At 42.6% G+C, this 288358-nt stretch overlaps 1 protein-coding gene and 1 pseudogene across 5 annotated transcripts; both read right to left on the bottom strand.

Moving 5' to 3' along the window:
- Nucleotides 1-108703: 108703 nt before the first annotated feature.
- On the bottom strand, nucleotides 108704-109676 carry LOC127447556 (uncharacterized; annotated as a pseudogene).
- A 1486-nt stretch (nucleotides 109677-111162) lies between these two features.
- LOC127447102 (contactin-associated protein-like 5) lies at nucleotides 111163-237429 on the bottom strand. 5 transcript variants are annotated; one of them, XM_051708662.1, is made up of 24 exons: nucleotides 237230-237429; nucleotides 209677-209787; nucleotides 207870-208063; nucleotides 191944-192091; nucleotides 180858-181061; nucleotides 180292-180476; nucleotides 176345-176488; nucleotides 166270-166543; nucleotides 163891-164034; nucleotides 162942-163113; nucleotides 151518-151624; nucleotides 150845-150964; nucleotides 149909-150109; nucleotides 147020-147176; nucleotides 146103-146230; nucleotides 145720-145890; nucleotides 140904-141122; nucleotides 140548-140781; nucleotides 138907-139131; nucleotides 131825-131958; nucleotides 131467-131551; nucleotides 129842-130045; nucleotides 116057-116131; nucleotides 111163-113381 (listed from the first exon to the last, which is right to left on the bottom strand). In XM_051708662.1, the coding sequence occupies exons 1-24, from the start codon at nucleotides 237309-237311 to the stop codon at nucleotides 113185-113187; spliced, it is 3915 nt and encodes a 1304-aa protein (XP_051564622.1). In that variant the 5' UTR covers nucleotides 237312-237429; the 3' UTR covers nucleotides 111163-113184. The 5 variants fall into 5 exon arrangements, with proteins under 5 accessions (XP_051564622.1, XP_051564623.1, XP_051564624.1 ...); XM_051708663.1 differs by having other exon boundaries at nucleotides 237325-237402; XM_051708664.1 differs by lacking the exons at nucleotides 207870-208063; nucleotides 209677-209787; nucleotides 237230-237429 and adding exons at nucleotides 193606-193701; nucleotides 195142-195359.
- Nucleotides 237430-288358: the final 50929 nt, after the last annotated feature.

Genomic DNA, 288358 nt, shown 5'->3' with positions numbered 1-288358 from the left:
TGCATGTCGCCAAGGGCGTCCCCCTGTGGTGACTGCACTGGCTCCGCCGCAGCCCACCCCTGCGGCCCGGCCCCGGCGTTGAGCCCACTGCAGGATGCAGACACCACCCGTCTTGCAGCCGCCAAGAACACATGAAAGGCTTCGAAGCGCCCCTGAGACGGGCAACCCAGGGACGATGAAACCCACTGCTCTGGAGCTGGTAAGCAGACCACTCCATCCCCCGGTCGAGGGCCGGGAGGAGAATCTTTTGTAACCTTTGCATTTAATTGCGCTGCATGTCCAAGCGGCTGCAGTACCCAAGAGTTCAGCAAGAGCGGTTTCCTTGTTCCCAGGGTCCCATGTGACAGTCTCCACAGGTCACGAGGACAGGCCACTTCCTCCCCTGTCCCAGGCTGTTCTGGGGGTGGTCACAAGGAGCCAGGTAAGTACTTCGATGTCCCTGAACTCAGCAAAGCCACGACATGGTGTGGCACCTCAGGCTCCACCCCACCACGAGGCCCCACCCGCTAGTATGTCTGACAAGATTGTCCTTCCAGCCAAGATGAAGAAGGGGTTTTACAGCCCCTACTTCATTGTACCAAAAAAAGGCGGTGGGTTGCGGCCAATCTTGGACCTGTGAGTACTGAACCGGGCTTTACACAGACTCCCGTTCAAGATGCTGACGCAAAAATGCATTCTGGCAAGCGTCCGGCATCAAGATTGGTTCGCGGCGGTAGACCTGAAGCATGCGTACTTTCACGTCTCGATTCTACCTTGACACAGACCCTTCCTCCGGTGTGCATTCGAGGGTCAGGCGTATCAGTACAAGGTCCCCCCTGTCCTTGTCCCCTCGCATCTTCACGAAGGTTCACAGAGGCAGCTCTTGCCCCGTTAAGGGAGATGGGCATTCGCATTCTCAACTATCTCGATGATTTGAATCCTAGTTCACTCTTGGGACATGTTGTGTGCACACAGGGACTTGGTGCTCTCACACCTCAGCCGATTAGGGCTTTGGGTCAACTGGGAAAAGAGCAAGCTCCTCCCAATTCAGAGCATCTCTTTTCTCAGTATGGAGTTGGACTCAGTCTCAATGACAGCGTGCCTCACGAACGAGCATGCACAGTCGGTGCTGACCTGTTTGAAGGCGTTCAAACAGAAAACAGCGGTTCCACTGAAACTCTTTCAGAGGCTCCTGGGGCATATGGCATGCTCAGAGGTGGCCACCCTGCTCGGGTTGATGCATATGAGACCGCTTCAGCACTGGCTTCAGACTCGAGTCCCGAGATGGGCATGGTGCTGTGGGACACATAACGTGGTCATCACGCCAGTCTGTCACCATCTCTTCAGCCCTTGGACCGACCTCTCGTTTCTATGGGTAGGCGTTCCCCTAGAGCAGGTCCCCAGGCACGTCGTGGTCATGACAGATGCCTCCAAAACAGGCTGGGGCACTGTTTGCAATGGGCACGCAGCCGTCGGCTTATGGACGGGCCCGCAGCTGCGTTGGCACATCAACTGCCTCGAGTTGCTGGCAATTCTGCTCACCCTGTGGAGGTTCCGGCCATTGATCCAGGGCAAGCACATGTTAGTTCGGACAGACAACATGGCAACGGTAGCATATGTCAACCGCCAAGGTGGTCTGTGCTCTCATCGGGTTTCATCGTCCCTGGGTTGCCCATCTCAGGGGCGCTTCGAAGCATTTCGTGTGTTCTTGGCGGCTGCAAGACGGGTGGCGTCTGTATGTCACAACTCGCCCGCCGTCTCCTCCTCTGGAGTCAGCAGCACCTCAAATCGCTGCGAGCCACTCACATCCCGGGCAACCTCAAAACTGCAGCAGACGCGCTGTCACGGAAGGACCTTCTTTCTTAGGGAAGGGGCACCATCTGGCACCCGCGACCAGACCACTGGAATCTCCATGTTCGGCCCCTGGACGGGACGTGGAAGACCTAAGCGGTCTACCACCCGCGGTGGTAGACACGATCACTCAGGCTAGGGCCCCCTCTACGAGGCGCCTGTATGCCTTTAAGTGGCATCTGTTCGCTAAGTGGTGTTCTTCACCAATGGGAAGACCCCCAGAGAGGCGCAGTTGGATCGATGCTTTCCTTCCTGCAGGAGAGGTTGGAAGGGCGGCTGTTCCCTTCCACCTAGAAGGTGTACATTGCTGCTATAGCAGCACACCACGACACAGTGGACGGTACGTCCTTGGGGAAGCATGACCTGATCATCAGGTTCCTGAGAGGCACCAAGAGGATGAACCCCTACAGACCGTGCCTCGTTCCCTCATGGGACCTCTCTGTAGTTCTTCAGGGTCTACAGAGAGCCCCCTTTGAGCCTTTGCAGTCAGCTGAGCTTAAGGCACTCTCCTTGAAGACTGCCCTCCTGACTGCGCTCACTTCCATCAAGAGGGTAGGAGACCTGCAAGCGTTCTCTGTCAGCAAAACATGCCTGGATTTCGGTCCGGCCCTAATATGTCCGAATATGCCAACCAGGCTATGTGCCCAAGGTTCCCACGACCCCTTTTAGGGACCAGGTGGTGAACCTGCAAGTGCTACCCCAGGAGGAGGCAGACCCAGCCCTGTCGTTGCTGTGTCTGGTGTGCGCTTTACACATCTATTTGGATTGCACGCAGAGCTTTAGGATCTCTGTGCAGCTCTTTGTCTGCTTTGGTGCACAGCAGAAAGGAAGCACTGTCTCCAAGCAGAGGATCGCCCACTGGCTCATTGATGCCATAGCTATGGCATATCACGCCCAGGACGTGCCGCCCCCGGTAGGGCTACAAGCCCATTCTACCAGGGGTGTAGCGGCCTCCTGGGCCCTGGCCAGGGGTGCCTTTCTAACAGACATTTGCAGAGCAGCGGGCTGGGCAACACCCAACACCTTGCAAGGTTCTATAAACCAGTTTCGGGTGGAACCAGTTTCGTGTTCACAAACTATGTTCCCTGGTTGACTTCCTCCGAGCCCTGTGGCAGTCGAGTTTTCGGAGAGACTTGCTGCTGGCCCAGTACATATGCTAATTAAGAGCCCTGTTCTGGGGTAGGTGCTCCGCATGTGGCGGTTCCCTGTAAGGTAACCCCATGCGATGTATATCTTCCGCTAATGCGTTTCCCTGTTGGGAACGAGACATTGTGTCCCTCCTGCCACAACGCTGAACTACCCGCTGAAATGGCCGGACCTTGTCTCGGCTCCTCAGCATAAAACCTGAATGAGTGGTTGCATACCAGCTCCTTTTACCCGTATGTCCCCGGGAGTGGCATGCAAATACCACTCGCCAATTTTCATTGGCCTTTTATCATAGACCAGAGGTGTCTCGGACTCCCAAGAGTGACCCCTAGTGTCACTACATTGACACAACATCTCGTTCCCTCCATCAGGGAACGGAGGTTACACAAGTAACCATGACGTTATTGTTAGAAGTGCCATTGTCCTATACTTATTTACCCATTGCACTGATATCCAAAATCTTTCTAAAGTTAGGCCTATGTTGAAATATTCTAATGTCCAACTCTGAATCTCGTCCTAATGGGATAAATCAATGTTAATTGTTTAAATGGAGCTACTGCATTTTTGCCTGCCCAGCCAGTGTATACGGCACTAATAAAGAGATTAAAAAGCACCCTTCCCACCTACAGTCCCAGTAATTTCCCCTTTAACTCTAACGAGGAACATAACACCCAAGGACGCTTTTCCTCTTTTGCATTCACACTTATAAAAGTAACCCCCATAGTGACATAAACTAGTATTGACCATTTTTCTTTTTATGTTGTTGGCAAGCGAGATTCAATAGCAGCAACAACAATGAAAACAACAACACCGATGGACACCATGATCGGAGCTACACTTTTGTTAGGGCTGTTTTATACTAACTTTAGCTGCATCCAAAAACTAAGGCAGCTGCCTAATCAGTTAAACGACAGCATTTTTGGATAAATGGAACTCTCAAGAAACTGGTATAAAAAGCACCTTATTTCATCCTACCTCATTATACAGCCTCCGAAGGCAGCATTTTCCTCTTTGGATACTTTGTTGGTTTTATGTTAGTTCTGTAAAAGGAATTGTAAAATTAATGCAATCCTCTGAATAGCAGTCTAGCAGCTACAAGTTTGTTTACAAATGGTGGCTGCGGACTCCTTGCATTTCTTAATGCTTTGTGCATCATAGGTTTTTGACCAACTAAAGGCTACAGCACCTCCCACAGTCCCTCTATGCCCCCAAAATTACCTACCCCAGAGTAGGAGCTAAAATGTCCCTTAAATGGCTACAAGGAACTATAGATCCTCAGGTGCAAAAATGATGAAAAGTAGTATTCGGGGAAAAGTACCTAAAAAGGGCTTTAGTACTGCCAGTGGGAAAGGACCTGAAGAGAAAGCAATGGATGCAGCACTTGACAAACTTCATTCTTAACACATCTGCTTATCTTCACACTGGCAAACTGTAATCTTACACCTAGAAAAATAGACAATAGTTCATGAGACAGAAACTATAGTACTAGCCATTTGTGTCTGGATCTACATGCAGGACTGCCAATGTGTGTCAATAAAGGTGTATTATGCCGTATCTACACCATGACCCCGGAAGAGGAATATTGCAAGAGGTGTTAGGGAGGCCAGCAGAGGGTGCTCACTTTGCGGCCTGTGTGGGTCCTAACACCCCAGTATAGAGATGGGGAAACTATTCTGTAAAAAGGCACCGTCCTTTGGATGAGATGTTAAAACGAAGTCCTGCTGTCTGTGGTCAGTAAAAATCTCAGGGCACTTCTCGTAAAGGGTAGGTGTGCAACCCGATGTCCTGGCCAACTTCCACCATTGGCTCTTATCAATCATGGCCTATTGATAATCCCCATCAATGAATTGGCTTCATCTCTGTACTCTCCTCTCCAACAATAGCTGGTGTGTGGTGAGTGCACTATGGCCAGGTGGTTGAGGTGATTCCTCTGTTCTCTACAAAGCGCTTTGAGTTTAGTGTCAGAAAAGCGCTATATAAGTGTAAAATTCATTTGATTTAATTTCTTCTTGGCCAATTAAGTATCTATCTCCACTGACTGACTTTTCAAATCTGACAGAATACATTTGTTTTTGTAAGCATCATATAAAATCTCAAAGTTTTCATTATATTATACTAAGTCTTGTACCAGTGCCCGAATTTTTAGAGGGCTCTTAAAAGCATGGAATCTATTTTTTTCATAGATTTATTATTATATTTTTCCTTGTCTACTGCTTTTTGCGTCACAGCTCAGAATAGTAGCTAGTGAAGGGCTTGGGACTGTGTGCATTCTTGTGATGCTAAGAGCCAGTAAGTGTTGTCACAACGTCATTTTCCTAAAGCTCCAAAGTAATTAGTCAAATGGCATTTATGTGATTGCCTCAAAGACACCTGAATGTAGAACTGAGTATCCATGAGCAAATATTGCATATTTTAAAATGTGCACATTCAGGGGTCCTTTACCAGCTGAGCAACTGCCATTGAGATACATTGGAATGCTAACAGGTTTTATAGACCCCCTTGGCATTATCCTGCCCAGTCAGTTAAAATGTTTTATTATAACTCCTTGATATGACTTTGATTATGACTACGGTTTTCTGTAAAATAAATGAACATGCAATTGTTTTAAATGTGACCTTTACAGTGGCCTCTACATGTATTTCTAAGGATGACATATGTATCAGACTCAGTGAGGCAAATTCAGCTAGTTAAGCAGTGTGACAACACATAATATAATTCAATTAATCAAATGGCAACAACACTCAGTAACACTTTATTTTGATGGTCCCCCTATACTTGTAACATCTGAGTGGTCTCCTGCCCACCAGAGGGAGCCCTCACCTGAATTCTGAACTGTCACTTCCTGTTTCCTGCCACATCAGTTCTTGTAATGTCATTTCCTGTTTGCCTAGTATATAAGCCATGCATGCTCATTCCCATATTGTGAAGTATTGCCAGATCATCTGCCTTACCAAGCGTTTATATCATTGCCTTATTGCCTTATTGCCTTATTGCCTTATTGCCTTATTGCCTTATTGCCTTATTGCCTTATTGCCTAGTGTTTTGACCTGTTTGTTTGTTTCGACTTCTCTTTTGGATCTCCCCTTTTGCCTGGTTGGACTGCTTTACTGTGTTTTTGACCTCACTGCCTGTTTTTCTGACACTGTTTTTGGATTTTGATGGACTGTTTGAATAAACATCCGCATATGGATTCTTCCTCGGCTTCCGCCTCCTCATCATTACAGAATACTTCGCCTACTATGAATCCAGCGGAAGTTTCTCAGCTTCAAGCGGCGTTCGCTTATCAGAGCAAAATGCTGAAGAACTACCAAGAGCAGCTCAACAAACTGCAGTCAGCAAACGATCATTTGACTCACTATATTTGATCGCTTCCTTTGGCTACACCACCAACGGTAAGACTGGCATTGCCAGACAAGTTTGATGGCTCTGCAGGACAATGTCGTGGTTTTATCAGACAAGCACGCATTTATGTTGAAAGCCAGAGAGATCAGTTTCAAAGTGAAGCAAGTAAATGCACCTTTCTGATGTCATTGTTATCTGGTAAGGCGATTGATTGGGCTGCAGCGGTTTGGGAGACGGATTCACAGTTTCGTTCCTCCTTTGCATACTTCTTACAACTACTCAGAGATGTGTTTGAATATCCCGAGGGAGGAAAGGATATTTCCACACAATTGTTACACATGTCTCAAGGCAACCGTACCGCTGCAGATTTCGCTATTGAATTTAGAACCCTTGCTGCTCAAAGTGGATGGAATGATGTGTCTCTAAGAGCTGTTTTCAAACAGAGTTTAAACCTTGAGCTTCAGACGGAACTGGCCTGCAAGGGTGAGAATTTAATGTTCTCTGAGTTGTTACTATGGCCATCAAGATAGATAACCTGTTGAGAAACAATCCTAAGAGGAAATCTGCTCATCTGCCTCACACACACTTCGTCTCTACACCAACCGTCAACCAAGAACCCATGCAAATAGGCTATGCACATCTATCTGATGAAGAGAGAACTCGACGCCGCCAACATGATCTGTGTATTTACTGCAGTGAAGCAGGCCACCGTAATGTCGAGTGCCCACACAAAGTCGGGAGAGCCACCACTACTACCAGACGGGGGAATGTTAATCAATGCTCTCTTCAGATTTCAAAATCGTTGTTGATTCCTGTTCAGCTGACTACAAAAAATGGTCCCCTTACCTTGACTGCGTTGATTGACTCTGGTGCTGCTCTGACTTTGATCAACAAAGATATTGTCAAGAAATACAGTCTACCTACGTTACCTTGTGTTCCCACAATTTGCATCACTAATGTCAAAAATAAACCCATTGAGGGAGGTATCACCCGACAAACTGCACCTGCACAGCTACAGATTGGTCTGTTCCATAGTGAAAACATATCACTCTACATCATTGACTCACCCAGGTATGAAATCATCCTTGGACATCCATGGTTATCTGTTCACGATCCTGTACTATCATGGTATCATGGAGAACTGTCTCACTGGTCCAAATTCTGCCTCACCCATTGCATGAACATCAATATGCCAAGACCATGTCTCGCCACGAGTGTTGAGAGTCCGTTCACTGCCCCCAGTCCCAAAATTCCTGCCTGCTATCACGACTACTTAGAGGTATTCAGCAAATCCAAAGCTACACAGCTACCACCACACTGCCCCTGGGATTGCACCATCGACCTTCTGCCCAATGCCATGCCACCTAAGAGTAAAGTCTACCCACTATCGCGTCAAGAATCTCAAGCCATGGAAGATTACATCGAAGAGGCTATTAACTCTGGATTCATTCGACCTTCAACCTCACCAGCAGCAGCAGGTTTCTTCTTCGTTGAGAAGAAGGACGGAGGTCTACGACCATGCATTGATTATCGTGGACTTAACAACGTGATGGTAAAATTCCACTATCTGCTCCCTCTTGTTCCTGCTGCCCTGGAACAACTTCGTGAAGCAAAGATATACACCAAGTTAGACTTAAGAAGTGCTTATAATCTCATCCGGATTAAGGAAGATGATGAGTGGAGGACTGCATTTCTCACCACCAGAGGTCACTATGAGTACTTGGTGATGCCGTTTGGGCTAGCCAACCTGCCAGCTGTGTTTCAGTCATTCATTAACGATATCTTCAGAGACATCTTGAACCAGTATGTTATTGCCTACATTGACGATATCTTGATTTACTCAATGTCGGAAGCTGAACACATTGAACATGTCCAAAACATCCTCTCTCGTCTTCTTAAAATCAACTCTATGTAAAAGTTGAGAAATGTGAGTTCCATGTTCAGAAAACAATGTTCTTGGGATATCACATAAGTCATCAGGGAGTGGAGATGGACACTACCAAGATCCAGGCAGTCACAGAATGGCCCCAACCATCCACAATCAAGGAACTTCAAAGATTTCTGGGTTTTGCCAACTTCTACCGGCGTTTCATCAGGAATTACAGCAAGATCGCCTCTCCTTTGACGTCTCTTATGAGAGGGAAACCATCCAAGTTAAAGTGGACAAACGAAGCCACCATCGCCTTCACAAAACTCAAGTCAAGTTTTACTTCGGCACCTATCCTTAAACACCCTGACCCTAACCTCCCATTTGTAGTGGAGGTGGATGCATCTGACTGCAGAATTGGAGCAGTACTGTCACAGCGTCAGGGTCAACCAGCTAAGTTGTACCCGTGTGCATTTTTTTTCAAGAAAACTCACTTCTGCCGAAAGAAACTATGATGTTGGAAATAAGGAGTTACTGTCCATGAAAGCTGCGATAGAGGAGTGGAGACACTGGTTGGAGAGAGCCATTCACCCGTTCCAGGTTATCACCGATCACAAAAATCTTGAGTATGTAAAGAGTGCCAAGAGACTAAACTCACGTCAGGCCAGATGGTCACTGTTCTTTTCAAGATTCCAATTTACTGTGACATATCGCCCAGGAAGTAAGAATAGCAACGCAGACGCCCTCTCCAGATGCCATGACCCTCCTCTCCAAGTTCATTCTCCTGAACCCATTCTCCCTTCTTCTGTAATTATCGCTCCTGTGAACTGGGACATCATGGAGGAGATCCAAAGAGCCACGCAGCAAAATCCTCCGCCTGCTATGTGCCCCCCGAACAAACAATATGTTCCCCAGGAACTACGACAACGGGTCATGCAATCTCACGCACAATCAAATTAATCCACAATGCTTTCTGGTGGTCAACGATGAACAGAGATGTAACTGATTACGTGAAAGCCTGCCAAGTTTGTGCACAATCGAAGACCCCCAAGGAACTGCCATCTGGTCTTCTGCAACCACTACACATCCCGCAATGTCCATGGTCTCACCTGTCAATAGACTTTGTTACAGATCTCCCTCCATCTGAAAATTTCACAACAATTCTTGTCATCATTGATAGATTCTCCAAGTCTTGTCGTCTTATTCCCCTCAAGGGTCTGCCAATCGCCATGGAAACGGCTCAAGCCCTGTTTCACCAGGTGTTCCACATCTATGGTTTACCTGAAGACATCGTCTCTGATCGGGGGACTCAATTCACATCTCAGGTGTGGAAAGCCTTCTGCCGACAATTAGACATCAATGTGAGTCTGACGTCAGGATATCACCCCCAGTCAAACAGTCAAGTCGAGAGACTGAATCAAGAAATCGGTAGATATCTGAGAACATAGTGTAGCCGGGAACAGAATCGGTGGGCAGAGTTCTTTCCATGGGCAGAATATGCACAGAATTCATTAACCCATGCCTCTACAGGACTAACCCCATTCCAATGCATGCTAGGATATCAACCTCCTTTGTTTCTGTGGTCTGGTGAACCTTCCTCTGTTCCTGCAGTCAACAACTGGATACGTCGTAGCGAGAGGGTATGGGATAGCGCTCATGTCCATCTCCAAAGAGCCGTACGAAGGCAAGAACTCCAGGCTAACCGAAGATGGCACCCACATCCTCGCTACCAACCGGGACAGAGGGTCTGGCTCTCTACGAGGGACATCAAGTTACGTCTGCCGAGCAGGAAGCTCAGCCCAAGGTATGTTGGCCCATTCAAAATCGTAAAACAGATAAATGAGGTTACATATCAGCTTGAGCTTCCTGCTAACTACCGCATCTCTCCATCATTTCATGTCTCGCTCCTCAAACTGGTCCACCTGAATGCTGATCCCAACGCTGAGTCTCAAGAACCACCGCCTCCGCTGGACATTGACGGATCGCCAGCTTATAGGGTGAACATGCTGCTGGACTCGAGGCGTAGAGGGGGTCGGCTCCAATACCTGGTGGACTGGGAGGGATACGGGCCTGAGGAGAGATCATGGATACCTGCTTCTGATATTCTGGACCCCTCACTCATAGAGGAATTTCATCGAGCCAGGCCAGACCGCCCAGCACCACGACCACAGGGACGTCCACGCCGAGCACCAGGAGTCGCTCCTAGGGGGGGGGTTCTGTAACATCTGAGCGGTCTCCTGCCCACCAGAGGGAGCCCTCACCTGAATTCTGAACTGTCACTTCCTGTTTCCTGCCACATCAGTTCCTGTAATGTCATTTCCTATTTGCCTAGTATATAAGCCATGCATGCTCATTCTCATATTGCGAAGTATTGCCAGATCATCTGCCTTACCAAGCGTTTATATCATTGCCTTATTGCCTAGTGTTTTGACCTGTTTGTTTTGACTTCTCTTTTGGATCTCCCCTTTTGCCTGTTTGCCTAATTGGACTGCTTTACTGTGTTTTTGACCTCACTGCCTGTTTTTCTGACACTGTGTTTGGATTTTGATGGACTGTTTGAATAAACATCCGCATATGGATTCTTCCTCGGCTTCTGCCTCCATCATTACAATACTGTAGATATTCTGCTTACTATAAGAAACTTCATATCAACTTATTCTCAATAGTTTAAATAAGTTATAATGTTTACATTATATATAAAATGTTCTGTAACAATTCTAAATACTATCACTTTTCCATGAGCACAATGTCATTACTATTACAGGAAACATTCAACATGCAGGGACTTCTGATCAATTTAAAAACAACTACAACCCTTCAACACACTGTCATATGTCATAATTTACATGTCCTTACTCTAAGTAAACAAACTTGTCTGTAATATGTAAAAAGCTATGAATTATTCTTTCAGTACACTGTAACCAATCACAGTCTATTTAAATTGAAGATGTTCAACAGTCTAATAGTAGCCTGTATTCTTGATATCAACAAGTTCTCAGTATTGTTATATGACAGTGTTAGAGCTTCTCAACAAACGTTCTGTTGCTTTTTAGTGGTCTGCATGTAGCAATTAAACCATTTTTCAACAGACCTTCTGTAGACTCTCAGTTGTCTGTTAGTAGCAAAACAAGAGCATTTTAAATGACATCAAGCATATATTGGATTACTTCCACCTTTCCTTTCCCCAAGGATATTGTTAGAAGTGTTTTTCCTAGTGTTTGTTGTGTATAAACTTCTTATCAGTAGAGAAGGCCCATTGAAATAAAGTGAAAGTCTAATGACTACTGTTTAATGACTGTTACATCAAAGACAACATGGCAACAGTAAGTAGATTTTCAGCAGGCTATTATTACACAGTAAGTAGCAACTGTGGTAGATATGCAGTGTTTAAAAAAGAACCACAATACTAGTACATATATGCCAAAGGGGAAAAAATACCAAAGTCATTGGTTTGTCCAATCAACTGCTTTTAATGAATAGCTGTCAAAAATTAACACTGTATGGCTGAACAACATGAAATGAACAGGCCACAGATTTTATTACATTCTTCTAACTCTGTGTGTGTGTGTGTGTGTGTGTGTTAGAGTGAGTCAAAAGCATGAAAGTAATACATTTTGTATGAGTAACATGAATTTAAAAACAAAACACATATGTATAAAATCTAAAAACAACACTTTAAAATAAAGTATTTGTTAACATTAGTTCCCTATCTGTCACTCACTCGACGTTGTGTCGATGTAGTGACACTAGGGAGCCCGAGACACTTCTGGTCTTTGATAAAAGGCCAATGAAAATTGGCGAGTGGGATTTGCATGCCACACCCCCGGACATACGGGTATAAAAGGAGCTGGTATGCAACCACTCATTTAGATTTTCTCTTCAGAGCCGAACGGTCATGCTCATTGAGCTGAATTACTACTGTTCATTCACCTCTGCTGGATCTGACGCATTTCAGCGGCTTCTCCCTCCTCTGCACTGGTGCACTGCAGAGAACGCCCCTGGGCGCTTCGGCAGAAAAAGAGAGTATATTTTCTGAAAGAGTTTATTTCTCTAAAAGAGTATATTTCTCTAAAAGAGCGGCACACACGGAATGTCTTTTTAAAGATGCGTCTTTTTAAAGATGCCTTTCCGATTGTGTGTTATTCCTGGTTGCGGTCGTTATCTCTCAACTTCGGATGTTCATGATCGCTGTCTTTCGTGTCTGGGCGCGACCCACACGGAGGCAGCGATCGTGGATGGTTCATGTTCTCACTGCGAGAACATGACCATGTCAACATTGTGGTCGCGGCTTGCTTTCGTAAGAAAGCCCAGCGGCTCCCCGCCTCGGTCCTTCTACCTACAGGTTTGAGGCCAGCGCGGCTAGCACTGGGGGCGATTTGGGGACCCCAATGGGATCGCCTCCGCTGGGTATCCCCCCGTGGACCTCCCATTCCCCAGCACACTCATCTGCCCCAGTTGGGCTTCCAGATGAGTCCGCCGGCTCGTCTCACGGCGAGTCTGGCCTCTTGTTCGGAGCCCGCGAAGATGATGAGCTCTCGATTCCCCCGGTGGATAAGGCGCTCGCGGTGCACCTATGCCCGCAGAGCGCCGCCACCTGGCGCGGACGCCCAAAGCTCCCGTCCAAGCCCTGTAAGTTCACATCATCCCTGATGGCTAAAGCCTACAGCGCTGCTGGACAAGCTGCCTCTACCCTGCACGCCATGGCTCTCCTGCAGGTCCACCAAGCCAAGGCGCTAAAAGAACTGCACAAGGGTAGTTCTGCCCCAGATCTGATGCAGGAACTGCACTTGGTGAATGACCACGCTCTCCAAGCGACGAAGGTCACGGCGCGGTCTCTCTGGCAGGCGATGGCCACATTAGTGGTCCAGGAGAGCCACCTTTGGCTTAACATGGTCGAGATGGGTGAGGCCGACAAGACACAGTTCCTTGCTGCCCCCATTTCCCAGGCTGGACTATTCAGTGACACCGTCGAGGACTTTGCCCAGCAGTTCTCGGTGGTGAAGCAGCAGACGGAGGCTATTCGGCATATCCTGCCCCAGCACGGCTCAAGATCCTGCAACCCATCTGCTCGTCACCAAGGGCGTCCCCCTGCGCCACCCGTCTCACAGTCGGCCGCTAAGAACCCACGGAGATCGTCAAAGCGCCCCTGAGACGGGCGACCCGGGGTCGAAGAAACCCACTCACCTGGAGCTGGTAAGAAGACCACTCCATCCCCCGGTGGAGGGCCGGGTGGAGAATCTTTTGTTGCCTTTTTGTTTTATTTCGCCTCATGCCCAAGTGGCTACGGTACCCAACAGTTCAGCAAAAGAGCGGTTTCCTTCTCCCCTGGGTCACATACCCAGTGTGCACGGTCGTCATCACGACTACCGTCCACAGGTTTTTCCTTGCAGGATTGGCGCTCCAGCAGTGGTCTTCCCGCCCCTGAGTGCCCAGCTGTGGCACACAGCCACCCCCGATGTGACAGTCTCCATGGGTTACGAGGACAGGCCTCTTCCTCCCCCGTCCGAGGCTGTTCCGGGGGTGGTCACAAGGAGCCAGGTAAGTGCTTCGATGTCCCTAGACTCAGCACGCCCACAACGCTGTGTGGCACCTCGAGCTCTGCCCCGCCACGAGGCCCCACCTGCCGGTATGTCTGATGATGTTGTCCCCTTGGTCCCACTTGCGTGGAACTTGGATGCGTGGCTTGCGCTTTCCAATCCGTTGCGATGGCTGGTCCGGACTGTCCGACTCGGCTACGCGATTCAGTTTGCCAGGCGCCCACCCAGGTTCAGCGGTATCCACTTCACCTTGGTGAAGGGAGAAAACGCTGCTACCTTGTGCGCGGAGATCGCTACCCTCCTACGGAAGGGCGTGATAGAACCTGTCCCTCCGGCTGAGATGAAGAAGGGGTTTTACAGCCCCTACTTCATCGTACCGAAAAAAGGCGGTGGGTTGCAGCCAACCTTGGACCTGCGAGTACTGAACCGGGCTTTACACAGACTCCCATTCAAGATGCTGACGCAAAAACGCATTCGTCCGGCATCAGGATTGGTTCGCGGCGGTAGACCTGAAGGACGCATACTTCCAAGTCTCGATCCTACCTCAACACAGACCCTTCCTGCGGTTTACATTCGAGGGTCAGGCGTATCAGTACAAGGTCCTCCCTTTCAGCCTGTCCCTGTCTCCTCGCGTCTTCAGGAAGGTCTCAGAGGCAGCCCTTGCCCCGTTAAGGGAAGTGGGCATTCGCATTCTCAACTATCTCAACGACTGGCTAATCCTAGCTCACTCTCGGGACATGTTGTGCACACACAGGGACTTGGTGCTCTCACACCTCAGCCAACTAGGGCTTCGGGTCAACTGGGAAAAGAGCAAGCTCCTCCCGGTTCAGAGCATCTCTTTCCTCGGTTTGGAGTTGGACTTCAAAACGAGTGAGTGTTTGAAGGCATTCAAATAGAAAACAGCGGTTCCACTGAAACTTTTTCAGAGGCTCCTGAGGCATATGGCATCCTCAGTGGTAGCCACCCCGCTCAGGTTGATGCATATGAGACCGCTTCAGCACTGGCTTCAGACTCGAGTCCCGAGATGGGCATGGCGCCGCGGGACACATCGCGTGGTCATCACACTGGTCTGTCACCATCTTTTCAGCCCATGCACCGACCTCTCGTTTCGACGGGCAGGTGTTCCCCTAGAACTTGTCTCCAGGCGTGTCGTGGTCATGACAGATGCCTCCAAAACAGGCTGGGGCACTGTTTGCAACGGGCACGCAGCCGCCGGCTTGTGGACGGGCCTGCGACTGCATTGGCACATCAACTGCCTTGAGTTGTTGGCAACTCTGCTCACCCTGCAGAGGTTTCGGCCGTTGATCCAGGGCAAGCACGTGTTAGTTCAGACAGACAACACGGCAACGGTAGCATATGTCAACCACCAAGGCGGTCTGCGCTCTAATTGTATGTCACAACTCGGCCGCTGTCTCCTCCTCTGGAGTCAGCAGCACTTCAAGTCGCTGCTAGCCACTCACATCCCAGGCAACCTCAACACTACAGCGGACACGCTGTCATGGCAGGTTACCCTCAGGGGAGAGTGGAGACTCCACCCTCAGGTGGTGCAGCTGATTTGGAGTCAATTCGGACAGGCACAGGTGGACCTGTTCACCTCCCAAGAATCCTCCCACTGCCCGCTCTGGTACGCCCTGACCGAGGCCCCCCACGGCATAGACTCGCTGGCACACAGCTGGCCCCCTGGTCTGCACAAATATGCGTTTCCCCCAGTGAGCCTACTTGCACAGATCCTGTGCAAGGTCAGGGAGGATGAGGAGCAGGAGCAGGTCATCCTGGTAGCACACTACTGGCCCACCCAGACATGGTTCTCGGACCTCACGATCCTCGCGACAGCCCCCCCGGCGAATTCCCCTGAGGAAGGACCTTCTTTCTCAGGGATGGGGCACCATCTGGCACCCGCGACCAGACCTCTGGAATCTCCATGTCCAGCCCCTGGATGGGACGTGGAAGACCTAAGCGGTCTACCACCCGCGGTGGTAGACACGATCACTCAGGCTAGGGCCCCCTCTACGAGGCGCCTGTATGCCTTTAAGTGGTGTCTGTTCACTAAGTGGTGTTCTTCCTGACGGGAAGACCCCCAGAAATGCGCAGTCGGATAAGTGCTTTCCTTCCTGCAGGAGAGGTTGTAAGGGCGGCTGTCCCCTTCCACCTTGAAGGTGTACGTTGCTGCCATAGCAGCACACCACGACGCAGTCGATGGTAAGTCGATAGGGAAGCATGATTTGATCATCAGGTTCCTGAGAGGCGCCAGGAGGCTGAATCCCTCCAGACCGCGCCTCGTTCCCTCATGAGACCTCTTTGTAGTTCTTCAGGGTCTACAGAGAGCCCCCTTTGAGCCTTTGTAGTCAGCTGAGCTTAAGGCACTCTCCTTGAAGACTGCCCTCCTGACTGCACTCACTTCCATCAAGAGGGTAGGAGACCTGCAAGCGTTCTCTGTCAGCGAAACATGCCTGGAGTTCGGTCCAGGCTACTCTCACGTGATCCTGAGACCCCGACCGTGCTATGTGCCCAAGGTTCCCACGACCCCTTTTAGGGATCAGGTGGTGAACCTACGAGCGCCGCCCCAGGAGTAGGCAGACCCAGCCCTATCGTTTCTGTGTCCGGTGCGTGCTTTACGCATCTATTTGGATCACACGCAAGGCTTTAGAATCTCTGAGCGGCTCTTTGTCTGCTTTGGTGCACAACGGAAAGGAAGCGCTGTCTCCAAGCAGAGGATTGCCCACTGGCTCATTGACGCCATAGCTATGGCATATCACACCCAGGACATGCCGCCCCGGTAGAGCACGAGCCTATTCTACCAGGGGTGAAGCGGCCTCCTGGGCCCTGGCCAGGGGTGCCTCTCTAACAGACATTTGCAGAGCAGCGTGTTGGGCAACACCCAACACCTTTACAAGGTTCTACAACCTCCGGGTGGAACCGGTTTCGTCCCAGGTAGTGGCATGCAGTACAAGTGGATAAGCCTGGGATAGCCGGCCGGGTGTATCACTTGCACATAGCGCCTTCCACCTCCTCTGAGCTGAAGACGTGCGCCATTAATTCCCAGAAGTGTTCACAAACTATGTTCCCTGGTTGGCTTCCTCCAAGCCCTGTGGCAGTCGAGTTTTCGGAGAGACTCGCCGCTGGCCCAGTACACATGCTAACTAAGAGCCCTGGTCTGGGGTAGGTGCTCCGCATGTGGCGGTAACCTTTAAGGCAGACCCCATGCGATGTATATCTTCCGCTAATTCGTTTCCCTGTTGGCAAACTGCATCTTGCCCCAGTCTCCATGTTTGTAGTAACTCCTCCCCCGTTGGGTAGGATCTACCTTGAGACTCTCCACTTGGTCATCAAGACCATGTGACGTATTTTTCCACTTAAATATCCCCCCCTCCCTTTGGGCGAGGTGTGGTCTCCGCGGTGTCCTTGGGAGGGACACTCCCCGACTAGACCTAGCGGCCCAGTCAAATAATCCCCCTTCTTTTTTAGGGAGTGAAAAAAAGAAGGGGAAAAGAGGCCACGACTGAGTTAGCCTGTCTCTATCTTTTGGGTAGTCGACTTGTCCCCAAAGGGCCGTTCGACACTCATAACTATGTTGGGGGAGGTTACGTGTCGAGCTGGTGTGCTGGCTACGAGGCACACAGTGGTCTGCCCGTCACACACTGCCAGTTCACGTAACACAGTTCAGCCAGTTGTGGCGTTTCGTATAGGGACCCCTAGTGTCACTACATCAACACAACGTTGAGTGAGTGACAGATAGGGAACGTCTTGGTTACTGTTGTAACCTCCGTTCCCTGATGGAGGGAACGAGACATTGTGTCCCTCCTGCCACAATGCTGAACTACCCGCTGAAATGGCCGGACCTTGTCTCGGCTCCTCAGCATAAAACCTGAATGAGTGGTTGCATACCAGCTCCTTTTATACCCGTATGTCCGGGAGAGTGGCATGCAAATACCACACGCCAATTTTCATTGGCCTCTTATCAAAGACCAGAGGTGTCTCGGGCTCCCAAGGGTGACCCCTAGTGTCACTACATCGACACGTCTCGTTCCCTCCATCAGGGAACGGAGGTTACGCAAGTAACCATGACGTTAACATGAACTAACAATGAACACCTGTGGAGCATTTATTCATCTCGGTTAATGTTTATTTCAACATACACTAGTTCATTTTTAACATTACAAGTTAACATTAGTTAAGGCACTATGAAGTAACATGAATGAACAATAGTATATTTAGAAATTAACATTATCCAAGATTTCATTGTTGGTTCATGGTACCTAAAGCATTTACTAATGTTAACAAGTAGAACTTTGTTGTAAACTGTTTCCAAAAAACAAATTAATTAATTCAGAGATGGAACTGACTAATTTCATGCAAAAGTCTACCAAGAATCCCTTGTCAGTGCGTCCTGCCTAACCAGTTCAATATATATTAGATGGGATTTGAGAGCCTTCTCTGATCAGTTTGCTTGTAACCTCCACACTTCCTTTTTGAAGTTAGGCCATGCCATTTCAATGTTTTGTGTGTGTGTACGCCTGTTGATGGATTAACAAACTGATGCTGTGGTTTACTGTCTGGTGTTGGTATCCCCTCTCTGAAAGGGCACAGTATGCACGCTATTCATCACTATGAATTATGCTGCCCCTTTTTACATACTTCTCTATTATTGGTAAAAGCGTCCTCTGATTCCTTCTGTCCACCAACTGCAACACTTGTTCATGGGAGGGCAAAATCTCAAGCATTCCGAAGACCCAGCATTTTCTTTTCCAAGTACCTACAAAATGCCCTCTGGCATACTGAAAAATAAAATTAATTAATTTTACAATCTCATACTTGAAAAAAGTCAAGTACTAGACTGCCCTTTCAAGTGTTTTTGCCATGAATGGGATGAGAGAGACTGGTCTGTAGTTTTCTATTTGTGTGGGATTAAGTGCGGGTTTCTTCAGCAGCGGGCTTACTCGAGCCTGCTTAATTGTAGTGCCTGTATGTAGAGATGTGTTAATTATGTGTGTGAGTGCAGGTAGGATGGATGGAGAAATGGCCTGGAGAAGGTGAGAAGGAATGGAGTCAAGGGAACAGGTGGTGGAGTGGTTGGAGAGGAGGAGTTTAGAGACCTCAGTGTCAGTCAGAGGAGAGAACATAGAGACAGAAGAGTTGCATACAGGAGACAGATGTTTGACAGGGTGTGGTGCTGAGAATGTATTGCTGATGATTGTAACCTTATTAGTAAAAATTGTGGCGAAGACATCTGCTGTCAGTGATGTGTCTGGTGGTGGAGGGGGAGGGCAGAGAAGTGTGTTGAGTGTTCTAAACATGCTGCAAGTGTCTGTGGTGCTGTTGATCTTGTTCTGGTAATAGGAGGTTTTTGCAGATTTAACATTATCTGAAAAAGTTGCAAGCAGGGACTGATATTTACCTAGATCTGCTGGATCTTTAGATTTCCACCATCTCCTCTCAGCTGCCCTGAGGTCAGTCCGATGTTCACGAAGGACGTCAGACAGCCAGGGGCTGGGTGGTGTAGCACGTGCTGGCCTAGAGGAGATAGGACAGATGTAGTCTAGACAGGTTATTAAAGTAGAGCTTAGTGTGTCTGTGGCAGTGTTTACATTAGGCATGGTAAATACATTTTGTGTAGGAAGAGAGTGTAGGGCCTTGGCCCACTTAAAATGGCAGCAGAGACCGCATGGCCCTTTGTTCTATGATCAAAGGAGAGACATTGAACTCAGTTTCCCAGGATCCTTCACAAATTCACAACTGGATGTGAAGTCCCGCCCATGGACCCAGTCTCAAACGCCACTGGTCGAAAGCGGCCTACGACCGATGATGTCATCTTGTCAATAAAACCAGCAGATGGATGAAGTTCGGCCTCTCTGTGCTAAGCTCTGCCTGGCTGTTAAGGGACATCTGTACTGTGCACGTACTGAAGGAGTTTCCCCTCCATTTGGACTGAGAACAAAGAGACCACGTTTTTCTAACCTCACCATTTGGCCACGGTAGAGTAAGATTAACTTAGCTTTGTTCAAGTCTTATAGTATACTTATATCAACCGGTTCAGTTTCACTGTAAAGCAACGGTGAATTTATTTTGAAAAACGGAAAGGCGACCAGTTTCCCTTCTCCCTCTTCTTCATTCAGCGTTGACTACTTTTTGCATTCTTCTCCATTGCTGGATCCGAAGAATAAAGCAGAGATGCGTCTTTTCGCTGAAGAGCGGAAGACAAGGGACCATCCAGACCGTTTCTCCTGACCGCTCAATGCAACAGGAATTCCAACGGACAACCCTACTGAAATCACACAGGATTTCCCAAGTAAGGCTTGATATCTGGGCAGATTTAGTTTAGAAACTGTGATTTTTCTTGTGAAACTAAATCGTATTTTTGATTCTAAATGCTGATGTTTTAAGTATATTTGTATGTTAAACTCTGCTCGCTGCTTCGAGTTGGGAGATTTGTTTTAGTTTCTTTTGGGGTTACGTTTGTTTTGTTGAGTGATTTGAACTAGTAATTCAGTCCCGCTGTTACGAGCAGTTAGCCTTAACTAAACTGCATCCTCTCTCTCTCACTCTCATTCTCTCTCTCTCTCACTGACATTCATCGAGTGAGTGGCGCCATGGTTTGTGTTCGACTCAGGCTGGTGAACCAAATTCTCCCGCCTGTTTCGTCAGTTCCTTTGTGTGTCTGCTCATTTCCACCCTCACGTGGTATCAGCTCCAATTTGGATCTAACCCTCCATTTTGAACCTGATCCTCCATTTTGATTCCTTTGTTACCGCATCTGGACACACACACACACACACACACACACACACACACACACACACACACACACATGCGCGCTAGCATATAGCTCCCCTGTTAGTCTAGGATTTCCTTGATTTATTTTTGGATTATATTCAGATAGTATTGGCTGTGTTCACTGGCTGGTGAACCAAATTCTCCCGCCTCTTTCATCAGTTCCTTTGTGTGTCCGATCATTTCCATGCTCATGTGGTATCAGCTCCATTTTGGATTTAACCCTCCATTTTGAACCTGATCCTCCATTTTGATTCCTTTGTTACCACATATGGACACACACACACACACACACACACACACGCGCGCACGCTAGCATATAGCTCCCCTGTTAGTCTAGGATTTCCTTGATTTATTTTTGGATTATATTCGGATAGTATTGGCTGTGTTCACTGGCTGGTGAACCAAATTCTCCCGCCTGTTTCATCAGTTCCTTTGTGTGTCCGCTCATTTCCACCCTCACGTGGTATCAGCTCCATTTTGGATTTAACCCTCCATTTTGAACCTGATCCTCCATTTTGATTCCTTTGTTACCACATCTGGACACACACACACACACACACACACACTAGCATATAGCTCCACTGTTAGTTTAGGATTTCCTTGATTTTATTTTTGGATTATATTCAGATAGTATTGGCTGTGTTCACTACTGCTTGATTATAATAAATCTTGTTATATTATAATAAGTACTCCTGTTTGTTTTTGTTTGAATATTGTGTTGAAGCCAACCTCTGCCACGTGAAGAACTCCCAAGTTACCTCAGAGTACTATTATTTTATTGGTGTTAGAAACTAACTGTAACTAGATTACTATTAGATTTGTATACCAATAATTTAACTAGTTTTTCCCCTTTTTGATTATTTTGATTAACAATTAAGATACTCAACCTACAGGGTAGATTTTGTTTTATGAGACTCAATCAGTAACTTGCTATCACTTTTCTCTTTTCAAAGAGTGGTGCCCCGAGAATAGAGTTTAATGAGTTAAATTCTATTTAATTACTATTTAATTGTTATTTGATTTTTCCATAATTAATAACAATTAATTATTGATTATTTCTGATAGTAAAACTGATTTAAACAACCAGTAGCACCTACAAGAGGTAGAGACAGCAGTGGAAAGGTGAGAAGGTGAAAGGGAATAGAGGTTACAGTGAAAGGAAACCAAAGGTGGAGTCTGTTTTAATGTAGATGGGATGGTCATGTTGAATTGAACAAAGTAGTGATCAGAGACATGTAAAGGAGTAACAAGAATATTTGAGTTGGTACAGTTACGTGTAAAGATAAGGTCCAGCTGGTTGCCCGATCTGTGAGTTGCTGTGGTGTGTAGTTTTTCCAAGTCAAATGAGGCCAGGAGAGTATTCAGTTCAGTGGCCTGGGGCTTGTCTTGGTGTATGTTGAAATCACCAAGAACAACAAGTGACCTACCATCCTCCGGCAAGGAGGACAGCAGGACATCCAACTCCTCAAGAATGTTTGTCAGCTGACCTGGAGGGCGATAGATGACAACAACATGTATTTTTGTGGGTTGCATTGTAGTAAAAGCATGGAATTCAAAACTAGTATTGTTACATAGTGAAGAGTGTGGTGAAAAAGTCCAGTTGTTATGAATGAGCAAACCTGTTCCCCCACCCCTACTGGTGTGTTGAGGGGTGTGAGAGAAGGAGAAGTTGTTGGAGAGAGCAGCAGGTGTTGCTGTATCCTCTGGATGTATCCATGTTTCTGTCAGTGCCAGGATGCTTAGGGTTGACTGTGTGGCAAAGGTTGGAATGAAGTCAGCTTTGTTCACAGCTGACTGGCAGTTCCAGAGTCCCACTGAGAAAGAGAGCGGAGCAGGTGCTGAGGTGCAAAGTGGCCATAGGTTGTGTGTGTTGCGTTTGGTCTTGCATCGATATCGTGTAAACGGTCTGTAACAGATAACAGGGATGTGCTTGAAGGCATGTGTTATTCGTGAAATAGACATGTTAGTATATAGAAGGACAATAAGAAAAGAGACACAATAACAAGAAACTTAAGTGCTATGTTGAGTGGTGCCTTGTTGATGTCCTTGCTCGGTGGACTCGCACAGGTAGACTCGTTGGTCTTTACACAAGTAGATCTTCACACGAGGAGGGCTTTACACGAGGGCTACCACTTCCACGTCAGCATTCAAGTCAAAAATATACGCGATGATAATGAGCCATTCAATGAAAAAAGCAGGACACGCCTTAATGCTACTTAGCACAACAAAGCTACGTCACGTGGTCAACAGAAACTAAGGATCACGCGAAGTGACAAGCACGACTTCCGTGCACAATAGTTTTACACACACTGGACAACCAACGCTAAATCTAGCAGTGAATATCCTGGGACAAGTCAAAACAATATAGCACACACACACCAACCTAAGTTTAAGCGACGCGAGTTCAAGACAGTAAACAAACAGCACAAGTTCAAGACAGTAAACAAACTGCACAAGTCTAGCAATGAATACCACTCTTCAACAAAGTAAAACAATGAAATAAACACACTTACACGCAACTGCAGACTCCTGTAGACAGATTGCTTCTCCTGGATGACTATGGATCCAACGGTTTAAATATCTTACCTGGCGCTGGACACGCCTTAATGCTACTTAGTACAACAAAGCTAGTCACGTGGTCAACAGAAACTAAGGGTTGCATGAGGTGACAAGCGTGACTTCCGTGCACCGCAAATAAATTATGCTGCACTTATCAATAAATAATACCCTAAAACAAGTGAAGCACTGTTTATAGACACTAAAAACCACAATAGTTTTACACACACTGGACAACCAACGCTAAATCTAGCAGTGAATTGGAATCAAATTCCCATTAAGAGGAATTGGAATCAAACCAGAATCTACTTTTGACTAGGGATGAGCATTGTAAGAATTTTGGTAGTATAAATGCACACGGTATGGATTAAAGTGCCCGTGTACCTCCACCATAATATGTAGGATAAATGACAAATGATCAGATTAGAATTCTGAATTAATTCTCCACCATTAAAATGTAATACAACAGCACAATTTCTATGTAAGGAATTAGCTTTAATAAGGGACTTATGATTACTTAACTCAGCCGCGGCCCGTGCAATTTATGTCTAGGCTTTCAGTGCGAATCATGCCATTAAGAAAACACAGTTTCATAATGAATAAGACACCATATGCCTATCATACATTACGTGGCATTCAACTAATAATATCAGTTGAAATTTTAAAACACGTCCACGCACGAAAGCCAGAACCAAGGAGGTCTAATACCAAGAAAAAGTCTAATAATATTTGTGATTTAAATTTTGCTTGCAATAAGTTTTGTTTCGTCAGGGTACACGGGTACTTTTCAAAACTTGATTCGACATTGAATGTTCAAGCAGCCTAATTTACACTTAGAAAACTGCTGATGTTGCTATAAAAATGCAAAAAGCACTTACCAATTTGCTTGAAGTGAAAATCAGTTCTTTCCTGTTTAATTAATCAGTCGCATGATCAGGCATGATCTCAGGTTTGGAAATCCATAAGGATCTCTTTCTCAATGGTGATGAGGCAGTGATGACAGCCGTCTTGTCAGCAAGATCTCGTGCTCTTCGCTTTCAAATTACATACATCACTTAAAGCGTGATGGCGTCATTCAAGGCCAGCTAGAAGGACTGGGACATACCACACCCACAAGAACAAATAAATCAATCTGATTGGCTGATGAATCTGACAATCTGACTTTAGATGCCTATTCACTTACACTATTGGGGGATTCTGGGGAAATTCTGAAGGCCTGACAGGGCGGAGCTCAGACTCACGTGCTGCTTCAGCTAAGGAGCATGGCTTCGGGCATGCGATTTGTGAAACAGTTGTCACACTTTGCTTGTAAGCATCGAGGAATAAATTCTGATTGGATAAATGTTTTTGTTTTTTGCTATTCATTTGTAGATTAATTAGGAGTGAAAAGCGATTGAAAATACATATGCAAAAAGGTCAATGAGAATGAAAGGATGAAAAAATATTTATTTATTAGGCATGTTACGTCAGCAGAGAAGGCTTTGCTGGCCCTGCGAAATCGCCACTGACTTCAGTTATTGGAGTAATTCTATTCTCATGGTTTATTGAAAATAATATCACAAATATGTTTAGATATTGTTTGAGCTTCAGAGTGCAGATCTTTGAAAAATCAAGTGACGAGATTATTTATCAAAATATACCACAGTTAAAATTAGCTTTGAATACAGACAAGACTTTATTGCTAATCTTAAATAAAACTAACACACATAGACAAACATATACAGGTTGGTAAGTGAGTTGTAACAGAAGGTAAATGGAGATGATCGGTACAGAGAAAACTGAACTTCATAGACAGTGCCTTGAGAACAATTCAATACTTTTTTAGCCTAACTTGATCTACAATCGGATTACTCAAATTATATTAAAGAGACACCAGCACTTACAGCAAAAGTCTGGAGATGTACTTGCGTTTCCTTGCATTGCTTTGGTTCTTTGGTTCTTTAGCCATTTTCGGTGAATTGCATCTGCAAAATCCTAAAACTTTATTTCCAGGTTTAATTTATATTTTGAATAGACTCAGATTTTTGAACCACACGATGTGGGTTTATGTTTTCTCTTTTAATCGTTTAATGTTATCTTGACTATGACCATGGTTTAAGTACAGTGTACCTGTATGCCGGTTGGAAATCTCAAGGATTAATAGTGGTGTTTTCCTTATTACATGACTTGTTGTTCTGAAAGCAAAAAGAAACAAATGAAATGGAATGTAGGCTGTCATCTGTGCAGCCTGACTGAAGCAAAGCAGGTGTGTTTACTCGCACGAAGCGCTGCCGGCTTGTGATGTGCGAATGGCTTACACACATAGCGCGTGTCTCGTCACACTTTAATAGTGCTTAGCCTCCAATTCAGCTGTTGAAAACGCACTGCTTAATCATGAGGAAGGATTACATCAAGATGTAGATTGGAATGCAGGTGCGGAATTTATATACATAAAATAGTCTACTTCTCTCTCGCCATTGCTGGAATGCCAGCGATTACCCCTCTGCATGCCAATGCTAGCACATGTGCCATAAGTTGCCGACCCCTGGTCTATATTGTACATGGTAGGTCTTGTGTGGTAGATCTTGCTGCAATAACATGATAAAAAAGTAGAGCTTATTCCATAGAACTTTGAGCATCCCTTCTGTTAATGGTGGCGATGGAGGCTTTTCTTTGTTTGACTACCATACATGACATAAAATAATTACCATATGACAATACCCTCCTCCCCTACCCAGTGCAATTTACATTTCTGTCACAGAGAATTGGGTTGATTGCATAAGTACACTATTAGGTTGGGAATCGGTCATAATTTTAGGAAACATACAACATAAACTTTGACATGTTATTTGAGCATGTAACTTAAATGTCCTTTTTTCTCTCTGGACAAGTAACTTTTTTTAATCAGACAAGTGAATGACCAATTTACTTGTCCGGAGGACAAGCACATGACAGTGCTTAATGTCGAGCCCTGCAATGTACAACAGCATACAGATAACATTACTGCAGAAGTTATCATTGATAATTAACGTTCACCTTAATGTTAGCTAAGTTATGTAAAGTTAACTTTAGCTAACGACGTTAGCTGTCAGTCTCCTCGCTTATGTCGACTGACATATCCGGTGGCTGCTTGTCATGAAAAACAATGTGTAACATATGTAATGCTATATCTAGCTAGCTAACGTTAGCTAATTGTCTAACGTTAACGTTATTATCAACGGCTCTAACAACATAACTATTTTCAGCATCTGAGGAACAAGTTCGCTCATCATGTAATGTTAGGCTATTTGTAATGTTAACTAATCAAGTTGAAGTAACCCTACTGTTTTAAGTTAATGTTTGTACCCTTGATTTTAAGATCATAAGCATTTTTTAATATTTCAAGAAGAGAGAGCGAAATCCACCACCAGATGAGGTAGAAACAGCTACAGAGGTATTTGCCATGTCATCACCATTCATATCTATACAACCAATTTGTTTATGATTAAATTACTACTAGAGCACAACAGTGTTTACAAGAGCACAACATTTTGCTCTCAAAGTGCAACAGATTGATGCATTTAACTTTAAAATGTACAAAATCTTTTTACAGGCGCCATGCCCCCAGAACCCCCTAGAGGGTCCGAGGTCCACCCACCACAGTCTCACAAAATCCTGTGGGAAACACAGCAGTTAGTACTACTAACAACATCAAATTGCATGTTTAGATTATTAACCTTACCAGTGACACTGTGCCCATTTACATGCACACCAATACGCTAATAACTACTAAAAATTAGTTTATTCAAAAAATCTGACAACACAAGACAATCACATTTACATGATACTTGAAATCATCTGGTTATTCTCTGCTTTTGATGTCAAACCGTGAAGAGGTGTGCACACAACACTTGCACACACTGGATATGCTGGTGAAAACACCGGGTAAGACGTTATTGGCTTACTAAACATAATCGGTGTAAGAATGTGCATGTAAATGCCCTCAATGAGATGCTCTCCTGCTTAACAGTCTCCAAGCATCTGTGTGTGCCTATCTTTTGAGGACAGGGTTTTAGAAAGAAAGGGGCATGTCTAATTCAGTTGCTAAATCTGGTGGAAGTTCCAGAAAGAAGAATGCAGATGGTCAAGATTTATAGTGAATAAGGACACAAATGTTGGTCTGTTTCTCACCCAAAACCAATTGAGTCATATGGATTACCTTTAGGTCTTTATATCCTTTTTGGAGGTTAAAAGTTTTGAACCTCCTAACTTTTGTCATTATATGGACAAACACTTCATACATCTATGAAAATCTTTGTGTTCTGCAGAGAAAAGAAAGTCATACACATCTGGGATGGCATAAGAGTAAGTAAATGATGAGATAATTATTTTTGGGTGAACTATTTCTTTAAAGGGATTGTTCACCCAAAAATGAAAATTCTCTCATCATTTACTCACCCTCATGCCATCCCAGATGTGTATGACTTTATGTCTTCTGCAGAACACCAATGAAGATTTTTAGAATAAAATTTCAGTCAGCTCTGTAGGTCCATGCAATGCAAGTGAACGGCGACCAGGCCACCGTAGCTCAAAAAAGTAGATCAATACAGCATAAACATAATCCAACAGACTCCAGTGTTTTAACCAATGTCTTCTGAAGCGATCCAGTTGGTTTTTGGGTAAGAACAGACCAAAATGTAACTCCTTTTTGACTGTACATTGCAATCATGATTTCAAGCTTGATTATTGTAATCAAGCTTGAAATCATGATCGCCAAGGAGACTGCTGTCAAGATGTACAGTGAAAAAGGAGTTACATTTTGGTCTTTTCTCAGCCAAAACCAACTGGATTGCTTCAGAAGACATTGATTAAGTCACTAGAGTCTTGTGGATTATATTTATGCTGATGTGGCATGGGGGGCGTGGTCATGTGTCGATCTGCGGGAGAGGGAGAGCGGTAAGGCTCGTCACCTGGGCCGTAATTATCTCTAACACCTGTCTCTCATTATAGTGATGGTGGAGGGAGACCTGAAAAGCCACACCAGAGCATCAGAGGAGAGGGAGAGTGACCAGAAAGCATGATGACCATTATTAGAGAGAGTTTTTTCATTTACGTACAAACTGTTTTATGTTATCGACGGTTACCATTGATTGTGGTGCTTAAGCAGACAATTAAAAGAGACTGACCTTGAACCTGTTTTTTGTCTCCTGACTCCTCCATTGCCCGTGAACTGAGATCCTTTACAGTGGTGCTAAAAACCCGGCTTTGAAAGAGAACACCATTATGGAGTCCTCACCACTGGGCGAAGTCTTCAAGACCCTCGCCAACATCCAGCAGAACCAGCATCAAGCCCTCATGGAGGAACTCCCTGGAGCAGGAACAACACTTACAAGTCCTGCTCCAGGCACAAGCGGAGGACCGGCAGGTGCTCCGGAGCCTGATCGCCATGGAGGGGGCTGGTGCTGCGACCTCCCCAGAGCCTACCCCACCTTTGGCCCTAATGAAGATGGGGCCAAATGATGATCTGGAGGCCTTCCTCGGCCTTTTCGAGAAGACAGCCGAGGTATGGAGGTGGCCTCCTGATCAGTGGGCAGCCCACCTGTTGCCCTTACTCTCCGGGGAGACACAACTAGTGGCACAGCAACTTCCTGCTGCCAGCCTCCTTGATTATAGCCACCTGAGAAAGGCCATCCAGCAATGGGTAGGTCAAACCTTGGAGCAGAGTTGGCAGCCATTCCGGTCCCTGAGCTTCAGAAAGCACGGCCGCCCGTTCGCTTTTGCGCAGCAGCTCCGTGATGCCTGCCGGAAATGATTGCTGATGGGGGGAACTCACGGCACCATTGAAGTAGTTGATCTGGTGGGACTGGAGCAGTTCATCTCCCAACTTCCTTGAGGCATGTCCGAGTGGGTCCAGTGCCACTGCCCGGCGTCGCTGGAGGAGGCCCTCCAGCTGGCAGAGGACTACATGGCGGCGTTTCCGGGAGGCAGCGAAGCAGTGTCTTCTCTCTCTCCACCCCCTGTGTCTCACGTTTCCCCCTCCATCTCCCTCAGTCCTGCCCAGTTCCGGCTAATCGGAGGTGGCCCAAAACCCACCCCGGGTCCAGGCTGGCTGGCTGGCTACTACTGAAGGTTTGTGCCTAGCTACTCTGATGTCACTAGCCTGACTGACCTTACTAAAAAGGGGGCTCCCGATCCAGTCCAGTGGACAGAGTCGTGCCAACAGGCTTTCCTTAAGGTAAAGTCCACATTGTGTGGGGGGCCGCATTTACATGCACCTGATTTCTCTCTCCCCTTTATTTTGCAGACTGATACATCTGACAGGGGGCTCGGCGCGGTGCTCTTGCAGGAAGTGGGAGGGGAGGAACGGCCAGTGCTATTTATTAGTCGCAAGCTCTCCTTCAGGGAGACAAAATACAGCACCATCGAGAAGGAGTGTCTTGAATGGGCTTTTCTTACCCTCCACTAAAACCTGATGGGGTGGGCCTTCACCCTCTGCTCTGATCACGCTCCTCTGCAGTGGCTCCACCGCATGAAGGATACTAACACGCAGATCACCCGTTGGTATCTGGCTCTTCAGCCCTTTAAGTTCGTGGTGATCCACAGACCGGGGGCGCAGATGGTTGTGGCTGACTTTCTTTTTTGTGCGGGGGAATTCCCGGAGTGAATTTCGTGGAGGAACATATTCTCTGGCGTTCAAACAGGCTGCATTTGTTAGGGGAATAAAGAGTATATCTATCTTTTCTCCACTAAATAGCCTACAAAGGATTTGTGGGTTCCGCACATAAATGCGTGAGATCTTCTGCATCTGTGGTTGTGCAATGTTTACCATCCTGAGTGGCCAGAAGACATTCACGCAACAGATCAACAGATGCACACGGGAATCCACGGGTAACCGATCCACACATGCACACAACATATCAACACACGATCAATTTACAAATCCACGCACCAGAAGAAAGCACAAATATATGCGGTTCTTTCCTCAGAATACCATCCAAAAGTACATAAGTACATGCAATGTAATGTACAAATAAATGCTGAGCCGTTTGTATTGGTATTCTTGTTCGAGAATGTCTGTTCTGCAGTCTTGACATACACACACACACACGCAATGCTGGGTAGAGGTTGACTGTAACGTATTCCGTTAGATTACTCAAGGTCAGTAACGTATTCTAAATACTTTGGAATACTTCTTCAGCACTGGTAGATTTTTTTACTTGTTTTGACTATAAAAACTCTGCCAGTACAGTAAGACAAAATATACGTTAAAAAAACACTCTCTGAAAAACTTAAATATCATATGCAGTGTTGTTTCTAAAACATTTTAGCTTGGCGTAAAGATGACAATTTACACAAGGTTTATTTCTATTTCTTCTGCTCCAAACTTACTTCAAACTTACTTCTCTGTCTGCTTGTATGAATGTAACACATTATAAGAAAGTGTTTCACCACTGTTCAAATGTACTTTGGATCGCATCATTTATATGTAACCCTAACCCATCTAAAAATACTAAATATTGAATGAAACAAATGACAGTAAAATGCAAAGTAATCTCTTCAGTAATCAAAATACTTTTTGAATGTAACTGTATTCTAATTACAAATGATTACTATTGTAACTGTAGTGGAATACAGTTACTTATATTTTGTATTTTAAATATGTAATCCCGTTACATGTATTCCGTTACTCCCCAACCCTGCCTACAACTAATAATCTGAATGTTTAAAAAGATAAGATTGCATCAGCGCTTTCAAGACTTATAGTATGTCTCCAATGAAAACAAAAAATAGCACTGCATCTTGTCAACACATCAGCATTAGACAAAAAGCAAATGAAAGTGTTTTCTGAGGTTAAGACACACCTTGCGTCTGTGGCAAAACTTTATCTCATTGATGTGTACACACCAATTTTTTGTCCTCTTTTTTTCCTGAGTCGTCGCATGCTTCTCACACATACACATTGTAATGTCATGGACATCTTGGACAGGGTGGCACTACTATTTCAGATGCCATCTAGAACCATATCCACTTGTCTCATCTGGAGACCCTGTGAAAATCTAATCATAATGCAAAACACAATATCACACTAACAGGACAAAATCAGAATTGAAATGAGCAGACTGTTATGTATGAAAAGGCATTAGAGACAATTCACAGATATGAACTTACCTATGTATATATACTTCATCCATCTAGATAGGCTTGCATGGGAATGGGAAAAAACTGACTTGGTCCTGATGCTCTTTCTGGTTCAGCCACATGATTTCTTGCACTGCCTGCATATAAACAGTTGCCATCATGTAAAACATAGGCTATCCATAATGGTATAGCTTGAGAACAATCAAACAACCTTGCTACTCAATTCTAGACTGTGATCTGGCCTACTAATGAGAGTGCTCATCACAATTACAATGCTGACCTATATTAATAATCACTGGACATTTGAAAAGGTAAGACATAGAACATTAAAAATAGTAAAGTCTTTGGAAATTACTTGGTCATTTCAATTTGACCATAAAACCACTTCCTGGTATTAAGTAATTACTTAAATTGTCTTTCTTCTTCACTGCATCTAAATTTTAGCTTTTAAAATACATATTTCAAACCTAATATTTCATCAAATGCACACTAGTATGTTGGGCTTTAGATAGTCAACTCATGTTCCCTATCTGTCACTCACTCGACATTGTGTCGATGTAGTGACATTAGGGGTCACTCTTGGGAGCCCCAAACACCTCTGATGTTTGAGAAAAGGCCAATGAAAATTGGCCAGTGGAATTTGCATGCCACTCCCCCGGACATACGGGTATAAAAGGAGCTGGTGTGCAACCACTCATTCAGATTTTTTCTTCGGAGCCGAGCGGTGTTGATGTATTCTACTACAAATCCATTCGCCCCTGTAGAAAGCAAGCGATCTTCGCGGCTTTTGGATTTCACGGTGCATCACAATGGTTTCTCCCCCTCTCGCACAGATAAGTGTGGAGAACGCCCCTGGGCGCATCGACAGCACGCGTTGAGCGCTAAAGGAGTATATTTCTCCCTAAAAGAGTATATATTCCTTAAAAGAGTGGGCACTGACTGAAAGCGTCTTTTTAAAGACGCCTTTCCAGTTATGTGCATTTCCTGGTTGCAGTTGTTATCTCTCCACTTCTGACGGCCATGATCGCTGCCTTATACGTCTGGGCTCCAGACACGCTGAGACAGAGTTCGTGGATGGTTCATGTCCGCACTGTGAGAGCATAACCATGGCTACGTTGCGATCGCGGCTTTCCATCCTCAGAGGGAAAGCCTCTCCAGCCGCTCCCCGCCCAGGTTCTTCTGCTCGCGGGCACATGACCACAATGGTTTGCACCGGGGGTGATTTGGGGACTTCAATGTGAGTAACTCCGCCGGGTGAATCCCCACGGACCTCCCATTCTCCAGCACACTCTTGCGCCCCAGTTGGGTTCTGGGATGAGTCAGGCGGCCCGCCTCAGAGCGGGTTCGACCTTTCATTCATCAGGAGGATGAGATCTCGATAGCAGCATCGGAGAGCAGGTTGCTTCAGTCCAATGCAGAGGACTCGGCTGGGCTTCCACCTTCGGGTGTGGTCGCCCAGTCTGAGGCTGACACCAAGCTGACGGCCATGATTGCCCATGCTGCCACAAGCGTCGGGCTAGAGTGGAACCCTCCACCCTGCCCTGAACCGTCGTGGCTTGATGATTGGTTCCTGTGGTTGGAATGCCACTCTCGTTCTGCTGCTCTCACCACCCTCGATGGCAGGGCGGCCAGGGGCTACACGGATGTTCCCCAGGTAGAGGAGAGCAGTGTACTTGTGCCCACAGAGCACCACCACCTTGTGGAACCGTCCTAGGCTTCCATCTAAGACCTGTAAGACTATGTCGTCTCTGAAGGCAAAGGCTTACAGTGCCGTGGGGCAGGCCGCCTCCACTCTGCATGCCATGGCCCTCCTGCAGGTCCACCAGGCCAAGGCATTGAAAGAGCTGAACGAGGGTGGTCCTGACCCAGGAGTAATGCAGGAGCTGCACCAGGCGACCGACCTCGCACTATGGGCGACAGAGGTCACAGCACGGGCTCTCGGGCAGGCAATATCCACATTGGTGGTCAGGAGCACCGCCTTTGGCACAACCTGGTTGAGATGAGGGATGCCGACAAGGTTCGCTTCCTTAACGCCCCCATTTCCAGGCTGGCCTTTTCGGCGACACCGTCGAAGACTTCGTGCAGCATTTTTTGACGGTAAAGCAGCAGACTGAGGCCATTCAGCACATCTTGCCCTGGTGTAGTTCAAGATCATGCACCCCGTTTGTCCGTTGCCATGGCGATCCTCCTGTGGCGGCAACATAGGCTCCACCGCAGACTGAGCCAACGGCTCAGCCCTGGTGAAGAGCTAACCCGCAGGAAGTTTACGCCCCCCTAGTAAGGCTTCTAAGCACCTCAGAGGCAGATGACCCAGAGGTGAGGAGACTCACGCCACATTTGGAGGTGGTAGACAGACCACTCCATTCCCCCGGTGGAGGGCCAGAGGGAGAATCCTTGGTTCCCTTTTTTGAGATTGCCGCATGCCCGAAGGGCTGCAGTACCCACATTTTCAAAAAAGAGCACTTTCCTCACTCTCTAGGTCATACACTCGATGCCTTCGGCCGTCGTTGTTACGACAGCCGTGCGCTGAGCATTCGTGGCCAGGGCGTTGCAGGTGTGGGTTTCCCGCCTCCACGCACCTGGCCGCTACACACACACCCACGTACAGGCGGTTGTGGCTGGCTACGAGGACGATCAGCCTCCTCCCCCATCACTGACCAGTCCTATGTTGGGTACGCGGAGCAAGGTGAGTGCCTTAATGTCTCTCCCTATACAGCAAGATCGGGACACGAGGCCCCCCAACGTAGCACTTCCTGCCCCGCTTCGCTGCGAGACCCATTCCGTGGGTACGTCAACAGCGGTCGTCCCCTTGGTGCACCTCGCCCGGAGTTTGGAGGCGTGGTTAACGCTCTCCAACCCATTGCAATGGATGGCCAGGATGATCCGACTCGGCTATGTGATTCAGTTTGCCAGGCCCCCGCCCAGGTTCAGCGGTGTCTGTTTCACCTCGGTAGGTGGTGAGGACGCCTCTGCCCTACGTGTGGAAGTCGCGGCCCTTCTGGTGAAGGAATATTTAAAAACTGTCAAAATTTGTGAAGAGACATTGAATGTCTCATAATTTCTTTTAATTAAATATTACCTTATCGTTTACTAATATCAGAGACCCCAGTTATTGAACTAATTTAAATTCACCAAGAAAATGCTTAGACCTAAACATAAACGAGTCCTTTTATTACTTTCTGCTATCAAAGCAACTGCAAGCTTTTTTTCTCTCTTCCTAATACATGTTTTCAGTGTTTATTGTGCACATCTCCTGCTTTTTTACGTGGCAAACTTGTAAAATTGCCTCTCCGTGATGATTTCAGCAATGCTTGTCATGTGGAGGACAATGCGGCACTTGATGACTCGACTCAACTCATGTGAAATGCGCTTTACAATGAGGAAAGAACATTATTGAAACTCAAAATTATTATTATTTGTCTATTATTGTGGTCTTTTCTGATAAAAGCCATTCTCAGCAGTTTAAATAGGCTACTGTTGAAAAATGATACCGTAGATCTGCTTTGTGTTTATAATTCTTATACTGAAGTCAGTAGATTTGTAGCCATGCAAGTTTTAATAAAGGAGAAGGTAAGGACGTTATTGAGACTCACTATTATTAGACTATTATTGTTTTCTTTTTGGATGAAAAATAATGCTCAGACTGAAGGAAGACTATAGATCTGCTTTATTCTTTTAATGCTTAAACAATATAAAGTCTCTTGGTAGATTTCGGTCACGAACGACTCAAAATGATTCACTGACTCGCTCATAGCACATAAGACGCTCATTTGTCGCCACCTAGTGACATTTCCAGAAGGGGTCACTGAACTAATCAGTTAATAAAATTGAACAAATTTGTGAAACAGAAACAAGCCTCACCAAAATACTCTTTATTTTGCAGCTAATTCTGCACAATTGTAAACTTAAATAAACTTGAATCACTAAAATAGCTGGAATTGGTGCTTTTAGCTTATTCTTTAAAAAAAGATACCCCCAGAAAATGTTTTCGTGGATCGGTGATTGTCTTACCTTTTTCACCCCTCATGAGTTTGCATCCCTGTAATTTGTTGTGGCATTGCAAGAGCAAATCTACAAATTAGAAAAGAAGCAAATTTGTTGTTTTTTCATTACCCATTTAGCGCTCTTGCCACCTGTGACCTCACACAGCATAGCCTACCTATGTGACTTGTTTTTTGTTGTTGTTTTTTTTGCATAGCTGAATTTCAAACATTACAAGTAAACACGCTACTAAGATGGACAGGATACATGGACAAGTTCTTGAAAAGGAAAAATATTGACAATGGTTAGCCTATGTGGGATAGTGGTGTGCCGTAGAATTGTTTAGTCGTAAAAAGTGTGCTGTGGCAGAAAAGAGGTTGGGAAACACTGGTATAGGAACCCCTAGTGCCACTACATCGACACAATGTCGAGTGAGTGACAGATAGGGAAGGTCTAGGTTACTGTTGTAACCCTCGTTCCCTGACGGAGGGAACGAGACATTGGGTCCCTCCTGCCACAACACTGAACTACCCGCTGTGATCGTCGGGACTCTGTCTCGGCTCCTCAGCATAAACCTGAATGAGTGGTTGCACACCAGCTCCTTTTATATCCATATGTCTGGGGGAGTGGCATGCAAATTCCACTTGCCAATTTTCATTGGCCTTTTTTCAAACATCAGAGGTGTTTGGGGCTCCCAAGAGTGACCTCTAGTGTGACTACATCTCTGATTTTGGATTCACTCTTCATCATTATGGGTACTGTAGTTTACCAGGAAAAAAAAAAAATAATAAAAAAAAACTTTAAATCACACTGACATGCTTTAAAACATTTAAACTTTAAAACATCACAAGTCATGATAGTTCTATATTGGAAGGTTTATATGTTATTTATTTAAATTTTTTCTCCCCTTTTCTCCCCAATTTGGAATGCCCAATTCCCAGTGTGCTCTAAGTCCTCGTGGTGGCGTAGTGACTTGCCTCAATCTAGGTGGCGGAAGACGAATCTCAGCTGCCTCCGCATCTGAGACCATCATTCCGTGCATCTTATCACGTGGCTTGTTGAGCACATTACCGCGGAGACATAGAGCGTGTGGAGGCCCACTCTATTCTCCCCCAGGTTTATATGTTATTACGAAAACTATGGAGAAAATTAATGGGGTTTTTAATTCTGGAATCCCAGAATTAAGTGGTGTTTCTGAAAATGGGTGGTGCTTAACAAGGCCAGTTGTTTTGAGATTGAAAACATATACATATAAATATTTTAAAAAACAACTGTAAGATGTGTATTTTTATATAATTTAACTGCTATTAAAGTTGTTGTGTGTTATTATTAAGGCCACACAAACGGTGATGTCAAGTGGTACCTGATACTTTTCTCAGCGCTGTGTGGATAGATCAAAATCTTTCTAGCAAGTCTGTCCACTGTCGGCCATCTTTGGAACGTTCTTGGGAGGCTATTTCCAGTCATGCCAGTGCAGCTCCTATCTACTTGAATGGAGAAAGACCAGAATCTCAAAAATTGTTGGTCAAGATGACGATCTAAAAACAGTTTTCAAATCAACAGTAAAATCTGACTATACTGGTATCATAAATTGTGATTCTTTAACTCATATTATGCTAAAAAGTGCAATTTTCCCAACTTGTATACCTAATGCGCATGCGCGTTCTAGAGTTGGTTGACAGGTGATATCTGTATCTAAAAGTTGATTGGCTCTTTTACCTGTAAGGTGGGACTTCCTATCTACATTCGTTGACCGTTGGGCGCTCAGAGCTCCTTGTCTGAGCGTTCCAATTTCTCCCATTTATTTTAATAGAAGTGGCCCATCTCTGCTAATAAGCTCTGGATAGATCAATCACAGTGGTTTGCGATTATACAAATAACAATCAGTTGAGTAATTATAGTTAAAATATTATACTTTTAATGTATAAATGTCTCCAGCGAGACAAAATAAATAAATAAAATAAAACAATAAATAAAAAATATAAACAATAATAATTCTGAGCCGCAAAGCGCCCCTGGAGGAAGACTTTTTATCTTTTTCTGTAGAAAGGAAAAAGTTGCTAGCAGCATTTGCTGCCCAATGGATCTTCATTAATGGCGGAAAGGCCGCCCATGTCCGCCAGTTTAAAAAGTGACCTCCCATTTGACATCATTGAAAGCCCCAGGTCTTGACAATTGTGGGGAAAAAAGGTATTTTATTTAGATTTTGAGTTATAGCTTTACAATCGGTTCACTGAATGTTCACAAAGTCCTATTCCAAGTAGCTTATTGGCCACATATAAAGTCATGTTATCTTAAACTGAATATTAACAGTGGACAAGACCATTAGGAAATAAAAGAATAATCTCGTCTATGTACTGCAAATTGAATGAAAATCTCTTACACAAGCAAACAATCATTTACCTCTTTTCTTTTTAAAAAGGGCATGCATGTTATTTGTTCCATTCAAATACATTTTAAACCATGCAATATAGGCTACAAATTATATAGTTAAAAAAATTAAATAAGTTAAATTACAGATTTTGGAATGTGTGTCAATGCCCTGTAAATTCAATCGTTTCTTGTTATTAGGTTGGCTTGAAAGAGCCAACCTACTAATCTACTATTTCAATTTAATATTCTTCTTCTTCTTCTGAGACTAAAATTTCTAACACTGTCTCCTAAATATTTCAAGCTACATGCACCAAACTCTGCACAGACCTTTAGACTGATCTCGAATAGTGTGCTTTATCTTTTCTAACTGGACTTACGGTTTTCCCACAGCAGATGATCAAAAATCTGAAAAATCCCATTTACTTACATTGATGGAATGTTCAGATGAACCAAGGCTATTCAAACTCCAACTGTCAAAGATTCAGAAGTAAACAGACCAACAGAAGACCTCTAATATGCCTTTAGCTGCTCTACCTAATTTATCACTCATACTTTCCATCTATCAAAACACATACCTTTGCACCAGAACATTGTAGACAATTCCGGATTGGCTCATTTGACTCAGGCTAGCAAGGAGCCTTGTTAGTATCACCCTAGCAACTGCCTAGCAACCAGATGGGATCACCTTAGTATCCGGTAGCAAAACACATATCTCTGCTCCAGAACATTGTAGAGACTTCCGGCATGGCTCATTTGACTCAGGCTAGCAAGGAGCTTTTTGAATATCACCCTGGTAACTTCCTAGCAACCAAATGAGCTCACCCTAGCAACCAAGTAGCAAAACACATATCCAGAACATCATAGAGACTTATGGGTTGGAACATTTGACTCAAGCAAGCAAAGAGCCTTTTGAGTATCACCCTGGTAACTGCCTAGCAACCAAATGAGCTCACCCTAGCAACTGAGTAGCAAAACACATATCTCAGCACCAGAACATCGTACAGACTTCCGTGTTGGCTCATTTGACTTAGACTAGCAAGGAGCCTTTTGAGTATCACCCTGGTAACAAACAAATGAGCTCAACCCAGCAACCAAGTAGCAAAAATCTATCTATCTATCTATCTATCTATCTATCTATCTATCTATCTATCTGTCTATCTGTCTGTCTGTCTGTCTGTCTGTCTGTCTGTCTGTCTGTCTATCTGTCTATCTATCTTAAACTTTCAGACCAGGCTTTTTCAAGCCAACCTAAAGTTTGTCCACAAACTTTTTTATATAGTATTGTTTGGTGACCTTTGCTGAGCAGCTAATTTCCCCCTTCAGTGGAATTTGAAGGTATCAATAAATAAAAATATTGTGCTAGGGCTGGTTCAAGTTATTTATTATATGATAACCATTGATTAGTAGTAGACTATATTGTCTGTTTATTGTAGATGTAATTGATAATAATCATTTTTACACATGCACAACTGTGGGGCCTCTAGTCACTGACAGACCTGTTTGACTGGTTGCACATTACGTACCATGATTTATTAATGTAATATTTGTATTATTGGTTAGATGTCACATTACAACACCCGCAGAAGACGATACTTAGAAAGTGTAGACACTGTAGAGGATCAACGTGAAGGTAAGCCCGTTGACTAATACTAATTATTTAACAAATGCAGTAGTATAGAATTTTCTTACACTCAGTACCCATTTTGTCAGTCTATCTATTTTGAATCTATTTAAATATTGCAGGTGATCACCACAGATTTTAAAATTGTAAACATTTTCTAATCTCGCATTGGTGGCTTTGGTTTATGTGTGCCCTGCAATTTCTAGGAAATCTGTTATAACTTTTTTTATAGCACTGCTACAACTGTTTGATTTTCTTTTAGCTTCAGTGGATACAATGAAGCCAATAAAGCAAGAAATACTGATGTGGAAGTACAAGGCGGAAGAATGACAAAATAAAGTGGATGAGTTGGAAGCCCTGAACAGCAAGCTTCGTCAAGAAATTGTGGCTCCTTCAGCACAACAAAGTAACATTCTAATATAATTTACATTGTTTCCTCTACAATGCTTTGAGCCCGGATGAGACCGCCAGCTCGTCTCAGGGCAAGTTCGACCTCTTATTCGGGGCCTGGGAAGACGATGAGTTATCGAGCGCAGCATCGGAGAGCGGGCTCGTCCACTCTGGCGCGGAGGCTTCGGCTGGGCTTCCCCCTTCAGGCGTGGTCGCCCAGTCTCAGGCCGACGCCGAGATGACAGACATGCTTTCCCAAGGGCGTCCTCCTGCAGCAACAGCACCGGCTCCGCCACAGCCCAACCCCGTGGCCCGGCCCCCGGCATGGAGCCTGCCGCAGGAAGCAGACGCCACCTGTCTCACGGCCGACCGCCAAGCTTCGAAGCGCCCCTGAGATGGGCAACCAGGGGCGAGGAGACCTGCTTCTATGGAGCTTGTAGACAGACCACTCCATCCCCCAATGGAGGGCCGGGAGGAAAATCTTTTGTTTCATTTTTCGCCGCATGCCCAAGAGGCTGCGGAACCCGAAACTTCAGCAAAAGAGTGGTTTCCTTGTTCTCTGGGTCACATGTCAGGTGTTCATGGCCATCATCATGACCGCCGCCCACCGTCCCGTTTTGGCAGGTTTGGCGCTCCAGCGGCGGACCCCCCGCCCCTGCGCGCCCAGCTGTGGCACAAACATGCCCACACCGGGTTGGCTCCGATGGACTGCGGGGACGATGTTCCTCCTCCCACATCCTCGACCAATCTTATGGCGGGCATCAGGAGCCAGTTAAGTGCTTTGATGTCTCTGGACTCAGCACAGCCATGGAGTTCGAGCCCCCTCGACGTGGCGTCTCTGGCTCCACCCCGCTGTGAGGCCCAACCCACCGGTACGTCCGACATGATTATCCCCTTGGTCCCCCTCGCCCGGAGCTTGGATGCATGGCTCGCACTTTCCAATCTGTCGCGATGGCTGACCCGGACCATCCGACTTGACTACGCAATTCAGTTCACCAGGCGCCCACCCAGGTTCAGCAACATCCGCTTCACCTCGGTGAAGGGCGAGAATGCCGCTACCTTGCGTGCGGAGATAGCTACCCTTCTACGGAAGGGTGCAATAGAGCATGTCCCTCCAGCCGAGATGAAGAAAGGGTTTTACAGCCCCTACTTCATTGTACCAAAGAAAGGCGGTGGGTTGCGGCCAATTTTGGACCTGCGAGTACTGAACCAGGCCTTGCACAGACTCCCATTCAAGATGCTGACGCAAAAACGCATTTTAGCGAGCGTCCAGCATCAAGATTGGTTTGCGGCGGTAGACCTGAAGAATACATACTTCCATGTCTCAATTCTACCTCGACACAGACCCTTCCTGCGGTTTGCTTTCGAGGGCCGGGCGTACCAGTACAAGGTCCTCCCCTTCGGCCTGTCCTTGTCCCCTCGCGTCTTCACAAAGGTCACAGAGGCAGCCCTTGCCCCGTTAAGGGAAGTGGGCGTCCGCATCCTCAATTATCTCGATGACTGGCTTATCCTAGCTCACTCTCAGGATATGTTGTGTGCGCACAGGGACCTCGTGCTCACACACCTCAGCCGACTGGGGCTTCGGGTCAACTGAGAAAAGAGCAAGCTCTCCCCGGTTCAGAGCATCTCTTTTCTCGGCTTGGAGTTGGATTCAGTCTCGATGAACGTGTGCGCACAGTCGGTGCTGAACTGCCTGAAGGCATTCAGACAGAAGACAGTGGTTACACTGAAACTTTTTCAGAGGCTCCTGGGGCATATGGCATCCTCAGCGGTTGCCACACTGCTCGGATTGATGCATATGAGACCCCTTCAGCACTGGCTTCAGACTCGAGTCCCAAGATGGGCATGGCGCCACGGGACACATCGCGTGGTCATCACGCCGATCTGTCGCCGCCTCTTCAGCCCTTGGATCAACCTTGCATTTCTATGGGCAGAGGTTCCCCTAGAGCAGGTTTCCAGGTGTGTCGTGGTAACGACGGACACCTCCAAGATGGGCTGGGGCGCCGTATGCAATGGGCACACAGCCGCCGGCTCCTGGACTGGCCCGCGGCTGTGTTGGCACATCAACTGCCTCGAGTTGTTGGCAGTACTGCTTGCCCAGCAGAGGTTTCAGCCATTGATCCAGGGCAAGCACGTGTTGGTCCGGACAGACAACACAGCGATGGTAGCGTACATAAACCATCAAGGCGGTCTACGCTCCTGTTGCATGTCACAACTCACCCGCCTTCTCCTCCTCTGGAGTCAGCAGCGCCTCAAGTCGCTACGAGCCACTCATATCCCAGGCGACCTCAGCACCACACGACAGGTTACACTCAGGGGAGAGTGGAGACTCCACCCCCAGGTGGTCCAGCTGATTTGGAGTCGATTTGGTCGAGCACAGGTAGACTTGTTTGCTTCCCGGGAATCCTCCCACTGCCCGCTTTGGTATGCCCTAACTGAGGCACCCTCGGTATAGGCAAGCTGGCACACAGCTGGCCCCCTGGACTACGCAAATACGCATTTCCCCCAGTGAGGCTACTTGCACAGACCCTGTGCAAGGTCAGGGAGGACGAGTAGCAGATTGTCCTAGTAGCACCCTACTGGCCCACCCAGACATGGCTCTCAGACCTCACGCTCCTCACGACAGCCCCCCCAGCAAATTCCCCTGAGGAAGGACATTCTTTCTCAGGGACAGGGCACCATCTGGCACCCACGACCAGACCTCTGGAATCTCCACATCTGGCACTTGGACGGGACGCGGAAGACCTAAGTGGCCTACCACGTGCGGTGGTAGACATGATCACTCAGGCTAGGGCTCCCTCTACGAGACGCCTGTATGCCTTGAAGTGGCGTCTGTTTGCTAAGTGGTGTTCTTCCTGATGCGAAGACCCCCAGAGATGCACAGTCAGATCGGTGCTTTCCTTTCTGCAGGAGAGGCTGGAGGGGCGGCTGTCCCCCTCCACCTTGAAGGTGTATGTAGCCGCCATTTCGGCACATCACGAGGCAGTGGATTGTAAGTATTTGGGGAAGCACGACTTGATCATCAGGTTCCTGAGAGGTGCTAGGAGGTTGAATCCCTCCTGACCGTGCCTCATACCCTCGTGGGACCTCTCTGTAGTCCTTCGGGGTCTACAGGGTGCTCCCTTTGAGCCTCTGGGTCAGTTAAGCTTAAGGCACTCTCTTTGAAGACTGCCCTCTTGACTGCGCTCACTTCCATCAAGAGGGTAGGGGACTTGAAGGCGTTCTCTGTCAGCGAATTGTGCCTGGAGTTCAGTCCGGGTTACTCTCACGTGATCCTGACACCCTGACCGGGCTATGTGCCCAAGGTTCCCACGACCCCATTTAGGGATCAGGTGGTGAACCTGCAAGCACTGCCCCAGGAGGAGGCAAACCAAGCTTTGGCTTTGCTGTGACCATTGCATGGTTTACGTATCTATTTGGATTGCACGCAGAGCTTTAGAAGCTCCGAGCAGCTCTTTGTCTGGTTTGGTGGACAGCGGAAAGGAAGTGCTGTCACCAAACAGAGGATCACCCACTGGGTCATTGACACCATTGTGATGGCATATCACGCACAGGACATGCCGCCCCCTGTGGAGCTACGAGCCCACTCTACTAGGAGTGTAGCGGCCTCCTGGGCCCTGATCAGTGGCGCCTCTTTGGCAGACATCTGCAGAGCAGCGGGCTGGGCAACACCCAACACCTTTGCGAGGTTCTATAATCTCCGGGTTGAGTCGGTTTCATCCCGTGTGTTGTCAGGTCCGAACAGGTAAGTTCCAGGACAGCTGGCCGGGTGTACCGCTTGCACATAGCGACCTTCCCCTCCCATGAGGTGAAACATGCTGCCGGCCCAGTACGTGTACTAACTAGCCCCTGTACTGAGGTAGGTGCTACACATGTGGTGGTTCCCCGTAGGTGACCCCATGTGATATCTTTCGCTAAATCGTTTCCCTGTCGGTAAACTGCGTCTTCCTTGCCCCCGGTTACCATGTTTGTAGAAACTCCACCCCTTTTGGGTAGGACCTACCATGGGACTTTTTAACATGACATACTTCCGACAAGACTCGGTAAGACCATGTGATGTATTTCCACTAAAAATACCGCCCCCCCCTTTTTTTTCTCTGGGCGTGGTGTGGTGTCCACGGTGTCTTCCCCTTGGGAGTGACAACCCCCCTGAAGTAGACATTTATGGCCCCCATTCGGTTAACAAATTCCACTCTTTTTGGGGAGAAAAAAGAGGCCATGGCTGGGCTAGCCTGTCCCTATTTTTTGGGCAGTCGACTCGTTCCCGAAGGACCATTCGACGCTCATAAGAGTGTTGGGGGAGATTACATGACGGCCTGGTGCGCTGGCTACGAGGCACACAACGCCAGTCCACATAACACAGTTCAGCTTGTTGTGCCGTTTGTATAGGGACCCCTAGTGTCTCTACATTGACACAATGTCGAGTGAGTGACAGATAGGGAACGTCCTGGTTACTTTCATAACCTCCGTCCCCTGATGGAGGGAACAAGACATTGTGTCCCTCTGCCACAACGCTGAACTACCTGCTGAAATGGCCGGGACCTTGTCTCGGCTCCTCAGCACAAAACCTGAATGAGTGGTTGCATACCAGCTCCTTTTATACCCGTATGTCCGGGGGAGTGTCATGCAAATTCCACTTGCCAATTCCCATTGGCCTTTTTTCAAAAAGCAGAGGTGTTTGGGGTTCCCAAGAGTGACCCCGAGTGCCACTACATCGACACAACGTCTCGTTCCCTCCATCAGGGAATGGAGTTTACAAAAGTAACCAGGACGTTTCTCTTGTAAACAATGACGTGCTTCCTGACTCCTCATGAGTGCACGTCACAGAGATGTACCGAAGCGAACATTTGTAGTTAAAAAGTATATAAGTATTGTTTTGTTTCTTAAAATAATAAATAGTTTGCGTTCAGAAGAACTTTATTTGTCATGTGGATTATTTTGATGCACCATAAATATGCATTTTGGACCGTCATTGGACTTGCATTTTTTAGAGGAGGAGGCCTGAAATGAAATCCTAAAAGTCTTAAATTCCATTTTGATGAAGAAAGAAACTCAGATACATCTTGGATGGCCTGAGGGTGAGTAAATTAAAATAAAAGACATGAATCAACAGAATACACATGACATATCCCCCCCACTAAGGGGTGGCTCCCGACACCCCAACACAAAACACGTAAAACATGACATAAATTCAAAGTTCTGTAGGGAGCGCGGGGGGGGGGTGTCTTGAGGCATGGGGCGTGGCATGGCGAGAAAGGGCGAGGGGCATGGGACCAGGGCAAAATCCGTGGGGGGTGATGCCATGAGAGGCTTGAGGGGCGGAGCCATGGAACATGGTGCCCGGAGAGTAGCCAAAGACTCAAAGGGCCAGGGTGGAGCCGATGGCAGGGAGGACCAAGGCGGTGCTGGAGGCTCGGAGGAGCAAGGCGGAGCTGAGGGATCGGAAGACTGAGGTGGAGCCGGTGGGACTGAGGACCAAGGTGGAGCTGTAGGGAAGGAGGTCCCCGCTGAAGCTGACAGATCGGAGGGACGAGGCGCAGCCAGAGGATCGGAGAGCCAAAGCGGAGCCAGGTGACCGACAGACCAAGGAGGAGCCGGAGGGATGAGGGACCCCGGCACAGCCGACAGGCTGAAGGACCGTAGTGGACCCGAGGGAATGCCGAGCTGAGGCAATGTCGAGGGACTGACAGGCCAAGGCGAAGTCCAGGGCTCAGAGGGTCCAGGCGGGATCGGAGGGCCGAAAGTTCCCCTTGCCTGCTCAGGAGAACTAAGGGTGGGTATAAGGGTGGGAACCATCTCCAGGTCCCACTGCTCAGGTGTGGCTTTGACATGGCATGGAGCAGGCTGAGGTGTTGCTGTGATGTGGCATGGAGCAGGCTGAGGCATTGCTGTGACGTGGCATGGAGCAGGCTGAGGTGTTGCTGTGACGTGGAACTCTGGCTCGGCGGCGGCCATGTCGTGGAACTCTGGCTCGGCGGCGGCCATGTCGTGGAACTCTGGCTCGCCGGCGGCCATGACGTGGAACTCTGGCTCGGCATCCGCCTCCCCCACAGTGAACGGGGGACCAATGAACCGTAGGGTGAGGTCAATATATTGAGCCAGGCTGAGGGAACTGCGACCACCAGGCATCAAAAAAGAAATGGACTCATTCAGTCCAAATCTAAAACAGTCTTTTAGGGCAACCTCATTAAAGTCCACCTGGCTGGCTAGACCGCAGAAGTCCTCAACACAGTCCTCCAGGGGACGATTCCCCTGACGTAGGCGCAGAAGTAAAACTGCTGGGTTCATGGTTGGTCTAGTATTCTGTAATGTTGTTGGCTGCTGACAATGATGACAATGACGAAGATGACGTGAAGATGAAGAACCCAAGTGCAGTTTATTTACAAACGTGAACCAAAAACCCTGACAACAAAACATGAACATGGACTGGACTAGACTTGACTTGACTTGACTTGACTTGACTACAGCGTACCAAACACATACCATCACATTCAATACTTGACAACTAGACAATGAAAACATGAGGGCTTAAATACAAGACATGGGAGAACATAAACCAATGAACAAACAGAACTCATAACAAGCTAATTAAACAATAAACCAATGAAAACATGACACATGAACATGGAGGGAAAACAGAAATCAAATGACAAGGGAAACAGGAACACATGACATGAAACAGGAACTAGAATTTCAAAATAAAAGACATGAATCAACAGAATACACATGACATCAGATTAATACATTAATTTAAACTACGCAGCTCATCCACGCTAAAACTGTTTTCAAATGTGTTTTCAAATGTTTCAAACATGTGTTGTATTTATTTATTTCTCTTTATACTTCTTTTAGATGATCTGTTTGCTGGTTCATCAAAGGCACATGAGAAAACTGGTGTTGTTGACCTATCCAGTGATGGCAGCTGTAGATGTAGATTCCTCAAGCAGAGAAGAATCATTTGATGACTCCTCTTCAAGTTCAGAAGAGGCTCACAATAGAAAGAAAACAAAGAAAAGAAAGAACAAGAAAAACAAAAGAAAGAAACACAAGAAGAACAAGAAAAAGGACAAGAACAATAAATATGACCAGATACAATGAGGTAAAGAAAATTGAGAAAGAGATTGTCTTTCCATTGTTATATTTTTGTTTCTATCTTTTAGGTTGAAATTATACCTGCTCTCCCATATTGCTCCACACCTCTGACCTCCATTAAAAATAGATTTGTGACCAAAACGGTATCAGGTGAAGTTTAAAACATAAAATGAATGCATCTTTCAAAGGCACATTTGTATAGGACAGTAAGAGGCATTTAGGCAGAGGTGTGGTCATTGGATTATAAAATGTCAATATCGGTGGATGTCTAACAGTTCACAACACAAAGTTTTATAATATAGTTGTTTCAATTCAAGGAACCAGTCCACCCAAAAATGAAAATTCTGTTGATGAAAATTGAAACTTATTCCAAACCGGTATAACTTTGTTCCTTGTGAAACAAAAAAAAGGATAAATTTTGAACACTGTGCTGGTCGTTAACTTCCATGTAATTATAATGACTGAAATTTTTAAGTTTCAAAAAGTATACAAAAACAACATAAAATTGTCCATATGACTTGTGCAATATATTCCAGGTCTTCTAAAGTCATATAGATTAATCATGATATATTTGTGTGAGAAACAGAATGAAATTTAAATTATTCACTGATAATCATCCACTCTTGCTCTCCTTGGAACATTCATGAGAGTTCATGAGAGAAGTAGCGATATCCAATTTTTTGTTAGATTTTTATGATTCATTTATTCCTGTTCTTTCACTGTCTCAATGATCTGCTCGCAACAATTAACAGCTCACTGGAGGGGAAGATTATCAGTGAATAATTAAAATTTTTGTCATTCCTTAAACAAAGATTTTGTATGGCTTTAGATGTAGCAAAGATGTCATAACATTTTTGAGGTTTTTATGGTACTTCTGCATTCTTTTTGAAGCTTGACAACTCCAGTCCACATTCATTGGTAATTGCATGTAAAAAATGGCCAGCACGATCTTCAAATTTTTATTTAATGATTGATTTATTGATTAATTTATTTGAACAAGGCTTTTTGACAAGCTTTACATTTCTGGTCAACAAGCATTACCAGAAAAAAAACACTAATTGAACACTGTTTTTTTAAAATTTTTTTTTTTTTTTTTTTTTGGACATGTACATTGGATGATATTATTGGATGTACAGTACTGTGCAAAAGTTTTAGGCACATGCATAGTGAGGATGTCTTCAAAAATAATGACATAAATAGTTTTCATTTATCACTTAACAAAGTCCATTAAACATAAAAAAGCTAAATCAATATTCAGTGTGACCACCTTTGCCTTTAAAACAGCACCAATTCTCCTTGGTACACCTGGACACAGTTTTTCTTGGTTGTTGGCAGATAGGATGTTCCAAGCTTCTTGGAGAATTCGCCACAATTCTTCTATCTATTTAGGCTGTCTCAACTGCTACTGTCTTTTTATGTAATCTCAGACTGACACGATGTTCAGTGGGGGGCTTTTTGGGGGCCATGACATCTGTTGTAGGGCTCCTTGTTCTTCTATTCTAATCTTTTCAATTTGCTAAAGTAATGTTTGGGAGTCTAACATTTATATTTCCTATTGACACACTAAAGCTGAAGATATAAATAATCATCTTAAGACAAATGCTTTTGTGAAACATGTTATGTGCCTAAGAATTTTGCACAGTACTGTACCTTGGCATACTATATAAATAATAGTGCACAAATTTTAGTACCATGGTACTACCATCTGATGCCATTGCTGTACCATGGTGCTGCCACAGCCAGTCAGTCACTTCCATTTAAAAAAAAAAAAAAAAAAAAAATATATATATATATTTATATATATATATATATATATATATATATATATATATATATATATATATATATATATATTGTCTGTGATAAATGTACTGTATTTATCTTGTTTTTGCAGTTTTTCAGCTAACAATGTTCATGATGTCATACAACACAATAAAAGTCTTCTGAAGCTGACAAGACGGGGAGCAACCTTGACTAAAGCATTCCAAAAGGAAAGTGTCTCGCAGAATGCAGTGGCCCAGCTTGCACCAACTGCAGAGATATACAGTACTTGGCTAACAAGGCCCAATTTAAGGCCATCAGCTTCACCCCAGGGAAGTTAGCGGAGATTGCGCAAAAGTGTAGAGAACACATTGTAGGGGATGTTCAAAGTAAAGTCTTAGCAATGAAAAAGAAAGTTTCACTTTTGCCTTTTGGCCTAAATAAGTGATTTAGAAAATGTGATCAGTGGTAGTTTATTGTTTTGTGTTACAGTTGTTCAGAAGACACACACTCTCTCTCTCTCTCTCTCTCTCTCTCTCTCTCTCTCTCTCTCTCTCTCTCTCTCACACACACACACAATGTGTTTCCACCATAATTTATGTGCATGTTTTCTTAACAAATAAAAACATTATTTTAGGTGCATTTTGGAAACTTTATTTGCATCTTATTTGCATCTTGATGTGAAGGACAAGCATTATACCTGAGAGCTGAGCTGAGAACACAAGTGAAGTTGTGGCCTACAACAAGGGGCTTTCTCAAGCTCACAAGATGGCTGGTCATAAGGAGAAAGAAAAAGAGAATATACAATATATCTCACAGGAGCATGTGCTTGAATTAATTGAGCAACAGAAAGCTTTTTATAAAGAAATGCTACAACAAGAAAGCAATTTTAAAGTTTGTATGCACACCTTCATGGAGACAACAAACACAAGAATGGATGCCATTTTGAAAGAGCTGCAGGAATTAAAAGTTAGCCTCCAATTTACACAAAAGGAGGTGGATGACTTGAAAGCTCCCAGTATCAGTTTGTCATCAAATTGTAAATCAAATGAAGATGACATACACAAACTGGCAGAATCGATGATAGTAATAGATGTCAAAGTGGACTTTCTTGATGCTCAGACCAGGCATCATAATGTGATTATTGATGGTATTCCTGAGACTGAGAACGAAAGGTGGTCAGAATCAGAGGAGAAGGTGCTGGCTTTCTTTAGGGACAAATTGGACCTGGATCCCCACACTATTGGGATAGAACGAGTTCAACAGTTTGGAAAAGCATCCCAAGTAGCAGATGGCATCCCTCATAGACCTTGATCTCGACAGAGTTTTGGGTAATGCAAAAAAGCTGAAACGATAAAAAAATGTTTTATAAATGAGGACTATCCTGATTCAGTTTGACAGAGAAGAAAGGAGCTGAGTCCTAAAATGAAAGATGCAAGAGAGAGAGAGGGGACATTGCTTTTCTAAGGTATGACAAGCTTATTGTCCACAAACAGCATTAAGGAGAAAGAAAGGGAAGTTTAACCGATTACATGAATAATAGATACAAATATACACACAACATTTTAAGGTAAAACTATGGTAGGAAATATATTTCATGTCTCATGTCAATTTCTGCTCTACTTCCAAAAGAAAGATTGAAGATAGCTCACTTGAATATTTGTAGTTTAAGGAACAAAGTGCATGAAATTACTGATTTATTGTTTTCAAAAACAATTCGATTCTTAGCGATATCTGAAATCCATTTGGATGAGACATTTGATGATGAAGCTGTGTGCATACAAGAATATAATCTATTCAGAAAGGTATCATGTGTATTTTGTTGATTAATATTTCAGAGTTTCACGTCATGGCCGCCGAGCCAGAGTTTCATGTCATGGCCGCCGAGCCAGAGATTCACGTCATGGCCGCCGAGCCAGAGTTTTACGTCATGGTTGCCGAGCCAGAGTTTCACGTCATGGTCGCTGAGCTAGCGCCATCTTTTGTCTCAGCAACGCCTCAGCCTGCTCCATGCCACGTCACAGCAACACCTCAGCCTGCTCCATGCCACGTCACAGCCACGCCTGAGCCTGCTCCATGCCACGTCACAGCCACGCCTGAGCCTGCTCCATGCCACGTCACAGCCACGCCTGAGTCTGTTCCACGCCATGTCATGGCCACATCTGAGCAGTCGGACCTGGAGATGGTTCCCACCCTTGTACCCACCCTTAGTTCTCCTGAGCAGGCAAGGGGAACTTTCAACCCTCCGACCCTGCCTGGACCTTCCGAGCCCTGGACTCCACCTTGGCCTGTCGGTCCCTCAACATTGCTTCGGCTCTGCAATACCTCGGCTCCACTGTGGTCCTTCAGCCTGTTGGCTTTGCCGGGGTGCCTCGTCCCTCCGGCTCCTCCTTGGTCTGTCGGTCACCTGGCTCCACCTTGGCTCTCCGATCCTCTGGCTGCGCCTTGTCCCTCCGATCCATCAGCTCCACCGGGGACCTCCTTCCCTACGGCTCCACCTTGGTCCTCAGTCCCACCTGCTCTGCCTCAGTCTTCCGGTCCCCCAGCTCTGCCTTTCTCCTCCGAGCCTCCGGTGCCGCCTTGGTCCACCCTGCCTCTGGCTCCACCCTGGCCCTTCGAATCTTCGGCTACTCTCCGGGTTTCCAGTTGCCCATGGCTCCGCCCCTCAAGCTTCTCACGGCTCCACCTTCCATGGCTCCACCCCTCGAGCCTCTCATGGCTCCACCCCCCACGGGCTCCACCCTGATCCCATGATCCACGCCCTGCCAAGCCATGCCTCAAGACCACCCCCCAGCTCCCTAATGAACTTTGAAATTTATGTCATGTTTTATGTGTTTTGTTCATGTGTTGGGGCGTCGGGGGCCACCCCTTAGTAGGGGGGATATGTCATGTGTATTTTGTTGATTCATGTTTTTCATGTCTTTTATTTTGAAAGTTATTTCCTGTTTCATGTCATGTGTCCCTAGTCATGTGATTTCATGTTTTCCCTCCATGTTCATGTGTCTTGTTTTCATTTGTTTATTATCTTGTTATCAGTTCTGTCTGTTTATTGGTTATCTTTGTCATGTGTTCTCCAATGTCCATGTATTTAAACCCTAATGTTTTCCATTGTCTTTTGTCAAGTATTGTTGATGTAGGTTGGTTCATAGTCATGCCATGTAAAAGTCAAATCAAGTTCATGTTTTGTTTTTGTTTCATGTTTATGTTAGGGTTTATTGGATTTCACATTTATTAATAAATTTGCACTTGGGTTCTCCAATTCATCGTCTTCGTCTTCGGCATTGCCAGTGCCAGCAGCCAATCGTTACAAAAGGACATAACTAAGGATGGGGAGGGGTAGCTTTTTATGTTCAAAATCATATTCCAGTAAAAGTTAGGGAGGATATTATGTATAATGAAATTGAGGTATTATGGCTTAAAGTTAACTTACCTCACACTAAATCTATTTTAGTGGGCTGCTGCTATAGGCCACCAATCTCAAATTGTAAATATTTAGAAGCTATGGGTGAGATGCTGGATAAGGTATGTGAACTAAATATGGAAGCTGTTTTTCCAAGAGATTTAAATATTGATTGGCTACTACATAACTGTCCTTTAAAACATAAATTGCATGTTGTTTGAAACAAATGGTGGGACAACCAACTAGAATAAGCACCAACAACGGAAACAACACATCTTCTTGTATCGATCATATTTACTTGAGTGAAGATGATCTTTATACCAAGGCTCTATCAGTCCCAATAGGTTGTAGTGTTCACAACGTAGTAGCGATTGCAAGAAAAAGTTAAATACCCAAAGCCAAGCAAAGAGTTGTGTATAAAAGGTCCAATAGGAGGTTTTCTCAGGATGCTTTTCTGAAGGATGATAGTAATATAGGTTGGTCAAATATTTACAATGAGAAAGAACCAGATGGCGCACTGGAATTATTTCTTAAAAAGTTTCAACCAGTTATTGACAAACATGCACCTGTTAGGAAACTAACGGTGAGGAATTGTTGAGTGCCATGGGTTGACAAGGAATTAAAGGGCTACATAGAAATGAGGCTAAGGGAATAGCACAAAAAACTGGAAGTATAACTGACAGACAAAAATACTGTAAACTGCGGAATTATGTCATGAAATTTAATCATAAAAATAAAAAAGAAACAATATTATGCTCTACAGCTAAGCAGAAAAATAAATGATGGGAAAAAGCTTTGGCGCACACTAAATAATATAATGGAAAAAAACAACCTACTTTTATGGAGTGTGGAGGTACCTTTATTACAAAACCCGAAGGAATTGCAAATAACCTGAATAATTATTTCAGAAGCAAGGTATATAAATTAAGGAAAGAATTTTCATGTGACAGACTATACCTTATCCATCTCTAATATAAAAAAATATATGGATATAGATAAACCTTGCCATTTTGAGTATAGTGAATTATAAGTAGAAACAGTTAATAAATTAATAAAGTTAACATGTAATGATAAACAACCAGGGATAGATAATATAGACGATAAACTGATTCAAATCGCTATAGATTATACTGCACGTCATATACTAAATACCAGTTTGAAACAATCAATATTTCCACTGGCTTGAAAAGAAGCAAAAATGATTCCACTGCCCATAGACAGGAAAACATAATTTAACGGCCCTAATAGTCATTCCACAAGTTTGTTACCAGCGCAAAGTAAGATCTTTAAGAAGGCGGTATTTGATCAAATACAAGAATACCTCTCAAAAAACAATCTGATAACAAACTTCCAGCATGCTTACAGAAAGGGACACTCTACATGCACAGCTCTAGTGCAAATGACAGATGACTGGTATAGGGATCTGGATAATAAAATGATATTTGAAGCAGTTCTATTAGATTTTATGGCAGCATTTGATCTTATTGATCACAAGTTTCTTCTTGAAAAGCTTGAGTGTTATGGATTTAGACCATCAGCATTTGCCTGGATGGAAAGCTATCTGGTAAATAGATCCCACAGAGTATTCTTTAATGGAAGCTACTCAGATAGAATGTCTGTGGAATGTGGAGTTCCTCAAGGGAGCTGCCTAGGACCAATTATGTATTCCATTTTTACAAATTATTTACCTTTCTAAAAAATGCTAAATTAACTATGTATGCAGATGACATTATAGTATATGCATCTGCAACAACACCTGCTGACCTGACTGCTATCTTGAACAGGGAGCTAGATATTATTGTAAAATGGATCTTTGAAAACAAACTGATACTTATCATATCTAAAACAAAGAGAATAGTATTTAGTTCAAATCATTCTTTAAGACTTAAGCCAGTGCTTGAACTTAATATAAATAAAACACCCATCCAGCAAGTAAAGGAAGCTAAGCTATTGGACATCACCATTGATTACAAATTGTCCTGGTCAAAACACGTTGACAACATTGTTAATAGGATGGGCAAGGCATTAGCTGCAGTAAGGCGATGTAGAAAATATTTTACATCTGATATAATGAGACTTGTACTAAGTACACTTTTTCTCTCACAGCTTGACTATTGCCAGATAATTTGGGCTAATGCCACAAAAAAAAAAAAAGATTTAAGCAAACTTCAGCTAGTACAGAACAAGGTGGCACGCCATTCTCTCCAGTGTACATTGACACAAATATTAATAGCATGCATTTCCGTTTTAACTGGTTGAAAGTTGAAGACAGGATGATCGCTGCAATTCTACTAGCAACATAGAAAGTTTTACAGTCCAAAACACCGACGTATCTGTACAGTCAATTAAAACTCAATTTAGAGTCATATACATATGCCACCAGACAGGCAACAGAAGGCAGGTTTTCACTCCCCAAAGCAAAACATTTTTTTCTTAAACGTACAGTACTATATAGGGCAATGAATACATGGAACTCACTACCACTATTATTGACTAAAATAACATGGAAATCAGTGTTTAAAAGGCAAATAAGAGCACATCTTGGATCATCATATTCATAGGATGTTATCCATATAGAAATTTGTAGCTTTACTTTGCTGAGAACTTAGCTGAGAGAATCATTAGAGTTAGTTTTTATTCATACATATACATACACATATACTCAGATATACATACAGTTGAAGTCAGAAGTTTACATACACCTTAGCCAAATACATTTAAACTCAGTCTTTCACAATTCCTGACATTTAATCATAGAAAACATTCCCTGTCTTAGGTCAGTTAGGATCGCTCCTTTATTTTAAGAATGTGAAATGTCAGAATAATAGTAGAGAGATTGATTTATTTCAGCTTTTATTTCTTTCATCACATTCCCAGTGGCTCAGAGGTTTACATACATTTTGTTAGTATATGGTAGCATTGCCTTTAAATTGTTTAACTTCGGTCAAACGTTTTGGTTAGCATTCCACAAGCTTCTCATAACAAGTTGCTGGAATTTTGGCCCATTCCTCCAGACAGAAGTGGTGTAACTGAGTCAGGTTTGTAGGCCTCCTTGCTCGCACACACTTTTTCAGTTCTGCCCACAAAGTTGAGGTCAGGGCTTTGCGATGGCCACTCCAATACCTTGACTTTGTTGCCTTAAGCCATTTTGCCACAACTTTGAAAGAATGCTTGGGGTCATTGTCCATTTGGAAGATCCATTTGCAACCGAGCTTTAACTTCCTGGTTGATGTCTTGAGATGTTGCTTCAATATATCCACATAATTTTCCTTCCTCATGATGCTATCTGTTTTGTGAACTGCACCAGTCCTTCCTGCAGCAAAGCACCCCCACAACATGATGCTGAGCCCCATGCTTCACGGTTGGGATGGTGATCTTCAGCTTGCAAGCCTCGCCCTTTTTCCTCCAAACATAACAATGGTCATTATGGCCAAACAGTTAAACAATTTAACAATCTGTCTGTGAACAATTGTTGGAAAAATTATTTGTATTGTGCAAAAAGTAGATGTCCTAAATGACTTGCCAAAACTTTAGTTTGCTAATATTAAATCTGTGGAGTGGTTAAAAAATGAGTTTTAATGACTTCAACCTAAGTGTATGTAAACTTCTGACTTCAGCTGTACATAGTATTGCAAGGCTCACTCATAAATTCATAATGATATTTTTATAATATATGTCTTATTTTGGATATTTGTGCTGATTGTAATGTCAAATATATGTGCTAAAATGTGTTTTATGTTGGATATTTGTGTTAATAGTATGTTAAATATATGTTCTTAAATGTGTTGATTTGGTATGGTTTGTAATGTTTACTGAATGTTCTTAAATTTATGTTTTTTATATGTGGACCACAGGAAGATTAGCAGTGCTCTAGGGCACAGCTAATGGGGATCCTAACACACACACACTGAAAAATGGTTTAATAGCTACATGCAGACCACTAAAAATCAACAGAACGTTTGTTGAGAAGCTCTAACACTTGTTGAGAATTTGTTGATATCAGGAATACAGGCAACTAATAGACTGTTGAACATCTTCAATTTAAATAGATTGTGATTGCTTACAGTATACTGAAAGAATAATTCATAATTTTTTTTTACATATTACAGACAAGTTTGTTGACTTGGAGTAAGGACATGTAAATTATGACATATGAAGGTGTGTTGAAGGGTTGTAAGTTGTTTTTAAATTGTTCAAAAGTCCCTGCCTGTTGAATGTTTCCTGTAATAGTAATGACATTTTGTTGATGGTAAAGTGATAGTATATAGAATTGTTACAGAGCATTTTATAGACAACGAAAACATGCCACCCTAATGAGAATAAGTTGATATTTAGTTGAAAAGTTCCTTGTAGTCAACAGAATTTCCAGGGGCGGACTGGGACTAAAAAGTGGCCCTAGACATTCTGGCCCTGAGTGGCCCACCAAACCTGGCCCACAACACACCGGCTCATTGATTTAATTTTCCAGCTCAATTTCTAATTTTTGTGTTGAAAAAAAAAGAAATTTCTATTGACTGATAGTCATGACAACTGGCCCCACCAGTGCAAAAATTGTCATTACTTTAAAACATATAAAACCACTGTAAATGTGATGAGTGGATTTTTTTTTTTTTTAGAGAAAGCACTAAAAATAAGTGCTTTATAGCTCAGACAAATAACATGTCTGAAAACGTTGTGGTTACTGGTGTAACCTCCGTTCCCTGATGGAGGGAATGAGACGTTGGTGTCGATGTAGTAACACTAGGGGTCACTCTTGGGAGCCCGAGACACCTCTGGTCTTTGATAAAAGGCCAATGAAAATTGGCGAGTGGTATTTGCATGCCACTCCCCCGGACATACGGGTATAAAAGGAGCTGGTATGCAACCACTCATTCAGGTTTTATGCTGAGGAGCCAATATAAGGTCCGGCCATTTCAGCGGGTAGTTCAGCGTTGTGGCAGGAGGAACACAATGTCTCATTCCCTCCATCAGGGAACGGAGGTTACACCAGTAACCAATACATTCCCTATCTGTCACTCACTCGACATTGGTGTCGATGTAGTGACACTAGGGGTCCCTATTCAAAACGCCAAAAGGCTGAATGGTGTTGCGTGAACTGGCGGTGTGTGGTGGGCTGACTTGCTGTGTGCCTCATAGCCAGCACACCAGGTTGACACATAACCTCCCCCGACACAGTTATGAGTGTTGAATGGCCCTTTTTGGGAACAAGTCGACTACCCAAAGATGAGACAGGCTTAACCCAGTCGTGGCCTCTTTTCCCCTTCTCTTTTTCTACTCCCTAAAAAAGAAGGGGGATTATCCGACTGGGCCACCAGGTCTAGTCGGGGGGTGTCCCTCCCAAGGGGAAGACACCACAGAGACCACACCTCACCCAAAGAGGGGGGGGGATATTTAAGTGGAAGAATACATCACATGGTCTTTCCAACCATGTGGAGAGCCTTCAAGGTAGATCCTGCCCAATGGGGGAGGAGTTACTACAAACATGGAGACTGGGGCAGAGGGGCTCTGCCCAAGGAAGATGCAGTTTGCCAGCAGGGAAACGAACTAGCGGAAGATATATATCGCATGGGGTTAGCCTTACAGGGAACCGCCACATGCGGAACACCGACCCCAGAACAGGGCTCTTAGTTAGCGTGTGTACTGGACCGGCAGCGAGTCTCTCCGAAAACTCGACTGCCACAGGGCTCGGAGGAAGTCAACCAGGGAACAAAGTTTGTGAACACTACTGGGAATTAATGGCACACATCTTCAGCTCCAAGGGAGGTGGAAGGTGCTATGTGCAAGTGATACACCCGGCCAGCTATCCCGGGCTTATCCGCTTGTGTTGCGTGCCACTACCTGGGACGAAACCGGTTCCACCCGGAGGTTGTAGAACCTTGCACAGGTGTTGGGTGTTGCCCAGCCCGCTGCTCTGCAAATGTCTGTTAGAGAGGCACCCCTGGCCAGGGCCCAGGGAGCCATTACACCCCTGGTAGAATGGGCCGGTAGCCCTACCGGGGGCGGCATGTCCTAGGTGACATATGCCATAGTTATGGTGTCAATGAGCCAGTGGGCGATCCTCTGCTTGGAGACAGCGCTTCCTTTCCGCTGTGCACCAAAGCAGACAAAGAGCTGCTCAGAGATTCTAAAGCTCTGCGTGTGATCCAAATAGATGCGTAAGGCATGCACCGGACACAGCGACGACAGGGCTGGGTCTGCCTCCTCCTGGGGCAGCGCTTGTAGGTTCACCACCTGGTCCCAAAAGGGGTGGTGGGAACCTTGGGCACATAGCTCGGTCAGGGTCTCAGGATCACGTGAGAGTAACCTGGACCGAACTCCGGGCATGTTTCGCTGACAGAGAACGCTAGCAGGTCACCTACCCTCTTGATGGAAGTGAGTGCAGTCAGGAGGGCAGTCTTCAAGGAGAATGCTTTAAGCTTGGCTGACTGCAAAGGCTCAAAGGGGGCTCTCTGTAGACCCTGAAGAACTACAGAGGTCCGATGAGGGAACGAGGCACGGTCTGGAGGGATTCAGCCTCCTGGCGCCTCTTAGGAACCTGATGATCAGGTCATGCTTCCCTAAGGACTTACCGTCGACTGCGTCATGGTGTGCTGCTATGGCAGCAATGTACACCTTCAAGGTGGAAGGGGACAGCCTCCCTTCCAACATCTCTTGCAGGAAGGAAAGCACTGATCCGACTGCGAATCTCTGGGGGTTTTCCCGACGGGAAAAACACCACTTAGTGAACAGACGCCACTTAAAGGCATACAGGCGCCTCATAGAGGGGGCCCTAAGAACTACAGCCTGAGTGATCATGTCTACCACCGCAGGTGGGAGAAAGCTTAGGTCTTCCACGTCCTGTCCAGGGGCCAGACATGGAGATTCCAGAGGTCTGGGCACGGGTGCCAGATGGTGCCCCTTCCCTGAGAAAGATGGTCCTTCCTCAGGGGAATTCACCAGGGGGGAGCTGTCACGAGGAGCGTGAGGTCGAGCACCACGTCTGGGCGGGCCAGTAGGGTGCTACCAGGACAACCTGCTCCTCATCCTCCCTGACCTTGCACAGGGTCTGTGCAAGCAGGCTCACTGGGGGAAACACATATTTGTGCATGCCAGGGGGCCAAATGTGTGCCAGCGCGTCTATGCCGAGGGGGGCCTCGGTCAGGGCGTACCAGAGCGGGCAGTGGGGAGGATTCTTGGGAGGCGAACAGGTGCACCTGTGCCTGTTGAATCGACTCCAAATCAGCTGAACCACCTGAAGATGGAGTCTCCACTCTCCCCTGAGGGTAACCTGTTGTGACAGCGCGTCCGCTGTAGTGTTGAGGTTGCCCGGGATGTGAGTGGCTTGCAGCGACTTGAAGTGCTGCTGACTCCAGAGGAGGAGACGGCGGGCGAGTTGTGACATACAACGAGAACGCAAACCACCTTGGCGGTTGACATATGCTACCATTGTCGTGTTGTCTGTCTGAACTAACACGTGCTTGCCCTGGATCAATGGCCGAAACCTCCGCAGGGCAAGCAGAATTGCCAACAACTTGAGGCAGTTGATGTGCCAATGCAGTCGCGGACCCGTCCAGAGGCCGGCGGCTGCATGCCCATTGCAAACAGCGCCCCAGCCCATTTTGGAGGCGTCTGTCGTGACCACGACGCACCTGGGGACCAGTTCTAGAGGAACACCTGCCCGTAGGAACGAGAGGTCGGTCCAAGGGCTGAAAAGACGGTGACAGACCGATGTAATGGCCATGCAGTTTGTCCAGAGCGGGAGACCGCCACTGGAGTGCCAAACCTGCCAAATAGAGTGGTGGATGGTGGTCGTGATGACGGCCGTACACACCGGATACGTGACCCAGGGAACAAGGAAACCGCTCTTGCTGAGCTCTTGAGTACTGCAGCCACTTGGGCATGCAGCGCAATTAAATGCAAGAAGGTAACAAAAGATGGAGATCTGCTTACCAGCTCCAGAGCAGCGGGTTTCGTTGTCCCTGGGTCGCCCGTCTCAAGGGCGCTTTGAAGCCTTTCACGGGTTCTGGGCGGCCGCGAGATGGGTGGCGTCTGCTTCCTGTGGTGGGCTCCACGCCGGGGCCGGGCTGCGGCGGAGCCGGTTCAGTCACTGCAGGGGGACGCCCTTGGCGATGAGTAGACGGGGTTCGGGATCTTGAGCCGCACCGGGGTAGGATATGCCGGCTAGCATCCATCTACCGCTCTACCATCGAAAACTGCTGGCAAAGTCCTCGACGGTGTCGCCGAATAGGCCCGCCTGGGAAATGGGGGCAGCAAGGAATCGTGTCTTGTCGGCCTCACCCATCTCGACCAGGTTGAGCCAAAGGTGGCACTCCTGGACCACTAGCGTGGCCATCGTCCGCCCGAGAGACTGCGCCATGACCTCCGTCACTCGGAGAGCGAGGTCGGTCGCCGAGCACAGTTCCTGCATCAATCCTGGGGCGGAACTACCCTCGTGCAGTTCCTTTAGCGCCTTGGCGGACTTGCAGGAGAGCCATGGCGTGCAGGGCGGAGGCGGCTTGTCCAGCGGCACCGTAGGCCTTAGCCGTCAGAGACGACGTAAACCTACAGGCCTTGGACGGGGGCTTTGGGCACCTGCACCAGGTGGCGGTGCTCTACGGGCATAGGTGAACCACGAGCACCTTTATCCACCAGGGGATTGCCGAATAGCCCTTGGCTGCCCCACCATCGAGGGTAGTGAGGGCGGGAAAGCTGAAAAGATCGGGACCGGGCAGTAAACGGTGCCTCCCGCGACCTTGTCAGCTCTTCATGCACTTCCGGGTAGAAAGGAACGTGGGCGGAGCGTGGCTTTGAGCAGCGCCGCGAGCCCAGGAACCAATCACCGAGCGGCGAGGGTTCAGGGAAGAGCAGTGAGATCCACTATAACCGATGCTCGCGGCTGCCCGGGAAAGCATGTCATCATCTCCGTGTCAGCCTGTGACTGGGCAATCGACCCCGAAGGGAGGAGCCCAGCTGAGGCTTCCGACTGGACGAGCCCGCTCTCTGATGCTGCGCTCGAGAGCTCATCACTTTTGCGGGCTCCGAATAAGAGGTCGAACTCGCCGTGAGACAAGCCGGCGGACTCACCCGGAAGCCCGATTGGGGCAGACGAGTGTGCTGGGGAATGGGAGGTCCGCGGGGGAATACCCGGTGGAGGCGGTCCCATCGGGGTCCCCAAATCACCCCCAGTGCTAGCCGCGTGCTCATACCCGTGGGTAAAAGGACCGATGCGGGAGCCTCTGGGGTGGCTCACTTTCTTACGAAGGCGAGCCGCGACCGTAGCGTTGCCATGGACATATTCTCGCAATGAGAACATGACCTTCCAAGAAAGCTTTCTCCGCGTGAGCAGTGCCCAGACACGAAAGACAGTGATCGTGACCGTTAGAAGGCGAGAGATAACGAGCGCAACCAGGAATAACACACAATTGGAAAAGCATCTTTAAAAAGATGTTCCGCGTGTGCGCTCTTTTAGAGAAATATATACTCTTTTAGAGGGGAAAAATGCTCTTTCAGAAAATATACTCTCTAGTTTTTCTGCCGAAGTGCCCAGGGGCATTCTCTGCAGTGCACCAGTGCAGAGGAGGGAGAAGCCGCTGAAATGCGCCATCAGATCCAGCAGAGGTGAATGAACAGTAGTATTCAGCTCAATGAGCATGACCATTCGGCTCCGAAGAGAAAATCTGAATGAGTGGTTGCATACCAGCTCATTTTATACCCGTATGTCCGGGAGAGTGGCATGCAAATACCACTCGCCAATTTTCATTGGCCAATATCAAAGACCAGAGGTGTCTCGGGCTCCCAAGAGTGACCCCTAGTGTCACTACATCGACACAACGTCTCGTTCCCTCCATCAGGGAACGGAGGTTACGCAAGTAACCAGGACGTTAGATTACTCTACGTCAGTAACGTATTCTAAATACTTTGAAATACTTCTTCAGCACTGGTATATTTTTTCACTTGTTTTGACTATAAAAACTGCAACTCAACTCTGTAAGACAAAATACAAATGTTAAAAATACATTCTCTTAAAAACCAAAATATCTTATGCAGTGTTGTTTCTAAAACAAGATACATTTTTAGATATTTTTACAGGAAAACAATACAAAACGTATTATCAAGAATACGATTTTTGCCCTAATATCAAATGTCTTACTAGAAAAAAAAAAAATATGATCGTGCCTGGTAACGTGCATCTATAATGGCTAGAAATAGCATGTTAGCTTAGCGTAAAGCTGACAATTTACACAAGGTTTATTTCTATTTCTTCTGCTCCAAACTTACTTCAAACTTACTTCTCTATCTGCTCCTATGAATGTAACACATCATAAGAAAGTGTTTTGAATGTACTTTGGATCGCATCATTTATATGGATAAATGTTTTCCATCTGAAAGGACTAAATATTAAATGAAACAAATGACAATAAAATGCAAAGTCATCTCTTCAGTAATCAAAATACTTTTCGAATGTAACTGTATTCTAATTACCAATTATTTATATTGTAACTGTAGTGGAATACAGTTACTTATATTTTGTATTTTAAATATGTAATCCTGTTACATGTATTCCGTTACTCCCCAACCCTGGTAATGACCTGAGTTTACAGTGTTTATTAGGAATAAATGTTGTCTGAGTGGAACATGGTAGGGAAAATACAGTTAAATAAAAATGATAAATAATGGTATTTCAGCAATGTAGTGTTTTGAATTAGCATTAAATTACTTGAATTTGCATTACTTTTTAGTGAAATTTCACTGCCAACCTTGTCCATAAATGCCATAACCCCAGTCTTATGTCTTCAGTAGAAACTGACATTGACAGTAATGTTAAGTTAATGATAAATGATAAATAATGGTTTTCAAGCAATGTAAAGTTTTAATTTGCATTAAATTACCTGAATTTCCATTACTTATTAGTGGAATTTTACAGCCCACCTTATCCATAACCACTGTAACCCCAAACAACAAACACACTTTATAGAAAATCAATTCTAATTGATTGTGTAGACAAATTTTATTTAATGGCATTGGTTTGGTGGTTTTAGTCAAGGACAGTGAATTTCCTTCTTTTTAAACCAAACTGTATCACTTCTCAGTGGAAGGAGGAGGCGAGAAGCAAATTTCCTGGCTCAGGTAGGCGCTTTTATTTTCCTCACTGCAGCACATACACACTCTCAGGGCTTTTCGTTGTTGGATAACACAGTCAAACAAAAACATCCACAAACTAGTTTACAAAATACACTCTCAAGTTTGTAATACTAATAACTTTCGGCTTCACAGTCTGTGCCCAGGCTCTCTCTCTCTTCTAACTGCTGTGTGGCTCTATTTATGCCGCTCTCCCCGTGCTCACTGAAATTAGAGACAGGTGTTAGACATAATTTAACTCAGGTGTAAGCGCCCTTACCACTTTCTCTCTCCCCGGAGAGATGCTTGACCATGCCCCCGCTGCCACACAAACCACACCAGAGGGAGTGCACTGTGAGTACCAAATGCCGATGTTAAAAATAGCAGTAAAGACAAACTTCATTTACTTGCAGTGCTGACAACATACAGTCTTTGCAGGCAGTACAAAGAGATGCAGTTAAATTCTGTGCCTGACACACATTAATGGAGAGAGTCAGGAGATGTGCACAGTCAACCAAAGACAGAATGTTCATTAATGTTAACAACACAGCACTATGATGATGTTCTGAAGACTCCAGTGCAGAATTACATCTGCACTCATCAGTTTCTCTGTTTCCCAGCACTAATAGAATGTTTAAGACCAAAGCATGTCACAAAATACACTGGCAGCCACTTAAAAAACATGTTACCAACAGCAACAATGCAACATCAGCTGGGGGTGCCCCTGGCAAGATGCCAACCCAGGCGGCTGCCCATGTCGCCCATGCCTAAATCCGCCACTGTATCTGAGTGAATTTATTGTAGAAATCTCACATAAAGGAACTGTTACTACTAACTTAACTAGCATCTACTATTACTATTAAAAGTATTAATTATCTGTAAAATAATCTCGCTCAAAATAGAGACAACTGTAAATGGACATCGTTAATGTCATTCAGAACATTTATGACTTTATTCTCTCTTCCTTGAAACAAAATAATAGTAATAAAAAAGACTTTTCTGGACCCTATTTTCCATGCATTTACAATAAATGGAGACTGAAGCTTACAAGCTTCAGAAAGGGTGCAATAGCAACAGTATTATAAACAGTGAAGGCATGCAATAGTTTTTTTGTGTGAAACAGAAAACAAGTTTAAGTCATTATTCCCTGAAAATTGTAACATTTGTCCTACCTCTTCTTGGCAAGTCATGAGAAAAGTAGTGATGACCAATTCATGAACAAATTGTTTGCTTGAGTTTAATCTTTTAGATTAATCTGTTGATCTGGTACACAAAAACTGGTCTTAATGATTCATTCAGGAATCAGACTGATCCGGTCCTTACTTACTTAATGATCCGGTCACAGTGGTTAACAGCTCATTGGAGGGGATGGTTAACTGTGAAAAATGACTTAAATTTTGGTCTGTGTCTCACAGAAAGCTATTACACGGCTAGAGAATACTTGGAACATACTGTAGCAGGAGAGTCATATGGACTGCTTTTAGAATAATTGTATGGTGTTTTTGCATCCTTTTTTTAAAGCTTGAAGGCTTCAGTTCACATTCATTGTACTGTATTTACATGGAAAGGAACAATCAGCAAAGTCCATCCATCCATCCATCTTCTAAAGCCGTTTGTCCTATGTAGGGTCGCAGGTAGTGCTGGAGCCTATCCCAGCTGTCTCGGGCCGAAGGCAGGAACAATTAGCAAAGTCTTAAGGATTTTTACTTTTGTGTTCCACTGAAGAAAGAAAGGGTTTGAGATGACATGAGGATGAGCAAATGAGGACAGAATTTTTGGTGGACAATCCTCAATTCTTATAAGTGAACTTGACTTTATTTTACTGGGCTGATTTGTTTGTTGCTTCACATCTTTTTTGTGACCTGTGGCAGAATCTCTGCACCATCAATCACCACCCATCCAATCAAGTCCCCCCTCTTTCTACAACAATCTATTCATCCCTCTGTCACTTTTCTGTTATCTTCCTTCTCTTTTTTATTTTGTTCATTCGCTTAAAACACTCCCTTCTTAAACCCCCCTCTCCATTCCATTCTCTCTCTCTCTCTCTCTCTCTCTCTCTCTCTCTCTCTCACACACACACACACATACACATTTAATGGGGACTTCCATTTTGTGGGGACACAGTAATTGGGCATTATTTTTGTGGGTGTGCAAAAGCGTAGCACTCCATGCAAAGATCTAATTTTCATTGGAGCGCTAATTCTAAGCACAATTTTTGTGCCAGTGAAAAGTGCAAGTGGGTGTGGGTGGGAGTGTTTGCGCTATCTGTGGGTGTATGCATGTAAACTGTGGGTTTATTGTATGATAATGAAGTGGTGCAAAGCGCAATTTGCTATTTTCTTGAGAAATAGGTCATTGCACTTCAAAACAACCTCTCTTTTCAGCGCAAATTTGAATTTATAAATATTTTTGGTTTAATTTTGTCATGTTTCAAAAAATGTATTTCATTTTTCAGAATCAGAATCAACTGTTAGAAGTGAAGTGTGTTCCAGTACAAACACTGTTAATACTATCCATGATTTGTGGGTCAGTAGATAAAAATGATTAATAATACTTACATTCTCTATAATTTAATGGAGCCCACATCCATATCCTGAACCACATTTTCCATGCATATAAAAGGAGCATGTCACTGTCATAGAAATATGCCTAACATTCAACAAGGACACAATTAATCCACAAAAGAATGTAAATTCGTATTTCTATTCTTATAAATTATTGCATACAGAATGAATTTACACTACAAACTTATTATGAATGCTGGTGCTTAACAGGAAATGGACTATATCAGGGGTTCTTAAACTTTCTCAGCTCAGGACCCAAATTAGAAATGTTGTGTTTACCTGGGACCCAAACCATGCAATTAGCTGTATTTGCTACAGTTGAAGTCAGAAGTTTACATATATTTAGGTTGAAGTCAATAAAACTCATTTTTTTTAACCACTCCACAGATTTAATATTAGCAAACTATAGTTTTGGCAAGTCGTTAAGGACATCTACTTTGTGCATGACACGAGTAATTTTTCCAACAATTGTTTACAGACAAATTGTTTCACTTTTAATTGACTATATCACAATTCCAGTGGGTCAGAAGTTTACATACACTAAGTTAACTGTGCCTTTAAGAAGCTTAGAAAATTCCAGAAAATGATGTCAAGCCTTCAGACAATTAGCCAATTAGCTTTCTAATAGGAGGTGTACTGAAATTGAGGTGTACCTGTGGATATATTTTAAGGCCTACCTTCAAACTCCGTGCCTCTTTGCTTGACATCATGGGAAAATAAAAAAAAATCAGCCAAGACCTCAGAAAAAAAAAAAAATTGTGGACCTTCACAAGTCTGGTTCATCCTTGGGAACAATTTCCAAACGTCTGAAGGCATCACATTCATCTGTACAGACAATAGTATGCAAAAATAAACACCATGGGACCATGTAGCCATCATACTGCTCAGGAAGGAGATGCATTCTGTCTCCTAGAGATGAACATAGTTTGGTGCGAAAAGTGCAAATCAATCCCAGAACAGCAGCAAAGGACCTTGTGAAGATGCTGGAGGAAACAGGTAGACAAGTATCTATAGCCACAGTAAAACAAGTCACATATTGACATAACCTGAAAGGCTGCTCAGCAAAGAAGAAGCCAGAGCTCCAAAACCACCATAAAAAAGCCAGACTACAGTTTGCAAGTGCATATGGGGACAAAGATCTTCCTTTTTGGAGAAATGTCCTCTAGTCTGATGAAACAAAAATTTAACTGTTTAGCCATAATGACTATCTTTATGTTTGGAGGAAAAAGGGTGAGGCTTGCAAGCCGAAGAACACCATCCCAACCGTGAAGCATGGCAGTGGCAGCATCATATTGTGGGGGTGCTTTGCTGCAGGAGAGACTGGTGCACTTCACAAAAGAGATGGCATCACGAGGAAGGAAAATGATGTGGATATATTGAAGCAACATCTCAAGACATCAGCCATGAAGTTAAAGCTTGGTCGCAAGTGGGTCTTCCAAATGGACAATGACCCCCAAGCATACCTCCACTGTTGTGGAAAAATGGCTTAAGGACATCAGTGTCAAGGTATTGGAGTGGCCATCACCAGGGTTGGGGAGTAACGGAATACATGAAACAGGATTACGTATTTAAAATACAAAATATAAGTAACTGTATTCCACTACAGTTACAATATAAATCATTGGTAATTAGAATACAGTTACATTCAAAAAGTATTTTGACTACTGAAGAGATTACTTTGCATTTTATTGTCATTTGTTTCATTTAATATTTAGTCCTATCAGATGGAAAACATTTATACATATAAATGATGTGATACAAAGAGCGTTTGAACAGCAGTGAAACACTTTCTTATGATGTGTTACATTCATACGAGCAGACAGAGAAGTAAGTTTGAAGTAATTTTGGAGCAGAAGAAATAGAAATAAACCTAAATTGTCAGCTTTACACTAAGCTAAAATGATATTTCTAGCCATTTTACATGCACATGTTACCAGGCACGATCATATGTTTTTATCAAGAAAATTCACGTTGGATCATAATTTCTTTTTTTCTAGTAAGACCTTTGATCTTAGGGCAAAAATCATATTCTTGATAATAATTTTTGTATTGTTTTCCTGTAAAAATATCTAAAAATCCTTAAAACAAGATCAGTTTGATTTTTCTTGTTTTAGAAACAACACTGCATAAGATATTTAGGTTTTTCAGAGAATGTATTTTTAACGTGTATTTTGTCTTACTGTACTGGCAAAGTTTTTATTGTCAAAACAAGTGAAAAAATCTACCAGTGCTGAAGAAGTAATCCAAAGTATTTAGAATACGTTACTGACCTTGAGTAATCTAACGGAATAGGTTACAAATGACATTTTACAGCATGTATTCTGTAATCTGTAGTGGAATACATTTCAAAAGTAACCCTCCCAACCCTGGCCATCACAAAGCCCTGACCTCAATCCGAAAAAGAGTGTGCGAGCAAGGAGGCCTACAAACCTGACTCAATTACACCAGTTCTGTCTGGAGGAATGGTCCAAAATTCCAGCAATTTATTGTGAGAAGCTTGTGGAAGGCAACCCAAAATGTTTGACCCAAGTTAAACAATTTAAAGCCAGTGCTACCAAATACTAACAAAGTGTATGTAAACTTCTGACTGACTGGGAATGTGATGAAAGAAATAAAAATGTGATTTAACAGAAATAAAAACTTAAATCATTCTCTCTACTATTATTCTGATATTTCACATTCTTAAAATAAAGTAGTGATCCTAACTGACCTAAGACAGGGAATGTTTTCTATGATTAAATGTCAGGAATTGTGAAAAATGGAGTTTAAATGTATTTGGCTAAGGTGTATTTAAACTTCTGACTTCAAAAGTATATCCTTTAATTTTTATTTATTTATTGTTATTAACAGTTTTATTGATTCCATATAACATTTATAAAAATAATAATACAAAATAACAAAACATATAGAATCACATTATATTATTTACAACCCTTCCTCCTGAACATTAACCCCCCCCACCTGACACGAACAGATCCCCCAGTGGTCAAATGTAATTGACAAAGACATACAAAAAGGCAATAAAACAGTAGAAAATATTTAGAAATACATAATGGAAAGTATACATTCAAAAACAAAAAGGCTACAACACACACATTGAAAACAACACGTCTCCCTCCACTGCCCCTCGCCGAGAGCCCTCCAAAAAGGCCAAATAGCCATCCCACCTCCTGATGAACATATCCATGTTGACTAGCCTTCTATATGACAACTCCTCCAAAGCCACTACCCTGCCCATCTCCTCGTACCACTCACGAAATGAGGGGGCTCCAGCTGACTTCCATCCTCTAAGGATAACCTGTCTGCCTATCATAACACCAGCCAGGATCCAATTCTTCATGTACTTATCCCCTACATCAATGACTAAATCACCTAAAATACAGAGTCTGGGGCTAAATTAAATTTGAGTACCTAATACATCAGCCATAAAACTCTGGACCCTCAACCAAAATTCTTGAATTTTAACACAAAAGACATGGGTTGTGTCTCCATCTTCTGATTGACATCACCAGCAGGTGGGTGTGTCTTTAAGACCAAGCTTACGCAATCTTGAGAGGGTCCAATAGACTCTATGTAAAATCTTAAATTGCATAAGGTGAACCCTTGCATCTCTAGATGCAGATTTGACATTTTTTAGAATCCTAGCCCACAATCCCTCCTCCAATGCCAAGTTTAGATATTTCTCCCATAATCTCTTAAGAGAAGTTGAAATTCCGTCCCTCACACTTTGAATTAGCAGGGAGTAATACACTGATGCCTCATGACCTTCTCCAAAAGCAGTAATCACCACTCCCAGAGTATCTGCCGCTTTAGGGGGGTGTAAACCACTCCCAAAAACAGTACAGAGCAGGTGGCGCAGCTGTAAATACTTATAGAAATGAGATCTAGGAATCCCAAAAAGCTGAACCAAATTTTGAAAGGATCTCAACACTTTATTCTCATATAGGTCACCGAGTGTAGTAACCCCCCTCCCAATCCACTCTGACCAGCAAAAAGGGGACTTGTTGATGCATAATTTGGGGTTCAGCCATATGCTCGAGGCAACATTTTAAAAAAAGTGTCCGAATTAAACAGTCTGGACACTTTTATCCATACCGAGTTCAAGTGCGAGATAACGGGATGTAACTTAACTTCTTCAAATTAATTTGATAGAGAGGATCTGCAATGGCGAAATAGGGGCAAGAACTTCCTGTTCTATACAGAACCAGGGAGGGGCTCTCTCAGGTGGAAGCGACCAATGAGCCAAATGTCTGAGACCGAAAGCATAATAATAAAATAAAATCGTGGGTAGGCCTAGCCCACCTTTGTCAATCGGCCTATGTAACTTATTGAAATGTAATTTGGGACGCTTACCATTCCAAATGAAGGACTTCGCTATGCTATCAAATTGCTTAAAATAAGAGAGGGGGACATCTACAGCGAGAGACTGCAACAAGTAATTGAATTTTGGAATACAATTCATTTTAATAACATTAACTTTCTCCAATCATAGATAAATGTAATGAAGCCCACCTGTCCACATCGCTCGAAAATCGTTTTATTAAGGGGTCAATATTAACTCTAACTAAATCAGACAATTTTGCTGGGAATAAGATGCCCAAATACTTATTGCCTTGTTTAGGACCAGAGTCTGATCATTCACTACTGACCACATAATATTGATGAAACGCCTAATGTTGTCAGAAGAGCTACGGCCCCGAATAAACCCCACCTGATCTATATGTATAAGAGGTGTCATAACTTTACTTAATCGGTTAGCCAAAATTTTTGACAAAATTTTTACATCTAGCTGGATCAGGGAAATTGGATGGTAACTCTTACACTCGCTTGGATCTTTGTCCTTTTTAAGAATCAGACTGATCTGGGCTTGTGTCATGGTTGGCGGAAGCTTTCCATTCTTTAATGGAAATTCCATTCAAACCCCAAACTTCCCCCCGAACAAAACAAACAGAGAAAAGAAAAACGTGTATTAACCCCGCGCACGACAGCGCCAACCGGCATCAATCCCTCTAAACTCAAAAGGTCCATGTACGCCTATGAGAGACCCCGTGACAACTTTGCCATCGGATTGCTCAAGTCCGGTGCTTCTGCACAAATTTTGTGAGGCAAAATTACATAACAGAAATACTTTGTAAAACAAACCCCAGCCAACAGGCAGAATAAACACAAAGAACGTGTAGATTCATTCACAGAACTGTCTCGAAGGTGTGTTCCTCCACAAAATAAACTCCAGCTGATATAGAACCATTCAGTTTCCTTGAACAGACAGACAATTGTTCAGTGACCCGGCTGTTATGAGTGCAGCAGATGACGTAATCATTCAAATGTCATTTAAAAATACTCCACAAAAATAAACTCCAGCCAACAGGAGGCATAAGCACAAAGAACGAACAGATTCATCCATAACTGTACCGAAGGAGTGTTATTCCATAAAACAAGCTCCAGCCACTAGGCAGAACCAGTACAAAAAGAACAAAACAGGCATCCCGGTTTCTCGAATGGTCAAGTGTGTATTGATCACTCGGCAGCCGCATAAACAAAATACACCATGACTTACTCAGTCCGTCAACTTTATAAAAGACATCCTTTGTGTAGGCATGTAGATATTTTGCAGGCCTTCTTAACATCTATTCTCAATCCGGCTGGGAATCTCAGTGCAAAGTGAACTTCCGTCCATGCAAAAGTTTCTTGGAGTGATATTCCATTAAAAAAAACTCCAGCCGCTAGGCAGAACCAACACAAACAGAAAAAAATGGTGCCCAGCTTCCTCGGACAGCCAGAGTAAGTATAGAGAGTTAATCCACTCTGGAGCTACATGGAAAAACCCCAAATGGTTTACTCACCCATTGTTTTTATAAAAAACATTGCTTGCTTTGGACACATAAATACTCTGCGACCATCCTTCGTTTCTATTCTCAGTTTGGCTGGAAACAGTTTGGCAGTTTGGCTCCCTCAGCAGATCTGCGAGCCGGGACTCTGTGAGCTCGCTCAATTTCCAGTTTATGGCCTATTATGTCGAGCAGACTCGGGAAGAGCTCGTCCAGGAATTTCACCATATCTCTGCCCTCTTCATGCTCAGGAATTCCAACAATTTGAATATTGTTCCTTCGATTCCTATTTTCGAGATCTTCCAGTTTTTCCAAAACATATTCCAAGTCTGTTTTGGATGTGGGCGGATTAGCGGATAATTCCCTTTCCAACAACTCCAAATAATCAATTCTTTTCTCAATGTCTGCAACTCTTGTGACCAACTCAGAGAATTTTGTTTCCATCGCCGTAATCGATCGATGTATTACAGCGAGATCCTCCAAGTCTGCAACAACTTTCGTCAGCATCACCGAGATGTTGGACAGTTGACGCTGGATTTCATCTCCCGACGAGCCGTCCAAATGAGTCCCCGGACCGCAGGGCCACCAGAGGCCTCAGCTTGAACACGTAAGTGTCTTTTAATGTCTCCAGAGTCTGAGGATTTTGACTTCTTTACCATGTTTACCTCAAAGAGCAAATATGTAACTGGGTGTATCGAATCTCACCGGATTAAACATGAAAATAATTAAAAACTAGCAAAGTGCGCAGAGCCAGTAGCTCACACGTCTGCTTCTTGCATGGCGTCACGTCAGCCTATCCTTTAATTTATTAACTTTTTTATAACTAAAACAATTGTGATATAGACTCTTATAGACTCTAAAAAAAAAAAAAAAAAATTTAACATTTAAACATGCACACTAACATGCACTCTCAAACTGTAGAAATAATGAAGAAAAAAAACAGTTGATACTGATCAAATTAATTGTATCCATTTTGAACTGGAAAACATCATATTTTGTAATCCTTACAAACATTTAGCATGACAACCATAGTTCTTCCAGAAAATACCATAGTTACAACAGCTATTGATAAACAAACCTGGTGGGAACTTTTAGTCAGGAAAAGATAGAAAGATTCCGCAAGCATTTTACACAGTTTGAAAGTGACCCAAATTCATTATACAATATATCACATTCATATATGAATTTCAAATTTTATAGTAACAATAACTGCAGTAGCCTAACAATGGTATTTTGGCAGAAAATATTGGTTGCCATGGTAAAAGGTTCATACATTTGTGAATAATTTCCGCAGAACAGATGAGATCAATAAATTAGGGACACACTGACCATTATTCGTCATACTGAACTGATGTCTTTGTATTTATTAAGGATTGGACTATGAAAACTGCATGACACAACAGTACAGAGCGACTGTTTATAGGCAACTTACTCACTTTTCCACTTTGATGACAGTACTTGCATATTTCTGTTTTTTCTTCACTGCTACATCAATTCTTAACTATTTTTCTGACTTAAACTTTTCGTCTTATTCTGACAGAATTTTCGTGGCTTTCTCTCGACCTGTAGGTGCCACGTGAGCTGCCGTCTTATTAAGAGTGTCTAAAACATTGAACTTGCCCCCATTGTGCTTTGTTGGCCCTCCTCACTCTTTCTGATGCTTTGTCATCTTTCTGTTTGGCGAGTGTGCACAGTAATAGCGGTGTGTTGTGATGTTAAGTGGAGTGATCTGTTGGCCGCATCACCTCCACCTCGCTTAATATCATGGTGAGAGACTATGAATATGTCAAATTATATTGTGGAAAACAGCCAGCGCAACAGTGTGAAAGAGTGCACTGAACAGAGCGCATTTGCTCATAACAATTTCAGTTCCCTATCTGTCACTCACTCGACATTGTGTCGATGTAGTGACACTAGGGGTCGCCCTTGGGAGCCCCAAACATCTCTGATCTTTGAGAAAAGGCCAATGGGAATTGGCGATGCCACTCTCCTGGCTTGCAACCACTCATTCAGACTTTCTCTTCGGAGCCGAGCGGTTGTGTTCAGCGAGCTGAATTACTCTGCCGATCCATTCACCTCGAAAAGCTGTTGGATTTACGGTGCATTACAGCGGCTTCTCCCCCTCTTGCACCGGTGGAGTGCAGAGAACGCCCCTGGGCGCTTCAGCAGCCTAAAAGAGTATATTCTTCCTCTAAAAGAGTATATTTCCCTTCTAAAAGAGTGGCACTCACGGAGAGCGTCTTTTTAAAGATGCCTTTCCATTTGTGTTTAATTCCTGGTTGCAGTCGTTATCTCTCCGCTTCCGACGGCCACGGTCACTGTCTCACATGCTTGGGCGCTGCCCACGCGGAGATGGCATTTGTGGACTGGTCATGTCCTCACGGCCGTGCCCCACCCCGGTTCCTTTCTTCCCGCAGGTGCATGATGAGCTCATGAGATCGTGGCGGGCACCTTTCACTGCTTGGACCCGATTTATGGGCTCCTCCGCTCTCACTACCCTCGACAGTGGGGTTGCCAGGGGGTACTCGGCGATTCCCCAGGTGGATAAGGTGGTTGCGGTGCACTTGTGCCAACTTCTGTCATCACCGGCGACTAAGGCCTACGGTGCAGCTGGACAGGCCACCTCTGCCCTGCATGCCATGGCTCTCCTGCAAGAGACATCTCATGGTCAACATGCTGATCTGCCGCTGCCTGTTCAGCCCTTTGACAGACCTTGCATTTCTGCGGGCAGTGGTCCCCTTAGTGCAGGTGTCCAGGCACGTCGTGGTTACGACAGACACCTCCAAGCGCGGCGGACGCGCTGTCGCGGCATGTCACGCTCAGGGGAGAGTGGAGACTCCAACCCCAGGTGGTCTAGCTGATTTGGAGTCGATTCGGTCAAGCGCAGGTAGACCTGTTCGCTTCCCAGGAATCCTCCCACTGCCCGCTCTGGTATGCCCTGACCGAGGCTCCCCATGGCACAGATGCGCTGGCACACAGCTGGCCCTGGGGGATACACAAGTATGCATTCCCCTCAGTGAGCCTACTTGCACAGACACTGTGCAAGGTCAGGGAGGACGAGGAGCAGGTCATCCTAGTAGCACCTTACTGGCCCACCCAGACTTGGTTCTCAGACCTCACGCTCCTCGCAACAGCCCCCCCCCCCCCCAGTGAATTCCCCTGAGGAAGGACCTTCTTTCTTAGGGATGAGGCACGATCTGGCACCCACGACCAGACCTCTCGAATCTCCATGTCTGGCAATTGGTCGGGACACGGAAGACCTAAGTGGCCTATCGTCCGCAGTGGTAGACACGATCACTCAGGCTAGGGCTCCCTCTACAAGGTGCCTGTATGCCTTGAAGTGGCGTCTGTTTGCTAAGTGGTGTTCTTCCCGAGGCGAAGACCCCCAGAGATGCGCAGTTGGGTCAGTGCTTTCCTTTCTGCAGGAGAGGCTGGAGGGATGGCTGTCCCCCTCCACCTTGAAAGTGTACGTGGCCGCTATAGTGGCGCACCACGATGCAGTTGACGGTAAGTATTTAGGGAAGCTCCATCAAGAGTAACAAGTAATTTTGTATTGTAGTGTGATAATGATCAATAATGATAACACATTTTTAGCATCTAAGCACATCTAGGCACTTTACTACATCTGTAAACTATATGACACACATAGGTATATAACACATCTAGGCACATTTCTGAAAATCCCCCTTCCTTGTAGGTTGCCTTCTTCCAGTTTTTAAAACCACTCTCAAAAACTGACACTGGGCTGTTGGGAGGGCTAAAATGTCGACAGGCATAACAATATGCAGTGTCTAATATTCTGGAGTACTCAAGCCAGGGATGAATCTTATACCATTCTGCTTTGAAGCTCCTCTTCCTGTCCCCCATCGGTGTCTTTGGATATGTTGTTAAGAGTGGCTGCACAGGTGGATGATCTCTACTCTTGGACATATCTGTGTAAGATGAAAGAGTCACAGTGAATAATTATTTAGTATTACATAAGTATTAGTCAAGCTCAAATGATTAAACAAAATGTTTATAGAAAAACAAAAAGAGCTAAAGCTGAGTATTCTCATCTCAATCAGCCTAAACATGTCTATAGACAACTGGCCTATAGTGACTGACAATTATAAGCTCCATGACAAACCTGACGGTTCAGATGAAGAGCTTGTAGATGCACAGGATTCCTCTCGCTCACACTCTGCCTCAAAGTCACACTCAGCCTCACTCTCAGCAGCCTCATCTCTTTTCTCTTCTTGCTCTAGATGTTCAGTGCTCTCACTCTCCAGGTTGCTGTCTGCCTGCTCTCTGTCTCCAGACCTGCTGACTCTCTCCGCAACTAAATCACCTTTCTGATGGGCTCTCTGTTCTTCTGGACTTTCTTCTTTCTCTAAGCTTTCATGTATTTCTGACTCTTTTTCACAAGCATTTTGACTGACCATTATCTTTATTTTTCTTACTAAAGAAGGACATTATGTCCTTTGGGTTTTTTCTCTTCATTTTAACTACAAAGGGGAAAAGGATGAAAATGTAAATGAAAGTCTAAATGAAAAGAGAAGCTTGCTCAAAAATCCAGTCATTATTTACAAGCTGTTTCAAACCCATTTGACTTCTGTATGTATAATGAAAGGAAACATATATAAAATAAAAGGAAATAATGATTCTGACTGTGATGGACTGTCAGTCTCAAAAAGGGGGCAACAAAAAACCCCCACAAATAATCAATATACAGTATAGAATAAGTCATATTGATTTCTTTGACTGTGATTTTAAGATATTTTGTCCTTTTTTGTACATGACAGAAGACAGAAAATCATGAGCTAATCATTAGAGTTAGAAAATAATGAGTGAATTTAAAATTTTGGTCAGGTTATTCCTTTAAATCTAAATTCTGGACTTCTAACATCTCATTCATTGAGTGGTTGATGAATCCTTCATAATTAATAAAAGACCTACCAGATTTTGCCTTTACACACTTTCGTCAAGCTTGTTGACACAGGGGCACTTCCGACAAGTTCCGACAGCCTGAATTGACATGTACGGTCAATATACATATGCTATGCCCTCACCAGAATGCTTGCAGAGAGAGGTCCTCAGCTGTCTGGCCCCCTTAAGAATTTGCTGACCAAAAGTTGTTTTGCCTTGTGACAAACCACCCAAAGGCTCATGTCCTGACATAAACTTTGAGCGTGGATGGAGAAAGCCCTGCATCCAAATGCTCTTTGTGAAAAGCGTAGCACCACATGCATAGGGCAATGCACTGGGTCCTCAAAGCGTAGAGCCGCGTCATCAAAGGAGCTCTGGCATGTAATACGGTGTAAGTGTACAAGCCACTTTGCTGGTCCCATGGCAGTATTCCAACAAGATGGCAAAGGTATCTGTGCGTTCGTCTTTCTGACACGACATTGGTATTACGTCTTAAACTACTTGATTTAGTTAAGACCGAATCTGACTCCATATAATCATATAATCAGTTTAATAGACCTCGAATTTAGACAAAGGTTCCAATCAGTTTCTGATCATATTTTTTTAGATATAATCATAATTTGATGTTTTGGATTATTCTGTCTCAGAATAAGAGGTGTTGATGTCTATTCCGTACATTTACATAGATCTCATGGTCAGCGGTTGCAGTGTTTACTAATATCATTAAATAAGGCTGGCACACACTATCACATTAATGATAGTTAATTTAGTCACATACATATTGCTTAAGTGAGTGATAAGTCAGTGACTGATGGTACCTGAGGATTGGCTCGCATTCATGGCCCACAGTAATAATCATATCCTGGCCTGTGTGCTCGTGGTAACATCATATGCACTTCATTTACTGGAAATAATGAGTTTAAGAAAATCCAGAATAATAATTTTTTTTTAGTTGGGTAAATATGCAACATGCGATGGCTGTTTTCCACAATATCATTTGATAGACTCATAGTCTCTCACTGCGATATCAAGCGAGGCGGAGGTGATGTGGCCAACAGATCACTCCACTTAACATCACGACACACCGCTGTTACCATGCAGATTGCTAAACAGAAAGATGACAAACTATCAGAAGGAGCGAGTGCCAACAAAGCATAATGGGGCAAGTTCAATGTTTTGAGACACTCTTAATAAGACATAATAAGGCATCTCATGCGGCACTTGCAGGTCAAAAGAAATTACATAATTTAATCAATTCAGAATTAATTAATACAAAACATACAATGCTCAAAGATTAATCTTAAGAGTAAGAGAATGCATACCTGACTTCTATAATAAAAACATGGTTGTCACACTTCTCAGTGGAAGGAGGAGGCAAGAAGCAAGGTTTCCAGGTTCAGGTAGGCGTTTAATTGAGCACCCTGTCGTCTACAGTTCCACACACTCCACAGTTTCACAAACAGTTATTTAGATAGTCCCACTTCATTATATTATCTACATAACAACATATGACACCGTGGCCTTCCTTGTGCCAATCTCTCTCTCTCGTCTACTGGTGGTGTGGCTCTTTTATGCCGCTCTCCCCGTGCTCACTGAAATTAGAGACAGGTGTTAGACATAATTTTGCTCAGGTGTAAGCGCCCTTACCGCTTTCTCTCTCTCCGGAGAGATGCTTGACCACGCCCCAGCTGCCACAATGGTGTTGTGGGTTTATCACACACAACACCATGGGGTTCAATCTGACTACAGAATCCCACTGACCTATGTGTTAAATTGCCTTAAATACCAGTACCCGGACTACAGTACATCAAACCAAAAGGTAGACAAAAGGAATTTGGGAATTAATTGATTAAGTGACACAGAAGGTAACACCCTGAAAGTTATTTACATTGAGGACCCCTCAGAGACACAGGAGAAACATATCTTTGTTATGAAAAAGTTTACTGCTGTGGGATTGGGACTATAGTACCTGTCGCACTGAGACCTTTTAAAAGATATCAAACATGAAGATTAAATTCCCTTGCATTCACAAAGAACATTATTTTTTTATGCAGTCATTCTGAGTGATTTGGGTCTAAAGGGAATGGAGTGGTGGAGAGGGGGTAACAAATAATCTTTTCACACTCAGTTGGGGGTTTTGCGAGAAAGTTTGTTTGTTGATTTATTCAAGAGGTTTTGTGGATTGTTCAGAGAGCTTCTTTTGTTTCTCAGGGTGTAGTGCCCCTTGGTTCCAGATTTTCAGGCACCTTTGCCTTACATAAGCACTGACTGTGACAATCCCTGAGTATCTGATGAGCCCTGTTCAAGGGCCAGGCATGGAGTTTCCGCAGCGTCGAGAGACCAACTTTAAAGGGAACTAAGTATTACCAGTTATTAAGGTAAAACCATAAAGGACCAGATAAAAATGTGTGGTATTATATCAAACAAATATGATACCAGTGTGTACAGAAACAAGTGTTTGATTCTTGTATGTGTCTTCAGTCGTAGTGAAAATGTATCTGGTGAGTGTTCTGTTCTGCAAGGAGAATTACAGTTAGAAAATATTCCCCTTGCAAACACATACATCTAGATCTAATTTACTAATTTGGTTAAATCCGGAAAGTGATATTATAATGTGATTTATTCTGTAGGCTATTTATCCACAACGTGCCAAAAATACAAATACTGTATTTCATTTAGAGCCAGCCATATATTGAATGTATGGTGGATATGTGATCTTATCTCTGCAGTTAGTATTTAAACACCAAAGGAAGATAGGTAACATTTTACAATGTGGTTCCATTAGTTAACATGTACATAAAATGAACAATACTTTTACAGCATTTATTAATCTTAGTTAATGTTAATTTCAACATATACTAATACATTTTTAAATCAAAAGTTGTGTTTGATAACTTTAGTTAATGCACCTTGAACTAACATGAAGTAACACTGAAGATTTTTATTTTTATTAACTAACATTAACAAAGATTAATAAATGCTGTTAACAATATATTGTTAATTGTTTGTTCATGATACCTAATGCATTAACTAATGTTAACGAAAGGAACTATAAAGTGTTACCGGAAGTTCTTGTGTCTCTGTGAATGTTCAGTTGACTCATCACATGTGTCCTTCTGTCCAGCATGCCCAAATCTGTCTATTAATTTACTATCAAACACAATTAGCTGGTGACAAACTCAATAGGTTATAAATCTTCAGACCTGTGAGCTTCAGTTTAGCCACATGGGAAGCAGTCAAATCAATTACAGCATGTGTTTGTTCTCTCTGACATGCCACGGTTGAATAGCTGTGACCTTGCAGAGATACCCTCTGTTCTTTGCTTCTATCTGTAGGGATCAGTAATCATTTAAATGGAAATTTCCTCCAAACAGTGTGCAAAACTGGGCCAAACTACTCTCGTGGCTTGAAACCAAAGACCACCCAGTGGCTGGCACTGAATCTTCTGAATGCAAACTGGCTGGGTTATCAGTGCAGAAAAAATGGATAGTTATTCCTTTGATTTATTTTTCATGGTGCTTTCCCAGACTTGGGCTCTAATTGTTTTATACACTAGACTGCCCACAATAGTGGTTAATATCCCCTCTGTACTCATACAGAGGGACAAATATTATTGAGCATGTTTCTCAGAATGAAGGAAGGGTGAAACCTTTCATTAGTGCTGCACAAGGTCTCTGGAGCTGTTGGTGATACCATGACCTCAGCTTCCTTTCATTGACAAAGTAATTTCCCTCTTGAGGTTCGGAGTAAAAACACTGCACCAGAACACATTGAATCCATGTGATGTTCATAAGGAAACATTTCTGTATGAAATATTGACTTATCAGCTGAACTTGGGTTTGTGAAATAATTGAATTGTAAAAGCACTATTGTGTCTCCATTGAGGTGTCAATAAAGAAATGACATTTTATATGGTATTGATGGTATGCGGTCTTAAGCATTGCCAGTTTCTTTTATTTCTTTCATATCCATTCACCAATTAATCAAACTCACCTAAAAGACACCTTCTCTGCTCCCAGACTGGCCTTATATGTCCAACATCTAAAAGAGGGGTATTCATTTAAAGTTCCAAGAGTTCCCAGCAAAGGTCCTGATAATAATACATAGCATACACAGTGTCATATGGCTATGAAATTATACAATATATATTTCTGTATATCTTCAAAACTGGGGAGGGATGACTACGTTGGGGGCCCAGAGACAGCCAAAGTATTGGGGTCTGAGGGATCTTCTACCAAAAGATTAAAATATTTCATCAAGAATTCATCAGATGAGGGCACTTGGATATGAATATTAAAAGATAAGTTCAACAGTTCGTTTTGAAGCTGAATGACAGCAGTCAATTTTTTGTGTTTAAATATTTTTATATTCTAAATATATGGGACATAGGAGGCCTTTTGACAGACACAAAACACTGTATGGGGGTTCAGGGGTGTCCCATGAATTACAGTCTGAATGGACCATTTTTATATTTTCTTTAAAGTGAGAATCTACTAACAATCAAACAAACAAATTACATAACAACAGTGAAGCATTAAAAGTTTGCTTAATTTAAGTGTAAATAAGCTTTACTTGCCACCCATGCCATGATGACATCTGATTAATTTTCACAAAATTAGGACAAAAATCTTTGTTTATTGTGAAAGGCTCATAACATGCTAATTAATAAAGCTAAATTTAGACAGAAAAAAAAAAAACATTATTGTATAAAGGCGCCACGTTAAGTTGTCCTGACACAGACCTGGATTAGCTGAACTGTCTGAATGACATATCAGACAGATGCAGATAGTTCCCTTATGACTCAATACACTTGACAATGCGTCACTAAGCTGACGCTATGGGGAGTGTTCTTCTATACGACCTAGTTGAACCTTTTTACAATAACGGCAATCCTAAAATTGGCTATGGTGTTTAAGCCCTGCCCTTTTAGGCACGAAACTGTCTGGTATAAAAGCAGGCGCACAAACACCATTGCTCCGAATTTTCTTCCTTCAAGACAGCGATTCATCTCTTGTCTAGAAGCCTTCTACTACTTCACCGTCAACATGCACAACATTAACGGCAACGAGAAGACTTTCCACTCCCCTGCAGTGATCGGTGGTCGAAAAGCTTGGTCTCAAGTGGTCTCCTCCAGAGGAACCTGAAAACTCTCGCCTTGATGAATGGTTCTTGCAGTCTGGACGCTGTCAAGTGACCGCAGATCTGCCCTGTTCTTCCCAGAAGTTCATAACGAACTGACAAAATCCTGGCACGCACCCTATTCAGCTCACTCGCACAGCGATTCCACTCTCCTCACTACAGTGGACCACGGGGAAGACAAAGGTTATGCCCAACTACCCCCTGTGGAAGAGGCAGTAGCGCCACTTCTCTGCCCGGCGAGAAGCAGGGAAATCACGCCCCGTTCATCCTTCCAAGCCGTGTCGACTGATGTCCGCACTGGCTGGAAAAGCATACTCAGCGGCAGGCCAAGCAGGTTCAGCACTCCACATGATGGTGGTGCTCCAAGTTTTCCAAGGTAAGCTCCTCAAGCAAATGTACGAGCAAGGCTATGATCCAGAGATGTTCACAAAGCTCTGCACTGCTATGGAATTAGCACTGCGAGCCACGAAATTCACTGCACAGGGCATTGGCAAGTCAATGAGCCATCTGGTGGTTTTGGATCGTAACATCTGGCTGACCCTCACGGAAATGCGTGACACAGAAAAAGACGCTCTATTTGATGCTCTGGTGTCTCCAGCCAGCATTTTCGGCGGCTCTGTGGATAGATTTGCTGAGCACTGTCACGACTCAGCAACACTTTATGCCAAAACAGAGCAGTACTTCATCACAAACGGCTCGCTCCCACTGTGTCTCGGGCCAGCGGCCGGCTTAAAACCCCATGCCTGCTGCCTCAATGCTGCCAAATGTCTCCGCCGAGTCGCCGGTAAAGCCACACAAGCCATGGCCCAAACAAAGGCAGTCGCCTCAGCGCAAGCGTGCTCCTGACACACAATTCTGTTCCCCTCTTCCCCACTGCTGTTTGTCAGGAAAGGAATATTGCTGTTCAAAATGCTGTTCAATATGTTGATTCTGTGTCTCACATTCAATCACATGCAATAAAGAATGCAAGAGTATAGCGCTAGTTGCACATGCACGAGACGCTCACACTTTTTCAATAAAGAGCTTTCCCACTTCAAAGCTCACTCATTATGCGCAACTGCTTCTCAACGGTGAGTGTCACATTATATCATACAATGAACAAACCAAATTGTCCTCTGTTCCGTTATTCGGACGCGTGGCGTGCACTTACAGGAATTTCCGACTGGGTGCTAAAAATGATTGAACATGGTTATATGCAGGAGTAACGGAATACATGTAACAGGATTATGCATTTAAAATACAAAATATTAGTAACTGTATTCCATTACAGTTACAATTTAAATCGTTGTTAATCAGAATACAGTTACAGTCAAAAATGATTTTGATTACTGAAGAGATTACTTTGCATTTTATTGTCTTTTGTTTCATTTAATATTTAGATTACTCAGTTGGAATATATTTATCCATATAAATGATGCAATCCGAGAAGTGTGAAACACTTTCTTATGATGTGTTACATTCATACTTTTTGTGAGTGAAAAGGTGGAAATTTTCATCATTGAGGAACTTTCCTTTGGGTAGAGTAGCTACACCGTGTTTCTACAGCATAACAAAAAACAGTTAGAAACGCTTTGACAGATGAAACATAAATCCAATAAATACACGATTACATGCCTTGTCAATGTTTTTTATGCAGTCAGGCTATTTTTACAAGAAATGCTATTTTGATCGGGGGGTCATATGAACCGATACCTTTCAGACTATCTTGATGATGAAGTTGTTGACTTAATGTTGAATGACATTGACCAGTGGATTCATACATGCAATACTTCAACGTGTCACTTCATCTTGATGTAATGTTTATATTGGAGTATGAGGAAAATAAACTATGTTTAGTATGGATGGAAATTAGGACTGATTGGGACATTTTTACAGCCATTTTTTTATAGTAATGAAAGGGAGGTTTAATCAAAACTGGTGCTGATTTACAATCATCTCAAACTGCACTAATCATATGCATCAGTAATGAATAATAAATCCACTACAGGATTCCTGCTCTAAGATCTTTTCTCAAGCCTTCAGCAACTAGCAGCAGATTGTTTGCTTTAGAACTTACAACAGATGCAATCTCTGTTGGACTGCTTTCATTTTCCCGTATCATTATCAAAGGCTGCTGCTGTGAGGTTTACAATTTTAACTTGTCTTCACTCTGATGTTGAAAAAACAAGCTGGGCTTGTTCCTTCATCTGAATCATTGATTTTCATCTAGGGCCAGTAAGCCAGGAACATTGTCCAGGGCCTAGTGATTAAGGGGGAGCCTACTAACCATGCCTTAGTCCCAAGCCTTATGGATTCTAGTGACTACCGTGTCCATTGGTGAGCATGCAAACCTTCACGAGTAGCACTGCACACGAACATGATCTTAGTTCTTTAAATGGATGTGACGAGAAAACCACAGGGTGGCACTTGTTCAGAATTCGACACATTGGGTTTGACTTTAGGTGGAAAAATATTTGGAACTAACATGCTGATTTCTTGTGTGATCATGCTGCCTCATCAATGGAAGTTCTCTTTAAAAAAAGATTAAACGTAAGCAAACTATTCTCTGTAGCTCTACACAAAATTTCTGAATTCCAGACTGCTGCATTCTCCCAGTCCCTCTGGCTGCATTGGCGTAAAAATTAGGAACACATCAATGAGGCTTGTGATATCCCTGTGTGAATGTGCTCCTTACAAAACCTGTACCAAGACAAAATCGAGTAAAGCTTTTGTTCCCTATCTGTCATTCACTCGATGTTGTGTCATTGTAGTGACACTAGGGGTCACTCTTGGGAGCCTGAGACACTTCTGGTCTTTGATAAAAGGCCAATGAAAATTGGCGAGTGGTATTTGCATACCACTCCCACGGACATACGGGTATAAAAAGGAGCTGGTATTCAACCACTCATTCAGGTTTTGTGCTGAGGAGCCGAGACAAGATCCCGGCCATTTCAGCGGGTAGTTCAGCATTGTGGCAAGAGAGACACAACGTCTCGTTCCCTCCATCAGGGAATGGAGGTTACTCAAGTAACCAGGACGTTCCCTATCTGTCACTCACTCAACATTGTGTCAATGTAGTGACACTAGGGGTCCCGATATGAAATACCACAACTGGCTGAACTGTGTTACGTGAACTGGCGGTGTGTGAAGGGCAGACCACTGTGTGCCTCATAGCAAGCGCACCAGGCCGACACGTAACCTCCCCCAATGCTGTTATGAGTGTCAAACAGCCCTTTGAGGACAAGTCGACTGCCCAAAAGATAGAGAAAGGCTAGCTCAGTTGTGGCCTCTTATCCTCTTTTTTTTCCTCTCCCCCAAAAAAAGGAATTAACTGGCTGGGGCCACCAGGTCTAGTCAGGGGGGTGTTATTCCCAAGGGGAAGACCACACCCCGCTCAGGGGGGGGGGGGGATTTTGAGTGGAAATACGTCACATGGTCTTGCCAAGCTTTGTCGAAGTATGTCATGTGGAGAAGACCCATAGGGTAGGAGTTTCTACGAGCATGGTGACTGGGGCAGAGGAACATGCAGTTTACCAACAAGGAAACAAATTAGTGGAAGATATACGTCACATGGGGTTACCTACGGGGAACCAACACATGCGGAGCACCTACCCCAGTACAGGGCTTAGTTAGCACGTGTACTGAGCTGGCAGTGAGTTTCTCCGCAAACTCGTCTGCCACAGGGCTCGGAGGCAATCATCCAGGGAACAGTTTGTGAACACCACTGGGATTCAACAGCGCACATCTTCAGCTCAGGGGAGGTGAAAGGAGCTATGCGCAAGCGATACACCTGGCCAGCTGTCCCGGACTTACCTGCTTGTGCGTGCCACTACACGGGACGAAACCGGTTCCACCCGGAGATTGTAGAACCTCGCAAATGTGTTGGGTGTTGCCCAGCCCGCTGCTCTGCAAATGTCTATTAGAGAGGTGCCACTGGTCAAGGCCCAGGAGGCCGCTACACCCCTTGTAGAATGGGCTCATAGCCCTGCCGGGGGCAGCACGTCCTGGGCATGATATGCCATTGCTATGGCATCAGTGAGCCAGTGGGCGATCCTCTGCTTGGAGACAGCGCTTCCTTTCCTCTGTCCACCAAAGCAGACATAGAGCTGCTCAGTGACTCTAAAGCTCTGCGTGCGATCCAAATAGATGCGTACAGCGCGCACCGGACACAGCAATGAAAGGGCTGGGTCTGCCTCCTCCTGGGGCAGCACTTGCAGGTTCACCACCTGGTCCCTAAAAGGGGTCGTGGAAACCTTGGGCACATAGCCGGTCGGGGTCTCAGGATCACGTGAGAGTAGCCCGGACCGAACTCCAGGCACGTTTCGCTGACAGAGAACGCTTGCAGTTCTCCTACCCTCTTGATGGAAGTGAGCGCAGTCAGGAGGGCAGTCTTCAAAGAGAGTGCCTTAAGCTCAGCTGACTGCAAGGGCTCAAAGGGGGCTCTCCGTAGACCCTGAAGAACTACAGAGAGGTCCCATGAGGGAACGAGGTGAGGTCTGCAGGGATTCAACCTCCTGGCACCTCTCAGGAACCTGATGATCAGGTCATGCTTCCCTAAGGACTTACCGTCCACTGTGTCGTGGTGTGCCGCCATAGCGGCTACATACATCTTCAAGGTGGAGGGGGACAGCCGCCCTTCCAACCTCTCCTGCAGGAAGGAAAGCACCAATCTGACTGCGCATCTCTGGGGGGGTCTTTGCGTCGGGAAGAACACCACTTAGTGAACAGTCGCCACTTAAAGGCATACAGGCGCCTCGTAGAGGGGGCCCTAGCCTGAGTGATCATGTCAACCACCGCGGGTGGTAGGCCGCTTAAGTATTCCGGGTCCCGTCCAGGGGCCAGACTTGGAGATTCCAGAAGTCTGGTCGCGGGTGCCAGATGGTGCCCCGTCCCTGAGAAAGAATGTCCTTCCTCAGGGGAATTCACCGGGGGGGCTGTCGCGAGGAGCGTGAGGTCTGAGAACCATGTCTGGGTGGGCCAGTAGAGTGCTACCAGGACAACCTACTCCTCGTCCTCCCTGACCTTGCACAGAGGCTGTGCAAGTAGGCTTACTGGGGGAAACACATATTTGCGCAGGCCAGGGGGCCAGCTGTGTGCCAGCGTGTCTATGCCGAGATGCACCTTGGTCAGGGCGTACCAGAGCGGGCAGTGGGAGGCGAACAGGTCTACCTGTGCCTGTCCGAATCGACTCCAAATCAGCTGGACCACCTGAGGGTGGAGTCTCCACTCTCTCCTGAAGGTAACCTGCCATGACAGCGCGTCTGCTGCAGTGTTGAGGTCGCCCGGGATGTGAGTGGCTCGCAGCGATTTGAGGTGCTGCTGACTCCAGAGGAGGAGACGGCGGGCGAGATGTGACATACAACTGGAGCGCAGACCGCCTTGATGGTTGACATATACTACCGATGCCGTGTTGTCTGTCCGAACTAACACATGCTTGCCCTGGATCAATGGCCGAAACCTCCGCAGGGCGAGCAGAATTGCCAGCAACTCGAGGCAGTTTATGTGCCAACGTAGCTGCAGGCCCGTCCGTGAACCAGCGGCTGCATGCCCGTTGCATACAGCGCCCTAGCCCATTTTGGAGGCATCTGTCGTAACCACGATGTGCCTGGAGACCTGCTTTTGGGGAACGCCTGCCCATAGAAATGTGAGGTCGGTCCAAGGGCTGAAGAGGCGGTGACAGATCGGCGTGATGGCCACGCATGTGTCCCGCAGCACCATGCCCACATGGATTTGTGTCACTGCTGGGCACGCAGGGGTGGGGAGACTGCCGCTAGAGCGCCAAACCTGCCAAAATGGAATGGTGGACGGTGGTCGTGATGACGGCCGTGCACACTGGGTATGTGACCCAGGGAACAAGGAAACTGCTCTTTTGCTGAACTGTTGGGTACTGCAGCCACTTGGGCATACGGCGAAATTAAATAAAAAGACAACAAAAGATTCTCCTCCCGGCCCTCCACCGGGGGATGGAGTGGTCTGTTTACCAGCTCCAAGGCAGTGGGTTTTCTTCGTCCCTGGGTCGCCCATCTCAGGGGCGCTTCAAAGCCTTTCACGGGTTTTTAGTGGCCGAGCTGTGAGATGGGTGGCATCTGGTTTCTGCGGTGGCTCCACGCCGGGGCCATGCCAAAGGGGCAGGCTATGGCGGAGCCGGTGCAGTCACCGCAGGGGGACTTTGGCTGTCAAGGATGACGTAAACCAACAGGCCTTGGACAGGAGCTTTGGGCGCCCGCGCCATATGGCAGTGCTCTGCGGGCATAGGTGCACCGCGAGCGCCTTATCCACCGGGGGAATCACCGAATAGCCCCTGGCTGCCCCACCATCGAGGGTAGTGAGGGTGGTGGAGCTGAAAGATCGGGACCGGGCAGTAAAAAGTGCCTCCCACGACCTTGTAAGCTCCTCATGCACTTCAGGGAAGAAAGGAACTGGAGCAGGGCGTGGCTGTGAGCAGCGCCGCAAGCCCAGGAACCAATCATCGAGCCACGAGGGTTCAGGGGAGAGCGGAGGGTTCCACTCTAGCCCAATGCTCGCGGCTGCAAGAAATATACTCTCATATTTCTGCCAAAGTGCCCAGGGGCATTCTCTGCAGTGCACCAGTGCAGAGGAGGGAGAAGCCGCTGAAATGTGCCGTCAGATCCAGCAGAGGTGAATGAACAGTCAGCTCGGTAAACATTGACCGTTCGGCTCCGAAGAGAAAATCTGAATGAGTGGTTGCATTCCAGCTCCTTTTATACCTGTATGTCCGGGGGAGTGGTATGCAAATACCACTCGCCAATTTTCATTGGCCTTTTATCAAAGACCAGAGGTGTCTCGGGCTCCCAAGAGTGACCCCTAGTGTCACTACATCGACACAACGTCGAGTGAGTGACAGATAGGGAACAGTGTTGACAGCGCTCTTGCTGTTTAGACATGTAATGAACTCACTGCATGTATTTTCCTTCGGTCTATTGATCATTGTGATTTTAGCTTTTTATTTGTGATTGTGAATCAGATACATTTTAGGGTACAGTAATAAAGAACATGAGATAGATTCAAATATGTCTAATACCTTGTAAATAATTCATTATTAATATTTACTCTGCAGTGTATATGAGGGCTCACATCAGCATTATTCCAGAGAGAATGTAATCCACTTTCCACTTAAAACAAACAGGCTTCATGCTGACTCTCAGCAGACATAAAAGAGAAAACATTTTGAATCACAGAACAATTTTTCTTTTTAATGAAGTAATAAAGGAATTTCAAAATAATCTTCACATCATTGCTGTTTGCTTTTAACCTGAATTTATTCATGTTATTCTGCAAATCAAAACAATGGAAATATGTGAATATACTGGCTACAAATCTGAAAGGAAATTTGGAGATCTACAATTGGTAAGGTTGATTCAGCAGTAGGGCTTTATTGAAATATTGCTTTTAGCAAATCTACAATTGTGAAATCTCCTCATTATCTCTAATCACAACACGAGGCTCATGGCCACAACGAAAGGCACAATATTCTTCTTTTTCTTAATAATTGTTATTAAGGTGCTTCTAATAAAAATGCTTTTGCACACAAGGGGGCTTTTCACATATACTGTGGCCTCTGAGGTGGAAGGTGATGCTGAAAAATAAATGTCCTTTATCTTTTTTGCTGACAGCTGGCTCTTTAAGTCCATGCTGACCATTAGGATGTACTTTGCATTAAATGTGCTTCCCTTTCGTAGGATCTCGAGCTGAGTAATCGCATTGTGACACCAATGCCCTTATACAATCACGGCAATTTTGACTGATGCCGCTTAAGCGATGCCCCTAGGGAGCTACGTCATGGGCTCCATGAAGGCGCTCGCTTCGTGCAATCAAGTTATATTTTCTATTCTTCAGTGCACGATCTCGTCTGGCCCGTGTTGTACCATCGACTCACGTCGAAGCGAGAATCATTATTATTCTCCCTTTTGAGTGGCAACACAGAATGGAATTTTAGAAGCGACTCATGTTGTTTTAAACAGCATAATTTCAGAGCGATTTTAATATGTTTTTTCCAGACATTACAAGGGTCAGAAGGGTCGCAATTTCTCACCACGAGGCATTATCCCCACTTGTTCCAGTTCCACGGCCTCTAGATTGGAGCTCCATGTACGGGGGCAGTTTGGGGATTCTTCCTCGTGTTTGTCACCCTCCCCTTGAGCGAAAGCGCGAGCCTCGTCAGACATGTTTTGAGGCCTAGCTCAGCGGCCATTTTCTGATGAACAGGCATGCTAAAGAGTTACTATGTGCATTTTGAGCTGTCGCTATTATTAACACTGTATGAGAGGGGACCTGGGTAGCTCAGCGAGTAAAGACGCTGACTACCACCCCTGGAGTCACGTGTTCGAATCCAGGGTGTGCTGAGTGACTCCAGCTAGGCCTCCTAAGCAACCAAATTGACCCGGTTGCTAGGAAGGGTAGAGTCACATGGGGTAACCTCCTCATGGTCACAATAATGTGGTTCTCGCTCTCGGTGGGGCGCGTGGTGAGTTGTGCGTGGATGCCACGGAGAATAGCGTGAAGCCTCCACATGCGCTATGTCTCTGTGGTAATGCACTCAACAAGCCACGTGATAAAATGCGCGGATTGACTGTCTCAGACGTGGAGGTAACCGAGGTTCACCCTCCGCCACCTGGATTGAAGTGAGTCACTATGTCACCACGAGGAGCTAGAGCGCATTGGGAATTGGGCATTCCAAATTGGGGAGAAAAGGGGAGAAAAAAAAATAAAAAAATAATGCTATATGAGAAAAGCAAATTGGCCCCTTTGTACCTATCGTCTTTTTCTGTGTTGTTCTGGAAGAATGCACATGAATAAGGCAATGAAGCTGAATGAGGGGGCTGGAATTAGAGAATATACCCCAACGGAGTGATGGCGAACCAACGCGTGAGTGCTTTGTCAGTGCCATTATTCTTTCGGGATGCTATCAAGACATGCAAGGTATTTTAACTAGTTTTTTCTTCGTTCGCCCATTCGTGGACCACGCGGGTGCTCTGGCAAGACAAGAGACGTGCACTGCTATCTGTGCTCGATTTTTCGGTGGTGACATGGATGTCGCACTTTTCAATCAGCTGTTGGATCTACACATGATAGTTTTGCAGTCCAACCAAGCGCATCGTGTTAAGGAATGACTTTGAACTAATATCGGATCAGTTTGGAATTTCCATGCTGGGGAACGAGTTGGTCAAGGCGATGCTTTTGTGTTTCGCCCTCTGGGTACTGCAAGTTGTTCCCCCATTATATGTTGGGACCGGTTTAGTTTTAACCCATTTTTTCAGTTCGGCAATTTAGCACAGTCTCCCCTGTAATTTACGCTGGCAAACGAGCATTGAATATTTTCAGCATGAGTTTTGCCTCCATGACCAAAGGTCTCGGAGCACACGTAATATAACTCAATGCACGATAAAAATAGGTCTACGCACGAGCCTGACGGGCTTGCTGTGTAACGAAGGATAAGCCCCTATTCAGTGAAAGAAATTGGACCGTATAAATGTATCCGTTTCTCTCCTGTTTGTCCTTCGGTCAGTATCGCTATGAGTTCGCCATTGTATGTGCCTCGAACGTCCTACAATCACAGTATGGTTCAGTTTCCCCTGCAGATTACTGGGGAGCAAACATTATAAAAAACATTTTTTAAATTGCTTCATGAATTCAGCCTCTCCATGACCAAGGGTCTTGAGACATGCATAACAGAATTTGATGTTCATCGAGCACAAGTGTACACAAAACATACAGTGAACATAAGCATCACAAGTTGTCCCCCCATAAAGAATGCCAGGTCCATTGTGGTGAAACAGTTTTCTGAAATAAACATTCCCCCCAATGTTCACACACTTTTCCCTATTTAAATACCAGGGAAAAGTTTTATTCTGTCAGTGTCCCTGTTGTAGATACATTCAGGGCGCTCATCATTTATGCCTAAATACAATAAAGGCAAAAACATGATCAAATTCCCTTTGACCAGCCACAGTATTAGAGGAGCGAAGGCTTCCCTCCGCTGTGCCACTGATTTGGGGGCAGTTGCCAAAAGTGAGCCAAGTGCCTCATCTAGTGGTTATAGGTCACACTGCAGGTAAGAGCCATGAATTAATCCCTCTGTCTGCCCGTCTGTCGGCTTGGCAGCAGCTAATGGCCCTGTGAGAACATTTCACAGGCTTTTGGGGCTCATGATCATGGCTTCCGCTGTCATTTCCCTGGGTATATTGCATGTGAGTCCTTTTTAGTGCTGGATGAAATCCACAAAGGAACTTCAATCACTGACGCATACATTCCGTCTCTTCAAAGGAAAGAAACAGAAACCACAGAAACAGACCGCCTTCTGATATCAGGCATTCCATTGGGACAGGTGTGTCGCCGCAAAGTTAGAACGACAGACGCCTCCTCCACGGGTTGGGGCGCAATATACGAGTGTTCTCCAGCCTGCAGGGTTTGGACAAGCCAGCGGCAATATTGGCACATAAACTGTCTGGAGATGTTCACAGTGCTGCTGGAGTTAAAGTTTTTCCTCTCAGACAACAGGATGGTGGTGTCCTACATCAATCGCCAGGGAGGAGTGCATTCTCTTGCCATGCTGAGGCTGGCATGTCACATTCTTCTGTGGGCACGGGACAATGTGATGTGTCTATCAGCCTTGCATGTTCCGGGCCGGTTGAATTTGGGGGCGGATAACCTGTCCAGACAGAGCTTGATGCCTGGAGAGTGGACATTACATCCTCAGGTTATGGAACAAATCTGGAGAAGGTTCTGCAGAGCGGAAGTGGATCTGTTCGCTTCAAGCGAGATGTCACACTGTCCCTTCTGGTTTTCCCTCTCGCCCCCCGGCACCACTGGGGATCGATACGTTGGCGCATCAGTGGCCAACAACGCGCCTTTATGCATTTCCACTGATCAGTCTGCTGCTCGCAGCTCTGCAGAGAGTTCGGGAGGATCAGGTTCGGCTTCTGTTCAGCTTTTGAACTCTTGATCTCTCACGATACATATATCAGCACCGCACTTTATTAGCCTCAGACTGGACCCACATTTTATACTTCACTTAATAACACACTGCCAACTGACTATCAACCGACAGCTGAATTTTAACACAACACTTCATATTTATTTCCACTGATTACATGGGGGGGTGTACAGTGTATTATTATTGTATACAGTCTTCTTATTTTGTGTATACTGTAAATTGTATATAATTTTTTTGTATACAGTCTTCTTATTTTGTATATACTGTATATTGCATATTATTAGGTGTATATTGTATATTGTGTTGTGTAACAGATGTGTAAACTGTGTTATGTGTAAATCAGATGTTTATTGTAATTGTCATACTGCTATGTTGCTTGGAACGGCACCCAAGACTTTCACCCACTGTTGCACTTGTGAATATGGTTGAGTGACAATAAAGGGATTTGATTTGATTTGTAATGGCACTGTTTTGGCCATCTCAAATATGGTTTTCGACTCTGGTCTCTCTCCTGGAGAAAGTGCCTTGGGAGACTCTAGTTAGAACAGACATGTTGTCTCAGGCTTGGGGCAGCATTTAACACCCCCTGCCAGACTTGTGGATGTTATGAGTATGGCCCCTCAACAGGGCAAACTTTTGAATGGTGGGTTATCCCCAGCTGTGGTTGATACCATTCTGAATGCTAGAGCTCCATCAACTAGGAATCTTTACACATTCAAGTGGCATATTTTTGCTTCTTGGTGTACAGCGCGAAGTGAAGATCCAGTTCACTGCCCTGTCGGTACAGTACTGGATTTCTTGCAAGAGCGTTTTGGGGCCAGGGTTTCCCTGGCAATGCTTAAAGTCTATCTTTCCGCTATAGTGGCTGAGCATGCATTTATCAATGGAGTTTCTGTCAGTAGACATTCTCTTGTCTCTCGTTTTATGCATGGAGTACAGAGGCTTAGACCTTTTTGTCCCATCCGCGTTCCTTTATGGGATTTAACTGTTGTTTTAGAGGTGCTCTTGGGTGCTCTGTTTGAGCCCTTGGCAACAGTCGCTGATAAGTTTCTGACTCTTAAAACGGCCCTGCTGGTGGCATTAGCGTAGTTTAACAGGGTTGGTGATTTGCATGCTCTGTCAATTAATCCCTTATGTATGGATTTTGCACCAGGGTGTTCAGGGGTGGTGTTAAGACCTCATTTGGGCTATTTGCCCAAGGTCGTTCTACATCATTTCACTCACAGACTATTAATTTTCAGGCTTTCTATCCTGCCCCATTTGAGTCGGAGGAGCATGAAAGATTGCATATGCTTTGCCCAATTTGGGCACTGTGAGTTTATGTTAACCATAATAGCCAGTGGTGTAAGTCAGAGCAGTTGTTTGTGTGCTTTGGTGGCCACAACAGGGATGTTTCGGTGTCTAAGCAAAGACTGTCTCATTGGCTAATTGATGCAATTTCAAGTGCTTACGAAGCATGCGGTTTACGTTCGCCTTTGGGTATTTGAGCTCATTCTACCTGGAGCATGGCATCCTCATGGGCTTTGGCTAGAGGTGCATCCTTGGAGGACATTTGTATGGTGGCAGGATGGTCCTCTACACATACATTTGTTAAATTTTAAAATCTGGATGAGGGTTTGACTCCTGCTTCCCAGGTTCTCTCTGTTGGAACAGGAATAAACTCATAATTCCCAATGTTTTATTCAGAGGCTTTAGCTCGCTTGTGCTCCACTATTCTGGTTGCTGCCGGCACACTGCACGAGTCTGTGTTTGTAGCTTGCTAGCCTGCTTAATATTGCTTATTCTTCTTATACGTTCATCGTTTTATCTTTTGCCATTTTACCACGTGCTTTGTTTTTTTTCCACTTTTATACTGTTTCAACTGTGTGTATTTTACCGCCTGTTTTCTCTCTTTTTTCTTTATTTTTTCTCCGCTTGTCTACATCTTACATCTCGGCTGTGTGGATTCATTTTCTCCAATGTGTTTTACACGGATTATTGCATCAATCTCAAACCTCTGCTGATCAGGAATCCCATCGAACCACATTGATCTCAAGCCCTCGCCACTCAAGAACAACCATAACAACAACAACAACAAACAATTATGGTAAGACATGGCATCCACTCATGTTATTTCTTCCTGCATTGCATGCTACATGTTTACTATAGCTTATTCCGTCAGCAGTGAGGGATTTACTTGTGATAAATGTAAGGAATTAGTCAGGCTGACAGAGAAGGTTAATGAGTTAGTGACATGCATCCTAACGCTAGTGGAGGTCAGTGAAAAAGAGAAGCCGGTAGATACTGTTTTAGATACGGGTAGTACAGCGAGCAACACACACACTGTAGCAGGTTCGCAATCTAGGCAGGGAAGGATTCAGGAGGCAATGAAATGTCAACATGAGTATTTTTTATGACTCTTCAGCATTGTTCACAAAACTTAAACAAAAAGGGCACTCAGTGGCCAAGTAATCACATACAAACGAGTCAACAATTCCTGTCGCGCACACCCACAGGAACAGTCTCTCTTTGGTCTCTCTCTGCCACTCTGATGCCTCGTGTGCCTTTTTATGTCTCCCTCCACCATCACTACAACAAGAAACAGGTGTTAGAGATAATGATAGCCCAGGTGATGAGACTTACTGCTCTCTCTCCTGCAGACAGATACACGACCACACCCCCATCACCACACACAGCAGAGCACCTGCAGCAGGGCATTTGTGTGACGTCTCGGCAGCATTCTCGCTCAGCAAAGCGACACCACTCTCCTGTTCCTGTTAGGGTTTCCAATCAATTCTCCCCACTCAGTGATGCACCCACTGAGAATCTTTTTGAAAGAGCCTTAGTCATAGATGATTCTGTTGTATGGAACGTAGAAATAGAGACTCCAGCCACCATTGTTAAATGCATTTCCGGGGCTCGAGCGTCTGATATCAGATCAAATTTACAAGTGCTGGCTGATGCTAAACGTAGATTTTCTAAAGTTGTTATTCATGTTGGTACCAACAATGTCTGGCTTCGCCAGTCGGAGATCACTAAATATAATGTTAAAGAGGTGTGTGAACTTGCAAAAACGATGTCAGACACTGTAATATGCTCTGGACCCCTCCCTGCTTGTTGTGGTGATGAGGTTAAAATTAGATTAGTGTTACTGAACGGCTGGATGTCTGAGTGGTGTCCGGAGAATAGCATAGGATTTATAGACAATTGGAAGAGTTTTTGGGGTAGACCTGACCTGCTAAAGAGAGATGGACTCCATCTCTCCAGGGAAAGTGCCACTCTCCTCTCTAGTAATTTGGCTCATATTCCTAATAGTGATAGTATTTGACTAACTGTGGCCCAGGTCAGGAAGCATACAAACTGGTTAATCTGAACGTCTGCTAGCTGACTTGAGACATCACACAGGTCACATAAACTACAACACATAGAGACTGTATCACCTAGATATCATATGAGCCCCAACAGACTGTGTCTGTTCCCTGAACTACCAAACACAAACCCCTTACTAAATCATTTAGAAAAAAATTGATTAAGGTCAAACTTAAAAAAAAAAAAATAAGATAAACATCATATAAATGTAGGGCTAATAAACATTAGATATCTTTCAACCAAAGCACTAATTGTAAATGAAATTATCACAGAACATAGTTTGGATGTGCTCTGCTTGACAGAAACCTGGCTTAAACCAGATGAATATATTAGTTTAAATGAATCTACTCCCTCAGGTTATTGTTATAAACATGAGCCTCGTCAGAAGGGTCGAGGAGGAGGTGTTGCTATAATTTACAGTGACATTTTTGGTGTTACTCAGAGGACAGGATATAAGCTTAAGTCTTTTGAACTAATAATGCTTTATATGACACCATCAGATATAAATAAAAAATCTCTTTCGTCTTTTGCCCTTTCTATAGTATATAGATCACCCGGGCCGTACTCAGATTTCCTTGATGAATTTGCAAATTTTCTATCAGATCTTGTAGTTACTGTAGATAGAGCTTTAATTGTTGGTGACTTCGACATTCATATAGATAATGAAAATGACACATTGGGATTAGCATTTATTGATATTCTCAACTCTCTTGGAGTCAGACAAAATGTGACAGGACCAACTCATTGCCATAATCATACGCTAAATTTAATTCTGCCATATGGAGTTGATGTTGATACTATAGAAATTCTTCCATGGAGCGATGACATCTCAGATTATTATCTCGTCTCTTGTTTGCTGTGATCAGCTAATGTCACTCAATCTACACTATTATTTCGACCACTAAAGATAGCTTCACAAATAATCTTCCAAAATTGTCTACTCAGTAAGCCTAGTCAAGAAGTCTGGAAGACCTTGATGTAATAACAGAAAATATTAATACAGTCTTCTTTAGCACTCTTGATAGTGTCGCCCCCTTCGATTAAAGAAAATTAAAGAAAAAAGCCCCACACCATGGTACAATGTTCACACTCATGCTCTCACAGCAGCTCAGAAAATGGAGCGCAAATGGAAAAATACTAAATTAGAGGTATTTCACGGTGCATGGAAGGATAGTGTCTGTATCTACAGACAGGCACTAAAAGCTGCCAGGTCAGCATATTATAGCAAACTCATAGAAAATAACCACAACAATCCTAGGTGTTTATTCAGTACTGTGGCTAAATTGGTTAGGGATTATGTAATCAACTGTCACTGCACCTCAGAAAACAGTGTCTCATAAATTTCCTCACAAGCAACTTCGCTGTCATATGTCATGAAGCGCTAAAAAAAAACTTATCAAAAAATTAAAAGCCACAACATGTATTTTAGATCCAATACCAACTAAGCTCTTAAAAGAGGTATTCCCAGAACCTCTTCTTAATATTGTTAACTCCTCGCTATCCTTGGACATGTCCCAAGAAACTTTAAAATGGCAGTTATCAAACTGCTTATTAAGAAGCCACAGCTTGATCCTGGAGAATTGGCTAATTATAGACCGATTTCAAATCTCCAATTTATGTCGAAAATACTAGAAAATGTAGTTTCATCCCAACTATGTTCATTTCTACAGAGAAATGGCATATATGAACAATTTCAGTCAGGACTTAGGCCCCATCACAGTACAGAGACTGCACTTATCAGAGTTACAAATGACTTGCTCTTATCACCTGATCGTGGCTGCATTTCTCTTCTACTGCTTTTAGATCTTAGATCTTAGTGCTGCCTTCGACATGATAGATCATGGCATTCTCTTGAATAGGCTGGAGAATTATGTTGGCATTAGTGGACTTGCATTAGCATGGTTTAGGTCCTATTTATCAGACTGCTGCCACTTTGTACGTGTAAATGAGGAATTGTCAAATCAAATAAAAGTTAAGTATGGAGTGCCACAGGGATCACTTTTAGGGCCTCTGCTTTTCTCCTTATATGTGCTTCCCTTGGGAGATATTATCAGGAATCGTGGAATAAGTTTCCATTGTTAGCAATACCCAACTTTATATTTCTTCTAAACCTAACGAAATTTCACAATTCTCCGAATTAGCAGAGTGTATCAATGAAATCAAAGATTAGATGGCCAGAAATTTCCTTCTACTCAATTCCGACAAAACGGGGGTACTAATTATTGGACCAAAAACCTCTAAAAATAAGATGCTAAAATATAATTTGACTCTCGATGGATGTAGTTATGTCATCTTCTACAGCGAAGAATTTAGGTGTAATATTTAATTCCAATCTGTTCTTTGAAAATCTAATTTCCAATGTTTGTAGAACAACATTCTTCCACCAAAGAATTATTGCTAAGTTACAACACATGCTCTCTGTTGCTGATGACGAAAATGAATTAATGCGTTCATGACCTCAAGACAAGATTATTGTAATGCATTACTGGGAGGATATACTGCAAGTTCAATAAATAAACTTCAACTGGTTCAAAATGCAGCCCATTCTATCATTGCTACATTGACTACCTGTTAAATTTCTTATTAATTTTAAAATTCTGTTAACTACATACAAATCTTTGAATGGCCTAGCTCCACAGTACTTAAGTGACCTTCTGTCATGCTATATTCCATCACGTTCATTATGATCACAAAATTCTGGCCTGTTACTTGTTCTTAGAATATCAAAATCCACAAAAGGAGGTAGATCCTTTTCCTATTTGGCTGCTAAACTATGGAATAGTCTCCCTAACACTGTTTGGGATGCAGACACAGTCACTCAGTTTTAGTCTAGAGTAAACACTCATCTATTTAGCCAGGCATACTCCTTATTTATCCATCAACTCACAATTAGGCTGGTTTAGTTAGGTCTGCCGGAACCAGAAACGTTTCTCAGAAGTATTTCTCATAATCTATAACTCTGCAATAAATTGAATGGCATCTACGCTAATATTATTCTCCCTGTCTCAACCCTGGGATTCATACCCCAAAGTTACCAGAGCCAGCCAGATCCAGCTCCGTTCCTGCTTGGTTTCAGACTCCACTGCTACGTGTCACTGAGTGATGATGACAAAATACAGCTGGTGCTAGCCAGACATCACTTCAGTCTTTTATGATGGACTTCAGAGGATGAACTGATGCCAACTCCAACCGAAAGACATCAGATACTTCATATGCCACTGCCTGAAACTTGGATTTAGGATGGATCCCACTAAACCTCACTGAAATTACCTGCCGGTTGAACTGCACCTCATTGATCTCTGCCTGCATCACCTTTTTCTCTTGAAATGAAATTGTAATGAGGTTCTTAAGAGGAGGCGGGAACCAGCTGAACAGTCAACATAAAACTAATAAACTAATAAAACTAATTCTTAATAACAAACTGAACTCAAAAATAACATAAAATGCAAATAAAACAAAGACACACACACACACAGCTTCATGTGTCTCTCTCTCTCTCGAACTGGCATCTCCGGCCCCCCTTATCTCTCTCCCAATGATTATTCAACTTAGCGCCAGGCGTGCGTCATCACGGCCCGGTCACGCCCCCCTCCTTGTCACACTCCTCCACTACCAGATTCAGGCTGACTTATCCCCCTCCCCCCCCTTCCGGCAACAGCTCCTCCACTTCCTGGTGGATGTCAGCAGTTCCTCCGGCTCCTGGCGGACGGCAGCGTCTCCTCCGTCCCCTGGTGGATGGCAGTGGCTCCTCCACTTCCCAGGGGATGGCAGCGGCGAGGACTCCACAGCAGCGCATCCCTCCTCCTTCCCGGGTTTCAGCACCAATGTAACAAGGTTCTTTAGATGGGCAAGGTGGAGGCAGGAACCAGCTGAACAGTCGACATAAAACTTTAATAACAAGCTGAACTCAAACATAACATAAAATTCAAGTCAAACAAAGATGCACAAACACTGCTGTGTGCATCTCTCTCTCTCTCTCTCTCTCTCTCTCTCTCTCTCTCTCTCTCTCTTCTCTCTCTGGCATCCCTGGCTCCTCTTTTTATCTCTCTCCTTCCGATTGGGCAACTCAGCACCAGGTGTGAATCCTCTCGGCCCGAACACACCCTCCTCCCTGTCACAGGAATACATAGACTATCAATTAATTGCCATCAAAAGCCTTCATCAGCCAACTAACAAAGGACAATATATCTATGTGAACTTCTGCAGTTAGACCAGGATGGTCTTCAAAGACATTAGTCATTAATCTTACAGTTCATACAAAATCTTTGTTTAAACACTGGACCTTAACACTTACTTAGTTTACAAATTTTAAACCATGACTTACACTGCACACAAATAACTAATATTGGCATTATATTCATGCTGTTTAGCCAAAGGGGAACTGGCCCCCACAGTGAACCTGGTTTCTCTCAAGGTTATTTTTCTCCATTAACCAACATCTTATGGAGTTTTGTGTTCCTTGCCACAGTCACCTTCGGCTTGCTCACTGGGGTTCTAAATACAATTATTATTTATGTCATGATTCACTGTTGTTTGCCTTGTGTTTCTCTCCTGTCATCTGTTCCTCCCGGACTACATTTCCCATAATTCCCTGCCCTCATCACTGTCAGCTGTCCTTGATTGTCCTCACCTGTGTTTCATTAACTCATTAGTCTTTGTGTATATAATGCCCTGTTGTTTGCTTGTTCTTTGTCAGTTGTTATGTGTTTTGACCTCCTGTGTATGACCAGTGTCCATCGTGAATGTTTCCTTTGTTCCTGTGTTTTCCTATCGTGGATGTTTCTTTTGTTCCTGTGTTTACCCCGTTATTTTGTACTTTGTTTACTTTATTTCATTAAACTCTTTTTAGCCGCACTTAGATCCAGCCCTCATGACTTCCTTCCTAACATTATGTCAAACATTACAGAACAACTGACCACAAAATGGATCTAGCGGCTTACTTCACTGAATTAAGCCAGGCAGACTTGTCTATAAAGGAGTTTTCCCACTTTTTTTCCACCGTTGCTGTCCACACTGGATTTGATGATGCCACTCTCAAATCCATTTACAAGACTGGACTCACTACATGCCAGTGGAGGGAATTGACAGACTCCGGAGATTACACGTGGGAGGAATATGTGAGGCTAATACTTGACTTACTCGCTACAGAGGATCCTGCTCTCTCAATCCTGGTTCTAGCTTCCGAGTCAACCACTTCTGAGTCTGCTCCATGCCATGTCAAAGCCACGTCTGAGTCTGTTTCACACCATGTCACAGTCAGATCTGAGTCCACTCCATGCCATGTCACATCCACGTCTGAGTCTGCTCCATGCCATGTCACAGCAACACCTCAGCCTGTTCCGTGCCGTGTCACAGCCAAACCTCAACTTGCTCCATGCCATGTCACATCCATGTCTGAGTCTGTTCCATGCCATGTCACAGCCACGCCTGATTCTACTCCTTGCCATATCACAGCCACGCCTCAGCCTGCTCCATGCCATGACACAGCCAAACCTCAGCCTGCTCCATGCCATGTCACAGCAACACCTCAGCCTGCTCCATGCCATGTCACAGCAACACCTCAGTCTGCACCATGCCATGTCACAGCCATGTCTGAGTCTGCACCACGCCATGTCACAGCCACGTCTGAGTCTGCTCCACGCCATGTCACAGCCACATCTGAGTCTGCTCCATGCCATGTCATAGCCACATTTGAGTCTGTTCCATGCCATGTCACAGACAGATCTGAGTCGGCTCCACGCCATGTAACAGTCCAGCCTTCCACGACTCATTGCTCCAAGCATTCCGTGGCCCAGGTCTTGATGTCCTTCATGGTCCTTATCTCCAAGCTGAATTATCCACCACTGATATCGGTGTGTAGGGCCACAAAAACCCTTTCCCACAAATTGTCAGTGCCCTTGCCTGCACGGCCACCGAGCCGACGCCCACGCCTGCCATGGCCAACGAGCCAACGAGCCAACGCCCACGCCTGCCACGGCCAATGAGTCAATGCCCATGCCTGCCACAGCCAATGAGCTGTAAGCTTCGTCCATCCCACAGCCAGCGTTGCCAGCCTCGTCCGTCCCAGAGCCTGCGTTGCCAGCTTTGTCCGTCCCAGACAATCTATGTTCTCGACCACAGAGGTCATTTCCAAGTCTCTGCCCAAGTTCATGACCACAGAAGTCACCTCTGAGTCTCAGCCAATGCTTATGACCACAGAGGTCATCTCAGAGTCTCAGCCTATGTTTACGACCACAGAGGTCATCTCCGAGTCTCTGCCCAGGTTCACGACCACAGAGATCATCTCTGAGTCTCAGCTTATGTTCATGACCACAGAGGTCCTCTCCGAGTCTCAACCTATGTTCACGACCACAGAGGTCATTTCCAAGTCTCTGCCCAAGTTCACGACCACAGAAGTCACCTCCGAGTCTCAACCTATGTTTACGACCACAGAGGTCATCTCCGAGTTTCTGCCCAGGTTCATGACCACAGAGATAGTCTCTGAGTCTCAGCCTATGTTCACGACCACAGAGGTCATCTCCGAGTCTCTGTCAATGCCCATGACAACGGAGGTCGTTCCCGAGTCTCTGTCCATATCCATGACCATGGAGTTCATACCTGAGTCTCTGTCCATACCCATGACCACAGAGGTCGTTCCCGAGTCTCTGTCCATATCCACGACCATGGATGTCTTTTCTGAGTCTCTGTCCATGCCCACGACCACAGAGATCATTCCCGAGTCTCTGTCCATGCCCATGACCACAGAGGTCATCTCCGAGTCTCAGCCTATGTTTACAACCACAGAGGTCGTCTCCGAGTCTCTGCCCGAGTTCACGACCACAGAGATTGTCTCTGAATCTCAGCCTATGTTCACGACCACAGAGGTTGTTTCCAAGTCTCTGCCCAAGTTCATGACCACAGAGGTCATCTCTGAGTCTCAGCCTATGTTCATGACCACAGAGGTCATTTCCAAGTCTCTGCCCAAGTTCACGACCACAGAGGTCACCTCCGAGTCTCAGCCTATGTTCACGACCACAGAGGTCATTTCCAAGTCTCTGCCCAAGTTCACGACCACAGAGGTCGTTTCCAAGTCTCTACCCATGTTCTCGACCACAGAGGTCGTTCATGAGTCTCTGTCCATATCCACGACCATGGAGGTCATACCTGAGTCTCTGTCCATGCCCACGACCATGGAGGTCTTTCTGGAGTCTCTGTCCATATCCACGACCACAGACGTCATTCCCGAGTCTCTGTCCATATCCTCGACCATGGAGGTCGTTCCAGAGTCTCTGTCCATGCCCACGACCATAGAGGTCACTCCCGAGACTCTGCTCATGTTCGTGACCATTGAGGTCATTTTCCAGTCATTCTGGACTCTTAGCCTCGTGCCTACCTCGGCTCTGCCTTCTACGGCTTCACCCCTCGAGCCTCCCATGGCTCCACCTTCCATGGATCCTCCTTCCACGGCTTCAACCTTCGAGCCTGCCGTGGCTTCTACTACTTTGCCCCTTGAGCCTACCACGGCTCTGCCTTTCATGGCTTCGCCCCTTGAGCCTCCTATGGCTCTGCCTTCCATGGTTCAGCCTTCCATGGCTTCGCCCCTCGAGCCTCCTACAGCTCCGCCTACCACAGCTCCACCCTCAGAGTCTTCCATGGCTCCAGTCTCTAGTCTGGGGTCACCACTCAGGACTCCTGACCCTTTTTCATTCCTGTGGCCGCCTCCCAGGCCTCCTGACCTTGTCTCGGCCCTGTGGCCACCTATCAGGCTTCCTGACCCTGTCTCAGCCCTACGGCCGCCTCCCAGGCCTCCTGACCCTGTCTCGGCCCTGCGGACGCCTCCCAGGGCTCCTGACCCTGTCTAGGCCCTGCGGCCGCCTCCCAGGCCTCCTGACCCTGTCTCGACCCTGCAGCCGCCTCCCAGGCCTCCTGACCCTGCCTTGGCCCTGTGGCCGCCTCCCAGACCTCCTGACCCTGTCTCGGCCCTGCGGCCACCTACCAGGACTCCTGACCCAGTCCCCACCTTGTGGTCATCTCCTTGGTCTCCTGGCCATCTGCCTGATCTTCTCTGGTCTCCTTGATCTCCTGACCATCTGCCTGATCTGCTCTGGTCTCCTTGGTCTCCTGGCTGTCCGCCTGATCTGCTCTGGTCTCTTGGTCTCCTGACTGTCCACCTGATCTGCTCTGGTCTCACTGGTCTCCTGGCCGTCCGCCTGATCTGCTCTGGTCTTCTGAGTCTCCTTGCCATCCGCCTGAACTGCTCTGGTTTTCTGGGTCTCATGACCATTTGCCTGATCTGCTCTGGTCTCCTTGGTCTCCTGGCTGTCCGCCTGATCTGCTCTGGTCTCCTGACATATTTCCATATAAGAATACCTCTAGGTCTAAGTAATAGGAAAATTGCCATTAGATATTCCCAGGTGGCCAGTCAGACATGATTTGCTGTGGAAAGGAAATGCTTATTTAAATAACAGTGCATGTAAGAATGAAACAAATGTTGATAGTGGTGAAGGAGTAATTGCTGGAAAAGAAATTTAGAGATCTGAGAAAATCATAGTTCACAATTTTTCTTCACTAGAAACATTTCCACAAAGCTTGATTTTTACTCTCTTTAGCTTTCATTTGGACACAGATCTAAAGTTGTCTGATTGACACTTCTCTAGTCAATGGTTAAATGCCATATGTCAGACTTTAACAGTACAGTATGCTCCGTGTATTTAAAAGACTCTTTATCCTCATTTGGATTCTGTGTGTGGAGCCGCTGCCACTCACTGTGCTTTAGTGACAAATGAGGACACCTCTCTACATAAGAGCTGTGCGGCATTAGGGCTATGGAAAGAGAGTCACGCTTAATAAACCCAGGTAAGAGGTGGTCATTTTAAAGCCCTGACACTCTGTGGACCATCACAGATTAAAGAGTGATTGACTGTCACTCACAGTCTCATCACATGTTTGCACAGAGTCCTATTGTGAATTCCAGAGAGGAGAGCTGTTAAAATGCCTCAAAGGCTCTGACTTGGTGATAAGGTTTTATTTAATGCAATGATGTTCATGCTCATCAAAAGCAGCATAATTATTCAAGATTCTTTTGCCAGCATTCACTGAGTAATTATGTTCCTCATTCTGAGAAATCTATGTGTAACAGAAAGATTCAGAGGAAACACTTGAAAAGCAAAAATGATGAATGTCTTTATGAAACTGATAATCTCCCTTCTGATGTGCATACTGACATATGCAGACTTGATCTAGACATTGATGTCAAATGGAATTACTTTATGGAAATCTGTTTGCTAATAAAAATGAAAATCTATTGCTCACAATCCACCATGCCATAGACAAATGCTTTTATGAGAATATTTGCCATTATAGTTGTCTAGAAAATGAAAAATGTGGTGGTTGCTTGCATATCGGTTGTCAACCACATCCACACTCATTACAGGGAAGTCCTCTTTCATTTTATGGTCTTGTAATTTGTCTGCTTACCTACTGCAAAATCTTTGGAATAAGCCAACTAGAAATTACACCACATGAGGCAAATGAAAGCTAAATGGAACAAGTGTTATACACTGTAAAATTTTTATTTCTGCCTGATCTAACCCATTCAATTAGTTTTGTTGGTGTAAACTAATGTTAACCTAATGTTGATGTTAATCAATAATTTTGACTTGAATCAAACCATTTTAGATGTTACAACATGAAGCACATTTATTTTATTGTATATTACAAAGTATTATTATTATCAGCAATCAACAACAGTTTCAGTTCTGGTCTTGAGTCTTGCAGATCCTAAATTACAAATGGAGAATGTGCAAAATAATTGGGTTTCTACCTCATATTGAAGTGCTGTTTTGCTTCTGCTAACAGATGAATAATGTGTGCCACTTCACTTCTTCCCTTTCCAACATCTTGGCAATAATAATTTTCTAATGTGGGGAGAAATCAATTTATCCCTACCATTTTTCTTCCCAGGTAAGCGGAACAAGTGATAGCATATACATCATACCACTGAGCCATTTTCTGCCAGTCTCTCTCCTGACTAATTCATTTATTGAGCCCTGTGGATGTTCTCATCATTGCACACCTAAAATTTATGGTTGGATTCAGTGTGAAGCACAATCACTTTTCTGTGGGGCTTATTTTGAGTCTACAGTATATTTATTTTCTGTTATTTGTAATAAATATGAAAGCTCATATTTGAGCTTTCACCATCTGACACACTGATATTTATGTATATCTAAAGGACACCATGGTGAAGGTTTGAAAATTAATATTTTCTTTATTTCCAGATTTAAACAACATATACAGATGCTGAACAGTGTTCAGCAACTTTTTATTTCTGTATCACTGTCAAGCAGAACTTTAAAAGTGGGTTTGATTGAATGCATCTCTGCGTGGTTATTCTATTATGATATGTACACTCTATGGTGTATCATGTTTACATCATATCACATTAGTATTGTACATATATGTAAGGCATGGTGTACAGTTAGTTGATCATCATTGCAAATTTAACCCTATGACAGGATGAGGATATCTTTTGGATGTCTTGTATCACCATGCTTTCTGATCAGCCCATGTTTTTGCCCTTTTCTTACCCAAAAAATCCCAATCCTGTTGATCTGGCAAGGGCTGTATCCAATTCATCAAAAGCAGATAACTGGCAAACTACATGAACCTCCCCTTGATCTACATTCAAAGTTAATTACTTGCTGTTGTGTTCTCTCCTTAGTGGCCACTGACTCATGTGAAATTAGATAAAGTTGTTCTTCAGGAGAGAGAAGACTAATCATTGTGATCACTGACAGTTTTATTGTGGAGTGATCGGCTACACAGCATCATTGGTCCCAAAGGACAGATAATAAAGCCAAATGTGCTCCTCAGCTGTTTCATATCAGGGATGCAAATCCTTATATATATATATTTTATAGAAATAAATAAATATTAACAAAATGTAGCCATTTTAAGAAAATTTAAGATTTTGTATAAATACACTGTATATACAGTAAGGGAGACCAGGCTAGTTGTCCCACTTTTTTGTTTATTTTTGAAAAATCTATTTCTATATAGGCAGATACCTTATTTGATCACATTTGCCTCTAGTGGTATGGTTATAGTTTTAGAAATGACTGAAATCTAACATGTTTAATTGGTGCACACAAAGTTTTCCATGTGATGTGGTTGTAGAGAGATAGAATCTATTGCATTGTAATTACATTTAAATTACTTGCATTTAATTACATTTTTAGTTATACTGTTAACTTTACCCCTAACCAAACCCTTACCCCAAAACCTAACTCTAACCCCTAACCTTAACCCTAACTTACTCCTAAACCTACCCGTACCTCAACCTCAGTAGCAATAAATGTGGGAATTTTGCAGAACAACATGTAGTTACACAATAAATACCTAGTCTTGTATGTATTAAATGTTAGTACATAAAAGTTAAGGTCACCTAATACAAAGTGTGATCTTTTTATTTATACTTAATCAGGTCAGTCAGGTAACCCCAAAATTTGCCTTACATGAAATATCTAAACGAACGATTTTATTCAAATCAAAAATATGCTTTAATATGACTGAATCAACCTGATAACAAAACCATTTTTAAGGGTTATATTAAACAGATTATGTAGAAATATAACAATTGCAGATTACCAGATTACTTTTTACAGTGCATGTTCTTAATTTTAAACATAAAATGTATCTATTTAGATGTGATAAAAAAATAATAATTATATATATATATATATATTCACATCATACAGCCAATGTGATCAGAGATGCTTAAATGCAACTTGACATTAGAAGGATGGCCATTGCATAAATTCATTCATTTTAAAATTCCATTCCGTTTCATCTGATTCCTTTCCTTCCAGCACTCCGAAGCCCATAAACTGACTGCGATATTCCCTTACATGTTCTCAATGATCAATAAATCATTGGAGTTTAAAATGATTTAGTGAGTGTCAGCACCCAGAGGGAATAATTACATAGTTTATTGGATTGCCATAATGAAGGGGTATTTATTAAATAACAGAAGAAGACATCGTTATCATCCTTCCCTGTATAATTAGGTTAAATATATAAAGAAATGCTGGTCACCCCCTTAAAGTGCTTTAAGATCTCCATAGATAGGCCTATATTGTCTTTATTTATGCAAATAAATGGGACAAGTTAAACTTGTTAAAAAAAAGAAAAGCTTTGAGATTTATAAAAAGACATGTTAACAAATGGGAAATGATTCATGAATACGAAGCAGTCAACCATAAAAACAGAAAATAATATGCCCATCTTAGTGCAATGACTCAATTTAAAATGTATTTCCAAGAGTTTCACATCAAAAGTTTCATTGTATTGAAGTGATTATTCTTCCTCCAGTGGCAGGTTCAGATCTGTTCTAGCAGCCTAGTCAACTATTACGTATTTGCATAATGGCAGTCACAAGTAACTATTGCACACTTCAAACCAGATTATCAAGAATTATTTTAAATTATTTAATTTTAATTTACACCTCTGTATGACACATCATGTGGAGTACTGATGTTCATGCTGAAACTCTTCACCTCAGATTTAGCATTAAAATCTTACAACGCACACACACACACACACACACACACACACACACACACATACACAAACAAATAAACAATATGGTGTTGAGATGTTATCTCAACTGACAAATGATTAGATAGAGCATGAAAAATGATGATGTTAATAAAATGGCATAAAGCCTTTGACATCCTCATTCTTTTGAGAAAGAAGTGTAGGAGTATTTATTTAAGCTGCTATGTTGATCAATCAAATAAGTCTTTAATGGGATAGTTGTCATCATTTAAAATTCTGTCATCATTTACTCACCCTCATGCTGTTCAAACTAGTACGACTTTCCTTCTTCAGAGGAACACAAACGGTGATATTAGGCAGAATGACAACCTTAGTCAGCATTCAATTTCATTTTATTTATTTTTTCTCTCTTCATACAATGAAATTGAATGGTGACTAAGGGTGCCATTCTGCTTAATATTTCCCTTTGTGTTCCATATAGGAGAAATAAAGTAATACATGTTTGAAACAACATGAGGGCGAATAAATGATGGCAGTTTTAATTTATGGGTAAACTATCACTTCAGATTGAGAATGATTCATACTCTGCTAATAAATAATGCAAATGCTACAGTTTTCTTCCTCTATAGCTAATACCAAAAAGCCCCTATTCATTATAATGACACAATTAACATATAATCTATACAACTGATTGGCAATTCCTTGCTAAAACACAGACTTAGAGAATCCAAAACACAATACATTTCCCAAGCCAGACACAGAGGAAAAGGCCATTGTGATACATCTGCTGGAATCAACCATTTCAAAAAGTTCTAAAATGTATAGCAGAGCAACTGCTAAAGTCCATATGGTACTGGGCAGGAACAGGGCAGCCTGTACCATGCCTGTTACTGTGACCCTCATTTGGCTCTTCTGTTGGGGTTGGGAAAAGGATTCACTGCTCTGTCCCATTGCTTTCATATGTCCACTCTGATAAAAAAAAGTTTAATAAAAATACATATTTTGTATAACAAATACAAAACATTGGACACCTGAAATAAAAAACGTCCTTTTTCCTTGACTGTTGCGGCTGCTGTTCCATTTAGTTTATATATAGTTGAATTGATCATGGGAGACTCAGTCAACAAAAATGTGATTGTTCCCATAGACACTGAAAATAGAAGTATTACCTGATTCAGAGTGAAGCCGGCATACAGAACAACTCTGATATTTCTCTTAATCCAGACTAAGATGGGGTGATGCTGTGGAACAACTGACATGAGGTAGAAAATGCTGATCCAAGCATTGCATGAGAAGTTGCCACAAAAAGTTTCGTAAATCAAAGCTCTAGTTATGGTTTGAAGCCAAAAAGGTGGCAGAACAAAAGCAATAACAATGGTCACCATGAGGACAATTTGTTGAAATGTGGAATTGCATAACAAACAATAAACAGGAGTCGCAGTGGATTACAAAGTGTTACTCCAGTGACTGGTCGCAGTAGGCAAAAAAAGAAGAGGATATTGCAAATATTGGCTGTGATGCAAACCAGTGTGCAGATTACAGCATATAGCCATGGCTCCATCTCGATTATTGCCTTTAATCAGTTGTATTTACTGGGTATAGACGCAGTCTTGCATATGTCTTGCCCTTCCGGATACATTCTGGCTTATATTATGGCAACAAAAATAAATGATATAAGGTCAAAGTAAAGTATGATGGCAAATTAAATGCGCCTTGACGGTCAACCAAATTATAAGCAATCAGACTGCCTGGCGGCAGGGCCGTAGCAAGGAATTCTGGGCCCCCTGACTATATATTTCTCTGGGCCCCTTACCTATTAAAGAAATACAGTTTCGAATTTGTTTTGGGCCTCCCTGTACCTTTTGGCCCCTAGAATCGTTACCACCTTTCACCCCAATAGCTATGGCCCTGCCTGGCGGATGATAAATTGAATGAAAAAATCCCAATAGACTTCTGTGAAGGAGGGACCCAAGCCAAATCTAGGGACCAGAATATCATAGACTTGGAGGTGGTCTCTTTTGACTTGGGCCATAAACAACCACCTAGCAACCCAGAATATCCTAATGGGACATTAGCAACACCCTGGAAACCACCCATAGCACTGCAGCGTCTGTAGTAGTGAGTATTGCACGGGGAAGCACCACTCACATGTTTTTCAGAAAACGTAAAAAATGCGTTTCATCTAGAATAATACAGGAGACAACTCGTCAACAGCAAGTTGTTGTTACATTATCCATCATCAACATAACTGTAACTAAGGACTTATTGCACACTTTTGCATATGCAAGATGCAGCTGACCTGTATCTCAGTTAAAAAAGTTTAGTTTAGTTTTGCCTTGGTTATTATGGTGAGCATGTTTTGAGTATCATCTTCACACAATATTCGAGAATCAATATATTGAGTTCAATAGCAAAAGGCCTATATTTAGTTTTTACCATATATTCTCCTCCCTGCCCAGTAGGTGGCGTTATGCACAAATAATGCAAATTGCCAAAAACAAAAGAAGATTGATAGTAAAAAAAAAAAAGGACTAAACATTGATCTATTTCTCACCCACACTTATCATATCGCTTCTGAAGTTATGGTTTTAACCAGTTGAGTCTTATGGATTACTTTTATGTTGCCTTTATGTGTTTTTGGAGCTTCAAAATTTTGGTCACCATTCACTTGCATTGAAAGGACCTATAGAGCTGAAATATTCTTCTAAGACTCTTTGTTTGTGTTCAGCAGAAGAAAGAAAATCATAAATATCTGGGATGGCATTGGGGTCAGTAAATGATGAGCAAATTTTCATTTTTTAGTGAAATATTCATTTAACATATCCTGTTCTTAAAGGTCTTTAAACACAAGCCTTTTCATTAATTCATGAAAAAACTGCTATAACAATAATTGTAAAGTCAGAAATCTGATGAATAAAACCAATGAATTAAAAATATCAATAATAGTAAATAAAACAAAAAACTAAATAACAATTGGGGTTTGAAGCAAACTAGAGCTTACTGAGTTTCAGTAATGAATACTTTAACAAAAATGTGGCACAATGATAAAAAAAGTGTCTTTTTTATTAAACATGTATTTACAATATACATGTACATTTACATTAATACAAATCAGTCCCTAAAATAATTGATATCAATAGAGGTACAAAATAGTTTAATAGATAATTATATGAAAGGACACTTCAGTTTCCAAAGAGAAAGAAAAAAGATCTGTCAGACCAGTACTACATGATACAGCTATCAGTGTTAGTAAATAATACAGTCCCAATAAAATAACAGCTGTTTGCCACTTACATGGAGTATCTTATGTATTTGACAAAAGCATGTTTGACAACAACTATTGTGTTAAGTTTGATAAACTTGTTGCTTTCATGGAGGTGGCTATGACAAAATCATGACAAAATCTTAAGTGTAAATACTGATTTTGAATTACAGGCTCATATTAAAGAATTAATGGCTACAGCTATTATCTATTTAGTCCAGAATTCCCTGATTTTCTAAGTTATCCAAGTCATTGTAGAATTGTAGAGTTGATCTGGTCAGATAGACATGTTATTGTTAACTGATGGTGGCGATTCCCTGACATTTAAGGTTTGGGACAAGGGAAACAAGATTGTCATAGGATGATCCTGTGACAATGCTTATCAGCTACAGTACCTATAAAGCTGCCCTTTCCTCCTTTCCCAGACAGTTTGGCCCCAATTCACATTTGTGCTTGTGATTCACACCATTAGCGACTCCCATGGCAATTCACAAGTCCTGTAATGTCACTTTGTGTGTTGAGGTTAAATGTTGGGGAATCTCCGCCATCAGTTCACAACTGATGAAGACATTAAGATGAGTCTTAAAGGAATAATTCACTAAAAAATGTATTCATTTATTCATCCTCATTTTTTAAAACCATATGAATTTACTTCTTTGGAAGACAAAATGAGATGTTAGGCAGAATGTTAGCCTCAGTCACCATTCTCTTTCAATGTATAGCAAAAAGATGCAAAGAAAGTCAATGTTGACTGAGGCTAACATTCTGCTTAACATCTCCTTTTGTGTTCCATGGCTGAAAGAAAGTCATAAGAGTTGGAACAACATAAGGGTGAGTAAATGATGACAGCATTTTTTGGGGGGTGAACTATCCCTCTAAGCAACAAAGATTTTTATTTTATTTTATTGCAGGCATGTTTACCTGCATGCTGACTTAAATTGTTACATCAGAAAAACACAAGATTTCAAAAACATGTCAGGATATGTTAGTTATCAATATGGCAGATATTTCACATCATAACACAGATGGGTATTATCTGGAAGTATCATGTTGAACTCTACAATATTTCTGGACATTTTTTTAAATGTTTGTATTATGTCATTTAACTGAATGTGTTTAGTCTTTGTTAGCAGCTTTTTTCATAAAAAGAAAGAGCTGTATTGTGTAATTTTCGAAACTATTTTAATTTCTATGGGCAAATGTAAATTGTACTACAGTATTTAATTCTTAACAATGCTATGAGGAATATACAATTACAAGCCAGGTTTTAACAGTCTGGTCCTTGTACTGTCCTCAACCTAAAGCATTGTAGTATTTGTCTAGTGTATTATGACTGATGTTGTGTACCTGCCGCTTACAATGTTGCCAGTTTGTAGATGTTTCTGGCAAACTTCAGTAAAAATTTTCCCAGGCTTCAAATACATGTTTTATTATTAACAGATGTCTATCCTGGAGTTAACAGTCTGAATCTGCATTCATGCAGTAAAGCCTGTTATGATGACAGTGTCACTTTCCATTCCAGTTCCTATCCAGAGGGCATATAATTAAATTATAAAAAACACCTCCTAACATATCACTCACATTCCAAAATTTACCTAATGCTGATTAATCCAACAATTGGGGCAAGCACGGTGAAAACTACAAGCTACTACTTACATAGATCAGAAGATTCCAACATTCCCAAAGTGAGGAAATCTCCAACTAACGATCTTTTCTGGACAGAAAGGGCCTCACCAAAGGTTTGCTAAAGCAGACGCAGGAGGAACTCAAAGATGAACTGAAAGCTACAAATACTAGCAAGAGTTTGTTAGATGTAGTACTCTTGCATGCTGTCTCTCATAGAGTTGTGAAGGTGAAACTCTGCCCTGTAAGCAGCTTCAAGTCTACATTGGTGCTCCTTTTCTTGGAGTCTTGCAGTTGTTTGAGCTTGTCGATGCTGGTATAGGAAACGGGCCATCACTCCCAGCACACAGAGGGTACTGAAGACTACAGCTGTTGCCACGCCTGTGAATCAGAAAGGATATTCAGGTGGGTATTTAGAATTGGAAATGCAGCCTTCATCCTTAATACACTAAATGGCCTAAAGTATGTAGACACCCCTTTAGAAAAACATTGGTTTAGCTAGGCCTAATTTCAGTAGACACATTTTGGCAAATGCTAAAATTTGCCAAAATAATTTGCAGTAGCACTAAAAATTGTGTTTTCAACTTTCCAGTGACAATTTCAGAACAGCCTTTGTGCAATGGTCCTGTGCACAAAGAGAGGTCCATAAAAAAATGGTTTACCGAGTCTGATCTGAAATAACTTGACTGCACTGCACAAAGCCTCCTGACTTCTTGATACCATCTCTTTCCCCTCTCCAAGAAATATCCTTTGATCATCTGCTTTGCCTCTTCTCTACTGTCAATGCATCTCTATACTAATTATTTTGTACTGCTGCAAACTTTCCGTATTGTTAATCCTACTCTTTTGATCTCAAAGCTGGCAGAGATGGAAAATAGAATCTGTGTTTTTCTGGTTTATATTCTATAGTTGAGTGGTGTTTACAGTTCAGGGATTTGTACTTTGGATGTGCATGCTTCACATGATTTGTGTCATTGCATTTTGATGTCAGGCAAACCGAAGAAGTTCCATGGTGTCTTGCGTATGACATGTCTGGGCTTTTCCCATTTTTTTGGATGGTTATTTTCTTTCAAAGCCACACATTACTGGTAGTTTAAAACACTTGTTTTAGAGCAGTGGCTTATTTACAGGTGAATAGGTGGTGCTTCACTGTTGCCTGGGACCCAACATGATGGATTAGTGTTTACAATACAAATGTGATGTGGTCAAATCTGAATGTGGTTTCAATGATCAAATCACAAAATGTTTTGGACCATCCATGACTACCTGCATTCAGTGCTGTCTACTTGTGATCAGACTGGCCAAGACAGATGTTAATACACCCAGGTGTGAATGGGGTCTCTGTCCTTCTCGGTCACACAGTCACTGTCTCCAGGTGTATGTTGATTATTCTTTTTTTGTGTGTGTGGATCACATCACGACAACTACCAGGTCCTGTAGCTTCATTCTTCATAATATAAGAAACCTTCCTCGACCAACTGCTCCACTCAGCTCCTTGCACAGGCTCTGGCTTATTTCTGCTAGAATTCAGATTAGTGATCATGTCGGCCAGCCGCTACAATCAGCCACTTTTGGGTGCCTATTTAAAGGAATAGTTTACCCAAAAATGAAAATGCTCTTATCATTTAAACACCCTCGTGCCATCCCAGATGTGTATGATGTTCTTTCTTCTGATGAACACAGACAAAGATTTTTAGAAAAATATCTCAGCTCTGTAGGTACTCACAATGCACGTGAATGGTGGCCAAACAATTGAAGGTCCAAAAGGCACATAAAGGCAGCATAAAAGTAATCCATAAGACTCCAGTTGTTAAATACATATCTTCAGAAGCAATATGATAGGTGTGGGTGAGAAACAGATCAACATTTAAGTCATCTTTTACTATAAATTGTCATATTCCCTGTTTTTGTGTTGACTTTTATGTTGAAATTCTTGTTTAGTTCCTGTTTCCTGTTAGTTTGTAGACCTTTTGTAGTTTCATTTTATGATTGGTTTTCCCCTGATTGTTTCCACAGATGTTCCTCCTTCCCTTGTTTGCCCCCATGTTTTTAAGCCCTAGTTTTCCCCTGGTTTCTTTGTCAGTCTTCACATGTGTTGTCTTATTCTGTGCTTGGTTTCCCATGTTTTTATTTCACTCTATTCTGAGTTTATTTTTGGTTTCCATTAAAAGCTGCATTTAGATCCTCAATCCATGTCTGCCTCGTTACATAAATCTCCACTTTCATGTTCTTCTTCTTTTGTTTTTGCTGATTCATATTCTTTGTGCATATCGCCACCTACTGGGCAGGAAGGATAATTTATAGTAAAAAAGGACTTAAATATTAATCTGTTTCTCAACCACACCTATCATATCACTTCTAAAGATCTAGATTTAACCACTGGAGTTGTGTGGATTACTTTTATGCTGCCTTTATGTGCTTTTTGGATCTTTACAATTCTGGCCACCATTCACTTGCATTGTATGGAGCTACAGAATTAGATATTGCTCTAAAAATCTTCATTTGTGTTCAGCAGAAGAATGAATGTCATACACATCTGGGATGGTATGAGGGTGAGAAAATGATGAGAGCCTTCTCATTTTTGGGTAAACTATCCCTTTAACTGTAGCATAGTGTTATTAACTATTTAAAGGCCAGTTCTCCCAACAAACAGCTTTTCATCTGACATATGTGATGTACAATACAGCTGAGTAGCTACAATGGTTTGGTTAAATACTGAAAAGGAGTTCTGAAGAAATCGGAAAATTCTATACTTGAATAGTCTCACACAAAATCCTACAAATTTACTTCCTCCTTTAATGGAAAATGTATGCCGTCAACACAACTAATCATAAACAATCCCTTGTGATGGTTTCAATGGAGATTTTATTACCATAAGTTACTGCACACAACAAATTATCAAAAAAAAAAAAAAAAGTCATTACACCTTTCTGAAATAAAGAGAATAAAATGGAAAGGTGAACAAAAACAATATGTGTGATAGTGAGAGCTCATTTCATACTTCACTGACTGTTACAAATGAAACAGAAAAAGCAGACAGAGGTGGTAAAACAAACCTCCGATCACAGCTGAATCAGGATGGCTGTCGTCTTCACGATGCTCGTTATCTTTTCCCACCTCCTCTCCATGATCTACAGGACAGTGGCACATGAATCACAGAAATACACAGCAACAAAGAGATACATTATCAATGGTGGATGATGCAGTTGTTTAATAAAGGCAAAATGTCTTGTCATTGCCCAATTACTGAATTTTGACTGAATTGTGTGATATAATCGCTTTGTCAGAGCGAGAGAGAGACAGAGACCCAATTGCAGAAGAACAATTCAAAGGATTTATTAACAACAAATGTCAACATAAACTGTGCTGGCAAAGTATTAGAATCCCAGCATTGGCTGCAGTAGCAGGAGGTGAGGAACAAGTCTGTGTGCACGTAGTGGGTGCACAGAGGGCAAAGGAGGAGTGTGTTCATAGACAGGTGTATGCGTTGTGGAAGTCAGGAGCAGATCCTTAGGAAGAGTCCATTGTAGCGTGGTGTGGTGCAGAGAACAAAGTTTCCTGACACGCGGGCAGAGACGAGGAATCCTCCACTGGTGATTCGTGGGCGGTGAGGACAGTCGTACAGCAAACTAGAAGGTAACCACACTTCCCGACACACGGGTAGAGACAGGCAACCAACAGATACACGAGACAGCACCAACTAGACAAAGAGTAAGGTTAGCTGCTTGACAGCACAAGCAATAATCTAGCGAAGACAGTGAAGGCACACAAGGATTAAGTAGGGAGTGCAATCAGAGTGGAACAGGTGTAGCTAGCACGTTAATCAGTGGCATGATCAGCGCTTCCCCGGGAACGCAATGTTCCCATGGAGACACTGATCATGCGTGCCGGCTCCGCCTGTGAGACATGAGAGAGAGAGAAAAAACAAAACAACAGAATAAACTGGCAAACTCACATACGTTTGAGGTAGGGTGGTATTTTGAGGTGGACCGCCACTGGACTATTGACCTTGGTGATGGGAAATGGCCTTATAAATTGGGACCCAGCTAATGTGAGGGCAGTCAGAGCGGAATGTACATGGAGGACAACCAAACCTTCTGCCCGCACACGTAAGCTGGGGCTTAGACTGATGTCGGTCCGCTGACCTCTTGACGCGAGCGCCAGTCTGTATGAGGGCTTCACTGGTGGCTTTCCAGGTGTGTTGGCACCTCTGCAAAAAGGTGCTGTGGCAGGGAGGAGGGCAGGGCCAGGTCGTGATGCTGCACACCCAGCCCCTAATCGAGAGGGATAAAGGTGTCCGGAGGTGGCAGTTCGGGAGAGAGAGAGAGTTACGGGCAGCTGCCCTGCATGTGTTTATGCTTGTGTGTTTAAAACTAGGGCTTTTTGTCCAATTTAACATTACTTTGATTCTTTGTCTGGTTCTCGCCTCCTCCTTTCCATTTTACCTTGTTACAGGTGTGTATAGATGGGACCTGAACATCGGGCTCTTGAGCAGGGAACAAGGGGGGCTGGTAGCCGAGGCTACACTGGAAGGGCGATAACCCCGTAGATGATGACAACAAGGAGTTGTAAGTGTACTCAACCCAGACTAAATTATATATATCGATGTGGTTTATGACAGCTACCGCTGTCTCCCTCACTGAGGGTAAATTGGGGAGGGGAATGAAATGAGCTGCCTTCGAGAACTGGTCCACTACAGTCAAAACGACTGTGTTGCCATGGGAAGATGGGAGGCCAGTTACTCGAGAGGCGGGTAGTAGAGTTGGGGTACTCGAGTTTTTTCAGAGTCCATGGCATTTGATTTGTGATGCAATGAATAAAATAAATAAATTAAAATAACAAAACAGAAATAAATGGACACTGTCTGTAAGTAGTTGTAGCACCCCCTGATGTCGTAGACGTAGCCAGAGTTTGTTTCACCGTGTTGAGCAAACACACCTACAGAGCGGCACACTCAGTCAACTAATACGCTTGAATGTTACTACGGAGACTGCTATATAACATCAATTACTGTGGTGGCTGGCATGACGAACACATAAAGACGGGTATGTAGCCAACGTACTAGAAACTACAAGGGACCTGCACAGCACGGGACCTGACAACTGGTAAAATCGCACGTGGTGTTTGTGCAGCCAAGACGGTGCTCGCATCGCAGATTCATTAAGTCAAGTCATCCACATCATGCCTCTCACAGTTTACTAAAAACAACACATCAAAACAAAAATTCAGAAATTAAATTAGTTAATATTGGGCTATTAAATCTTTTTAGGCGTAATGTATCCACACACTGGGTTGGGGAGTAACGGAATACATGTAATGTGATTACGTATTTAAAATACAAAATATAAGTAACTGTATTCCACTACAGTTACAATTTAAATCATTGGTAATTAGAATACAGTTACATTCAAAAAATATTTTGATTACTGAAGAGATTACTTTGCATTTTATTGTCATTTGTTTCATTTAATATTTAGTCCTTTCAGATGGAAAACATTTATCCATATAAATGATGTGATCCAAATTGCATTTGAACAGCGGTGAAACACTTTCTTAAGATGTGTTACATTCATACGAGCAGACAGAGAAGTAAGTTTGGAGCAGAAGAAATAGAAATAAACCTTGTGTAAATTGTCAACTTTACGCTAAGCTAAAATGCTATTTCTAGCCATTTTACATGCACGTTACCAGGCACGATCATATTTTTTTATAAAGAAAATTCACGTTGGATCATAATTTCTTTTTTTCTAGTAAGACCTTTGATATTAGGGCAAAATTCGTATTCTTGATAATAATTTTTGTATTGTTTTCCTGTAAAAATATCTACAAATCCTTAAAACAAGATAAATTTGATTTATCTTGTTTTGAAATAACACTGCATAAAATATTTAGGTTTTTCAGAGAATGTATTTGTTATGTGTTTTTTGTCTTACTGTACTGGCAGAGTTTTTATAGTCAAAACAAGTGAAAAAATCTACCAGTGCTGAAGAAGTAATCCAAAGTATTTAGAATACGTTACTGACCTTGAGTAATCAAATGAAATATGTTACAAATGACATTTTACAGCATAAATTCTGTAATCTGTAGTGGAATACATTTAAAAAGTAACCCTCCCAACCCTGTCCACACATGTAGGCATCTGCAGTCTCTTGTGGTCCATACAGTGTTGTCAATTTAAACTTGATTAATTGCTGTAACTTTTTAAATAGTCTGGGGAATTTTTTTTTTATTGCTAAAGCAGACTGCAACTCTGAAAAACAGATAAACGGCACCTATTTATTGTTTTTCTATTTTAAAAGCATTGATGAGCTGCTTAAAATATGTTCTTTTACAGTTTTTTCCACAATAAAATGCACAATGAAATATGAAGTTATTTTGGGCAGTGAAATGTTTTTTTTATAATTTAATTATAGACTGGGTGACCAGACGTCCTGGTTTATTACACAGGACAGTATTGGTTTTTGGTAGGGTCACTGATTTAAAAAAAAAAAATCTCATCATTGTCCTTCTTGCTATTGTCTCTGGTATTGTTTGCAGAGAAGATAAACAATTTTGTTGCGTCGCATATTGATTTGGCTATACATTCATTCTAGTCTTCAGCAAATCAGCTGAAATGTATCTGGTTACCATGGCAATGACGTCATGCACTTAGCACTCACGCTCTATGTAATCCTGGCAGTCAGCGCAAATGCCCAAAATAATGCAAAAATGCGTTTTCAACAACAAGCTGAAAGAAGCCAATCCATGCAACTCGTGAAAATGTAAGCAGGGTGTTTTCTGAATGTTCATTTTCCCCACGAGCACAGAGGTAAATCAGACAAGCGTCACATTCAGACAGCTACACAGCACTTTTTGCATAGTACAAGCACTTAAAGGAATATTCCTGGGTCAATACACGTTAAGCTCAATCAACAACATTTGTGGCATAAAAGTTGATTACCACAAAAATACATTTTGATTCATCCCTCCTTTTCTTTCAAAAAGGCAAAAATCTGGGTTACAGTGAGGCACTTAAAAAGTGAATGTGGCCAATTTTTAACATTAAAATACTCAATATTTCAAAAGTATAGCCACTAGACATAAACAATGACTGTTAACATGATTTTAGTGTGATAAAATCGCTTACTAACCTTTTCTGTGTAAAGTTATATCCAATTTTACAACTTCATTGCCATCATGATGTAATATCAACAAACCCTAAAATGACTGTAAAAATGACTATTTAAACAACTTTACAGCTCAAATAATACATGAGTTTTAACAGAAGAATTAATGCAAGTGCTTTTATAAAATTATAAGCTTCACATTTCTTTGTTTAAACCCTCCAAAAATTGGCCACATTCACTTTCATTTTCCCCATTCACTTCCATTTTAAGTGCCTCACTGTAACCTTGATTTGAGCTTTTTTTTTTTTTTAAAGAAAAGGAAATTAATTTTTTTGATAATCAATATTACGCCACAAATGCTGTTGACTGAGCTTAACTTGTATTGAGCATTCCTTTAAATGTTGAGATGTGGGGATTGTATTTTGAATTTTAGGTTCCAATGTTGTGAATTTTGTATTAAAGTGTACCTGACAAGTCTACTCATAATTACACATGCAATATGAAATTATATGGATAGAATAGGTTATGTGGAATTTGTAAAAAAATAAATAAAATAAAAAACTAAAATGTGGTTAAATAGTGAAAAACAAAATATAAAATAAAATATACATTTTCACAAACAATATATTGCAGAAGTTTGCATACCCCTTTTGTTTTAGGCCTATACGTTGTAACACCCCTTTCAGAATGTATGCAAATATAAGAAATAAAAGATTATATATTTTATGTAGTACTGCCCTTCAAAATCTACTGTACATTACACAAAATGTACTGTAATTTGATTCGGACCAGGTGATATGCATAGCGTAGGTCCAACTTTGTAAAGACGGATGCCCCCTGCAAGAGTTCGAAGGCTGAAGATATCAATGGCAAAGGATAACGATTCTTCACTGTGATGTCATTCAGCCCCTGATAATCTATACAGGGTCTAAGCGAGCCATCCTTCTTCTCCACGAAGAACAGCCCTGCCCCTGTGGGCGATGAGGAAGGGTGGATGGGAGAATCATTGATTTACCTGTTCATGGCCTCCCTCTCGGGAGCCGAGAGCGAATACAGCCGTCCCCGAGGAGAAGAGGTGCCAGAAAGCAGTTCAATGGCACAGTCGTACAGGTGATGAGGAGGAAGGGCTGCAGCGTGGGACCGTGCGGGGGAGGCCAAGTCAATGTCAATGAAGTTTCCTTCGGCTCTGGAATCCACCAGAGCTGAGAGTGTGTGACTGGAAGAGCCATACTGCAGCCGGGTCGGGAGAAGAGTATGAAGACCGGGGGCTTTGTTCACAGGTGTTGCGCTCGCCAGTAACCCCCTTCCTACTGACGAGCGGTGTCTTTTAAAGTTCAGGCAGAAGAGAAATGGCCCAGCCGGGCACAAGAAAAGCATAGTCCCTTAACTAGGCATGCTGCTTCTCCTTATGTGACATCAGGGTTCTTCCGACTTGCATAGGCTCAATGTTGGGGTGAGATTCAGGTGACCTGGTCGAAGTAGTGAGTCGGAGGGAATGGTCAGCCTCTCGAGAGGGTGAAGAGCGGCATCGACGGTGATTACAGCGTAGGGTCAGGCGTTGATTGACTCTGATAGCCAGGTCCACCAAGTCATCAAAACGAGAGGGGAGATCCAAAGGATAAATCTCATCCTGGACATCGTCGGAAAGTCCACGCAAGAACAGGTCCCACATGGCATTGTCGTTCCACTCGCAGGAAGCCCCAGGGTGCGAAACTCAATTGCATAGTCAGCAGCTCACCGATCTCCTTGGGACAGTCCGGATAAGACCCTCTCCGCCACCCGACCTTGAGTTGCACGATCAAACACTTGGCGAAGTTCAGTGGAGAAAGCTTCATAAGTGGCGAAGCATGGATATCTGTTGTCCCACATGGCAGTTCCCCATCACCAGCCCTTCCGGAGAGGAGCGTGATAACACATGCAACTTTCATCGTGTCGGAGGCAAACATAGAGGGCTGTAGGGTGAAGAACAGTGAACATTGAGACAGAAAGGTGCTAACGGAACCCACCTCAGCTGAGAATGGAGCTGGTGGGAGGATGTGAGCCTCTGGACGCCAAGGGCGTGGTGAACCGTGGAGGCCGATGGGGGTGTTTCAGGAGAGGGACCGGTATCGGGAGAAGGGCAGCGTTATTGGACCACCACGGTGAGTTCAGCGAGCTGCGATGCCAACATCTCCAATGCCCAATTAGAAGGGGAGATTTAGTCTTGTTGACACCCTAGCAGAGCTCCTTGCTGTGAGAGTGCGGAGCGAAGAGTAGATTCCTCCGATGGGTCCATGTTTGGCTAGATTATTCTGTCAGAGCGCAAGTGAGACAAAGACTCAATTGCAGAAGAACAGTTCAAAGGATTTATTAACAACAAATGTCAACATAAACTATGCTGGCAAAGTATTAGAATCCCAGCAGCAGCTGCAGTACCAGGAGGAAAGGAACAAGTCTGTGTGTGTGCAGTGGGCACGCAGAGGGCAAAGGAGGATGTTCGTAGACAGGTGTATGCATTGTGGAAGTCAGGAGCAGATCTGTAGGAAGAGTCCGTTGTAGTGTGGTGTGGTGCAGAGGACAAAGCCCGGACGAAGGTGGGCAGTCGTATTCCCGGCACGTGGGCAAAGATGAGGAATCCTCCACTGGCAATTTGTGGGTGGCGAGGACAGGTGTACAGCAAACTGGAAGGTAACCACACTTCCCGACACGCAGGCAGAAACAGGAAACCAACAGATACACGAGACAGCACAAACTAGACAAAGAGAGCGAGGTTAGTCGCTTGACAGTGCAAGCAATAATCTAGTGAAGACAGTGAGGGCAAACAAGGATTAAGTAGGGAGTGCAATCACAGTGGAACAGGTCTAACTAGCAAGTTAATCAGCGGTTCCCTGGGAACGATCAATGTTCCCATGGAAACACTGAACATGCGTGCCGGCTCTGCCTGCAAGACATGAAGGAGAGAGAAAAACAAAACAACAGAATAAACTGGCAAACTCACCGGAGCCGTGACACTCTTACATTTAGGAAACATAATTTTTGTGTTTGCCTTTTATTGGTCCAACCCTTTGGCTTTTAGTAGTGGTCATTATATTTCCTATTCTTTATTGTCTCTTCTTTTTTTTTTAATATATATATATATATATATATAATTTTGTGACCATATGGAGAAAAGTTTAAAACATTTTTGCATGCAAGTTATTTCTGTTGCTAAATTAAATGTCCTGGTTACTTGTGTAACCTCCGTTCTCTGATGAGGGAACGAGACGTTGTGTTGATGTAGTGACACTAGGGGTCACTCTTGGGAGCTCGAGACACCTCTGGTCTTTGATAAAAGGCCAATGAAAATTGCCGAGTGGTATTTGCATACCACTCCCCCAGACATACGGGTATAAAAGGAGCTGGTATGCAACCACTCATTCAGGTTTTATGCTGAGGAGCCGAGACAAGGTCCCAGCAATTTCAGCAGGTAGTTCAGCGTTGTGGCAGGAGGGACACAACGTCTCGTTCCCTCCATCAGGGAATGGAGCTTATGCAAGTAACCAGGACATTCCCTATCTGTCACTCACTCAACGTTGTGTCGATGTAGTGACACTAGGGGTCCCCATACAAAAACGCCACAACTGGCTGAACTGTGTTATGTGAACTGGCGGTGTGTGACGGGCAGACCACTGTGTGTCTTGTAGCCAGCGCACCAGCTGTAACCTCCCCCAACACTGTTATGAGTGTTGAACGACCCTTTGGGACAAGTCGACTACCCAAAAGATAGCGACAGGCTAGCCCAGTCGTGGCCTCTTATCCCCTTTTTTTCCCACTCCCTGAAAAAGGGGGACTATCCGACTGGGCCGACCAGGTCTAGTTGGGGGAGTGTCCCTCCTAACACCACGGAGACCACACCTTGCCCAGAGGGGGGATATTTAAGTAGAAATACGTCACATGGTTTTGCCGAGCTATGTTGGGAGTATGCCTTGTGGAGAAGTCCCATGGTAGGTCCTACCCTATGGGGGAGGAGTTACTACAAGCATGGATACTGGGGCAGAGGGGCCTCTGCCCGAGGAAGACGCTGTTTGCCAGCAGGGAAACGAATTAGCAGAAGATATACGTTGCATGGGGTTACCTATGGGGAACCGCAAATGCGGAGCACCTACCCCAGTATGGGGCTTTAGTTAGCACGTGTACTGGGCTGGCAGCGAGTCTCTCCAAAAACTCGTCTGCCACTGGGCTCGGAGGAAATCAACCAGGGAACACAGTTTGTGAACACTACTGGGAGTTAACAGCGCACATCTTCGGCTCAGGGGAGGTGAAAGGCGCTGTGTGCAAGCGATACACCAGGCCGGCTGACCCGGACTTACCTGCTTGTGCGTGCCACTACACGGGACGAAACCGGTTCCACCCGGAGGTTGTAGAACCTCGCAAAGGTGTTGGGTGTTGCCCAGCCCACTGCTCTGCAGATGTCTGTTAGAGAGGCGCCCCTGGTCAAGGCCCAGGAGGCCGCTACACCTCTGGTAGAATGGGCTCGTAGCCCTACCGGGGGCGGCACGTCCTGGGTGTGATATGCCATTGTTATGGCGTCAATGAGCCAGTGGGCGATCCTCTGCTTGGAGACAGCGCTTCCTTTCCGCAGACTCTAAAGCTCTGCGTGCGATCCAAATAGATGCGTAAAGTGCACACCGGACACACCGACGTCAGGGCTGGGTCTGCCTCCTCCTGGGACAGCACTTGCAGGTTCACCACCTGATCCCTAAAAGGGGTTGTGGGAACCTTGGGCACATAGCCCTGTTGGGGTCTCAGGATCACGTGAGAGTAGCCCGGTCCGAACTCCAGGCATGTTTTGCTGACAGAGAACGCTTGCAGGTCTCCTACCCTCTTGATGGAAGTGAGTGCAGTCAGGAGGGCAGTCTTCAAGGAGAGTGCCTTAAGCTCAGCTGACTGCAAAGGCTCAAAGTGGGCTCTCTGTAGACCCTGAAGAACTACAGAGAGGTCCCATGTGGGAACGAGGTGCAGTCTGAAGGACTAGAGGGGGCCCTAGCCTGAGTGATCGGCATGGAGATTCCAGAGGTCTGGTCGCAGGTGCCAGATGGTGCCCCGTCCCTGAGAAAGAAGGTCCTTCCTTAGGGGAATTTGCCAGGGGGGGCTGTCGCGAGGTGCGTGAGGTCTGAGAACCACGTCTGAGTGGGCCAGTAGGGTGCTACCAGGACGACCTGCTCCTCGTCTTCCCTGAACTTGCACAGGTCTACCTGTGCCTGTCCGAATCGTCTCCAAATCAGCTGGACCACCTGAGGGTGGAGTCTCCACTCTCCCTTGAGGGTAACCTGCCATGACAGCGCATCTGCTGCAATGTTGAGGTCACCCGGAATATGAGTGGCTCACAGCCATTTGAGGTGCTGCTGACTCCAGAGGAGGAGACGGTGGGCGAGTTGTGACATACAATGGGAGCACAGACCACCTTGATGGTTTACATATGCTACCGTTGCCGTGTTGTCTGTCCGATATAACACGTGCTTGCCTTGGATCAATGGCCGGAACCTCCGCAGGGCGAGCAGAATTGCCAGCAACTCGAGGCAGTTGATGTGCCAACGCAGCCACTGGCCCGTCCATAAGCCGGCGGCTGCGTGCCCGTTGCATACAGCGCCCCAGCCCGTTTTGGAAGCGTCTGTCATAACCACGATGCAGCTGGAGACCTGCTCTAGGGGAACGCCTGCCCGTAGAAACGTGAGGTCAGTCCAAGGGCTGAAGAGGCGGTGACAGATCGGCGTGATGGCAACGCGATGTGTCCCACGGTGCCATGCCCATCTCGGGACTCGAGTCTGAAGCCAGTGCTGAAGCGGTCTCATATGAATCAACCCGAGTGGAGTGGCCACTGCTGAGGATGCCATATGCCACAGGAGCCTCTGAAAGAGTTTCAGGGGAACCGCTGTTTTCTTACATGCCTTCAAACAGGTCAGCACCGACGGTGCGCGCTCGTTCGTGAGGCGCGCCATCAATGAGACGGAGTCCAACTCCAAACCGAGAAAAGAGATGCTCTGAACCGGAAGGAGCGTGCTCTTTTCCCAGTTGACCCAAAGACCTAGTCAGCTGAGTTGTGAGAGCACTAGGTCCCTGTGTGCACACAGCATATCCTGAGAGTGGGCAAGGATTAGCCGATCGTCGATAGTTGAGAATGCGAATGCCCACTTACCTTAACGGTGAAAGAGCTGCCTCTGCGACCTTCGTGAAGACATGAGGGGACAAGGACAGACCGAAAGGGAGGACCATGTACTGATATGCCCGACCCTCGAATGCAAACTGCAGGAAGGTCTGTGTCGAGGTAGAATCGAGACGTGGAAGTATGCCGCGAACCAAGCTTGATGCCGGACGCTCACCAGAATGAGTTTTTGCATCAGCATCTTGAACGGGAGTCTGTGTAAAGCCCGATTCAGTACTTGCAGGTCCAAGATTGGCCGCATCCCACCGCCTTTTTTCAGTACAATGAAGTAAAACCCCTTCTTCATCTCGGCCGGAGGGACAGGATCTATCACATCATTCCGCAGCGTTCTCGCCCTTCACCGAGGTGAAGAGGATGCCGCAGACCCCTGGTGAACTGAATCACGTAGCTGAGTCGGACGGTCCGAATCAGCCATCGAGACAGATTGGAAAGTGCAAGCCATACATCCAAGCACCGAGCGAGGGGGACCAAGGGGACAATCTCGTCGGACGTACCGGCAGGTGGGGCCTCGCGGCGGGGCAGAGCTCGAGGTGCCACGCCATGTTGTGGCCGTGCTGAGTTCAGGGAAATCGAAGCAGTTACCTGGCTCCTTGTGACCACCCCCGGAACAGCCTGGGACGTGGGAGGAAGAGGCCTGTCCTCGTGACCCGTTGAGACTGTCACATCAGATTTGTTCTACAGCTGATTGCGCAGGGGCAGGGAGACCGCCGCTGGAGTGCCAAATCTGTATGGATGGAAAGGTGGACGGTGGTCGTGATGATGGCCGTGCACACCGGGTACGTGACCCAGGGAATGAGGAAACAGCTCTTTTGCTGAACTGTTGGGTACCGCAGCAACTTGGGCATGTTGCGAAATTAAATGATAAAGCAACAAAAGATTCTCCTCCCGGCCCTCCACCGGGGGATGGAGTGGTCTGCTTACCAGCTCCAAGGTGGGTTTTGTCATCCCTGGGTCGCCTGTCTCAGGGGCGCTTCAAAGCCTTGCGAGGGTTCTTGGCGGCCGGCCGTGAGACGGGTGGCATCTGCTTCCTGCGGTGGGCTCCATGCTGGGGCTAGGCTGATGGGGCAGGCTGCGGCGGAGCCGGTGCAGTCACCACAGGGGGATGCCCTTGGCGACGAGCAGGTGGAGTGCGGGATCTTGAGCCATGCCGGGGCAGGATGTGCCGGATAGCCTCCGTCTGCTGCTTCACCGTCGAGAACTGCTGGGCAAAGTCCTCGAAGGTGTCACTGATTAGGCCAACCTGGGAAATGGGGGCAGCAAGGAACCGTGCCTTGTCGGCCTCACCCATCTCGACCAGGTTGAGCCAATAGTGATGCCCCTGGACCACTAAGGTGGACATCGCCCATCCGAGAGACCGCGCCGTGACCTTCGTCGCTGGGAGAGCGAGGTCGGTCGCCGAGCGCAGCTCCTGCATCAAATCTGGTCCGGAACTACCCTTGTGCAGGAGAGCCATGGCATGCAGGGTGGAGGCGGCTTGTCCAGTAGCACTGTAGGCTTTGGCCGTCAGGGACGACATGAACCAACAAGCCTTGGACGGGAGCTTCAGGCGTCCGCACCAGGTGGTGGTGCTCTGCGGGCATAGGTGCACCACGAGCACCTTATCCACCGGGGGAATGCCTGAATAGCCCCTGGCCTCCCCGCCATCGAGGGTAGTGAGGGCGGGGGAGCTGAAAGATCGGGACCGGGCAGTGAAAGGTGCCTCCCACGATCTTGTCAGCTCCTCATACACTTCCGGGAAGAAAGGAACTGGAGCGGGGCGTGGCTGCTTTGAGCGGTGCTGTGAGCCCAGGAACTAATCATCGAGCTGCAAGAGTTCAGGGGAGAGCGGAGGGTTCCACTTAGCCCGACGCTCGTGGCTTCCCGGGAAAGCATGTCTGTCATTTCCGCATCAGCCTGTGACTGGGCAACCGCACCCGAGGGGGGGAGCCCAGCTGAGGCTTCTGCGTCCGACTGAGGTCGAACTCGCCATGAGACGAGCCGGTGGACTCATCCGGAAGCCCGATCGGGGCAGACGAGCGTGCTGGGGAATGGGAGGTCCGTGGGGGGATTCCCGGCAGAGGTGGTCCCATTGGGGTCCCCAAATCGCCCCCAGTGCTAGCCGCGCTGGCCTCATACCCGTAGGTAGAAGGACCGAGGCGGGGAGCCACTGGGGTGGCTTACTTTCTTACGAATGCAAGCCGCGACCGCAACGATGCCATGGTCATGTTCTCGCAGTGAGAACATGATCCATCGACGAACGCTGTCTTCGCGTGGGTCACGCCCAGACACGAAAGACCGTGATCGTATCCGTCAGAAGTTGAGAGGTAACGACCGCAACCAGGAATAACACACAATCGGAAAGGCATCTTTAAAAAGATGCGTCTTTAAAAAGACGTTCCGTGGGTATATTTTTTTTTAGAGAAATATACTCTTTTAGAAAAATATACTCTTTTTTTCTGGCGAAGCGCCCAGGGGCGTTCTCTGCAGTGCACCAGTGCAGAGGAGGGAGAAGCCACTGAAAAGTGCCGTCAGATCCAGCAGAGGTGAATGAACAGTCAGCTCAGTAAACATCGACCATTCGGCTCCGAAGAGAAAATCTGAATGAGTGGTTGCATACCAGCTCCTTTTATACCCGCATGTACAGGGGAGTGGTATGCAAATACCACTTGCCAATTTTCATTGGCCTTTTATCAAAGACCAGAGGTGTCTCGGGCTCACAAGTGTGACCCCTAGTTTCGACACAACGTCGAGTGAGTGACATCGACTCAATGTCGAGTGAGTGACAGATAGGGAATCTCAGTTATGGAATGGATTAGCAACGGGTATATAAAATGGTAACATTTCACTAAATTTTCCCCCTTTTAATGATAAACCTTCTCCTCCTTGGTCCTTTTTTTGGGAAAACATTTAGAGATCTTCTCATGAACTGCCAAACTGATTTGAATAATTTGGCATGCATGCTCTTTTGATATATAGTTTACTACATTTTAAATAATTTGGAAGACAAACAAAAATGGCTGATTTATTAGAAAGTTTTATGCTTCTCTCTTCAGGTTTTCATCTAAACATTAGTTTCCATATGAAATGAGGCTTGGACCGCATTCATTGCTGCTTGCAACTATATTTAGGTGTTTACTTTTTAAGTTGAAACTCTTTTTTCCTAACTGCCCCGGCCATAGAAGTCTTTATTATGCCTACAATAATTATAAAGCCACACAAACACTTAGAAGAACAAAAAGTCACACCATGTGAATGAAATATAAGTTTATGCTGTATCTCTAAAGAGCCACTCTATGACCCACTGTCTTCACAATAACCAAGCAGAATTCTGAGGAAATTGAATTGGGAGATGTTGCCACCCACACACATTTTTGACTTTTATTATAGTGATGCTCAACCAACTGTGTTTCACTGTTATGTGGGAGCAATAGGATATGATGTGCCTGATATCATCACTACCAAAAATGTCCCATAGATCCACACTGTTGAATGCAGGAAAATCCTACGAATTAGGTTAGTGCATTATCAAATAATGTGTTAGATAATTTTTTTTAAATTAATTTCTAAGAGCTTACCTAAGCGAGATACAGAAGTTGAAAGGTCAGCTAATGCCCCACAATTCGACTCCACTAAACGTCCTCGTATGCTGACCAGTGAGCTACCTCGGTTCAATAACGCTGCCTTTAGTGGAGCAACGTGGTTGTACTGTACAGATGAGAAGCAGCCAATGAAACCTTTGGATCCAGCATGAGTTACCTCATCATCCATTACATTACTTCCTGTTTAGAATAATGCAAAAAGAAAATAATGAATGTATATATTTCAGATACCGTATTTTATCATTATTTCTGTCAATATTTAATTATTCATCAAAAACACTGCTCATAAGGTAATTTTACCATTTATATCCGAAATTACATGACAAAAAAATAAAATAAAATAAGCTTCAGTGTTTTAGAATCCATTACTGTTATACACATTCTGCTTATTCGCTGTTAATACATGTGTTGAATGCTTGCTACTCAAAAAAAAGTAAATAAAAAATAAAAGGCTTCAAACTGCAGGCAGCCTTCAGAGTTGAATCATCCTTGGCTAATGTCAGAACAGAGGAATTTTCAAACCCATAAGGCACCATGAGAGGCCATGGTGGGAACTTGAGGAATTTGCACTTACACATACTGTAATAACACACAGGGTTGGGGAGTAACATAATACATGTAATGGGTTACATATTTAAAATACAAAATATTAGTAACTGTATTCCACTACAGCTACAGTACAATTTAAATTGCTGGTAATCAGAATACAGTTACTATCAAAACGTATTTTTATTACTGAAGAGATTACTTTGCATTGTATTGTCATTTGCTTAATTTAATATTTAGTCTATTCATTTGGAAGACATTTGTCCACATAAATGATGCGATCCGAGGAGCATTTGAACAGCGGTGAAACCCCATCATCTTAAGATGTGTTACATTCATACGAGCAGACAGAGAAGTTTGAAGTAAGTTTGAAGCAGTAGAAATAGACATAAACCTTGTGTAAACTGTCATGTGAACATTTAGCTTTAAACTGAGCTAAAGTGCTATTTCAAGCCATTTTACATGCACCTGTTACCAGGCACAATCATATTTTTTCCATGAGAAAATCCATGTCAGATTATAATTTTTAGAGTAAAAATCTTATTCTTGATGAGAATTTTTATATTGTTTTTCTGTAAAAATATCTAAAAATCCTTCAAACAAGATCAGTTTGTTTTAGAAGCAACACTGCATAAGATATTTAGGCTTTTTTTTTTTTTTTTTTTTTTTTTTCAGAGAACGTATTTTTAACGTGTATTTTGTCTAACTGTATTGCCAGATTTTTTTTTAGTCAAAACAAGTGAAAAAATTTACCAGTACTGTAGAAGTAATCCAAAGTATTTAGACCTTGAGTAATCTAATGGAATACGTTACAAACGACATTTTACAGCATGTATTCTGTAATCTTTAGTGGAATACATTTTAAAAGTAACCCTCCCAACCCTGATAACACATTACATGAACATTTAATTGTGGTGATTTCTGTGTATAACATTAAGTTTGTGGATTTTTTTAGATATTATAGATAATTGGAAACAAATGATTTCTATGCCACTTGTTCTATTGCAAAGGACTGAGTAAGGCTCTTTTTAAAAAGGATCAGTTAGAAGAATTACCTGTCACTTTTCCCAAGGTCAGTGACTTCATAGAATTAAATGCTGTATCGTATGAAAGGGCGTACTTCTTATTTTCATTGTCAACCTGAGAAAAATGAATTCACAAATAAAGAAGTACTGAAAAATATCATTAACAATTAATCACCCTAAATTAACGTGTTAAATCGACAGCCCTATATATACAGGATACAGTATATAATTATGGTAATAAAATGCACTAAATAATGCAATAAAAAAGCATTTCAATGTTCCACACTTGAAGTGCCCTGTTATATAATGTCTTTTGTATTCTTATGTACAGTACATGTAATAATTACACAGTTGTAGTGTGTTTCATGTGTGCAATGCAATATAACACCTGAACAAACACATCCTTTCCCTCCCGCTGGATATGAACTCTATGCTGCCGCCCATCTGACAGACTGCTCAAGATGGGGCTGAACACATCTGGTCTCTTCTCCTTATGCAGTCGGTACCAGATCTGTAAACTCCCTGAGTGAACAGATCAATATATTTAGCATATTTGGCATAGGTTACATATAGCTCCAGTCAGGGATGAATAATGTTGTTGTGAGCATGTTGTAAATCATTGTAAAATCAATTTTATTATCCATTTGCAATATAATTGGTAGTTATATTGGTCAGGCAAAAATTAAAACTATGTAACCCAAGTCAGTTTTGTAGGTTCCAATACAATTGTGGCAAGTCCTGTAGTGTTCTTACAGAGCTCAGCAGATGGACTCTAGAAGCTCCCGAGGAGAGTATTGCATACAGCTATGAGACAAAGCATTTATATATAAACTATGCAAGACCTCAGTAGCTGCTCTAACAGATTTATAAATATTAATTCCCTGGCAGCCTCTAGCCCTGTTGCTTTGTATTGAATATGTCAATAGACATTTATTTATTCCTCCTACACACATATAGTGCAGGATCTGGGGGAGTAAAAAACTCTGCATTATGAGGGTGCAGGTCAGTGCTAATTTTCCTCACAGTGTAAAGCAAAGTTCGTAGTGTTATATTTAAAACACCTCCTGGCTTTCTTTGGGCACCAAGGATTAATAAAGCTAACACTTCCCCTCAATATTTGCAAAAAGCACCATGTGATTGGACTTAGCACAAAAAGAATGTGGGTGGTGTTATTATGCCCACCATGTACAGTGGCCCCAAATAGCATTTGTACACCCTTCAAAATGCATGAATGTCTTTGCATTTTATAATGAAATATCAAGACAAATGGCATTTAAAGAAATATAGCACTAGCACACTTTTCAAGCAAAACATTAAAAAAAGCCTTTTTTATGTTTCAAACAATAAAACAGTAGAACTTTCTGGCTGTCGAACTAGGTGGAATATGCTTCATCCATAGTTAATTTGATAAAATACACCAGTTGTTACTTTGCTAGGACACCTGTGTGCCACTTGAGGGGAACTGACTTTATTCATCCACTAAAAACAACCTTAAAAAAAAAAAATTTTTTTTATATGTCACACAGCCATATACACAAGTGCAATGGTGTGTGAAATTCTTGGGTGCAGTTCCGATCAACATAGCAGTTATGACAGTGATGAGACATATACCAATTTACAATAACATCAAATTAACACAGTACAATTAAACATCTGTTATACACATAATTACACTCATCAATATACAAATAATAACATACACTGTACAGTATACAATACGCACTATATAGATACACATTATTCAATTAAAATAAAAAATAAAAATATATATAAAAAAGTATATATATATATATATGTAGAATGTACAATATTGTACTGTAGTGACATTCAGGCTGTCGGTTGATAGTCAGTTGTTAAGAGAGAATATAATATAATGATAATATAATTTATGACAGTCCGGTGTGAGATATAAGAGTAAGAGTAATAAAGTGCAGTGCTGATGTATTTGATCGTGGGAGATCAAGAGTTCAGAAGTCTGATTGCTTGGGGGAAGAAGCTATCATGGAGTCGGCTGGTGCGGGTCCTGATGCTGCGATACCGCCTACCTGATGGTAGCAGTGAGAACAGCCCATGTTGGTGGCTGGAGTCTCTGATGATCCTCTGAGCTTTTTTCACACACCGCCTTGTATATATTTCCTGGAGGGAGGGAAGCTCACCTCCGATGATGTGTCTGGCAGTTCGCACCACCCTTTGCAGTGCTTTGGGGTTGTGGGCTGTGCTATTGCCGTACCAGGCGGAGATGCAGCCAGTCAGGATGCTCTCCACAGTGCAGGTGTAGAACCGTGTGAGGATGTGGCGGTTCATTCCAAACTTCCTCAGCCATCTCAGGAAGAAGAGGCGCTGATGAGCCTTCTTCACAACGACTTCAGTGTGGATGGACCATGTGAGTTCCTCAGAGATGTGGACACCCAGGAACTTGAAGCTGCTGACTCTCTCCACTGCTGCTCCATTGATGGTGATGGGATTGTGTTCTCTGTCTTTTCTTCTGAAGTCTACCACAAGCTCCTTTGTCTTACTGACGTTGAGGGAGAGGTTGTGCTCCTGACACCAGTGTGTCAGAGTGTGCACCTCCTCTCTGTAGGCTGTTTCATCATTGTCAGTGATCAGACCTACCACCGTCATGTCATCAGCAAACTTAATGATGGCATTGGAGCTATGTGTTGCCACACAGTCATGTGTGTACAGGGAATACAGTAGTGGGCTGAGAACACAGCCCTGTGGGGCTCCAGTGTTGAGGGTCAGTGAGGAGGAGATGTTGCTGCCTATTCTAACCACCTGTCGTCTGCTTGACAGGAAGTCCAGGATCCAGCTGCACAGTGAGCTGTTTAAGCCCAGAGCCTGGAGTTTCTCATCTAGCTTGGAGGGCACTATGGTGTTGAATGCTGAGCTGTAGTCTACAAACAGCATTCTCACATAAGTGTTCTTTTTTTCCAGGCGGGAGAGAGCAGTGTGTATTGCAGATGCAATGGCATCATCAGTGGAGCGGTTGTTTCAGTAAGCAAACTGCAGCGGGTCAAGAGAGAGAGGCAATACAGAGCAGATGTAATCTCTTATTAGTCTCTCAAAGCATTTGCTGATGATGGGGGTCAGAGCAACAGGACGCCAGTCATTTAAGCAAGTTATTTTTGATCGTTTTGGAACAGGCACAATGGTGGATGTTTTAAAGCATGTGGGGACTACAGACAAAGAGAGGGAAAGGTTGAAAATGTCTGTAAAAACACCAGCCAGCTGGTTCGCGCATGCTCTGATGATGCAGCCCGGAATGCCGTCTGGGCCCGCGGCTTTGCGGATATTCACCCGTCGGAAGGATCGGGTTACATCCGCTACAGAGACGGAGAGTGAACTAACCTCTGTAGCTTCAGCTGCGAGAGCTCTCTCCGTGAGGGCGGTGTTATTTCCCTCAAAACGAGCATAAAAAGTATTTAGCTCATCCGGGAGAGAGGCAGCGGTGTTCATGGCGGAGTTTTTATTCCCTTTAAAGTCCGTGGTGATGTTAATTCCCTGCCACATGCTTCTAGAGTTGGTGGTGTTAAACTGTCCTTCAATCTTGCTCCTGTACTGGCGTTTTGCGGTTCTGATTCTGTTTTTCGGAGGGCATAACTGGCTTGTTTATGCTCCTCCACGTTCCCGGAATTAAAAGCGGAGGTCCGCACATTAAGTGCCACGCGAACATCGCTATTAATCCATGGTTTCTGATTCGGATAGATCCGTATTGTTCTGGTCGGAACGACGTCCTCTTCTGATGAAACACGTTACGCTATCAGCGTAAAGCTCGATGTCGTCATCAGAGGCAGACCGGAACATCTCCCAGTCCGTGTGATCAAAACAGTCTTGTAGCGTAGAGTCTGATTGGTCCGATCAGCACTGCATCGTTCTGAGGGTGGGTGCTTCCTGTTTCAATTTCTGCCTGTAAGCAGGCAGAAGCAGAATGGAAGAGTGGTCCGATTTGCCAAATGGTGGGTGGGGGAGGGATTTGTAGCCATCCCGGAATGGAGAGTAGCAATGGTCCAAAACCCGGTCCCCTCGTGTGTTGAAACTAATGTGCTGGTGATATTTTGGTGCGACTGATTTTAAACTGGCTTTATTAAAGTCCCAGGTCACAATGAACGCGGCCTCTGGGTGCGCGGTTTCCTGCTCACTTATAATCCCGTACAGTTCCTTGAGTGCCCGGTCTGTGTCGGCTTGTGGGGGAATGTACACAGCTGTGATAATGACCGCTGTGAATTCCCTCGGTAGCCAGAATGGTCGACACAGAAGCATGAGAAATTCCAGATCAGGAGAGCAGAAAGACTTGATAGAATGTACGTTCCTCTGATCACACCAGGATTTGTTGATCATAAAACATACTCCACCACCTCTACTTTTACCTGAGAGGTCTTTCACTCTGTCCGCTCGGTGCACGGAGAACCCCGCGGGTTCAATGGCTGAGTCTGGAATCTCCGCAGACATCCAAGTTTCCGTAAGGCAGATAATGCAGCAGTACTTGTATCTCGTTGGAAAGAGATCCACGCTTTCAGCTCGCAGAGCTTGTTATCCAGAGACTGAACATTTGCCAGTAGAATAGTGGGTAGCGGGGGTCGATTTGCACGGCGTCTTACTCTGATGAGAACACAGGCTCTGTTTCCCCTTTTCCTCCTGCGTTTCCGCGGCCATGCTACCCAGACAAAGGGCTCCGCTTGCGTGTTTGTAAACAGCGGGTCGGCATTGAGGAATGTGAAGTCCGGTTTACGGTGTGAGATTGCTGAACCAATGTCCAAAAGTGTTTGTCTGTCATAGACAATAAGGAAGACAACATCCAAGACAAAAAACATAAGAATTGTGAACAAAACAAACAAAACATTACTATGTTGTGTCGGAGCTCGCAACGCAGCAGCCATACTCAGCGCCATCTTGAGTCCAATTTCCCCAAGTCTTAAGACCAGTTGGTTAAAAGTAATTGCAATAATGGCTCAGAAAAGTGGGGTTAATTTTGAGAAAAACTCTATTTTCATTTGTATGCTGAGGCAACTTGGTTTGATATCTAATGCAATGAAATTCATACATTAAGGTGTGGCTCAAGTGTCCAAAAGTTTATATAATTTTCTGAAGCCACTCACTGGGCCTCATTCATGAAACACGAGCAGATTTTTTTTGGTGTGTAAATCGTTCGTAAAGGCGTTCTGACATAAATTTTCAGATTCATTAAAGTTTTCATATTTTTAAAACGTTAGTTGGTACGAAAAACTTTACACCTGCCTTACCAGGCATTTTTCCATTGCCATTACTGATTGTTTATTTGTTATGACCTTTGCCTGATTCCTGGATTTTCTGCTTTTTGGATACCCCTTTGTTTTGTTTGCCTTGCTGGACTGTCTTTTTGGTTTATTGGATTATACTGCCTGCATAACGACTATCTCTATTTGCCTGTCGATTTGGATTGTTTGCTTGTGTTCTAATAAACTTCCAGCACATGGATCCTAACACCGTCTCCTTGGCCAGTTCATTACAGAATACTTCGTCTAACATGGATCCAGCGGAAGTTTCACAGCTCCAGGCCGCATTCACGCACCAGTGCGAGGTATTAAGGGGTTACCAAGACCAGATGAACAAACTACGAGCTGCCAACGAATGTCTGACACATGAATGTTCGGATTGTTTGCTTGTGTTCTAATAAACTTCCAGCACATGGATCCTAACACCGTCTCCATGGCCAGTTCATTACAGAAGACTTGGAAACAATTGAGAAATTCACTTTTTACTGCAGCAGTTTCCTTCAGGATCAAAATACCTTTCATTTTTTCGGGCAACATGAAGTTGTGTAGCTCCAAAAAAGTTACTGTGATAAATCCTTTGGCCTTTGTTTTCATGAAAAAATTATAGTAACAAAATTAATCAGTTATAACCAGTTAACAGCATTTAAAAATAATGTTTTCAATCCAGAACAATTTAAATTTGTTCCGGTTTTCGGTTATGTTCTGCTAAATATTTAGTTCGTTTTCCGTTTGCGTTCCTTGAACCGTTTTTAGTCCCTGAATTAAAATTAGTGAAATTAACCTTAAAAAAATAACAAATTAGTAAAAAAAAAAAAAAAGGCTTTTTCTTTTTACACCATAGTCTATACTTATTTACAATTTATTCTTGGCTGCTTGCAGTTATTTTCTTTTAAATATTGTTTTTCCCAACTCTGCTTATCGTTTTTCCAGCAGAAATGCTTGACATGAGGTGAAAAGTTAATGGAAAAATGCAGTTTGTGTTTTATTTAATCGAAAAAATTAGTGCCCTCTAATGTGACCGGTTGGACATATTTTTTTTATTTGATATGAGCTCTATAATTTATGGTTTCATAATTTAGTACAGGCATCGGTAGATCACGTTCAGTTGATAACGAATGGTCAATGCCAGTGCCATTAAACCTATATATAAACACATCGCGGGCAGGTATGTACTCAAAACATTTATAGCTTGAAAAAATTTTATAACTTCAGGCATTCTATAAATTTTTTTCTGAAGATTCTTCCAGTTGCAAGTATATCACTGTTACCATCATGATTTATCCGATGCACTGCAAAACTGAACCAGAGAAGGTTAATGGTGGTGGACATCCTTCTCCTGGCGTGAACTGAACATTTTTACACCCATTTTTATTGACTTCTTGAACTATTTGAATCACAAAAGGGCCTCCGATGTCAGCAAAAACATGCAAACATTACTATTGAGTTTGCTAAATAAAAAATGTTAACAGTATTTACTAGCGAGTCTGGTGCCTTCCTTATATATCGTTTTAATGGCCGTGGATTATGATAATTGTGAATAAACATGCGCAAGCCTCCTCTTTACAAATGTTTGGAATTCACTAACATAAACACATTTTACTAACAAATCTGGGAAGTACAAAGATTTTGTGAATCCAGCGAAAAGTTTTTGGGAAGGTCCATTTTACACACAAACTACTTTGGATTTACTCATATATTTATGAAAGTTCTATGAATGAGGCCCTATGTGTGTTGTATGATATAAATCCATGTTGTGGTAAGGTTACTTGGTGAAGAAATGGCTGATCTGAAAGTTTTTTTTTAGGTGAACCTGAAGAAAAGTGTGGAATTAAAGACATTGGTTATTTAATGCAAAAGGTTTGTGAGAATGCCTGATCTAGTTTTGCTGATAATGTATTGTTAGCTAATTGTGATTTACTAAGATTCTTTACATCTCCTGCTAATCTATCTACTGTAGCTGTAAAACTGACAGTTTAAAAATGAAAGGAGCAGCCCAAGAGGATTAATCACTCGCTTTGTGGCCTTCATCTAATTAGAGGGCGAGAACACAATCAAAGAGCTATAACATTTTTTTATGTTTTATTAAATTTAATCTTGCAGTATAATATTCCAGATAATTGGGGGTAACTAATTTAGTTCAGCAATATAGGCATATAAACTTCGTAAACCAATGCCAGCCCATCAATTTTGACAATGATGCACGTTTGCACAGCCTCACCGTTCTGTGCTAAGATGACTGCCACATACTGCTGGCTGAGCATGTTGACTGTGAGCAGCATGGCAGGACTCTGGGTGGTTTGAAAACTGAGTGCCATGTTGTCTCTGGACTTGCTATACTGAGAGGGGACAGACATCACTGTGGCTGTTCTGTTCTGCATGACGAAGAATGGCTCCTGAAATGTGTAGGTAACAGATGCACCTCTTTCAAAGGACATGGATACCTCTGTGGACACAAAGAGAACAGATAGATTTTGTAGCCGGCTATAAATATAATTTGATTACACTTGAGAGACATTTGGTTTGCAGCAAATTTTTCAGGTGTAAGACTGCATGCATCCAAAATAGTAATGAATTTTACAAGAAATTGAGATAAACAATTTAATAAACATTAAATAGAAAGTTTGTTAAGAAAAATTAAAAAGCCTTGTCTGGAAGTTTAAAAATCCTTGAAGTTTAAAGACTATATATAGTTGATTATATATAACATTATAGTCAACATGAAGCACTGCTAACAAAATACTATAGATAGATAGATAGATAGATAGATGGATGGATGGATGGATGAATTTCATTAACAAGGTGCTAGAAAATTCTACCCACATGAGGAGAAAAGTCATTCCAAATATAGACGCATACTAAGATTAAAATAAGTCAATATTGCTTTGTAGTTTTGTCATAAGGGGAGGACTGCAAGATATGCATGTCAAAAAGTAGCTTTGTTTTAGATTCTGTACATCAAAACATTCACAAATCCCACTCAATACACACGCCTCCAAGACGTCTGCGCCTTCTGTACTCATACAGGCAACATCAAAGCTCTCCAATCCAGCTTCAGAGAGCCTTTGATAGAGCTGAGTTTTTCAAAGACTGGCAGCATTTGCCCACTTACATATGGGCAAATTATATTTACATTACATGCAAATATGTGTACGTCACTAAGTCAACAATGAATTCATGTTACACATTACGTGGTGGTTTCATCATGTCTGACACTGGGATGTAGCCTGTCCTTTATTGCATAACAACTCTCCATTAATTATTTTGGATTCTGGATTTTTAATAAAACAGAAATATATTTAATATTTGATTTCATTATGGTGTTTATGTTGTGTTTTTGAATTTTGTTAAATATGTTTTATTATATTATATATAAGTTATTATGAAAATGTAACATTTTGGTAAACATCAGTTAATGCTTTCAAGACTCCATGAAATCAAAAATCAAAAGATTTTTGTGGCTTTTAGTCCATGTTTGTTTGCTTTGAGGTCATCTACAGTATATGCTAGTGTACTCCTAAAATTTGACAAACAATTAAACAAATGCACCAAAAATATTGATCACTCATGTTGCACTACACAGATTTTTGTCCAATAAAATGCTCTCCAGAATGTATCTCTCTCTGCAACCGACCAGCAAGTAGCAAATCATGGTTCATGGCTGTAATTTAATAAAAGCCTATTGGATTATTTAAAAAAAGAGAGGTAAGTCTGACATGTCCCACCCAAGTCCCACCCAAACCTCTTGTTTCAATATGAAAAATGTCAACACAGGACATAAAACTTGTTCAAGTGATTTTATGGGGTCTTTAATTGTAAAGTATAATTTATAATAATTTAATTTAATATTATGATTTAGTACCTTCTGTGCAAGAGGGTCCCCCATAGGCAGAGTTGGTGCAGTCACATACGTAACTGCTGCTTTTCTCAATGCATTTCCCGCGATTGTGGCAGAGACCAGCTGAGCTGCTACAGTGACCTGCACAGCCCGAACTTACTCCTGGTGTCCCTTTGGCCCGTTCCTCCAGGTCAAAATTCACTCCATTCATGTTAAATGCTCGAACACACCCAAGAAAGCCTCTCTGCTTTGTGCCGCCTGAAAGAAAGAAAGACAGAAAGAAGACTAAGAACTAATAAATGACTAACTCTTTTGGGTTCCCTAACAAACAAAACAATACCTTTCTCAATGCAGTGCACTTTAAAAAATATCCCTCTTACCAACAAACAGCTGGCTGCCAAGCTGAAGCCGAAGGTGTCCATCAGGTTGAGTTTCAATGATCCGCAGGGGCAGCTGGTCGACCTGCAATGACGCCTCTTTCACATTGCGTTCAGCTCGAACCCAGTGCCACTGCCTGTCATTCAGTGGCACAGGAGATTTCACTGTCAGGATTACTGGCCCGTCACCCACATCAAAGGAGAAAGTCACGGCTGAGGGAGCTGGGTGGACAGAAACATGAGGATTTGAATGCATGATCTGAAGAGTCTTCAACCTCTACACCTATATAACTGCTTGAATTAAAGGAATAGCTCTCCCTCAAAATGAAAATTAATAATATATATACATATATATGTGCTCACCCTCATATCTTTCGAAACTCACATAACTTTTTTCTTCCATGGAACTGTCACATCTGCTTCCTCCAACCACCAGATGGAGCCCTCACCCGAATACTGATCATACTCCATTTTCTTCTACAGTCATTTCCTGTTTGCTATCTATAAAGAGCCATGCTTTCCAACAACACATTGCGAAGTATTGCCAGTCTTACTGAGTGTTTTCTCCATTGCGACTGCTTCATGTTATGACCTTTTGCCTGTTTATTGGACTTCATGTTTATTGGATTACTGTTTTTGTCTTGTTTGCACATTTGGACTGTCTATTTTGATCCTTGACCTTTGCCTGTTGATTTGGATTTATTAAACTTCTACAAATGGATTCAAACCCACCACCAAGCCTGAGTTCATTACAGAATACTTCGCCTGAAATGAATCCAGCAGAAGTATCACAGCTCCAGGCGGCCTATGCATACCAGAGTGTGATACTACAAGGGTTTCAAGGCCAACTCGCCAACCTTCCGGCAGCCAACGAACATCTAACCCAGTACATTCAATCACTCCCGTCAACCAGAGCTGTGTCAGTAAGATTTGCGCTCCCCGATAAATTTGATGGTTCTGCTGATAAATGCATAGGCTTTCTATGTCAATGTAGAATTTACCAGAAGCGTTTCGTCAAGACACTACTTAATGATCATTTATGATGACTCTGCTCACTGATAAAGTGCTGGATTGGGCATCGGCTGTGTGGGACAATGATAATCAGTTACAAACCTCTTTTGGCTATTTTGCTCAGCAAATTCAAGATGTCTTTCAATATCCTGCAGGAGGACAGGATATTTCAGTACAGCTGTTGCACATACGCCATATCGCACATCAATCAGCAACTGAGTACGCCATCCAATTCAGAATGCTAGCAGCTCAGAGTGGGTGGAATGATGTGGCACTAAAAACAGTGTTTCGAGAGGGACTTAACCATGAACTACAAGCGGAATTAGCATGCAAGAATGAGACCAGACTTATCACAGTTTATCACCATGGCTATTAAATCAGATAATCTAATTCGTAATAACCCCCACTCCAAACAACCCAAAATGGCTTCCGTTTCCACTGGAGATGCTGCTCTCTCTATGCCTCAGTCCACAGAACCCATGCAAATCGGCTATACTAGAGTTTCACTAGAAGAACGATGTGTCATTGAACTTCTCCTGAATTCTGCACCTCCCAAAATCAAAGTTTACCCCTTGTCACTTCCTGAGACTCAAGCTATGGAAAACTACATTGAAGAAGCCCTAGCATCAGGCTTTATCCATCCCTCTACATCTCCAGCAGCGGCAGGGTTTTTCTTTGTGGAGAAAAAAGATGGCGGGCTAAGACCATGCATTGATTACAGAGGTCTCAATACAATCACAATAAAGAACAGACATCCACTTCCTCTCATCCCTTCAGCACTAGAACAACTCTATGAGGCACGTATCTTCACCAAACTAGATCTTCGAAATGCCTATAACCTCATTCGTATCAGAGAAGGGGATGAATGGAAGACTGCCTTCCTCACCACTAGGGGGCACTATGAATATCAAGTCATGCCATATGGCCTTGCTAATGCGCCTTCTGTCTTCCAGTCTTTCATCAATGAAACCTTCAGAGACCTCTTGAAACAGTTCGTCATTGTATACATTGATGATATCTTAATCTATTCCCAAACAAAACAAGAACACATCCAACATGTCAAGACAGTCCTAACCCAGCTCCAACAGAACCAACTCTACATCAAAGCTGAAAAATGTGAGTTCCATACAACCAGTACCACGTTCTTAGGATACATCATCGGCCATCAAGCTGTGGAGATGGGCCTTTCAAAGTCAAATCAGTCACCGAATGGCCACAGCCTACCACCAAATAAGCAAACCGAAGATTTATCAGGAATTACTGCATTGTTGCAGCTCAACTAACATCACTACTCGAGGACAAACCCAAGAAACTTCAATGGAACAAATCTGCTAACACCGCCTTCAACACCCTTAAAACCAGCTTCACTACTGCACCCATTCTTAAGCATCCTGACCCAAGCTTACCTTTCATCATTGAAGTAGATGCTTCCGACTGTGGTACTGGAGCTGTTCTCTCTCAAAGACACGGTACACCAGGCTGAATTTACCCATGTGCCTTCTATTCTAGAAAACTCACGGCTGCTGAAAGAAACTATGATGTGGGCAATAAAGAACTACTTTCCATGAAAGCTGCAATGGAGGAATGGAGACACTGGCTAGAGGGAGCAGAACATCCATTTCAAGTTATCACCGACCATAAGAACTTGGAATACATCAAGAGTGCCAAGAGACTCAATCCACAACAAGCCCGTTGGTCTCTGTTTTTTACCAGATTCCAGTTCACAGTTACCTACTGTCCTGGAAGCAAGAACAGCAAGGCAGATGCTCTCTCTAGAAGGTATGACCCTACATTCATTCAAAATAACCAAGTTTCCATCCTTCCCCCATCAGTGGTTGTAGCCCCCAATCGCTGGGACATCATGGAAGAGATCCAACGGGCACAACAAACAGATCCTCCTCCACCTAAGTGCCCACCAACCAAACAGTACGTCCCAAGTGTTCTCCGACAACGTGTGATCCAATGGGTTCATACATCTCTCAGTGCTGGACATCCAGGTATTCAGTGAATAATTACCTTAATATGTAACTCATTCTGGTGGTCAGACATAATTAAAGATGTTACCTCATATGTCAAGTCCAGTATGTGCTCAGTCGAAAACACCCAGAGAACTACCTGCAGGACTCCTGGAACCCCTACCCATTCCTCAGAGACCCTGGTCCTATCTATCAGTAGACTTTGTCACAGATCTACCCAACTCCAACAATTTCACAACAATTCTTGTAATCATTGACCGTTTCTCTAAGGCTTGTTGTCTTGTTCCACTGAAAGGTCTTCCCACAGCCATGGAAACAGCCACTGCACTGTTCCATCATTTGTTCCAGGTGTATGGATTACCAGAGGACATTGTCACGGATCGGGCCCTCAGTTCACGTCAAGGGTATGGCAGGCATTTGGCAAACAGTTGGACATTAATGTCAGTTTAACCTCAGGCTACCACCCGCAGGCTAATGGGCAAGTGGAGAGATTAAACCAGGAGATCAGACGTTACCTCAGGTCATACTGTAGTCGTGAACAACAGAGGTGGAATGAATTCCTTCCATGGGCAGTATATGCCCAAAATTCATTAACTCATTCATCCACAGGACTTAATCCCTTTCAATGTGTTCTGGGTTATCAACCTCTCATGTTCCCACACCCTGACCACCCAGCACCCAGACCAAGGGGATGCCCCAATCAAAGAACACCAGGAGGTGTTGGGGGGGGGTATGTAAAATCTGCTTCCTCCAACCACCAGAGGGAGCCCTCACCCGAATACTGATCACACTCCATTTTCTTCTACAGTCATTTCCTGTTTGCTATCTATAAAGAGCCATGCTTTCCAACAACACATTGTAAAATATTATCTTACCTGCCTTACTGAGTGTTTTGGACTTCATGTTTACTGGATTACTGTTTTTGTCTTGTTTGCCTATTTGGACTGTCTATTTTGATCCTCGACCTTTGCCTGTATTTTTGACCATCCCTTTGCCTGTTGATTTGGATTTATTAAACTTCTGAAAATGGATTCAAACCCACCACCAAACCCAAGTTCATTACAGGAACGCACAAGGAGTTATTTACATATAGCAGAATGTTCAAGCTGTTTCCCATACAATAAATGTGAATGCTTATAGCAATCGTCAAGCAAGATTTTCTGGGCAAGATTTTCAGTGAATAATGATGTAAATTTTATCCTTGGAATATAGCATCATCATAGTGACTACTTTTCTGATGTTTTTATGGTGCTTTTTGGTCCTTTTGGAGTTTAAAGGAATGGAATTGTATGGAAAAGAGGAACTAGGATATTCTGCTAAACTTGTCCTTTTGTGTTCCACAGAAGAAAAAACATCATATAGGTTTGGAAAGACATGTGGGTGAGAATTTTATTTTGGTTGATCTATCCACTTGAAGCAATATCACAGATCAGGATGCTGATATTCAGGGTTTCCCAAATACAGCTGAGGGTAACTAACTATATTTGGAGAAACTTGTGCTTTTGAGCAAAATGGGCAACTGCAAGGAAATATTGACTGTAACTGTAGTTCATTTTCTGAAGAAAATTAACAATTTGAAGTTAATTAAGCTAAAATAGACTACTCTGTTGTGATATTCAGCAATTTTAATTAAATTAATCACTTTAATAAATTAACTAATCTGCATGTATGGATCTGTACACTAGTGTATTGATAAGTACTGAATATTTTTTTCATTTTAGACTTTATTACTATTTTTTTGTTTTTTATTATCTCATATTGAAGTCATATTGAATCATCTGTGCCCTAAAACTGACATTTGTACAGTGCTATGAGAGTATGCTGGGACTCACAGCTCAGTTCAACTCTGATGAAATCTTGCATGCCCATGTTCTCCAGAAAGACCCCAGAGGGCAAGGCAGTCTTGAAGTAGAAGGAGACATCAAGGGAGAGCGCTGCCTGGAGGGCAGGGAAGTGCAGACATGAAGCCTCTTGATAAAAAGAAGCAGCATTCCACAAGGACTCTAGAAGAGAACAAGAAAAATTTAAACGACACATTTGATTAGAAAGTCTGGACAGATTACATATTTATTTATACATAGAATTTATCTGTCTCTTTGCTTTTTTTTTATCCTGCTCTTTCTCTCTTATACTCTTCCAACTCTTTCTCTCTTGTATTTTTCACACCATCCACCTCGTCATGTATGACAACAGCAGCACAGATGAGTTCACATACTGTCACCAGAACACTGCAGAGGTCCCACGACGTACACGGCTTCAGAGCCCAGTCTGTATGTATCACCAATTGCTATCTCCTGTACTGGTAAGTGTTCCTTATATGAGAGGACACCAGTGTCATTCTCCCTGTAAATGAAAACAGATGTAAAACTGTCCTAACAATAGATATATTAGGCAACAAGGCTGTCTCTGGACCAAAAAGACAGCAGAAAATTAGACAAGTGGATCTCATGTGTTTTTTTTTTTTTTTTTTTGTTTTTTTTTGCTGCTTGACCCAGATTTTTCACTGTACATCAAGTGGCAACCCAAAGCACAGTACCAAAATTCTTTATCATACAAAAGTAAACAAAAATGTCCTTTAAATCAAACATTGAAATAACTACAAATTTCACAGGTCCAACAATATAAAAAATTAGTAGCATGACATAGTATTATAGAAAAATCAACAAAAATGGACAAAAATACAATCATCAATAGGAATATAGTATTTATTTATTTATTTATTTATTTTGTTTTTTTATGCATAACCAACAGCACAGGTCTCTTTTACCAGCCTAGCATATAAAACAAACACTGGACTATCAATATTACCAAGTGACAGACGAATTTACACCAAAATACTATGGATGCATTAGCTTTGATGTCAACATCAAAAGATATGGAAAATATTTTCTCCACTCTTCTAAAAGCTGATAAGCTTATTTATTTTGCAATCCTAACTATGCATGATTATATGGTTAGTTGCATTTTATTATTTGCATTTAGAATTGTTTATTCCCAGTTGTCCGCAGCCCTATTAGAACCGATAAGTGACCCATTTTGAATCGTGAACCACCAATTGAAATAGACAATGTGAGTAAATAAAGTGCATCTCTGTAATCCAGCATATATAATGAGTTAAATTTGCTTTGTTACCATGACAGTCTGTCTGCATCACAGTTGCAAAAGTAGTTAATGTCAGCACATTTCTCTTCCAGACCACAAGAGCACTGTTGCACCCCTGGCTGGAATCCCCCCCAGTATGTCCTCTTATCTCCTCTGCGGTCCACCCACCAGGATAAAGGGGTGCCATCTGCAACAACACCAGACATATTCAATTCTCAACTGCAGTTCTTATTGAAAACACACACACACACACACAAAAGGAGCAAGAAATTTAAAGGGATAGTTCACCCAGTCACATGGGTTCAGAACAACATTAGTGTGAGCAAATTATGACAATTTTATTTTTGGATGAACTATCTCTTTAAACCTTTGACAAAGGTTTAAAACCTTTTAAACTTTAACTGATACAAGCATTACTATACATTTCTATTTTCCATTATGGTAATTACCTGGGAAATGTGCTACCTTTAATTTGTGAGAGCAAATTTTTGTGCTTTTAGGCTTAGACTTGGAAGACTTGACAGATTTTTAATCGACAGCTTAAATTAGAGCACTCAATCAAAAGACTTGTGATAAAGTGTGGTAATGATGGCTTTCAATAAATCTTTGGTCTGCATTGCATATTAATGCCAAGTGGAATTTAATCTGGGAAGTAATTATAACTTTAGCCTAGGATAACAGCCAGACTGGAAATAAAAATAGCTTGACTAAAATATGGATGTTCTTTCATTATCGCCTAGCTGATGAACCAGAAGAAGAAATAAAGACTTCATGTTACATTTTCAAAATAAATAAAATGTTGTTTATTGGGAGCTGTCTTTTAACTGTGAGTTAGAGAGATAACACATTAAATGATAAACCATGATAATTATTTACTGTCACCTCCAAATTGAGAGAAAAGAACACTTTGTCAGACTTGAAAAGGACCCTCCAGAGGAAGAATTTAACATGCACTGCTTTCCTCCTTTGTTTCCAAAAAAACATGCAGAAAATTATATTTTTTACCCCTTAACATCTGATTTCTTTTCTGAGCAAAGGCCCACAATTTGTTTATGACTACTGCTATAATAGTTCAACCGCAAAACATTTTTCACATATAAAATCTTGAGCATTTAAAAGTAATAATAATATATTAATAATAATAGGCTAATAAAAACTTGACCTTGTACAAGACCTTACCAAACTCTAGATCAATAAAATGCTTTGGATCTGGTAGGAAACACATGTACTCTATATGCAGTGCTGGGTAGATTGCTTCTGAATTGTAATTTGGCACTGACAAAATTACATGACAACATTTTTAGTTAGTAATGTAATATATTGGATTACATTTAAAGTAATCTAATCTGAATGCTTTTGGATTACTTTTGGATAACTTCTGATCTAATTCTTATTTATTTGATGTCATATGCATTTAAGTAGAATAAACTTGTACCATTTTGACAATATTGTTAAATTCATTGAAGAAAACTTATTTAATGGATCAAAATATGAGAATTGATATGATTTGTGTGTGTGCATTTTTAAAAACAAAACAAAAATAAAAATGTTGTCGCAAAAGTGCATTCATGCAAACTATTAAAGCCGAGTACAAAAGTAATTCCCAAAACTAAAACGAATCCATCTTCAGTGTAATTATGGCTGGTGGCTAGTATAAGGTCTGTGTGTGCAATTTAGAATGAAACATTTAAATTATTTAAAAAGAAAACAAAGAGGGATCAAAAAATTATGAACAATGTACTACATTTGCCTGATTAATATGTAATCATGCAATCCATAAAAAGTACCTGTAATATGATTACAAGTACATTTTTAAATGTTAAATATTAAAATATAATTTAATCTAATTACAAGTACTTGATTTTTGTAATCTGATTACATCATTCAGATTATATGTAATCCATTACTACCCAGGACTGTTGAATATGACATGTCTAACTCAAATAATTTGGTGTACTTGTGGAGAACAAAGTGATTGTTGTACTGTATGTCACATATTTAACAAAGTGAACAAGGCTTTGTTTTACTTTTAAGACGTGTAACTAAGACATAACACATTTAATAGTAAGAAGGTGAGAGAAAATACTAGCATTAAAACTAATTATGCTTTTCTTTCAAGTCTACTGGACCAGAGAGAAATAGAAGAAAGCATCTTTTTAGTGATACAATGGGTGGGTAATAATAGTCTTTTTTCTAGTCTGCAGTGGCACGATATCTGCCTCAGGGCAAATGAACTACATAATTTTTTTTATAAACTGAGGAACATGTACATGACTATCTCCAAGAGCTGCAAAAACTGAAAAAACAAAGACCTTTTAAATAGCCACAACACATTCTTCCATCCTGCAGACACAGGGAAGCCAAAATTACCCTTTTTCTTATGCATTTGGTAAGATGTCTTTTTGCACGACAGTAGTATCTACAGTTAAATGCTCCGTATTACACATTATAAAAATTGTCTGCATTAATTTATTATAATAATACTTTGAAAGACCAAAATATCTCCTCGTATAAAAGTGACAGTTGTAGTTTTCGCAAATTCATATGTTATAATTCAGCATATTTCAAAATTAAAAAAAGAGAAAGAGTCATTTGTCATTACTTTGAACTGAATTACCTGAAAAAAACAAATCAAGTGTATGTTGGATTGTTCTTTCTGCATAACAGATACACGCCCATAAGTATGTGGACACCCCTTTCTAATTAGTTGGTTTGGCCGTGTCGCTTAATTCTAAATCTTATTGCTACAGAATACAATGACATTCTAGAGAATTGCGTGCATCCAACCCCAAATGAACACCTGTGCTCAACAAGCACATATAGTGTCCATATACTTTTGGTGTATCAAAAATGATAAAAGATCCTATAAAGTCCTTAAGACACTAAAAGTAAAGCTGGGAGATGAAGAGAAGGACTTACCCCAGGGGTTAAACAGCCGCGACCTTCTACAGTGATAGGCGATTCTCTGTTCACAGTGATCTGACAGGGACACCAAGGCCTTCAGCTGTTCAGATGAGGCACTATAATTGAGCCATCTGACATGTGGCTTCTGCAGAGTAGAGCCTCGCACTCTCACAGCATCTGAGCTGTTGTGACGGACCACAGTCCACACTTTGTTCTCTAAAAATTTTGATTGAGTGATTATTTCAACATTCCAGAACATTCACAGGGTACAAGGTTAAAAAATATTCAGTGTCTTTGTATAATTTAACTAAATGTTCACAAACACAGTTTTATATCACAGTTCACATAATCCTTTATCATTTAAAACATTTTTAAAGAAAAGGAAAGATGAGTTGAAATTATTTTTTGAGGTAATCAACATTATGCCACAAATGCTGTCGATTGAACTTAACTTGTACTGAAACTGGAATGTTCCTTTAAATGTGCTGTTACAGACATTAGGTGATCAAAAATAGGGCGTATTTAAAAATGCATTTACATGCTCAGTTTCTTACTGTATCAATATCTCATATACAAAAACAAAAGTGATACAGTAAAGTGCTGCATGATTTCCATTGGTCAGAGGATAAATAGGCATGTTTAATGTATACTATATCAGTGTCTTTCCAACTGATACAATGACATAACTTTTCCATTTTCCAAGTATCACAAATTACAGATTAGGATTATAAATAATAACAATATTTGATGGATTATATCACAGTTCACATAATCCTTTTTCATAGCTCACATCAGCATATATTCCTGTATCTCAAATGGTACAGCATGACACCAGAAAAATCATGGGTTTGATTCCCAGGGAACAGAAATATGGATAAATGTAAACCTTGAATCAAAGGTGTTTTGGAAAAAAACATCTGCCAAGTGCATAAATATAAATGAAAAACGTACCCGTAATATTGCAGTAGACTTGAATGGGATCCAGAGGGCCACTTCCATCAGGATCTATAAAGAAATATCCAGATGTGCTGCCTGCAAGCCTGTAGTGTTCACAAGAAGCTTCATAGACAGCTAAGGGTGCAGACAGAGAATAAACGATTTGAAAATTCATCAAAGAACATTTCATAAATAAGAATAATTCCATCTTTTGAATATTCTGTTTACAAAATTGTCTATCTGTAGTTTTCAAAGACTAAAGATGATTCCCATAGCAAACACAGATATAGAGAGAAACAGAGTTCTGCTAAAGAGCAGATCTCCAAATAAAGGAGAAACTACAAACAGCTTGTAGATTGTTGTCTTTGGTATAGTAAAGATTACACCATGTTAGTCACTGTACCAGTTTTTTAACTGTGAGAGTCAAAAACAATATCCATATTACCCAATGGGAACTTGAATGAGATTTAAATTCACCAACTAGTTGTTCTCTGTGATTTTAAAACCACTTGATCACTTTTAGGTCCTTAAAGTCTATTAAATATTAATTGTCAATGTTATTTCGAGGTTAGTGGGTGCTGTGAATAAAACCTCACTAGAAATGTGATATGTTTCAGACATATGGATATCTGACATGTGATATATAATAAATGTGTTTGAGATGTAGGAATCCATTGCGCAGACCTACAGTTATGGCATGTAGCTCCACTGTATCCTGTACCAGTGCAATCACAGTAGAAAGAAGACCATGTTTGGGAGCAACGGCCACCATGCTCACAAAAATTATAGAGACACCTGACAGAGAGATGCAAGAAAACACGTGTAAATTTCAACACAGACATAAAAAGAATGAAAGCAAACACAGTGTGACCAAGGGTTACAATGCAGTTTGAGACAGAATAAATCCAGACAGCATTTATTTTTGGTGGTCTCATTTTGAATTAATGTTCTCAGTTGACAGAGAACTGACTGTATGTCCAAGTCAAAACCAATTTTTCTGAGACTGAAGGAGTATATTATTAGGTTGTCTGTTGTTTGCATTGAAATAGACCTTAATGTGACTAACAGATCAGAAAGTCAGTGTGCTATAGTATATTCAATTGGAGATAAAAGAAATAACTTTTGGCTTTTTGACAGAATATTTCATACCAACTGTGTCTGAATCTGATTAAAAAAAGGGTAAAAAATACGATGTATCAGAGACCAGACCAATTTAGTTTCTGTGACAGTCGCTTGACTTGAGAAAATTTCCATATCAATAATTTATTTGCTTTTCTGTGGTAAGTACAAAGTCATGACGGTTTATAGAATAATCTGTGTCAAAGAGAATTTTTATCTTCTATGCACAAACAAATACTCAAAATCTTTATATTTAAAATATGATTTTCAGTATAGTAATGGATAACAAGCAATGTCATCTTAAGTCACAGTGCAGAAAATTTAAGAAAAACATCATAATCACTTTGAGAAAAGAGTTTTTTTTTTTTAATCCAGAATTTCACATGTCATTAATGTTTCCAAAAAAGGCTGCTTGTCACTGAGCTTACGCTATTACACGCTTATGTAAATATACAACATGAAAATAGTCATTAATTTAGAATTTGATTTAGGGCTAATTTCAGCACATTTTATCTCTTTTGTTTTACTCAATATCTGGGCTACATGAGCCCTTGATTTCTTTTGATTAGGAAAGTATTATCATGCAACTCCAGTCGATAAACTAATAAACAAAAAAATCAACTCACTTGCTGGAGGTTTCCAGAGACGTGTTGATTAATAGCACATTAATTTTGTCTGCTTAAATTTCACAATTACTGGCCTTTTAGTCCTGCATTTATTACTTCCCAGATCTCAGTTTGCATGCCTGGTCCCTAAAGAGCCCACTTTATGAGGCTTCCGTGTACAACACAGCAATTCCAACAGCCATTAACCGCTGCAGGCAGAGTCAACTGCAGGCTGGATACTGTTTCAGGTGATGATTTCATTACCTCTATGCTATTTCTAGTCATGCTTAGAAAAAGGCTTTGCTGGACCATAAAGTTATGCCAACCAATATACAGAACTGCTCCGTGGCAATAAACTGCCCTGTGAAGTTTTAATGATAAAGATTGCAGGTCAGGGCATGCGTTTAAAGTAAAACTCAATGACCTGAACATTTGTTGTAAGGTTTGTGATATGGAAAGAAAGAGGACAGACAGGGTCTATTCCAAAAGCTAGAGAGCTGCCTCCGAAGGCAGCATTTCAAGGCATCATAGACATGCTCCCAACTCGAAAGCTGTTGAAAAGGTAGGTACATTGATTATGCTGCCTCCGAAGATGCCTTGTTTTGGCCAAATTCTAAGGTAGCATTGTATGTAAACTGGCCGACAAAACTGTATCATTTATGTATAATTATACTTATATTTCATACTATTTTGAAAAGTATCAATATATATTTTTTTAAATAACAGAAAATTGACTACTTCACCTAAAATGTGTGCGTGCAATGAATATTTATGCTCACTGGAGTATTGGGTCATTCCTCTCGTGTCACCTATATTGAAATCAGTTCAATGAGTAAGGTGTCCCATGCGCTGCGCGTGAGAAGATTTGAATGGCGGGTGGAGCTGCTACCTATGTAGAGCATTTTCAAATTGCTGAATTATGGGGCTCCACTTCAGTTAGCCAGCTACCTATGTAGGCAGCAAGCAGAGAGGAACCTCACTGTTTTTACTGAGTAATGGACAGTAGATCTGCATAGGTGACTTTAACTGGTAATTTACTGTAAATGTAAGTCAGATAACAGTCACCTTAATACCTCTGTAACACTAAAAGTTCAGAGCAATATTTATATTATTAGCAATATAAAGAAATATCTGTAATACAGATACATACATTTAAGGAGAAATAAAACATCTATCAAAATTTAAGGGAATTAATTATAAGAGAGTTAATGACCTATGACAAGCTCTCTGAAACCACAGATCTATGCAAAACTCATGTAAATTAACATCAGGGGGACTCACACAGGAGTTACTGACCCTGTTAACTGATGGGTGAACTATTTCTGATTAGCATGTAGCTCATTTTCAGAAACCTCATTGTCTAGAATTTGCCCGAGGTATCACCACCTTCAGACAACATAAGGACTACTTCGTTAAAAAAATAATAATGATAATGGATGTCTTCCTGAGCCTTCATTAAATCTAAAAATGTAGGTGCCATTGAGAATAACGAATGTGTCTCCATGGAGAAGCACTCTTTGACAATAGAGGCCTAAAAGAGGGCAAATCGTAGCAGGGGTCAGCTATTTTGGCACTTAATTATCAGAGACCCAGTCTGAGTCCACGTACAGAGGTTCGGTCTAGCAGCCGGCAGCATTCTGGCCTCTGGCAGGCTCTCAAGAACTGTCACACAGCACGCAGCAGAGGCTCTCAGACTATGACAGCTGCTCATGAATGATTTAGACATGCCACTGATGGAGGGGTCTTGTCATGTTCACACAAGTTCATTATTAATAAAATCCTCCTGTACAGACATGCCAGTGGGACATGTCCCTGCCTCCAAACAAAAACATATTGCAAGAGTGAATGAAAAGCAGTATGGTGGTCCGGTTAAAATGGAGAGATGTCGGTAGCTTTGAATAGATTTATATTAGTAAAAAATATAATAAAGTAAGAAAAGTGTCACAGGAATTACGGAATAGTCTTCCGTACCCAGACCTATGACTACGGCATTGAACCAATCAAATTTGCGTTGATCGAGAAAGCGTTTTCCAGTTTTGTGTGCTATGAGCATCAGACAAGTAGTCCACGGACTGTGGGCGGTCTGTGGGCATGCTGCCTATGGAAGCCAAGGAGTGCCATTTACAAAAGAATGAAGTAATAAATTATCAATCTATTAATTCGAAAATAAAAATGTGAATAAATAAACCAATGGACAAATAAATAGACACATTTAAATTTGAATAAATAAACCAATTTAAAAATTGACAAATAAATAGACACATTTAAATGTGTTTATTTAATTCATGTTTTAAAATGTACTTATACTGTATTTAGCAATAAAATAGCACATTAATAAGTCAATTTTAAATGCACCTTTTAAATGGCGTTTTAAAAAGCATTCGGCAATTGCTTTTCTTCATCCATTTGCCAGTTGCTTTTCACCATCCATTTGCAAATTGCTTTTCTTTATTGTTTGACTTTTCCTTTTCTTTTATCATTTGTCAGTCCATACCAGCTGAAGCCCAGGAATGCCAATTAAAAAAGAATGAAGGAATAAATTATCAATCTATTAATTTGAAAATAAAAACTTGAAGAATTAAGTCCATTTATAAATGGACAAATAAAAAGACACATTTAATTATGTTTAAAAACTTCATAATATTTAACAATAAAATTGTGCATTAATAAATCATATTTATTTCATGTTTAAAATGTCATTAAATGTAGCAATAAATGAGTACATTAATGAGTCTTTTATATGCACTTTTTAATGCTCTTTAAAAGCAAAAGAAAAGCTTTTCCTTTTCTTTTTCCTTTTTCTTTTCTTTAACCAATTGAAAATCGAGTTTAAAAAATGCCCTTGGACTGTTGACTCCTGGGAGCAACCAATGAACTTGACTCAGTTATAAGACACACCCCCTCTCCCACGTGCCACTCGAAGAGGATGTAAGACGGCCTGTCATTTGGCAATAGTACAAGCAGTTTACGCGATAGTATTGCATATGCGCACCAGATACGGATATGAAACATCAGAAAGGCTTGTTCACTGCTGCTGTGAAATGCTGAACGCGACACTACCTGAGCGTGCACAGTGATGCGTGTCCAGGATGGGAGCTGGTAATCGTGATGCTGTGAACAGAACCAGCCTCCCGACCTACACCCGAACTGAAACACATGCAGCAACCGCCATTTGTCGTTCATTTGTGCCATTAAAAAAAACATCATAAAGTTTTCCTTTCTTTGTATTAAACAAGATAGCTTTTGGGAGCCGTGAAATATTTGGAAGGCTAAACCCCACTTCAATCACTCTCGCCTGTCTCCATCATTTGTTCTCACTTCTGGTTTGTGCCGTGTTTGGTATCGTTGAAGCATTCATTTTTTGGCAAAGATTTAATCTTTCACCCCATCAAACTCCAAATGCAACAGCAATCATTTTCCGTAACTTTGCTGCAAATTATAATTTGTTTATAGGCTATATGTGAGACTGCTGAACAAAGCTGTACATCATGTTTATATAGGTTAATTATTCCGAATTTTTTTCGCAAGTAAACAGCCACAGCATTCAGTTCTGAATTTGCTTTTATTCGTTTTAATTTAGCTAGATCTGGCATGACTTGCGTTGACTGTGTTTGTGTAATTTCATAGGCCAATATGTTAGATAATATTCAAAATATTTGTTTGAAATTTCAGCGCAATGTTTGAAAACATGTTAGGTGCCGTTCACATGCTGGAATGCATTGTTGTTGCACTAAAATAAGCCTACACTCAGCGCCACAAAAGAGCAAAACTTAGGTGTCTCGACTCAAGACGTTTAACATTTTAGATTCTTTTTAACTTGACGTGGCATCTAAAAACACGAACAAGCCATCAAAGACAGCACACGTTTACACTGAAATCAATCATAAAACAGTGCGGAAGGACACAAAAATGCACTCAATGTGAACGGCCACTCAGTGTAAGACTAGAACTCTTTAGAAAAGTTTGATCACACTTGCCTATTCTTTATTATTTGTTACTGCACATTTTAGATCTTAGAGTATAATGTCATCAAAACTAAGAAGTAACACAAAAGTATGGAAATTATGTAGTGACCAAAACAAATTAAATCAGAAACATCTTCTATTTGAACTTCTTCGGTGTAGCCTTTTGTCTATTCCAGATCTGCACACAGTTCATTTTCTCAATCAACTTCAGGTGCATCCTGTGATGCTTTTTAAACAGTATTGAAACAGAGTTCATATGCTGGACACTTGTTGGCTACTTTTCTTTAAAAAAAAATAAAAAAAATAAAAGGTTTGTATAGACATCTATAATTATGCACAATTTATTTTTGAGAACAGAAATAATCCCAAGCGTTTGATCATAAGCCTTTAGATCAAAAGGTTTTAAATTGCATTTTAAAAAGGTATTTGGCAATTGCTTTTCTTGATTAATTTAGCTATGGCTTTTCTTTTTTGTTTTGTTTTTCCTTTTATTTAACCAATTGAGAATTTAGTTAAAAAATGCCATTGGACTGTTGACTCAATGGAGCAACCAATGAACTTAACTCAGTTATAAGACACACCCCCTCTCCCACGTGCCACTCGAAGAGGATGCAAGACGGCCTGTCATTGGATGATGGTACGAGCAGTTTACGTCATATTATTGGATCTGTGCACATGAAACGGATGCAAAACATATCAGAAGTTAATAGTGGCTCTTCACTGTTGCTGTGAAATGCCGGGCATGGCCCTACCTGAGCGTGCACATTGACGTGCAGTTTATGCACGTGCAGTTTATGCAATATTATTGCATCTTCGCACCAGAAATGGATATGAAACATCAGAAAGGCTTGCTCACTGCTGCTGTGAAATGCTGAACGCGACACTACCTGAGCGTGCACAGTGATGCGTGTCCAGGATGGGAGCTAGTTATCATGATGCTGTGAACAGAACCAGCATCCCGACCAGCACCCCAAACTGAAACACACGATGGAGGTGAGCAAGGGCAACGGCTCAAGACGCTGGAGAAAGCCGATGGACTTTCCAGAACTTATACTGAAGAAAACGCACATCCCCTTTCAGTTATATCACATTCATTTTAAAAACACTGTATGATCATCTTTAAATATTTACTTTTTATTAAAATAATTGCCTGTGTATGATTGAGAAAAGGCGGATTCTCGAAATGACAGTCAGCTGATAATACAGAGAAGCCAAATTGTGCTCTGCTATACCTGCGGCATGCAAGCATGTCAACCGGGCGCTCCTTAAAATGTAAGCTCTCGTGACAAATGCAGAGTGGCTCACAAGCGCGATTAATTCGGGCTTCCATCGATATCGTTGCGCATGCGACCCATTTGAATTTGACATGAGAATTTGCTATTTTAAAGCACCATGGAAAAGTTCAACCATGTGAAACGTCTTGACAACGCCGATATTCTGAATAGCACAAATGAGGGAAAGATAAATCACCTGCTGCCCAGCACTAGCATCATTTATAAGACTTTACATATCTACACATCAACACGCTTACTAACATTTATCCCAGTTCCCCTTCTGTCACTCACTCGACGTTGTTTCAATGTAGTGACACTAGGGGTCGCCCTTGGGAGCCCCAAACACCTCTAATCTTTGAGAAAAGGCCAATGGGAATTGGCGAGTGGAATTGGCATGCCACTCCCTCGGACATACAGGTATAAAAGGATCTGGCTCACAACCACTAATTCAGATTTTTTCTTCGGAGCTAAGCAGTTGTGTGTCAGCGAGCTGAATTCCACTGCCGGTCCATTCACCTCAGATAGAAGCATATGCTGTTGAATATACGGCGCATTCCAGCGGATTTCTCTGGCTTCGACAGCACCACTAACAGAGTATATATCTCTGCAAAGAGTATAATTTACTCTATTAGAGCAGCACATTGACATTAACGTCTTTTTAAAGACGCATCTTTTTAAAGATGCCGTTCCTTTCTTTGTGTAATTAGTGGATGCTGTCGTTATCTCTCCGCCTCCGATGGGCACAGGCGCTGCCTCACGTGTCTGGGCTGCGCTCACACTGAGGCTGTGTTTGTGGATGGTTCGTGTTCTCATTACGAGAAAATGACCATGGCAACGTTGCGGTCGCGGCTTTCCTTCCTCCAAGGAAAGCCATTCCAGCCACCCCCCGTGCTGCGCCTTCTACCTACGGGTATGAGGCCGGCCCGGCTGGCACTGGAGGTGATTTGGGGATTTCAATGGGTGTGGTCTCGCCGGGTAATTCCCCGCGGACCTCCCTGTTCCCCAGCACGCTCGTCTGCCTCCGTTGAGTTCCGAGACGAGACCAGCTCACCTCACGGCCAGCCTAACATCTCTCTTGTGAGCAGGATGAGTCCTTGATCGCTGCGTCGGAGGGCGCACTGGTGATGTCGGATGCCGAGGACTCGACTAGGCTGCCACCTTCGTGTCTGGCCGCCAAGTCTGAGGCTGACCGCCATGCTTGCACGGGCCGCTGTGAGTGTCGGGTTGAACTGGAACTCTCCACCCTCCCCTGAGCCCTTGCGGCTAGATGACTGGTTCCTGGGCTCAGGGCGCCACTCATAGCCGCGCACCCCCCGGTCCCCTTCTTCCCGGAAGTGCACAATGAGTTGACTAGGTCCTGGAGAGCACCTTTTTCTGCCCGAAGTCGTCTTCCCAGCTCGTCCGCTCTCACTACCCTCAACGGCGGGGCGGCCCATGGGTATGCGGAGATCTCTCAGGTGGATAAGGCAGTTACGTTGCATCTCTGCCTACAAAATGGCACCACCTGGTGGGATCGTCCAGCCCTCCCCTCCAGGGCCTGTAGGACTACGTCATCTCTGGTGACTAAAGCCTACAGTGCCACTGGAAAGGCCGCCTCCACCCTGCATGCCACGGCCCTCCTGCAAGTACACCAGGCCAAGGCACTGAAAGAGCTGCACGTGGGTAGTCCTGATCCCGATGTGATGCAGGAGCTGCGCTCGCCGACCGACCTCACCCTCCGGGTGACGAAGGTCACAGCACAAGCACTCAGGCAGGTGATGTCCACCTTGGTGTTCCAGGAGCACCACCTGTGGCTGAATCTGGTTGAGATGAGGGATGCCATCAAGGCTCGCTTTCTCAACACTCCCATCTCCTAGATTGGCCTCTTCGGTGACACCGTCGAGGACTCTGCCCAGCAGTGAAGAAGCAGACTGAGGCGATACAGCACATCTTGCCCCGGCACGGCTCAAGATCCTGTACCCCATCTGCTCACCGAGGGTGTCCCCCTGCAGCCGCCGATCCAGAGTCCCACGTCATGGCCGCCGTGCCAGAGTGCCACGTCATGGCCGCTGAGCCAGAGTGCCACATCATGGCCGCTGAGCCAGAGTGCCACGTCATGGCCGCTGAGCCAGAGTGCCACGTCATGGCCGCTGAGCCAGAGTACCACATCATGGCTGCCAAGCCAGAGTCCCACGTCATGATCGCAGAGCTTGCGCCACCTTCTTCCCCGGATCCTGAGTCTGCTCCATGCCATGTCACAGCCACGCCTCAGCCTTCTCCATGCCATGTCACAGCCACGCCAGATTCAGCTCCATGCCATGTCACAGCCACGCCTGAGTCTGCTCCATGCCATGTTACAGCCACGCCTGAGTCTGCTCCATGCCATGTCACAGCCACGCCTGAGTCTGCTCCATGCCATGTCAGAGCCACGCCTGAGTCTGCTCCATGCCATGTCACAGCCAAGCTTCAGTCTGCTCCATGCCATGTCTCACCCAAGTCCCAGACTGCTCCATGCCATGTCACAAGCAAGCCTCTGCTCCACGGTCCAGGCCCGCTACCGCTCTACGAGCCAATGCTCACGCTTGCCACTGCCAACAAGTCAGCATCCACGCCTACCATGGCCAAGTCAGGATCCTGCTGTACCATGTTACCATGGCTGCCTCCCTCCCCCCGCAGCTCCCACACAGTGAACTTTGTGTTAATGTTTTGGGGCGTTATTTTGTTGTGGATGTCCCAATGTGGATACTAAGTTTGCACTTTTCAGAGAGATCAATATATATTCAAATAATATTTTGGTTGCATTTGAGGGCAAAAAAAATAAAATAAAATAAAAAAAATCAATGATTGTGTAAATGGCAATATCGGAATATCGATTGCAGGGCCCTGAATTGAATCAAATTGAAATTGTAGTGCGGCAGACTTTGAAGTATAGGCAAATATCGGATTGCAGGCCAAGAGAATCGATATAAGATTGAACTGTCCGATTTACACCCCAAGTAAACTGCTCGTACCATCATCCAATGACAGGCCATCTTACATCCTCTCCGAGTGGCAGTGGGAGAGGGGGTGTGTCTTATAACTTAGTAAAGTTCATTGGTTGCTCCCACAAGTCAACAATCCAATGGCATTTTTTTAACTTGATTCTCAATTGGTTAAAGAAAATGAAAAGAAAAAGGAAAAAGAAAAGGAAATGCAAAAGCAAAACAAAAAGGAAAAGCTATTGGAAAATGGATGAGGAAAAGCAACTGGCAAATGAATAAGAAAAGCAATTGCCAGATACCTTTTTAAAATGCAATTTAAACAGTGCTTTTAAAGAGCATTAAAAAGTGCATTTAAAAGACTCATTAATTTACTAATTTATTGCTACATTTAATGACATTTTAAACATGAAATAAATATGATTTATTAATGCACAATTTTATTGTTAAATATAATGAAATTTTTAAACATTATTTAAATAAACACATTTAAATGTGTCTTTTTATTTATTTTTAAATTGACTTATTCAATTTCAAATTAATAGATTGATAATTTATTCCTTCATTCTTTTTTAATTTGCACTCCTGGGCTTCAGCTGGTATGAACTGACAAATGTTAAAAGAAAAGGAAAAGTCAAACAATAAAGAAAAGCAATTGGCAAATGGATGGTGAAAAGCAACTGGCAAATGGATGAAGAAAAGCAATTGCCAAATGCTTTTTAAAATGCCATTTAAAAAGTGCATTTAAAAATGACTTATTAATGTGCTATTGTATTGCTAAATATAAGTACATTTTAAAACATGAATTAAATAAACACATTTAAATGTGTCTATTTATTTGTCAATTTTTAAATTGGTTTCTTTATTCAAATTTAAATGTGTCTATTTATTTGTCCATTTATAAATTTGTTTATTTATTCACATTTTTATTTTCAAATTAATAGATTGATAATTTATTCCTTCATACTTTTGTTAATGGCACTCCTGGGTTTCCATAACTGTCTGTGGCTGAGATTAACTATGGAATAAAGACTGAATCAATTATCAATCTGAGATCATTTAAAGATGAAGTGTGTGATTTCTGTGCCATTAATGCCACAAAATGAAATCGCAGAAACAATGACTGAACAGGTTTTCCGAACAATCCCCCCATTGGCCGGTCAAACAGATAGCCCCTCCCCAAACTAAAGCCATTAGTTTAACCAATGATGCTTCGCCAGGATGCTCAAACAAACAGCAATGTTTTGATAGTGCCACAGAACTACAATGTTTACACTTTTTCAGTGACATCAACCAAGAAACTACTTACAATTGTCTCTGCATATTAAGCTGGAATAACAGAAAGTATCACCAATGAAAAACACACATCCCCTATAATGACTTCATGTTTTCTATGGAATCTTTTAGGATAAGCATGATTATTATGAGTGTTGTAGGTAGAACTATTTGGCATTTGACATACATCCTCTTGTTCTGCAACAGACCTTTAAAATAGATCAGCTCCCAGCATACATTCTAATGATTTATCTTGTTTACTCAAAAGAAAGTTAATAAGGAAACAAGAGCAGAAATCTCTCTTCCTCCATGCAAGGCCACTGTAGACCTAGGGGACCACAGGGGTCGCATGGTTCTGGGTCGATGAGGCCTCTGATTCCAGTATGTGGTAATGAGAGGAAGTGCAGAAAGCAGCAGTGAGCTTGTTAGTGGACCGCTAACCTAAATGACAGTGCAAATGAACTTCCTCCAGTTCAAATTAGGGCTCTGCCATCAGACAAGCTCTGAAAGCAAGACCTGAACCCTTAATGACAAAGAACATCTAAAAGTTTCCAAGGTGCCACAAGTACACTAAAATCCAATCTATATTTTTGTGGTAGACAGATTTAAAGGAATTGTTGATATTGTTATTTTAAATCCATAATACTTTTTTTCAGTAGAACACAAAAGGAGATGTTAGGCAGAATGTTAGCCTAAGTCACCATTCACTTTCTTGGCATATTTTTCCATACAATAAAAGTAAATGTTTACTGGGGCTAACATTCTACCTAACATCTCCTTTTGTGTTCCATAGAGGAAAGTCATACAGGTTTGAAACAACATCAGAATTAATAAATTATGACAGATTTTTACATTTTGGGTAACAGAAATCATGCTTATGTTCAACTGTTGGAGAAACAGTGATGAAAACTTTGTACCTGTCACGAATACCACATAAGTCAAACTGTAGCTGACTGTAGCTGCCTAGACGGCCTTGCTGGACCAACATAAGATCCACAGGTTGGTTGTTAACAAGGATGAGCCGGAAACAACCTTGAAAGGCCATTGTGGGATTCAAGCAGCTGGAGTCGTTCTGGGATGCAGGACATCCTGAAATAACAAATGAAAATACATCTGCCTGTAGAGATGGATACTATAATAAAAACAACATATTTAAAAAAACAAAAAAACAAAAAACAGAAACAAAACAGTACTTTAAAAGTGGTATTGTCACCAACTACATTATATCACTTATATCCTTCCAGTTTATCTTCTATGGCTTCATTTACCTGTGCATAAACATTTATATTTATAAAATATGTTAAAGCTGAAGTACAGGTTACTCGAATACTCCCCCAGACAATCATGCCCCAAACTTACACCACGGATTGAGTCAATGTTGCTGTGTTAGACTGGTCAGGATTCTCAAAAAAATAGAGCAATGTTTTTAAAACCACATATACAGTATACAGTGACTGCATTTTTCAGGGGAATTAATCTACAAGTGACTTACTTATAGTTGTCGCTGCATATTAAGCTGAAGTGGTAGACATATTTTAACATTGAAAAACATACACACTTCACCTTTAAGACACAATAGTGTGACAAGTTATATTATCATGATATATTTTTATATACTTATTATATAAATGTAATATATAATTACATACCATTAGCTCTACTATACTGTTTTATTTTAAACGCTTTAAATGTGTTTTTTGCCCAAGGGTGTGAATTATATTTTATGAATAATTTGTTGCAACTGAACCACATTGATTTGAAAATCCATCAAATTTTCCAGAATACAAATAACTCTTGCTAATCCTCACCGCAACTGTGACAAATGATCTTTGAATCCTTTCTGTTAATGTTTATGCACTATTTTACCTCCAAAATAGTGTTTGTCTTTTGGTTCCAAGTAATTGTCCAGCTGGATGGTAGATGCAGGCTCATTGTCTAGAGTCATGATGATCTGTAGTCCTCTAGTGTTGAGGCTCACAGAATGCCACAAACCATCATTCACCCTCTGTCCTGTCAATCAAAAAACACCATGCACTGTTTTAATGAAAATATGGCTACAGTTTTTATGAAAATGAAAGACCTTCTTGTGCAACACAACTATTTCAGAGGGAAAGTTATGTCATTATCACCCCTTTGTAGTTTCAAACTGGTCTTTCTTCCATGGAACACAAAAGGAAAGGTTAGCTAAATGTAGTTGGTTGCTCTTTTCCATGTAATTAAATTCAGGCCAGTTTTGTGAACCAGATCAACCTATTCATTGACAAGATCTGACTTAAAAAGAATGATTTGTTCACTAATCTGACATTGCTACTTGTCTAATGAACTCTCCTAAATTTACCAATGAGAGCTAAGGCAGATGTCAAGATTTTATGTGAATAACAATTTAAATTTCTGTCTGTTCCCCATGCAAAACTCTCTTTTGGCTTTTAACATGGAATACAGTTCATGAGTCATATAGTCCATTTTTATGATACTTTTATGGTGCTTTTTTGGGCCTTTTTAAGCTTGAAACCTCCAGTCACCATAAATTGTCATTGCATGAACAAAAGCAACTAGATTCTTCAAAACATCTCCTTTTGTGTTTCACAGTAGAAAAAAAGTTAAATGGGTTTGGAATGACATGAGGGTGATGTTGTTAAAGATAAATTCTCTTTGAGGTTTGATTTAATTAATTCTGGCCATTACATGTGAAGGGCACCCAAGCTGTGTGTCTACAGTTTCCCCTGTGCCAGCCATCTGTTTGTCATTTGAGCTCAAGCGCTTCACTTCTTCTATCTCAGTAATTACACATTTCTCTATTTTAGTCAATGATCCTATGTAGAGAGCTAGACCAAAAAAAAAAAAATTTCACCTGAACAGATGGAGGGCGCCCTTCTTCCCCCTGCAGCATGCTGATTGCTGTCGAACATGAGGTTCCCTTAGCCTAAAATCCGCAACTGTCTGAGACACTAATCTTGTTTAGGCCAGCATGTATGTTTCCCTTGATCTTTTGTCCAGAATGCTGGACAAAAAAAAAATTATTGTTTTTGCTTTTGTGGGTGAAGAGATAAGCTGTAAGTATAGACTTGTATACTACTGGTTCTCATTGGTGAGGAGAACACTGAAGAAATTCTGTGCTGTCCTGTGCTGTGTAAGTAATAGAAATGTCTTTACATTGGCTGAACTTAACTTAAAAAGAGAGACATTTATAGTCTTGATCACTATGTGCATATAATTGCTGAAACTGAGCTAAATTTCCAATTAGACTCCTTCAAAGCAGTCATTTTAGATACTAGAATATGTCATGCCTGAATGAAAGTGACAGCTCTAGCATTTGATTATAGCCAGCATTTCCATGTCACTTGCTGAAGCTTTATACCTTTTACATTTTGCCTGCTTCATGTTAAATTGCTAAGCTCTGCAGGATGAATGATAAAAAGAATAAACACTATATCAATTACATTATTTAGCAACATGAGTGTCATTCACCTCTTTACCGGTTTATTGAATGATTCTTCACCTTTTCATTCCATGTTCAGGGGTGAAATTTAATTTGGCCACATTTTTGCAAAAAACTTATTTCAAAAACCTGCATCTTATTCACCAACCACCCACAATCCAGTTTAACCAGTGCTAAATTAGTTTAAATAGTGAAAATTTTAATTAAGTAATTGTCATTCTTTTCAGTGATAACAAACCTCAGTTTCTATTTAATTTAGGCTAATAATATGCCTTATATAAAATGCAATATGGTACATATCAAGACACGCTGTGTAATTGAGCACACTTTCTGCATTTTAAAGATATGATTCAGGTGTCTGGATCACAAGGGTAGAACGATTCTGCAGAGTTCTGCATCCTCAACAACCGTAGCATAGAACCAACCCCAAAAGTTGGGAATTGTAGTATGAAAACTGCAAAATTTTGGGACGTATTTGTGCCGTTACCTGATTTGCATAATTCCTTTAGTACTTTGGTTGCTAAAGCAACACAGACAGCATGTGTAAATAAACAATGATATCAGCAGGCACAATTCATTCTTAGTGAGTTTCAAGTTTTTTTAAGTAGAGAGCATGTGACAGATTCGGTATATGTGAATCCCAGCACTTAAAGGACAAAAACATATTACGAAATTGTACATTTACCACCAGGTACCCTCAATGCAACAATCAAAACCATTTTAAACCTTTGTATTTTTGAGAAAACTGGTGAACTTGCATATACAGTACGATTAAGCTACAGATGAGCAGACAGTAATCTCCTCACCAGCTGGCACTTCTGACATCTTCAGAGTTGATGTCTGGTGTGTTAAGTGGAGGCGTCCACTGTTGATCTGCAATATTAGGTACCGAGGCTCCTGAGCAGAGATTAGTGGACTGGAGAGTAGCAGGCCATCAGGGTTCCAGGTACGAAACTGCAGGCGCACTGAAGGGCCCTCCAGGACTGGTGCAGGTGTAGGCAGTGACAGAAAGCTGCTGCTGGAGCTCTGAAATGTGGCAGCCACCAGCAGTGGTTCAGAGCAGGAAAAGGTCACGTTGCCCTGTGAGAGGAGAGAAAAAGCCAAAGCATCACTTTACATGCTTTCAGGAAATGACCACAGGGGAATTCAGTCTGAGTACAAATGACCCACTTGCATATCTATTGTAGCTGATCGTGCAAGAGAATGGCCATCATATGTGAGAGGTTAATCACTGAACTTATGTAACTGTATATATTCTTTCAGTTGTTTGACAAATTGCTAGTAATGTTACTCATTTGTAAGTCACTTTGGATATAAATGTCTGATAAATGATTAAATGTAAATGTTAACTGTAAACCATCTGACCAATTTTCTCCTGTGCTGTGACTGTTGTCATGATGTCATCTTCCTGCAACTCTAGAGAGATTAGTCACATGCCATTTATGGCTCAGGTGATTGGCTCAAACAAACCTGGCTGCAGAACTGTGTGCCCATGAACAAAAATAGCAGATTTCAAGTCATTAACATCCAAAGGGTCAGCTAAGCAACTTCCATTGACAGTAGCTCTCCTAGGGCAAAACTTTGCAGTTTTAAGCCAGGCAGTGAAAAAGTCTCAGTTATGTAAAACGTAACCCTGGTTCCCTGAGTGGGAACGATATGCTGCTTAATCGCAGTGGGACATGCCCTGAGTGTTACGTGGTCTGAAGCACTTGTACAATCATGCCAATTTATTGGCTGGTGGTGCTTAAGTGATGCCTCTAGGGAGCTACGTCATGGGCTCCATAAAAGCGCTTGCTTTGGTACCATCGAGTCAAATTTTCTGCAGGGAGGCACGAGCCTATGCAGCTGCTAGAGAGTATGGCCAGCTTACGCAGCATCTCGTTCCCACTCAGGGAACCAGGGTTACGTTTCACGTAACCGAGACGTTCCCTTTCATAGGAACTCGAGCTGCATAATCGCATTGGGAACGATATATATTCACGCCATGCGAGTAGCTGCCAACTGTCTACACCCATGTGGTAAGCATGTAACGGCGCACAAGCGAGCTAAAGATTCTGAATAAAACAGAGAAAATTTTGAGTTTACTCCTTTTCCAACAGAGAGAACCTGGGAAGCAGGAGTCAAACCCTCATCCAGATTATAAAATCTAACAAATGTACGCAGAGAGGACCACCCTGCTTCCATACAAATGTCCTCCAAGGACGCACCTCTAGCCAAAGCCCATGAGGATGCCATGCTCCTCATAGAAAGGGTTTGAATACCCGAAGGCGAAGGTAATCCGCACACTTCGTAAGCACTTGAAATTGCATCAGTAAGCCAATGAGACAGTCTGTGCTTGGACACCGAAACACCGCTGTTGCAGTCACCAAAGCACACAAACAACTGCTCTGACTTACGCCACTGGCTAGTACGGTAAACATAAATTCACAGCGCCCGAACTGGGCAAAGCATATGCAATCTTTCATGCTCCTCCGACTCAAATGGGGGAGGATAGAAAGCCTGAAAATTAATAGTCTGTGAGCTAAATGATGTAGAAGCGACCTTGAGCAAATAGCTCAAATGAGGTCTTAACACCATTCTTAAACACCCTGGTGCAAAATACATACATAAGGGATTGATCGATAGGGCATGCAAATCACCAACACTTTTAAACAATGCCAATGCTACTTGCAGGGCCATTTTAAGAGTCAGAAACTTGGGAAAAATCCCATAAGGGAATGTGGACGGAATGAAAAGTTCTAAGCCTGCGTACCCCGCATATAAAACGAGAGACAAGAGAATGTCTACCGACATAGACTCCATTGATAAGCACATGCTCAGCTGCTATAGCGACAACATAGACTTTAAGCATTGCCGGAGCAACCCTGGCCCCAAAATGCTCTTGCAGAATATCCAGCACTGTACCGACAGGGCAATGAACTGGATATTCACCTCGCGCTGTACACCAAGAAGCAAAAATACTCCACTTGAACATATAAAGCTTCCTAGTTGGAGCTCTAACATTCAGAATGGTATCAGCCACAACAGGGGATAACCTATCATTCAAAAGAGCGTCCCATTGAGGGGCCATACCCATAACTTCCACAAGTCTGGCCGGGGGTGCCAAATGCTGCCCCGAACCTGAGACAACATGTCTGTTCTGATTGGAATCTCCCAAGGCATTTCCTCCAGGAGAGAGACCAGAGTCAAAAACCATTCTTGAGATGGTCTAAAACAGTGCCACTAACAGAAACCGAACCCGATCCTCCTGAACTCAAGCCCCGTCTGGACAAGAGATCCGCCCCCAAATTCAACCGGCCTGGGACATGCACGACTCGTAGAGACATCACATTGTCCTGTGCCCACAGAAGAATGCGATGTGCCAGTCTCAGCATGGCATAAGAACACACTCCTCCCTGGCGATTGATGTAGGACACCACCATCCTGTTGTCCGACCGGATGAGGACAAGGCTGCCTGAATCTCGGGGAGGAAAATATTTAACGCCAGCAGCACCTTGAACATCTCCAGACAGTTTATGTGGCAATATTGCCACTGGCCTGTCCAAACTCCGTAGGCTGAATGACCCTTATATACAGCACCCCATCCTGTGGGGGAGGCGTCTGTCACTATATTTTTGCGGTGACACACCTGTCCCAACGCAATGCCCGACATCAAAAGGCGGGTCTGTTTCCATGGTAACAGAGTTCGGTAGCACCCACGCGTCACTTTGAAGAGACGGAACGCATGCGTCAGTGGTTGAAGTCTCTTTGTTGAGTTCATTCAGCATTGAAAAGGTCTCGCATGCAAAATGCCTGGGGAAATGACAGCGGAAGCCATTATCATGAGCCCCAAAAGCATGTGAAATGTTCTTGGAGGGAGAACGCATCCCACTCTGAATATCGCTAGACACTGGCAAAATGACAGAATGCGAACTGGAGACAGACGCACCTGCAGAGTCTGTTGCCCTGGAAACAGGACACTCTTGTCTAGGTTACACACAGCCCTAGATCAAATGGCTGAGAATGACATCTCAATGTTGGGCAGCCAAAGACTCTGAGTGGGAAAACACCAACCAATCATCGAGATAATTCAAAACGCGGATGCCTTGAAGCTTCAAGGGCATCAAAGCTGCATCCATGCATTTTGTGAAAGTGTGTGGTGCCAGTGCAAGTCCGAACTGAAGGACACAAAAATGTATATGCTTGCCCCCGAAAGCAAATCTAAGAAAGCTCCTGTGCTTTGGTGCAATCTGAATATGGATATAAACGTCCTTCAAATCTACTGTCATAAACCAGTCCCCTGGCTGCACTTGTGACATTATTTGTTTCTGCATCAGCATCCTGAATTGACATTTCATTAGAGCGAAATTCAAACGTCTCAAAATCCAGAATGGGACGCAAGCCGCCGTCTTTTTGCGGGACCAGAAAATAACAGCTGTAAAAGCCGCATTCTCTCTGAGAAGGGGGAATCTCCTCTATTGCCCCTTTTTCTAAGATAAAGTGAATTTCCCAAATTAAAAACAGGGCTTCCCGAACAGAAACGTCTGTCGGAACAATCACATTGAACACCGGCGGAGCCCGCCTGAATTGAATTACATAACCATGCTTTATTGTTCGAAGTACCTAGTTCGAAATGCCCTACAGCTGCTGCCAAGCCAACAGATGGGCAGACAGAGGGATTAATGCATGACTTGTAACCACTAGATGGTGTTCTTGGCTTACTTCTGGTGACTTCACCAGAACCAGCGGCACAGCGGAGGGAAACCTTCACTTCTCCAATACTGTGGCTGGTTGAAGGGAATTTGATAATGTTTTTGCCTTTATTGTATTTAGGCATGGTGATGGGCACCCTGAAATGTATCTAGAGCAGGGATGCTGACAGAATAAACCTTTTCCCTGGTGTTTGAACGGGGAAAAGCGTATGAACACTGGGGGGAATGTTTATTTGTGAAAACTGGTTCACCACAACGGTCCCAGCATTCTTTATGGGGGGACAACATGTGGTGCTGGAGACAGATGCTGCTTAATCGCAGTGGGACATGCCCTGAGTGTTACGTGGTCTGAAGCACTTGTACAATCATGCCAATTTATTGGCTGGTGGTGCTTAAGTGATGCCTCTAGGGAGCTACGTCATGGGCTCCATAAAAGCGCTTGCTTTGGTACCATCGAGTCAAATTTTCTGCAGGGAGGCACGAGCCTATGCAGCTGCTAGAGAGTATGGCCAGCTTACGCAGCATCTCGTTCCCACTCAGGGAACCAGGGTTACGTTTCACGTAACCGAGACGTTCCCTTTCATAGGAACTCGAGCTGCATAATCGCATTGGGAACGATATATATTCACGCCATGCGAGTAGCTGCCAACTGTCTACACCCATGTGGTAAGCATGTAACGGCGCACAAGCGAGCTAAAGATTCTGAATAAAACAGAGAAAATTTTGAGTTTACTCCTTTTCCAACAGAGAGAACCTGGGAAGCAGGAGTCAAACCCTCATCCAGATTATAAAATCTAACAAATGTACGCAGAGAGGACCACCCTGCTTCCATACAAATGTCCTCCAAGGACGCACCTCTAGCCAAAGCCCATGAGGATGCCATGCTCCTCATAGAAAGGGTTTGAATACCCGAAGGCGAAGGTAATCCGCACGCTTCGTAAGCACTTGAAATTGCATCAGTAAGCCAATGAGACAGTCTGTGCTTGGACACCGAAACACCGCTGTTGCAGTCACCAAAGCACACAAACAACTGCTCTGACTTACGCCACTGGCTAGTACGGTAAACATAAATTCACAGCGCCCGAACTGGGCAAAGCATATGCAATCTTTCATGCTCCTCCGACTCAAATGGGGGAGGATAGAAAGCCTGAAAATTAATAGTCTGTGAGCTAAATGATGTAGAAGCGACCTTGAGCAAATAGCTCAAATGAGGTCTTAACACCATTCTTAAACACCCTGGTGCAAAATACATACATAAGGGATTGATCGATAGGGCATGCAAATCACCAACACTTTTAAACAATGCCAATGCTACTTGCAGGGCCATTTTAAGAGTCAGAAACTTGGGAAAAATCCCATAAGGGAATGTGGACGGAATGAAAAGTTCTAAGCCTGCGTACCCCGCATATAAAACGAGAGACAAGAGAATGTCTACCGACATAGACTCCATTGATAAGCACATGCTCAGCTGCTATAGCGACAACATAGACTTTAAGCATTGCCGGAGCAACCCTGGCCCCAAAATGCTCTTGCAGAATATCCAGCACTGTACCGACAGGGCAATGAACTGGATATTCACCTCGCGCTGTACACCAAGAAGCAAAAATACTCCACTTGAACATATAAAGCTTCCTAGTTGGAGCTCTAACATTCAGAATGGTATCAGCCACAACAGGGGATAACCTATCATTCAAAAGAGCGTCCCATTGAGGGGCCATACCCATAACTTCCACAAGTCTGGCCGGGGGTGCCAAATGCTGCCCCGAACCTGAGACAACATGTCTGTTCTGATTGGAATCTCCCAAGGCATTTCCTCCAGGAGAGAGACCAGAGTCAAAAACCATTCTTGAGATGGTCTAAAACAGTGCCACTAACAGAAACCGAACCCGATCCTCCTGAACTCAAGCCCCGTCTGGACAAGAGATCCGCCCCCAAATTCAACCGGCCTGGGACATGCACGACTCGTAGAGACATCACATTGTCCTGTGCCCACAGAAGAATGCGATGTGCCAGTCTCAGCATGGCATAAGAACACACTCCTCCCTGGCGATTGATGTAGGACACCACCATCCTGTTGTCCGACCGGATGAGGACAAGGCTGCCTGAATCTCGGGGAGGAAAATATTTAACGCCAGCAGCACCTTGAACATCTCCAGACAGTTTATGTGGCAATATTGCCACTGGCCTGTCCAAACTCCGTAGGCTGAATGACCCTTATATACAGCACCCCATCCTGTGGGGGAGGCGTCTGTCACTATATTTTTGCGGTGACACACCTGTCCCAACGCAATGCCCGACATCAAAAGGCGGGTCTGTTTCCATGGTAACAGAGTTCGGTAGCACCCACGCGTCACTTTGAAGAGACGGAACGCATGCGTCAGTGGTTGAAGTCTCTTTGTTGAGTTCATTCAGCATTGAAAAGGTCTCGCATGCAAAATGCCTGGGGAAATGACAGCGGAAGCCATTATCATGAGCCCCAAAAGCATGTGAAATGTTCTTGGAGGGAGAACGCATCCCACTCTGAATATCGCTAGACACTGGCAAAATGACAGAATGCGAACTGGAGACAGACGCACCTGCAGAGTCTGTTGCCCTGGAAACAGGACACTCTTGTCTAGGTTACACACAGCCCTAGATCAAATGGCTGAGAATGACATCTCAATGTTGGGCAGCCAAAGACTCTGAGTGGGAAAACACCAACCAATCATCGAGATAATTCAAAACGCGGATGCCTTGAAGCTTCAAGGGCATCAAAGCTGCATCCATGCATTTTGTGAAAGTGTGTGGTGCCAGTGCAAGTCCGAACTGAAGGACACAAAAATGTATATGCTTGCCCCCGAAAGCAAATCTAAGAAAGCTCCTGTGCTTTGGTGCAATCTGAATATGGATATAAACGTCCTTCAAATCTACTGTCATAAACCAGTCCCCTGGCTGCACTTGTGACATTATTTGTTTCTGCATCAGCATCCTGAATTGACATTTCATTAGAGCGAAATTCAAACGTCTCAAAATCCAGAATGGGACGCAAGCCGCCGTCTTTTTGCGGGACCAGAAAATAACAGCTGTAAAAGCCGCATTCTCTCTGAGAAGGGGGAATCTCCTCTATTGCCCCTTTTTCTAAGATAAAGTGAATTTCCCAAATTAAAAACAGGGCTTCCCGAACAGAAACGTCTGTCGGAACAATCACATTGAACACCGGCGGAGCCCGCCTGAATTGAATTACATAACCATGCTTTATTGTTCGAAGTACCTAGTTCGAAATGCCCTACAGCTGCTGCCAAGCCAACAGATGGGCAGACAGAGGGATTAATGCATGACTTGTAACCACTAGATGGTGTTCTTGGCTTACTTCTGGTGACTTCACCAGAACCAGCGGCACAGCGGAGGGAAACCTTCACTTCTCCAATACTGTGGCTGGTTGAAGGGAATTTGATAATGTTTTTGCCTTTATTGTATTTAGGCATGGTGATGGGCACCCTGAAATGTATCTAGAGCAGGGATGCTGACAGAATAAACCTTTTCCCTGGTGTTTGAACGGGGAAAAGCGTATGAACACTGGGGGGAATGTTTATTTGTGAAAACTGGTTCACCACAACGGTCCCAGCATTCTTTATGGGGGGACAACATGTGGTGCTGGAGACAGATGCAGAATTTGATCAGGAAATTATCAAAAAAACGGTCACTCTGAATGTATTTACAGCAGAGGACAAGATAAACCATCTTCCCTAGCATAGAACAGGGAAGACTGTACGAACATGGAGCTGAATTGAGAGCAAGCAGGCTCGCCGCAATGGCCCCAGCATTCTTATGGGGGGACAACATGTGGTGTTTATGTTCACTGTGTGTTTTGTGTACACCTGAGCTCGATGAACATCAAATTCTGTTATGCATATCTCGAGACCCCTGGTCATGGAGACAGAGGCTGAATTTGGGAAGTGTTTTTTATTTTATTTATGTTCCCTCCCCAGCAATCTATGGGGGAAAACTGAACTATATTCTGGTTGTCGGATGTTCGAGGCGCATATAACGGCAAACTCATTCTGATACTGACCGAAGAGCAAAACATTTATACGGTCAAATTTCATTCACTCGGCTCATCCTTCATTACACAGCAAGCCCATCAGGCTCATGTGTAGACCTATTTTATCAAACATTGAGTTATATTACACGAGCCCCTTGGAGACAGAGGCCAAACTCAAGCTGAAAATATTCAATACTCGTTTGCCAATGTAAATTATGGGAGAAACTGAGCTAAATTGGTGTACTGAAATAGGGGTTAGACACTAACTGATCCCAGCATATAATGGGGGAAAAACGTGTAGTACCCAGCTAGTGCGAAACACCCTCATGAAGAAAAGCATCACCTTGACCAACTTGTTCCCCAGCGTGAGCCACAGGGGGAAAACACGAGGGTAATTCCAAATAGAGCTGATAATAGCTCAAAGTCATTCCTTAACATGATGCACTTGGTTAGACTGCAAAACCATTGTGTGTAGATCCAACACCTGACTGAATAGAGCGACATCCATGCGGCTACCGAAAAATCGAGCAGAGATAACAGTGTGCGTCTCCTGTCTCGCCAGAATGCCTGTGTGGTCCACAAACGGGCGAAAGATAAAATAAACTAGTTAAAATACCTCGCATCTCCTGATATAATCCCGAAAGAATAATGGCACCGACTAAGCACTCCATGCATTGGTTCACCATCACTCTGTTGGGGAATATTCTCTTATTCCATCTTCCTTGTTCTGTGGCAGGGCTCACCGGCCCATGCATGATCCCCTCTGCCGCGAACAGTTCGCTTCGAACAGGGAGAGGAGAGAGAGAAAGGCCGAGGCCCCCCCTCCATTGCCTTATTCATGTGCATTCTCACAGAACGACACAGAAAAAGACAATAGGGACAAAGGGGCCAATTGTTTCCTTACCTTCCAATGACGAATTCTCTCATACAGCGATTTTTAATGGCGATGGCTCAAGACGTGCATGGTAACTCTTTCACATGCTTTGTTCGTCAGATAATGGCCGCCGAGCTAGGCCTCAGAGGATGTCCGATGAGACTCGCGCATTCACTTAGGGGAAGGGTGACAAACACGAAGAAGAACCCGATGTCCGTTCGCACTCCAAACTTCTCAAACACAAAGCCTGAAATCCTAAATGGCTCCCGCACACGGAGCACCAAATCTGGAGGCCGTGGAACCGGAACAAGTGGGGATAATGCCTTGTGGTGAGAAATTGCGAACCTCGAAAAGTGCAGCTGTCCCCGTCGGACCCTTTGGAAAAAAACACATTAAAATTGCTCTGAAATTTATGCTGTATATACAACGTCCTTATGTGTTCGCCACTCAAAAGGGAAGATTAATAATCCTCGCTTCAACATGATTTGCTGCAACAAACACGGGCTTTATGCACTGAAGAACAGAAAATCTGACTGGATTGTGCAAAGCGAGCACTATTATGGAGCCCGTGACGTAGCTCCCTAGGGGCGTCCCTTAATCGCACCAGCCAATAAATTGGCGTGATTGTACAACGGCTTCAGACCATGTGACACTGAGGGTGTGTCCCAATGCGTTTACGTAGCTTGAGTTCCTACGAAAGGGAACCTTTAACGTCGAAGTGGAAAAATAACACGATAATGCAATGTTGAAAAAGCTGATAGTACAGAACATTACACAGAGAATGTATAATGACTATTGAAATAAAGAGGCTGGGAGTCAGACAGGCTAAACCTACAAGAGCAGCAGGCAACCTAGATAAATGTCAGCAGCATATAGACTGAATACCAGCCCTCTCTTCTCTGAATTGATTCAGTCTGGGTTGTCTAATCATTTTTATTTTGAGAAATAAAAGAGCATGCAGGAATGTGTCTTAGAGATGTCTCCATGAATGTAATGATTTTAAAGGCATTGTTCTTTTTTAATAAGTGTTAGGTGGGTTAACATGAAACAAAAGCATTATTCGTTCTGTCAAAAGTAACTGGTAAAAATTTTGAAAACATTATATACGTATATACTGTATATAAAAGCGTGAAATTCTGCACAGTTTGTCCACACCTTTAATGATTCTTGCTTAGAATTAGCAGAAAAGTTATTTGATATGATCAATGCATTAGACTAGATAGTCACATTTGAGTGGAATGATCACAGCATTACAACTACAGAATCTCCTTTCCCAAAATGTATTAATTACTCACCACACTGTATATCTGAGGCTTGCGCCGTTTCGCCAGGTCGATGACGTTCACTCCATTGTAGTAGAGGTTTTCCATGCAGCCATAAAAGTTACGTCTAATGAAGGTTCCAGGCTTACCAGGCAGTGGTATCCCACCAAAGCTTAGCTTTAATAGAGAATGACCAGTCATTAAAACACAATGCAAAACATTGCATTATTTTCTTCAGAATTGAGTGGTACTGAAAATTAAAATTGCAATACAACATAAAATATCCAAAAGTTATCTCTGGCTCACAGCCCTAAAATTTTTTGACTCATTTAAGGACAATTTAGGATAAACCGTTTGTAAACCCTTATCTGTAGCCCTGAATAAATTTACTTTTAATATGAGTTAATCTCTATTTACACCATAATTGACTTAAACTAGAAGTTTCCTTTGCCTATTGGAGTCAGCCTTGTTGATCAACAACTAAATGTTCCCTATCTGTCACTCACTCAACGTTGTGTCAATGTAGTGACACTAGGGGTCAATCTTGGGAGCCCCAAACACCTCTGATTTTGAAAAAAGGCCAATGGGAATTGGCGAGTGGAATTTGCATGCCACTCCCCCGGACATACGGGTATTATATGAGCTGGCTCACAACCACTCATTCAGATTTTGTCTTCGGAGCTGAGTGGTTGTGTTCAGCAAGCTGAATTACTCTGCTGATCCATTCACCTCGAAAAACTGTTGTATATACGGCGCAGTACAGTGGCTTCTCCCTCTCTGGTGAAGTGCAGAGAATGCCCCTGGGCGTTTCAGCAGCTAAGAGAGTATATTCTTCCAACTAAAAGAGTATATTTTCCCTTCTAAAAAAGTGGCATTAACAGAGAGCATCTTTTTAAAGATGCCTCTCCGTTTGTGTGTATTTCCTAGTTGTGGTCGTTACCTCTCCGCTTCCGATGGCCACAATCGCGGTTTTACATGCTTGGGCGCTGCCCATGCGGAGACAGTGTTCGTGGACGGGTCATGTTCTCACTGCGAGAGCGTGACCATGGCAACATTGCAGTCGCGGTTTTTCCTTCGTTAGAGGGAAAGACCACTCCAGCGGCTCCCCGCCTCGGTCCTTCTACCTACGGGTTTGAGGCCGTGTCAGTTAGCACTGGGGGCGATTTGGGGACCCCAATGGGAGCCACTCCGCCGGGTAACTCCCCACGGACCTCACATTCCCCAGTACACTCGTTTGCCCCACTGGGATGAGACCGCCGGCTCGTCTCAGGGCGAGTTCGCTATCTCGTATCGGCGCCCGCGAAGTAGATGAGCTCTCGATTGCAGCATTGGAGAGTGGCCTGTCCAGTCTGACGCTGAGGATTCGACTGGGCTCCCACCTTCGAGTGTGGTCACCCAGTTGCAGCCTGACATGCAGCTGGCAGCCATGCTTGCCCGGGTGGCTGCGTGTGTCAGGCTGGAGTGGAACCCTCCACCCCCCCTGAACCCTCGCAGCCTGACGATTGTTTCCTGGGCCCGGAGTGCCGCTCACGGCCGAGCCCTGCCCCGGTCCCTTTCTCTGCCCGGACCCGGTTTCTGAGCTCCTCTGCTCTCACTACCCTTGATAGTGGGGCTGCCAGGGGGTACTCGGCGATTCGCCAGGTGGATAAGGCAGTTGCGGTGCACCTGTGCCCACAAAACGCCGCCGCCACGCCGTCCTGGTTACTTTCGTAACCTCCGTTCCCTGATGGAGGGAACGAGACATTGTGTCCCTTTTGCCACAATATTGAACTACCTGCTGAAATGGCCGGGACCTTGTCTCGGCTCCTCAGCACAAAACCTGAATGAGTGGTTGCGAGCCATCTCCTTTTATACCCGTATGTCTGGGGGAGTGGCATGCAAATTCCACTCGCCAATTTCCACTGGCCTTTTTTCAGAATCAGATGTGTTTGGGGCTCCCAAGAGTGACCCCTAGTGTCACTACATCGACACAATGTCTCATTCCCTCCATCAGGGAACAGAGGTTACGAAAGTAACCAGGACGTTTGCATTACATAACCAACTTAATTTACAAGCTTCTTCAAGTTCAATCAAATTGAGGAGTACTGTAGCTCCACTGATAAAGCCGAAAGCATCATAGAAGCACCACAAAATGACATGGTTGCTTCAGCAATTGCGTTTTTCATGAGATCAGGCTGGAAACATTTCTTAATAGAGGACAGAAGTTTCAATATTTTGTCAGTGTTTACCAAAAAATGGTGTGGTGGGAAGTGAAAACAGAAATAGTAGGATCAGAGCAGTATTATTATTGCTAACAGAAACTAACACAAAAACTAAATGAAAAAATAAATATATATATATATATATATATATATATATATATATATATATATACACAGTATATATAAGTGAAAAAATAGAACGACTGAAAGTAAACTAAAATACATTTTCATGACTTCAAAACTAACAAAAATAATAATAATAAAAATAAATACCACAAACTAATTTCAGTTTTATATTAAATATTAAAGTTTAAATATTAAAAATTGCATTAGCTAATGATAACACTAGATGGCCCTGAAAAACTTAACAGGGTTAAACATCTTGTATTTAAATTATATAAGTTAATCTATTAAGTTTGGCAGCCCTAAAATTCTAGAAGTAAAATAAAAACGAAATACTGAAACACAAACTAAAACTAGAAAAGCCTGGGAAAACTAAAACTAGCAATCATAGAATGAAAACTAATGAAAACAAAACTACACTGAAAGGACAAATAAAAAATAAATAAATAAATAAATAAATAAAACTAAAACTAAAAATAATAACAATCCTGGAGGGGCTGTTTTTTTTGTTTGTTTGTTTGTTTGTTTTTTTTATACAAATATAAATAAGCAGGCAAAAAGTGTCCATGCGGAAGCATGAAACAGAAGGCCGTGTTGCCCTTGGTGCTGATGGAAGTGAAGGTCATGCTGTGCGTTTGTGTGGTGGGAGGGCAGGTCCAGCGGTGCAGGACCAGGTGGTCAATGTCTCAGTGCCAGCCAAGCCATGTCACACCCTTCCTGTATCTTGAGGACACCTTGTGCATACATAGAGCAGTGCTGTCCATCATAGGTGAGGTGCACTGCAGCTTTAATGCTGCCTTTATGGTGCTATTAACTTCAGGTAAACCTCATCACATGCTGCTCTCCTTTAGGTCACAGCTCTGAGGCGGTGATCAAAAGGCCAGGGCAACAGTGATATGAGGGGAGGTAGATTCTCCATCAGAGGGGATTTATCAACACTAAAGTTTCCCCTCAATGACCAACATAGTATTTTCTTGTGGTTTTGTAACCTAGCACCTCACGGGTATTGACAACACCCAAATGTGTGCCATGAAGTGCATTTCTAGTCTAACACATCAGCTCTTTTTTGCTTTTGTTTGTTATATAGCTACGTTTCATCAAACACCTGACTAGAACATCTGTGCCCAGTTACAACAAACTCCTTAAGTAAAAAACAAATGCAGGAGAGTGGAAACACAAGAATATGTGAAGTTGCTTCGTCTTTGGCTGCATCCTAAATTTCAAGTTTGGTGAACTCTGACCTGCGTATTTGTATAGCGAAAAGACATTTGACCAAAAGAGAATCTAAAAATCGTAGATTGACCTATTGGCTCAACACATAGAATACAAATTTCAAAACTGCATGGTTTTCAGTTTTGAAGGAAAGTGGAGTAGATAATACTTTGTTGCAGACCCTCTTTATCTATCACTAAAACTAATTACCAGGACACATTTTAGGTCAAATTAATTTAGAACTACAGACCATTTTAAGGATTGACAAACTTTCTTTCACCATGATACTAGTCCCCACTTTTAGACTTCCAGAATGCCACCACAAACTGTATCTCCTGGAATACACCAGACAGAGCCTGCAGGCACCTATTTTGTTACCCCAAACTCAAAACAAAGGCTTGGAATTTCCAAAAAATAAGAGAAGAGAGATTGTCAGAGACCTACCTCATAGTCAACCTCTAGAGAGTCTCCATCACCCTTGGTCCTGAAGTGTTGAGTGTGTCTGTCCAATGTGAAGTTGACCTGCTTGTTAAAGCGTTCAATCAGAACAGAGTGCCAGTGCAGATCATCCAGGAGACTTCCTAGAGTGACCACCATGCGAGCATTGCTGGACTTCACCCTGCTGTCATCTGGAGATTTAGAGAGGTTGTGTCATGTTTCTCAAATCATGCTGGGATAACAATAATTAGGTTTTGCACAAACTTGTGGTGCCAGCTTAAGAGCATACTGTAATTAAAGTAAAAGGGGGCATACCAAATACTATAGAAATTCTTAAATTCATGTTAATTTTTCAATTCAACTTTTCACTCTAATTAGTATGCTGAAAATAAAATTTGCAATGAATTTTTATTTTTTTAATTAATTAGAAAAATGCAAAATATAACACAATTGGGCTCAGACTATAGAACCCAACCATATACAGTATGTTCAAACAACATTTTCTCCAAAAACTATAAAATATATAAATATTTCAACCCCTTTTGCATGCTTCCACCAGTACTGTAACTCACCCAGGTTTAGATGCAAGGCCAGCCTCCCACGATGTAGCTCCAGAGTGATATAATCTCCTCGCTGGCCTTCTCCATGCAATAAAACACCCTCTGCCTGTCGACTCTTAAAGCGCAGTGATATAACATCTTTCACAGTGCTCATAGACTTCTGGTTGAATCGGTACAGCAAAGAGCTTCTGCCATCAAAGTCGGCCACATATGATCCTACAGATACATGAGATTTTAGCTTTTGATAGAAACACCCACTACAGAAATTCTCATCTTTGAAATAACTAAAATTGAACACTATATTAATTGTTTCAAATTTTCCATTGTTGTTATTGTTGTTGCTGCCTGCCAAAAGATTTCAAATCAGTGCCATGGGTATGAAATTTTTACAACAGCCTTCAAGACTCCTGTGGTTGTGAGAAAATGACTGGAAGTTCGTTTCACTCTAAATTGAGATAAGAACATTTCAAATGTAATCAAGATGATGACCTACAGTATTTTGTGCTGAAGCTAAATAAGGGAAGAAAATTCAATGGCAATGAAGGCAGTGTAGAAAATGAGATTAGCTAAACTGCTAAGGCTGCAGGCTACAGGGATGAAAGATTAAAGACTCGCTGAAGTTTGAAGGCTTTGGCTGACATCACCACCTGCGTAACAACAAAAGATGAAGAAGCTTGGATTCAGAGGACATAAAGTTATATCGTAAAATATCCAGATTGCTGCTATCCAGGAAAAGAATGGCAGACCCTGCGAATTTGTTGCTAGGCTAATCCCAGAACATGTCAATGGAAAATATTTTTGCAAATTTACAGTATTTGGGTCAGCAACCAATGATTGGCCAAGACCAATGACTCATTTATTTTAAGACTGACAAAAGAAAATATGTTGTTGCAAAGCAACAATCTATTCAGAATATACAGTAGTATACTGTATATCTTGAAAATATGTCAAATCTTTAAAAGCATAAAGGAAAAATAGAGAGAAAGAGCTGTTAGTTCCATTGTGTGCTTAAGAGACACCACTGAAACAAAACACCCCCAAAATGATGAGAAATTCCTGGGTAGAAATGTGACCGCTGACATAGCTAGTTATTAACTGGAATCATCTTGGGTGAGTACCCAGTTTTTCAACATAAAGCTGCAGACTTACATTCAAGTAAAACAACAATATCAGGGAGTGAACAGTGTTCTAACTGAGCAATTTAGATAATGGAATCAATCATTAAAATGTGTGAAAATGTTGTGCTCACAGAAACTGGATTTGTGGGTATGGGGCGTTGAGAATGTTCCTTTACCATGCTCTGTAACTTGAGGTTTTAATGGAGCAAGATAATGGAGATCAACAGCTCACAGCATAAGTGATCAATTGGGCAAATCCAGTGCTTCAGCTGTGATGCACTAATCTGGTGCCCAAATACCATCACACGTTTTTATGTGATTAAATGCTGCTCATACTGAAATTGAAATTACATACTGCTAATAGGGAATGTGGTTTCACAGTTTTCAGACAAAATGACAAAGATGATATGTGAGGGTTTATTTCAGCAAATTTGGAGAGATTCATAATATAAAGATGTAATGTGAAAATAATGCTATCATATAAACAAAACTCCACCATTGCCGGTCCCAAGCCCAGATGAGAAAGGAGGAGGGTTGGGCGTCAGGTTAGCAACTCATCCCCACAAAACCAACTTGCTATGGAAACAGTAAGAAGATTAACCAATTCTGGTCATCATGGCAGAGGATCATATCCAAACCATATGATGGTGCCGGAGGAAACTGACTGTGTCCAATGCCAAAGAAGGATAGTATATTCTTGGCACAAAACATCACTCATATTGGAAAGTGGATTGTGAGGAATCTATATCAAAGTGGCCTACTCGTCCAACTACTGTGGGTTTTCGATGACTACCATTTGGACATCCTTTGTTGGCAGGAAACCCATCAGCGACAAAAAAATTACAGCTTGATTCGCTTATGGCATGCCAAAGCAACCGTCATCCAAGTTTATGCGCCGACGGAAAAAGCTGAAGACATGGCAAAAGACGAATTCTATGAGCAACTTCAAGACGTGTTCGACATCCAACAAGAAGGCTTGGTGATCACCAGATGGGCACACCCTCAACGAGACTAACGTTATCTGCATTAGCCAGAAGTGGAGATTGTCCTTATGTGACGCAAGGGCTTACAGAGCTGCAGACATTGGATCGGATCATTATCTTGTCAGGGTGGATATCAAGCTTAAACTATGAAATCAAAGGCAGCCCACACAAAAGAAACCGTTTGCAGTGTAGAAGCTCAAAGAACCTGTCACTGCTGACACCTTCGGTCTGGAACTGCATAATCACTTTGGACTGCTCAAATTGATAGAGGATGTGGAAGAGCTCTGGATTAACATCAGAGGCACCATCACGATTTGCGCCCAGGACATCATTAAAAGACGCCAAGGCCAACAGAGAGAGAAATGGATCTAAGACCAATCGTGGAATCTGATAGACAAGTAGAAGATCGCAAAACTGAAGCAGGAGCAGGCAAAGAATGCAAAAGAATTAGACACAATGAGCCAGCGATACGCGGAGCTGGATCGGCTTGTAAAGAAAAGCTGTCCGAGGGACAAGAAGGAATGGTTACAGCAGAAGGGAAACGAAGCACAAGAAGCGGCCGACCAAAATGACACAAAGACCCTCTATCACATCATCAATGAGCTGGTTGGCACAAGAAGCAATACCAATGTCCCAGTCAAGGACAAGAAAGGGAAGCTTTTGATCACCCAAGATGAGCAAAACAAGAGACGGATTGAACACTTCCAGGAAACCTTTAATCAATCAGATCCGACCACCACTTATGACTTCGAGGTGGACGAAGCCAGGGAAGAGCTCTAAGTGGACACCGGTGAAATCAACATCGAAGAAGTGAAAGTCGTGATCAAAAGCCTCAAGAACAATAAGGCTGCTGGCTTGAACGAGATACCTGCAGAGATCCTGAAGCACAGTGGCCAGGCCATATTTGAAATGCTGATGACGCTGTTAAACAAATGCTGGAGAAACTGAGAACTCCCAGAAGACTGGCAGAGGTGCGATAAACTAGATCCCAAAGAAAGGTAACATCTCTGAATGTACCAACTGCCGTGGCATCACTCTCCTCTCAGTGCCCAGAAAAGCTTTCTGCATAGTCCTACTTCGGCGACTGCAAAAAGCCCTCAACCAACGCATGAGGGAGGAACAAGCCGGATTTCACAGTGGAAGATCGTGCAGTGACTAAATCTTAACCAGTGGTTGCCGAATATCGCCGATGACATCGCCCTGCTAGAGGAAGATGAGAAGAAGCTGCAAACTGCGACGCCTGATCTGGAAGAAGATGCAAGCAAAGTAGGCCTCAGGATAAGCGCTAAGTCGAAGATCATGCACGTGATGCAGAGGCAGATGTCAAATGCTGCATCGGAAAAGTGGCAGCTGTCTTTCGGAGGATGAAAATATCTGGTGCTCGCCATCCATCTCCTTGAAGATCAAGCTCCACCTGTTTACCTCCATTGTGGTACCAAGAGCGATCTACACCAGCGAGACCTGAAAGGCATCAACAAGCATCAACAAGAAGTTTGAAGTCTTCCAGCAAAGGTGATAATGCTGAATCCACAAGATCCAATATTATGATCATATCACCAATGAAGAGGTGCTCCGAAGGAGTGAAACATGCAAGCTCCACATCATCATCACCCTCAGGAGACTCCGATTGGCTGGACACTTTCTTCGAATAGAGAACCATCGGATCCCCAAGATTGCAATGAGATGGGTACCACCAGGTGTGAAACGTCATCAAGGTTGCCCCCGAAACACGTGGAGAAGAACGTTTATCCAAGACCTGAAGACACTAAACACCACATGGGATGACACAGAGACCGTGGCCAGAGACCTGAAACACTGTAGAGAACTTACTGCCCGATATGCTACTTAGCATGGGAGGATCTAATTCTAAGTCTAAGTCATGTAAACAAAATGAGTTTAGCAACTGGCAGCAATAGAGGAATTATAGCAGTACTGTATGTGCTTCACTGCAGAAAACCAGCTCTTTTCTGGGAGTAAAAAAATCCTCATTGTAAATGGAAAAAATGTTAGATACTCAGAATATTAATGAAGTTTGTCTTGAAATAAAAAAAGACATTTTCTGAAGGAAATCTTTCTCTATGACTTAATTCCTTATTATATAACATTTAGTTCTGGTCAACTAATTTGATTGGACAAATGATGTCCAACAGCACTGGAACACTTCACTGTTTATATTACGTCATGGTTACTTGTGTAACCTCCGTTCCCTGATGGAGGGAACGAGACGTTGTGTTGATGTAGTGACACTAGGGGTCACTCTTGGGAGCCCGAGACACCTCTGGTCTTTGATAAAAGGCCAATGAAAATTGGCGAGTGGTATTTGCATGCCACTCCCCTGGACATGCAGGTATAAAAGGAGCTGGTATGCAACCACTCATTCAGGTTTTATGCTGAGGAGCCGAGACAAGGTCTGGCCATTTCAGCGGGTTGTTCAGCATTATGGCAGGAGGGACACAACGTCTCGTTCCCTCCATCAGGGAACGGAGGTTACACAAGTAACCATGATGTTCCCTATCTGTCACTCACTCGACGTTGTGTCAATTTAGTGACACTAGGGGTCCCTATACGAAACGCCACAACTGGCTGAACTGTGTTATGTGAACTGGCGGTGTGTGGTGGACAGACCACTGTGTGCCTCGTAGCCAGCACACCAGGTCGACAAGTAACCTCCCCCAACATAGTTATGAGTGTCGAACGGCCCTCTGGGGGCAAGTCGACTACCCAAAAGATAGAGACAGGCTAACCCAGTCGTGGCCTCTTTTCCCCTTCTTTTTTTCCACTCCCTAAAAAAGGAGGAGGATTATCCAACTGGGCCGCCAGGTATAGTCGGGGGGTGTCCCTCCCAAGGGGAAGACACCACGGAGACCACACCTCGCCCAAAGAGAGGGGGGATATTTAAGTGGAAGAATATGTCACATGGTCTTTCCGACCATGCGGAGAGTCTTCAAGGTAGATCCTACCCAATGGGGGAGGAGTTACTACAAACATGGAGACTGGGGCAGAGGGGCTCTGCCCAAGGAAGACGCAGTTTGCCATCAGGGAAACGAATTAGCGTTAGATATACATCGCATGGGGTTAGCCTTACAGGGAACCACCACATGCGGAGCACCTAACCCAGAACAGGACTCTTAGTTAGCACGTGAACTGGGCCGGCAGCGAGTCTCTCTGAAAACTCGACTGCCACAGGGCTCGGAGGAAGTCAACCAGGGAACAAAGTTTGTGAACACTACTGGGAATTAATGGCACACGTCTTCAGCTCAAAAGGAGGTGGAAGGCACTATGTGCAAGCGATACACCCGGCCAGCTATCCCGGGCTTATCCGCTTGTATTGCGTGCTACTACCTGGGATGAAACCGGTTCCACCCGGAGGTTGTAGAACCTTGCAAAGGTGTTGGGTGTTGCCCAGCCAGCTGATCTGCAAATGTCTGTTAGAGAGGCACCCCTGGCCAGGGCCCAGGAGGCCGCTACACCCCTGGTAGAATGGGCTCGTAGCCCTACCGGGGGCTGCATGTCCTGGGCATGATATGCCATAGTTATGGCATCAATGAGCCAGTGGGTGATCCTCTGCTTGGAGACAGCGCTTCCTTTCTGCTGTGCACCAAAGCAGACAAATAGCTGCTCAGATATCCTAAAGCTCTGTGTGTAATCCAAATAGATGTGTAAAGTGCGCACCGGACACAGCAATGACAGGGATGGGTCTGCCTCCTCCTGGGGCAGCGCTTGCAGGTTCACCACCTAGTCCCTAAAAGGGGTCATGGGAACCTTGGGCACACAGCCCGGTCGGGGTCTCAGGATCACGTGAGAGTAGCCTGGACCGAACTCCAGGCACGTTTCGCTGACAGAGAACGCTTGCAGGTCTACTACCCTCTTGATGGAAGTGAGTGCAGTCAGGAGGGCAGTCTTCAAGGAGAGTGCCTTATGCTCGGCTGACTGCAAAGGCTCAACGGGAGCTCTCTGTAGATCCTGAAGAACTACAGAGAGGTCCCATGAGGGAACGAGGCGCGGTCTAGAGGGATTCAGCCTCCTGGCACCTCTTAGGAACCTGATGATCAGATCGTGCATCCCTAAGGACTTACCGTCGACTGCGTCGTGGTGTGCTGCTATGGCGGCAACGTACACCTTCAAGGTGGAAGGGGAGAGCCTCCCTTCCAACCTCTCCTGCAGGAAGGAAAGCACTGATCCGACTGCACATCTCTGGGGGACTTACCGTCGGGAAGAACACCACTTAGCGAACAGACACCACTTAAAGGCACACAGGCACCTCGTAGGGGGGGCCCTAGCCTGAGTGATCGCAGGTGGTAGACCGCTTAGGTCTTCCACGTCCCGTCCAGGGGCAAGACATGGAGATTACAGAGGTCTGGTCGCGGGTGCCAGATGGTGCCCCGTCCCTGAGAAAGAAGGTCCTTCCTCAGGGGAATTCGCCAGGAGGGGCTGTCGTAAGGAGTGTGAGGTCTGAGAACCATGTCTGGGTGGGCCAATAGGGTGTTACCAGGATGACCTGCTCCTCGTCCTCCCTGACCTTGCAGAGGGTCTGTGCAAGAAGGCTCACTGGGGGAAACGCATATTTGCGCAGGCCAGGGGGCCAGCTGTATGCCAGCGCCTCTATGCCGAGGGGGGCCTCGATCAGGGCGTACCAGAGCGGGCAGTGGGAGGATTCTTGGGAGGCAAACAGATCCACCTGTGCCCGTCTGAATCGACTCCAAATCAGCTGGACCACCTGAGGGTGGAGTCTCCACTCTCCCCTGAGGGTAACCTGCCGTGACAGAGCGTCTGCTGTAGTGTTGAGGTTGCCCGGGATGTGAGCGGCTCGCAGCGACTTGAAGTGCCGCTGACTCCAGAGGAGGAGACAGCGGGCGAGTTGTGATATACAGTGAGAGCGCAGATTGCCTTGGCGGTTGACATATGCTACCGTTGCCGTGTTGTCTGTCCGAACTAACACGTGCTTTCCCTGGATTAACAGCCAAAACCTCTGCAGGGCAAGCAGAATTGCCAACAACTCGAGGCAGTTGATGTGCCAATGTAGTCGCAGGCCCGTCCACAGGCCGGCGGCTGCGTGCCGTTGCAAACAGCGCCCCAGCCCATTTTGGAGGCGTCCGTCATGACCACGACGCACCTGGAGACCAGTTCTAGGGGAACACCTGCCCGTAGAAACGAGAGGTCGGCCCAAGGGCTGAAAAGACGGTGACAGACCGGCGTGATGACCACGCGATGTGTCCCGTGGTGTCATGCCCATCTCGGGACTCGAGTCTGAAGCCAGTGCTGAAGCGGTCTCATATGCATCAACCCGAGCGGGGTGGCTACCGCTGAGGATGCCATATGCCCCAGGAGCCTCTGAAAAAGTTTCAGTGGAACCGCTGTTTTCTGTTTGAATGCCTTCAAACAGGCCAGCACCGACAGCGTGCTCATTCATAAGGCGCGCTGTCAAAGAGACTGAGTCCAGCTCCAAACCAAGAAAAGAGATGCTCTGAACCGGGAGGAGTTTGCTCTTTTCCTAATTGACCCGAAGCCCTAGTCGGCTGAGGTGTGAGAGCACCAAGTCCCTGTGCGCGCACAACATGTCCTGAGAGTGAGCTAGGATTAGCCAGTCATCGAGATAGTTGAGAATGTGAATGCCCACCTGCCTTAACGGGGCAAGGGCAAAACCCGTGGACGGTAGTCGTGATGACGATCGTGCACACCGGGTATGTGACCCAGGAAGGAAGGAAACCACTCTTTTACTGAACTGTTGGGTACCGCAGCCACTTGGGCATGCGGCGAAATCAAACAAAATGGCAACAAAAGATTTTCCACCCGGCCCTCCACCGGGGGATGGAGTGGTCTTCTTACCAGCTCCAGGTGAGTGGGTTTTGTCGTCCCTGGATCGCCTGTCTTAGGGGTGCTTTGACGACCTCCGTGGGTTCTTAGCAGCCGACTGTGAGACGGGTGGCATCTGTTCCTGTGGTGGGCTCCACGCCAGGGCTGGGCCGAAGGGGCGGGCTGCGGCGGAGCCGGTGCAGTCACCGCAGGGGGATGCCATTGGCGACGAGCAGACGGGGTGTGGGATCTTGAGCTGTGTCGGGGCAGGATGTGCCGGATAGCCTCCGTCTGCTGCTTCACCGCCGAGAACTGCTGGGCAAAGTCCTCGACGGTGTCTCCGAATAGGCCAGCCTGGGAAATGGGGCAGCAAGAAACCATGTCTTGTCAGCCTCACCCATCTCGACCAGGTTGAGCCAAAGGTGGCGCTCCTGGACCACTATTGTGGCCATCATCCGCCTGAGAGACCGCGCCGTGACCTTCGTTGCTTGGAGAGCGAGGTCGGTCGCTGAGCGCAGTTCCTGCATCAAATCTGTGGCGGAACAACCTGCAGTGTACGCGCTGTCACGGCAGGTTACCCTCAAGGGAGAGTGGAGACTCCACCCTCAGGTGGTCCAGCTGATCTGGAGTCGATTCGGACAGGCACAGGTAGACCTGTTCGTCTCCGAAGAATCCTCCCACTGCCCGCTCTGGTATGCCCTGACCAAGGCACCTCTCGGTATAGATGCACTGATACACAGCTGGCGCCCTGGACTGCGCAAATATGCATTTCCCCAGTGAGCTTACTTGCAAAGACCCTGTGCAAGGTCAGGGAGGACGAGGAGCAGGTCGTCCTGGTAGCACCCTACTGGCCCACCCAGAAGTGGTTCTCGGACCTCACGCTCCTCATGACAGCCCCCCCCGGCAAATTCCCCTGAGGAAGGACCTTCTTTCTCAGGGACGGGGCACCATCTGGCACCTGCGACCAGACCTCTGTAATCTCCATGCCTGGCCCCTGGACAGGATGCGGAAGACCTAAGCGGTCTACCACCCACGGTGGTAGACACAATCACTCAGGCTAGGGCCCCCTCTATGAGGCGCCTGTATGCCTTTAAGTGGCGTCTGTTCACTAAGTGGGGGTCCTCCCGAGAGATGCGCAGTCGGATTGGTGCTTTCCTTCCTGCAGGAGAGGTTGGAAGGAAGGCTGTCCCCTTCCACCTTGAAGGTGTATGTAGCCGCTATAGCGGCACACCACAACACAGTGGACGGTAAGTCCTTAGGGAAGCACGACCTGATCATCAGGTTCCTGAGAGGCGCCAGGAGGGTGAATCCCTTCAGACCGCGCCTCGTTCGCTCATGGGACCTCTCTGTAGTTCTTCAGGGTCTACATAGAGCCCCCTTTGAGCCTTTACAGTCAGCTGAGCTTAAGGCACTCTCCTTGAAGACTGCCCTCCTGACTACGCTCACTTCCATCAAGAGGGTAGGAGACCTGCAAGCGTTCTCTGTCAGCAAAACGTGCCTGGAGTTCGATCCAGGCTACTATCACGTGATCCTGAGACCCCGACCGGGCTATGTGCCCAAGGTTCCAATGACCCCTTTTAGGGACTAGGTGGTGAACCTGCAAGTGCTACCCCAGGAGGAGGCAGACCCAGCCCTGTCGTTGCTGCGTGGTGCTTTACGCATCTATTTGGATCGCACGCAGAGCTTTAGGGTCTCTGAGTAGCTCTTTGTCTGCTTTGGTGGACAGCGGAAAGGAAGCGCTGTCTCCAAGCAGAGGATCGCCCACTGGCTCATTGACGCCATAACTATGGCATATCACGCCCAGGACATGCTACGAGCCCATTCTTCCAGGGGTGTAGTGGCCTCCTGGGCCTTGACCAGGGGCGCCTCTCTAATAGACATTTGCAGAGCAGCGGGCTGGGCAACACCCAACACCTTTGCGAGGTTCTACAACCTCCGGGTGGAACCGGTTTCGTAGTGTTCACAAACTGTGTTCCCTGGTTGATTTCCTCCGAGCCCTGTGGCAGATGAGTTTTTGGAGAGACTCGCTCCTGGCCCAGTACACGTGCTAACTAAAGCCCTGTACTGGGGTAGGTGCTTCGCATGTGGCGGTTCCCCGTAGGTAACCCCATGCGACGTACATCTTCCGCTAATTAATTTCCCTGTTGGCAAACTGCGTCTTCCTTGGGCAGAGGCCCCTCTGCCCCAGTCTCCATGCTTGTAGTAACTCCTCTCCCGTAGGGTAGGACCTGCCATGGGACTTCTCCACATGGCATACTTCCAACATAGCTCGGCAAGACCATGTGACATCATTGCTTATTACCAAGAATACATTTAATTGGAAAAAAACTAACTAAATTTGAGCTAACTCAACTGACCAATTTGAATTCTCTATTGGTCGACCCTTATGTGATTTTAAATGCATAATGCTGATACCTAAAAACAGGGTGTTATAAATTTATGATCAAATGTACTGAGAGCAAATAAGATGTACACAAAATTGTTTAATTTATCCCTATTTTGGAGAAAATTCCAAACAACTTTACTGTTCGGGTCAAAAAAGACCCGGTATAGTAGATATACAGCACCTCCCTTGTCATTATAAACATGAACATTGACATACAGTAGGTTTGTTTTCCATACTGAGCACAAGTTTTCCAGCATAGTAGCTTTTCAAGCATACTGTAGGAGCATTTTATTTGGAAAGTGCGCCACCTGTATGTCAGTGGTGGCACTATTATTTTACAGTAGATATAAAGTAAACCCTTGCATTTTGGGTTGAAAAAAGCTAATACTTAAAATACCTACACAATGTATCAGTTTAAAAAACTAAAAGACCTTCAACACCCAAGTAATGCCGCAGTATCCACCCAAAACACAATGACATTGCATAAATTATAAGTATAATAAAAATATTATTTATTATTATTATTATTTTTACTTATTCATTTACTTTTTGATGTGAAGAATAAAATGAGTTTTTCCTCTGTTTTTATCTCTGGAATTGGTCGCAAATTACCTGAACATCACAGGAGGGTTAAGCAAATTATTTGCACAATATTTACCAAAAAAAAAAAAAAAAAAGGAAATCTATTGACAAGGCAGATGTATTTGTCTATCACTAAAATTAGCTGCTGTGTCTCACAGAGTAAAATGCCACTTGAGAACTGGTAATCTGTAATATTATATATTAAACAGTACATACCTAACAAAACTGTCACTTACTGTATGCACAGCCATACACATCCACCCTGAGGCCCACACTACCACTGGGGCTCCACTCCAAAGGAATGAACCGGAGGAACCGGGTTCTGATAGACTGGTTGAGTTTATGGTGGACCACACTGTCTGAATTCACATTACCCACGATCCTCTGAGAACAAAAAAAAAAAAAAAAAAAAAGAAAAGAGAGATAGAGAGAATAGACATTTTACAGATGGTTAGGTTTATAATAGCTGATAATGTGCTAGTTAATCAGATGTGTTTTTTGTACAGATAAAATATTTAAGCAAATGGAACATTAATTATGACAACACTGATCTAGTTGAATCCAAAGGCCTCAACAGTTTATGTAAATGTCAACTTATTTTCATCTGCTAATGCACATAATTGGACAGTAATGTGTGTCTCACTCACTCCGCAGTTGAGATTTGTGTTAAACACAAGAACAGATTACCAAAACACCACATGGTAATGGATGAATCACAAAGGGAAAATGTAAACTTTCTTCAAAGATAGACTTTTCCATGTTCCTTTGAGATAGAGATAAATAACATCTGAATAATATAGCAAAAGTACAATATCATCACCTTCCCTGGTGACTTACTAGTAGCCCACAAACACTAAGATGCCAGCATGAAGCTAAGTGTAGTAAAATTAGTTTAAAGGTGTCATGAACTGGATTTTTATTTTATTTTATAATGTTCCTTGAGGTCCACTTATAATGTTAGTGTGATTTTTTCATTAAAAGTAGTCATAATTTTGGAGTAAGTGGTCATTTTCTATCCAGTTTTTGTGCCTCTGATTCAAATGCTCCGTTTTGTGGGGCATGTGTTCTTGAAGACTTCAGTGTAAACGCCCACTGCTGTGATTGGGTAACATCTTTGCATGTGGATAAGTCTAAACGCCCCCGCCATTACGTGCGTGTGGGGTTGTTTTGAAAACTTCAGATGGTTAAAAAAATGACAACCTGAGGAATTCATCCATACATGTTTGAGCCAGAGTCTGATCCCGAATTTGAAGAAAATTAACCCCCTCCACAAACACCACAGATACTGCAGTCTGTGACAGCGTAGTAAGTAATCACTGTAATTTACTTGTCTATTTGTGTAATAGGTATTACTTTTATTGTTGTTTAAACCAAGACACAACACAACGGTGTGTATCTTGTTACATAGTTGGGGCATTTTCCAACTGTGAAACATTTCCGTGTTTTACAAATGCTGAGTAACACATGACAGTACCAAATAAAGTGTAAATACATGGTGCTATCACATGTATAAATGTGAAAGGATACACTTACCGTGCAACATGTAAACGTATACAGGATATATTCACCGGTGTTTGTCGCACTGTCGTTCGTCATATAATCATCTTTCATAATATATTCAGTGTAGTGACAAACGCATACGTTGTTCATTACAATGAGTCATATTTTCATTAAAAAGGAAAGAGGCTGTCTAAATATATTGATATCAATACTCTTTAGGTGCATCTGTGGCAATTGTGCCATCATGCCAACAGAACAAGAAAATATATGCTGCTTAGAGATCCCTGTGCATTAAAACTAATACACGAGCATCTAAAATCACTAGGATCAATCAAATACTCAGTACACATCTAACAGTCTGTAACATGAGAAGCAAAACAATTAACATGGATACTCACACTTGTTTGTTGCGACATCACTGTCGGGCCCAATATAGTTGGCACTGCATCAACTTTTAATTTAAGTCACTCTGCAAAGCCTGCTTCGAACTGTGTCTTGTTTGTGAAAGAATCATCGGTAAAATGAAGTGAGCAAACAAACACAATCTTACCGACGCGATCCGGGACTTAATTAAAAATAAACGTCAGCCACTCTTTCTTAATGTTGGAATCCTTGCGAAGCAAATGCAAGAAATCTAGTTTCCCACAACCTGGTACTGCACAAAGTCTTGACATCTTCGTGGCAATCTTGACACACCTCCTGTTGCTCCAAAAATAATCTCACCGCTCTACTCTAACAGCAAGACTGGTGGGCGGGCCTAAGCAGCGTCGATGATAAAGTAGGCGTTGATCTGTTTATGCAGAGGCTGGCCTGTTGATGTAATACCTCACTATGACGTATTAGTGAAGAGGAAGTAGAGAACAAGTCATTTTGGCACCTTGGTTTCAATAAAGCCTTTGTTTTTGGACTAACAAAGAAGTTTTCGGTTCTGAAATTTACAGTATGTTTTTATATTGCTATGAACTCTTATATATCAAGATATCATGGTAAGTTTGATGTCTGATCAATTCATGACCCCTATAAAGCCACTGCATTGTTTTGCTTGCACACAGACTTTAGAGAAATAAATATTGTGGTTGCCGAAAGTATTAAGGGTAACACATTTAAAGATAAGCGAGCTCACTGCATTGGAGTTTTGTGGAAGATGTACTTCAGAGATTCCACCCTTAAGGAGCCAAGTTATCATGGTGTGTGGAAATTAATTTCAAGTGCATTCTCTTACTGGAAGGAAGTCTTGACTCTGCCTGTAGTATGTGGTTTAATCAGATATTATCCAGTTTTTAAGATGCAGGACAGAATTACATTATTTGACTTTATTCTGCTGATTTTATCTCTAACTTTGCAAAGATACAGTGATAATCTCATTTTTTTTCATTGTGCAGAAAAACAAACAGTTGTACAACAGCTTGTTCCAGTCCTCTGACCTGACAGGATGAGTTGCATTCCAAGGGTGCTGATATTTAGTATAACAGTTACATTATAACTGTTTTATATAATTATAACATACATTATATTGTTTTATCAGTCTGCTTGTCTTGTGCCACTACAGACAGACTGCCAGTCTGCTTGTTGCTAAGTGACACATAACGGTTGTTCCTGCTTTGGCTTTCTTCAGAATGATTTTGTTAGTGGAGAAAAAATAAGACAAAATAACTGTTAAGTTAAATGTAAGTTACTAATATGTAAGTTACTCATTAACTTGCTTGAGTGATATTGCTTACTTATGAAATATATTTTGTCTAGATTGGTTTAGATTTTTTTCCTTTTATTAAACTCTTCAGTATGAGAACATTTGTTATTACATCATCAGCTCTCATGTGTGCACACAATGACGACAACATCCTGTCCCAGACTGTGCCTTCTCTGTCTTTTTCCACCTCTGAGAGGGAAAAAAAACAACAACAATACATCCATCCAATTACCTATCAGCTCACCTCGGCTCAAGGGCAAAGAAGAGCTCCCGTCGGATCTGGGGAGATGCCCCGGTTACAGGCTGCCCACGTAAACGGCTCCTCTCTACACTTCATTAACTCTATTCCTGTATCGACTCCTGCTACACCCCCTCCTCCGTCATTAAACCCCTATGCTCTGCTGCTGTTATGATGAACCCTCCACAGACTGTTTCATCAGACCTCTTACGTGTGCAACTGTTACTTCCTTCTGTGATTCACCATACACAACTCCCCTAAAACTAGTGTGAAGAAGCCAGCACAAGATAAGCTAAACTGGGTGGTTTGGTATTTGTTATCTGGCAGGAAACATTTGACAGCGCTTACTATGTCTTTAATGAAATGTAATAAAATAACAATTTGTATAATAAATACAAATAAAAAAATACTAAAATTCCTACAAATTGATTTGGTCTTGTTTCTCAACAGAATTATCTACACTTCTTTAAAACAAGATACATCAACATTCAAAGCAAATTTTCTAAATTGTGTAAGATAATAAAACTTGCTTTATACAGTATATCTTGAATTAAAAAAAAACAAATTATTTTTTATTTTATTTTAAGTATAAACCTCACTATATTTTCTTGAATGAAAAAACAATCTCCCAATGTGGTAAGAAATATAAACTTAATTCAAGATACATTCTCTGCAAATAGGTCCTATTTTGCTATTTGGTCCTATTACACGGTTGCTTCCTAAGTAAATTCTTCTTGTTTAAAAGATGTTTAAATATATTTACTGGAAAACAGTGGTTTCCACTGACCCACTCTAAGCATGAATTACACTCCCTCTCTGGAGAAACACAGACCCGAGAGCATCAAAAATAGAGAACACCTCTGTGCCTCTGTGACCGTGTTTAAACGAGAGCTAAGACATGAAAACTGTCCCCAGACATCAGACAAGTAATCTCTTCCTTTCTCTGCTTTTCCCTCTCTGTCTCTAATGTGTATTGCAGTCCTGCGCTAGGAAAAATTATAAATATATTATTTATAGTTGTTCAGCGAAGCTGGAAACAGACAAAATATCTATCCGAAGGCCAGGTAAGTGACTATTCCATTATCATCTGAGATCCGTAGGCATGTCACTGGGATGCATATAGTGAGCTGAGTGAGAAACTCTGAGGTGATTTTTAGCACAGTTCTACTGTAGTGAATATCAGGACAAGATGGCATTGTTGGGGCCTCTGCCAGACACCTCTTGTGGGGCAGTAAGGAAGGCCCAGTTCAACCTCTACATTGAAAGGGACTTCTCATTGGTCCACAAGTGGTTTCTCATTGCCAAAGTCATGTGCAACATCTCAAACCCCCAATCCCAAGGTTAAGCTAAGATGACTGATGTCAGCAGCAAAACATAACCCTGAGAAAGAAAGGCATCAAACTGGAACCTCCTCCTTACCGGAAAGGGATAAAACTATCCCCCAGTTGGCCACACCTTTGGTGGGAGACATAACAGTAACACCACATTCTGTGTCTCCTGTCTAGAGAGACACAAACAGAATATAACAATTCAAGTTCCGACTCCTGAGTCCTGCAAGCAAGGAGGCAGTAACAGAGTAACTCCAAGGTTCTGTGTCATGGCTTCATACACTCACAGAGAGAGAGAGAGAGAGAGTAACAAATCATCCAACATTCTGTGTCTCCATCCAAGAGAGACAGTAAAAGATTGACCAAGTACCAAGTCTCACTACAAGACACTATTACAATGCCAGGTTCAGAGTCCCCATACCACGGAGATAACTACATAAATACCAGCGACAAGGTTACGCTCGGGCGAGCAAAAGTTTTCTGCATCTGCGTCTTCCAGGTAAAGAAACTTTTACTGACATAAGGGCTGCATCTGCACATTCCAGATTGTAAGAACCCTCTCAGTGCTTTCAGGAGATCAGTATTCCTCAGCTTTTGTGTTCAAGGTTGTTGAAACAGAATCCAGCTCCTTCCCCACTGTAACGTGGCCCCCAAACCACCAGTGAAAGACTTCACCATCACCAAACCCACTGACTGATTAAGCAGAACATAAATATCTCTATCAAAATTATTTTCAATAGATCTTGGCATTAGTGGATACTATCAGATTATGATTTTCTAATGTTCTTTATATTGCATAACCTGTATATCAAATGTCTATCAAATAATCTCTGAGTTATTTATTTAGATAGAATTAAGGTCTTTACCTTATAAATTAACAGAGAAACAACAATTTATCTTTCTATAAAATAATTCATACTTTGCTATTGAACGTGTCCTTTCATCTTATGCACTTTACTTACCTATTAATTTATATTATCCTTTAGCATATTAGTATACATTTAGTAGTTGTTGTTAGGTTTTTTTTATTTATTTTTTTATCTTTTGTAAATAAAATTAATTTTATTACAATTGTGCCTTCCTTGTGTTGATAATACAGTAAGGGTTCTAAAGGTTAAAGGTTGAATGTCACAAATCCTTCAGATTATTCAGATGACCAACTCCCTCCAATTTACATATTTCTAATTTATTGATGGTCCATTTGGGTATTTTTTATACTGTGAAGGTGAAATTCCTTACACACCTTAAGTTATCACATACACACCTTAAGTTATTTTAATTGTTGCCAGTGTGCTTATCACTACACTACTAAAGACCCCCATATACTTCCTAGGAAACGAAGAACAAATGGGTGTGACATCATTTAGAACAAAATCTAGCCAAAAATATATATATATATTTTTTTATTTGTTTCGGTGGTTCTTAAATGTTCGTCTGGACGAACTTTTAGGAAAACGTCTTACTGGCTGCTAAACATCTTCTTACTGCCATTGGTCCAGATCATCAGTAGGTATGACCTGGAGCTTCACCTACCTTGAGGCAGGCAGCTAATTCTGTTTATGTTGTTCAGTCAGTCAAAATAAGTCAACATGAAAACACCAGCATGAAGAGTTATTAGTGAGCTGGTGCAATTTTACCTACCATTCACGTAGAGACATTTTCCAAGAACATGTCTTGGGATTTTTTGTTTTGTTTGTTTGTTTGTTTAATTGGTCTACAAAAGGGATCAATTCTACTCAAATACTCTCAAGTGCCCATTCACTCATGTCCCATCTGCTGCGAAAGCCATTCACACATCTGCCCAAAGTAAGATATGCCTCTCTTATCATCATAACTTTGTCTGTATTTTGCCAATTAACACTCTTTTAAACATATTTTGATAACACATTTTAATGTCACATTAGCGTCTTGAGCGTCCTCATATTTAAAAGCTCCTCTAAATGCCTGCCACAGCAGTGTGGCGAGCATCTGAATGTTCACAGCAGTGTGACGGGTGTCTGAATGTTCACAAACAGTGTACCATTGCTCGGCTGTTTCAAATGTATTTTTATCCCTGAACGAAGAATGCAGAAGAACATCTCCAGAAGTATATTGGGGCCTTAAGATTCTGATTCTGGTCTGCTAAGACTAAATGAGTTGCAGACTTTTACATGAATTATACTCTATGGGACCCAAATGGACCATCAGGCTCCCGCTTACAGCAATCTAATCTAACAAAACGATGGCCGTTCTCATTGATTACCAATGTGGCTGCTAAAGCCTCCATGTAATGCGAAACCAGAGAGGTATGGAGGAGAGAAGGAGGGAGAGAAAGAAAAGAGCATTGCGTGATTTAGATTAGCCTTTGTCGATTACATACAATGAGCACCTGAGAACCAAATTAAGCTAAACCGATATGCAAAAAGTAGATGCTGTAGATATCAAGTCTGTCAATCACAAGATAACAAGTATATATATATTTTTCCTTCAGCAAATATATAAAGCAATATCCTCACATATAAGTGATTGACAGAGAGAATGAGCCATGTTTTTTGTAGCCTTTAGATTAGTAAAATGAAAGATAATATGATCAACCATAATTAGATGACGACTAGTTTAAAAATAGAATTGTATCAATGCTTCTCACTATTCGCTATTCAAACCACAACAACCTTCTCACTATTCAAATGTAACAACAGTTTTGCTGCCACAGGATTAAACCATTATAGTCTTTGATCCAATTATCTGCCTTTAAACTGTAAATAAACCTGCCTTTATTTTGCTTTTTGCTGTTCTTTAACAAAGGTGTGAGAATTTCACAAAAGCATGACATTATGACCTAATGTGTGTAAATAACTGAATCAAATAAGTGTCAGTAAAACACATTCTCCAGAGCACATTATGCAAAACATTACAAGATGATCTTGTAGTGCTTTCTGACAGCAGTACACTATAGATCTTAAAAACTATGCATGTGTGAATTCAGGGACAAAAGGTCTTCCTGCCATCACAACATTGCTTGAAAGAGAAATAACACTTCATAGAAAGGTATTCTTGGTGTCATGAGATCAGTTCATCAGACAGAGCTGCCGGTTTTAACATCTGTCATGCTAGTTCCCATCCTCCAGTTCAATTCCTGTATAGAGAGCATGTCTTCACTTTTAAAATTCTCAGGGTAACCTTCTCGCATCCAACAGACACTACTGCAGTTTACACACACTCAGACACACGCGCACCACCTTCAAGAAAAAGAAAATGTCAAAGGCAGACATGAATACATCTCTGTAGCTAAAAGCCCCATGGGCTATAAGACAAAAGAAATGACCATTGCGAGGCCCCCACAAAGATTTTGTGGTCAACAATTTTTGTCAACATAGGCGAATCCTGTTTCCCCACCAGGATAGAACAGCAATACAAGACTAGAGAAGATGAAGGCAAAAACTGAAATGTGTCAGAGAAACTCGTACATAGTACATCTCAACAACTATTTCTGCTCATATAGTGCTAGTCTGTCTTGAGTTGGTTGCAGTTCACTGGGGCTGCACTACTAAAAATTAACATGACATGAGCTCTTGTTCCCTCTCAGAAGTTTAAAGTAGCATGTTATGCATTACATAGTAAAGCAAAATTGACACTTGACTAATTCTTAAGCAATAACAGTATATTTGTATTTATAGTTTCTAACTGTATTTAGTTTAATAACAAAAATGTCCATGGTAGTGATGAATCAAACATGGTCTGTGGCTACCATGGTCTTATTACCAATGCAAGTGTTAAAATGATAGATAATATGGAAGAGCTTTGCAAATTCTTTATCATTATAATGGGCCAAGCTATAATGTTTTCTTCTGTTTAAAATCTGTTCTTTTCTAATGCACTTTAATTGTAGAAAAAAATTAAATAAATAACTGGCTTGGTTTGCCTTCAGAAATTCCAAGAGACGACTGTGCTTAATCAGTTGAAGTCCCAATTCAGTCAGAATATTTACTGTAGCCCTATATAAGGTGTTAAATTTACAGATGTTACTGTTCTTAATATCAGTAAGTTTACATCTGCAGAATTAATGCTTTACTGCTTACTGTGCATTCCATAGTGACAAAATATGTAATATTATTGGTAAATGCACTTATTTGTGCAATACAATAGAAATATCACTATTATTATTAATAGTTCCCTATCTGTCACTCACTCAACGTTGTGTCGATGTAGTGACACTAGGGGTCACTCTTGGGAGCCCCAAACACCTCTGCTTTTTTGAAAAAAGGCCAATGAAAATTGGCGAGTGGAATTTGCATGCCACTCCCCCGGACATACAGGTATAAAAGGAGCTGGTATGCAACCACTCATTCAGATTTTCTCTTCGGAGCTGAGCGGTTCTATTCATTGAAGCTGAAATCATCCGCAAAGTTCATTCACCTCATCTGCTGGATTCTATGGCACATTTCAGTGGCTTCACCCCCTCTGCACCCGTGGAGTGCAGAGATGCCCCTGGGCGCTTCGGAAGAAACAACTAAAAAAGTGTATTCTAAAAAAAAAAGAGTATATTTTCTTTCTAAAAGAGCGGCACACACGGAACGGTACGTCTTTTTAAAGATGTCTTTCCGTCTGTGTGTTATTCCTGGTTGCGGTCGATATCTCTCTGCTTCTGACGGCCACGATTGCTGTCTTACGTGTCTGGGCGCTGCCCATGTGGAGACATCGTTCGTGGATTGGTCTTGTCCTCATTGCGAGAACATGACCAAAGCAATGTTGTGGTTGCGGCTTGCATTCGTAAGAAAGCAAGCCAACTCAGCAGCTCCCCGCCTTGGTACTTCTACCTACAGGTATGAGGCCGTGCCGGTTAGCACTGGGGGCGATTTGGGGAACTCAATGGGACCACCTCCGCCAGGTAACCCCCCACGGACCTCCCATTCCCCAGCACGCTCACTTGCTCCGGTCGGGCGCTCAGACGAGATCGCCAGTTCGTCTCAGGGCGAGTTCGACATCTCGTTCGGAGCCCGGGTAGAAGACGAGTTATCGAGCACAGCATCGGAGAGCGGGCTTGTCCAGTCAGATGCAGAGGCTTCGACTGAGCTTCCTCCTTCTGGAGTGGTCACCCAGTCCCAGGCCGACACGGAAATGATGGACATGCTTTACCAGGCGGCCGCGAGCTTCGCTTTCCCCTGAACCCTCATGGCTCGACGATTGGTTCCTGGGCTCAGGGCACCACCCACGGCCAAGCCCTGCCCCTGTTCCTTTCTTCCAGGAAGTGCATGAGGAGCTGACAAGATCGTGGGAGGCACCTTTTACTGCCCAGTCCCGGTCTTTCAGCTCCACCGTTCTTGTTACCCTCGATGGCGGAGCGGCCAGGGGGTATTCGGTGATCCCCCAGGTGGATAAGGCGCTCACAGTGCACTTGTGTCCGCAGAGCGCCGCCACCTGGTGTGGGCGCCTGAAACTCCCATCCAGGGCCTGTAGGTTTACGTCGTCCCTGATAGCTAGAGCCTACGGTGCCACTGGACAAGCCGCCTCTGCCCTGCACACCATGGCTCTCCTGCAAGTACACCAAGCCAAGGCGCTAAAACAACTGCACTAATGTAGTTCTGACCCGGGATTGATGCAGGAACTGCGCTCGGCGACCGACATCGCTCTCCGGGCAACGAAGGTAACGGTGCGGTCTCTCAGGCAGACGATGTCCACTCTGGTGGTTCAGGAGTGTCACCTTTGTCTCAATTTGGTTGAGATGTGCGAGACTGACAAAGCATGGTTCCTTGATGCCCCCATCTCCCAGGTTGGCCTATTCAGTGACACCATCGAGGACTTTGCCCAGCAGTTCTCCGCAGTGAAGCAGCAGACGGAAGCCATACAGCACATCCTGCGAGGCACGGCTCAAGACCCCGCACCCCATCTGCTCGTTGCCAAGGGCGTACTCCTGCAACTACAACACCGGCCCTGCCGCAGCCCGCCCCCGTGGCCCGGCCCCGGCATGGAGCCCAGCGCAGGAAGCAGACGCCACCCGTCTCGTGGCCGGCTGCCAAGAACCTGAGGAAGGCTTCGAAGTGCCCCTGAGATGGGTGACCCAGGGGAAAGGAGACCTGCTTCTCCGGAGCTGGTGAGCAGACCACTCCATCCCCAGGAGGAGAATCTTTTGTTTCATTTTCATTTAATTTCACCGCATGTCCAAGAGGCTGCGGTACCTAAAAATTAAACAAAAGAGTGGTTTTCTTGTTCCCTGGGTCACATGTTCGGTGCGCATGGCCATCGTCATGACCACCGTCCACCGTCCCATCTTTGCAGGTATGGCACCCCATCGGTCCCCCCGCACCTGTGTGTCCAGCTCTGGCACAACACGCCCACACGGGATTGGGTTCGGTGGACTACGGGGACGACACTCCTCCTCCCCCCTCCTCGGCCAATCTTATGGTGGGCGGTAGGAGCCAGGTAAGTGCTTCGATGTCCCTGGACTCAGCATGGCCACGGGGCTCGAATCCCCTCGACGTGGAACCTCGAGCTCCGCCCCGCCACGAGGCCCCACCCGCCGGTATGTCCGATGTGATCATTCCCTTGGTCCCCCTCGCCCGGAGTTTGGACACGTGGCTCGTGCTTTCCAACCCGTCGCGGTGGCTGACCCGGCATTCTAGCGAGCGTCTGGCATCAAGATTGGTTCGCGGCGGTAGACCTGAAGGACGCGTACTTTCACGTCTCGGTCTTACCTCGACACAGACCCTTCCTGCGGTTTGCCTTTGAAGGCCAGGTGTACCAGTACAAGGTCCTCCCCTTCGGCCTGTCCCTGTCCCCTCGCATCTTCACAAAGGTCACAGAGGCTGCCCTTGCCCCGCTAAGGGAAATGGGTGTCAGCATCCTCAACTATCTCGAAGACTGGCTAATCCTAGCTCACTCTCGAGAGTTGCTGTGCGCACACAGGGACCTTTGTCTCTGGCACCTCAGCCGACTGGGGCTATGGGTCAACTGGGATCAGAGCATCTCTTTTCTCGGTCTGTCTCGATGACCGCGTGCCTCATGAAAGAGCGTGCACAGTCGGTGCTGAACTGTCTGAAGGTGTTCAGATGGAGAACAGCGGTTCCACTGAAACTTTTTCAGAGGCTCCTGTCGCCGCCTCTTCAGCCCTTGGACCGACCTTGCATTTCTATGGGCAGGGGTTCCCCTAGAGCAGATCTCCAGGCGCGTCGTGGTTACAACAGACACCTTCAAGAAGGGCTGGGGTGCCGTATGCAATGGGCACACAGCCACTGGCTCCTGGACTGGCCCGCAGCTGCGTTGGCCCCCTCCACCCAGAAGGTGTATGTAGCCGCTATTCTGGCGCATCACGATGCAGTAGTTGGTAAGTATTTAGGGAAGCACGACTTGATCATCAGGTTCCTGAGAGGCGCTAGGAGGTTGAATCCCTCCAGACCGCGCCTCGTCCCCTCATGTGACCTCTCTGTAGTCCTTCGGGGTCTACAGGGAGCTCCCTTTGAGCCCTTGGAGTCAGCTGAGCTTAAGGCACTCTCTTTGAAGACTGCCCTCCTGACTGCGCTCACTTCCATCAAAAGGGTAGGGGACCTGCAGGCATTCTTTGTCAGCGAATCGTGCCTGGAGTTCGGTCCAGGTTACTCTCACGTGATCCTGAGACCCCAACCGGGCTATGTGCCCAAGGTTCCCACGACTCCTTTTAGGGATCAGGTGGTGAACCTGCAAGCGCTGCCCCAGGAGGAGGCAGACCCAACCTTGGTGTTGCTGTGTCCAGTGCGAGCTTTACGCATCTATTTGGATAGTGCGCAGAGCCTTAGAAGCTCTTTGTTTGCTTTGGTGGACAGCGGAAAGGAAGCGCCAAACAGATAAATCGCCCACTGGGTCATCGACGCCATCAAGATGGCATATCAGGCACAGGACGTGCCACCCCGATTACGAGCCCACTCCAGCAGGAGTGTGGCGGCCTCCTGGGCCCTGGCCATTGGCGCCTCTTTGGCATACATCTGCAGAACAGCGGGCTGGGCAACACCCCACACCTTTGCAAGGTTCTACAATCTCCGGGTTGAGCCGGTCTCATCCTGTGTATTGGCAGGCACAAGCAGGAAAGTTCCGGGAAAACTGGCCGGGTGTACCACTTGCGCATAGCGCCTTCCCCCTCCCTTGAGGTGAAGATGTGCGCTCTTGACTTCCAGTCGTGTTCACAGACTGTGATCCCTGGGTGACTTTCTTCCTTAGCCCTCTGGCAGCTGAGTTTGCAGAGAAACTCGCTGACTGGCCCAATGAGTGTGTGCTAATGAGCCCCTGTACTGAGGTAGGTGCTCCACATGTGCTGGTTCCCCAAAGGCGACCCCATGTGATATCTTCCACAAAATTGTTTCCCTGACGGCAAACTGCATCTTCCTTGGGCAGAGGCCCCTCTGCCCCCGGTCCCCATGCTCTGTAGAAACTCCTCCCCCTTCAGGTAGGACCTACTATGGGACCTCTCCACATGACATACTTCTGACAAGACTCGGTAAGACCATGTGACGTATTCCACTCAAAATACCCCCCCCCCCTTTTGGGTGGGGTGTGGTCTCCGTGGTCTTCCCCTTGGGAGGGATGCCCCCCAACACAAACACTTATGGCTCCCAGTCAGTTAACAAATTCCACTCTTTTTGGGGAGAAAAGAGAGGGAAAAGAGGCCTCGGCTGGGCTAGCCTGTCCCTATAGTTGTGCAGTTGACTTGTTCCTGATGGACCGTTCGACGCTCATAAGAGCGTTGGGGGAGGTTACGTGATGGCCTGGTGCGCTGGCTATGAGGTACAAAGCAGTCTGCCCATCACACACCGCCAGTTCACGTAACACAGTTCAGCTAGTTGTGGCGTTTTGTATAGGGACCCCTAGTGTCACTACATCGACACAATGTCGAGTGAGTGACAGATAGGGAATGTCCTGGTTACTTTCGTAACCTCCATTCCCTGATGGAGGGAATGAGACATTGTGTCCCTCTTGCCACAATGCTGAACTACCCGCTGAAATGGCCGGGACCTGGTCTCGGCTCCTCAGCACAAAACCTGAATGAGTGGTTGCATACCAGCTCCTTTTATACCCGTATGTCCGGGGGAGTGGCATGCAAATTCCATTCGCCAATTCTCATTGGCCTTTTTTCAAAAAAGCAGAGGTGTTTGGGGCTCCCAAGGGTGACCCCTAGTGTCACTACAGGGGTTACGAAAGTAACCAGGATGTTTCTTTCCTATTTTTTTTTTTAATTTATTTCTTTTATTTTTGTATAAAAACATTTTTTATTTTTTTTAATCAGGTGATGGTGCCACTATCTGTAGAACTTGGTGGCAATGGTGGCAATGGTGCCACTGTTCTCATACAATATGTTAGGCTGGGGTCCTGAACAGCATCCTTGCTTGTATGCTATTGCTAACACAACAGCTCTATGAACAAGAATTTCATATCAACATTTTCTTGCTCTCCCTGTTTCTTTGTTTCTGCCCACCTTTCTCTCACATGCACTCTCACAGCAAACACAAGCACACATCAAAACACTCTCCACCAATACCCGTCAATCAGTGCAGGCTGGAGAGAGCAATTATCCATCACTTTGGGGAGCCCATTTACACCTTTCTACAAAAAAGACCTTTTGACCTTCTGTATACACAGGATACAGTGGAGGCAAACAAGCTCTGCTTTTGGGCTGTCCTCTTAGCCCAGAAACTCATCCAGCTTTCCTCACCATTTCAGATACAGTGCAACCATCTTTCTCTCTTTCTTTCTTTCTTCCTTCCATCCTTCGTTCCTTAACTTCCTTCCTTCCTTCCTTCCTTTCCCTCTTTCTAGCTCAGCCTTTACATTTTGCTGCTGGGAAAAAACATATACTCTTAACATAATATATTTTCCAATAATGTGAAATTGATGGAATGTATTATTTTGTTGTACATAAAAAAAAAAAAAAAATTTTAAATTTAAAAAAAATGCTGAGGTGGCTGCAGTATTAAATAAACATTTGCATATTTGTTTAATATATATATATATATATATATATATATATATATATATATATATATATATATATATATATATATAAGATTTAACCTAATGATGATCAACCTTACAAGATCTTTTTGTAAGTTTACAAGTTTACAAGTAAGATCTTTCCATGGTCTTTGTCTAAAAGGTCAAGGATTAAGCTTCTTAACCTGGTGAATGACAATTTATTTTACAGTAAGACATAGAACCATAAATAAAATATATATAGTGTATACACAGGATACCAAATCAATCCATTAAGCATGACAGCACATCACTCTGACAGCACAACAGCATGGCATTTCTCTGAAATGTTGAATCATTCAATGCAGGGTTGAGAATCTGGCCCATAACTTACATAATGTCAAACATTCTGAGTTTTAATGAGCCAACTGAATATCAAATAAAAGCGCTGGTAGAACATTAATAAAGGTTGGAGGGGCTCCTGATATTAGGAAAAGACAACTGGAAAAAGTAGAGAATTGATCACATCACTGAGCGTGTTACTTTTAAACTTATGATCAACTTTATTCTACAGTTCCACCACGTTAGAAGCATATTACATCTAACTCCACTGTAATATTCTCCTTTCATTAAACACACTTTGAAATGTCATTATATCTTTAATAAAGCAGTGGCCTCATAGTTTAAATGTAATTACAAAGCAGTGATATGAGACAATGAATCTTCCATCATTTATAGACATGATAACAGTGGAGGATCAGCCTGAGGACAAAGAAAATAGAAGCATTGGTGGTTCAGAATCAAGCTCTCTTCAAACACCTGTGATTATTGAGAGTCTGTGGCAGCTTCAGCATCATTAGAATGTTCTATTTCGGGGACCTCAGAAATTGCTCATAGCATTTCATATGTTTACAACTGAATTCTAAGAGAATGGGATCAGAACTTCAGTTCTACTTCCAGCTCTGAAAAATAAGATGCACTGAAGATGTGTAATTGATGTGTAATTGTAATTGATGTGTACATGATGTTGATGAAAATGTTAAGCTGCAAATGTGCAAAAGATCATCTCTCTGGAATATTTTATTGCTGTTGGTCAATCACAGCATTCTGCTGTCAAATATTTCTTTTTAACTATAATGACCACTAAACTGCATATGTAACCATTGTCCCAGGCAACCACATTCCTACAGTATGTACTGTAGCTGTGCTAGTTTCACATATCTTTTATCACTCTGCCATCTCTGTCTTTTGATAGAATGAAGTGATTTCGACTCAAAGTCATTTAATGATTTGATCTTATAATTTCATGCCTGTTTATTCATATATTTGGTAAGTAGCCAAATAATAATTTGGTAACATACAGACTAGTCAGGATCTATTGTTCAAGCCGGTCAGTAATGACCATACCTTGTCCCTTTTATATCACAACCAAACCCATGCAGATGTAAAGACTGTTCCATCAGTAAATGGTAAATGTAAAATACACACACTTACCCCAACAGTGTCTTCCAACATGTACTGCTTCCACACATGCCCCGTATCACTGTAGAGGAGCATATAGGCACTGACCCAGTCTGTGCTGCCATGACGACCTTGTGTGGCCACTGCTGTCACTTCCATTCGGTCCTGGAGGTCAACTTGCAGCCAGGGTGACCTGTCTGTTGACTCTGGGCTCCACCCACCCCCTCCTAGAGAACCCCATAAGACTTCTGTGAATGTCTTTCAAACTCTAAGAACTTACTATATTTTGAGTGAAGCTGTTCTGAGATCAGGTGTCCTTGTACAAAACCCAGACATGAGGGAGGACACTGGCATTCATTCAAGTAAATACAGTGTGGTCCAAAAGTCTGAGTTCACATTGAAAATCTGGGATTCAAAATCTAATTTAAACCTGGAAATAAACAGAAGTGTTAGGATCTTGAAAAATATAAAACAAAGAAATGTTACAATGCAAAATTAATTGAAAATACCTTAATTTCTACATTATTTCTAGGTCACTAATCGAATATAAGAAAATGTATGACATTGACCATGTTAACTAATTTGCACAAAAGGTCAGATTTCCATGCTTCAACAGAAGCACACAAGATGCTCTTAGGAACATTGTTAAATCATGCTGGGATAACATGGATCATCTGGTTTTGCACAAACTTGTGAAGTCCATTCCAGCTCAAGTGCATGCTGTCATTAAAACAAAAGAGGGACATATCAAAAACTAAGAAATTCTGAAATTCATGTTAATTTTTCAATTCAACGTTTTACTCAAATTGTTATGTTGATAACTTGTAAGGCAAAGTAGAATTGTACTAGTGGTCTCAGAATGTTGGACCTCACTGTATATGAAACAAATATGTATTTCAGTTTGGCTCTCAGACCAGTTGTTTTTGTATTCATGTGGTTATCTTCTGTCGCTCAGTAGGCAGATTCCTCCCCAAAACAAGCCAAAAAGCCTTGACGTACTTGACCTCACTTAACATGTACAGCATTCACTTTGGATCAGGTGCAGGGATGAGTGTCAGAGGGCATACATATTCCATAAAGATGTTTTTCTTCCCCCACTATCCTCCAGCCAAGACTTCTTTTGGAGTGAGCAGTCTGGCTCACGCAGAAAGGTTCATTACTCAAGCATTGCAGACTGCAGCTCAATACCACATGAGAAGATGAGAGCAGAATTTTAAACTTGGGACCTCTGATTTGAAGGAAGCAGCATTTAAACAGAGCCCCCAGGGAGAGGAATCATTTAGTTTGTTACAGACGCACACAGCAGAGGTTAGTCACCTCAGAGAGAGAGGGCAATAGGCTGCTCCATAATGTATCAAACCTGTAATTTGTTGAAGGTAGAGTCGTTGTTTTCTTTCTTTTCATTGTGGGCTTAAATTACAGTATATGTTCAAGGGTGCAGTTTTTAATACTTAAATGAATAGTTTACCCAAAAATGAAAATTATGTCATTATTTACTCACCCTCATGTTGTTCCAAACTCATATGACATTCTTTTTTTTCACAGAACACAAAAAGTGATGTTTGGCAGAATGTTAGGCTCAGTCACCATTCAATTTAATTGCATCTTTTCACCATACAATAAAAATGAATAGAGAAGAGGCTTTTGTGTTTCATGGAAGAAAAACAGTCATGGGTTTGGAACGAAAGACATGACAGAGAGTAAATTTTAATTTTGTGTGAACCATCCCTTAAACGAATGCTTTTCATCCTGTACATTTTCGTGGAAATGTGTAATTTATGAAATTCTAAGATGACACAAATATAAATGAATTATCATAAAATCAAGAATTTAAACTTACCATCTCTTTTGTTCAGCCTGGAAATGTACGCCGCACGACTGTCCGAGAAATGTGATGAGCTCTGAAATGAGGTTGCAGGCAAAAGCAATGCCAGAGATCCATCACAGCTGTCTGAAGAACAGAACAAAAACAAATATTAGCTTATGTGAAAATAAACTCCTCCACTCATGTATGTGTAAAATGGGTTTTATTCAGATGAGTCTTTTATTGTTCAGATAATCTTCGATCAGTCAGGTAATGTAAGATGGATCTTCACAGCCTTTTCTTAGCTCACATATCACTTGGAAACTTTTTTATGTCCCACTTTCTTCCTTTTCTTTAATATTGTCATATCCCCAACCCTGCTGCCTGAAGCCATTTAGTGTCAAGAGTCCCAGCTCAGTCTTTAAGTAAAATTATACAAATATTTTATTTTAGCGAATCACTACATGAAACATCACATATCTCAACACATACAGTATGTGGATTCTGTAAAACCTTCATTCAAGCTGAAATTAAAAACTTCAAAAAGAAACCCAATAAAAAGCTACTCAAAACAGTTTTTATTGTTGCTGAACAAATTTGTTGAAATTTTTCTTTCTTCAGAATGTGATTGCTAAGGAATGTGAATGCTAAAGACATCATACTCTCTCTCTCTTTTAAATTTTTCTGCACAAAGGAACAAATTCATAGAATAATGACAGCAGTGACATACTGTGTCTTTGTCTGAGTGTGAGTGTGTGTATAGGTTAGGGTTAGGTCAGGTGTTGTTAAACCATATAAAATCACCTGCTAGCGTGTAAAACTCTTATAAAAGTCCCATCTACAGAAGCCACAGCCCCTGTCCTTTAAGGTTATTCTGTGGCTCAATACACTCAGTCAATTAGCCACTTTGCCATTGTGCACCAGATCTTCACAAACAGGCAGAGGAAAGGCCACTGCTACTTCTCAAGTGGAGTACAAACAGAAATCCTGATGCATTTCTCTGGTGTGAAACCTACTGTCACAATGTCAAATTCCTTGTAATGCACCAATGTTGTTGTTCTATGTTGAGGCTTGCTACTCTAATTTTTGAAAGTTTGAGTAAAATTGAGAGATCCTTTTCTTTCAAAAGTTGTGATGTTGTAATATTCTATTACCTGAAGATTGGAGGGACAGCCTAAAAAAAATGAAAATCAACATGCTGTACAGATCTGAGTTTAAATTGTTTTATTGCTCAAGTTATTTAGCAATTATTTAAAGTGAATAAAACATTTGTACATTTAAATGTTTAGCATTTACATGATTAAAGGTTTAACATGCTTTAAAGATTGTTTAATCATTGTAATTTAAATAAATAATTGGCCAAAAGATACAAAATTAGATGGAGAGAAAACAGGTTTCTGGGTCAAGAAAGGAAATGTTGAAGGTTATCTCTATGGTAACAACAAACTATACCTCTGTACTGTCATAATTAGGGTTAAAACTCAGTAGGGGTCTTGGCTTTACTTTTTGATGGAAAAGGGTAGGTGCTATATTATCATCTAAAGTTCACAGATGAGTCAATATTTAATCATTTTAAACACACATGCACGCTTGCGCGCGCACACACACATACACACACACACAGAAACACACAAATCTGGAAAAATGGAAACCTCGACTCTTTTTTATATTAGATCCTTATTTGTGATTGATTATTTCTAGCTTACAAAAAAATCTAGCTTACAGAAATGTGATTAACCTTGGAATTTTCCAAAACATTTTTAGAGCAATGTTGTCCACAAAAAGTAACATGCTTTTTCAAGGGCAATGAAAGTTATGCATGTATCCACATGCACACACATACAGTATCTGTCCCTATAGAACTGATGTCCCACATGAAGTGCAGACATCTGTCCTGATTGTTAAGACCTCTAATGTCTTCAAGCCACAATTATTTAAAAGCTCCTATTCCACACCACACATGCCATTTTAAACAGCATGTTTTATCAATGACTGTAAATCAAAATTAGTTTAATTAGCATGTCGACAAACTCCTCTTCATTCTTCTCCTGGGTGTTTAGAGATGCTCATCTTGATTCACCATGTTTATTTTTTATTTGTATTACAGATCCCCAAATGATGTGCATTTTATTGTATTGCAAGTAAAGGCCTTGAGGCAGGAAGAAAGAGATATTAATGGGTAATTGAATATCAATATTTACAAAAGGGATTTCTTGGTCAGCTCCCCGATGGCATTGATGCATTCCACGAAGTGATTTCCATTTAAAGTCAACATGAAAGCCTAAAAATGGACGCATTTTCGAGTGAAACAGGATATTTAATGAGAAAAAATCTAGGACGGGACTTGATTTTATCCATTGGAAATTGATTGGATCATGAAAAGTTGACGTTAGATACCAAAATATAGCCGTGTGGGGAGAAGTTTAAATACAAGGGGGATTCAAAGCCAAAAAAGAAAGTTCTTACAGAGGTGGAGCAAGTTCATACATTTTAATAAGATTACGAAAACAAAAATGTGTTTTATTTGGACACTTATTTATTTTCCAATAATTATTTTTATGCTGTAGTTTGCTGAAGTGATAAAGGCACTTCAATTAAAAGCTATAGACATGAAATGACAATCATCACTTTACAAATTCATGAGGTCAGATATACACAGGGTTGGGAGGGTTACTTTTGAAATGTATTTCACAACAGATTACAGAATACATGCTGTAAAATTTAATTTGTAACGTATTCCGTTAGATTACTCAAGGTTAGTAACGTATTCTAAATACTTTGGATTACTTCTTCAGCACTGGTAGATTTTTTCACTTGTTTTGACTATAAAAACTCTGCCAGTACAGTAAGACAAAATACACATGTTAAAAATACATTCTCTGAAAAACCTAAATATCTTATGCAGTGTTGTTTCTAAAACAAGATAAATAAAATTGATCTTGTTTTAAGGATTTTACATATTTTTACAGGAAAACAATACCAAAATTATTATCAAGAATATGATTTTTGCCCTAATATCAAAGGTATTACTAGAAAAAAAGAAATTATGATCCAACGTGAATTATCTTGATAAAAAAATATGATCGTGCCTGGTAACATGTGCATATAAAATGGCTATAAATAGCATTTTAGCTGGGATTGCATCATTTATATGGATATATGTTTTCCATCTGAAAGGACTAAATATTAAATGAAACAAATGACAATAAAATGCAAAGTAATCTATTCAGTAATCAAAATACTTTTTGAATGTAACTGTATTCTAATTACCAATGATTTATATTGTAACTGTAGTGGAATACAGTTACTTATATTTTGTATTTTAAATACGTAATCCCATTACATGTATTCCGTTACTCCCCAACCCTGGATATACAGTATACATATGCAGTAATTTGACTGAAAAAGTACAGTACTTCAGTCACCAAATACAATCACAGATATATGCTGTGCGGTTCAGATAACCCCTACCTTTAAATTTAGTCAACATATGTTCAGCTATTAACCTCCTGCTAAGTGATAACCACTTATGACCTTCATACATATGCGCAGTCACTGCTGTGGCTGAATCTCTTTGCAGTACTTCTCTGTGTTTCATATTCTTATTTTGTAGCTCTCTTGACCTTTACAGATATCTAGTGAAGAGACCAACAACAGCAGAAAACAAGATCTCTTCTGAATGCTGCCATAAAAGGTTATGGAGTGAATAATTTTGAAATTTTGAGAGACTCTTGTTCATGCACACATTACATGAATAGCTCAGGCTGCATGAATTCCTCACAGAAGAGTAATTAAACGTCACTCTCATCCATTTACAGCATTTGAGGTTTGAATAATTCTGCCACATAATTATGGTACGAAAGTGACATTTAAAAGGAAACAAGTTGACATTCACTAGGGATATAGTCTAGTCTTCATACACAGTAAGCATTAAAGGAAAAGCTCACCCAAAAGGAAGCATGTGTCATTATTGACTCTTCTTATGTCTTTTCAAACACATGCTGTTTTTAACTAGAGAACAGCTTCGACTAGATCTTGAATCGTTCTGTCTGATTTGTGAAATGGAATGACCAATTTACTGAAAAGAACCAGCTCAAAAGACCAGCGTGAAGATTCTTCAAAATCTCTCCTTTTGTGTTCCGCAGAAACAAATAACAGCATGCAAGGTTGGAATGACATGAGGGGCTGGTATTTAATGACAGAAATTTCATTTTTTGGGTCAACTTTTTCTTTAAAGGATTCAGATAGCAACCACTAAACATTCTTTGCTCCTCATTTTTTCTTTTATTCTGAAGGTTGCAATATATAAGTTTAACTGTACAAACTCATGTGGGCACTTTAGAAGGAACGACTAAAATCTTTGAGAGAAAGCATGTGGTGGCTCTGGCTCTCCCTGTGTGCTCGTTGAGCTCAGTTTAGGATTACTGTGCCTCCAGCATGGAATGGCAGATTATGAGTATAGCGATCTGAGCGTGTCAGCACTCATGGGCCACTGATCCAGGATCAGGGAGGGGAACGGATCTGCTTGGACTTCGGCTTTCACCAATTGTTCCACGTCTCCATGCCAACACACAGCAAGAAACTCTAATCTGGTGTAGAGCAAGTGAGGACACAGTCAAAACTGGCTGCCGAGCGATTACAATAATCACTGTATTCCAGCCATCTGTGAGTCAAGAGCTGTGTTCATTTAGTGAATCCATTTGGTTTTTAAATAGTGACCACAACAGGCTAGAGGAAGCTGAGTAAAGCTTTCAGCTCAATGATAAAACACAAGGGTTGAGTGCAAATGAGGTAAAATATGATAGCATATTACTGCAAAAAGCATCTGCGTGACCTGACTTGACAGCACTCAGATCATGTATATAAACAGATGTCTGTAATACTGATTTAACAACAAAATGAAGAGGATCAAGCTGTTTCCATACATCTGAGTACCTTTTCCTGTTACACTTGTGAAAAACGTCAGTCGTAATACATCAGAGCCTTAAACATATTGCCTCAACATATCTATGACACTGTCACACCATCTACTGCACCATTCAAACTCTTTCTTGTCAGTTAACCATCTCAAGCTCTCTCTCACTGTCCAGATTTTATGTGCTGTAAGTAATGTTAGCCGTTCTGGAACTTTCACAAGACTTGGCTACTGAATTAGAAGCACCCCTCTTTTCCAAACCCCACCCTACAAATATAATGTTGAGACTGTTGTAATATCGGTGTTGTCAAAGTAAACAAAAGCAACAGTAGAAAAATAAGATTCTCGAATAACATACTAACAAACTGCTTATGAAGCTGAATATGGCATTAAACTTGGAGTAATCCGCTTCAACTTCCACGTTCTCAGCTTCCTGCTTCTTATATATATGGACTGCCCTGTGAATTCGCAAAATGATCAACAGGTAGAAAGCACCTCAAAGTCTTCTGAACGGCTAAACAAAAATCTGAGAGACTAGCGCTCTCACAGAGACAGGTGTGATACTTCAGGATACCTAATTCAGTGATATCTGTCAGGTAATAGAGACATTTTCTGTATACTAGTCCATAAATTATCTATGGCCATATTACAGTAGCACACTTATAAAGTCTCATTAGCTGTCTGAAATATGATTAATATTGAATAAAAACCACCGTGCCTTTTATGTAGTCAAATCTGACAATAAAATTAAAATCAGGCCCTTGAACAGTTTCCCTTAAACTTTTACTGCATTTCTCATAATTTCCCTTTAAATCATCACAGAATGCACCATTTTCATACCCCAGGTGGCTTTTGTTTTTATCTCTGGGTTCTGTGGAATATCATTCTGCCAAAAAAACAAACAAACAAAAAAAACTGGCCAATGGTGTTCCTTTTTAGGACACCGTAATGGCTCTATATACAATACTATGTATTTGATATCAATGTAATTGTATTATCCTACTCTCGATGATGTCAATCATGTGAATCATTATATGACTGGATCAGCATAAATAAAAAAAAAAAAAAATTAAAAAAAGCTTTCTCACTCCTACACATGCTGGGAAATGAAAGCTCTCAATATCTGATTATATCTACATCTATCTAGAGCAAGCAATCCATCTTTAACATCATCGACTCCCACTGTCACAGACTGCAGCCCAAACAGATGCTGGCTGCATTAATTATATTTCACAACTGTCAGCACATTAACGAGGAAACTTGTGGTCGCCAGTGTGTCATACAGTGTCTGACTGCATCTAAACTGTAACGGCCAGACTTTTTGACCTCTGGCAAAATGCTATTTTTTTTCTGCAGGTGTCACTCAATGTCAGTACTCAGCAAAATCAAGAGGTCAACGCTCCTTTATTCTTTTATGCTAAGTTCAAAATGCCGCCATGTTTTAGTGGCTGATGCTTAAATGTTAAATTGAGACAGTATTCAGTCACTTTCACAATATTGAATGCTTATTAAATTCTAGGGTAGCCCAAAAATCATACATGCAGTTTCAAGGATTGTGTGTGCAGTGCAAAAAATTATTCCATTTATCAGTATATTTTTCTTGTATATATGTAAACATCTAAACATACTTGAAACAAGATACTGTACTTTAACATAAAGAGCAAAATGGGATAAGATATTAAGTCTTGTTTTCAGAGAAATGTAACCAAATCTGGTCTTTATTATTAAAGCAAGAAAATCGAATTAACTTAATTCAAAGAGAAAGCAAGTCTATTTATTATTTTTTTTTTACCCCATTGGCAAATAGTATTTTCTTGCTTTAAGCATAAACCTCATTTAATTTTAATAGATTTCTCTGAAAACAAGACTTATTATCTTATGTTGTATATCTAATATCTTGTCATTTTACTTCTTACAGTAAGTAAATGTATTTTGTTTTAAGTATGTTTAGATGTTTTTACTGGAAAACGAGATTTTTTTTCAGGGTTCTGTGCGAAGGGGCTGCAGGTTAAAAGACTTACTAACACTGTTAACAGGCAAGTGAGCTGTGAAGTAAGAGGAAAAGCTGTACTGACCGACTGCCGGAGCTCAGTGTTTTTTCAAGCAGTGCAGCACTGAAACGCAGGTTATATAGAACCGGAAATGATCAGCTCCAGTATTCTATTTCAGACACTGTCAGTTTGCTTTCAGGCCAGGTGATTAGGTACAGAAACACTAGATAAAACAGGATAAAAAAGACCCCAGTATTTTTCATTACAATAGTCACTGCTGAAAAATCAGCCTAGACCAGGTAAACTAGTTCAGCAGTTGACCATTTTTAATGACCAGTATAACAAAGTGTCCTAACCAGGCAGGCATGTTGCAAAGTTTCTAGCGACAAGCAATTTCTCTGTCCACACTGAATGGGAAACTGTTCAGCTAAGTGACACAATCACAGCCAATCAGAGGACATTTGTTGTTTAATGTACAGTTATGTGGAGCTAGATTTTGGGCCAATGAGATTTCATGATGGGTGAAGCCACTAAACCAAGCAAACAACACAATGCAATTTTGCATGTCATGGTTGTGGTTGGCTAGGTCAAAAATTTTACATGGAAGAGATTCATTTTATTGCTTGTCGCATTTTTGCATTGCATCTAAGACAATGAGCAAGGTATGTTTTAAGGGGATAGTCCACCAAAAAAGGAAATTTCTCTCATAATTTACTCACCCTCATTCCATCAAAGATGTGCATGTATTTCTATCTTCTGCTGAAGACAAACAAATATTTTTAGAAGTATATCTCAGCTCTGTAGGTCCACACAATGCAAGTGAATGGCCTTTTTGAAGCTCCAAAAATGAGATAAAATCAGCATAAACTTAATCCATACAACTCCAGTGTTTTAATCCATGTCTTCTGAAGCGATCCAGTTGGTTTTGGGTGAGAAAAGACCAAAATGTTAATCCTTTTTCACTGTACATCTTGCAGTCTCTAGACACAATCATGATTTCAAACTCAGCACTAGATGGTGCAATAGGAAGTGTAATTGAGCTTGAAATCATGATCGCCAAGGAGATTGCTGTCAAGATATACAATGAAAAAAAATAACCAGTTACATTTTAGTCTGTTCTCACCCAAAACCAACTGGATCACTTCAAAAGACATTGATTACACCACTGGAGTCTGATAGATAACTTTTATGCTGACTTTATCTCCTTTTTGGAACTTCAAAGGTCTGATCACCATTCACTTGCACTGTATGGACATACAGAGCTGAGATATTCTTCTAAAAATCTTTGTTTTCAGCAGAATAAAGAAAGTTATACACATCTGGGATGGCATGAGGGTGAGTAAATTATGAGAGAAATTACATTTTGGGGTGAACTAGCCCTTTAAGCACTTTCATGCTGAATATACCATTGAGTAGCATAGGGTTGATCTGGTTTACCAGCAACAATAGCTAGCTTAACCAACTTGTGCCATCAATACAGACCTTCAATGTCCGTCTAAAAACAACAAACATGGTGGAATTCAAGATGGTCCACACTGGTCAAAGATGAGGTATTTCAGTGGTGATGTGGCTACTGTCACCAGTGTTTAGTGTGAACCTCAAAACTACAGATGAAATTAGGTATGTGCCCTCTTTGAAAACGTGAGTAATGTCCTAAAGCAGATCCTTAAAGCTCTGCCTATTCACAGACACTGTATTTGCTGCTCTAGCAGTTAGCATGAGAATAGTGCCCCAAAGGCAAACCATATAAGAGCTTGACCTTCTTATGCAGAATGGGAAGGAATTCCTTTTGTGGGACATGCATCATCAAGCCTAATAGGAACATCACTCAATGTCTTAAAAAAGTTATTCTCTTCAATGATTCTAAATAGAAAGTGTAGCCAGCCCTGTGAAACATTAACCCCTCTTTCAAAGTCAATGATAACTGTTATCCATTTATGCTCTTGACATTTTTTCTCTCCTTTAATCATCTTTTATACAGTTGGGAAATATTAATATCAACAAGACTTCCCTTAGACACAGCACTCAAAGAGTTTCATACATCCATTATCATATGAAGATACATACATTCTCAATGAAAAACACCGTTCAGCAACCATACTGCCATTATTGGACACTGGCATCTCCAATTAAAAATTAAAAAGAGGCTCATGTTAACTCTGCCCTATTATAGGGAAACTTAGAAAACTATAGGGACCCCACTGCCAAGACAACTGCTAAATTGATCAAGAGAAGGTCACCCACCAGGAAACCTGGCCAAGTTAATTTTTAGCATCACCAAAGCTGTTGATGAGACTCAAGCTAAGGATGTAAAACAGCATGTTACACCCTGAGTGCATTGCTGCGCATAATTAAAGGCAGCCAGACCTGATTTTGATAAACTATATTACACATTAGAGAACCTTTTAAAAAAAATGGCTGTAACAAATACATTGAGACAGTTTGAATGCTTTCCTGGTTGAAAGAACTCCCAAGGCAGAGTATAAAATATGTGTTTCCGAACCTTTTCATCTTATGTACCCCAACAGCCCCATCAATAAGGCTTAAGTTTCTCTTCATGGACACCAAACAAGAAATGTGTTCCTTTTAACTCACATTATACTGGATATAATTTAGCAATATCATTAATGTATTTTAAAGGTGCACTTTGTAACTTTTGTCTTTGTGTCATCTTGGACTTACACTGACACCTAGTGGCTTGGATGCAGCAATATTTAAAATCAATAATTTTCAGTTTCAGATGCCATTGTAGAAATGTAGTATTCATAGTCATTCATGGTTACTTTAATCAGTGAGAGAAAATGTCAAATAACAGGACAGTTACTGAGATTAAGTGAGTAGTATTCATCTGGTCATGTGATTCTAACATGGCAGCCCCCATGTGCGGACCCTCTCCATGTAGAATAAATCAGCTTTTATAAGATTACTGATATGACAGGAGACTTCATTTTAATGTGAGTGGTCATGATTTCCTACATATATTGCAAAATTACAGTACGTGTCTTTAGGAGTAAAACTTTTTTAATGAGGAAAAAATTACTGAGTGCATGTTTAAAGTCAATTAAAAAACAGTACATACTGTGGGTGATAAACAGACTTACCAAATAGCATATATTCTGCAATGAGTGTCATCCAAGAAATCATGAGATTGATCACAATTAGTATAAGTATTAGTAATTAGTATTCTCTATTTAAGTTAAGTTAAGCAAAGCAAAATCTTTCCACCTAGACCCTTTACCCATTGTTAGCAATTATGGAAATATATAATAAATATAAGATTACCTAATATAATAATAAAATTATTATTATTATTTTAAATTCTTTTTCCACCTTTTGATCTGTTATTGAATATAAATTTATCTTTATAAAGTAGTCAACAAATGTACGGTATGGAACATGTCTGGCTCAGACCAATTCACTCAGACTCACAAAAATGATTTTCTCAGCTGGTCAGATGACCTGTAAATTTTTTGTCATGCATGAACATACCATCTGGTAACTGCAAAATCAACAAAAGCACAAGATTATTATTATTATTTAAGCTATTTTTAATGAATGTCTGTTCTCAGTGAAGCCCACTTTTTCCCCCACAAAGACATCATTGGTTTTGGCCACTCTACCTCCTATCATTTACAGCATTATTTGTCAGCATTTCCTCCTATTGACTTTTGAACAGCGTTATTCCATGGCCTCTCCATTTACTGAGCTGTAGTGGAGATTGGCATCCCCCTGTCCCTAATTAGGCAGCCCGCACTTCACTAAAACAAACATTGCTCTACAAAGAGATCCGACTCAATAATGCCAACAAATTACTTTCTGTCTCCCTGCAAAGATTTCTCCTTTCTATCTATCTCCATTCCAGAATGAAAGAAGATGCTTCAGGTACCTGTAGGTGTGCTGCCAATGTGTTTGTAATTTAAAAGAAAAAAGATGATTAGAAATGATAACTCTGATGTAACATGACGAACAGGTTATTAAAAAGGTGACTTTTTTTTTTTTTTATCGAGCTGGTGGTAAAAATGTTTGAAATGAGATGGGTTTAAATAAGTACACTGATATACTTCTGATATAAGATGGATGAATGGTTTGGAAAGCCTTGCGACACAGAAAGATCAGATAGGCTCAAGGATACTGTACATGTCAAAATTCAATACAGTGCTCTGTTATTAAGCAATATCAACCTTTCTCTCCAATAAACATAAAACATCAAAACTTACACTATGGGAATGATAATAACAGAAGGCTACATGACACATCATGGTGTAGGGAAGAAAACAGTGTAGAGCAGCATGAACAAGAAAAATGAACCACCAGACTGCATATTATGACATCCAGTTTTTGACTAATGAAAGCAGAACATGATGAACGGGTTACTGAAATGGTGGCTTTGAGTTTTTTTTTAATCGAGCTGGTGGTAAAAGTGTTTGAAATGAGATGGGTTTAAATGAGTACACTGACATACTTTTAAAGAAGTTCTAAAAGACAGATGAATGGTTTGAGAGGCCTTGCAACACAGAAAGATCAAATAGGCTCAAGGATACTGTACATGTTCAAATTCAATACAGTGTTCTGTTATTAAGCAAGATCAACCTTTCTCTCCAGTAAACATAAAACATAAAAACTTACACTATGGGAATGATAATAACAGAAGGCTACATGACGCATCATGGTGTATATAACTGTATATAACAGTATTCCAGAGAAAAGTATTCCATTCCAGAGGAAGCGCAAGAAAAACTTGAGCAAAGGTTTTCTTGTGGTTTGGGACAATGTCCAATTCCACTATACAGTACTGCATGAGTGGTTTGAAAATCACCCACATATTCTTATGGTGTTCCTTCCACAATATTCTCCTTTTCAATTTATGGAGTTTTTCTCCTACTGGAGATGTAAAGTGACCACAACCTCTATGACAAAATAACTCTTCTTGCAGAGATGCATGGAATCAACTTTCACATTGTTCATTTATTAGATCCATAGCTTGATAAAATATATACACAATATGTTTTCTCAAGCTATGGAAGTGGATGGATATCTAAATTTAGAGACATTTCAAGAAAACACATGGAAAAAATATCTTTATTGTGGATATTTATGCTAAATGTGTTGTTTTAATATTATAGTTGTTTGTCTATAGCTGAATATGTTATAAAAATCAATAGAAAACACGTCTTTAGTTTTGATGTAAGTATTTGCATTACCAGAAAACGTCATGGTTACTTTCGTAATCTCCGTTCCCTGATGGAGGGAACAAGACATTGTGTCGATGTAGTGACACTAAGGGTCACTCTTGGGAGCCCCAAACACCTCTGCTTTTTTTTAAAAACGCCAATGAGAATTTGCGAGTGGAATTTGCATGCCACTCCCCGGACATACGGGTATAAAAGGAGCTGGTATGCAACCACTCATTCAGGGTTTGTGCTGAGGAGCCGAGACAAGGTCCCGGCCATTTTAATGGGTAGTTCAGCATTGTGGCAAGTGGGACACAATGTCTCATTCCCTCCATCAGGGAACGGAGGTTACGAAAGTAACCATGACGTTCCCTATTTGTCACTCACTCGACGTTGTGTAGATGTAGCGACACTAGGGGTCCCTCGTGAGGGGGCGGGGGGGGGTGTCACTCCCAAGGTGAAGACATCGCAGAGACCACACCCCGCCCAGAGAAAGGGGGGGTACTTCAAGTGGAAATACATCACACGGTCTTACCGAGTCTTGTCGGAAGTATGTCATGTGAAGAGTCGCATGGTAGGTCCTACCCAAGGGGGGAGGAGTTTCTACAAGCATGTTTTTACAGAAGATATAACACATGGGGTTACCTATGGGGAACCACCGCATGCAGAGCACCTACCTCAGTACAGGGCCTTACCAGCTCACTTACTGAGCCGGCAGCAAGTTTCTCCGCAAACTCGACTGCCACAGTGCTAAGGAGGAAGTCATCCAGGGATCACAGTCTGTGAACACTACTGGGAGTCAAGAGCACACGTCTTCCTCTCAAGGGAGGGGAAAGGCGCTATGCACAAGCGGTACACCCGGCCAGCTGTCCCGGAACTTACCTGCTTGTGCCTGCCACTACACGGGATGAAACCGACTCAACCCGGAGATTGTAGAACCTCACAAAGGTGTTGAGTGTTGCCCAGCCTGCTGCTTTGCAGATGTCTGCCAAAGTGGCGCCACTGGCCAGGGCCCAGGAGGACACCACACTCCTGGTAGAGTGGGCTTGTAACCCCGCTGGGGGTGGCACGTCCTGAGCTTGATATGCCATAGCGATGGTGTCAATGACCCAGTGGGCGATCCTCTGTTTGGAGACAGCGCTTCCTTTCCGCTGTCCACCAAAGCAGACAAAGAGCTGCTCGGAGCTTCTAAAGTTCTGCGTGCGATCCAAATAGATGCGTAAAGCTCACACCGGACACAGCAACGCCAGGGCTGGGAACAAGTCGAGGCAAAGCGGGCAGTGGGAGGATTTCCTGGAAGCAAACAGGTCTACCTGTGCTCAACTGAATCGACTCCAATTCAGCTGGACCACCTGAGGGTGGAGTCTCCACTCTTCCCTGAGGGTAACCTGACGTGACAGCGCGTCCACTGTGGTGCTGAAGTCGCCCGGGATGTGAGTGGTCCGTAGCGACTTGAGGCGCTGCTGACTCCAGAGGAGGAGATGGCGGGCGAGTTGTGACATGCAATGGGAGCGTAGACTGCCTTGGCAGTTGATGTAAGCTACCGTCACTGTGTTGTCCATCCGGACCAACACGTGCTTGCCCTGGATCAATGGCAGAAACCTCAGCAAGGCGAGCAGTACTGCCAACAACTCTAGGCAGTTGATGTGCCAACGCAGCCACGGGCCAGTCCAAGAGCCGGCGGCTGTGTGCCCGTTGCATACGACGCCCCAGCCCGTCTTGGATGCATCTGTTGTAACCACGACGCACCTGGAGATCTGCTCTAGGGGAACCCCTGCCCGTAGAAATACCAGGTCGGTCCAAGGGCTGAAGAGGCGGCGACAGACCGGCGTGATGGTCACGTGATGTGTCCCGCGGCGCCATGCCAATCTCAGGACTCAAGTCCAAAGCCAGTGCTGAAGCGGTCTCATATGCATCAACCCGAGCGGTGTGGCCGCCACTGAGGATACTATATGCCCCAGGAGCCTCTGAAATCGTTTCAGTGGAACCACTGTTCTCTGTCTGAACGCCTTCAGACAGTTCAGCACCGACTATACGCGCTCATTCATGAGGCACGCTGTCATCGAGACTGAGTCCAACTCCAGACCGAGAAAAGAGATGCTCTGAACCGGGGAGAGCATGCTCTTTACCCAGTTGACCCAAAGCCCCAGTCGGCTGAGGTGCTAGAGCACGAGATCCCTGTGTGCACATAACAACTTCCAAGAGAGTGAGCTAAGATCAGCCAGTTGTCGAGATAGTCGAGAATGCGGATACCCACTTCCCTTAGCAGGGCAAGGGCTGCCTCCGCGACCTTCGTGAAGACACGAGGGGACAAGGACAATCCGAAGGGCAAACCGCAGGAAGGGTCTGTGTCATGGTAGGACCGAGACATGGAAGTACGCATCCTTCAGGTCTACCGCAGTGAACCAATCTAGATGTCGGATGCTCGCTAGAATGCATTTTTGCATCAGCATCTTGAACGGGAGTCTGTGCAAGGCCCGGTTCAGTACTCGCAGGTCCAGGATCGGTCGCAACCCACCGCCTTTCTTTGGTACGATGAAGTAAGGGCTGTAGAACCCATTCCTCAGCTCGGCTGGAGGGACAGGCTCTATCGCGCCCTTGCTCAGGAGGGTTACAATTTCCACACGCAAGGTAGAGGTGTTCTCGCCCTTCACCGAGGTGAAGCGGACGCCGCTGAACCTGGGCGGGCGCCCGGCGAACCGAATTGCGTAGCCGAGTCGGACGGTCCGGGTCAGCCATCGCGATGGGTTAGAAATGCTTGCCCGTCTGGCCCTTGGCCGTGCTGAGTTGAGGGACATCAAAGCTGGGCACCCAGGGGCGGGTGGTCTGCCGCTGGAGTGCCAACCCTGCCAAAAAGGAATGGTGGACGGCGGTCGTGATGACGGCCGTGCACACTGGACATGTGACCCAGGAAACAAGGAAACTGCTCTTTTGATGAATATTTGGGTACCGCAGCCTCTGGGGCATGCGGTGAAAAAAGAAACAAAATATTCTCCTTCCGGCCCTCCACTGGGGAATGGAGTGGTCTGTGCACCAGCTCCAGAAAGATGGGTCTCCTTGCCCCTGGGTCGCCCGTCTCAGGGGCATTTAGAAACCTTGCTCGTGTTCTTGGTGGCCATGAGATGGGAGGCATCTGCTTCCTCGATGGGCTGCACGTTGGGGCCGGGCCACGGGGCGGGCTGCGGCAGAGCCGGAGATGTTGCTGCAGGGAGATAACCTTGGCGACGAGCAGACAGGGTGCGGGATCTTGAGCCGCGCCAGGGCAGAATGTGCTTTATAGCCTCTGTCAGCTTCTTCACCATCGAGAACTGCTGGGCAAAGTCCTCGACAGTGTCGCCAAACAGGCCAACCTGGGAGATGGGGGTGTCAAGAAACCATACCTTGTCGGCCTCTCGCATCTCTACCAAGTTGAGCCAGATGTGGCGCTCCTGGACCACGAGAGTGGACATCGCCTGCCCGAGAGACCGTGCTGTGACCTTTGTTGCCTGGAGAGCGAGGTCGGTCACCGAGCTCAGTTCCTGCATCAATCCCGGGTCAGAACTACCCTCGTGCAGTTCTTTTAGCGCCTTGGCTTGTTGTACTTGCAGGAGAGCCATGGCATGCAGGGCGGAGGCGGCTTGTCCAGCGGCACCATAGGCCTTAGCCGTTAGAGACGACGTAAACCTACAGGCCTTGGACGGGAGCTTCGGACGCCCATGCCAGGTGGCAGCGCTCTGCGGACACAAGTGCACCTCGAGCGCCTTTTCCACCTGGGGGATCACCGAATACCCTCAGGCCGCTCCACCCTTGAGGGTAGCAAGAGCGGGGGAGCTGAAAGATCGGGACCGGGCAGTAAAAGGTGCCTCCCACGACCATGTCAGCTCCTCATGCACTTCCGGGAAGAAAGGAATGGGGGCGGGACCGGATGAGCCCGCTATCCAATGCTGCGCTTGATAACTCATCATCTTCCGGGGCGCCAGACGAGATGTCGAACCCGCCCTGAGACGAGCCTGTGATTTCGTCCGAGCACACAATCGGGGCAAGCGAGTGTGCTGGGGAATGGGAGGTCCGTGGGGGGATGCCTGGTGGAGGTGGTCCCATTGAGGTCCCCAAATTGCCCCCAGTGCTAACCAGCACGGCCTCATACCCGTAGGTAGAAGGACCGAGGTGGGGAGCCGCTAGGGTGGCTTGCTTTCTTACGAATGCAAGCCGTGACCGCAACGTTGCCATGGTCATGTTCTCGCAATGAGGACATGATCCATCCATGAACGATGTCTCCGCGTGGGCAGCGCCCAGACACGTAAGACAGCAATCGTGGCCATCAGAAGCGGAGAGATAGCGACCGCAACCAGGAATAACACACAAACGGAAAGGCATCTTTAAAAAGACGTTCCGTGTGTGCCTCTCTTTTAAAAAGAAAATATAATCTTTTAGAATATACTCTTTTAAATGTTCTGCCGAAGTGCCCAGGGGCATTCTCTGCAAACCATAGATGCAGAGGGGGAGAAGCCATTGAAATGCGCCGTAAGATCCAGCAGAGAGAGGTGAATGAACTCGGTGGATGAATTTAGCTCAATGAATAAAACCGCTCGGCTCCGAAGAGAAAATCTGAATGAGTAGTTGCATATCAGCTCCTTTTATACCGGTATGTCTGGGGGAATGGCATGCAAATTCCACTCGCCAATTCTCATTGGCCTTTTTTAAAAAAAGCAGAGGTGTTTGGGGCTCCCATGAGTGACCCCTACTGTCACTATATCGACACAACGTCGAGTGAGTGACAGATAGGGAACAATACAGTGCTTCATTATGCAGTTTAATTGAACTGTTATAGAACATAAGGGTCTGTTTAGTTAGCTGTGTGAATTATTTTATTTGTTTGTTTTATTTCACTTTGTTACACTTGTTGTGTTCCCGGTCAGTTTGGCCTCTGAGTGAAACAAATTTGCTCATTGCATTATACAAATTGAGACCTTTCCAACTATATACAACTCACTTTTTTATGGTTATACCAACTCTGAATATAATTGTTGTGATAACAAATTGCAAATGATGAGAACGAAACAGTTCTTATTTGTCAGCAAATTAAAAAGCATTATTTATGAATTGGTAGGTTCAGCTATATGCATTGTAAAGTCCAGATTCTAAGCTTCAAATTGACACCTAGTTTGTTCAGATCAACCAAGTGTTTATTAATTTATTATGTAAATATTATATATTTTTTGTTTTCCGTAGGGAGTTCCCCACACTAGCCCTGTATGAGCCCAGTTTAATTAATACTTTTGTCAATAATAATAATATATATATATTTAATATGTTAAAAAAGGAGTACAAAACCTGTCTAATGCAATATCTTGTGACAATATATGCAATATGAGAGATTTATAAACAATCTTAGTGGGCCGGTCATTTTTGACACAAAATGTGTTAGCACAAAACGAACACAGCACAAGGGATAACAAAATTAACAAAATGTGAAGAAAGACAGTTATATGAATTTGAGATGGCATGAAGGTGAGTAAACGATGAGAGAATTATCATTTTTGGGTGAGCTATCTCTTTAACCTAACTTAAAAGGTTAAGTTAACTCTTTGTGAATGCCACATTAGGTAAACCTGGCACAAGTTTTGAGAGACACCAATACTAAATTAATTTGAAGGAATGTGTTTACTAAAGTTTTTTGAGTAAACTCAAATTCAACTTGTAAAGGATTACAGTGTAGTATGAAACTAGCATCACCCCCTACTGTGACAACAGTCCTAGGGCTAGATGATCATTAACCTGCTATGTTAGACAGTGAGAGAATGCCTGAGGTTATTGTCCTATAAGGTCCTGGTGAATATCAAGTCAGGGGAAGCAGAGTCTGCTGTGCCACTTCCATGCCATCAGCCCAGATGGTGGGGCACATGCTCTGCCCCAAACTGGCTCATGGAAATGCCACTAGGTTGGCTATCATTTTTGAACATAATTGAAAAAAATAAAAATAAAAATAAAAATAAAAATAAAAATAAAAATAAAAATGGAGGAGAAAAGGTATGTGTTTTCTTTTCTGCTGATGTTCTGACTTTCATTCTCTGAGTCTCAGAAATATGAGAGAATATGTGCAGTCACACCAGTTACTACTGTACCTCACAGAGTTTAAAGGGGTCATGACACGAGGAATCACATTTTCCTTGATCTTTTAAAATATAAGAGGTCATTGTACTATAAAACATACTGTAAGTTTCAGAGCTCAAAACATCCTCCTCACTGCAAAAAGAGCATTTGTTAAAACCAAGCTGCCAAAATAACTCATTCTCTACATCCTCCACTTTGTGATGACACACTGTGGTAGACATTTGCATCTGACCGCCTCCACAACAACGCATCAACGCCTACATTATCTTATTACTTCCATTGCCTGCCCAGTAGCGGTGAGCAGTGAGATAGCAATGAGAGAGCAGGTCAATAAAGAGCAGAGAGCCAATCGTATCAGTGGGCGTTTCCTGTCTATTATTAAGTCTACCATCTTACTCTCGTCATACAACTTATTAAAATACTAAAATGGCTCATTCTAATCTATATATATCAAATTACTATGTGATTGGGGGATAAATTCTTGGGACATCTAACTGAGCCGAAGTCACGCGTCTGATGTAATTATTCAGTTCAAAATTGGTCCCGTGCTTTTGCAGCTATTGGCGGTTTTTCTGTAGCTCCTCTTTTCTCCCTCACAGCTACAGTATACTGTCATCTTTCATATCACATTAATGTGAGTATAGGGTTGCCGAGTGCTGATGCAGTGACGGTCTGAGTCGTAGTATATTTGGTTAATTTAGTACGGAGCAGACAACATTTTGGGTTACAGCAGTGATTTGAGCTGAGAAAGAACATGAAGCAACAGTGAAACTATTTAAAGCTGTTCTGACGTGCTGCGAACTGTGAGGTGATTGTCTGTGTCCCATGACTTCTTTAATAACATTTAACGTGCAAGGAAGGGTAACAAGTGGAGTTTCTGGTTAACCCCTAGGGTAAGATTACATTTACATTTATGCATTTGGCAGATGCTTTTATCCAAAGAGACTTACAGTGCTTTCAAGGTATATTTCAAGGTATTTATTGAAAAGGGTTTAAACAATGTTTTCCTTGCTTGTTCAATGAACCATAAACAATTAATGAACATGCACCTGTGGAACGGTTGTTAAGACACTAACAGCTTATAGACGGTAGGCAATTAAGGTCACAGTTATAAAAACTTAGGACACTAAAGAGACCTTTCTTCTGACTCTGAAAAACACCAAAAGGAAGATGCCCAGGGTCCCTGCTCATCTGCGTGAACGTGCCTTAGGCATGCTGCATGGAGGCATGAAGACTGCAAATGTGGCCAGGCCAATAAATTGCAATGTCCGTACTGTGAGACGCCTAAGATAGCACTACAGGGAGACAGGAAGGTACAGCTGATTGTCCTCGCAGTGGCAGACCGCATGTAACAACACCTGCACAGGATCGGTACGTCCGAATTTAACACCTGCGGGACAGGTACAGGATGGCAACAACAACTGCCCGAATTACACCAGCAATGCACAATCCCTCCATCAGAGCTCAGACTGTCCGCAATAGGCTAAGAGAGGCTGGACTGAGGGCTTGTAGGCCTGTTGTAAGACAGGTCCTTACCAGACATCACCGGCAACAATGTCACCTATGGGCACAAACCCACCTTCACTGGACCAGACAGGACTGGCAAAAAGTGCTCTTCACTGACGAGTCATGGTTTTGTCTCACCAGGGGTGATGGTCGGACTCGCGTTTATCATCGAAGGAATGAGTGTTAAACCGAGGCCTGTTCTCTGGAGCGGGATCCATTTGGAGGTGGAGGGTCCGTCATGGTCTGGGGCGGTGTGTCATCATCATTATTCCATTTCTGTTAGTCACATGTCTGTGAAACTTGTTCAGTTTATGTCTTAGTTGTTGAATCTTTTTATATTCATACAAATATTTACACATTAAGTTTGCTGAAAATAAAAGCAGTTGAAAGTGAGAGGACGTTTCTATCAAATCAAATCACTTTTATTGTCACACAACCATAAACACAAGTGCAATAGTGGGTGAAAGTCTTGGGTGCAGTTCCGAGCAACATAGCAGTCATGACAGTGATGAGACATATACCAATTTACAATAAAGATCAGATTTACACAATTTACATATCTAATATACACATAATTACACAATATACAAATAATAATATACAATGTACAGTATACAATACACACAATATAGAATACACATACACACAATATAGAATACACATTATACAATAAAAAATAGTATATATAGTATATATAAAATATACAGTAGTTTGTATTGTACTGTATTGACATTCAGGTTGTCGGTTGATAGTCAGTTGCCAGTGTGTTGTTAAGAGAGAATATAATTTATGACAGTCCAGTGTGAGATAATAAGATTAATAAAGTGCAGTGCTGATGTATATTGATCATGAGAGATCAAGAGTTCAAAGTCTGATTGCTTGGGGGAAGAAGCTGTCATGAAGTCGGCTGGTGCGGGTCCTGATGCTGCGTACCGCCTGCCTGATTGTAGCAGTGAGAGCAGCCCATGGCTCGGGTGGCTAGAGTCTCTGATGATCCTCCGAGCTTTTTTCCCACACTGCCTAGTATATATGTCCTGGAGGGAGGGAAGCTCACCTCCGATGATGTGTCTGGCAGTTCGCACCACCCTTTGCAGGGCTTTGCGGTTGTGGGAGGTGCTATTGCCGTACCAGGCAGTGATGCAGCCAGTCAGGATGCTCTCTACAGTGCTGGTTTAGAACCGTGTGAGGATGTGGTGGTTCATTCCAAACTTCCTCAGCCGTCTAAGGAAGAAGAGGTGCTGATGAGCCTTCTTCACAATGGCCTCAGTGTGGACGGACCATGTGAGTTCCTCAGTGATGTGGACACCAAGGAACTTGAAGTTGCTGACTCTCTCCACCAGTGCTCCATTGATGGTGATGGGACTGTGTTCTCTGTCTTTTCTCCTGAAGTCCACCACAAGCTCCTTTGTCTTGCTGATGTTGAGGGAGAGGTTGTGCTCCTGACACCAGCGTGTCAGAGTATATATATAAATAATAATATGGGTAATATTATTGGCTATTATTTGATTAACTGAATATATCTATAATTTTAAGCTATTTAAAAAGGAAACATGGGAGCCCCATTTAAGTTTCAAGACACCTGATAAACACCACTTTTCAAATCTGGTACTCTGAGTATTTCAGTGGTTAAAAATACTCTTTTTAATAACTTTTTTGGGGGGATTTAATCCTGAAGAAAAGCTTCAGGATTAATTTTCAGATGGATCCATTGTTCTAATATTACACATTTGTTCTGTTATTTCCCTAAACCTCTCTTTGCTGCAGGCATACTGAGACAATGGCTTAATCAAATGTTATCTCAGTTAACTCTGACAAGTTATGTGTTCATGTCTGAATTTCTTACAGTATGTGCATGTTTAAATGGAAAGGAATGTTAAAAACACCTGAGGGTTGAAAGTAGGCTACATGTTGTCTGGCTGATATAATCTAGAAATATTAACTTGAGTGGTGACTGTGAAGCTTTGAGAACATAATGATGTTTAAAGGGATTTAAAGTCATGTGAACGGGTGAAAACAGAGCTGTACTGAATTAATACTGAGCTCATTCAAGTATAAGGAGAGACAAATAATAGATCAAAGAATGAATAATGACTGTTACTGTGAGGTGTTCCCAATGCTGCTTTGCATTTGGAGGCATTGAAAGGACATTTCTAATTAGTAATTTGTTTTGCTTTATATGATTCCCAATATTTAAAGAAATGCAAACCACCATATAAGTTTTTCCCATGAATTATTTTTAAAGAAACTACACCAGCAAAGTTCTTATGGTGCCAATTTATCGAGAAAGGGCTGTGTGCAAAAACTTTATTCATTTGGACTAATCGTTTTCCAGATACTGACATCAAGAGATACTGGATGAAAGCAAACAGGTAATGAGAGGCTGCAGACATGTACCAGTTCCTTGTTCCTGCTCATCTCAAACTGAAAATTATAACAGTTTTAAAAGCATTGATCTAACAGGGTTACTATCATATTAAAGTAGCTATTTAAATCTTTATATTACTAAAGTAGTATTTTGAAAGCATCATATTACCTGAGTAAGTTTATTTAATTGAATCAAACACAGAACCAATAGAATAAATAAAAATCTTAAATAACATTTGTACTTTTATTTTATTTATCTGTTTATTTATTGACTTGGTACAATTCAAAATGGATTTAAATTGCTTTCAATGTATTGCTCAGTGTTCCCTGAAAAATATTACAGATGCTAATGCTATAGACATTTTGAAAGAAAACACAATGATCTCCTTAAAATGAATCTATTTCTCCTAGGTAATTCTCAAAATAAAGTACAGGAGAACAAGCTCAGATTGTCATCTCCTGAGAAACGATCAGGAGGAAAAATCACTTTTTGTGTATTCACACCACGGGCAGAAGTGATAGAGGAACAGCAAGACACAAATGAAGAATTACCACACCAAGAACAAAAGGAGGTGTGCCTGCACCTGTAACTGAACTGTAATGTTTGCAGTGTAAACTCACCCTTGAACCATAAAAAAAAAAAAAAAGAAAAAAAAAATATGAACATAGGCAGCACTTTAATAAAGCCAAGATGACTGAAAAGTGTTGTTAACCTAATCGTAAAAAATGCGTGAAGCAGGCAGCATGCGCTTAAAAAATGATACAGTATAACTAATTGAATGACCAGTATGATAACCACAAGCCTCTACCAGACATAGTTAATCTCAGATCAATGATAGTAATCTTAAATAGATGCAAAGAAAGGCAGTCTATATCAATCTACCCTGAGATTCAGCCATAAAGGAACTACTAAGAGAGAACAGAATAATAAAACAATAATTTCAGACAGAGCACAAGTATGTAGATATCAGCATTTTAGGACAGAGGCAGCTTGACAAAAAGGCATCTTTATTAGATTGAAGATTCTGAACTGAATCTCCACAGATATGCACAATCTGATGACTAACCTGCAATACAAATAATTTTGTCTGACCTAGCTTGTCAGCATCAGAAATTCAGCAAAATCCTTGTACAATCTCTTTTATTATGTTAACTGTATTTCTCTCTACAGCAGGGGATGCAGTGATAGGCTGAATTTGCCTGAATAAAGCCTCGATTAATCAATGTTTTCATGCTCTGACACCCACACAGCATAAATCAGCATGGAGATGAAGTCAAGTTTACAACATGGGCAACACAGTCAATGCTCTTCACAGCCTCTCACCTTTCAAGGTGATTTATATTATCTGCTATTGTCTTAATGCCATTCTCCAAAGCCTTCTCCCTTTTTCACTTTCAAAGCAGCTTTCACTCTTTGTGTAATATGATGAGCAGTAAAACGAGTTGGTTGCGAGCCTATAGTTGACAGAAAACTCCTTTCTCCCCCACTGAGAGGGGAGTTGTATTTAGAATGTTTAATCAGTCAGCCTATACTTGAAATGCACTATGATATACATTCAAACTGAATATACAATATATGTGTATCTCCTGTTTGGGTCACTGCACACATTTACATTTATAACTGTGAGCCACTGAGTTGGACAGCAGTGATCACAAATTTTTGCCAGATTATTTAACTTCTGGCAGTAAAAGGAATGTTCCATGTTCAAAACAAGTTAAGCTCAATCGACAGCATTTGTGGCATAATGTTGATTACCACAAAAAAATATGTTCGACTCATCTCACCTTTTCTTAAAAAAAAAAAAAAGCAAAAATCGAGGTTACAGTGAGGCACTTACAATGGAAGTGAATGGGGCCAATTTTTGGAGGGGTTAAAGGCAAAAATGTGAAGCATATAATTTTATAAATAGCACTTACTTTCATTCTTCTTTAAAACTTGTGTATTATCTGAGCTGTAAAGTTGTTTACATCATAATTTTTACAGTAATTTTAGGGTTTTAGGGTTTGTTGACATCATCATGGCAACGAAGTCCTAAAATTGGCTTTACACAGAAAAGGTTAGTAAGCGATTTGATCACACTAAAATCATAAAATCATAATTATATCTTGTGGCTATACTTTTGAAACACTGAGTATTTTAATGTTTATGGATTGGTCCCATTCACTTCCATTGCAAGTGCCTCACTGTAACCCACACTTTTGCTTTTTGTTTTTAAAGAAAAGGAGGGATATGTTGAAATACATTTTTTGTGGTAATCAATATTATGCCACAAATGATGTCGATCGAGCATAACATTTATTGAACCCGGAATATTCCTTTAAGCATTGATGGACAACACAGCACAATTATTTTGAATTTTAAAATTCAGACATTTTTCTTTCTTGTTCCAATGACAACATCATAAAGAGTGAATATACAGCAGCCAAGTATGTCAGAGTCACTGTCCTTCAAGGTTTTTTTTTTTTTTTTTTTTTTTAGGTCTTCTTCTTCTGTCCAGCACAGTCTCTTCTGTTGCGTATGTTTGTCAGTCTCTAACATATTCAGGAATATGCATGCCTTGCAAACTGTATAATATATAAATCATCTAATTTCCTATCATTCAAATAATTAATTTTGCTCATCTTAAAACAAAGCCCCTATTTTATTAATTTTTGAGGGTAAAGTTCTCAATTCACATGACTTGTTAATATAAGGCAATGTCTTATTTCACAAAACACAGAGTCCATGGGCCCTGACTCACTATTTGCCTTAGCCAGGTGAAACAAGGCTTTCATCTTGTGTCATGTTGGGACCCTCCACTGTCCCAGTGGTCATAATAAAAGGGATGTAGTTGTTCTTCCAGGGACACCAGATCTGAAAGAACATCCCCTTGTTATGCCTCTTTGAGAGCAGAGCCAGCGGCAACCATTATCTCTGTTACCTGACACAGATGACATGGGCATGATGGATCTCTGGCTTTATTCTGGTGCCTCTGTGTTAAACATGAGAATATCCTTTTGCTTGTTCTCAGTGAGGAGTCACTTCAACTGAGCCGGCTGATCCACAGAGCACATTTCAATTAGAGCACACTCTATGTGTGTAAATATATGTGTAAATAAATGTGTATACAGGTGCATCTCAATAAATTAGAATGTCGTGGAAAAGTTCATTTATTTCAGTAATTCAACTCAAATTGTGAAACTCTTGTATTAAATAAATTCAATGCACACAGACTGAAGTAGTTTAAGTCTTTGGTTCTTTTAATTGTGATGATTTTGGCTCACATTTAACAAAAACCCACCAATTCACTATCTCAAAAAATTAGAATATGGTGACATGCCAATCAGCTAATCAACTCAAAACACCTGCAAAGGTTTCCTGAGCCTTCAAAATGGTCTCTCAGTTTGGTTCACTAGGCTACACAATCATGGGGAAGACTGCTGATCTGACAGTTGTCCAGAAGACAATCACTGACACCCTTCACAAGGAGGGTAAGCCACAAACATTCATTGCCAAAGAAGCTGGCTGTTCACAGAGTGCTGTATCCAAGCATGTTAACAGAAAGTTGAGTGGAAGAAAAAGATGCACAACCAACCGAGAGAACCGCAGCCTTATGAGGATTGTCAAGCAAAATCGATTCAAGAATTTGGGTGAACTTCACAAGGAATGGACTGAGGCTGGGGTCAAGGCATCAAGAGCCACCACACACAGACATGTCAAGGAATTTGGCTACAGTTGTCGTATTCCTCTTGTTAAGCCACTCCTGAACCACAGACAATATCAGATGCGTCTTACCTGGGCTAAGTAGAAGAAGAACTGGACTGTTGCCCAGTGGTCCAAAGTCCTCTTTTCAGATGAGAGCAAGTTTTGTATTTCATTTGGAAACCAAGGTCCTAGAGTCTGGAGGAAGGGTGGAGAAGCTCATAGCCCAAGTTGCTTGAAGTCCAGTGTTAAGTTTCCACAGTCTGTGATGATTTAGGGTGCAATGTCATCTGCTGGTGTTGGTCCATTGTGTTTTTTGAAAACCAAAGTCACTGCACCCGTTTACCAAGAAATTTTGGAGCACTTCATGCTTCCTTCTGCTGACCAGCTTTTTAAAGATGCTGATTTCATTTTCCAGCAGGATTTGGCACCTGCCCACACTGCCAAAAGCACCAAAAGTTGGTTAAATGACCATGGTGTTGGTGTGCTTGACTGGCCAGCAAACTCACCAGACCTGAACCCCATAGAGAATCTATGGGGGTATTGTCAAGAGGAAAATGAGAAACAAGAGACCAAAAAATGCAGATGAGCTGAAGGCCACTGTCAAAGAAACCTGGGCTTCCATACCACCTCAGCAGTGCCACAAACTGATCACCTCCATGCCACGCCGAATTGAGGCAGTAATTAAAGCAAAAGGAGCCCCTACCAATTGTTGAGTACATATACAGTAAATGAACATACTTTCCAGAAGGCCAACAATTCACTAAAAATGTTTTTTTTATTGGTCTTATGATGTATTCTACTTTTTTGAGATAGTGAATTGGTGGGTTTTTGTTAAATGTGAGCCAAAATCATCACAATTAAAAGAACCAAAGACTTAAACTACTTCAGTCTGTGTGCATTGAATTTATATAATATACGAGTTTCACAATTTGAGTTGAATTACTGAAATAAATGAACTTTTCCGCGACATTCTAATTTATTGAGATGCACCTGTATATATACTGTCCTCTATTGACTCATACAATTATACTGTAGGCCTACTATAGCTGCGAAGGGACCGACAAAGTGCATTTGCTTTAGAGAATAGTTAAAGGTGCAAATTACTGTGGAGTGTGAGGAATGTCATTATGCCGCAAAAAATTTAGAAATATGATTCAAATGGAAACCGCTCATAGCTTGAACTTGGACCGCAGTGCTGGGGGACGTTTATCCCGAAACATTCCCGAAGATCCAGGCTAACACTATAGTGGCTGAAAAAAAAAAAAAAAAAAAAAAAAAACATCTACAAAACAGCCTAATCTCACCTTCACTATAGTAAAGCTAATACATTTGTAAACTATTACAAATGCGATGTGCCAAACAAAAGACAAGGCTAACTGTACAGCAGCAACGTCCAAAATCTCAGCGCTTCTTCAATGACAATAAAATATAGCCTAAAGTAAGGGGCCGTTCACACACATTATAATGTAAACATGCGCAAGATGGACGTCTTTGGCCATTGCTCCGCGTCTCGCTTCTCGCACAGGAGCGCCTCGTTTTTTAGACGCTGTGTAAAGTAAAAAGAACTTAAACTGTTAAAAGCGCGTCTCGAGACATCTGTGTTCTGCTCTAATCGTGGCGCTGCGTCTAGCGGAAGAACGCGTTCGGTGTGAACGGCCCCTAAGGCGTGTTGTAAAGACAATGATAATCAAAAGTTTCAACCAAACTTTAAGGCATAACAATAGTCACAGCATTACAATAATAATAATTAAATAAAGTTAATTTAGCTTAAACTACATTTGCAATATCTTTCGAATTCCCTCCACTCTTTGAAATAGCCTAATAACTTTTCATATATTATTCCAAGACACTACACGGTACTTACAATGACTGGCGCACATTGCTGAGCTGATAACGGAGAGCAGCATCAAACTGACAGCGTAAGCCCATGATTTTGGCAAGCGCATGTTGTCCAGTTACCTGAAGGCAGTATATCCTAAATGTGTATGAAAAGAAATGTATTTCCAAAACGATTAGCGCGTCTCTCTTGTCTCGTAAATATTTCAGCAGCTCATGCCTTTCTATCCTAACACCAGTGAGCAGCAGAACAGACACCAGGCGGGAAAGAACCTCTTAAACACACCCACAGCTCCCAAATCGCCGTCATCGTCATCTCTCTCACGCGCTTATCCACACACACACACACGCTCACGCGCGCGCACACACAAGCAGATCTCGCTCGATCCCTCCTTTCCCAGGCATTCTTCATTTTCCAAAACAAACGCTGGCTGTGCTCCAAATGCATCAGAAACCAATCCCATATGATATATGCATTTGTTTTGGAGGAATACAGGGGAACAGTGACAGTGAAAGACAGTTCATGCAACATTTGTGTTATTTCGTGACTGAATTTGTGCACACTTTCAGGACCATGGACAGTTCCACCGAGACAATAGAAGCTCACTATATTCAGATTGATGTACGACAACCAAATAGCAGTGAGTTAATTAAGCTTCGTTAATGTTCCTTTACTTTCCAGTTTACGCTTTTCTCTGTGGTTTATAAAGCATGGAGGTGAGACTGCCAGATGCTATTTGTTGGACATTTTAAACACAGTTCTGAATGTTTTCTCACTTGTTTGTGTAATTACAACACTTGCATGTCCCCGTAGGACGCCAGTATAATAACATACTATATCTATAAATGTATCTATTTATTTATTCATTCATTTTTACTTTACATCAGGAGTGTGGCCAAGCTCCACAACATTACAATATAACTGGCATTACTTGTATCTTGTAGCTCTGATATAACTGAAAAATGTTAACCAAAAATGTGATTCATGTGGTAATATCGAAATTAACTTATTTGATTTAAGTCAAAAATATTATTTAACATCACTGAATCAGCCTGAATACATGAGGTTAGCTACACCAACAAAACTAATTTAAACGATCCGATCAGGCAGAATGAGCTCCAATTGCAGGTTTCCACTTTTTTTTTACAATATTTGTTTATCTATTCTTGGGCTGCTGGTTGTAAACACTTTTGTGGCTCATCCATCTTACTTTACTAGACAGCTGGTGGTGACACCCATAGGCTTTAATGGGATGACAACACCTGCCTATACAGACTCAGTCAACTGATCCAATATTTCCTCCTGTGAGGATTCAATAATGATTTGCATAAAAAAATGAACAGGAAGTGGTTTGAAAGCTGTTGTCAGCAGTGATTTTGGCCTTGATCAATGAATTATGTTCAAATATTCAATACATAAAAAGCAGCTCAGCTTTATTGTATTGCCTGACGGCTTTTAAGTACCAACCTCTATGAATCCACTTTCACTCAACTACTGTATTTAACCAGAGAATATTTAGCAGAGAAAGACCACTTCTATTAAAATGAGTGGGAGAAATTGGAACGCTCAGCCAAGAAGCTCTGAGCGCCCAACGGTCAACGGATGTAAAAAAGAAGTCCTGCCTTACAGTTAAAATAGCCAATTACCTTTTAGATACAAACATCACCTGTCAATCAACTCTAGAAGTGCATGCGCATTAGCTATACACTGTAAAATATGATATGATCAATAGGTCATGCATTACTGTAACTTATCAAAATAAGATAAACAATTTCAACTTAATTTTATAAGTTGTACAAGATTCAACTTACATTTTTTAAGTCAGTTTAATATCAGTTAAATTCAAGGGGGCCCAATAAAGTGTAATGAACTTAACAATTTACTGTAAGTTCTAACTTACTGGCATTCTCAGTTCGGCTGTGGGAACATAGATTAATGTGTGGAGGTCTTTGTGAAAAAACTTAATTTGCAATATTGGGGTCCTTTTCATTTAAGAAAGTACAATCTTCAGACAGTCCATACATAAGACTAATTTTAATACGTGGAGAGTTCATAATACAACACCAAACAAGGACCAACAGGCATACAACGGCGAACTAATCTAAATGGTGGATGAATACCTAATTTGACACAAACAACTCATGAACGGGACAGAGGTCCGGTCAGCTTGTGGAAGATCATAAATGAGGTGAGTGAATGCTTATCTAACAGCAGTTTTAGAGAGATATTCATTCATTTAGACAGACATATGAATTTACAGATTAAATTTCCAGTTCAGCGACACTCTTTCATTTGTATTTTGTAGAAGTGTGGTTCCCTATCGAGGTCACTCGAGCTGCTTAATCGCGTTGGGGACACGTCCTGTGTCACATGGTCTGAAGCCCTTATACAATCATGACAATTTATTGGCTGATGGCGCTTAAGTGAGGCCCCCAGGGAGCTACGTCATAAGCTCCATAATGGCGCTCGCTTCACGCCATCATGTCAGATTTTCTGTTCTTCAGTGCATGATTTTGTACCAATGACTCATGTCGAAGTGAGGATCAGTATTCTCCCTTTTGAGTGAAAAACACATAAGAATGTTGTTATACAGTGTAGAAATTTTCAGAGCAAATTTTAATGTATGTTTTTCTAACCATTACAGGGATCTGAGGGAGATGGACAGCGGATTCTTCCTTGTGTTTGTCGCACTCCCCCTGAGTGAAAGCGTGAGAATCATCGGACATGCTCTGAGGCCTAGCTCAGGGGCCATTTTATGATAAACAAAGCATGCAAAAGAGTTACCACGTGCGTCTTGAGCCGTCGTGATTAAAAAATGCTGTATAATGAATTTGAACATGAATAAGGCAATAGAGGAGTGGCCTCTGCCTTTCTCTCTCTCCCCCTCCCTGTTCGAAGCGCACTGTTCACAGCAGAGGGGATCATGCAGAGACCGGTGAGCCTGGCCGCAGAGCGAGGGGCTGGAATAAGATAATATTCCTCAACGGAGTGATGGCGAACCAATATGTGAGTGCTTCGTCGGTGCCATTATACTTTCGGGATTCTATCAGGAGACGCAAGGTATTTTTACTTGTTTTCTTTATCTTTCGCCCGTTCATGGATCACGTGGGTGTTCCGGTGAGACAAGAAACGTGCACTGCTCTCTCTGCTCGATTTTTCTATGGTGCAATAGATGTCACTCCTTTCAGTCAGCTGTTGGATCTACACATGATGGTTTTGCAGCCCAACCAAGTGCATCGCATAAGAGAATGACTTTGAGCTAATATCAGCATCATTTAGAATTTCCCTCCTGGTTCCCCTGCAGTTTGCACTGGGGAACGAGTTGGTCAAGGCGATGCTTTTGTTCCACGAGGATGTTTGCAGGTACTAAACGTTGTTCCCCCATTAAATGCTGGGGTTTAATGTCTAACCCGTTTCTTCAGTACATTAATTTAGCTCAGTTTCCCCCGTAAATTATGCTGGAGAATGAGCATTGAATATTTTCAGCTTGAGTTTTGTCTCTGCCTCCATGAATAAGAGTCTCGGGACACGCGTAATATAACTCAATGTACGATAAGAATAGATCTACACACGAGCCTATGGGCTTGTTGCGTAGCAAAGGAAATAAGCCATTCAGTCAGCGAAATCTGCAATTCGGTTAATATCGGGATGAGTTCGCCGTTTTACGCACCTCGAATGTCCGGCAACCAGAATAGGGTACAGTTTTCCCCCGCAGCTTGCTGGGGAGCAAAAAAAAAAAGAGATACTGCTTCCCGAATTCAGCCTCTGTCTCCATGACCTGGAGTCTCGAGGTATGTGTAACATAATTCGATGTTCATCAAAGCACAAGTGTACACAAAGGCACACAGTGAACTTAAGCACCACACTTTGTCCCCCCATAAGAATGCTGGGGCCATTGCGCGAGCCTGCTTGTTTTTTTTAATTACCCCCTTTGCATTCTTCCCCATTCAATGCTAGGGAAAACAGTTTATCTGGCATCCTCTGCTGTAAATACATTCAGAGTGAATGGTCTTATAATTGCCTGATCTAATTCAGCCTCTGTCTCCATGACCAAATGTTTTGAGACATGCATAGCAGAATTTTATGTACACAAAACACACAGTGAGCATAAGCACCATACGTTGTCCCCCCATACACAATGCTGGGGCCACTGTGATATACCAGCTCCCCCAAATAAACATCTCCCCCAATGTTTATACACTTTTCCCCATTCAAAAAAACAGGGAAAGTGTTTATTATAGAGTTTATAAAGGCAAAATCATTATTAAAACCTCCTCAGCCAGCCTCAATTTTAAAGGAACAAGCTTTCCCCTCTCTTAGAAAAAGGGGCAATAGAGGAAATTCCCCCTTTTCAGACAGAGTGCGGGTTTTACAGCCGTTATTTCCTGGTCCTGAAAAAGGACGGCGGCTTACGTCCCATTCTGAATTTGAGGCACTTGAATTCCAAGCTGATGAAATGTCTTATGCAAAAACAAATAATGTCACAAGTGCAGCCGGGGGACTGGTTTGTGTCAATAGATTTGAAGGACGCTTACTTCCATATTCAGACTGCACAGAGGCACAGGATCTTTCTCAGATTCGCTTTTGGGGGCAAAGCGTATAAATTTGCGTCCCTCCGTTCTTACTTGCATTGGCACCACGCACTTTCGCAAAATGCATGGATGCGGCTTTGACATCTTGAGGCTTCAGGCATCCACTTTTTAAATTATCTTGACGATTGGTTGGTGCTAGCCCACTCAGAGACTTTGGCTGCCCAACATTAAGATGTCATTCTCAGCCACTTGAACAATCTAGGGTTGTGTGTAAACACTGGCGCAACAGACTCTGTTTCTAGAAGTGGAGCTAGATTCGGGTGCGTCTGTCTCCAGCTTGCGTTCTGTCATTCCACCGGTGTCTAGCGATGTCCAAAGTGGGACGTGTTCTCCCTGCAAGGACATTACACAGGCTTTTGGGGCTCATGATCACGGCTTCCACTGTCATTCCCCTGGGCATGTTGTATGCGAGACCTTTCCAGTGCTGGATGAACTCCTTAAAGGGACTTTAACCACTGACGCATGCATTTCGTCCCTTAAAAGTGATGCGTGAGTGCTACCGAACACTGTTACCATGGAAACGGACACAGCTTCTGATGTTGGGCGTTCCGTTGGGACAGGTGCTCCATGGGTTGGGGCGCTGTATATGAGGGCCGTCCAGCCTACGGGTTTTGGATGGGCCAGCGGTGATATTGGCACATAAACTGTCTGGAGATGTTTGCAGCTGACATTAGAATTATTTCCGTCCGGAGGTTCAGGACAGCCATGTCCTTATCCGGTCAGAATTGGCGCATTCTTCTGTGGGTATGGGACAATGTGCCGTCTCTACAAGCCGTACATGTCCCGGGCTGATTGAATTTGGGGGTGGATCTCCTGTCCAGACAGGATTTGATTCCCGGAGAATGGATATAACATCCTCAGATTGTGAAATAAATCTGGAGAAGGTTCGACAGAGCGGAAGTGGACATTTTCACCTCGAGCGAGACGTCACACTGTCCCCTTTGGTTTTCCCTCTCGCCCCCGGCACGCGTCTTTATGCGTTTCCTCCGATCAGTCTACTGCATGCAGTGCTGCAGAGAGTTCGGGAGGATCAGGCTCGGCTTCTGTTGGTGGTGCCGTATTGGCCATCTCAAGTATGTTTTTCAGTGCTGGTCTCTCTCCTAGAGGAAGCGCCTTGGTAGATTCCGGTCAGAACACACATGTTGTCTCAGGATCGGGGCAGCATTTCGCACCCCCAACCAAACTTATTGAAGTTATGGGTATGGTCCCCAAACAGGGCGCTCAATTGAATGATGGTTTATCACCTGTGGTGGTTGATACCAGTCTGAGTGCTCCATCAGCCAGGAAGCTTTATACGTTTAAGTGGTGTATTTTTGCTTATTGGTGTACGGCGCGAGGCGAAGATCCAATTCACTGCCCTGTCGGTATAGTGTTGGAATTTTTGCAAGATCGTTTTGGGTCCGGGTTTGCCTCGGCAACACTTGAAGTGTATGTTGCCGCTATAGCGGATGAGCACGCGCTCATTAATGGAGTCTCTGTTGGTAGACATTCTCTTGTCTCACATTTTATGCACAGCATATGCAGGCTTAGACCTGTGCGTCCTGCCCGCTTTCCCTTATTCGGTTTTTCTGTTGTTTTAGAAGTGTTCTTGGGAGCTCCGTTTAAGCCCTTGGCAACATTTACTGATACATTTCTGACTCTTAAAACGGCCCTGCAGGTGGCATTGGCATCGTTTAAAGGGGTTGGTGATTTGCATGCCCTGTCGATCAATGGATGGATTTTGTGCCAGGGTATTCAAGAGTGGTATTAAGACCATCCTGGGCTATTTGCCCATGGTCATGTCTGTCACATATTCTCTGTTTGTGCCTAGACTTTTATGTTGAAATTCTTGTTGCTTAGTTCCCCATTCCTGTTTCCTGTGTTAGTTTTGTAGTCCTTTTGTAGTTTCATTTTATGATTGGTTTACCCTGATTGTTTCCCCAGGTGTTCCTCATTCCCTTGTTTTTCCTTGTGTATTTAAGCCCTTGTTTCCCCCTGGTTTCTTTGTCAGTCTTTGCATGTGTTACATTATGCTCTGTGACTTGTTCCCTGTGTTTGTTTCTTTATATTCTGACTTACTTTGTTTACCTTATTGTTTGATTAAAGCTGCATTTAGATCCTTAATCCTTACCTGCCTCGTTACAGTATCTACATCCTTTCGCTAGCAGACTATACATTTTCAGACTTTCTATCCTCCCCTATTTGAGTCGGAGGAGCAAGAAAGATTACATTTACTTTGCCCAGTTAGGGCACTGCGAGTTTATGTTGACCGCACTCACCAGTGGCATAAGTCAGAGCAGTTGTTTCTGTGCTTTTGTGGCCGCAACAGGGGTGTTTCAGTGTCCAAGCAGAGACTATCTCATTGGCTTGTCGATGCAGTTTCCAGTGCTTATGAAGTGTACGGTTTACCTTCGCCTTTGGGTATTCAAGCCCATTCTATGAGAAGCGTTGCATCCTCATCTGCTTTGGCTAGAGGTGTGTCATTTGAAGACATTTGTATGGTGGCGGGGTAGTCCTCTCCGCATACATTTGTGAGATTTTATAATCTGGATGAGGGTTTGACTCCTGCTTCCCATGTTCTCTCTGTCGGAACAGGAGTAAGCTCATAAATTCTTCTGTTTATTCAGACACTTTAGCTCGCTTGTGCACCGCCATATGCTTGCCACACGGGCATAGACAGTTGGCAACTTCTGTTCGCATGGCATAAATTTACATCGATCCCCAATGTGATAATGCAGCTCGAGTGACCTCGATAGGGAACGTTTTGGTTACGTGAGGCATAACCCTGGTTCCCTGATAGGAAACGAGATGCTGCATAAACTTGCCATACTCTTTAGTAGCTATATAGGCTCATGTCTTCCTGCAGAAAATCTGAAGCTCACAGTCCAGATACACTGCAAACTTTTCATACAGCTTAAGGTGATGTATAATGCAAAGTATGAGGGAATTAGTGTCATCGTAAAATAAAGCGGAGCTCCGCTGGAGCATAACTTGCATGTCTAAAAGGAATCACCTGGCGATATATCTATATTGCATCCTTTAAAGTTCAAATAATAAGGAAGCGAACTGGCATTTCTCTGTGTGGCCAGTTCCGCTTTGTCATGTGAAGTGACCCAATCTCAGCGGGAGAGATTGAAACTTGTCCTGGCAGATGCGCTTTCTATCACGGAGACGCCCGTCTGTCGCGTGCGCTCTCTGTAAATATACTGTACATATCGCGGTGAGTTTCTTATTGTGAAGAAATCTGCTATACAAAGCTATTTTAAGAGGAGAGAGTTTGTTAATTTGTTTGTTAAAGTGGATCGAAATCAAGTGAACAAAAACTTGAGAGGGAAGCCTTAGCCCCATTATACACTGCAACAATTTGTTTTTAATTTTTATGTTTTTAATTACTCTTTTTTTTTTTGGCTTGTTTTCCAATATGAATATCTAAAACTCCTTTAAAATAAGGTACATTTACTATAGCTATACTATAGTAAATGTATATAGCTATACTGCGGAAGATATTATTTTTTTTTCAGAGAATGCTGAATATAATATTGAATATAAGTGTATTTTGTCTTTAATGCATGGCAGAAATATAAAATTAAATTATTGCTCATCTGCCACAATGAGCTGCAAATGTTTGGTATTGGCCCATAAATTCTATATCTGTGCATTTCTAATTTCCATCTCTTACTGCAAAATTTCCATATATCTTGTAGGACACAAATGAGAGGAGGACTGCTGCCTTGCTTGGTCTGCCATACATCTTGTCATCAAATGTCATCAGGATGTGTGATGTAAGACCTTATCTATTTAAATAATGCAATACTGCTGTACTTTTTCTGTAATAATTGAAATAATTATGGAGTAATTTTGCTTTAATAATTTTGACTTTTCATTTGTTAATTTATAAAAAAAGAAAAAATCAAGGTTGCAGCGAGGCACTTACAATTAAAGTGAATGAGCCCAGTCCATTAATGTTAAAATGCACACTGTTTCAAAAGTAAAACATGACATATACATTGTACATGTTAACATGAATTATTGTGATAAAATTATTTACTAACCTTATGCTTAAAGATAGAACATTGTGTATTTTAATGTTTATGGACTGGCCCCACTTCCATTGTAGTTGCTCCACTCTAACCATGATTTTAAAATAAATAATAGATAAGTACAAATTATTTTTGTGGTAATCAACATGTAACACATTCTCGGTCTGGGCAATGGAGGAGTCAGGAGGCAACGTCAATGTGAGTATTTTATTACTCTTCAGAATCATTCCTGATAACCGAGGTGAAGAGCCTTACCGCTCTCTCTCTCCCGCAGAAAGATACATGACCATGCCCCCATCACCACATACCCCCACCGCCCAACTCAGGCCGGGGCAACATCTGACCTGCCAACTCCCCCCATTTCTGGAGAGAAAGTTGGGCCTCAGACAGGCAGCGATCGCTTCGGTTTTGTTAACGTGGGACGCACCTGCACGTGGCCCAAGTGGAACCCCAGATGCCGAACTTCCACCCGCCCAATTGCACACTTCTTCGGGTTGGCCGTGAGCACCGCCCATCGCTGTGATGGACAGCGATGGGCGGATTCTGAAGAGTAATAAAATACTCACATTGACGTTGCTCCTGACTCAGGACAGCTCTCAGATGTTGCATGTGCCGCTTCCAGTCATTACTATAAATAATAATATTGTCTAAATATGTGGCGGCATCTGCTGGTTGTGATCTGAGAACTTTATCCATGAGACGCTGGAACATGGCGTGGGCCCCGAACAAACCGAATTTAAGGGTCACAAATTGGTGTAAGCCGAACGGTGTGGAAAAAGACATTTTGTCTCGGGAGATTGGAGTTAAAGGGATCTTCCAATAAACTTTTGTAATGTCCAGTGTTGAATAACATTGAGCTGCACCCAAACGATCGAGCAACTTGTCAATTTGAATTGGGTACGCATCAAATTTGGACACCGTGTTCACTTTGCGATAGTCTACATAGAACTAGACTGTCCCGTTGCTCTTAGTTACAAGAACCACCGGGCTGGCCCAATCACTGTGCGACTCTTTTATTACGCCCATCTCGAGCATTGCCTCTGTAACCCAGATGTAAAATCAGAGTATGTTATAAGCTTAAAACTAACTAAAAAGTGCATATTTAACTAAAATATGTGAAGAAGCTAAAGACAAGTAACTAGAAACAGAATGAAAACCAAAGAGTAAAAATTGTATATTTATTATTAATACATGCAAATATATGTAAAAAAACAAAACAAAAAAAAACATATTGCAGATAAACTTGACCAATAAAAGTCTGGATCAGTGCTGCAAATGTGATTTATCCAATCAGCCAATCTTGCTGTAGCCACTGATTCCACCAGAGTTAATGCAGACAGAAACAGAACAGACGAAGAAGCGAAGAGCAACGAGATGCCGATCAACTGCGCTGTTAGGAATTTATAGCAGCTCAAGTCTGGAAAATAGAAAAGATTAGTTTAATCTTAATCTAAAACTCTACGAAAAGAGAGAGATGTAAGCCTGAGGATCTAGAGGCTGTAAAGAAACACCTCCAAGAATCCCCTTTTTCCTCACCCATAGTTGTGGTAAGGAAGAAGAGCGGTGATATTTGGTTGTGTATCGACTACCGAAAGCTAAACTAGCAGACAATTAAAGATGCTTCCTAATCTTGATGACACATTCATGGCCTTAACTGGATCCAAGTGGTTTTCCATACTTGATCTGAAATCTGGGTACTACCAAATCAAAGTTGAGGAGACTGATAAAAAAAATGGTCTTTGTATGTCCCTTAGGCTTCTACGAATTTGATCGTATGCCACAAGGAGTTACAAATGCTCCAAGCACTTTTCAGAGGCTAATGGAAAAGTGTATGGCTGACATAAACCTTCATGAAGTCTTGGTATTCAGTGATGACATAATATTTTTTTCCAAATCTTTGGAAGAACACGAGGACCAGTTGCTCTGAGTTTTAAACTGGCTCAAGGAGTATGGCCTCAAACTTGCTCCAGAAAAATGTGTTTTCGCACAGACTTTGGTCAAATACCTTGGACATATAGTGTCTGACAAAGGAGTTAAAACTGATCCTGAGAAGGTAGCCATGGTCAAAACCTGGCTGGTTCCTAAAAACTTGAAAGAACATAATACAAAGTAAAACCCTTGAATGAGTTAACCTCAGGGTATCCCCCTACACATCGGAACTTTAAGGTAGCAAATAATGCTCCTTACAGAAATCCCTTTGATGGCAGGCGGACAGCCACTTGTCAAGAAGCATTTTAATTAATCATCAAAGAACCCATGACTGCGCCAGTGTTGGCTTTTGCTGATTCAAGACTGCTGTACATCTTACACATGGATGCAAGCACATCAGGCTTAGGCACTGCTTTGTATCAGGAACAGGATGGGCAAGTAAGAGTTGTAGCCTATGCTAGCCGGGGATTGTCATGCAGTGAGTCCAAATGTCCAGCTCATAAACTGGAATTTTTGCCATTGAAATGGGCAGTGGTAGAAAAATTCCACGATTACCTGTACGGTAGCACTTTCACTGTGGTAACAGACAGTAATCCCCTTACCTCCCTGCTTACCACAGCCAAACTGGATGCCACGGGGTATAGGTGGTTAGTTGCTCTGTCAACTTACAATTTTAAGCTGCAGTACCGGTCAGGAAAACGTAACATTGACGCTGATGGGTTATCCCATAGACCCCATGCAGAAGTTCCAGTTGACAATGTCTCTGAAGAAGAGTAAAGTTGTATCTTACAGTTTGCCGAAATGCTCATGACACATCCTGATGATCAGGAAATTCAGGATGATGTGGTACAAGCTATTTGTGACAGTCATCTTGTTCAGTGGGTTGAAGGTTCGAGTGATTTACCCGTTCCCTTCATCGGTTCCTTGGCAATGCAAGCAACTGCTGTGCCTGATGTCTATGCTCAGGAAGAGCAATGTGGAGGTTTACCTATAATTACTCACCTTTTTCCTTCTGAAATCCTAAATGCGCAATTAGCCGACCCTTGTATCCGTGAAGTTATTGCTTTACTCCAAACTGGAAAATCTCCTTCAAGTACAGTTAGAAATGCACTTCTTAAGTTACCTTACCTCCTTCAGGAGAAGGACCATCTAGAGTTTCATGATGGGATTCTCTACAGAAAGAGAAGCAGAGCTGACAAAGATACTTACCAACTGGTTCTACCAGAAAAGTTTCATGTGGAAGTCCTAAAGCATCTGCATGATGATCTTGGGCACATGGGTGTTGAATGAACCCTTGACTTGGTCAGACAATGGTTCTATTGGCCCAAGTTAGCTTCAGATGTTGAGCACAAAATCAGAACTTGTGGTCGCTTTATCCGGAGAAAAGTTCCTCCTGAGAAAGCAGCTCCACTCGTGAATATAACGACTACTCGTCCCTTGCAACTAGTGTGCATGGAATTTCTCACGTTAAAACCGGACAGTAGTAACACCAAAGATGTGTTAGTGATAACCGATCACTTCACGAAATACGCACTTGCCATTCCTACTCCCAACCAAAACTATAAAAAAGTGTCTCTGGGAGCAGTTTATCTGTCATTACAGCTATCCGGACTGCTTGCACAGTGATCAAGGGCTTGATTTTGAATCTCACTTAATTAAAGAGTTGTGTGAGATGGCAGAAGTACGAAAAATCAGAACAACGCCTTATCATCCAAGAGGAAATCCTGTTAAACGTTTCAACAGAACCTTACTAGGCATGTGTAACGTATGCTGGCTGCTGACAATGATGACGATGACGAGGACGTGAAAATGAAGAACCCAAGTGCAGTTTATTTACAGAACGTGAACTCAATAACCCTGACTACAAAACAAAACATGAACATGGACTTGACTTGACAAACACATACCATCACATCCAATACTCGGCCCATAGACAATGCAAACATGAGGGCTTAAATACAAGACATGGGAGAACATAAACCAATGAACAAACAGAACTGATAACAAGATAATTAAACAATAAACCAATGAAAACATGACACATGAACATGGAGGGAAAACAGAAATCACATGACTAGGGAAACAGGAACACATGACATGAAACAGGAACTAGAATTTCAATATAAAAGACATGAATCAACAGAATACACCTGACATATCCCCCCCCACTAAGGGGTGGCTCCTGACACCCCAACACATAAACAAAACACGTAATACATGACCTAATTCAAAGTTCTGTAGGGAGCGGGGGGGGGTGTCTTGAGGCGTGGAGTGGCGAGAAAGGGCGAGGGGCATGGGACCAGGGCAAAGTCCATGGGAGGTGAAGCTATGAGAGGCTCGAGGGGCGGAGCCATGGAAGGTGGAGCCGTGAGAGGCTCGAGGGGCGGAGCCTTGGAACGTGGTGCCCGGAGAGTAGCCGAAGACTCGAAGGGCCAGTGTGGAGCCAATGGCAGGGAGGACCAAGGCGATGCTAGAGGCTCGGAGAGCCAAAGTGGAGCCAGGTGACCGACAGACCAAGGAGGAGCCAGAGGGACGAGGGACCCCGGCACAGCCGACAGGCTGAAGGACCGTAGTGGAGCCGAGGGAACGCCGAGCTGAGGCAATGTCGAGGGACCGACAGGCCAAAGCGAAGTCCAGGGCTCAGAGGGTCCAAGCGGGATCGGAGGGCCGAAAGTTCCCCTTGCCTGCTCAGGAGAACTAAAGGTGGGTATAAGGGTGGGAACCATCTCCAGGTCCCACTGCTCAGGTGTGGCTGTGACATGGCATGGAGCAGGCTGAAGCGTCGCTGTGACGTGGCATGGAGCAGGCTGAGGCGTCGCTGTGACGAGGCATGGAGCAGGCTGAGGCGTCGCTGTGACGAGGCATGGAGCAGGCTGAGGCGTCGCTGTGACGAGGCATGGAGCAGGCTGAGGCGTCGCTGTGACGAGGCATGGAGCAGGCTGAGGCGTCGCTGTGACGAGGCATGGAGCAGGCTGAGGCGTCGCTGTGACGTGGCATGGAGCAGGCTGAGGCGTCGCTGTGACGAGGCATGGAGCAGGCTGAGGCGTCGCTGTGACGAGGCATGGAGCAGGCTGAGGCGTCGCTGTGACGTGGCATGGAGCAGGCTGAGGCGTCGCTGTGACGAGGCATGGAGCAGGCTGAGGCGTCGCTGTGACGAGGCATGGAGCAGGCTGAGGCGTCGCTGTGACGAGGCATGGAGCAGGCTGAGGCGTCGCTGTGACGTGGCATGGAGCAGGCTGAGGCGTCGCTGTGACGTGGCATGGAGCAGGCTGAGGCGTCGCTGTGACGTGGCGTGGAACTCTGGCTCGGCGGCGGCCGTGTCGTGGAATTCTGGCTCGGCGGCGGCCGTGTCGTGGAACTCTGGCTCGGCGGCGGCCGTGTCGTGGAACTCTGGCTCGGCGGCGGCCGTGTCGTGGAACTCTGGCTCGGCGGCGGCCGTGTCGTGGAACTCTGGCTCGGCGGCGGCCGTGTCGTGGAACTCTGGCTCGGGATCCACCTACCCCACAGTGAACTGGGAACCGATGAATCAAAGGGCGAGGTCGATATATTGAGCCAGGCTGAGGGAACTGCGATCGCCAGGCATCAATAAAGAAATGGACTCATTTAGTCCAAATCTAAAACAACCCTTGAGGGCAACCTCATTGAAGTCTACCTGGCTGGCTAGACCGCAGAAGTCCTCAACATAGTCCTCTAGAGGACGATTCCCCTGACGTAAGCGCAGAAGTGAAACTGCTGGGTTCATGGTTGGTCGAGTATTCTGTAACGTATGCTGGCTGCTGACAATGATGACGATGACGAGGACGTGAAGATGAAGAACCCAAGTACAGCTTATTTACAGAACGTGAACTCCAATAACCCTGACTACAAAACATGGACCTGACCTGACCTGACCTGACCTGACCTGACCTGACCTGACCTGACCTGACCTGACCTGACCTGACCTGACCTGACCTGACCTGACCTGACCTGACCATCCAATACTCGGCCCATAGACAATGCAAACATGAGGGCTTAAATACAAGACATGGGAGAACATAAACCAATGAACAAACAGAACTGATAACAAGATAATTAAACAATAAACCAATGAAAACGTGACACATGAACATGGAGGGAAAACAGAAATCACATGACTAGGGAAACAGGAACACATGACATGAAACAGGAACTAGAATTTCAAAATAAAGACATGAATCAACAGAATACACCTGACAGCATGTTAGGAACCCTTGAACACAAAAAGAAAAGTCATTGGAAGGAATTTGTAAAACCCTTGGTACATGCATACAACTATAAAGTTTGTCCTGAATAACAGGCAGGACCTACCCACACACTGCACCGTGATTTATTACTTCCTTGCGGAACACTTTCATCAGAAATGAGAGATGCTGAGTCTCAGTCACAAAACATAAAACTCGTAGTGTAACAGCTTGCGAAAATCTGTGCTGAATTTTCAAATTCTGACGGTAAGTATATTACTCGCAACCTCAATTTGACATTGTGAGTGAGACTTATACATTTCATACTGCTGATGTAGCAAAATCTGATGGGAATAAGGAAAATGTTTGCTTACCTGATCCATTCCCTTAGTTCATCAGAAATTTTTGAATTCTGAATTAAACAGAATTCCAGGTGATGAACAATTTACCTGCTGTTGAGTCTGAAATTTCTGAGGAATCTCTCAGTGAACAACCTGAAAGTATTGAAACTCTCTTACATGAAATCTCTGAACTTCAACCTATAAAAGGAAACCCTGATAAAGAAAAGCCTGTGGGAGACAGTCATTCACCTACCTTGGCAACGCATTGTCCAGGTAGAACTAAATAAATGTCTTTACCTGAATCTAATCTTTCTGGAGAGGTGTTAAGTTGTTCAGAAACACCTGAAAGGGAAGGCAACTATGGAGCTGAGAAGGTCAGTAAGACACAGGGAGAAGCCTAAAATTCTAATTTATCCTGAGTTAGGAAATCCCTTGGTAACAATCCTACAATTTCTTCTCCAAGGTCTGAGTACTGCTTTTTCAGAATCCTTGCAAGACTATTCTCAAGTGGTTCACCCTGCAGTCCATGGATACATGCCTTCGGGTGGTATGCAATGGGACTTGCATAATTTTAAAATGGGAGGGTGTAACCCAGATGTGAAATCTGAGTAAATTGCATTCTAAGTTATAAGCTTAAAACTAACTAAAAAGTGCATATTAACTCAAATATGTGAAGCTAAAGACAAGTAACTAGAAACAGAATGAAAACCAAAGAGTCAGAAAAATATGCAAAATTGTATATTTATTATTAATAATTGCAAATATATGTAAAAAAAAAAAAAAAACATATTGCAGATAAACTTGACCAATAACAGTCTGGATCAGCGCTGCAAATGTGATTTATCCAATCAGCCAATCTTGCTGTAGCTGCTGACTCCACCCTAGAGTTAACACAGACAGAAACAGAACAGAGGAAGAAGCAAAGAGCAACAAGATGCTGATCAACTGTGCTGTAAGGAATTTATAGCAGCTACAGTCTGGAAAATAGAATAGATTAAATTAATCTTAATCTAATGATCTAGGAAAAGTGAGAGATATTTACCTGAGAAGTGAATCTTGATGTTCAACCAATATAAAGCCGAGTGATAAAGTCATTTATTTCACAGTTCATCCGGATAAAACCTGGAAGAAAAGAACAAGTTTAGTTCATTATCGAGGAAATCGGTAAGTTTAATCTTTTATTCTAAATATAAATGAGAATCAGAAACGTAAACTTGTTTATTGAGTGAACTTAGTTGAGAAACTGTGTTGTGTAAATGCTACCACGTGGCATAGCTTTCAGAGCTAAAGCTAATGGATGTATTGAAAGTAAAGAAAATTAAAATAATTCTGAAATGCTAGGAAAATGTTTCTGAGAATGTTTTACTGTATTGTGCAGGCCAGTTTTTGTATATATATGTTTTGTTCGAGTTGGACCACGTTTTTCAACAAGGTTAGTGGACATTTCATCGTGGATGTTTCTGCGCGAACCTTCTGGAAAGTTTGATGGCGAGCCAAATCCAAGAGTCTTATCTAACTGTGAATATCTTCTGTTCGTGGATTTCTGAATAATCTTCAGTTCATCTCTACATTTGATTTCATTCAACAACAAAACGATTGAGGTATTTGTGAATATGGACATTTATTGAATGTTTATCTTTGGAAATCTCTGAATTTAGTACATTTGGTAATTCAACTGATTGATTATTGGTTGTTTAATTGTATAATTGTTTATCTGAATTGTATAGGTAATCAACAGGTAACTATAATTTTATTTGTTGGTTTCAATTACATTTTATTGAGGTTATTTTGGGGGAAAAGAGTTACAAAAGAGTTAAATTTGGTATAAAAATAGGAACTAAAATCGATAAACATTTTATTAGCTTCCAATAAACTAAATAGGTGTAATTAGATTAAATTAACATAATATGAAGGAAAGAATATTACATTTAAATAACTAAAAGGGAGATTAATTTGTGGAAAGGAAACAGAACTAAATTTATTGGGGAATTTAATAACTAATTGTGTTTACTGTATTATTTTATTTAAGATTTATTTGTTGTATTGTCTATTGTTTTATCTGTGAAGTTTATTTTATTCAAGTTATTCAGTATAAATCAGTTATTTCACCAAAGTCAGTTGTTGAGTGTGTATGTGTAACTTTTGCCTCCTTCACGTACCCTGGTTATCTTCTGATTGGCCCAAATCTTTGCCGGCTTGGTTCACCTGCTGGTGTTCCTATTTGACATGTGCTGAAAGGTCATTGAATTAGACATCCCTAGCGGGAAGTCGGTGGAACAGCAATCGTTCGCACCACCCCAGGTGCCATCACACATGCTACATACTACACCTTCAATTCTTCCTTAACAACCCTTTTCTTGTGTCTAGGAAGGCGATAGGGGCGGCTACGAACCACCACCCCCAGGGTGGTCTCGATATGGTGTTTTATGAGGTTTGTGCGACTGGGGAGAGGCGAGAACACGTCTGCGAATTCTGCTTGCAATTCGGCCATGTCTGTGAGCTGCGACAGTGAGAGGTGGACTCCACACGGGACCAGGGTGAATGAATTAGGTTTGAGAGTCACCTCCGGCCAGAGCTCCACCCTCTCTGGGACTACCGTCACCAAAGCCACAGGGACTGCCTTCCTCCACAATTTTTGGAAAATGAGGTGGTAAATTTGACCATTCGCCTAACCTCATAATCGAGATCTCTAACTTGCCTTGTGACCTCAAAGGGCCCTTGCCACTTGGTGAGTGATTTAGAGCTTGAGGTGGGCAGCAATACAAGCACTTTATCTCCTGGTGTGAATTCCCGTAGTCGAGTGCCCCTGTCATACAGTCGGCTTTGACGTTCCTGAGCTTGGAGCAAATTCTCCCGTGTTAGTTGACCCAAAGTGTGGAGTTTTGCTCTAAGATCAAGAATGTCTTTAATTTCATTTTTACTGTTTGAAGGTCCCTCCTCCCAAGCTTCCCATATGATGTCGAGCACACTGCGCGGCCGACACCCATACAGCAGCTCGAACGGGAAAAACCCTGTGGAGGCTTGTGGGACCTCTTGAACTGCAAATAACAGGGGATCAAGCCACTTATGCCAGTTTCTTGTTTTGAGATGCAGGGGAGAGAGAGAAGAGAGAGAAGACCCACTGGACCCACTCGGCCATGGAGATGAATTGCTCCAGTGTCACCAGGTCGACGATCTCTGTGGTGCCGCGGGTTCCCCCAGCCTGCAACCATTTCTGACAGGCATCCTGGAGCTGTTGTGCAAAAGCAAATGGGTGGCTGTGCCTTCCGAATTTCAGGGATCTGAAGCACTGGCAGTTCTGTTCAGGACTACAGCCAACCTGTTGAATGATGGCCTTCTTCAGGTCTTTGTATTTGAGGAGGCTGGCCTCAGGAAGTTGTTGGACCACTAGTTGTGCTTCCCCAGAGAGTAGCATAAACAAGCAGGCCGCCCACTGGTCAGGTGGCCACTTCTACACCTCGGCAGTTTTCTTGAAAAGATCGAGATAGGCCTCTGGATCATTGCTTGGTCCCATTTTGATGAGGGACACCGGTGATGTGGGCTCCGGGGTCACAGCTGCAGCCCCCTCTCGGCCTATCAGGCTCCAGAATGCCTTTCGGACCTCTGCTTGGGCTTTGAGCAGGAGTTGGAAACGCTGCTCCAGGTGTAACTCCATGAGGGCCTGGTGTTGGGTTTGCTGGATGCTGGTGAGGGATTTGATGACTTCACCCAGCGGTGAAGGCTCCATGATGATGTTGTCGACCAATAAATCCTGGGATTCAGCACCACTGTAACATGTTCACAATCTGGGCAATGGAGGAGTCAGGACGCAACGAACTGTCAACGTGAGTATTTTATTACTCTTCAGCGTCGTTCACAAAACGTAAACAAAAGGGCACTCAGTGGCCAAGTAATCACACACAAACGAGTCAATAATTATTGTCGCATACACAGGAACAGTCTCTCTCTGCCACTCTGATGCCTCATGCGCCTTTTTATGTCTCCCTCTGCCATCACTACAGCAAGAAACAGGTGTTAAAGATAATGATAACCCAGGTGACGAGCCTTACCACTATCTCTCTCCCGCTGACAGATGGCTTAAAGGTGAGCAAATCATGAGAGAATTTTCATTTTTGGGTGAACTAATCCTTTAAACACTACTCAAATACACACATTAACATTCTCACTTAAATGCAATCACTCATGCAAATTCAAACACTTACATTTGCAAGAAAGACCAAAGAACTAAAACCGACATTTCTTTAATGTTTTTTAAGCTTGTTTCCAATTTTCCATGAGGAAAGTCTTCCTGATATGTTTAGACACATTTATGAATAATTTATGAATCTGTTCAAACACCTTTTTATGTCTGTTTTATATAAAAGTTGCTACTTTTGTGCCCTTGTTATCAACAATTATGCACAGTATACTAAACACCCCCACACACATAATAACATGCTTGCTCAAACACATACATTCACTCACTAACACGTACAGTCAGGTTTTTTTAAATCTTTTTTAAAACCTGTATATGGTCTTTTAAATGAAAATAAAATTTAGATGTTGCATCAAAAAGTGGTGGTGTTATTGTTTTTATAACTATGATCTATACAAACACTAAACAATTTATGTTATCATAACTAGAAAAGCAATGTTAAGACTTCCTTTTAACTGAAATAAATAAGTAGAAACCACTTATCAGGACTTCTCAAGATGGCGCTGAGTATGGCTGCTGCGTTGCGAGCTCCGACCCAATGTTGCAGTTTTTTGTTTTGTTTTTTGTCTACAATTCTTATGTTTTTTGTCTTGGATGTTGTCTGCCTTATTGTCTACAATAGACAAACACTTTTGGACATTGGTACACCGAAAACCGGACTTTAAATACCTCAATGCTGACCCGCTGTTTACAAACACGCCATGCCTTTGTCTGGGCAGCCAGGCCGCGGAAATGCAGCTGGAAAAGGGGAAGGAGTGCCGGCGTTCTCATCAGACTAAGATGTTGCACAAATCGACCCCCGCTACCCAGTATTCTACTGGCAAATGTTCAGTCTCTGGACAACAAACTCTGCAAGCTGAGAGCACGGATCTCTTTCCAACAAGAGACGAGGGACTGCTGCATTTTCTGCCTTACAGAAACTTGGATGTCTGCAGAGATTCCAGACTCAGCCATCAAACCTGCGGGGTTCTCTGTGCACTGAGCGAATAGAGCGAAAGACCTCTCAGTTGAAAGCAGAGGAGGTGGTGTATGTTTTAGGATCAACAAATCCTGGTGTGATCAGAGGAATGTACATTCTATCAAGTCTTTCTGCTTTCCTGATCTGGAATTTCTCATGCTTTTGTGTCGACCATTCTGGCTACCGAGGGAATTCACATCGGTCATTATCACAGCTGTGTACATCCCACCACAAGCCGACATAGACCGGGAACTCAAGGCACTGTATGGGAGTATAAACAAGCAGGAAACTGCGCACCCTGAGGCCGCGTTTATTGTGACCGGGGACTGTAACAAAGCCAACTTCAAGTCAATAGCACCAAAATACTACCAACACATCAGTTTCAACACATGAGGGGACCGGGTTTTGGACCATTGCTCCTCTCCCTTCCGGGATGGCTACAGATCCCTCCCCCGCCCACCATTTGGCAAATCAGACCACTATTCCATTCTCCTTCTGCCCGCTTACAGGCAGAAACTGAAACAGGAAGCACCCACTCTCAGAACGATCCAGTGCTGGTCGGACCAATCAGATTCTGTGCTACAAAACTGTTTTGATCATGTGGACTGGGAGATGTTCCAGTCCGCCTCTGATGACGTTATCGAGGTCTACGCTGATAGTGTAATGTGTTTCATCAGGAAGTACATAGAGGATGTTGTACTGACCAAAACAATACAGATCTACCCCAATCAGAAATCATGGATTAACAGCGATGTTCGTGCGGCACTTAATGTGTGGACCTCCTAATTCTAGGAATGCGGAGGAGCATAAACAAGCCAGTTATGCCCTTCGCAAAACTATCAGAGCAGCCAAACGCCAGTAAAGGGACAAGATTGAAGGACAGTTCAACACCACTGACTCTAGAAGCATGTGGCAGGGAATTAATATCATCACAGACTTCAAAGGGAATAAAAACTCCACTGTGAACAATGCTGCCTCTCTCCCGGTTGAGCTAAATACTTTTTATGCTCATTTCGAGGGAAATAACACCGGCCTTGCAGAGAGAGCTCTCGCGGTTGAAGCTACAGAAGTCAGTTCACTCTCCATCTCTGTAGCGGATGTAACCCGATCCTTCCAACGGTGAATATCCGTAAAGCCGCAGGTCCAGATGGCATTCCGGCCGCGTCATCAGAGCGTGCGCGAACCAACTGGCTGGTGTTTTTACAGACATTTTCAACTTTTCCCTCTCTTTGTCTGCAGTCCCCACATGCTTTAAAAAGTCCACCTTTGTGCCTGTACCAAAGCAATCCAAAATCACTTGCTTAAATGACTGACGTCCTGTTGCTCTGACCCCCATCATCAGCAAATGCTCTGAGAGACTAATCAGAGATTATATCTGCTCTGTGCTGCCTACCTCACTGGACCCACTGCAGTTTGTTTACTGCAACAACCGCTCCACTGATGATGCCATTGCATCTAAACTACACACTGCTTTCTCCCACCTGGAAAAAAGGAACACATATGTGAGAATGCTGTTTGTAGACTACAGCTCAGCATTCAACACCATAGTGCCCTCTAAGCTTGATGAGAAACTCCGGGCTCTGGGCTTAAACAGCTAGCTGTGCAGCTGGATCCTGGACTTCCTGTCAAGCAGATGCCAGGTGGTTAGAATGGGCAGCAACATCTCATCACTGACCCTCAACACTGGAGCTCTGCAGGGCTGTGTTCTCAGCCTACTCCTGTATTCCCTGTACACACATGACTGTGTGGCAACACATAGCTCCAAAGCCATCATTAAGTTTGCTGATGATACGACTGTGGTATGTCTGATCACTGACAATGGTGAAACAGCCTACGGAGAGGAGATGCACACTCTGACACGCTGGTGTCAGGAGCACAACCTCTCCCTCAGCGTCAGCAAGACCAAGGAGCCTGTGGTGGACATCAAGAGAAAAGACAGGAACACAGCCCCATCACCATCAATGGAGCACCGGTGGAGAGAGTCAGCAGCTTCAAGTTCTTCTGTGTCCACATCACTGAGGAACTCACAAGGTCTGTCCACACTGAGACTGTTGTGAAGACGGCTGAGGAACTTTGGAATGAACCACCACATCCTCACACGGTTCTACACCAGCACTGTAGAGAGCATCCTGACTGGCTACATCACTGCCTGGTATGGCAACAGCACTGCCCTCAACCGCAAAGTGTGGTGCGAACTGCCAAACACATCATCGGAGGTGAGCTTCCCTCCCTCCAGGACATATATACCAGGCGGTGTGTGAAAAAAGCTCGGAGTATCAACAGAGACTCCAGCCACCCGAGCCAGGGGCTGCTCTCACTGCTACCATCAGGCAGGCGGTATCGCAGCATCAGGACCCGCACCAGCCAACTTCATGACAGCTTCTTCCCCCAAGCAATCAGACTTTTGAACACTTGATCTCTCACGATCAATATGCATCAGCACTGCACTTTATTAATCTTACACTGGACTGTCATAAATTATATTCTCTCTTAAAAACACACTGGCAACTGACTATCAACTGACAGCCTGAATGTCAATACAGCACATACAACCTACTGTATATTTTATATATACTATTTTTATTGTATAATGTGTATTCTATATTGTGTGTATGCGTATTCTATATTGTGTGTATTTTATACTGTACATTGTATATTATTTTTTGTATATGGTTGAGTGACAATAAAGGGATTTTATTTGATTTGAAGTAAACAGAATGCATGTTAGTAATTCATAACTTTTTTTTTAACTTACTTTGCTAAGTTGAAACAACTAGTACTGTAAAGTCATATCCACTTACAAAGAGCAATCCAAAGCTAGACGAGATTTTAAATAATGAGTTGAAATGACTTGAACAGCTACTTTGATATGACTTAAAATTTTAAGGTAGCAGCCATGTACTGTTTGCATAATGTTATCAAGCTAAACTTTTGCAAAATGTTATCAAGCTTATCAAGTAAAATAACGGTGTTTTAAAACCTGTGTGGGTTTTATGTTATTCTTCTTTCAAGAGGGAAATTTGACTTAATTCATAGTAAGACAAGATTGATATCGAAGATCAGTCAGCAGAATTAGACAAAGTAGGATAATGAACAAATATTGCTTTGTATCCTATTATTGGGAATCAGGAAATAACTTTAACTCTTACCTCTTCAAGTCACACAATGTCGAATGCAATATGCTGCTTTAAAAGGTATAAAACACAGGGCATATTGTGCTTGTGTAATGTTGTTTAATGCAGACATAAATAATTAAACGACTGTCAAACTATTTAATAGACACATAAAAAGAGGGACCAATACACAAGAACACACAGTAGAACCAATAGAGTTTTTCAGTAGTATGTAAGACAGTAAGAAAGCTACCTCATTGAAGGCATGTTTGTACTGTGAATATAATGACAAGTGTATAGCCAGTCTCTCTCTGCCAGTGGTGTGAAAGCAGATTTGAATCTCTTTAGTTAAATTACTTCAGCATTCTAACTGTGTATAAATAATAGTCAGTCATTGTGATTTTGATGATCTTCGAAGCTGGTCTGGTATAAATTGGCCATATAATTTATTTATTTTTTTTAAATAAATTGGCCATATTGGCTGCGGAATGTTGTTGTGATGAAGTCCCCCCCTTCAAAACTCTTTCCGGCATTGGTGTTTGTAACCTAAAAAAAAAGTCCTTGTAAACCACACATACACACACACTCACTCACTCACACACACTCACTTCATGAACATGGAAAACATGTGCTTGTCCTCTAGATTTTACTAACCATGTGCTGTTCCTGCAGTCTAAGCAATGTGTTTTATCAATAAACTTTATGGTAGATTTGTCATTTAATCACGCCAGCATTAGTCAGCTCATATTAGCTGGGGTAATTATTTTTCACTGAGATAATTACATTAGAAAGGCAATAATCAGGGGCGGACTGGCCGTCGGGAGCACCAGGCATTTTCCCGGTGGGCCGCTTGGTAAGTTGGGCCAGCCCGTTGCTGAACAAGCAGGAGATATAGGTGATATAGGTGGCCACCCTGTTCTCCAACATGTCACGCGGATCCCTTTTCAGAGTGAATATTCTAAAAAACAAATAAAAATAAAAAGAAAATCGGTAAGATAAAGCCAATACAATGACTTTTATTTTGAAATTATTTAATTACACGTAGCGCATTTCTGTTTAAGCGCATTAATGTCTTCACCCAGACCTCATTATTTGACATACAAATCACAATAATGGTGACAACCAAAGACAACATATTAAGTATGTTAACAGTAGCGTATACATAAAATCTGCAAACAGTAAATCAATGAGCAGTACATAGTCATTTACATCATTTATTCATACTGCTGAAGTGCAGCTTGCTGAATAATGATAAAAATGTGGAAAATAAGTCTATGTGGCTATTTGAGTCTTTGTTTAAAAGATAACAGAAACACCGCTTGTCAAAGCATAGGACTTTTCACCTTTTCTCAAGAATAATCTGGGGAAGGAATTAAAACACTGCATATATAAAGATGCAACAAGCTCACATAGAGTGAAAAATATGAGCAATTAATCTGCAAAGTTCTACACTTTAAGAGGTATGTTTATTTTGTTTTACATATATATGTACATATTCTGGCCAACTTTGTTTTCATTGATTTTTTTTTAAAATAAACATTTACACATTTATGTGAGTACATGAAATTTTAAGCATTGCCAGTGTTCTTGTAATGATCTGGAAGGAAGTCACGAGAGCTGGATCTAGGTGCGGCTAAGGAGTTTAATGAAAAATAACGAGATAGTACAAAATAACGGGAAAACACAGGAACAAAATAAAACATCCACGATGGGGAATTAAGAACATGAACAGGAGGAAACATCTACGAAAGGTTACTGGTCATACACGGAAGGTCAAAACACATAGCAACTGACAAAGAACAAGCAAACAACAGGGCATTATAAACACAGACTAATGAGTTAATGAAACACAGGTGAGGACAATCAAGGACAGCTGGCAGTGATGAAGGCAGGGAATTATGGGAAATGTAGTCCGATAGGAACAGATGACAGGGGAGAAACACAAGGCAAACAACAGTGAATCATGACAGAACCCCCCCTCTAATGGGCAGCTCCTGAAGCCCAAGGAAGGCTGGTCAGAGAGGCAGGGCCAAGAGGAGCCGGAGACCAAGGATACCAGAGCAGAACAGAACAGGTGGAAGGCCGGGAGACCAAGGATACCAGAGCAGATCAGGCGGATGGTCAGGAGACCCAGAAGACCAGAGCAGATCAGGCTGATGGCCAGGAGACCAAGGAGACCAGAGCAGATCAGGCGGACGGTCAGGAAACCAAGGAAACCAGAGCAGAACAGGCGAAAGGCCGGGAGACCACAGCAGATCAGGCAGATGGCCAGGAGACCAAGGAGACCAGAGCAGATCAGGCGGATGGTCAGGAGACCCAGAAGACCAGAGCAGATCAGACGGACGGCCAGGAGACCCAGAAGACCAGAGCAGATCAGGCGGACGGCCAGGAGACCGAGGATACCAGAGTGGATCAGGTGGACATCCAGGAGTCCCAGAAGACCACCTCAGGGTAGGGACTGGGTCAGGAGGCCTGGGAGGCGGCCACAGACTAGAGACTGGAGCCATGGTAGGCTCGAAAGGTGAAACCGTAGAAGCAGAGCCGTGGCCGGCTTGAGGCTAAGAGTCCAGGATGACTGGGAAATAACCTCAGTGGTCGTGAACATGAGCAGAGTCTCGGGAGTGACCTCTGTGGTCGTTGGCATGGACTGAGATTCGGGGACGACCTCTGTGGTCATGGGCGTAGACTGAGACTCGGGAACGACCTCCGTGGTCGTGTACATGGGCAGAGACTCAGGAACAACCTCCGTGGACGTGTACATGGGCAGAGACTTGGAAACGACCTCCGTAGTCGTGTACATGGGCTGAGACTCGGAGACGACCTCCATGGTCGTGTACATGGGCAGAGACTTGGAGATGACCTCCGTGGTCGTGTACATGTGCAGAGACTCGGAGATGACCTCTGTGGTCGTGTACATGGGCAGAGACTTGTAGACGACATCTGTGGTCGTGTACATGGGCAAAGACTTGGAAACGAAAGCCTTTCTTCTCCTCCTCTTCCTCCGGGAGGCCGATGTAGGTAACGTGGGCTCTGGGATGAATGAGGCTGGCAACGCTGGTTCTGGGATGGACGAGGTTGGCAGCGCTGGCTCTGGGACGGGCGAGGCTTCCAGCTTGTTGGCCGTGGGTGTCGGCTTGTTGGCCGTGGCAGGCGTGGGCACTGACAATTTGTGGGGAAGGGTCTTCATGGCCCTACGCACCGATATCAGTGGCAAATAATTCAACTTGGAGACAAAGGCCATGAAGGCCTTCAAGCAATGAGTCGCAGAAGGCTGGACTGTGGCATGGCATAGAGCCGACTCAGATTTGACTGTGACATGGCATGGAACAGACTCAGATTTGACTGTGACATGGCATGGAACAGACTCGGACGTGGCTGTGACATGACACGGAGCAGACTCAGACGTGGCTGTGACATGACATGGAGCAGACTCAGACGTGGCTGTGACATGGCATGGAACAGGCTGAGGCGTTGCTGTGACATGGCATGGAGCAGACTCAGATGTGGCTGTGACATGGAGCAGGCTGAGGCGTGGCTGTGACATGGCATGGAGCAGGCTGAGGCGTGGCTGTGACATGGCATGGAGCAGGCTGAGGCGTGGCTGTGACATGGCATGGAGCAGGCTGAGACGTGGCTGTGACATGGCATGGAGCAGGCTGAGGCGTGGCTGTGACATGGCATGGAGCAGACTGAGGTCTGACTGTGACATGGTATGGAGCAGGCTGAGGCATTGCTGTGACATGGTATGGAGCAGGATGAGGCAGGGCTGTGACATGGCATGGAGCAGGCTGTGGCTTGGCTGTGATAGGGCACGGAGCAGGCTGAGGCATGGCTGTGACATGGCGTGGAGCGGACTCAGGCGTGGTGAACTCGGAAGCCGGAACCGGGATTGAAAAAGGAGGATCCTCTGCAGCGAGTGTCTCTAAGGCTATCCTCACATATTCCTCCCAAGTGCAATCTCTGGACTCCGGCAATTCCCTCCACCAGCGTGTTGTTAGTCCGATTTGGTAGATGGATTTCAGGGTATCATCATCAAAACCTGTGTGGACAGCAACGGTGGAGACGAAATGGGAGAACTCTCATTGATAAGTCCGCCTGGCTCAGCTGTACGAAGTACGTCACTAGATCCATTTTTGCGGTCAGTTGTTCTAACGATCTGGAAGGAAGTCACGAGAGCTGGATCTAGGTGTGGCTAAGGAGTTTAATGAAAAATAAACAAGTACAAAATAACGGTAAAACGCAGGAACAAAATAAAACATCCACGATGGGAAACAAGAACATGAAAAGGAGGAAACATCTACGAAGGGCACTGGTCATACACGGGAGGTCAAAACACATAGCAACTGACAAAGGACAAGCAAAGACTAATGAGTTAATGAAACACAGGTGAGGACAATCAAGGACAGCTGGCAGTGATGAAGGCAGGGAATTATGGGAAATATAGTCCAGGAGGAACAGATGACAGGGGAGAAACACTAGGCAAACAACAGTGAATCATGACAGTTCTGCTGTGTAACACTTTCTTCATCTAATTATTTGAAACATTTTATAATCTTGTATAGCTCTATATACATATATAATATATCATTGTTATACTTGTTGTTTCCACAACCTCATATTAACTAAGACAATAGTTTGTTTGCACTTCTAGAAAAAAGTTAAAAGGTGATTAAGATCTTTAAAAACTTTTAAGAAATGCTGACTTGTCACAGCACCTAACATACACACTTTCCCTTTTACTTTTATATACATTTCAACCTAACATCTGTATGTTGGGAAACAAAGTTTTCGGACATGTTATTTGTCTGAGATATAAAGTGCTTATTTTAGTGCTTTCTCTAAAAAAAATCCACTCATCACATTTACATTGGTTTTATATGATTTAAAGTTAGACAATTTTTGCACTGTGGGGCCCGTTGTCACAGATAGCAGTCAATAGTAATGTCTTCTTCTCTTTTCTTTTTTACACAAAACTTTGAAATTGAACCGGAAAATGAAATCAATGAGCAGGTGTGTTATGGTGTGGTGTGTTACGGGCCGGGTTTGGTGAGCCGCTCTGTGCCAGAAAGTCCAGGGCCACCTTTTAGTCCCAGTCCATCCCTGGCAATAAGACACAGTGATGATTGTGGATGCGGGTTTCCATGGAGCTTTTCTTTTGTTGGGGCAGACAAAGATCTGATATTTTCTTTAATGTGAGCAGAGCAGGAGAATGAGGGAACTTAAAAACATCTCTTTTGTTAGTTCGTTCAGATTAATAGCTTATTTCTGCAATGATATCATCTTCAAAGACAGCGTATGCAACTCTACAAACACTGATTTGTGATTGTTGATGAGAGAAAATTACGACTGGGACATGAGAAATGGGTTCTATAATTACAGCTGATTTTAAACACAAAAGATGTCACATGGGACAATTTGTATGTGAAGTTCTAGATGTTTTCTTGCTTTATTTAAGCTGCACAATATAAGATTTTTTTAGTTTAAAATTAACAAATTGCCATTATTGATTGAGTACATCAACAATCAGTGTTCAAAACAATGTCCTTACCTTACCCTGATTCACTATGGTAAGCCTGTAAAAATGATTTGTATTTTGAGCTGTCGGGTTCGATTTGGCACAAAATCGCTGGTTTATGACATTTATCCTTGCGTCATTATGTCATGTCAGCACACACAGGAGAGAAGTGCCGGCTGTCTCGTGTTCTGGCTGGAGAAACAAACTACGCTGTTCAACTCAGTTTAGTATCATTCACACAGTTCAGGACAGCATCGTTGCGGTCTAGATGGATGTTTATCTGTTATCCCTTTGGCGAAGTTGCTTACCTTCTATAATGCTTTGATATGTTTTCTGGTATGGTTGTTGAAGCTTGTATTGCTTGTCATACTTTTATGAAATGTACATTACTCGTGTGTTAACCGATCACGTTGTCCGGTTAAGTTACTGTGACATGTTTAATATGTATGACTTCTGAAATTGACTTCTTTTAATTGTTATATTGCATATTTAAGCATATTATTTTTACATTTAATAAAGTATATTTTATCCCTATCATTACTGAATCCTCATTTTATGTTTTTAGTGTACGTGTTATCAGGGTTGAGGAGTAATGGAATACATGTAATGGGATTACATATTTAAAATACAAAATATAAGTAACTGTATTCCACTACAGTTACAATTTAAATCATTGGTAATTACAATACAGTTACATTCAAAAAGTATTTTGATTACTGAAGAGATTACTTTGCATTTTATTGTAATTTGTTTCATTTAATATTTAGTCCTTTCAGATGGAAAACATTTATACATATAAATGATTCGATCCAAAGTGTATTTGAACAGCGGTGAAAGTGAAACACTTTCTTATGTTGTGTTACATTCATATGAGCAGACAGAGAAGTAAGTTTGGAGCAGAAGAAATAGAAATAATCTTGTGAAAATTGTCAGCTTTACGCTAAGCTATAATGCTATTTCTAGCCATTTTACATGCACGTTACCAGGCACGATCATATTTCTTATTTTTTTCTAGTAAGACCTTTGATATTAGGGCAAAAATCATATTCTTGATAATAATTTTTGTGATGTTTTCCTGTAAAAATATCTAAAATCCTTAAAACAAGATCAGTTTGATTAATCTTGTTTTAGAAACAACACTGCATAAGATATTTAGGTTTTTCAGAGAATGTATTTTAACATGTGTATTTTGTCTTACTGTACTGGCAGAGTTTTTATAGTCAAAACAAGTGAAAAAATCTACCAGTGCTGAAGAAGTAATCCAAAGTATTTAGAATACGTTACTAACCTTGGGTAATCTAATGGAATACATTACAAATTACATTTTACAGCATGTATTCTGTAATCTGTAGTGGACTGCATTTCAAAAGTAACCCTCCCAAAACTGAGTGTTATTGTGTGCATTGCATAGAAATGCTATTGTAGTAACTGAGGCTGGACATTATTGTATAAAAATAGTAAAGTCTTCTATTGAACTCCTATCAGCCATATCTCGAGTTTAACCTCTTAAAAATGGAAATTGTAGTACAATTCAAACATTAATAGCAGATAACACACTTGAATAATCATATTAAGATCTACTGGTGGTGGCTGAGGAGAGTCCCCTGTTCTCTTTTTAAAAGTGCTTTTAGTGTAGTGTCAGAAAAGCGATTTATGTGTAAAATTCAATCAAATATGTAAATAAGAGTGTTGTTTATCTTCATCAAAGCATGTAATATTTCTGTTTCAAATGTTTAATCATATAACATCAACATGAAAACAGCACGTTATGACTTAAGCTCCAGTCATGATCACACACAGGTGATGTCATGGTAAGCTCAAATTGGGAGATTCATAAGCCAGAAGAACAGTGCCAGAACACGACTGATCGTCATGGTTGCTTGCGTAACCTCCATTCCCTGATGGAGGGAACGAGACGTTGTGTCGATGTAGTGACAGTAGAGGTCACTATTGGGAGCCCGAGACACCTCTGGTCTTTGATAAAAGGCCAATGAAAATTGGCGAGTGGTATTTGCATGCCACGCCCCCGGACATACGGGTATAAAAAGAGCTGGCGTGCAACCACTCAGATGTCGCTAGATAGCACAAAGTTACGCAGTGCAGCTCTAAATTAATTACCATAGCCTATTTTTCACAGGTGGGCAGATTATTCAGCATATTGTACCCAGTCATTTTAATTTATTCAGGGGTCTGCATTACAAGGAGTAAATTTAGTAATACTGTATACAAAATCGCATAATATTATAGAAACTATGATGAAGAACTATTCTTTTAATAATTTTCATGCAGGTCTATGGCCAAAACATGGCAAATAAAAATAAAACACCCTACTGAATAAAACAAATAAACTACCCTAAGCTAATTTGTTGGGCTTAGCTGGTTTACGCAAGGTGGTTGGCAAGCTGGTTTCACAGCCTGACCAGATGAAAAGTTCCCAAAATTCCTCTTAAACCAGCCAAGAGTTCCGTCTGAAGCCGGGAGATCAGCTGAGACCAGCAAATCATCTTAGGCTGGTTAAAGTTGTTATTTCAGTAGGGGAAAATGAACCACCATACCTACTGTAAAATAAGCATACATTACTATGCTGTACTGTAATATATTATCACAAAAACTGTTCTCCTAGTTGTTTACCTATTAAAGTGAACTCACACCCACACCAGCGAGTGTCCCTTCTGGAAACCCATGAGAATGCAACAATATCTGTCTTGACTATTCATAATATTTGATGTAACAAATGCATCTCAGCTCAGAAATAGCATATGTATCTCAGAATTGTTTGAGCATTACTCCTTTCACCCTGACACCAGCCATCTCGTGTGATGCTATCTGTCAGTAACTGCTATTACAGTCATGATGGGTGTCACTTGAGCTGCTATAAATCAAAATCCTTGCCTGAATTTTGTCAAAGAGATTTTGATTTCTTGCTCTTTTTTAACTTGGGGCCACGAGTGAAGAATGATTGGATAATATTAGTCAAAAAGAGTGTGGTTTCGTAGTAGAACTCATCCCCTCCTAATGGATTTACCTTTTTCAGAATGAAGTGTGAATATATGTCAATTAGTGTAAAAGGCACACAGATACAAATGGACTTTGATCTAGTGCACAAGAGCATGAGGTGACTTGCTGAAAAGCTGAAGTGCATCCTTCACAAACAAGTCAGTGTAATTACAGGCACGGTTTGGGGGGATGAAGATAGTAAATTGACAGTAGAGACAAGTAAATATAGTGGTAGGTATTGGAGTATTCGTTTAACATTCCCTCACCATTAAACTTACAGATCCTCATGAAGAAAGAAAGAAAGAAAGACAGAATGAAAGAAAGATCAGCTCACAAAAACCCAATAGTAACCCTGAAATAATAAATCACTAATCAATAACTTAATGAATTGAGAAGCGTCTTGGCTTTGCCTTGATCATAATTCTTTGAATATACTAAAAATACTGTATTATTCAGAAGCAACACTCAGTAGGACTCATTCAAGCTGGAAAGGACACTCAGTTGTGGCAGAAGTTTTTTCTTTTTTTTTAAGGTATATAGATAAAGGCAGCTGTCTCATAAAGGAAAATGTAACCTAGGGGGTAATTTCTGTAGTTCAGAGCCTCAGACATATTCCTGACTCTGTGCTGACAGGGCCAGTGAAGGTGAAGACTGTTCTGAAGAGGTGTGAGTAATGAAGCAGTTCTTGTCTGACATTGTGCAGAGAATGAAAGAGACTAGAGCAGACAAAGGCCGTCCCTCACTACGGTTACCAGAGATGATTTTGGGAAAACACAAGAATCTTGCCATTTCACTGCAGATCTGTTTACAAGAAGAACATTGTGGTCTAGTGCAAACTCAACACCTCAGAGTAGATAGAGCTTGACTCGGGCAAAAATCAAGATGTGCATCAGATGTTGGATTTGTTTGTGAATATCAGTAAGTGTATCAGTAAAATAATGCTAATCTTACTGTATTGTAAACCGAAGACCTGTGTACCGTATAAATGTGTGAATAAATTGCAATGGACTGTTTTCCATTTTAAATCAAGCTTTAGCACGGCTACAATCGGTGCAAAAAGCTGCAACTAGACTTTTGATATGAACTAGGTCTTTTAATCATACAACTCCAATTTTATCTTCTTTACATTGGCTAACAATTCATTTTAGCATTGATTTTAAGATTTTATTAATTACATTTAAGGCATTACATGGGTTGGCGCCAAAATATTTAGCTGAATTTTTAAGACCTTAAGAAACAGTTAGACCTCTTAGATCTTCTTGTCATGAACTGTTGGCTGTTCCAAGATCCAGATGCAAAACAAAAGGTGATAGAGCATTTGTAGTGAAGGCCTCATGATGATGGAACAGCCTGCCCTGGGATATTTGATCTGCTGAATCTGTGTCTGTTTTTAAGTTTCATTTAAAAACTCATTTGTATAGACTGACTTTTATTATATGAATGTGCTGTGTTTTACTGTGTGTGTTGCTTTTATTACTATGTGAATATTTTGCGTTTTACTGTGTGTTCTTGTGAAGCACTTTGTGCTTAATTGCTAAAAAGTGCTATATAAATAAAATTATTATTATAATTATTATTATTATTATACTTAGGAGGCACTACAGGCCACACCCAAATGTCCCATTTTCAAAGTGATGGCATTTCCACCCCATTTGTCCAATTCTTCTGAAACTTGGTGTATCTGCCTCATTTCTCACAGGGAACAGAAAAAGCCTCAAGGACCCATAAGGTCCACCATAATGGATTTTCCTGTACAGTGAAAATTTGGGAAAACCTACAAAAATTTTCTTCTCTTGAACCGTAGATTCAATTGACTTGAAATTTGGTACCCTTGTGTAGAATTGATGTCTTTCAATTTGTTACATAGCAAAAATGAATACAATACAAAATGTCTGAAAGGGGCATATATATGTGTATGGTCACATTGCCTCAATATATATGTGTCAATAAATCAAATGTCATTTTGACTGCTGGTTTTTCAAACCTAACATGCTTCAAGATAACATCACTCTGAAGTACCGTGCAAAATGTCACCTTGATATGTCAAAAGATGACTGAATTACAGCTGTTTGAACTTGGACCAAATCTGACAATGCTAGCCACTGGTTCTTTTTTTATACAGAAACTGAAAGCAGACATACTCAGCAATGTGAATAGCTAGCTTGATAAAGATGTTGTGCTGGTAAGTGAAGGTCAGAGGTTCAAATCCAGCCATTGTCATAATGTTTTGTTTAGGATTCATTTAGAAAGACATGTTTTTTAGGATTCCTCCATCGGGAGGGTTTGATCCCCCAGCGTGAATTGTTTTTCAGTGGTTATTTTACAACGTATCAAATTTTAAACTCCAGTGTGACGCACCAAGCTTGTCACGTGACACTCTGGGCAGTCACATGACGGTTCACCGCTGACTCGTCTCGCTTGGAGCTGGAGGACAGAGTATAGGTAAGCGTTGCAAGTCATGTTTCGCTTTTTTCTTCACTTTAAAACCATCCTCATTGGTTTAAAATATGTATAAACTATAATAAATGTTTTAACCAATGGTTTATATTGACATTTATTTCTTTTATTTTCTTGGGCTTTGAATTTCACTCCCACATGCAACTTTTCTGCCAACGCATTACATGATTGCTACTGGTGAGTACATTTAAGTCTTTTTCGATTGAGAATTGTTGAAAATTGTTTGCAAACACGTGTAGACCATGATAAATGCATGAATAATATGTTTATGATCTGTATTTATCGTACATTGATGTAGTTTACGTAATGGCTCATGCTGTTCACTGCTTGTGTAATGTTGTGGGCATATTGCACATATCTAATGTTTTATCGTGTTCACTTTGATCAAATGCTATTGTGTGAGGTATAGCCTATATTCTAAAGCTAATATTAGGAATGGGTTGCAATTGAAAGTAGCATGATATGTAATTCATCATCAAAAAACTTTAATGCAAAGGCAAAATACACATTTTACAAAATTGAGTTATGACTGAATTCGGGTCTCTTGGATTATGATCTGTCTTGTGTCAGATGGGTTTCACTCAACTATGCTCATATTCCAACAAACAGAGTATGATAATTGGCTGGACAATTAAAATAAAGTTTGAAGCCATTTTTGTTTTTGTTTCTGTGTTGGCATAGTTACTATTTTTGACTCTTGTAATGCAGTATAGTCACACCGTTTCCTTCCATCACCATTAGATGCTCAAATGTGTTACTAGAGTATATATGGAATATAGAGAAATAGGCACATGATGTCAAAAAACATGTATCTTTGCTCTGTGAGAGACAATAAGTTCCGTATTACCATTATTCTTAAAATTAGATTGTATTTAATTTTATATATTGATCTATGCTTTTTATATGCATTTGTTTATAGATAATCAAAAAAATTTTTTTATTTTTTTTATTTTTTATAAATATCAATATAATGAATAACAAAATAAATATTTTAACAAATATAAGCAACATAACCATAACAGCTACTAAATAGCATTCATAACATTCAATTACATTGCATTTGTGGTAAACAAAAGCCCACAATGCACACATTTCATAGATTATAAACCAATTACAAGGTCAAAATACACAATTTACAATACATAACAATTGAAATATAACCATAACTAACATTTGCTCGTTTTATTTCACAGTTCTCAGTAATGCTTCGGTGTGTGGTACTCAAAACATGGGCTAACAAAAAAGGGAGTGTTGCACAGCTCTCATGTACTCGGTGAGTACCTTACTACTTTCTCTTTGGTCATTTTTCAGGTGATCATGGTCATTCTCATCCTATTTGCCCCCCTGTACCACAGACCCTGTAACATGGCTGGGAGAATGTGGGACTGGTATACCAGTATCCTTCCTCACGTAAGGCGGCGGTAAGATCATTACATCAGACATAGAGATCCTAAGCCCCTCATAATGGTGAATGTCTGTGGTGGATCTGATATAAATAATCATGTCTTGCAAATACTCAGTGTGCATGTCACACACACAAAAAAAAAAAAAAAAATATGTGAAATCGGTTTCTTTTTGCAGGTGTAAACTGGTGAAATGCCAGTCTGCCCTTCCACTTTGTCACTGATTCATCCATGGAGAGGAACAAAAACATGCTGAAAGGAGTGTTATTAACTTGTAAGTTGTAAATGTCCTGAGTCTGCACGATGTGAAGTACTATGTTACTTGGCTCTGCTTTATCAAGAGGCATATTAAATGACACTGAATAATGATGAAATGTTAGTTTTATTACAGTTATGGTTAAACAAAAGACACAAATTACATACACCATAGTAATTTTAAGAACTACTTACAAATTTCATTAAAAAAACAAAAAACAAAACAATATACATTTAATAATATTTACTAAGCAGTATGAAATATCATTACATATTAACTATAAAGAACATTTAAACAAACTTTTATAGGTTCAGTAATGTTTGAGTGTGTGTTACTCCTCAAAGCATGGAGTAACACACAAGGGAGTGTCGCACGGCACACATATGTATTTTTTTAAAGTGCCTCTTCTTTGTCTTCCGTGTGCTGGAGACGGACCTTGCAGTGCTGCCTGGTCCTGCTACCCTGGGAAGTGGTTTGAGGAAATTCAGAGTGGAAATGCCTGGCTGTCTGAGGCAGGATGGACCCTGAACTGTGCTCCTCAAGCAGCCCTCTCATCAGGCTGATCCTGAATTGCAGGGAATCAGTGGAATGCCCTATCAATTGTAAGGGCCAGTAAGGACATGACGACAGACCCAGAGATCCCAAGTCCCTCGTTCTTCTTCTTATTATTCCTGTAGCTCTTAAATTTGGCACATTGATACTACAGGCCACGATTAACTACCACACCAAAAATGGCCCACGTGAGCCTATAGGTGGCGCTACAGGCCACGCCCCAATTTGTCCATTTTCAAAGTGATGCCATTTCCACCCCATAAGTCCAAAATTTCTGAAACGTGGTATATATGCCTCATTTCTCATGAGGAACAAAAAATCCTATAGAACCCCTAAAGTCCACCATGATGGATTTTCCTGTACAATACAAATTTGTCCAAAACTACAAAAATCTACTTCTGAACCATAGCTCCAACTGACTTGAAACTCGGTATTTATGTGTACGATACATGTCTTTCAATTTGTTATTTAGCAAAAATGAATACAATGCAAAATGGCTGAAAGGTGCGCATTTATGTAAATGGCCTCATTGCCTCAATATCCATATGTCCAAAAAATCTAATGCCATTTTGACTAATGTTTTTTCCAACCTAACAGGCTTCAAGATGACATCACTCTGAAGTACTGTGCAAAACTTCACCTTGATTTGTCACAAGATGACAGAATTACAGTTTACTATTATTTATCGCTAACACTAAAATAATGCTTTACAAATTCGCTAGTCATAAAACCGATACTTTGATTCAGTCACCAGTTCATATGAAGACTCTTGCAATGTTTAATAACAAATTAATGAAATTTTGTGTACATGTTTGAAGTACATGTCTCAACCATGTCAATTTTTACATAATTTGCAGTTTTGAGGAGGAATCCACTGCTTGCAGCTTTAATTCATTTTGAATTTGTTTAGTGATCTTTTCTGCAGATTAAATCTATATGCCAGCAGGTGGTGATAATTGAGCATCTTTAATGCTGTGAGTGAGTTATTGTATCAATGAGTCAAGAGATTTGTTAAACAATACAGAATTAGTCACAAACGAAACAATAGAAATGAATGGTAACGATTCGTTCACTTAAAAGATTTGTTCAAAACAAATATTCGTTTGTTTTTGAAACACCACTAGATCAAAACTAAAGTTTGAGAGCAGTGCAGAGAGCGGAGTTGTGCCAATTCTTGTCTGAAATGTAAGTTATTCAACATTATTTACTTGTTTGTTGAACAGTTGTACAAAAGCAATATCACACTCGCAACTGTGCTGTTTGCCTGAATATTAGCATGGCTGTGATTACATTTGCATGTAGAGGTAAGTGTTGAATTTCTCTATTAAAGATTTTTGGTAACACTTTATTTTGATGGTCCCAAATAGATATTTAACTGACTATAAGTGACTTGTCAACTGGCTTGCTATAGCTAGTAAACAATGTTTCAACAAACATTCAGCAGACTTTCAATAGCTTGTATAACAGCAGCAAAATAACAGCTTATCGACTGACTTGCTATAGGTGGTAAACAGTGTTTCAACAAACATTCTGAAAGTCTACTGAATGTTTGTTGAAACACTGTTTACTAGCTATAGCAAGCCAGTTGATAAGTCACTTATAATCAGTTAAATATCTATTTGGGACCATCAAAATAAAGTGTTACCAGATTTTCTGTTATCACATAGTTTTAAAGTTTTTCTTTTCAGTCTTTTGCAGGGAAGAAAAGGCAATATTGCTGATCCATAGAATGTACAACAATTGAATTACAGTACATTTATCAAACCATGTCTGGATTCCCCTGAATTATGCATTCCCATAAGAATTAATGACCATATAGAACATACCCAATAGCTGAAAACGTTGCACAGAATTATTGCGCTTCTTTGGAAATAATTGGAACACGGCCTTAAGCTGTTATACACTTCATTGAGTTGAGATTGCAGCTGTTTTGGGAAGTGGTATAGGAGATCTTGAAATATTGAACCCCCCACAACTTTTAAAACTTTAAAATAAAGTATAAATTTTTCATGGTTCTTTGTCTTTAGGAAGGTGATGTTAAAAATGATTCGGATTTGTATGAGTAAAAGAATGTGTCAAAAACTGCCTTATTTAATGGTGCTTCGGTGTACATTCTTATAACTTGACACATGAAAAGAAAGGCTCAGGGTAAGACCTTAAGGTAAAGTCTATTGAGCTGCTAGATAAATGAGAAATGAATGCCTTTATGCAGGTGGTGAAAATAGACATAGTCATTGGAGGGCAGGGCACTTTAATCATTTTTTTTAATGTACTGTACAATATACACATGAATAGGTGTTACCCTTGAAGTCCTATGTAATTTTAGCATTAAACTGATTTTGTATGTTCATACATTTTAATTAAATAATGCATAATTGTTCTGTAACTAGGCTGTCTGTCAAACAATAACTTTGGCAAGAAATTCTCTAGTGGCTCTGTCACACTGAAAATCTATTTCCATCACGACGACCGGAGAGGAAAACAGGAACTAGCATGTATGGTTGAAAAATCCTTTTATAGTGATTAGATATAGAGTGCGTAATTCTAGCATCCTTGTGGTGGTGAGATCATGAATCTTTTTGCATTAATTAGACCACAAGCATATTTATTGCACACAAATGTTCTACAAAGCATTTAGTATCGATCACTGTAATATGAAGTAGTGCAAATATAGAAAAAATCTGTTACAGCTCAACAGTAAACTGCAAGGAAAAAACTTGTGGTCATGCATTCATTTAAGCAGACAGTATAATGAGAAAGACTTTCTAAGCATTTATGTACAGTGAAACACTGATACACGGTGGCCCCAAATGTATTTGGACAGCTAAGTCATGCCTAAATTGTAAGTGTCACCTGCAAATAAATGATCCTCAGAATTAACTTTCATTTACATTTAATCATTTAGCAGAAGCTATACAAATTAGGAACAACATAAGTAACACTTTACAATAACATTCCTTTTGTTAACATTAGTTCCCAATCTGTCACTCGCTCGACATTGTGTTGATGTAGTGACACTAGGGGTCGCTCTTGGGAGCCCCAAACACCTCTGATCTTTGAGAAAAGGCCAATGGGAATTGGCGAGTGGAATTTGCATGCCTCTCCCCTGGACATACGGGTATAAAAGGAGCTGGATCGCAACCACTCATTCTGATTTATTCTTTGGAGCCAAGCGGTGTTGAGCAGCGAGTTCCACTGCCGTTCCATTCACCTCACACACAAGAAGCGTTTGCTGTTGGATATACGGTGCATTTCAGCAGCTGTCCCCCTCCACCTTGAAGGTGTATGTGGCCGCTCTAGCGGCGCACCACGACGTGGTGGACGGTAAGTCGCTGGGGAAGCATGACCTGATCATCAGGAAACTTAGAGGCGCTAAGAGGTTGAAACCTCCTAGGCCACACCTCATTCCCTCGTGGGATCTCTCCGTGGTCCAGCTGGGCCTGCGGAGAGCCCCGTTTGAGCCCCTAGAGTCAGTTAAGAGCTAAAGGCTCTCTCGTTGAAGACTGTCCTTCTGACTGCGCTCATGTCCATCAAGACCTGGGGACCTGCAGGCATTCTCTGTCAGCGACACCTGCCTGGAGTTCGGTCTGGAGTACTCTCACGTGGTCTTGAGACCCCAACTGGGCTATGTGCCCAAGGTTCCCATGACCCCTTTTAGAGATCAGGTGGTGAGCCTGCAAGCACTACCCCGGGAGGAGGCAGACCCAGCCTTGTTGTTACTGTGTCTGGTGCGTGCTTTGCGCATCTACTTGGACCGCACGCAGAGCTTTAGATGCTCTGAACAGCTCTTTGTCTGCTTTGGCAGACAGCAGAAAGGGAACACTGTCTCCAAACAGAGGCTTGCCCACTGGATCGTGGATGCCATCGCTTTGGCATACCAGGCCCAGGGTGTGCCCTCCCCTTTGGGATTACGAGCACACTCCACGAGGAGTGTGGCGTCCTCCTGGGCTCTAGTCAGCGGTGCCTCTCTAGCAGACATCTGTAGAGCAGCGGGCTGGGCAACACCCAATACCTTTGCAAGATTTTATAATCTCCAGGTTGAGCTTGGTTACTGTTGTAACCTCCGTTCCCTGATGGAGGGAACGAGACGTTGTGTCCCTCTTGTCACAATGCTGTACTACCCGCTGAAATGGCCGGGACCCTGTCTCGGCTCCTCAGCGCAAAACCTGAATGAGTGGTTGCGAGCCAGCTTATACCCACATGGGAGTGGCATGCAAATTCCACTCGCCAATTCCCATTGGCCTTTTCTCAAAGATCAGAGGTGTTTGGGGCTCCCAAGAGCGACCCCTAGTGTCACGACATCGGCACGATGCCTCGTTCCCTCCATCAGGGAACGGAGGATACAACAGTAACCAAGACGTTAACTACATTAGTTAACATGAACTAAGAATGAACAATACTTTTACAGCATTAATTAATCTTATGTTAATTTCAACATATAGTTATACATTTTTTAAATCAAAAGTTGTATCTGTTAACATTAGTTAATGCGCTATAAACTAACATGAACTACAATGAACAATTGTAACTAGCATTAACAATTGTTAACAAATGCTGTAAAAAATGTATCATTCATTATTAGTTCATGATACCTAATGCATTAGCTAATGTTAACAAATTGATCCTTATTGCAAAGTGTTACCACAACTTAAGTAATTTATCATATATGTGCCATAAACTAATATTTTCAGTATTGTAATGGCAAGTTTTAAGAGTAAATTAGAAGAGTTACAGCAGAAGTAGAACTGCAGAAAGGTTGAAGTGCCCTTGTTTTTGGTGATGGTCTAGTTAAGTGTTTGTGTTTCTACTTTACATTTCTGAGCCATTTTTGCAATTACTTTTAATCAGCCGGTGTCAAGATACTTTTTAGTGGATGTATGAAGTTAGTTCCTCTCAAGTTTACAAAGGTTTCCTAGCAGAGTGAGACATATTCCTAACATCCCATTTTGTTACATTTACTATGGACATGTTGGTTTAACAACCAGAAAGTGTCACAATACCTTTATCTTCATTTGAACACTTAAAAAAAACATATTTTTTTACGAAATGTGTGCTTAAAAATAGTGCTTGTCCTATCTTTCCTTCTTGCTTTAAATATTTTGTTCGCCAAAGCAGTAATATTCATATATTTGTAAGTGTGCTTTTGGAGCACTGTATCAATGTACATCATCATGCATGTTTTTTTGTTAATACATGCAATGAATTCATTTTTTTGAGTGTGTTTATACTCTCTTTTGCAATAACATGCTTATCACCGTTCCTATTAGGAGCTGAGTCATCTGACTGCAGCATTAAACTATCTGACTGTTGCACAAACATACTTATCATCCAACTGTCTACCACTAGCTTTGAACTTTCATTATGATGTCTTCATATCTTTTTCTAAGCTATTCACCCTTTTTCCAACGAGTATGAAGCATAAACGAACAAGAAGGCAATTTAGCAATAAGTAAATAATAAAATAATAAAAAATAACATCAAACACTATTTATCATTGATTAGTTTTAAAGTGACTTATGATTTTTACCAGAATTGTCCATAACATTATTGCTTTTAATTGACTTAATTGCACTATGAAATTATTACTCAGAATACTTAGAATAAACAGTATTACTTAAGTTCTACACAGCATCTGTTAACTGCACTTGGATATCTGTAGATCAAGAACACAAAGGACAGCAAAATTTCACCCTCTGTATTTAGAACAAGAATCCTGTGCATCACCCGTCCCGTGATGATACAGTTTAGGGTTAGTTTGAACTGGTTTACCCACCTACTGTTATCTGGCCAATAATACAACTCAATAATCACTAATGTGTGAACAGGAGAGAGTAAATAACCAAATGAAGGATATCACTTTACAATAAGGTTTTTTGGTATAAATAAAATTACATATTTTAAATAGAGCCTATAAACACAACACCTCGAAATATATATTTGTAAACAAATAAACACATAGAGAGCAGAGATATTTGCAGATAGGATGGTTTGGTTATTTTCCAGATTATTTGCACATATTTTCACTCTATGTGAGTTTTCTGCATCTTTATATTGTGTGTTTTAAAGTTTATTAAATGCGACCAAAAATTGATAATTTTTGGTTTTAAATTATATGTTTATTAACACTGCATCTGCATTGCTATAGCAATGTGCCTTCAGTCATCTTTTTGTTTTTTTTTTTGTTTTTTTTTTTGTGCTGTATCAAAGAAACGACTAATATAATTTGAATTTCTTACAGATGTATCTGTAAAATGACATGACATCAGCTGGCTAGCAAAAAGAAAATACACAAAATTGTTTGCTGTCCTTAAACTGTCCCTAATTCCCCCCCATAGAATCTTAAAACAGTTGTTTCTTCAAGAATCCTAATGATGCACTTTTACATACAAAAACACTTCTGTCAAGATTCAAAGTTGAAAAAACAAATCATCATTAAAATACCATAAAAGTAGTGGCCCCAGATTGCTTGGAATATAGTGCACAAGTCATATGGACTACTGTTGTGATGTCTTTATACTAAAACTTTAATAACGATTTATAGTATTTGTCCTTTATGAAGCTTGACATCTCCTGCTCACTATAAACTGTTATTCTATTTAATATAGCTGCTTAATATATTTATTTTTATGTTCCAAGAAAAAGTAACAGCATATGGGTTTTGAACAATATAAGGGTGAGTGAATGAGTGAGTACAAGTACATTTTCCATTTTTAGGTGAACTACTCCTTTAACTGGTGGCTCATCCTCAAAATAAAATGGTCTCTTATAAAAGAAGACTCTTTGGAGATGCTGTACAAAATTCAGAATTAAAGACAAATAAATTATTTAGAAAATCTTAAATTGATTTTAAATGATTACCTAATACTGTTTGCACTAAACATTCCTTGTCACAACATAAAAACTCAATGGAAGCCACAAGTCACAGGTCTTACCATGTTCTAGTTTTAATCTAAGGGTGAAAACGCTCTACTTTGTGTTATAGATCATATTCTAAGACAAAATGAAGTGCATTTTCTAAAAAGGTACTTCAGAAACTTACTAGATAACCACATTAATTCAATTCCTTTACAATATACACACATTCGCTCTTTGTCTTAAAAGCCTGATATGCTGAAAACTGCTCCGTTAATGTTTTCACATTCACAATTATTAATGACATCCGAATCACGTACTGTACATTAAAACGGCGAATTTCGCAAAATGGAAAGTAGTTTGCACCCTTGGAAATTACTTTCGGTTAGTACAACATCTTTATCATAAAACAGTGGTCAAATTTAGCATGTTTAGTTAGATACTTTCATCTTGCATGACACTTAACACCCTTAACCTGAACTGCTTGCGGATGCGTGCCGCTGGAATAATCCATGAGGTTTCGTTTAGCTTCTTGAATTTGAGTACCGCCTTAATCGATTTGATTGGCTATCTCAAATGACATTGACGAGCGGTGTTAGACTACTGTGCACGCTAAAAATTAAACTTTTTTTTTTTAAACTTTATGTATTCCTGCAACAACTTAATGATAATTATACAGCAGCAAGGTATTCAGCAAGGTGTGCCGTGCTCCAGATCCCAAGTAATGATTTGCATTATGAATAAATTATGCAGATTAGTGTGTACTGCTTAGATTTTTTCTTGTCGATTTTAGATACACTTCTGTTATTTTATTTGTTGTAAATTTCAGTTATTTGTCTTTTAGTGATTATTCAGAGCTCATTTTATACTTAATATGTTGGTTTTAGTTTTTAACCGTCATTGTGATTTGTATATTAAATGAGGAGATCCACGCGTGTTTTTTTTTTTTTTTTTTAAATATACGCTTTATAGAGCTATCGATCGATCAATCCATCCAACTATCTGTCTCTCTTTTTCTTTTACTTGGTTGGTAATGAGGGAAGCAGTAATAACTAAACTTACTTTGATTATTGTGATTAAATCTAAGTCTTCATAGATAGTCAGTCCGCTGTCGGCCATCTTAAAAATGTTCGTCATTCACAGTCATTAATTTCTTGCTTGTTTTAATAATGTTCCGGTATGTTTGAAGATCAGTGGTTATGGACCGATCAGACGTCTGCATTTTTTACTTTTCTTGGTGCAAAGGGCAAAATGGCACATTTACCTATTAAAATTAATATTAGATGCTAAAACTACATCGAATTATAGTCCTTACCAGGAATATACTTTAATGTCTGTTGTTGTTTATGCTTGAGGACTTGCTATTGGCTGTTGTCATTGCATAATTAATTAGGTACATGTGTGCAGGTTTTGGGGACTGTTTGGGGGTGTTATCAACAGTTAAGAGTTATTGGGGGTTATAGTTATGTTTTAAGTTCCATTTAATGTTAATTATGTCGTTTTATGTTATGACATGGTTTCTTTTATATATATATATATATATATATATATATATATATATATATATATATATATATATATATATATATATATATTATTATTATTTTACCATGGTTGGGATTACTGTTCCTTTGAGTTAGCTGTGATACTGTTTATTATAAAATTTGTATTGTTATATGTATTTGAATTTTATTCAGCTAAATTAACGAGTTATTTTTAAAACATTGTTCTTTTTATTAGAGCAGAATTAAAGTGGAACGTACATTTTTTTTCGTAACAGACTCTGTAACGCAGTATATTTACGTAAACTTTGATTATAGACCCAATAAGGAAAATGTATAATGCAAATCATTGAAACAAATGATTAGCTCTAGATTGAATCTTCTTGACTGGGTCGTTCGTTGTTTTATCACGTGACAGCCGTATGTGCATAGCTGTACCGTGACAAAAGAACGAACGACTGGGACCAGAAGACTGGAGAGGTGAACTAATCATTTCTGTTTCCTGTGTGAGCAATGCAGCGTATACGGCTGTCCCGTGACAAAAGAACGAACGACTCGGACCAAAAGAGTTGAAAGGTTAACTAATTTCTGTTTCCTGTACATTGCTTATGAGGTTTTCACGTAACAAACGAACGGAGTTTGCGCAATGCACATGCGCGATCAACACAAAACGAACGAATCACTTTCTAAGACGACTACTTCTTCTGAGTCACATAAAAGATTCGTTCAAAATGAACGAATCGTTCATGAACGACCCATCACTAGATGATGGTGAACTAACAGCCTATTGAAACTCTAAATTAAGTGAATCAGTTGAATCTGTAATTTGTCAGGGAAATTATACTGTGTCAAAGCAGTTGAACTGCGAGGACTTTAACTAGTAGTTATCAGTCAATTTCCATGCTATACTACTAATGTGTGGGTAATACTACTAATGGGTAGGGTTGCACCAGCTGTGCGTAAGGTCTCACTGAAGTTGAGACCTAAAGTTCACACTAAGGACTTAGTAATTATTAGTTAGTTTGTAACTAAGCTGGTGCTTAATTTTGTTGCACCACCTGCTCTTAAAGCAAGACCTAACTAGTAGGTCGAAAGCTCCCTGTAAAGTAATGTGTAGTTGCATAATATGACGTTTACCTGTATTGATCCAATAAACAGCCTTCAAATTTGTACACAGAAGTGTTAAAAAGCCACGAATTTCAGTTTTATCTTGTTACGGTTGATGTTCAAACCTTGTTTGCTCACGTAACTGTCTGCTGTAAAAAATTATATCCCCATTAAAATACGATATGTAATAAAAGTAGATTTGGTAAATAGTATATTTGCCCTGTGTAAATAAAAATATATAGGAGTTGTATCCTATCTAAAATAAATAAGGGGTGATAAATAAATACTAATACAACAGGCTGGGAAAATAGACATTTATTAATTTTAATATTCTGTACTTTGAATGTGTTGAAACTTGACACCAGGCGACGCACCCTGAAAAATGCACCGTTAGATCGGTTTCATGTCGAAGAGCCGCTTAAAAGTCAGTTTTTGTTCTGTCTCGTAAATGTAAACGAGTGTAAATGTAAACACCATCATATATGTCGAAAGGACTGAAGCCAGTCAATCAAAACATGAGCTCACTGATGTCATTAAATGAGTCTGCTTTTTTATTCCATCCTTTACTCCTGTTCGGAGGCATCCGTAAATATTTAGTTTATATGTAGGGGTTTGGTTCTACCTAAGTTTAATGGTGTAACGCTCAAATATTTAGTAGTATGTAAATTGTGACTTAGTGCCCATTTACGCCACAACTAGGCTAAGTTGTAACTTACATCTAGCTGGTGCAACTGGCCCCAGGTTACAATATAGTCATTCAAATTATTTAAAAAACATAATAAACAATGTTTTTTTGAAAATGTAAAAATGGCAAAAGTTTTCTGTGATGGTTAGGTTTAGGGGTAGGGTTAGGGGATAGAATATATAGTTTGTACAGTATAAAAATCATTATGTCTGTGGAGAGTCCTCGTAATGATAGGAGTGCCAGTGTGTGTGTGTGTGTGTGTGTGTGCACATATATACACAAATGAGTCACATGGACAAACAGGACAAGACAATAAGTAATACTAGTATCATATAAGACTCATCACAAAGAGTGTTAAATCAGAAAGGTGAGCTTTGTCTCATATAGAGCTTAAGGCCTCTGCATACTTCCTACGGAATCGAAGAACATCATTTAAAACATGACACAATCATGACAAATTTAGAACATTAACTAAATTTGGCCATAAAGGTGTTTTTTAGTTCATTTCGGTGGTTCATAACAGCTTGTCTGGACGAACTTTTAGGAAAAATTCTTACCGGCAATGAAATACCTTCTTACTGCCATTGATCCACGTCATCGGTAGGTGTGAGCTGGAGCTCCACTTACTTTGAGGCCGACAGCTAATTCTATTTAGGTTGTTCAATCAGTCAACATGAACACACCGGCGTGCAGTTGTTAGCAAGCTGGTGCAAAATTTCCTACATCTGTACGAGCGCAGAGACATTTTCCATGAACATGCCATGTTTTTTTTTTGTGTTTTTTTTATTAGTCTACAAAAGGACTAAAATATACTCAAATACTCTTAAGTGCCTATTCACTCTTTTGTTTCATATGCTGCTTCATTCATTTGCCATCTGCAGTGAAAGACATTCACAAATCCGCACATAGTAATGTATGCCTCTCTTATCGTCATTCTTATGTCTATATTTTGCCCATTAACACTCTTTTATACACCAATCTTTGCAGTAGTATTAATGTCATCATAAATTACAATAAAAAAGTGTAATTGGTGCGTATTATGGCCAGGCATAGCGTGTCAGCACATTAGCGCTATGAATTCAGAATGTAAACAAAACAAATTGTGCATTTTCTACTGCATATGGTATAACTTTAAATCATCATTGAGGGATTAAAAAAGCATCTTTTACTGATCTCATGTGAATTCTACTCATAGAATGAGGCATAAAGTTATTGATAAGACATTTTAATGTCACATTAGTTAAGGTTTTACATGTAACGTCCTCATATTTAAATGTACATCTATACGCTTCCCAAATAGTGTGGTGGGTATCTGAATGTTCACAAACAGTATGTCATTGCTGAGCTGTTTCGAATTTCTTTTTGGCTTTGAATGAAGAACGAAGAAGCACTTCTCTATGAGTGTGCTGGGGCCTTAAAGGTACAGTGACGCTAAGCTTTGAGCATGCAAATGAATTATCCTGCAGTGAATTTTGGCAGTCATTTACACAGTTTCTCACGTTGTCATCTTTTTTAATAAGCTGATTTTTTTTAATAGTTATTAGCGTTTTGCTGTGCATGTAAACATGCTCACTGATAGTGTCAGCACAGGATAGAAGATTCATGTTTTTGAGTCTCTGACCTGAGCATGTGTCAGAGGTGATCAGATTACACTCTGTAGCAAGGTCATTCCTGCAATGGTGATCATCTCTCAAATAAGGCCAGCATGAGCTTGGCCTGTGGAAAGAGATTTTGAGAAGTTTTAATTGCTGTGTGCTGTAGGAATGAATAGGTTTGACCAGCTTTGTAGGAATTAAGGAAGGGAGTCAGAAATTAAAAATCAAATGAACCATAAAAATCTGTCAGCCAGTTGTGATTGTGAACCAGAAGAAAAGTTGTTTTTTTGAAGCATTGATAATTTCCCCTTTTGATGCTGTAAAATAATAATTACTTATATAATACAGGTGCATCTCAATAAATTAGAATGTCGTGGAAAAGTTCATTTATTTCAGTAATTCAACTCAAATTGTGAAACTTGTGTATTAAATAAATTCAATGCACACAGACTGAAGTAGTTTAAGTCTTTGGTTCTTTTAATTGTGACGATTTTGGCTCACATTTAACAAAAACCCACCAATTCACTATCTCAAAAAATTAGAATACATCATAAGACCAATAAAAAAAAACATTTTTAGTGAATTGTTGGCCTTCTGGAAAGTGTTCATTTACTGTATATGTACTCAATACTTGGTAGGGGCTCCTTTTGCTTTAATTACTGCCTCAATTCGGCGTGGCATGGAGGTGATCAGTTTGTAGCACTGCTGAGGTGGTATGGAAGCCCAGGTTTCTTTGACAGTGGCCTTCAGCTCATCTGCATTTTTTGGTCTCTTGTTTCTCATTTTCCTCTTGACAATACCCCATAGATTCTCTATGGGATTCAGGTCTGGTGAGTTTGCTGGCCTGTCAAGCACACCAACACCATGGTCATTTAACCAACTTTTGGTGCTTTTGGCAGTGTGGGCAGGTGCCAAATCCTGCTGGAAAATGAAATCAGCATCTTTCAGCAGAAGGAAGCATGAAGTGCTCCAAAATTTCTTGGTAAACGAGTGCAGTGACTTTAGTTTTCAAAAAACACAATGGACCAACACCAGCAGATGACATTGCACCCCAAATCATCACAGACTGTGGAAACTTAACACTGGACTTCAAGCAACTTGGGCTATGAGCTTCTCCACCCTTCCTCCAGACTCTAGGACCTTGGTTTCCAAATGAAATACAAAACTTGCTCTCATATGAAAAGAGGACTTTGGACCACTGGGCAACAGTCCAGTTCTTCTTCTCCTTAGCCCAGGTAAGAAGCCTCTGACGTTGTCTGTGGTTCAGGAGTAGCTTAACAAGAGGAATACAACAACTGTAGCCAAATTCCTTGACACGTCTGTGTGTGGTGCCTCTTGATGCCTTGACCCCAGCCTCAGTCCATTCCTTGTGAAGTTCACCCAAATTCTTGAATCGATTTTGCTTGACAATTCTCATAAGGCTGCGGTTCTCTCGGTTGGTTGTGCATCTTTTTCTTCCACACTTTTTCCTTCCACTCAACTTTCTGTTAACATGCTTGGATACAGCACTCTGTGAACAGCCAGCTTCTTTGGCAATGAATGTTTGTGGCTTACCCTCCTTGTGAAGGGTGTCAATGATTGTCTTCTGGACAACTGTCAGATCAGCAGTCTTCCCCATGATTGTGTAGCCTAGTGAACTAAACTGAGAGACCATTTTGAAGGCTCAGGAAACCTTTGCAGGTGTTTTGAGTTGATTAGCTGATTGGCATGTCACCATATTCTAATTTTTTGAGATAGTGAATTGGTGGGTTTTTGTTAAATGTGAGCCAAAATCATCACAATTAAAAGAACCAAAGACTTAAACTACTTCAGTCTGTGTGCACTGAATTTATTTAATACACGAGTTTCACAATTTGAGTTGAATTACTGAAATAAATGAACTTTTCCACGACATTCTAATTTATTGAGATGCACCTGTATATATTACTTTCCTGTATATAGCAGACACTTGCAATAAACTGCACAGATCAAAGTAATGGCTTACAGCAGGGCATGTAGCTGAGAATATATAAAACTTTCTGTAAAAGACCTTCACAGCAGGAGGACACAGGAGAGCGGTTTCCTCACAAGTAAGGCTTTAATTAATATACTCCAGCGCTTTACAGCTTCACAATGACTCAGCAGGTTCACAATAATAACTCTTCAGCTTCACAATAATAATTCATCGGTTTCACAACAATAGCTCATCAGCTCCACAATAAGGTTTCTTGCCCCTAACTCTCTCCCCATCTGCTGGTAGCGTGGCCGCTTATATGCTACTCTCCCCATGCTCACTGGAATTAGAGACAGGTGTTAGACATAATTTAGCTTAAGTGTCAGCGCCCTTACCACTTTCTCTCTCCCCAGACGGATGCTCAAGAACACCCCCACTGCCACATATCCCCCCCCATTTCTGGAAAGAATGTCAGCAACAGCCATCTGTGTCCCCGTTCTGTGGACCACCTTGAATTTAAAGGGCTGGAGAGCCAGATACCAACGGGTGATCCGTGCGCTGGTATCTTTCATGCAGTGGAGCCATTGGAGTGGGGCGTGATCTGAGCAGAGGGTGAAGGCCCGCCCCAGCAGGTAGTAACGGAGAGTGAGGACCGCCCACTTGATGGCCAGACACTCCTTTTCCACGCTGCTTTACTTTGTTTCCCTCAAGGAGAGCTTGCAGCTGATGTACAGCACCAGGCGCTCCTCCCCCCTCCACCACCTGCGAGAGCATGGCCCCCAGCCCCCTGTCTGAAGCGTCCATCTGCAATACAAAAGGGAGAGAGAAATTAGGTGCATGTAAAAGCGGCCCCCCTCAAAATGCGGCTTTAACCTGCGTAAATGCCTGTTGGCACTGCTCCGTCCACTGGACTGGGTCTGGAGCTCCCTTTTTAGTGAGATCAGTCAGCGGGCTGG

This window comes from Myxocyprinus asiaticus, chromosome 10 (genome assembly GCF_019703515.2).
Source record: "Myxocyprinus asiaticus isolate MX2 ecotype Aquarium Trade chromosome 10, UBuf_Myxa_2, whole genome shotgun sequence".
Classification (NCBI taxonomy): domain Eukaryota; kingdom Metazoa; phylum Chordata; class Actinopteri; order Cypriniformes; family Catostomidae; genus Myxocyprinus; species Myxocyprinus asiaticus.
The sequence above is the reverse complement of the archived record's forward strand: the minus strand, read 5'-3'. Positions and strand labels throughout refer to the sequence as shown.

Excerpts from the sequence above, each read along its gene's own strand:
- LOC127447102 (XM_051708662.1), bottom strand. The coding sequence starts at position 237,311 with ATGCGCTTGCCAAAATCATGGGCTTACGCTGTCAGTTTGATGCTGCTC. Across the intron at positions 176,489-180,291 it reads CTCTAGAGGTTGACTATGAG|CTAAGCTTTGGTGGGATACC; the intron begins GTAGGTCTCTGA and ends TCTCTATTAAAG. Across the intron at positions 116,132-129,841 it reads AACTTCTGTATCTCGCTTAG|ATCATGGAGAGGAGGTGGGA; the intron begins GTAAGCTCTTAG and ends ACTGTCCTGTAG.